Source organism: Anastrepha ludens, chromosome 2 (genome assembly GCF_028408465.1).
Source record: "Anastrepha ludens isolate Willacy chromosome 2, idAnaLude1.1, whole genome shotgun sequence".
Lineage (NCBI taxonomy): Eukaryota > Metazoa > Arthropoda > Insecta > Diptera > Tephritidae > Anastrepha > Anastrepha ludens.
In genome coordinates, this window is record NC_071498.1 from 75,583,495 (window position 1) to 75,871,852 (window position 288,358).

Consider the following 288,358-nt stretch of genomic DNA (forward strand, 5'->3'; position numbering starts at 1 on the left):
CGTTATGTCTGTAAATATTTATTATTTTTTGACTGACGTTTTGACCCACTTTGTGGAACTAGAATTTGACAAAATGTTGACCACATATAAAATCGACGATGGAGAATCCAAAAATTCAATAAAAAAATAATAGCCTATGAGCACATAGGCTATTGTTATACTAAGGGGACGATATATAAAAGCAAGTCATGTTAGTTACACTATTTATAACTCGAAAACGGCTGAACCGATTTGGTTGAAAATTGGTGGAGAGGTAGCTTAGAACCAGGAAACGGGCATAGGATACTTTTTATCCCATTCGAACGCTTTTCCGTGAAGTCACTATAAAATGTGGTATAACAAAAACGCACCTGATATGGAATAACAAAATGACAGCTAAACGTAATTTTGTCTATGGTTAAGTAGAAAATTTGATAATATAAATTTTTTCAGAAATATATAATCACAGTAATTTGTATTCCCTTTGAATCATCATTATCAATGCCGCGACCAAGACGATCGAATCTTTCCCAACAAAGCCGTAATGCAAGAAGGATACGAAACATTGCGAATGAAACAACTGAAGAAGCACAAAGAATTTGCCCGTGAAGAGCGCCGCGTTAGTATGGCACGACTTTGTACTTCTCAATCACAAGAGCAAAACAAGGCAGCCCGTGAAACGGCTCGGTTGGCAATGCGAAATCGGCGAGCGAATAACAGAGATCAGCAAGTATATCATTTTCGACGCACAAGAAGAGAATTATCAAGTGCTGATTTGAATCGAGCAGTGTTTCGATATGATTTCAACACTGATTACTGCTTGCATCCTAGCGTTTGCATTGGGCCAATTAACGTTGTTTGCGATTATTGTGACGTATTGAAATTTTCCGGAGAAACGCCCGGATTGTGGTGCCTTGGTGCAAGAGTGAAATTGCCATTATTGACTTTTTTGGAGGCACAATGATTTTACTGTCTGGCGACTTCCGCCAAACACTGCCAGTAATTCCAAGGTCAAGAGCTGCTGACGAAATAAACGCTCGCCTCAAATCATCGAATCTATGGCGCTATGTAAAGAAACTTCAGCTGACAACAAACATGAGAGTTGCATTACTTAATGATACATCTACTGAAGATTTCTCTGAGCATTTACTGACTATCGGTAATGGTCGAGTACGAGTATCTGTCGACGAATTGAGCGGATTGATTTCATTTCCTCAGAATTTCTGTAACTTTGTCTTATCGAAAGACGAACTTATCAATAAAGTATTCCCAAACATCATTAATAACTAAAAAAATAATGAATGGTTGAGTGGACGAGCAATTTTAGCGGCTAAGAATAAAGATGTAGATGACCTGAACTGCATAATTCAAAATGATATCATTGGAACAATGCATTCATTCAAATCCATTGACTGTGTAACAAATGAAGATGAAGCCACTATCTAATAGAATTTTTAAACTCCTTGGATGTGCCTGGCTTACCACCGCACAATTTACGCCTAAAAGTTGGCTCCGTAGTAACATGCTTCGAAACATAAGCCCACCAAAACTTTGCAACGGTACGCGTTTGGTGGTAAATATATTGATGAACAATGTGATTTACGCAACGATACTCAAAGGAAAATTCGAAGGTGAAGAAGTTCTCATTCCGAGGACCCCGATGATCCCTACCGATCTTCCGTTTGAGTTTAAAAGACTTCAATTTCCGATCCCTCTTGCATTCGCCATGACCATTAACAAATCACAAGGCCAATCCTTGAAAGTTTGTGGTCTGAATCTAGAAAATCGATGTTTCTCACATGGTCAATTATATGTGGCAATCCACGGGTCGGAAAACCATCTGCGTAGGTTTGTTCTTGCACCTGATGATAAAACAAAAAATTTCGTGTATCACAAGGTGCTTAACTGAAGAGTGCAATCTATTAAAGCTTCATTGAAATACTTGACTAATAAAAAAATTAACTTAATAAAATCAAAAATCTGCTTTTTGATTGCCTCTAGGGCGGAACAAAGTTCGCCGGGTCAGCTAGTATATATTATAAGTGATAATAACCCGGTGAGAGATCGGAATTGGATTTTGGTTGGGTACTATCTGGATTTTCCATTTATTCGCTCGATTCTAGAATAGACAGCGGCCAGTCCCTAGTTCTACGATTAATGTCTACTTTAGAAAGGTATTTACGAAGAACATCCTACTTTGGTCAAATATTTCAAGACCCTATTTAAAAAATTCATCTCAGGAAGTATCTATCTAGTGCCAGTGAAACGCAACCGAGATAAAGTTTGCCTGACTTGAAACTGGCTGTAGATTGGATTAGCACAAAAAAGATATCCAGCTTTTGGTAAGTGAGTAAAAAATAGCAGGTAAAGTTCACGATATTTTATTTTATCTTTTTTGTTTCAACATAACATAATACATCGAGCAAACTTCGTCGCTACTATTTAAAAAAATGCAAAACTCTTAATGTTAACTTTTGTGAAAAATGTAACACTTGTTTGTTTTTGTAGAACTTGAGTTCTATTGAATTTCTCGAAAACAAGTGTGTAAAATATCTTGAAACTCTTGAAAAACTGTTTCTATGTTTAACATCGGTGGCATTGGCTGAAGTTGGTTGAAATATCTAAGCTACTTTTTTCTACAGTACATTTTTCATTAACATATTCAAATCAGAAAGTGAACGTAAGTATCATTTCGATTTTCTGTTGGGATTTTTTAAACAATTATCTTTTTCAGCTATTATGGACATAAGAAATTATTTCGGCGGAAAACGTCCCCGTTTAGAAGAGACTTCCGACGTGCCGACGTCCAAAAATACTATATGTAGATGCTCAGGCTAGCTCGCAATCTGAATCTCCAACAACATTAACAATATCAATAAATGAGATAAAAGATTTACCTAAAAAGGGAGAACCTATCAAGCAAATAGTTTTGACGCAGTACCCTTAATGTAATAATCATTCTTTTCTATCATCATATAATTCAAGAAGGACTTCAACTTGCAAATAAATTAGGACACCATTTCATCACAAATGATCCCAATGTCGAAACAGCTCCAACGGAATTCTTGTATGGCTCGTTACAAAGAATTATACAAAGAGGTAGCAAGAATTTGCGAACAACGACTCATAACAGAGTTCATTGTTAAAAATGTAGATGCTGAACGATCAAGAGAAAGTCCAGTTCAAAATTATTCCAGCGATGGTAGTGATTGCATATGCGTTCGAAGCAAGCGAATGCGAGTAACTGATGACCAACTGACCAACCAACCGGATGATGACAGCAATTAAATTTTTTTCCTGTATTTATGATTATCACTTATTTTTTTTTTTATTTTTTTACCTTAAAAATTTAATAACCTATTCTTTTCGTTAACAGCATAGCTATTAAACATAATTATTTTTAGTTTCATGCAATGGCATGGCGAGTGAAATCGTGTTTTTTTAAGTGCTTAAAAAAGTGATCATAGGTGTGGAAAACAGCCCACTGTACTGCTAAAAGTGCATACGTACGTCCCCAAACGCTAAAGCAGGGACAAGTGAAAAGCTCGACAAGTTAACCTGATCACAATAAGCTAAATATTTAGAAAACCTAAGGCTTTTAACTTTAATAACTGGTGGTTCAAAATAAGAAAACTACACAAACAAAAGTGCAAAGTGTTGCTGAGACTGAGAGCATTGTGTTTTGTTTTCACGTTACCCTCAGTGCAACTATTGGGTGTCTTCACTGTTCTCTTCTGCCAAAATACCGTGAAAATAGAGCGCTGCCACATTTCCTAAAGTACAACAGTGTTTGCACTATTATCCAATAGATGGCGCTCAACACATCACCTGCTGGAGCTGAAAAATATTACGATATGAACGAATTACTAATAAAATTTAAAGAAATGGAAAATTTATGTTTATCCCTAAAAGAAGAAAATTTTCAACTAAAAAATTAATTAACTAGCATAAAAATGAAAATGAAAAGTAGTGACATAACTGCTGATAAGCAACAAAATGAATTTTACACAGATGAAGAGGAGTTAGAAAAAGAAACTGCTTGGTTAGTCAATAGAACCAAAAAAGCCAACAAGAAAAGAAAAATTGAATCGTCTCCATAACTTGTTGTTACCGATCGGATCAAAAATAACAAAAAACACGAACTGAAACCTCCCCCAATTATACTCTCTGGCACGGAGTTATGTCAGCAAAATATCCAAACATTGCTTAAAGACAGTGCAAAAGAAAAGTATTCCCTACGGCTAATTGGCAAAGACCCAATAAAAGTAAATGTGTACGATAGCACAGACTATAGATCAATTATAAGCAAACTCGCGCAGTCCAAACCATACGCGCAATAGCCAAAAACCTGCATCACACATGCCAACCAGAAGAAATTGTTGAAGATCTTCAAAGGCAAGGCCTGAAAGCTATAAGCGCATTCAAAAAATTGAAATGGAAGACTAAGCAACCGTGAAATATGTTCACTCTGTGCTTCGATTCCGCAGAAGGCATAAAAAAGATTTACGAAATAAATATAATAACACTCTTTGTGACAGCGCTATACTATACATAGATTATAACAAAATATCTATATATAAACAAATTATAGCGCTGCGTGGTACACCTCTTCATTCGGTGGGTGTGGGAGCAATTCGAAGTTCAATTCATGTAGTTTTGTCATTGCTCAGAATCTTCAACACATTCTTGTTTTTGATCAACAGTGGGCAAACGCTACACCAAGTTACTTTGAAGAAAACTGCCTCATAGTCAAATGTTCATGCAATATAAAACCAATACGTTCTTTTGATATCTTTACTATGTCAGTTAACTCACTGAACTTAAGTTTTCGTTTAAACGATTTTGTGAATTTTTTGGATGATTTCTGGTATTACCGCCTCATTTGAACGTCCACTGCGTTGTGCATCATCTGTGTCTCTACGACCACGTTTGAAGTCAGCAATTTATCGTTTTATTATTGTTTCTGATAAAGCGGAGTCCCCATAACTCTGTTCAAGCCATTGCTTCGCTTGAACGGTATTTTTTCCCATCAAGAAATAGGTAAAATTAAAACATGAAATTCTTTTTTATGCATTGTTTTGAAAATAACAAAAGGAGCGTTATTCTTAGCACAATAACTTACGAACTAATATTATATCATGAAATTCTAACAGCTGCCTTTTTAAGGTTAGTACTAACTGAGACTGAGGTGAATGCAATTAATTAATTAGATGGCACTAGCTATGTGCTAGGTCGGTACTTTTCAGCCCATGTGTTATATAATAGGGATATTAATCAGGTAGAATAGTTTGCTAGTCTCCATGAGGACTCGATCGAATACTTTGCCGGCTTGAAGATAAGAAACCTGGTATTGGTGGAACATGTTTTTAATGAGCCTACCCTCATGGGCAAATGAAGTGTCCAGAGCATGTAAATGCCAGCAGGGACATTTAGAAGCTTAGAAAATATTAAAAAGCCTTCTAGCAAACCTTTAAGAATTTTATGATAAGTAAAATAGATCAACTAATATACATGATTGTTGAAAAAATCAAAATCATTCCCTTGCAGGTTGAGGTGTAAATGGACGCGGGCGTGAAACATCCTCAGCATCTTCTCGGACATCTTAAAAACTGTTAAACAACCAAAGACAGTTTTCCCCCACACACTCTTTTCAAAAAAAATTATTTTCAGGTATGGGCTTTCCAAGTTTTATATGAACATTTTATATTAATAATGCGAACGAAGGCTACTCTGAACATACGAATCATTTTATTGATTCAATAAATTATAAGTTTCAGGTATGGGCTGTCCACATTTTATAGTATGTGAACATTTAATATTTTTCTTTGGAAACAAAAACGAAAGTCTAATGCGAACTAAGGCTACTCTGAACATACGAATTATTTTATTGAAGTGAGATGCACTGGTAATGGTATATTCCTCGTAGGCATGGCACATTGACACTTAATAAATAATTAATAATCTAAACACCTTCGAAGTCATTGTTCATACTCGAATGTACAAGTAAATGTACATACCATCGTAACATAAAGACGTGAATTGCGTTAGATGAACTCGTACTTTGCCATTCTTAGGTCATGACGAACTATTCCGGCATGCAGGTTTCTTGAGGTAGTTATCAATTCAATAATAATACTATTACTTACGAATTTCGTTACGTCCTCAAGTGGTTCATATACAATAAAGTCAGCAACGAAACGAGCACATTCCTCTTCACTACCGATTAATGGAATATGAATAAATGCAGTTGGTCGTATAGTAGTGCAAACCAGTTTCTGCAATTATATTACAAGATATGTGTACATGTATGTATATGTATATGCGTATGTATTATGATTACCTGAACGTTGCATTCATTTGGTAAGGCTAACACTAATGGCCTTCGTTTTGGATAAAATGTGGCGAATTGCTTTCTAAAATTCTCAGCATATAACAGCAAAAGTCGTTCCTTAGGAGACAATGTGTAATAGCTTGGCGGATAACATTGAGGTGAATTAGCGAACTCTGCGGCGGTTTCAGGGAAGGACAGATCTATGCGCCCTACATTAAACGCAGGCTCAATATCAGACCAGTCTTCATCTCCCTCGTCTTCTTCTTCGATCATTTCTTCCTCTTCTAACAACATATCCTCTAACAGTTCCTGTTCAGCTATAGCTTCTGCAATGTGTCTCTTCTCTATTTCTTTTAATTTCGCCTCATGCTTTTTTGGGTCTATACGAACAATATCATCCTTTTTGTTTCCAACGTTTCCCTTTTTTTTCGGCGGCATGGTTACGATTAATAACAAACAGACTAACAATAAAAATATACGTTAGCAACTAACGACAATAACTCAAATAATGAATGCGTCATTTATCCGATTTTTGAACTGTCAATACTAATAAATTGATATGTATATTGAAACATAGCTAGCTTTTATTGAATACAGTATAAATTGAAGGTAATATTGAATATGTTAACTGCAATTTGAAACCAGTTGAAAAGCATGTTAAGGTGCACACAATATGGGATATGTTAAACAAGTTTAGTACAGTGCGATTTACATTTTGGCGCGTTCAATCAATATAACCTCAAATTATTAGCTCTATACATAACATAACAACAAATAGAATTTAGGTACTAGCGTAGCGCCACCTGCTGGCGGGTAGCAGAACGAATTTGTATACGAGTAGTTACAGAGGTTAAAGGTGTAACGTATCAAAGGCATTGCCACCTAGTAGTAGTTACTAAATAATAATTATTTTATAATTGTTAATACTTTCAAGTTGACAAAATGCAACGAACTCCTACTTCAAGTAATGCGCCTAAGAGAAGAGTTACCGAATTATCTCCGGATCTTTCACTGCAAGATGTAATGGTAGCCATACGTGGAATTGAAACCAACCTTAATAAGCAATTCGAGCGATTAGCTTCTAAACAAGGCATAAGAGATTTAAAAAAGTCAATGGGATTGGAAATTGAAAAGCTAAAGGCTGAAAACGAATCCCTTAAACTAGAAATACAAAAATTAAAAAAAGACAGGGATTTGGAACCAAAAAGAAATACTACGCCTTGTTGGCCAAAGTAAGCGAAATAGGTTATTTTTTAAAGGCGTTACAAAAGATGAAAAACCAACACTAGCTGTTCAAAAATTATGCGAAGATAAGCCTAGTCTGCATCACATTAAAATAAGAGAGGCACGTTTATTATACGATAAAGATAATAAGTGAAATATAATAGCAGAGTTTGAAACTGTGGAAATGGCAGGAGATATCCTCAAAAACGCTAGAATGTTGCGAGGTTCGGATATATATATTGAAAAGGGCCTTAGCTCTGAAAGGCAACAAAATAGAAAAGTGCTATTGCAGTTAAAACAAAAGCTCTTAGCCTTAAGTAGAACACATAAGATATTCGTAAGGAATGATAGCATTGACGGCAAATGGATGTCATACAATAATAATAAATTACTTATGTGTGACGGGCAGCCGGCAGAGAAAATTCTTATTCACTACTTTGGTATAAACGTGTCAAAAATTGATATTACCTATTACTCTTTGTTAGAGAAAATAAATTCAAAAACCTACAGAATTGTACTAAAGTAACCGCAAGATTAAATGTAATAACCAGCAGTGATAAACTTTTAGAAAATCGTAATCAATTAACTAATATTAAAATTGTGTCGTATAACATTAACGGCTTAGCAAACAAAATGTTATATAAAGATTTTTTTGATTACATTTGTTCGTTTGATGTTTTCATCTTGTTAGAAACGCATGTAGAAACGGAAAATTTTGAAAAATATTTTAAATTCTTCAAGGGGCTTACTCTGTTTTGGAGATCAGCAGTACGACGTAGTCATTATGGACGGGCAAGTGGTGGGCACATTTATGCGTGAAAGTTGTTTTAAAAGTGTGTTAGGATTTTGCAGTGGCGAAAATGCAGTTGTCGTTGGAGCAACATTACTCGATCAAATTTTGCGTAAAGCTAAACAAAACGAGTACCGAAACCATTGGGCTACTCAAGGAGGCTTACGGGGACCAGTCTCTGTCCAGTGCCTAGGTAAAACGGTGGCACAAGTCGTTCAAGGAATGCCGGGAGAACGTCGAAGACGAACAGCGATCTTGAAGGTCATCGACGACGCAAACATACACCGCCTTCCTCTGCACCTCTGCATTGGCCAAGATGGGGATTCCGGTGCTTCCCCACCCTCCCTACAGCCCAGACCTGTCCCTTCCGGGTTTCTTCTTGTTCCCGCGCCTGAAAAGAAAGCTGAAGGGGAGGCGTTTCGACTCCATCGAGGCGATCCAAAAAACTGTGACAGCCGAGTTGAACGCGATTCCGGCGGATGAGTTTAAAAAATGTTTCCTGCAGTGGAAGAACCGCTACCAGCGGTGTATTGACGCTCGAGGGTCCTATTTTGAAGAATATTAGTTGTATAAGACTAAAGGTTTCATAAAACTGCTTAAAAAAAATAAGGCTCATTACTTTTCAATCAAACCCTGTAATATACCTGCTCCGCTGATTTGAATGAAAGACGGTCGGTCTGTTTTAACGCGCTACCACAAATTTTTTACAGAGAAGGTTTAACAAAAGAGAATATGCAAATGTTACTGTTAAGCAGCTTTAATACAATTGAAATTTGTTTCTCTGGTACGAGATATAGAGCTTCAAGAATATGGACGCGTGATTCAACTATAATTTAGAATTATAACTAATAATTATATATCTATAATTAGGCAGTTTTCTAGCTACCCCATGTGAAAATGGTTCCCTGCTGCTATTTCCTACCCTGCTGCTACTTGCTACAAACCTACTGAACATAAAGGTATGAGTACAGGCAATGTTAGCCGTTTAGCTTACAGGTTTTGGCCCGCTCTATTGTCCTACCTAAGTCCAACGCCACTGTCCGTTCAAGTGCAAACATCATGACCAAGTATGATACAATAAAGGTGTGTGCGTAGATATTCACCTAGGTAATCCACGACGACAATGACGACGTAAATATACACACACTTGTACGAGTACACAAGAGTACTATGCTCCCATTTTTTTTTCGAAAGCCTAGATGGCCTTTGTGGCAGGCTGTGTGGGACTTTAACCCGAACTAGCAACGCCTCTTATCCGAGCGCTTGCTCCTCCCGGCACCTTGCCGTTAAGTAATACGTCGGGAGTTCGTTATTGAGTATATTAACTCAAATCGTTAGTCTATGTCAGTGCCGGTAACTATCCGGTTTTCAGGCTGTGACGGTTCTTCGCTGTTTTCAGAAGCCTGCTGTGCCAGTTGCTGTTGTCTGACGTTCGCCTTTCGAGTCCATTCGATCTCACGCAACATTTTTGTTATACCTGCTGCAGCTACGCTAAAAGCAGTTCATTTTTCTGCTTTATCGCACATTTGCGCTTTGAGGTTCACTTCTCTTGGAAATCCACCGAACCCCTTGAAGAGATCATTTATTTCTTTTTCAAAATGTGGGCAAATTAATGGAACGTGCCTTGCCGTCAGGTGCGTCAGGACAGACAAGTCAAAAAGGGTCGTCTTCTAAATGAAAATAGTGCACCGCTTTTTATTCCTAAAAGTTACATAAAAATCAGCCTCTACGTGCTTTCTACCAAATAATTTCGCAATATACGGTATTAGATTATAGGTAAAGCGACCCTTTGTTGAATGCACCCAGCGCTGTTGCCATTCCCTTCAGCCATATGAAACCATCAGAAATCATGCGGTTAGCGCTCGCGACTCTTAACGTGCTTAGTCTGAGTGTCGCTTTTATTTCCCTTATAAACGATTTTTCCACATCGGTCCATATCGGTCCTGCATACAATATAACAGACGTGGTTACTATGGAGCGAAACTGACGTTTTTCTTCGCGTGGCCCTCCTATATTTGTAGAAGTCTTGATAGAGCACTATGTACTCATTACGCTGACTGCTACAAGATCATACGGGTGTCAAGGACAACTCCCAAATACTTTAAGTATTTATTTATGTGGCAATCGCTCACAGTGATGATCAACTCCTCGTGTGCCTCCATCATACTAGGCAGGACCACTTCGGTATTCTGCACTGCTAGCTTCAACTTTTCTGAAACCAGCTACTTCCGAATGCGCGAAATGGCACCGCTGCATTTTATTTTCAGGGGGCTAAGACGTTTGGCAACGACCACCAACACGATATCGTCTGTATAACTAACGGAAGTTGCTCCTGTAGGAAGATTGATTCTCAGCACGCCGTCGTACAAGTCGATCCATAGAGTCGATCTCAGGACAGAACCTTGCACTACGCCGTCTGTACCTCATAGTATTTAATTTAATGTTCCGTGTCGTGGATCGGGCTGATTTTTTTAAATAGTCGCCAATAATTCGCACTAAGTAGCTAGGGACCTTAAATTCTGAGAGTCCACCCATTATGTACGCCCAGTTCGCCGAGTTAAGCTCGATTTTTGTATCTACCGTTACAATCGCGCAGTATTTTTACTAGACTTTCGTCTCTTATTTGTGGCTTGGCGTGCGATATGTGGGACTTGTGGCTTCGCGTGCGATATCTATTGCCACGTTAATGTATCCACCGTCGACCGAGTTTTTCGTGCTTCCTCCGCGCTCATCAGTAGGATAAGTTGAGGGCCTTCTCTGATGTCACACACTCTTGAGCACTATCGCTTAGCTTTTTGAAGCATTTCCTTCTACTTTCCTTTCCGCTGCTTTGCATATCTGGAGTTCTCGTAGCTGCGGGTCAGTTGGTTGCCATCTGTTGTATCCGCATTTACCAACTCAGCGATTAGCTCCGTCCCATACCATGATGGATTCATCAAACTTCAGTTTCTTCCATCCCCGTTATTGTGCCTCATAAATCGTCTCTAATCACGGCTTACTCGCGGCAATACTAAGGAGGATGGCGTGATGACCACTATGCTTATATGCATCGCTTAGAGACCACTTTCTCCGACCTGCGTTTTCTCTATGCGCAAAAACTAATAGCAATGATTGATCTGCCTGTGCACTTTTCGTATGTGCACACCCCCAGTTCGTTAAGTGGTTTACTGGCCGAGTTCGGAAATGGAAAGTTCGTTAATGGTCGAGTGGTGCCAGACTTTCCAGTAGGACTTCTCCACCAGCTATTAGCAACCAGAGTTGTCCGCTTGCTTCTTTGACTATTACCGTCATCAAGCGCTCAAACTCGATTACGCTCAGGTTGAATATGTAGATCGCGCCATCTTTTCCTGAGCCATGTTTCCTGCAAACATCCAAATTACTGCTTTGCCAGTGTTATCTGAGGTTCAGCTATGAGCATCCAGTTTTTTTTTTTTGCTCTGATAGTAGGATACATCTAATTTTAGTTTCGCACTTGTTTGCGAGGCCAAATCTTGGGCCTCAGCGTGTGGCCATCTTCCCCACACATTCTGCATAGTCTTGTTCTGTCTATTTCCGAGCATTGTGTGGCCATATGACTGTATTCCCACCCGATCTTAATTCTCTGCACTGCGCACGCAGCGCATAGCATACCTCAGTCCAGATATTTGCATTGAACGATTAGCATATGCATTTTTGCTGTCACAGTCGCCGTTTTCTATTTGCGTATGCTTTATGTCAAAGCCCAAATTTTTAATTGCGTGGCGTACATTCAGTCTGTCCTTCCAAAACTCCAAAAGCGAGCCAATTCTGACACCTAGCTCTTTCATCTTTTCATGCAGCGCCGGTTTGTATAAGTGGGACATCGGGGTCTATGCTATGTCACCAGTGCTGCGCTGTTAGTGGTATCTTTGGCACTTGGCGTTTTGTAGGGTGATCGGGGGATTGCTCTTGGAATCGAATAGATACACATATTTAAGTACTTATATACCAAAAGGCTTATGATGATAAGAGGAGTCGATTTGGTCATGTCTGTCTGTCCGTCCGCTCATCTGTACCTACAATAACTCTTGCAAATGTGGTGTTAATATATATCAAAGAATCTTGGTACCCTCATTATTTTTTGTCTATGGTAGGTACATATATAAAAAACGTGATATCTTCCTTACTTAAGTTGTTAGATCCGACATATATAAATTCTACTGACATCAGTAAAACCAAAACTCTGTTTCACGCAGGGTGTACGATTGCTGAAATAAAACTTAAATTTAAAATTTTTCCCTAACCCCTAAACGTATGAGGGGAAGAGAATACGCGTTATCTTCGCTATTTGTGAGGGTTGTTTACTATATGTACGATATCGTAGTGGGCGGGTAAAAATGTGTGTTCGAAATAGAAACGTATTTCAAGGCCATGAATTCGGGTGCAATTGCTCGTCGTAAATGTTGTTCACGTTACGAATATTGTAACGTTTACGTGATGCCTCGAGTAAAGATTCAATTTGTTCATGGGTGCGATGGTTCTGGGCAACAAGTGCGGTGGCAAACAGTCCACAGCCAGGGCCCAGCCGGACTTCGAAAACAAACGAAAATATTGAACGCGTGCCAAGAAGTTTGCATTTTCGTACGGCAAACACCAGTTTTAGAGTGATGAAGCACATTTTCTTAAAGGAGGAACCCACTATTAAACAATCAACAGCCACTTCACAGTCCCAAAATTTCGATTTAGTGTGCACTGAGATATTTTCGAGGGCAAGCAATTTTTGCGCACAGTGCCTCTTATCGGCGCATGCTGAATGAGTATTTTCAGTACATATGAGGTGTGTTCAAAAAATAAAGTGAGTTTTAATTTTTCTCAAAAAATATTTATTTATTCATCAATTTCCATTTTATCTCCTTCAAAGAAGTCCCACTCAGTTATAGTACACTTGTGCCAGCGTTTTTCCCCAATCCTCGAAGCAGTTCTGATGTAATGGACTATGAATAAGTTCGTGCGGTTTTTTTTCGAAATTTGAAACTTTATTGACGTAAAATGGTTACAAATTTAATATTCAAAATATTGTCCATCGCTTACTACTACTTTTTCCCATCTTTCTGGCAATTCACGGATTCCCTTTGTGAAAAATTCGGTCGGTTTTGCCGCAATCCACGAATCGATCCATTTTTTGACTTCATCGTAATTACGGAAGTGCTGGTCAGCCAGGCCATGTTGCATCGATCGGAAGAGATAGTAATTGGATGGCGCAAGGTCTGGACTATACGGCGGGTGGGGTAGGACATCCCATTTGAGCGTTTCTAAGTATGTTTTGACCACTTGTGCAACATGTGGCCGAGCATTGTCATGTTGCAAAATAACTTTGTCGTGTCTATCGGCGTATTGCGGCCGTTTTTCTCGCAGTGCTCGGCTCAAACGCATCAATTGTCGTCGGTAGACATCCCCCGTAATCGTTTCATTCGGTTTCAGTAGCTCATAATACACAACACCCAGCTGGTCCCACCAGATACACAGCATAACCTTCAGGCCATGAATATTCTGCGCCGACGTCGATGTTGAAGCATGGCCAGGGTATCCATACGTTGCCCGACGTTTTGGATTGTCGTAATGGACCCACTTTTCATCGCCAGTCACAATTCGATGCAAAAAACCCTTTCTTTTGTGCCGTTGAAGCAGTTGTTCGCATGCCATAAAACGGCGTTCAACGTCTCTTGGCTTCAATTCATACGGCACCCAATGGCCTACCTTTCGGATCATTCCCATGGCTTTTAAACGTTTGGAAATGGTTGATTGATCAACTCCCAAAGTTTTTGCAACCTCTTCTTGCGTTTGAGCCGGATCTTGATCGAGCAATTCCTCCAATTCGGTATCCATGAACTTTGGCGGCGCACCCTCGCGTTCTTCGTCTTCCAAGCCAAAATCACCACTTTTAAAGCGTGCAAACCACTTCTGGCACGTTCGCTCAGAGAGAGCATGCTCACCATAAACTTCCACCAAGATACGATGACTTTCGGCTGCTTTTTTCTTCATATTAAAATAATGAAGAAGAATTCCCCGCAAAAACACATTATTTGGCACGAAATTCGACATTTTCAAGTGTGGTAAAAATATTGTTGTTTACGCTTCAAATAAAAAACTTATACTGACGTTTGTGCCTTACGACAGTAGCTCTCCAATGAATGTTTGGAAATGTGGATCGATGGAATAATAATCAAGTTACGCCATCTGTTGTAAAACCGCACGAACTTATTCATATCCCATTACAATTTTTGGTATGCCGTTGAGCTCTCTCCCCAATTCGGTTTTTATCTCCTCAATCGTCGCAAAACGCCATATTTTCACTTTCAATCTTCGTCTCATCAATCTTGGGAACAGGAAAAATTCGCAGGGTGCAAATCTGGTGAATACGGTGGCTGAGGCATGAAAACGGTGTTGTTTTAGGCCTAATAATCTCTCACCAGCAATGATGAGAGAGCGGGTGCATTATAATGATGCAAAAGCCATAAATTTTTTCTCCACAATTCCGGACGTTTTTTCATATTCTTTCACGCAAATGACGCATAACTTCAAGGTAATACTCCTTGTTTACCATACGGCCTTGTGGTAAGAACTCCTGATGCACTACGCCATGGTAATCGAAGAAAACAGTGAGCAGAACCTTGACATTTGATCGAGTTTGGCAGGCGTTTTTTGGTCTTGGCAAAATTCAGACATCCGACAAAAAAGCCGACATCCTCAGCATCTTCTCTAATTATGATTCGACGATTCTCCATCACAATTTTCTTCACTTTCTCAACATTTTCATCGGTTGTTGATGTGCTGGGGTGTGCAGAGCGAGCGTTGTCATTCACATCTTCTCGATCTTCTGTGAAAAGCTTGTACCACTTGTAAACATTTTTTTGGCTCAGAGTACTCTCACGGAATGCTACTGTCAACATTTCAGTGTTTTTAAGCAATTAATTCCATTTTTTGTACAAACTGTGGTGGAACTTCTTTGATCAATTTTTTTTCGATAACAGAAAATCGCCGAACACGCAAAACTCTTGTCTCACAAACAAACTAAATATCTTCGAGAGGAGTGTATTAACATAAAAAAAATCGAAAGTCGAATGTACGTAGCCCGTGAAATTTGAAAATTCACCTTATTTGTTAAATGCACCTCGTACATATAGTTTCAGCAAGAAGGCCATTCACGTCTAGAGGTTCATTGCGGTTATGTATGATTTATTCCCTAAACTATCGTATTAAGCCGTTTCGGTGACATATCCCTACCACACAGGTCACCCAATTTTAGCCCTAGGGATTTTTTTCTATGGGGTGCATCATGGGGGTGCTATGAAAAAAAGGCAGTGAAATATCGTTCGCGAGGTTAATGACATCCCGATATCACTTCTCCAGCGAGTGGCTCGGAGAACAAAGGTCAGATTTCAAGACTGTATCCGCTGTAACGGTCAACATTTAGAGGAAATAATTTTTAAAAGCTGAAATCCTCACTTGTCTTCTATGTAACAGTTATTGAAATAAAGTTCTATCATTAGTAGATATTTGGTATTTCAATTCCTACTTGTAGTTCTGCCCTCGGGCACTCCGTAAAAACTCAATAAAAGGTTTAGATATTTTTGCGAAACTCATTAAGGAACCATATTCTAATAAAAGTTGGCTTATGTTTGAAATGGGCGAAACTGTTACTTAAAAACAAGGTCATATCTCTGTTATAAATTAATGGAAATTACTTATATTTGGCGAAAGTTTAAAATTCTAAAAGAAAAATGGCATGAAAACTTACTAACTAAAAGCAAACTAACTCATCTGTTTGTGAATATATTTTGTAATTTAAATGCTTGCTATATATGAATATTATCGATTTTTCTCTGCTTAAAAATAAAGTCCTTAAGATTAAAAATGCAGTAAGAAGATTCATATAGAGGACAAATTTTAATTATATGTAGTACATAACCGTAGAACCGCAAGATATGTGTGTTACAAATAAAACTTATTTTGTCATATTTAGTTTGTAAGATTATTATTATAAATGCTACTAGCCTACGAACAGACTTTTAATAGTCTCTGTAGGACTTACAGTTTATTATAAATTATAATGTATTATTATACTAGTAATAAATAAATAAATTCAAATAAAATAAATTCAAAGTAAAATTCGAGGCTGTCCGAATGTACATCTAAGTACTGCAATATGTTTTCAACAACTGTCCACAAAATAGCTACCACGAATGCATACAACCCGAAATATTTAATTTTCATATAATATATATATTATTATTCATCACATGTGCACGATTTGAATTTCCGAGCTGGTGCTTTTGTGCTAGCGTGGTGATTTTAAATTGTTTCTTTGATTAAGGTAGGGTGAAGAAGCCGTCTCTCTTCAATTCTCTTTCATTTGTGATACTTTCTATACAACCAGTCTTCGCAGCCAGTTGTAAGTAAGCGAAGACAGTTGCTCAGAAACGAGTTGGAGTTTGAGACAAAAGGAAGCTGCTCTCCTATGTATTAAATTAAAATTAATAAAGTTACTAAACAAAACGAAAGCAGTATCGTATTAGATCATTAAATATACATATTATTTAAAACAAGTGAAAATATAACCTAATATGTCTAGAATATCGGAAACAAAAGAAACCGTCGACCAAATTCAATTCAACTTAAAGAAAAGTGCTGAAAAGTCGAAAACTATAGTAAACGATCCATTGTAAGTGAGCTAGTGAGCACTGCTTTGTTTGCAAGTGTGTGTCTGTGTGTCTGTGCGCCGCTGCTACGCCAAAAAAGAAAGAATTAGGAAACAAACTTTAATGAACTCAATTTAATGAACTTTTCAAAACTTTGTGCATTATGGCTAATGTCAAGGGTGTTAAGTAATGGAATACTTTTTGATTATTGTATAAATGTGGTTGGGGACTTAATTACTGCAATACTTTTTTGTTAGTTAAGACTAATTTCCTCAACTTTTTTTAATCACTTGCTTTAAATCATTTTATCGCAATCACAAAGTTGTTACAATCTTACAATCAGTATTTTAAAGCGGTTTCGGATTGAAATCTAATTCTTCATTTACAATTTAAGCTAAAGTGTCAACTTTTGGTGTTAACAGGTTTCCAATTTATAAAACCAACATAAGCAAGATCACCACCATGTATGCACGTTACTCGTACTCTGGAAGCAAAACCAAAAAACATGTCAAACAACAAAAAAAAAAAAACAATAAATAACTCACTATTTTCTAAGTGTTCATATGTTCTTCAAAAATGTTTAGCCAATGCCTGCGGTACATTAGAAGGTCAACAAAATCAAATGAATCAAATGTTTACTTGCCAGACATTCATTCAATAATAATCTTTTTTTATTTCAACTGGTTCCTAAATAAGTTGTGAAAGGCATTTAGTTGCTCCTAATTTTTCGAAATTTCACCCCGTTTAAAATCACCTTTTTTCGTTTCTAAAAACTAGGGACTTTCGGGATGACGCATCTTAGAAGAACATGTGCGATATGTATAAGTGTATTTGCCCGTAATTTTGTAATATTAGAATGCGAACACTTCTGTATCAGTAATAAGTAGGGGACGAGTTTCCATCATATAATATATGGTGCAAAAATCAAATTCTATACTGAGCCGATATATTTTATGAGGCATTTTTTTTCCATGGCAGAAATACACACGGAGGTTTGCCATTACCTGCCGAGGGGCGACCGCTTTTAGAAAAACAATGTTCTTCATTTTAGTCTTTCACCCAGATGCGAACCTACGTTCTCTCTGAATTCCGAATGGTAGCCACGCACCAACCCATTCGGCTATGGCGGCCACTCAGAAATATACACTGTGTAATATTTGATTGCTTTAATTTGAAACGTTCATTTCCAGAATGACTCTCGATATTTTTGGTGTGTTGAAAAGCAATAAAATTATATTTAGCAAATTGTTTTAAGCGCTCACTTATTTCTTCATTAAATTATACATCTGAGTCGCTTCTGTATGTATTACTGTCTATACCTGTATATTGAGAAAACTACCATAATCATTCACCAAATCGCTTCCTTTATGTAGTTTAGCATAGAGAGCCAGTGGAATGTCATCGTCGGTATCCAAATCGAAAAGACTCTCGTCATCAAATCCTGGTTTACAGAAGCAGTTGCTTGCTGCTTCTACTTTACCCTGTGTTTACTAATGGCAATGCTGTTATGTCAATAATGAATTCGGCCGCCGTAGCCGAATGGGTTGGTGCGTGACTACCATTCGGAATTCACAGAGAGAACGTCGGTTCGAGTCTCGGTGAAACACCAAAAATTAAGAAAAACATTTTTCTAATAGCGGTCGCCCCTCGGCAGGCAATGGCAAACCTCCGAGTGTATTTCTGCCATGAAAAATCTCCTCATAAAAATATCTGCCGTTCGGAGTCGGCTTGAAACTGTAGGTCCCTCCATTTGTGGAACAACATGAAGACGCACTCCACAAATAGGAAGAGGAGCTCGGCCAAACACCCAAAAAGGGTGTACGCGCTAATAATTTTTTTTTTTTTTATAATTATTATGAAAGTAGTATTGGAATTCTTTGTTCTCTAACCTATGCTATATAAAGATTCAATTTTGCTTTAGATTATTCTACATTATATTATTTTCTAAGTGATAACTATTATTTTTTATTTTTTCCTTTTTTTTTTGTTATATAGAGAGTTCTGTTGGAGTTAATCGTTTTAATCTTCGTTTTCCCAATTTCTCCGATTGTGGTAGTTTGCGCAGTTGTTCATTTCAATGATTTTTTAGTCGTTGTATATGCTTGATGCTGTTAATTATGCCATCATTGTGGTCGCTGTGGATCACGTCGTTTGGTATATACCAGCCTGCTTTTGTTATTGTTCGAAGTATTTTAGATTGCCTCCTTTGAATTATTTTGATATTAGTTTTTGTTTTTGCTGTGCCCCAGATTTCAATGCCATATTTCCAATGGGTGAGATTATAGATTTATATATCACTACTTTGTTGTTAAGGCTTAGTTTTGAATTTTTAACCAACAGCCAGTATAGTTGTCTGAACTTGTTTTTGATTTCATTTCGTTTGTTTTGTATATGCCGTTTCCAATTTAGTTTTTCATCTATAGTTATGCCAAGGAACTTTGCACTAGGAAGTGTTTTTATTTCATTGTTTTCTATTGTTAATTTGTGTTTCTTAGGCTTTGTGTTTGTATAAATTAATTGTACCGTTTTATCTTTGTTGACTTCTATTCCCCAATTATCGAGCCATGATACAGTGTCATTTATTGTTTGTTGAAGAATGTCAGTCGCTTGTTTTCTATTTTATCCGATGCCATTAAAACCGTGTCATCCGTGAATGTGGCTATCATGCAATTTTTTGTTGTTGGGATCGGTATACCTGCGTAAATATCAGGTACAATAGAGGCCCTAGGACACTACCTTGGGGTAAACCTGCTGTCATTTGCATCATGAGCATTCGTCTTCGAATTTTATAATAAAATGTCGGTTTTCCAGATAACTTGTGAGAATGGTGAAGTGATTCCGTGGTAATATTTGGCTGAGCTAATATTTTGTTTATAACTCTGTGGGCTTGTTGCACAGTTGAATGCTGTCGTCTAAATCCAAATTGATGGCTTGCTATTATATTTTTTTCTATCAGAATTTTGTCTAATCTGGGAAAGAGTATTTTTTTCAACACTTTTGAGACTGATAGGGCGATATGATGTCATTTCTGATGCACTTTAACCTTGTTTGCGGATTGCCGTTATTTGTGCAACTCTCCAGAGTCGTGGGAAGCATTGTGTCCTTAATATGCTGTTGAATATTTGTCGTATATATGTAATTTTTACAGTTCAGATTTTTCAATTGATGTCTGATTTTTGCTGAGGTTGTCATTTTCATTCTCTTTTCTGGGTTACTCGTATTTACATTTTGTTCAATGTGCTGATTGTCTTTTTCGTTTGAGTATATTGTTTTAAAGTGTTCAGCTAGTATGATTGCCTTCTCTTTATTGGTATTTCCCAAAGTTCCGTGTGGTGTTTTGATGCGAGGTTTATGTGGAACTGCTTTGACTAAGTTTTTAGTTGCTTTCCATAGAGAATAATTGTTAACTGCCGTGGCCCCCAAGTTATGTACATATGTAATTCTCAAGCTTTATATCTTGGTGTTGTTTTAATAATGTTTTTAATTCAGTTGTTGATTTATTAAGCTTTGCCTTATCTTCGGGATGTTTAGTAGTTTGCCACTTTTTACGGAATTTCCTTTTTTGTTTGATATGTATTGGAATAGACTCTTTTTGTTGAATTTTTATATTTGGTGTCGAAAGGATCAGGGCTTCGATGATGGAATCGTTGAAAAAAGCTATTGCTGAGTCAATTTCATTTTCCGTTTTAATGAAATATTTATAGTCAATTGTGCTTCCACACTTTGTCGAAAATAATTCCAGTCTGTTTTATTATTATATAGTCCTCTAAAAGTTTGTTGGTGCAGAGGTCCAAGAATTGTCATTAGAAGTAGTGAATGATCCGATGATAGCTCCAAACATGACTTAATGGTGAGATGGGCTTGGGGAATATTTTTAATAATACATAAATCAATTAAATCTGGTTGTTTTTTGATATCTGTAGGCCAGTATGTCGGCTCTCCGGTGCTTATGAAGTGTCATCATATAACGAGGGAAGAGTTAGTAACAAATGTGATACTTTATCCATTTCGTCAACTTTTGCACCCGAACCAATTAATTCTGTGACCAAATCATCAAACACATTAAAATGATTCATTAAATTTGAATTTGTTTTAAATAGTTTTAACGAAAGTAATTGTTTTCTTACGGACAATTGAGATGCGACACTTTTACGCTCGTATATTTTGACCAAATTGAAAAATATGTGTCTTGGAGTACACTCTTCAGTTCTAGAACCATTTCTTCATTTAAGTTCAAAAAAAAGCACTAACCTACTTTCATTAACCCTTTTCTTGGTGTTAAATTAAAAAAACATTAAATCTAGTGCTTAAAGCATTAAATTGGCAACTAAGGGCAGAAGGTTTCAAATACATAGATAATTAATGTAGATATGAGAAATATTTTAGATAAAAAGTAAATAATAATAATCTTTTTTTAATAGTTCCTTCTAAATATCTATTTCTTGACACTCTTATGCGTTTTTAAGTCGAAATTTTAGCAAAAGTGCCGTAAAGCGCTAGAGTGGTTGTATACTTCAATCTTAATTCCCGTTGCTGGCGCTGCTCGTATGTACAAAATGTATCACAAATCTATTAAAAACTGGAAAACAGTGCTATATGAATGAAAAAATAAGCGTACGGTGCGTTTAATATCTCTTCGTTCGTTTTAATTTCTCTTTTATGGGTGGCAAAATGTAAGAATGTGAAAACTGATTCAAGAGTTTAACACTGCGGCCTTAAATTACTTGAGAAGTACTAATAATTCTTTCTTTCCCCATTCTTTCGTTTAGCCACAGATGGGTAACATTTAGTATCATTGTGATTCTAACTATTTGCACGCGATATTACAAAGTTACAGAACCTGATCATGTTTGGTAAGGTTGCAAGGCATATCATTGTATGAATCTATGTATTATATTAAAATTATTTGACATGCATTATAGCTGGGATGAAACACATTTTGGAAAAATGGGCAGCTGGTACATCAATAGAACTTTTTTCTTCGACGTTCATCCGCCTTTGGGAAAGGTATGTTTACTTTTAAAATGCCACTAAGCAAGCTTAGGTTAAGATAACTAAATAAACATCCGTACATTCACCCCACGGTGTACAAGATACAGAAGGTGACGCCTCCCGAAAGCAGCTACTTTATTTTTCGCAATTTTGACAACGGATGCCGTTAACGCTGCGAAAAAACAGACAAAAGGAAGAGAAGTTGCTTGTACGTGAATATTCCGTAAATGGCTTAGCCACGTTGTGATTTTTAATTTAAACAAACTAATAAAAATTAAGTACCTTGTGTAAAATTACGTTTCTTTTTCACAAAAAATTTTAATCCTCCTTTTCCTTGCATATCTGCAGCGCTGACGTTTCGACAAATAAAAACTCACAATATTGTATTCTATCATTCTTGCGTAGTTATCGTCTAGTTTGAGATTTTCGAACTCACAGAGAAGACGAAAAGGAAACGATTATCGTTCGAAACTGAAAAAAAGCTACAACCACTCACTTTGAGATACTGGTTAGGGAGAAGGAGAGAAATGCTGGTATAGCAGTGTTTGGATCTGACCGAAAAAATGTAGAGGTTGGGAGAGAGGAAATTATGAGTAACAATTAATTATTATGGTCCACCTACATAAACGCCTATCGAACGGTTCGTGGAATGGTAGAAAGTAAGCATTCTATTATTTTTCTTTCAAGATATGGGCTGATTTCAAAAACCGGACAAAGTAGAATATTGGCAAAAATACACGGAGCCGTACTGCCACCGGTGGTGGCGCATTCCGTTACTCTCCTCTTTCCGAAATTGAGCAGGCTTTAGACAACCTTGTTTTCACTTTAAGGTCAGTAGCTCCTAGTGTCAGATATTTGGGCGACGGCGGCCTCAATCACATCAAGAAATTCATTGATTGCAGAAAGGCACTCTTTACTTATTTTAGAATCGCCGATTCGTGATAAATTAAGCCCATAAAATATTCAATGTTCTGTAAAGCACAACCAATACCGCCGGTAGAGATGCCCACCACACAGCCAACTGCATCTGGGCATGCGCGAAGTGCTACGAGCATTAAGCGCACATTTTAAGAACGGTAACAGAATCTGAAAAAAAAATGGAAGAAATATCAATGCCGCAGGTGGATGTAATAAACAGAATGACTGCTGCAGTAACCCCAGCCTGCAATTTAGGAAAAAAACTTGGAATCTTTCCAAACCTAGTTATTATGTTCCCAACTTCTTGCGGTACTGAAGTGATATTTCCCTTCTTTTTTAAGAGTAAATAATTATTAGATTGAAAAGTGAACTCATATTTTCTTTCGTTTTTTTTATACTTTATTAAATATATACTTCTTAAATATTGGGTAGTCGAAAAAGTCTTTTCGTATTTTGTCAATAGATGTCGCTGGAGTCAGTGCTACCAATCACATTGTGTCATATCATGTGGTTAACACAAATGTTGACATTTTAAGCTTCATTTAACCAAAAAAAAATTAAATTCGCAGAACTTGAAAAAAAGTTATAGCTGTTCAAAAATGAGTGAAAATAATGAAGAAATTCGCTATATTTTGAAATTTTTTTATAAAAAAGGGAAGAATGCCACGCAAGCCACCAATGAAATTTGTGAAGTTTACGGAGACGATGCTGTATCAGTTCGTGTAGCACAACGATGGTTCGCTCGCTTCCGTTCTGGAAATTTCGATGTGAAAAATGCACCTCGCTCCGGTCGACCTATCGTTGAAAAAGTCGATGAAATTATGGAAAAGATTGACCAGGACAGTCACATAAGCTGCCATGACCTCGCCAAGGCACTAAACATCCACGGTTTTGAACCATTTAAAAAAGGCTGGTTACAAAAAGAAGCTCGATGTTTGGGTACCACATGAATTGTCTGTGAAAAATTTAATGGACCGAATTAACATCTGCGATTCTTTGCTGAAACGAAATGAAATCAAACCATTTCTGAAGCGAATGGTAACAGGAGACGAAAAGTGGATCAAATACGTCAATAATGTGCGAAAAAGATCATGGTGCAAGGGTGGTGAAGCTCAACAAATGAACGCAAAGCCAGGATTGACGCCTCGAAAGGTTATGCTGTGTGTTTGGTGGGATTGGAAAGGAGTCATCCACTATGAGCTGCTCCAGCCGGCTCGAACGATTGATTCTACACTTTACTGTCAACAACTGATAAGATTGAAGCAAGCAATCGAAAAAAACGACCAGAACTGATCAGCAGAAAGGGCGTCGTCTTCCATCAGGACAACGTTAGGCCACACATATCTTTGATGCTTTGGCAAAAACTGGGAGGCTTAGCTGAGAAGTTTTGATGCATCCACCATATAGCCCTGACCTTGCACCATCGGACTACCATTTGTTTCGGTCAATGCATAACTCCCTTAATGGAGTATAGTTGGCTTCAAGAGAAGCCTGTGAAAATTACTTGTCGCAGTTTTTCGCCGAGAAACCACAAAAGTTTGACACTGATGGAATAATGTCTCTAGAAGAAAAATGGCAAAAGGTGGTCGACCAAAATGGTACATATATATTTGGTTTAATAAAGTTCATTATAAATATAAAATAAATGAATTGAAGTTTGATTAGAAATACGAAAAGAATTTTTCGACTACCCAATATAAAGAGTGAAGCGATATTTTTTTTAATGTTTATGGAAATATTTTATTAGATTGAAAACGTAAATGAATTTGGCATGTTAGCGTACCTGAAATCTAGGGAGGTTGAATTAGTTTTAAAGGTTCTTTTCGAAGATTTGGGGCTTTATTGTGAAAAAACGGTACAAAATATTTTATTTGAAGTATTGGCCATCGCTAGCTACAACTTTCGCCCATCTTTCGGGCAATTTCCGGATGCCGTTTCTCCAAAATTCTGGCCGCTGCTTGGCTATCCATGACTCAACCCATATTTTGGTAGCCTCGTACGAGGAGAACCGCTGGTCCGCCAAATCGAGACTCATATGGCGGAACAAACGATAACCGGAGGGAGCTATGTCTGGACTATACGGCAGGTGGGGTAACACTTCCCAGCCAAGCGTTCCAAGGTATTTTTTGACAGGTTGAGCAACATGCGGCCGAGCGTTGTCATGTTGCAAAATAACCTTGTCGTGCCTTTTTACCGTTTCCGGCCGTTTTTCTTTCAATGCCCGGCTTAAACGCATCAATTGCAGTCGGTAACGATCCCCCGTGATTGTTTCGCCCGGTTGGAGCAGCTCAAAATATACGACGCCGACCTGATCCCACCAAATGCAGAGCATGATTTTCTTGCCGTGAATATTCTGCTTGGCCGTCGACGTTGATGCGTGGCCGGGCAAACCCCATGATTTTTTGCGTTTTGGGTTATCGTAATGGATCCATTTTTCGTCGCCAGTCACCACCCGATGCAAAAAACCCTTCCGATTTTGTCGCTCGATCAGCAATTCGCTCGTAAAAAATCGCCGTTCGACGCCGCGCAGCTTCAACTCGTACGGGACCCAATGTCCTTGCTTTTGGATCATTCCCATCGCTTTTAGACGCTTGCAAACGGTTGATTTATAAACGCCCAATGATTCAGCAAGCTCTTCTTGGGTTTGGCACGAGTCCTCGTTTACCAATTCCCCCAATTCCACGTCCTCGAACTTTTTGGGCTGGCCAAGACGCTCCTTGTCTTCGGTGTGAAAATCACCACTTTTGAATCGTCGAAACCAGTACTCACATGTTGAAATCGACGGAGTATGGTCTGGGTAGGCCTCCTGCAGCAATTCACGGGCTTGGGCTGTATTTTTTTTTTCAAATTGAAGCAGAAAAGCAAAGCTTCCCGCAAATTGCGTTTCGACGGCACGAAAGTTGACATACTCGGAGCACGAAAACACTGCGTTGTTTATACTTCAGCGAAATGACAGATACTGATAAACAAAGCCTAGGAATGAGGCTTTGTCATGAATATATATTCAGTATTGCCAACGCGATAAAGTGATAAATAGCGCCATCTGTGTGTCACCTTTAAAACTAATTCAACCTCCCAATATATATAAACATATTTAATAATAAAATGGCATATATTAACACATTATTTGCTATCCTCATTCTAATAAGGGCAGCAGTATTCGAAATTTAACTGTTTCTGACCTATTAAAATGGAGTTTGATGTTTGGAGTATAGACTAACGTTATGAATAGTATAGACAAACGTTATGAACAGCATATATTTATAAGTTGTGTTGCTTTTTTCGGTGAATAATTTAGCCCTCTCGAGTCAATTATGTATTATGGATTTTCAACCCACCGAAGCACCTTTCAACTACAATATGAGCTTCCGAGTTCTTTATGTTGGCTGCACTTCTGACCGCTGTCATCAAATATAGCAATATGGAAAAACCCTTTTAGACCTCACGAATTCGGTGATTCTTGTGATTAAATTTAAAACCGTTTTCACGAATATTGAGTTGTATGTATTATTTCATAAAAATCTATTACATATGTATTTATGTGTTTTACCTCCTTCCAAACTCATATGTTGTTTCAAAATGAATCGGTTTATATAATATAAGAATATATAGTACGTTTAGCTCTATTGCGCTTCCAACGCCGAAACAGAAATCATATAACCACTTATGCCCACCACTGTACATTAGGATCGGGAGAGAAACCCCAGGCATGAGACACCAAATGATAGAAAGGTTTTCTCTAATAGCGGTTGCCTCTCGGTAGGCAATGGAAAAACCTCCGGGTGTATTTCTGCCATGAACACGCGCACCCAATAAAGGGTGTAAATGCCAATTATATTATATGTAGATGTAATGAAGCGATCACAAGAAAATACCAAAAATGAATATCCATGTATCACATATAGTAACATATGTATGTACAAATAAGAATATTGAAAATAAATTTACCATATTCACCACTTTGAGTAATATTGAGCATTACTAAGTATTATTATTAAATTCTATCAATTTCTTAAAGTATTTAAAACCTGCATTTACAACTCTATAGATGCTTATAGGGCTCTCTGGGTACTTGACTGGATACAATGGCACTTATCCTTTTGAGAAACCGGGCGACAAATACAACGGTACCCGCTATGAGGGAATGCGCTATGTAAGTCAGTTTTTTAATGGCTTCTGATTTTGTTCAACATTTACATTGAATTTTCAGTTTTGCACTACCCTTGGAGCACTAATAATGCCCATGGCTTTCGACACTGTATATGATATGACACACTCCCACGAAGCAGCCCTGATCTCCGCACTTTACTTAATATTTGGTAAGTAAATTTCTGGAGAATTGATATATGCATAAACTCGAATTTTGTGTATTTGTATGTCGAAAACAGATGTTGGCCTTTTAACATTAAATCAATATATATTGCTCGATCCCATTTTGCTCTTCTTCATGACTGCGTCAATTTGGGGAATGGCCAAGGTATCAAATGCTACTGCAGCTGGAGCATCTTACACAGGCCGCTGGTGGTTCTGGTTAGTTTTTACGGGTACTATGTTAGCTTGTACGACAAGTACAAAGTTTGTAGGACTTTTTGCAGTGATGCTTGTCGGTTTGCATACAATCCATGAACTTTGGATAATATTTGGAGATTTAAAAAAACCAATTGTAAGGCTTATAGAAGTCAATAATAATACTTTTACACACATGTTTATGTAGGTATGTATAATCACTTTTTTCTTTACATGCTAATGCAGTTGGAAACTATTATACAAATAGTCTGTCGTGCGCTGGCCCTAATTCTGTGGCCAATATTGTTGTATATGCTTTTCTTCTACATTCATTTGGCAGTACTGAACCGGAGTGGAAATGGTGATGGCTTCTACAGCTCTGCTTTTCAGTCACGTTTAATTGGTAATTCGTTGCACAATGCTAGCATGCCACGTGATGTGGCCTATGGTGCAATTGTAACTATAAAAAATCATAAAACTGGGGGAGGATACCTTCATTCTCACTTACATTTATACCCAAAAGGCCTGGGAGCGCGACAACAACAGGTATTATTAACTGACAGATTATATGCAATAGTTAAACAATAATAAAAACATTTTTACATATTTATAAAAACATTGTTTATCTGCAGTTTCGCCCGTGAAGTGGATTTCTTTTAGCGTTAAGCATAATGCAACCTGAGACAATTTGTTAAATTAATTACATTTTTTAACTGAAATCTTTATTACACTCTAAGCGAAAGGAACTCACTCTGTACAGGTCTTCTTTGATCTATGCAAATCTATTTTGATGCGAAACCTAGACTTATGCAAGTTATAAAACTTTAATGAAATTTTTTACTTGTGGATGACGACCAAACGTTGTGTTACGCGGATTTATGAAGTTCATCAGATGGCTAATATCAAAGCTTGCTATATTCCGCAAAGAAATTAAAGCCAAGATGCCAAAATATTAACCCCGCGAAAGCCGGACAGCTAAGAAGAAGGTGCTGGCATGATTCCATCTAACCTCCATACACCTGACACAAAAAGAACCCAAAGTAATGCCGAATGTCGTAGCATTCCTATCTCTGTGTACTGCAAGATCACCCATGAAATTGGAAAGCTGAGATTTTGTTAACATTATTCCTTAGATTAGAAAGTAGATTCCTTGAACGCCTCCGATCCACACGTGGCCAGAACGATTTCGCGATCTTACAAGTCTGTGTACTTGCCGAACGCTTGTTGCATCGACGAGAAGCCTACCCCTCCACTGCAGGAGCTCCTCACAGAATATTCTTCCAACCTTTCCATCCAACCTTCGAGGGGAACTTATTTTCTATAACTCTTCCCTTGATAAAATCTGAGTGGAGAATGTCGTACATGAATTTAGCGAAGATGTACATTGATCAGTCGAAAAGGTTTCTACGGAAACTTAATATTCTTAAGAAAGGTCAAGCCTGTAACCTGGGGCTCTCAGTCTGATTGCGGCACGTACAGCGGCAGTTATGCCTGCGATCTCTACAGATACAAAATTTAGCATTGCGCTAAGCGCTGGAGTAAGAGGGCTTCGAAATGCTCCGTATTGAGGCGAGTTGAGTTCAGGGTATTTTATATTTCCTCATAAATAGGACGAGCTTCGTCACGAAAGGATTCATTGATAGGTCACAAACCGCCGCCGAATTAGTGTATAGATATCCCTGCATGAAATCGTACAGAATATCCACAAACTTCCCTCTAACAATTAAGCTATCCCCTAGTAGCCCCATCTCACTTGCTTCTCCAGCAAGTCATTGATAACGGCGACCCAGAGAAATGGTGGAACCACACCGTCTTGCGGAGCACCCCTACTCACCTACAGAGAGACCCCGCTCCAGTCTACCCCGACCATTCTGTCGCTAAACATTTTGTTGATAAACTTGAGAAGGTCGGCCCCTACCCCAGTTTGTCCATAAACTTGTGGTAGGGTTGTGAAGAGTTCAGAAGGGAGCCAGAGGGACATGAGCTCGAGGTCGCACAATTAGATCCTCTTGTCCAGCTCCAGCTGATCCATCTCCAGCTTAGCTTCCTTCCATTCCTCTCCCACCAGGGCGCAAACTATTCATTTGTATGTTCCATAATGCCACCTGGCACAGTATGGGGCAGATACAGGATTCTCCCTTACTACCATCATAAAAACCGCTGAGATGTGCGTACGCTACCCTCTCCCATTCCTCCTTTGCAGAAGTGTCATCTTTTCCAAGAATGATAGAGCATTCATGTTTTGCGACTTCGCTAAAAGACTTTGACATAACTTCATAAATCTCGCACCTATTTTCGCAGAAAACATTCTCTTCCTCTTAGAGTTTCCGCTACCCTTCTTCATCTCGCTGAGAACTTTCTGGCCCACTCAGCCATCTGAGAAGCATTTTGGCGAAAGAAAGAGATATTAATAATTATTGAAAGGCAAAAAATAAAAGCTCTCAGCGATATCTGGGGAATTATGGGTAAAGCTTCAACGATTGATCCAGGAGATTTTGAGTTATGGCGTTATGTACATACAAAAATAGATAGACAGAGCTTGAAAAATAACAAGTTTCAATAAAACGCTTTAAAGGCGAGCAGAAGCAACGGATGTTCAAGTACCCATCCCATACATTTAAAAGCTGTGAAAAATATTATTGAGATATACCAAAAGCATTAATTTAATAGAATACAATCAAATACAAAAAAAAAAAATTAAAGTTTAACTACGTATATACAGCATACGTTTTGTACCCAAATATCTAACTACGGTGTTCTTGTGGCCTACAGATCACAACCTATACACATAAGGACGACAATAATAAATGGATTATAAAGCCATACAACAAGAAAGCATTTGTCGATATAAAATATGTTCAGCATGGAGATCTTATTAGGCTGGAGCACGTTGCTTCGAAGAGAAATTTACACTCGCACGATGAGCAAGCTCCGGTTACAAAACGTCATCTACAAGTAACAGGCTATGGCGAGGTAATGCTGAATTTTTAGTTAATCCAAACGAAGTAGAGATAAGTTGTATAAGTTATACGTGTACACTGAATCGTCAAACATTATTATGAACCACTGTTGACAAATTCATTCGAATAATTATTATCGCTTCAGGACGGTCAGGGTGATGCTAATGATATTTGGAGAGTTCTTTTGGTAGATAACAAGCAAAATACGAGTGTTAAAACCGTTACAACAAAGTTTTTGCTAGTGCATTATATGCAAAATTGCGCTTTAACCGCAAGTGGAAAACAACTTCCGAAATGGGGATTTGAGCAACAGGAAGTTTCTTGTAATCCCAATATAAGGGACAAGAATGCTATTTGGAATGTCGAAGATAACCTAAACAAGAAACGTAAGTTCTGGGTAAGATTATTTGTGGCATAAACTAGCATCAATAATCAAATTTTACCTTTATAAAAGAAAACTTTAAACTTTCATAATATAATATTAACAGATATATTCCGCATTATATAGCATCCGACCCGCAAAATAATACTAAAACCGCTTAATTAATTTGCCAAATTTTCTAGTGATCTTTTGCGAGTCAGATGTAAAACAATACAGGCCTTAATATAAATTAGTATACAAAATTTGTGTCTTCACATAATTTCAGTGCCCAGCGTAAATCTCCATATGTATGCGCCGGGGTTTATTGCCCGCTTTATGGAATCACACGCGGTCATGTTTCAAGGAAACGCCGGACTTAAACCAAAGGAAGGGGAACAAACCAGCAAGCCATGGCAATGGCCAATTAACTATCGGGTATGGCGTGATATAACTTTGGCGTGATTTATTTAGTGAACCTTAGTTAACAATCTTTTAAAATAATGTTACTTATTAAATTCAGTTGCAGAAGTGTTAGTTTTCATTGTAACGATTTGTTACCTATGTACGTACCTAAAAACTAGAAGGAAGTGAATTTTGTACCCCATCCCCCCATCCCTAAAACAAGATTATGAGTTTATGTATAAGTATATAAGTCGGTCACAATAGCAGACGTCGTAGCCGAATGAAGTGGTGCGTGGCTACCATTCGGAAGTGCGAAGGCTCGTTACCACGGGCACAAAACACCCATTAGTAGAAAAAGTGTTTTCTAATGGCGGTCGCCCCTCGGCCTGCGAGTGTATTTCTGCCATGAAAAAACTCCTCAGAACAAACCATCTTCCGTTCGAGGGCGACATAAAACTGCAGGCCATTCCATTTGAAGAAAACATCAAGACGCTCACCGCAAACAAGAGGAGATGCTCTGCACATCCAATAAAGGATATAAGGCCAATTATATACATATATAATATATACGTTAACTTTCTTTAACGGTATTGCCATGACAATAACATATTTTTGTTAATTTAATTTTGACGAATAAAACGAGAATCGGTTTTTGCATGGTCTTTCCTGGAAGTAAGAGTTGTGGCGCGTCAGTGAGTGTTTTCGGTTCGTGAAAACTTGGGCGTTACCCCTTTCCTATGTATCTTGCACTAGTTGAACTACAGGACTATTTTTGAATGAGGATGTAACATTCGTTACACGAAATTAGGGAAAAACTATGAGGGATAAAAGCATTATAGGAGCAAGAGTCAATAAAGTTTAGCAAGAGTTCTTAATACAGAGTATCAGGGGCCAGAATTAGGAATTACAAGTTAAATTAAAAAAAAAATACATATATGTATATATATATATTATATAATTGGCGCGTACAGCCTTTTTGAGTGCTTGGCCGAGCTCCTCCTCCTATTTGTGGTGTGCGTCTTGATGTTGTTCCACAAATGGACGGACCTACAGTTTCAAACCGACTCCGAACGGCAGATATTTTTATGAGGAGCTTTTTCATGGCAGAAATGCACTCGGAGGTTTGCCATTGCCTGCCGAGGGGCGTCCGCTATTAGAAAAATGTTTTTTTTTTCTAATTTTGGTGTTTCACCGAGATTTGAACCTACGTTCTCTCTGTGAAATCCGAATGGTAGTCACGCACCAACCCATTCGGCTACGGCGGCCGATTAATTACTAATTATAAAAAGCCATTTGAATAACTATTACAAAGAAGACAAGTGAGGATTTTAATTTCTTATTAAGTCCTTTCTCAATATTGAATGCATAACTGTTGGAAGTCCCATGGCCACCGCTCTATTGTGCACGAACTGACGCGGAATATGGTGCAAACGTGTGTAGACGAGTCCAATGTTCTTATTTCTCGATGTCCAGCTGGGCTCCGGTCATTGGCTGTTTGGGCTGAGAGTTACAGCTTGTATTTTCAGATGGACGGACGGAAATTAAATCTTTAGTAGTACATATAAATTTCTGTAACTTTTTATCGGATCTTGTGTTAAGCTACTAATTGCAGATGACAAATAATGATGATATTCACGGCGGCCAGGTAATTTATCAGTTAGACTATCTATCATAAAGAAGTCGAACATAGATAGCCTGACCAAACCAATCCGTAGCACACTTTTCCAAGGAAAATCAATAAAAACAAAAAAAATTGTTTCAGTAAATTTTGGAAAATGGATTTCACCTTAACATTGCTGCTAGCCCCACTGACAAATTTTTGCAATGTATAGATAATTCATGCGTTATTCCATGCGTTTGATATTGCATATTCCTTTTCCTATATTCCCTGAAAAACACTCCATCATGGTATTCAGAATTGTGTTTGCTTTGTAAGGAGGTGTGCCCACTACTTTTCACATAGAATGGTCAAATACTCACACTCTACAAGTAGATAGCTTGGATATACATATGGGCATACATATGAATACTAATGTACTGCAACAAATATGAAAGAAACTAGTGAATTTCTAAAAAAGTAGATATATCAAGGATATTTCGCACAGTGTTAGTACACAGCACTGGAAAAGAGTTATTTTATCTCTTAAAGAGGTAAATTGTGGCTTCTAAGTTATTTTGCCTCCTGTTGGAAAAATTCTGTCAAATTCTATGTGATGAATTTCGTTGTTTTCTAAGAAAGGCAAAAATAGTAAAATATTTGACAAGAAATCAAATTCCTATTGGCTTTCGAGCCATAAAAAGAAAATTATTTTGTGTTTTAGAAAATAAACCTAGCATCTGGACCACCACCTGTATTAGGCGTAACTAGACCATTATTTTGGGAAGAAATACATTATATTAAACAGCTTTAGTATATAATTTATTTATATCTCTGTATATATAGTAAGTATATAAAGATTTATGTCTTTTTCCTTTACTAATGGCACTGACTACGTTTTGTGTTCGGTCGTAAGCATTGCACTATAATATCAATAACTAATACAGGGACAATTCTTCTCTGGAAACTCTTACCGCATATATCTGTTGGGGAATCCTATAATTTGGTGGAGCAACCTAATTTTCCTTGGCGCTTTTTTGATCGTTTCTTTGGTAGCAGTTATCAAGCAACGTCGTCTCGAAGGTCAATTGCAAAAACAAGAGGTATCCGTATTACAAACAGTTGGAGCAAAAATTACAACCAAGGGTAATTATCGTATCTCTAAATTTATCTTCATATATACTTATATATACTTGTGTGGGATGGGCCATCAGAGGTTTGCAACTTGAACTACAGTTTGCTTTTAATGTGTCAACTTAAATTCATTGGTACTAAGGCAGAAAGTTATGTTAACATTTGCGTTTCTAAAAATTGGCCGATTTGCGCGCGAACGAGGTGGGGAAATATTAAAAGTTGGTAAATACTAAAGCAAAATGGTGAATAATCACCTTCTGAAATCGCGAGAAAACTGCGTTGTATATTCAGTAGAAGAGAAGCGCCTTCCTCGCAGTTTGTGAAACGTGTGTGAAACTGGATCTCGATTGGATACAAAACCACGTTCTAGCGCTCGCACAGTATGCACAACCGAAAATTGCTACTCCTGCTGAAAATCTGCTAGAAAAACCAAGCCCATAAACATCGCGTTGCCCTCAGGAGTTGAGCATCTGTACTAATTCGTTTCTACTTAAAACTATTTCAAGTTTTAAACGTTAGGTGGGCAACCACATAGAGGTAGCGTCCGGCGTGACCGAGTAGTCTGTACCCGAGTTCGATGCCCACTGTGGGCACAAAACCTCCGCAGGTAATAACAAGAATCCAACTCATGCAGTCATGAAAACGCTTCTAATAAAATTATCTTCGAGCCGGAGAACATTCGTTTAATTTCCTTAGTTTTTTTAATAATGAATTTTTGGCGTATCCTTATACGAAAGCTTATCTCTGTTGTGCGGCTGAACTTTGAATCAGCTAGGAGACGCTGGAGTCAAGATATTTTTATTACGATTTTACTATATTTGCGCTTGCTCTGATTTGACTTACATATATTCAGAATACAAATTCCCTTTACGAGAAGAAATATGTTTGGAGGAAATGTACCCGCTAGGTGAAAAACCTACATCTTTTAGATATTTTAAGCGTATGATCGTACATATATCAATCATGGATGCTGTGCCAAATTGCAAATAGTTTCATAGAAGATGAGTTATTGTATCTATGGAATGTAACAGTACTATTGAATCATCGATGAAAATATAAATTTTTAACAAAGAGCCAATATGAATTTTATTTATCCCGATAAAACGGCAAAAAACGTCATTTACCTTAATTCTTCTTATATCTGATTTCTTTTCAAAATAAAACATATTCAGTAGAACACTTGGTGCAGCTCATCAATCATTAACGATCTGTTTCCTAGTTTGTAAAATAAGTGTTGCAACAAGTATGACTGTTTCTTCGACAATCTTTGTATCTCCTGCTATTTTATGTAAGACTTTTTTTTTATAGATAGTAGAGATTCAAGACGAATATCATTAAATGCAGCAACATGGTTCTTCATCGGATGGACGACACATTATATTCCCTTTTGGACAATGGGTCGTGTTCTTTATTTCCATCACTACTTTCCAGCCTTAATATACAACTCAATGTTGACAGGTAAGACAGGGTTCACTAAAACGCTGATTTCGTATATTCCATATATTATTTTTTTGCTAGACTTGCTAGTCAGAATTTGAATTTTCCCTTGGTAACCTGTAAGCAGATTTTCTGCTGAAAGTCAAATTTCATTACAAAAATAGTATTAAAAATGAGTAACACCAAATCACCTGGTTTTAAACATTTGCCTATATTTCATCATAGTAGCACTGCATTTGAGCTCACATCATTTCGCGTCATCTTTTTCAAGCATTTGCAATATTTTCCTTGTTAAACATACATATATTAGTAAAATATTGGACAAAGTAACTGTAAACATTGTATAAAAAAACCTTATAAATCGAAGTTCCTAATTGCAAAAAATGAACAAATCAGCTGCGCTGATAATTTCACCTTTTATATATTAATTATCCGATTTAATTCGGAATTACTTTTGGAATTAAATGTAACTAACAGCTTAAATCTATTGTGAATGAACAATAATGAAACTTTTAAAGAGAAGAACAAGAAAGACTGGTTTGTAATATACTAAGCCGTTCGAAATTATATTAATTGTTTTTATATTTCGGAGCAGTTTGAGAAATTGCAATTTCAAATTTTTTTCTAATAAAAAAATTATTTGTTAGTATCAGAGCAGCTTACGAGTAATAGCTTGCTTGCGATCCATCTTTTGCTGACAAAACTATCCAAAAAAGCAAATGACCTGCTCATTAATCCGCGTAACAACCATCTCTCATAGAATTCTATAATTGAAATAATATATTCTGAAGAGTCTTTTTAGTATATTAATTGGTTTCATTAATTTACAGGAGTGATGTTTCAATATTTAGTAAGTCACTTACCAAAGTGGCTTCAACACACACTGCTTGGTGGTATAATTTCTGTACTGGCCTACAGCTTTATAAAGTTCTCACCACTTGCCTACGGAATGAGCGGATCATTAGCCAACGAGCCTAATTCTACAATGTATGGACTAAGATGGCTTTCAACTTGGGAATTTTGATTAATATACTTAGTATGAATTCATATACTTTATTGTTAAGCTTTTGATCTCTCTAATCAATTTAATAATAGCTTAATAAAATTGCTTCTGTGAATTCTTAAAATATCTGCTGCACAATTGTTTACATAACAGGCCGTGTAAAAAGTCCTGTAGTTCCACGAACTTGGCTATATTTTGCATTTACTTTATTTAAGGCGAATCCATACAAGGTGATATCAGTAGTGCAAAAACAAAATATGCAATTTTTTTGCACATAAGTATTTCGTTAAACCTTTTTTCACTTTAAAGCACTATTATATCAGCTAAATTAGGATTTTTTGAGCTGTTGCTTTCCATGCAATGCGCCTTATGAATTACATTTAAAACAAGTGATATTGAGGTTTATTAATTAACTTCCGAATTATCTCACCATTAAGGAATCCCGGTGGTCTAGAGCTCGAAAATTTAGGGTATTTTTCGGCATTGAAATTGAAATTAAAAAAATTAAAACGATATTTCACTTTTTTAGGCTTTTTATTTAACTCCTTTTACATAATAATTTAAAAAATGGCGCTGATGTTGACCCTCCCGAAAAATTGGCCCTGATGGTGTTGTCCATTTTGGCTCTTCTATTTATCTGAAACACAAAAACCAAAAAAAATAATAATCAGTATGATTGTAGCTATGTCCCACTACTAGAATAAAAAAAGAATTTGACACTCTAAAATTTGGGGTTTTTCAGTTTTCAATAAAAAAAATTCGAAATAACTGAAATAATAATATGATTTTAGTAGGGGCGATAGCCATTGGTGTTGTGAACATCATGAAATCGATTTTTTGACCACGGGGTCTCCTTAACAGATATTTTGTTTTAAACTTTGCAAGACTTATGATTTTAGTACGGGCGATAGCCATTGGCGTTGGGAACGAACATTTTGCTCCTCAAAATATTATTATTTATTGAAAAAAGTAAATAAATTACAAATTTAAATTTAATTTCTAACCCTAGGAGCCGAAGGCCTTCGGCTAGAGCGTTCCTCAAAATAGTCGCTTCCAATTGAACAAAATGGGTCACATGGTGTAAAGACATTTTAATTACTATTTGCAATTTTTAACCACTGTCAATTGTTTGATTTATGAACTATGAAGAGAGATTCTGGCTGATTCCGTTTTTCAAAGAAGGTCTGGAAAACTAAAACTATCAATGAAGCTCTCAATGAGAGCGTAAAAGAATAGAATTGGGTGTCAAATATGCAAAGTGACAGATGTTGGCAATATATGACTTAACACTTTGTTGATCGGTCACGAGTTAACTCGTGTTTTTACGCCCAAACGTACACAAACCAGCTCGTATACTTTCAAATAAAAGTTATATAAAAGATACGTCCAAAATTTCAATTCAATTCATTACAAATAAATTTTCATTGTTTCATCTTCTTATTGAATTACGACATAATAGCCGTCAACACTGTGTTAAAATATTCCATGACTTATTATCAAATTAATTCAATTTGCTGTCTTTGCGATTTCATTGAAAGCAATAAAAAATTTAGTGTCAAGTAAAATATAGCGTTTGCACTTTTGCAAATTTCACAGTTGTTATAAAATTAATAATTGAGTGTATAATGTTGAGTAAGTTCCTGAATTGTTAATGCATTATTCGTATAGTACCTGTCTTTTTCGAATCCAAATAAAAAAAGCGTAACTTCGTTAAATCACAGCTCCCAGCTGGTCAATTGTTATCACCGAGACGTCTGATAACACGATTACCGAATTCGGCTCGCAAAATATCGATTGTGACATGGCGCCGTCTTGCTGAAGCCAAAGATTATCCAAGATCAAATACCTCAGTAGCAAGTCCAATCTGCTGCATTGTCAATTATGGCCTGGCACCGGCGGGGCATACTTTCCACTAGTTTTTCTGCATATTCTACCGGAAATGGCCTCCAAATTTTCTGAATTTGTCGAGAAAGTTGATCTAAATTACATGGCTTGCGTTTGCAAAGCTGCATTGTCATTGGAGCCCACACATTTTCTATGGGATTTGCATCCGGTGACTGAGATGGCCAATCTCAAGTGACAACTCCGTTTCGAGCCTTCCACTCGCTACACGCTCGACTCCGATGTTTCGGATCGTTGTCCTCTTGAGGGATCTAGCTTTCATTTTTCCTGATATACCATTGCTTAGCAGATGGTAACAAAGCCTTTTGATATATTTTATTCATTTTTTCGGCGCTTAAATTCTCGGTAGTACCGAAATCTTTGTTTAAAAAGCACCCCCAAATATGGACCTTGATGGGGGTGTTTAACAGTCCGTTGAAGCGACCTACTGGTGGAGGTTGTGCAGGCGTGTTTGATGCTCGGAAATGTATAGAACCCGAAAAAATTGTAATCGTGGGTTCCATTTGAACACGGAAAAAATGCTGCCAAACTAAAATGTCAAACAACAGCGCACTTCAATGTAAACAAGGCAATTTAGCTGTGGCAAATAATTTTATCCATTCAGTAAAAAGTATTTTATTTTAAATTTCTCATAAATATTTAGTTCAAAATTAGGTTAAGTTAGGTTTAAAGAAAAATATGTACAATACAATGCAAAATAGTATGACGCGTCTGTCCTCGCCGGCTATTTGTTCGAACTGTAGCGTTTATTCAGTTACGTTTTTATGTTGTTTTCTTGTTATCAGCGTTGGCATCGGGTCGTCCGTCTAGTCTGGTTGCCACATCAGCAAATAATCCTTAAGGCTTTTGTGAAGTTAGCTGAATTTTCAAATTAAAATGTATTCGTTGACATGTGCAGTTGTATTAATGGAGGAAGAAAGTGAGAGAAGCAAACGGAGTCTCAGAATTAAGCGAAAAATATGTAGAGATGCAAGCAACCCTCTCGATAGAGGGGCAATAAACGACCTATTTGGCTACACAACATTGACTTTGGAAATATATTTGCAATATTTCACACCGTTGTTCAAGCGTAAAATGATTCATTCTGCAGCAGTTTCTAGCGGAAAAAGTTGGTACTGTCAAAATAATATATGATTAAAAAAACACTCTTTGGACCACCTTGCAATTAAAAAATTAGGTTAATGCTTGTTTTGGTTAATTTCACTTATTGGGTTTTTTATTTAGCAAACAAGTACACAACGAAATATACAAACTTAAACAATTAAATTAGTAACATAGATTTCAACATCTACATATATTCACTTAGAATGTAAACGTTATTTTATAGGTTATTGTGGTTATTGTTAGACTTAAGTATCAGGCATGGCTTGAACTATATCACTTATACTATTTCACAGATCTTTATAAATTGTATATTATATATCACCTATGTCAGCATTCTTATTTAAGTTAGTTATTCTTTTAATAATAAAAAACTATTCCTGCTGTAGCCAATATTCTTTAACGTGTTTTATTGCCATCGGTTTCCGTTCGCTTTCAATATAAGGTCCTGAAGAAATGTGAATTCTGAATCCGTATTAATATTTGTGGATGCTGCAGCGTCTTGAACATCTTCATATATATTTTCATACATATAATCAGGATTCAGAGCAGACGTTAACGCAAAAGGTTTGTTCGAATTAGAATAATCGGTTTCATCATAATCTTCACTTGACTCTTCGATATTTTCATCTAAATCTGAATCTTCGATTTCATGTTGACGGTTAAAGGCTTTAAGCAACTCGTCGATTTTTTCAGCTGGAATATTCGACACCATTCTCACGGCAATTTTTCGTCGAGAACGTTTTAAATATTTAGTTGTCTTGTTTTCATCGTCATTCAATTCAAATTTCTTATCATTCATAAGTAAATATTTGGGGTTTGCTTCAATAATGCGATGAAAGGGGCCCATTGTATCTAACCAGTTTTTTTTCGACTTCAATTGTTCAACTGTAAATCGTAGTGTAAATTAGTTATATAAACTCAAAAATTGATTAATCGAAAGCAATTCAAATACAAGTAACGATTATACTTTAATTATTTTAACGTAACACACCTTTACGCTGTGAAAGTCCCAACTTCTGTTGGAAGACACTCCATTCGTCTCTGAGATGTTTAGTTTCCTCTGCCTTTGGTTTAATATAATAACCGACTGCATATCGCAAAATCCACGTGGATATAATGCAAAACATTAAAACATTATTCATATTTAAAAATGTGAGCTTCCGATTATTCAATAATATTCTTGTTTGAGTTTTGATACTCAGTACGCAACTGATATCCTTCCACTTTCCACACGTCCTTTTATATGAATTCGTATGTCGTATGCCAAACTAATGCTGAAAACAGTGAAAAACGTACGCAGTCCCTTAGCGCAGCCCCTAATGAGCACAAAAACTCATCCCGTGAGAACAACTGCGTTCTTTTAATTACATATTTACACAATACATCGGCTTGTGTGTGTATGTGTTTGGTTGTATCCACACAATGTTGCCATTGATATTTTTGCTTACACACTTTTTCACACATCCGCGTTATCAGTTACAATTTTTCATTGTTTAATAAACCAAAGCCAAAAAACCAACAAATGCAAATAGTTCATTTATCTATAACTAACATTATTCAACAGTGTTTTTAAGTTATTTTAATAAAAATTATAATTTTTCTAAGTTTATTTTGTAAATGATTTCGAAGCGTACTGTTTGGCAAACTGTGTGGTAAGAGAGCAATCAGCTGACAGGGTAGTACGGGAATTTTTAAATATCGTGAAATAAAATCTACGATACTACGTTACGGAGGGAAACAATTTTTCATTTACATGGAGTTCCCATTAGTTTGAACGTAACAGCTGACAGGGGACTGCGTTTACGTCGGTCACTATTTTCAGCATAAAGCATTGCCATGACATCGGTCATTAGCGGAAGCGTCAAGGCATCAACTACTGCAGTCCGCTGACAGTGATACTGTAAACACTTTGACGACGACACTTCACCTTGTCAGGAAATGCCGTCTTTTAAGCGGCAGAGACATAACAAAAAACTTGGAGTGATTTTTTTTTGGTGTAAAAACTGTTGATACTGTAAAACTGAAACTGTAAAAAGTTGATTTTTTTTTAAATCGTCGATTGTTATTACATTTACAATTTTACATTTTTACACTTACATTTTACATTTACCACTTTTTAATGGCAGCACTACATTTGCTCTTGTCGCCCGCCAAATTAGAAACAGATTTAATTAGGCGGCCTCAACGATTGTAGTTCTGTAGTCTATGTACATACATACATACATGTCGGGCCGTCGGCTAAATAATTGCGGTCATAAGAAAGTGTCTATTGTAATATTTCAGAGATAGCATTGGGCGCGATATTAGCGTTCTTCAAATTAGGCGACAGTTTACTAACAATTAAAGGCAACGACTACCGGCTATTGGGTACTAAACATACAATTGTACATAACATGCATTTGTTGGTTTGCAAACATGCAAAGTTAAATACATATGTACATACATACGGTATATGAGAATGTACTTGCATGCATACATATGTGCACATACATATACTCTGCCAGCATTAAGAAACGGATACCTGTTAATGTTAACATTTTTATTTTTTTATTATTGATGTTTTGGTGGTCACTGCTGCTATTGTAATTCCTCACGTTTGTTTTAGGCTGTTAATCCTAACACCTGCTCTCGAATATATGTATGTATATACTAGCTTTAACCCGCGGCCCCGCTCGCGTAGGAGTAGTTTTGAAGGATTTAGGATATGTACATATATAGAATAATTACAAACAATAATTTCATAGAAAATAATTTTTTATTAATAACCATAATATTACAATACCCGGCATCCGTTGCTATGCCTCGTTGAATAAAATCAAAACAACCAATCAGAAGAATATGAAGCAAAATTATTATCTCGAACCGTTTTTGAACTTTGCCTTTGGGTCATAGTTGAACAGCTTATGCGGATTATGAAGTCTAGAGCGTGCTATAAATAGTGGGAAATAGGAAAAACTAAGATTTTTTAGGTTAAATTTAAGCAAATATTCGATTATTAGTGACGAACGGGAGTGGTGTCGTGGCCTGGGGGCTGTGGGAAGGGAGTTCCATCATAAAAACATGCCTGTAACCTTCATTGGGAGAAAATATGAATGTTTAAAAATTTTTACGTCATTTGGTGTTATCATTTCGTAGTGATGCGCGGACAGCGTACAGACATTCACCTTTATAGTATAGATGTATGTGTGGTATATGTAGTATGTAGCTTGTATACCGTTGCAGCCGCCGAAGATGTTGTTGGTAAAAATACCATAGACAAACAAAACAGGCTGTCGGCATTACTATTATGGTGCTCACAGTCACCAACGTAAACGCAGGCCTTTGTCAGCTGATACTATGAAATTAATGAGAGCCCCATGTAAATGAATTCTCACCACCTTTCCGTTCTGTAGTATCGTAGCTTTTATCGTAGGATTTTGGATAGTTTCCGTATAATCGTGTCAGCTGATTGCTCTCTCACCACACAGTATTGCCAAACAGTACACTTCGAAAGCATTTACAAAATAAATTTAAAAAAATTTTAATATGTAAATATGTAACTAAAAGAACTCAGTTGTCTACGGGATAAGTTTTGCTCAATTTTGTGTATCCTACGGGCAGCGGAAATGGACTACGATACGTTGGTGAGTGTGAGCACCATGAGAACCCAAGTGAGTTTATATTATTTTCTTGCTTTGTACACCCACAAGTGCAATGTAGAACTGTTAGCAAAGTAACCCAGTAGGAATCGTGTATGGCATCCCGGTAGGAAAAGTAGCTACGTTATTAGTACAAACATAAACGATTTAATAAAGGGGACAGATACCTGTAACCGGCCTTATTTTCTCTGATTTTCATTAAAATTATTTAAAATGAAGAAGTCAATATATTTTTTTCAAAATTGGCATACAGTTTATTTGTACTTTAAAATAATACAATATAATTTTTTTTTATTTTTATTTTAATCATTTACAATAAAATAGCGGATGTATACTCAATTCTTCCAGGAAGGTCGCAGCCGAGCCTCTCAATCGGCGGGTATTGTAGCATCGGCGTGAGTGAAGTGAATACAAAAACCCCAACATTTTTTTTTTGATTAATGTCATAATTTCTATATTAATTAAAAAAAAAATGAAAAAAAAAATTCGCGGAATAAAATACTTCGAAACAAAAATGAATTTTGGGGCGAATTTTCCTACTATTTTTGCTTCGAAAAAATTATAAATTCACATAGAAAAAAATTTCCTAAAACAGATGTGTGCAAAACTTCAGGGAGATCGGTCAATAACTTTTCGAGTTATCTTGTACGCCAATTGAAAAAATATAGGTTTGAAAAAACGCTTTGAAATCACAGCTGCTGTGTTGCAAGAATTTTTCAAGTGGCACATTCGATGTGAGATTCTGGCCTGCTTGGTAAAAGTATAATGTCCTAACTGTCATTATTGTATTTTCTTTGTCATTTTCAACAGTAAATAACCGTCAATAACGAAATTATCAAAAACTAATTTATAGAAAATTCCGCTTACGGGGGTGATGAGAAAGCGATAAATTCTGGGAAAATTTCGCGATAATAAATAATGCCAATTCACGAGTATTGCGATCTTAATTTAAAGATTTGCATAAGTGCGAACATTTTAAAGATGCGTCATAGAAGTTCGATATCGTAATTTGTGTTTGTCCTACCAGGCATCAGATGTTAAATAACAATTTAAAAAAAGTTCCTTACGTATATAAATACTTACTTCTTATATAAATATTATAAATATGTATGTATGTTTTACTATATTTACTAAAGCGTCCTGCAATGTCAGACCACTTTAACTCGTTATAAATTCGTGCATCGCTGTAGTCGTAAAAAATAAGAAAAAATACAAAAAGTGTTAACCCTATGTGGTTGATGCCATCCCATTGACGGTATTCGCTAGTCGCCGTAAACGTCCGTGCCACCAGTTTGACAGAGGAATTGAGTTTTCAATACTTATAACGCTATTAAACACAATAAATCAGTTTGAACGAATTCAGTGTTTTCTAATATTCATACATATATTTATTTTAAATCACTAAGGGAGAAATAACTCCGAAAAGTTAACTTTGATCCGACTAGACGGTGCTCCCATCAGAGAAATTTGCCTATCGCAAAGGGTTAAAGCGCACAAACGCACTAAGAAATGTGTTCTTTATATACAGGGTTTGATTGAAAAGTAATGAGCCTTCCCGCGCGGAACGTCTGCCAAGCGATCAACCGAATCGGCTGGCGGGGGAAAATGATCGTTGGGCCTTCCCCTTCCACTAGAAACCGGTCCCAGTTCGCTGGCAACAGCGGTGCAGTCAACATCGCTCCGCGCGTGAAAGCTGTTTTAAAAGTGTATTAGGATTTTGTAGTGGCGAAAATGCAGCGATCGTTGGAGCAACGTTACTCGATCAAATTTTGCGTAAAGCTAAACAAAACGAGTACCGAAACCATTGGGCTACTCAAGGAGGCTTACGGGGACCAATCTCTGTCCAGTGCCCAGATAAAACGGTGGCACAAGTCGTTCAAGGAAGGCCGGGAGGACGTCGAATACGAACAGCAAACTGGAAATCCTTCGACGACGCCTTCCTCTGCACCTCTGCATTGGCCAAGATGGGGGTTCCGGTGTTTCCCCACCCTCCCTACAGCCCAAACCTGTCCCCTCCGGACTTCTTCTTGTTCCCGCGCCTGAAAAGAAAGCTGAAGGAGATGCGTTTCGACTCCATCGAGGCGATCCAAAAAACTGTGACAACCGAATTGAACGCGATTCCCGCGGATGAGTTTAAAAATTTTTTTCTGCAGTGGAAGGACCGATACCAGCGGTATATTTACGCTCAAGGGTCCTATTTTGAAGAATATTAGTTGTAAAGGGTGTTTTTTATGATATATAGGAAAGTTTTTCAAAAAAACACACGTAAAATTCAGAAAAATTCAAGAAATTTGTATTTAAATCGGTAGTACAGTCCATATGATTTAATGTTTGAAGGTTATTTCATGGAAATGTTGACCGCGACTGCCCTTCAAAGGGTCCATCCGCTTAGTCCAATTTTGGCATACTCTTTCCAATGTTTCGGCCGGTATCTCGCATATAAATGCTTGAATGTTGTCTTCCAATGCGTTAATTGAAGCAGGCTTGTCTGAATAGGCATGAGCTTTAACATAGCCCCACAAAAATAATCTAAAGGCGTTATATCGCACGATCTGGGTGGCCAATTGACAGGTCCCGGACGTGAAATAAAATGTTCACCGAACTCGCCTCTCAACAAGTCCATTGTTACGCGTGCTATGTGGCATGTGGCACCGTCTTACTGAAACCACATGTCATGCAAGTCAAGCTCTTACATTTTGGGCAAACAAAGTTGGATATAATTTCACGGTAGCGCTCACCATTCATCTTTGAAGAAGTACGGTCCAATGATACCTCCAGCCCATAAACCGCACCAAACTGTGACCTTTTCTGGATACATTGGTAGTTCTTGCAATTCTTCTGGCTGATCTTCACTCCAAAATCGTCAATTCTGCTTATTTACGACTTTAAACTTTCTTAACAGAACACGCATTTTTATAATAAAATTCAATGATTTGCAAGCGTTTTTCGTTTGTAAGAAGATTCATGGTTAAATTATAGACCAAACTGAAGATGTTTGACAGTGAAACAAAACACGAAACGAAACAGCTGACGCGTTTAAACCAACTGTTTAAAACGATATTAGCTAAAAAATCACCCGTTATAAGCCAAAAGGTTTAATAAAACTGTTTAAAAAATAAGGCTCATTACTTTTCAATCAAACCCAAACACTTTCAGTTCATGATAGTGTTGCTACAAAAGTAACAGTAAAAATCGTTTGTGGTTTTACTAATAATGCTGAAAACGAAATAATATAGTTTTTTTTTAGTTTCAGTTACGCGTAATATCTCGACTGAAAGTGGCAAAATGGGACGAAGTGTGGATTTACCATTAGAAATGCGTAAAATTGTTATTAAATTGTACATGGAAAACAAGTCTCTGCACGAAGTCGACAACAAATTGGCAAAACGCATTATACGGTGCAAAGTGTTATTGCTAATTACGTTAATACTGTTAAATTGGAAGCTAATCACTACCAAGCCGGAAGACGAAAAATATTGACTTCACGTGCGAAACGCAACATAGTAGCATCAGTCGCGCAAAATCCCAAAATAACTTCCATGATACTATGCCGAAATATTCTAGAGCCTTGCATAAAAAAGTAAGCCCATAAACACTCCGTAATTGTCTGCAAAACGCTGGTTATCAAAGCTGAGTGACACACCGCAAGCCCCACAATTCAAATATTAACAGAAAGAAGAGATTGGACTTCGCCAACTGCTATATAAATGAGCCAGATTCTTTTTCGGAAATCGCCATATTCAGTGATGACTAGAGTTTTAATCTTTCCGAATCAGATAGGCCTCCAAAAGTTTGGCGAAAAGAAAATACAGAACATAATGAAAAACTCGTATCCTTATCGTTAAGCATGGAGGAAGAAATGCAATGATTTGCCCGTGCATAGTTTCATCTGGAGTAGGAAAACCGGTTTTTATTGATGACAATGGGCAAACATCTGTATTTAAATATTTTGAAGAATAATTTGGATGATAGTGCCGTTAAACTTGGACCGAATGCTATAGGGTTTTGGAACAAGAAGGCAATGACCCAAAACACTCATCTTATCTCGGTAAGAATGGCTTATTTACCTCTGTAAGCAGCTTAAATATTCACCTCAATCACCGGACTCTTAGAAAGTAGAATCAGAAAGCACAAAATAACATCAAAGGCGTCATTAATGACAGCTTGAAGTGTTGAGTGGGGGAAAATTACAGCTAATGAAACCAAGATATTGGTAAAAAGTATGCAACGCCATTTGGGAGCAGTTATTAAAGCTAAAGGCGGCCCAACAAAGTTCTAAATACTCGTTTTTTCATTATTTTTTAAATAAAATATTCCTTATATGCCTATGTACAAATAATATTTTTGAATAAAATTGTGCCTTATTTCGTTATTGTCTTCAGTTCTCTAATTCCAGAAATTAAATTGAAAGTTTTTGTTCTTTAAATATTGAATAAGTAAGTGCGGAAGGCGAAAGTGAACACAAGAGCGAAAGTGAAACGATAAAGTGTGCCGAAGAAATTTATTTACTTTAATTAGTTTTTTGCTGGTAATTATTTTTTTGGTCGAAATTAAAAATGGGGTACACAGCTAAGCAAGCTACAGCCACAGAGGAATATTAAACAAGGTGTACCGCAGGGTGTTGTCCTTTCATCCTTGCTGTTCAACTTCTACATCTCGAAGCTCCCCCAACCACCAGACCCTGGTCTTATACGCTGACGACTGCACGATAATGGTGTCGGGCAATGGCATCGATGGCCTGTGCTCCAAAGTGAACATCTACCTCACAGACCTCTCTCGCTTTTTCACTGCGAGCAATCTCTAACTTTCCTCCGCTAAATCCACGGCGACCCTCTTTACCTGGACAAAGGAGGTCAAACTGTCCCTCAAGGTAAAAATCGATGGCACACCAATTCCGACGGTAAACAATCCCAAAATTTTGAGTGTGACCTTTGACAGTTTACTCACCTTCTCAGCGCATACAACCGCAATTGCCACTAAGGTCCAAAATCGCAACAAGGTCCTCGAGTCGCTTGCCGGCAGCACTTGGGGCAAAGACAAAGAACTGTTGCTTTCGACATTTAAGGCAATTTGGCCGGTCGGTTCTAAACTATGCTGCGTCCGTCTGGTCGCCTGGAACTAGTGACATGCAGTGCATAAAGCTACAGACATGCCAAAATACTGCCATTCGGACAGCGACCGGTTGCCTCCTGATGTCCCCTATTTAACACCTTCACAATGAGGCACACATGCTCCATGTAATGGAGCACAATAAACTACTCAACAAGCTGTTCCTGCTAGGGTGCTACCGGAGGTTTCACCCTTGCAGACACCTGCTTGAGCCAGAGCCGCCTCCTAGGCACGTCAGGAAACACCTGTTAAGCTATGCCGACGAGATCCAGGATAAAACTGGCAGGTAGTATTTAGAGAGTCAATAAACAACATTCACCGGGAGACCGTCACCATCTTCTTAAGCTCCCGTCCTGTGAATGCCGTAATCGGAGACCAACCACCACCTATTGCAGATGAACAGCTCCAGCTTCCCCGTGAGACACGTGCAACACTGGCACAATTTCGTTCTGGATACTGTAGCAGGTTAAACTTCTACTTATCCAGAATTGACCCCGACATACCAAACATATGTCCGGCAAGTGAAGATACCCCGCACGACACTAACCACCTTTTTACATGCCCTCTAAAACCTACTCATCTAACACCCCTCTCCCTCTGGACTCAACCCGTCGAAACAGTATGTTTCCTGGGCCTACCTTTGGATGAGTCAGACGAGGACGACCGGTGATATACCCTACATTGACGGGGCTTCTATTACTGTTAAAACAACAACAAAACCAACAATAGCCACAAATGTAAACATAACAAGACCACTCGTTTAACTTTAAGAACGAAAGAAACGGTGATCCAAAAGAATGCTGCTAGAAACCTCACCGGTTGCAGAAAAGAGGTCGGTTGGAAACTGGGATGTAGTGGATTTAATGCGGTTTATAAAAGATTTGCTAGAAGAAAATTTACAAAATTTAGCTACGAAAAACGATCTATTCTATCTGGAAAAGTTAAGGTTTTAACTGATGAAAACTGAAATCAACTTGCTCAAAGACAAAATGGAAAGCGAGAAGACTGAAATAAAACGATTAATTGATGACATCAATAGAAAGAACCTCGTATTCAAAGGAATAGAAAAACAAACGTTTCCAGAAAAAGCCGTAAAAAAGATCTGCGAAGAAACACTGGGCGTGGAAATAAGTTCCGCCATATCAACGCATGCCCTACTGCTAATGACAAGAAAATTTTTTATGCACATAACTTCCACGCTGACGATCTGCTTGAGGCAGTTTTTTCACCATTACGGCTATGGCAAGTGCTTACACAAATCTTTACGAAAAATGCAAAGTAGACGAGGCTTTTAGAACCTGCGTAGTTTCTCCTATCTTCAAAAAAGGGGATCCTGCCCTGGAAAGAAACTACAGAGGAATTCCATTCATGAACTGCATTGCTAAAGTTGTGATGTGCATAATTAACGAAAGAATAACCTCTTGGACTGAAAGGAACAGTATTTTAAACGAATATCAAGCCGGCTTCAGAAAGAATTACTTCACAGTCGACAATATATTCAATTTAGCCGCTATTGTCCATTTAAAATTCGAAGAAGAGAAGAAAATTTACGCGTATTTTGTTGACTTTAAAGCGGCATTTGATAGAGTATCAAGAAACGCCTTGATAGAGTACAGCTGCACCATATTGGTCTTGCAACGAAACTAGTTAAGTTTATAGAAAATATATACAGCGATAGAAAGACAGTTGTATGGAATGGCTCAGAAATTTCAGATACATTCAAAACAAACTCAGGCGTCAAACAGGGATGCTTATTGTCGCCAATGCTATTTGCTCTTTACATAAACGACTTACATGAAAGCTTAGAAGGAGGTTTAAACATAGAAGGGAACAATATTAGACTTCTAATGTATGCGGATGATATCATTTTGCTAGCGGCAAACTACAAGTGATGATTAATAACCTTGAAAGCTACTGCAACCGGTGGCATCTTGAAGTAAGCCGCTCAAAGTCTCAAATAATGGTGTTCAGAAAAGGTGGGAAACTTAGTAAAGAGGTATTATAGGTATAGTAAGGAAGAAATACAGACTGTGTCTCAATATACAATACTTACTTTACAGAGGAAATAAGACCACAGATGAATTTTAAAAAACATCTTGAAAACAGAACAGCTGCAGCAAAGAATGGTATTAATGCTTCGTTGACTTGCCTTTTAAAAAAGAAAGCAATTTCATTTGAAACTAAATGGAAACTTTTTCTTGCAGTTTGTCGTTCAATACAATCATAGGCAGCACAGGTGTAGGGTTTCGGGTGGTTTGAAGAGGTTCATATATTGCAAAAGTATTTTGTAAAGCGAATTCTGAAGGTTTCTTTTTGGAAACCGGCATGCAAGAAAATCATTTGTTCACTTTAGAACTGTTCCTTAAGTACTTATATGCACAGAATTTTGTTTATGCACTCAGAAAATCGGTTGCCACATTATCTGTCCAAAATTGTTATAAAGAAGGAAGTCTTCTGGATTAGAGATCTAAAGAACTTGTTTAGTAAAAACGATGTCATTTGGCGAACAGATAACATACAATCAGAAAGCTGGATAGAAGATGCAAAATTGCTTTTAACAAACCACAACCAGGCTAGGATGAATATATACATACATACAAAAAGCCTTAAGTACTAGTAGTATATATAAGGAATTAGATTGGTCAAAAGGTCTAGTTTATTTAAAAAAATATGATATAGAATCAAGTATGTGGATAATGAGGGCTAGAAGTGACATGGTAATTTTAAATAACAACAGATTTGGCACAGGAAAAAAAACTAGCTCAATGTGTAATTTATGCGTGCTTGAAAACATAGTACATTTCTTGGCACGCTGAGAATTCAGAAAAGTCTTTTTCGGAAAATTTCCCTTAAATGATTCACAACTGATTGAGATTCTCAATGGGGAAAATGAATATTGGGATAAACTTTAGCGTTTTATTAAATATGCCTTTAGATACCGAGATTACTTAATAAAAGAGTTTAACTGGTTTTAAAAACCATAAACCGAATAAATGTTTTGTACGAAAAATCATGCCATTGTAGTTAAATTATTGTAAAGATTTATTTTTTTCTTAATATTACAATAAGTAAATTTCAAATTTTGTATATTTTACTTTTATTTGCCACAAATACTACTACTACTATTGGCCTGTGCCTGTTCCATTATTGAATAAATATGCTTTTCTTTACGAATATATCAAAATTTTATTTGTTTGTATACATTGTGTAGGTTATAGTTTTTTCTTTTTTTCAATTTGTTACAATTCAACTATTCAATGCAACTATTCTTTCAATTGGTATTCGTCTAATTCAAATCTCAGTATGTATGTACATTGGTTCATGCAGTTTTTAAATGTTATTTGTCTTCCTTAGCCAACCAAATGTCAGAAGTACAATCGCCGCCCGGGTAACGCATTTCATGAGGAAGTGTTGGCCCAAACGGCTCCTTACCAAAGTCAACAAGGAAGTCCTCATTGAGTTTTAAACCTCCATTAACAACGTCAACGTCAATTAGTATAATGTGGCCGCCTTTTTCAACCATTTTCGGGTAAAACTATATAAAAGAAAAAACATATATTGGTATTAGTATCTTATTGTAACTCATAGTAAGTTTTTGATAATCTTGTTTTAAATAAAACATTCACTGACGTATACGTGTATGTTTGAACGATTATGTAAACTTATATGCTAAGTAAGCAGAAATTACCAACACGAAAAAACCATTTCACTTGTATAGAACATTGAATCTCATTCGAAAATTGAATCCCATTTTCTCTCTCTCCATTGGAGTCATCCTATAAATTTTCTTCTTCTTAACTTGGATTTTGAATAAACTGGATATGCCATTAAGCTGAACTAGCGTTTTTTTATTAAACATATTTTTATTAAACTTTAGCTTAATTAGCGCATTTTCACACATTTCTCATTGAATCGGTCCTGATTCTCCGAATAATTGCGGATGTATTCTTAGATCATGGAACATGTCAGAAAATAGTCTACGAAAGTTCCATGCGGCCGCTATTTTGCGGTTATACTCGTATAAACAAGAAGGCGAAAGCTGGTAAACTCAATGTCCCCAAATTAATCAGCACTTAAAATCTGTTGCCCTGTATTTTGTGTGGTGTGGTGAGACCCCACTGAAGTTCCTTCTATGCGCAACGCTGAATTAAGTAAGAAAGGCATTCTAGTGGGAATCTCTGCCCGCCAACACTTAGCGCAAAGTTTCGCTGATGAAATTAAAATTAGAGCAGTGTGCATACTATCATTTGATGGCTCCCCCCGTAAATAGTTTGCATTCAAGTATGCATTTGCGGCTTTGGTTAATTAGTGGGATTTGCGGGTGGCATACAAACTAGGAAAACTGCGCCAAGCTGTTAAGACAGAGTCTGTTCTCTTAGGAGGAGGGTTATATTCAGATTAATATAATTAAGTATTAAAGGCGATGAAAATTAGTATGCCAACTCTAAGCAATTAGCAGAGATCCATGTTGGTAGATTTCTGCACATGAAATCACTGACTGAGGATATGTCCAGGGTATTATTGGGTGTCGTTGATGTGGTAAATTAATCCTCGCGAGCGTTACCGTTAATGAAGTTACCTGTCGACAAGTGGGATGCCTTTATCGTCGCCATTTAGGTTTCTGAACTCTCTCCCTTCGCACATAACGTGAATGATGCATGCATAGCTTTCCCACCGACCTATCACCTTTAAATGACTTGCTAGCGTTTTTAGAAAAACAATCGCACTGCCTTTCGACAGAATTGGCAGGTAGTACGGTAATGAAGTGTCGCATTCTTCATCAAAACAGAAGACCATACCTCGTTCCCCTAAAGTCCAACATCGCCATGATTGGTGATGGGAACTGTCAACACTGCCAAGAACCACTCAGTGTTATGCATTGTCCGGCGATGCTACCTTTGAAACCGAGCCACGTTTTAAAGCTATACAGTACTTGATTTTATGCTTGAACTATTTGCGATCCGAGTACACATTAAAGCTTGACTCCTTCGGTAACTGTCGTTAGTGCCACCACAGACATCATACTATTTTTTGCCGCCACAAATCCCACCAACTTATGCCATCCGACATCTACAAGGGAGAAATTCTTCTGTGGCTATGCCAGACAATATATCCAAACTGCTGCCATCATAATTATGGCTACCAACCAAATGTTTTAATTTTACACTGCTTCCTGATGGAAAATAATAACTTTCAAGCGAAGCAATGGTGTGAAAAGTGTTATGGGGATTCCGCTCCATCAGAAACAACAATAAAACGATGGTTTGCTGACTTCAAGCTAAGTCGTAGAGACACCGATGATGCACAAGGCAGTGGACGTCCAAAAGAGGCGGCGTCACCAGAAAACATCAAAAAAATCCACAAAATCGTTTTGAATGATCGAAAAGTTAATTTGCTTAAGTAAGCTGACATCGTAAAGAGATCAAAAAAACATGTTGGCTGGCTTTATATTGCAAAGCTCACTTCAAAGTGGATGCCGCATTTGCGCACTGCGAAAATAATACACCTATTTAGGAGCATTTACATTTTTTTATAACGAAACTCTAAGTTTAAATTTTGTGGGTCACGCTTCCATTAGACAGACTGTACTGTGAATGGGCTCCCTCTTAACGACTTGCGTCTCATTGAATCCTCATTCAAGATTTGTTTTTCACGATATGTAATCGCTATCACAGCGAATGTGGGGCCAGATTCTCGTGGCACCACAAGATAGAGACTTTAAGCTTACACTTTGTCGTGAATCTCCATGAGAGGAGGTAAGTGCTTCCCGAATTTCTACTGTCATATATGGCATGACACGCAGTCATCATAATGCGATAAGTGCAATTCAGCAGTTTGCGTACGACAATTTCTACAAAATTAACCAAGCAATATGGGTGTCTAAACGCGAAAATCCATTATTTCGCCAGTATACGTGGATGATTTTCTCGCCAGTTATTTTGAAGGTGCTATCAATTTAGCAACCACTATCGACCCCATATTCACAACTGGAGGTTTTAAGTTGCGAAAGTCAAATTCTAATAATGACGCAGTGTTGATTCGAATCATCGAAATCAGCTTATCGGCTACGGAATGCACTATTGATCTATCCAATGCCTCAGTTTCAGTTTTGCGATGGAGTCCGGTCAACGGCATCTTGTTATTTAACGCAGAACTCAAGCAGTATATACACAAAGGTGGCGAAGCTTAGGTTAAGCGACTTAAAAAAGGATACATATGTGAATATGCAATACATTAAATAATTACCATCTTATCCCACGGAGAATACAGCGACGATGAAATATATAACCTTTTGCCATCCAAAGAAAGTTGCATCATTTGTGGACCCCCTTCTAATCGTTTTCCTTTGACGAAGCGAGGTTTCGGACGTTCCTGAAAAGTATAATATTGTTTACTTGGTGTTGATATTAAACATTGAAGAACCTTTATGTAATCCACTCTGTTTATATTAAAATATTCACTTCCGTTTTGTATACATAATTCTCGATTCTAAATAAACAGATAATTCTAATAGGTTATGGGCTCTTTGTCCCGCAAATAAAATTGAAATCGTGTTAACATCAGTAAGAGGAAAGTGGCTAAATAGTGTTTGCGTACGGATTTACCTTCAGTGGTTAGATATTCAAGGAAAAATTAAAATGTCGCGAAAATTTCGACATATCGTACCTTGTTATTAGAAATTGCTGGAAAGTAGTCGAAAATGGGCTTCCGCAAACTCCTAATGAGAAAGAGAAGGACTACGACGAACGTGCATTGGCAGAAATGATTGGATTCAACAATTTTTCGCAAATGGCATGGAAGGCACTACTCGCGCCGTATGAGGACACTGGTATTACACGCAAAGTAGAATTACTTAAGTAACTAGTGCTCTCCGATTTCGAATAAATACAGGAATACGTATGTAAATTTCTTAATGATGACTTCGCGAAAAGTCCAAAACGCTGGGCTGAACCAAGATGAACAGCTTACGGCATCGCTTTTTCCAGCAGGGTTACCAGACGATTTTCGTGCTTTAGTACTATATATATATAATTGGCGCGTACATCCTTTTTTTGGGTGTTTGGCCGAGCTCCTCCTCCTATTTGTGGTGTGCGTCTTGATGTTGTTCCACAAATGGAGGGATCTACAGTTTCAAGCCGACTCCGAACGGCATATATTTTTATGAGGAGCTTTTTCATGGCAGAAATACACTCGGAGGTTTGCCATTGCCTGCCGAGGGGCGAACGCTATTAGAAAAATGTTTTTCTTAATTTTGGTGTTTCACCGAGATTCGAACCGACGTTCTCTCCGTGAATTGCGAATGGTAGTTACGCCCCAACCCATTCGGCTACGGCGGCCGCCTTTAGTACTAGCTTATAGAAAATTCAAAGAAGAAATTAACAATCGATAGCATTAAAACACGTCTGCTACAAGATGTTAAATTTGATAGCAAATGTCCGGAAAACGCACTCTACTTGAAAGAAAAAATGAAATCAAAACAATTTTAGTGCCATTCGGGCAAGCAATTGGGCCATTTCGCAAGACAGTGCCCTAATAAATTTAAGAAAAGAGGCAAAAATACCAACAAAAACAAGAAAGTACTTTTCGCATCTCTCTTTTCAAATGACATTCGTGAAATAGACTGGTGTGTTGATTCTGATGCAAGATCGCACAATTGTGAAAGAAATGCCGGTACAAAACAAACATATTTTAATTGCGAGCAATAAAACCATTTCTGTGAAATCCAAAGGTGATGTAAATATAGCGGTGTTAACTGAAAAATCGAAAATTGATGCTGTGCTGAAAAGTGTTGAATACGTGCCAGAGCTTTGTACAAATTTACTATCGGTGTGACAGATGACAAAAAACGGCAACAAAATTGTGTTTGAAAACGGGTGCTGCAAAGTTTACGATGCGCAGAGAAACCTGATTGGAAACGCAAGTGTTCAAACTCTTGAAGAAGCAATCAGCATTGCATATGCAGACGAATGGAGAAATGCCGTTAATGAAGAAATAAGTTCGCTATGCAAAAATAAAACATGGTGTTTGACAGAGCTACATCCTGGCCATAAGGCAATCAAATCTATGTGGGTATTTAGGACGAAAGTTGACGCTAATGGTAAACTCATCCGATGAAAAGCCAGATTAGTGGTGAAAGGGCTTTATCAGAAAAAAGGCGTAAACTACGAAGAAACTTTTGCCCCTGTAGTCATACCTCTTTACGCTTATTGCTCGCGTTATCGGGCAGACATAATTTGTTCATCCACCAAATGGATGCAGTACTGCTTTTCTTAACGCCGAGCCGAAAGACGAAATATATATGACTCAGCCAGAAGGGTTCGACGATAATTCGGGTCGCGTGTGTAAACTGCAAAAGTCCTTATACGGATTAAAGCAATCAAGCCGATTGTGGCACGATAACTTCAACAAAGTCCTCATTAGCATTGGTTTAACGCGCAGTGAGGTGGATCCATGTGTATATTATCAGGCAACGACCTGTTGTTTGTGGCAGTTTATGTTGAAGACGTATTGTTATTCTCAAGTAATACAGAAAGCTTTGACAAAAAAAAATCGCAACTGTCATCGCGATTGAGGATGAAAAATATTGGTGAAGTTTCATCTGTTCTTGGCATAAGCATAATAAGGAATAAATTGAAAGGCATAATATCAATCGATCAATCACAATATATTGAGGATATGCTGAAGCGTTTTAGCATGGCTGACTGCAATCCTGTGTCGACTCCAATAGATCTAAATCAAAATTTGAGCTCTAATATGTGTCCGACTGACGAAGGCGAAAAACGAGAGATGGCGAAAGCATCATATATGCAAGCGATTAAGTGTTTACTGTTTGCTTCGCAAATTACGCGTCCTGACATATGTTTCGCTATAAATTTATTAAGTCCATTTCTGCCAACCCTGGTAAAGCACATTGGACCGCAATAAAGCGTCTAATGCGTTACTTAAAGGGTACAATGCATTATGGTCTTACTTTCGACAAAGAAGAGAGTGACTTAACGGGCTTTTGCGACGCAGACTGGGGAAACGACTTAGACGAAAGGGATTCCACCACAGGTTATATATTCCAATACCAAGAAAGTCCTATTTCGTCGTTTACCCGCCAGCAACGAACAGTTGCGCTCTCATCAACAGAAGCAGAAATCATGTCCTTGACTGCAGCAATTCAAGAAGCGACATGGCTCCAATAATTACAACATGAGCTGACCAAACATGTAGACATAAAGAGCAAATTCATTCGTCCAAACCTGAAGAGTGGTAATGATAAAGTTGTCTTATGTACCAACCACCGAGATCATGGCAGATATTTTGACAAAAAGCGTTTCTAAAGCTAAACATATATTTCTTTCATAAAAAGTAGAAGAAGAGTGTTGAGATTAAACATTGAACAACCTTTATGTAATCCACTTAAATGCAACTTTGCTTATTTTAAAATATTCACTTTCGTTTTTGTATACATAATTCTCGATTCTAATAAACAGATGGTTCTAATGAACAGATAATTCTAATAATATGCGACTGCACATATTTTGTACAACTTCTGTAATACCTACCTTGAGCTCTTTATCCTCAATTACTTCCACATTGTCCAAATCACTGCAAATAGATCCTCCTAAAAACAACTGACCTGTTAGTTTAGGGTTTTCTGGGTCAGTAACATCGTACTGGCGCACATCTCCGTGCAGCCAAAAATTCACATAGAGGTATTTATCGTCCAAGGAAAGAAGTATATCGGAAAGCATACCATTTAAATATTGTGGTTCATCACCATTAACTGAAATAAGTTTTCCAGGTACGTCAATAATTTTTTTAGCGACAAACTCATCAGAGTCCGCCTTCTTTTTAAAATAAAATATGTTTGCATACAAGCAAGCGCCTACAAATCCTTCCGCACGCTTTGGATTATGCATAAAACGAACTTCAAGCGGAGTGGTGCCATCTGAACCCAAATCAATAGTTTGATATAACGTATGCGATGACCATTTATAAAAATTCAGACGACAGCCATATTGGTTCATATCATCCAAGTCTTCAGATCGCCAGCCACTAAAAATGTAGTAAACAAATTAGAATATAAATTACTATACTGCCGTCCTGTTTAAAATGTGGGTGTCTGCTTTCGAGATCAGCCCGACAAATGAAGCAAAACGCATACGATTTTTTTTGGATTTTCTTTTATTTTACAACCGTCCTAAATGGACTGGTGACATTATGTATAAGCATATAAATCAAACAATTGAATCACAAAATATAAATTAAGTGCATTGAACAGTTTCCTATAAAAAACGATGGCATTTTGTGTTAAGGCCTTCGTTTATTTTCGCTTTCCTGTTAGGGCAGCAACCTCATCAAGGTGTTTGTGTGTGACAGTAATCGATTAATGTGTACTACGTGCGTTACATATTATATAACTTCTTCAATGTAAAAGTCACAATGTCTAACGGTCTAAGCTTATCTGTAATACTTCCATAGTTTACTTGTCTTCCGAGGAGCCAGTTAAGTTGTCTGAAGCAGTTTTTAGTCTCACTTCGTTTTTTTCTTTCAGCTTTCCTAGATAAATATTTGACCTTAGTGTCTATTTGCTCGTCAGTATTACTTAGAATATGTAATATGTGGCGTTATGCATTTTTCTATTGCTATAGATAACTTAAGCCGTCTTGTCACTATTTATTTCACAGATAAGGGGGGGCGTTATGCATTTTTCTATTGCTATAGATGACTTAGGCCGTCTTGTCATTATTTATTTCGATTGTCCACTTTTTAAATCAGTAAATTAATTTTTTTTGCCAAATGAAAACAAAGGTTATAAACTAATTCGGATGTCTTCTTTTTATGTATGTATTCCCCTCGTGTAGATATGTCTATTATTTGAGAAATACGGTATCGTAGAGTTTCCTGGCGAATAACGTGAGGATCTACTTGCCCCCAATGAGTTCATACGTCACCTACGTTGCTCTGAGATAAATATAAAATCCGGTAAAAAAACAAGGGTATTATTTACATACGTTTTGCTATTTTATGCTATTTGATATTTTTGCGGATACCCACTATCTTCATCAGTATTTCCCGAAAACCGTTGTGGAACCTGTAACTGTGATAATTTAAAGCTTCAATAACTTTATAATCTATAATAAGGAGCTCAAGAGACGCGGTATTAAATAATAAAGGCAAGCATTTTATGGATTTCTGTGAGGACTATGGTCTAATTATATTGCATGACAGAACAACTGGTGATGAGGAAGGCAATTTGACTTACATAAGTGCTGTTTGTAACTCTGTAAACGATAAAAGTATATTTGCAGTTTCCCAAGAAGGTTTGAAATACATTGAAAGGTTCGAAGTTGAATCAAAATTATGGTCTGACCATATGCCAATTAAATTAATATTAAAAATAAATGAATTTGAAAACATCCACTTATTGGCGAAAGTATTGCTAAAAGAAAAAGATAAGATAAATTATTAGTTAAGCCTAAACCAATATCTAAATAAGTTTAAAAATGGAGAATAAATAATGGATCTGGAGAAGCTTGCCAACGTAATAAAAATGTCAGTGCCACAGTCACCTGCCTTTTAAAAATGCATGGTTCAATTTCAAATGTTTTTTTCTTTCAAATATCTGAATGACTTCAGAAAGTATAACATTGCAGACGATAATCAAAAATATATACAGGCAAATCGTCTTTATAGAAACGCATGTGAGAAAGCAAAGAATCAATATTATTGAAAAACGAATCAACAAAACTGCTAAAACAAAAGATGGTGGAGTTTATCAAAGGATATAAGATTTTAGCGAAGGATTCATTTATATTTGGTACAAATATCACTGCGAACGATTTTAAACACTATTTTCAAAGCTTGTTTTTTTTTGTCGGGACAACTAGCAAGTGCAGCACTCAGACATTAACTAAGTTCATTGTACTACATTTAGATTCCCTTTTAATTTTCTTTAAAACTTCCTGATCTCCGAAGAAATCTGAGTAGATCTTGTGGTGCCAAGGAGCCAAGATGGTCGCTTCTTAACACATCAGTGCCAAAGACCTCAAACCTGATTCGAGCGAAGGCAGGGCAAACGCACTGCAAGTGGTTCGCCGTCTCATCCTCCTCTTCACAAGCTGGACAGAGTACACTGTCTGAGATGCCCAACCTTTCCATGTGCTTCGCCCACAGAAAGTGGCCCGTCATCAGTCCAACCAGCCGTCTGCAGTCCCCTCTGCTTAGTGACAGAAGGGTTTGCAACAGTCGATCCGACATGACGGGTAACATCAGTTTACTAAACCAGCTAAAAAGCTTACCAAACCAACCGCAATTAACAAGAGACATTTATTACGCAGCTGCGCTATGTAAAGATAAAGATCTCGATAAAGATATAACTTTTGTGGAAGTCGACAAAATCATTGAAAATGCTAAAATAAATAAAGCGGCAGGGGAAGATAGAATACCTTATGAACTCCTAAAGTTTGCTTCGCCAGAATTTCTGTTGGAGTTAGCAAAGGCCGGAAGACCGGAAGAATCGATGAGATTTTTGAAAAAACAATAATTTTTCCAATTTTTAAAAAGGGAGATGTAAATGCAGCCAGTAACTAACGGGGAATATATTTTATGAATTCTATCGCAAAGGTATTAATGAGATTGATTAACCCAAGATTTGCAAATTGGGTTAAAAAAAAAACAACGTGCTCACATAATTCCAAGCCCGCTTTAGAAGAAACTATTAAACTGTAGATAACATTTATAATCTTGCGTCTGTTGTACATTTAAAGTTTCATGAAAATCAAAAAGTCTACGTATTTTGTTGATTTCATGGCGGCGTTTGCCAGGGTGCCTAGGAGACCGTCAGCGTATCTAGCAAGATATCGAACTTGATAGAAAATATCTACGAGAATACTAGATCTGCAGCTTGGACGGGAAAAGAAGTATCCGACTATTTTGAAACCTGCACTGGTGTGAAACAAGGATGGTTGTCCCCTTTATTGTTCACATAATACCTAAATGATTTGCACGACTATTGGGTTGAGAGCATGAATATACGTATTCTCCTTTATACCGATGATATTGTACTCCTGCGGATAACCCGAAGGCCATGATAAATAACCTGGAGAAATACTGCGGGGAATGGAATATGGAAGTAAACCCAAATAAATTGGAGATGATGGTCCTTAAAAGAGGTGGATGACTTTCCCAGGCAGAAAAGTGGTGGTACTAAGGTGAAGAAATTAAATTTGTGCGGAAAGCACTTAGAAGCCAGAAATACTTCAGCAGAAGCAAGTATTAATTGCACATAGAACGATTTTTTAGCGAAGCCATTTATTTCATTAAAATCAAAATGGAAGCTGTTCCAATCGGTATGCAGAGCAATACCAAGTTACGCAGCGCACGTTTGGGATTATGCCTTATTTGATGAAGTAAATAAACTTCAACGTACTTGATTAAAAGAATCCTCAAACTACCCGAGTTTACTCTGAACTATGCAATAACACCAGAAATTAATTTAGAAGATAGCCACATTTATTCTTTAGGACTACACATGAAGTATGTATGGGAAACCATTTATAAATACAATTGCAACACACTAAAAATGTGTTTTGGATTAAGCAGCTGAATGACATGGGAATGGAGTTCGGTCTGGAGTTTGAAGAAAACATCACCGCTACAGACTGGCAAGATCGCTGTGTGCAGCTTCTTACCAAAATGAAAATAAAATATCTCTCATGGCAAGGCAAAAAGCAGAGTCAAGCACGACGCGAATTTACAAACATTTATAAACTCAAAAGGGGAATCATATATTAATGAAGGTATGCGACTATCTGACAATTTTCAGAGCAAGATGTAGTTTACTAAAGCCTAATGCAATCACGTATGGAAATACCCAGAAAATTTGCACCCTCTGCAATTTAAATCAGGAAGAAGATATGCAGCACTTCTTAGGAAAATGTCCGGTACTGAAGGAGATCAGAACAAAATACCTAAACGCAGCGAAACTAAATGAAGAAGAAGTAAAATATAGATATATTTAATGGCCACAATTGGAAAAGACTAACTTGCATTACATACTCAGCTTTACGCTATAGAGATATTCTTAATGCAGAGTTTAATTATTAATTATTTTTTGAGCTGTGACAGACAACATTGTTATTGCCACAAATTTATTATTTCTTTCTTTATCTATTTGTATATTTAAATAAATTATGGTATAAATTATTGAAATGTAAAATGCAATATTTGTAAATAAATAAAGAATTACGACTACAACTTTATGATATTTTTATAATTTGAAAATTGATTTTTTTTTTTCATAAATAAATACGTATTTTCAAGATGAACTTATATAGCAGTAGACATGCATTTTTTGTATGTATAGGTATCATAAGTATTCAAATTTTCATGAAGCAATAATTAAAGGTGATGAGAGATGTCTAACTTTCACCCTGTGTCTGCATTTTGAGCTTAATAAATCCGTGATATCCTCTTGGAAAAGCTACTTTTTATTTCAGACCAAATAAAAAAACTACAAACATAAATAGAAATGAAAACTTTTACTAAGAAGTTAACAAACAATACTGTGTTTTCCATTCTGCTTTATGTAATTAAGGTATAACAAACTCTTTCAGTAGTTTTAAATTTGTGGAAAACTTATAGTTTTTCTTTTGTTAACAATTGTATTTATAGTTAACTATAAAAAACAACAAGTCTTAAGCTAGATCGAGAGATGGTTATTTTGGAATAAGTTTATGCGGGCCGCCGTAGCCGAATGGGTTGTTGCGTGACTACCATTCGGAATTCACAGAGAGAACGTAGGTTTTAATCTCGGTGAAACACCACAATTAAGAAACACATTTTTCTAATAGCGGTCGCTCTCGGCAGGCAATGGCAAACCTCCGAGTGTATTTCTGCCATAAAAAAGCTCCTCATAAAAATATTATATATGCCGTTCGGAGTCGTGTTGAAACTGTAGGTTCCCCCATTTGGGGAATAACATCAAGACGCACACCAGAAATAGGAGGAGGAGCTCGGCCAAACACCCAAAAAGGGTGTACCCGCCAATTATATATATATATATATGACCGTAAGGCATTAGTTAAATTTTATTTAGGATATTATGATACAATTTTTTAAATAGCTTATAAGTTGAATAATGTCTGTAGAGTCGTTTAAGAGAAGATCTCTAGGTTTTTTGTTGTTTAGTAATTTCCTGTGATTTATAAAACGTGCACAGTCATCTAGGGATGTGTTTGATGCTTTTAGCTGAGGAATTGCAGTATTTACAGATTATTCACTTTTTAATTCTGTATGGTTGGTTATCACAATTGTTTGTCAAACTACGAGCTTTTGGGTTTGGGATTAATATCCTTCCTAAATCGGAAAAAAATCATGGCAAATTTGGGAAACATTATTAAATTAAACCTTTATAACCAGGTAACCAGCCACAAATACAAGGTGAAGTCCAAAATAAACAGGACTGAACTAAAATAGGAACGACAGGTGCTTTGTTCTCATAAGTTCGAATTTATTTATTCCAAATATAATAGTCCGCTCTGATCTCGATACACTGTGCGCTATCTAAAAGCTTTTCGAAAGAGGGTTTCAGGTCATTGACCGGAATGTCCTTCAGGACGTCGGTACAAGCCTTTTGGATGGCCTCGACGGACGCAAAACGTTTCCTTTTCATGTCCAAATGCAATTAACCGTTTTAACGATTTTAAAGCAAAATTTGATATTAACTTTTTGTTCGAACCACATTTTTGTACCGATGACACAAACATACCTACTGACACTATGACGCAATAGCTTCGCTTCCACTGAATCGAATGTCATTAACCTTTCACGGGCTAATACCCTTTTTTCGTAATCCCAAATTGCGTCGATTAAGTAGCATCCAAAATCAGTTGTTAAAATTTACACAGCATTTTAGTATTGAATCATGGATGTGTTATTGTTATGCTTGCTGGCACTCGCCTTAGCTTTCAATCTCTTTTTGATAATCATTTTTATCAACGTTCATTTTTATTTTCATAATAATTTTTATGCCGTATAGGGATCGGTGTCAAGACTAATAAAACAGAACATTACGAGAACTGATAATACCATTAAACAAACATCGTAACACTTACAGTGGATTGACTTCAACGTTTTCGTAAACAAAAAGTTAGATTACAGTCTTCTTATATTTACGTTTTCGTTTCAAATCATTATCATTATTTAAATACCTTCGAGATTTGAAAAATATATGTCTAATTATTAATTATGAAATTTCCTCTTTTTCCTCTTCTCTCGTTCGTAACAATAAACTTTTTCGCTCCGCTCTTTTTAAGTCGTGCGAATTGCAGGTATTTGTTTTTATTTTTACAATTGGTCACAACTACCCACTTAATGTATTTTTTAACACATGTCTCTTTCTCGACTGCATCCGAGTACTTCGATATTAGGCTCATTTGGATTCCTGGTCAGAGTTGCATAGTGGACCACTGGACGAACGAGCTAGTTAGACGGGAAGCTCTCGGAAGACGGTTTCCCGCGAAATGAGGTGATTGAGGTTCATTTGAAAACCTGTTGTTTGCTTTTAGAAAGGTGGGATTCATGTCAATGCAGCGAGCGTTAGAATAGTGCACAAACTTGCAAAGTAACGAGGTCCTTCTGACTTTCGAATTTTGTGGGTATCCTTACCGCACTTGTCCATTAGGATCTAACCGGGGAGACTTGGTATTGCTTCGAGTTCTTTCTGCAGCACTTGTTTAGAGGATGAGGTGGAATCATCTCAGCCCCTTTTCCCTACTCTCGCTGAAATTCAGACATCTGGCTCTCACTTTTTTGCTACACCTGTGGATATAGCAGGTTTAGATAACACGCACATTATGAATTTCATCATTTTTTTTTTTTTCCAAGTGGGTTCTTGTATGAGCAACCATTTAACTTGACTTAACCAAAAAGTTACAAAATACGATAATGAAAAATTCATAAAGAGGTGCTTACAATTGCAAAAATACTACTTTTCAAAATTACCACATTTTAACTTTGAAAGAAAACTGTGAGTATCTAAATACGAGTAAAATGGTATGTATTAAGTACGCAAACATCAAGCTTAATGTAAAAAGCAACAACATACCGTCTAAATTTTTTTGGAGCGCCCCATTCTGTTGACACCATGACATCAAAATATGGTTGATACCAAAAATCATATCCACATAACGCTTTTCGATCTCCTTTCGTCCAAGTCCCTAGGCAGTTGAAATTCTTTGCTTCAAATAGAATAAAATCGCCCTTGGCGTTACCCTCAGCATCGCCAAGTGTAGATATCATGATGTTGCCGTCAGCCAGACAATGCGTAGTGTGTGGAGCAGTAACATTATGGCTTTTAAGTACGTTACCGTCTATAATTTTCGATATAAAGGGCTTACGTGGATCAGTTGTCACATCCAAAATATAAATGAAATCGGAATTTATTGAAGGCAATATTAATTTGTCACGTTTTGGAATTTCTTTAGCATTCTCATCAATATAATAACAGCTGGAGCAGGCATTCCAGCCCGAGTGATGTAATTCATTACCCATGCGGTTGGTCAAAGTTCTATGGATCACCTAAGAATACATACATTTTTTAGTTAATTATTAATTATTTACATAAAATACGAAAATTGAAGCTGGAACTAAGATCAAAATCCACATCAAAATACCTACATTAAAAAAGTGCCTCGATGGCTTCAGCTGATCGGATATAATTAGAAAAAATTAGGGAAGCAAAAAAAAGAAATTTGGTTTAAATACACATATAAAGGGTTTTTCAATTGGCGCGGGTCGATTTTGGCGCCCTGTGGCAGCCATTTCGTTTTGGTGACATCTGTCAAATCTTTTGTTTATTATTCAATTGTTTATGCCAAATCATCATGGCAAGTTACACGATTGAACAGCACGTTCAAATGATAAAACTTTATTATCAAAATGAGTGTTCATTAACGCAAACGTTGCGCGCATTGCTCCCTTTTTTCGGTAGACGGCCCTTCCAATTTCTTATGGCCCATATTGAACCATATGGACCTAGACGACATGTGGTTCCAGCAGGACGGCGCTACGTGCCACACAGCAAACGCCATTTTATTCCATTTCAACATCTACCCGCCCTTATTGAAAAACCCTTCATATGAAAACTCACATTCATTGTATTCAAGGCTGGTAATAACAATTACGTTGCTTATTACAAGTGCATTTCCAAATTTTCTACGAATGTATGATCGCTTGAATATATATGTAAGTATTATCAAGCAAATGTTATATTTTGCCGTAAAGCGTTACATATCCAATAATTGTTATGATTTCATGGCTGGTAGGTCAACCAGAGAAAGGAGATAGACTTCGCTGCCAAGCGCTGTCGTTCACTCCGGCCTTCTAACTACACAAAGAATATTCGACATCGGAAAGCTGCAATCGAAGCTGTTCTCGAAGAGTACTACCCAACAATCCAGCGTGGACGAGCAATGGAGCAACATTTCTCGTTCTCTACGTTACGCCGCTGAAGAAGAAATCGGATTTCGGCGAGTCCGAAAAAACAATTGGTACGACAAGGAATGTCATGCTGCCGCAGAAAGAAATTATGCTGCCGACGTATTATCAGAATGAAGAAACGAGAGACCGAAATACGTGAGTGTGAGGGGCTTGAGATGCTGGCCCACAGGAAAAATGCCCCAATATTCTACCAGAAAGTTGAGCGGCTTACAGAAGGTTTCAAGAGCGGGGCGATTTTTTGTAAGAACAAAGACGGCGATCTGGTGAGTGACAAGAAGGAGTATACTTAAATTATAAAGAGAACACTTCTCAAACCTGTTAAATAGTGACAACTGCGCATGTCACAGAGAATGTGAAGATCCCGATATCCCAATCTGACTGGACTGTCATTCCAGCACCCAACCATAACGAGGTGAGTATAGCGATAACGCGGCTAAAGAACAACGAAGCTGCAGGAGCCGACGGATTGCCAACTGAGCACGGCGGCGTGGAGCCATGCAAAATATGGTCAGATAAAAACATAGTGCCCATTTACACGAGGAGACATCTGGAAGGGAAACATTTTGTTCGGGGGTGAAGGAGGGCCGCGGAAGAGAGAAGGGAATTCGTCTCCTGTACTGGCGACACGCTTTGCTCTTCTTATTCGTATTTCGAATCTTAAAGCAATTTCTGACAGTTGCTTCATTTGTTTTCTTCTCTTGTGGGAGCAGGTTCTGAATTATGTGTTGGTTTTCAAGCAAACGGAAGATAACAAAGATGACAAACATCCAAACACTGCTTGGGAAATGCCCGATTATTTTTGCAAGTAGGTATAATTTAAAATATATGATGGGGCATGTTTATGTTGAATTCTAATTTTCACCCCATTTCTAGATACTCAAGTTAATTTTAAGTTAATTATTTATGTGTGAACTATTTTTAATTTAATTTTTTTTATTCAAGTACAACAATTTATAAATATACTTAAATAAAAAAACAACAAATTATTTAACCAGTTTGCATTTTTCATTCATATATTTAAGAAATTGTTGACGAATGTTTTCCGCTTTACATGTAAGCGCGTGCGAAAATACATCCGACCCAGACGATACTAAACCATTAAATGTCAAAATGTTGCCGAAAACAATTTTGCCGTGTGGCCGCGAATGAGACATGAAAAGAGAATTTCCAGTGTCTCCCTTCCAGATGTCTCCTCGTGTAAATCGGGTCATACTCGCCGATTGGAATTTAAGTGTCCTCTGCCCAATGCACAAGAAGGGCAGTACTGCAATCTGTGCCAAATACTACAGGATTAGTCTTCTAAATATCACATATAAAGTCCTAGCTAGCGTCAACCATCAACCAACTGATTGGCTTTAGACTTGAAAAATCGACCAGATATTCATAATACGCCAAGTCTTGGAAAAGATTCATTATCGGCATTCGACAGTACGATAAGAAGTTACCTATATGCCGCAAAGTCTGAATTATACCCGCAAAACTAAATGCAAAATGACGTTGCCGTTTGATACCTAACTAGGCTTCAGACAGGGTGACTCGCTGTCGTGTGACTTATTTAACCTTATGTTGGAGAGCATCGTACGAGCCGCAAAACTTAATCGATCAGACACAGTTTTTTATAAAAGCCTACAATTGACGATATTGATATCATTGGCCTTAACAATCGCGCTGTTAGTTCCGTCTTTACCAAACTGGAACTAACAGCAAAGAGAATGGGTCTGGTAGTGAACAAGGATAAAAAAATACCTCCTATCATCAAACAAATAGTCGGCGCACTCGCATATCGGCATCCACGCCACTGTTGACAGGTACAAAATAATTCGTTTACTTAGGACCCAACATTAACACCGATGATAATGTCAGCCTTGAAATCCAACGTTGAATCTATCTTGCCAACAAGTACTACCTTGGACTAAGTAGACTATTGAGTCCTCTCTCGACGAACAAAACTCACACTTTATAAGTCTCTCATTATGCGCGTCCTATCGTATGGCGCAGAAATTTGGACGATGACAACATCCGATGAGGCATCCCTTGTAATGTTTGAAAAAAAAAGATTCTGCGGAAGACGTTTGGACCTTTGCTCATTGGTGACGGCGAATATCGCAGGCAATGGAACGATGAGCTGTAAGAGCTTTACGACGTCATAGACATAAAGCAGCGAATAAAGATCCAGCGGCTACGTTGGCTGGGTCGAGAAGTCTGAATGAAAACAACGCTGCAGCTCTGAAAGTATTTGATACGGTACCAGCTGGTGGTAGCAGAGGAAGAGGAAGACTTTCTCTACGTTGAAAAGATAAGGTGGAGAAGGTATTTCCAAATGGCACGGGTTAGCACGTGAAAGAAACGATTGGCGTGTTTTGTTAAACTCGACCAAAATCGGATAAGTGGTGATCGCATCAATCAGGAAGAAGAAGCATTGTATTCCGTCTTCTCGCTGATAATTTGGCTTTGTCCTGTGCAATCTCTTCCTTCCTCCAATAAATAAGAGCTCATCGAAATGATAAGCGCTTTCTCCTCAACGCTTCTTAACAGGCTACTTTAATGCTACGTATTAGGAGCTTTTTCATGTTTGTGGCTCCCTCTGATAGTGTAATATCATAAATTTTAATAATTCTTAATCAAGAATGCGAAGTTAGCACTCTACTTCACCTCTGCAGCAAATAGCGCTCCTCTCTTATTTTTTGCATTAACTACTTTATGATTGGGCTCTTTGCATTTTTCCAGGCCAAACTCGAGGTGTTTATAGCATTTTATTCCCAGGATTTTGGCGCGTTTTCGGTCAACTGCCCATTCTACTCTGCCTTTACTTGCCGCTAATAATTTGAGGATAGCCAATTATTTCTCCTTTTATAATATTATTTTATTTAAATTTCCTTACGGCTGTGCACCGCAAATCCATTAAAGCAAGCAGTTGTTCTTTATTCTATTCAGCATTTCTACAGTATATGTATATTTATACAAAAACAAACTACAATTCATAAACAAAAACTTTTTAATTTGCAGATAAATATTATACATACTTATGCACAAAAATAATCATCCATTTTTGTTTTTGAATAACTTTATTAAATAAAAACAAATTATAATGAATAATGGAAATCTTTATTAGGACCGTTAAAATATGGTCCTTAAGAACTGCGGTTGTCTGAGGGTTGTTGACACAGGTTCGCGACTTCAAGTAGATCCAAAGAAAGAAGTCTGGGCTGGTTAAATCAGGCAATCTTGCTGGTCATGCCAAATCGCCAAAACGGGGGATTACGCGATCAGGAAACGTTTCCTTCCCAATATCCATAGTCCGTGATGTACGTGCGGTTGCACCGTCTTGTTGAACTCACATGATCATCAAGCCCCGCTCATCCAATTCCGCCAGTAAGAAGTCGTTTATCATGGCCGTACAGCTTTCGCCAGTAACAGTGGCCGATAACTGCAGCCCAATAACCAATAATGGTTCTTCTTGCATCACACACGGATTTTCAGTACCCCAAAAACGAAGATTTTGCTTATTGATGTGACCGCTTAAGAGGAAATTCGCCTAACGGCTCATAATGATTCTCGACACAAAATTGCCCTCTTCGTTGTTTATATTGATGATGGGTTGGCAGTAATTCACACGCGACTGACGATCAGCTGGCATCAACTTATGCACTGTTTGCAGTTGGTACAGGGATATGTGTAAGTATTTCACTAAAATTAGCTGTAGAGGCCGTCTGGTGGTGCCTAATTGCGTGGCCCGTCGTCTGGTTGATGTTTCTTAATTCTCAGCAATATCAGCAGCGACAATCACGATATTATCGGCCGAACAATCAGCAAGGTCTCGTCTGAGTCGAGCAACTAAGCGCCGGAATGTTTCCTTTTGCGATACGATTAATTTGTCGATATTCACGGTATTCCAACACCACCGTCTGATTATTGGTAAAAAAAAAAATTTTGACACAAATATTCTACTCTCTTGCGTATTATAGCAAGTAATTGTTTGTATACTGCAGCTGTCTAGTTGGCAAGTGTTAAATAATTATATACAATAGACGTGCAACGCCATTTGCAAAATTATAACATCCACCAATAAGGTGATTCATTTGTGCCAACTTATATGTATGTAGATTGTGGCTACGGATAAACGAACGAAGTGTGATGACGTCCACGTGTACATAAATACGGGATGTCTAATAGAAACGTAATCGTCATAACTAAGAAACTATTTGACTAATGCGATTCTATCAAACCACTTTGTATGGGCTTATGATATTTATTATAAGCAATAAATGAGTTTACATCTTTGAGTCATACTTTGTGTTAAAACCGTCTGTTTTGATAACTACTTGAAAGTCCTTATTTGTTTACCTTCGAGTTTTTGCTTAACTATTGCCAAAACATTTTCAACAACATTTCATCCCATTTAGCAGTTTCCACTTGTTAGACACACACACAACTGTTTGTTATAATCAATACGTTCATTCCTTTTCCTCATCTGTAAGCGTAAAATCGTGTATCTGATTCTCGGAAAAAGACTACACCACTCCACACATCCCAGCCCAAAACATGAACTTTAATTGGATGCTTAATAGTTCGATGAAGTTGTCGATTATCAGAAGTAGACCAAGGCCGACGCATGCAACTATTCGTCCAAAAGGAAGATTCATCCATGAATATAACGTTTGCCCACTTCCGTTCATTGTTAACGTTTTCCAATCGTATCTTTGGATGCATTAACACCACTTTTCCTTAAAACTATTTCAGCTTCACGTAACGATTAGTTGGGGCTTTGTCTAAAATAAATCAATGATTCTCTTATCTTGCTTTGGAGATGCGTTTTCTTTTGGACCTCGTTCGGGGATGTAGTCAACCTTTTCAATTTCGGTATACCATTGCACCCACTTATTTATGACCGTTTCCGACTTCATCAAATAGTTTGCTGCGGATGCTCTTAACATTTCTGGACTTTTATGGTAAGTACTTATAAAGGGTGGTTAGGTTTTAATGGCCGGTGTGGATTTTGAATAAAATACAATTTTTTTGGGAAATTATTCTCATTTCTCTTTATTATGATAATATTGGTATGGCTCAATTACGTATTGAACAAAATATTGGCTAAATGGCGGTCACGATCTCGGCAGCACACCTCCATCCGATGGTCCAAATTTTCGATGACGCTGAGGCATAATTGAGGTGCTATACCGTTAATGTGCCGAATTAGCTCATCATTTAGCTCTTGAATTGTTGCTGGCTTATCGACGTACACCTTTTCTTTCAAATAACTCCACATTCAACATCGGCCCTTGAAATTTAACCACCCTTTACATAGGAGCACTGCTTCAACTCGTTTTTCATAAGGGAACTTATTTAGTAAAAAAAAACGAACGCTTACCGGGAAAAGCATACGCCTATTTAGCAGCATTTACATTTTTTTAACGAAACTCCACGTTTGAATTAGACAGACAATAGACAATATGAAGTTTTTAATACACAATAAAATTTTAACCTTGTCTCGAATATACACAGAATAATTATACTACACTGCTGGGGAATGTAAAACCCGAATTTTCGGTTTTCGCTTTAGAAGGAAACAAAAAAAAGATTAACACTCGTATAAAAAATGTATTGAAACAGATGGTGAACGAAACTGATTTTTAAAAACAACAATTTCTTTGGAATATCCCTAGCTTAAGTTTGCCGACCGAAAAGTCTTGTGCTAGCATTTTTTCAAGTTTTTCAAAAACTAGAACCTGAAAAAAAACTTTTGAAAATAAGTATGCTACTCGTTTCTATAACACAGGAGCTTTATTTAAAAAAAGGTATATCAAAATCGGCTCGGTACTTTTTGAGATTACCAGCGAATTAAATTTTTGAAATAAGAAATTTTATAACATATAAATCAAAAAGCATGTCAAAAACAGTTTAAAATTTAGAGACATGTACTTGTATAAATGGATCACTTTTTAACTTTACTGGACAATAACTAAACCGAAAAATGAATTTGAAAATATTAATTAATATAAGTTACAAACCTGACAATAAGTTGGACTGTCGGGATCAACATCCACAGTTGATAAATAGTCCCCATGAGGCTCATCTAAATTAGGTTGCACAGTAACAGTGTATAGCAGCTTTTCGCGGACTCCCGTTTTCATAGCATCAATAGGGCTCCCATAACCGGGCCCATGGCAACAAACTAAAATTAAAGAAAATCAGAGAAGGCTTTCAAACTACTAAATATATGCAAGTGCGTATTATCACACATATTGAGCAATCCATTTACATGTGCACGTTAACAGATATGAGTAATTACGATATTTTTAGTGTTTTCTTTTCTGAAAAAAATGTCACCCATTATATGCCGACAGTGAACATGTTGTGCATTTCGTATGAAAATGGACGAAGAAAAATTCAAAACCTCCACAAATTATCTATTTATATTAGAATAAAATTTACATATAAATGTTTTTACGAACTTGCGCGCACAGATAAGCTAAAATCAGCTTAGCAAAGGCTCGCTCTCACTTGTTGGCTGTTTATGGTTGTGGCAGCTGATATTGAAGTAAAATTAATGACAACAACAATAACAAAGAAAGAGCAACCATTAAAAAAATAAATGGACAATGATGCAGAAATACTTTTTAATGTTTTACGTATAATAGCATTATACACTAAAAGAAAAAATTGAAAAAAGGAGGTGGCGCGTGCATCCTATCAAGGTGAATTGGGCAAAAAATTGATACCATCAACGAACATACCACAAAATTAAAAAATTAAGTACGGAATAGTTGTTTCACCACACAAGAATGACTCGGCAATTGTTTGACTATTGTTGATAAACATAATGTCGTCGTACCTAACGAAATATGAGGGTAAAAATCATGCTGAAGAGCGTCTGCCAATAACCCTGCTGTAAGTTTTGTACATTTTATATTTATATCTAAATTTATACTATATTTACAATACTTGTCAGATACTTGGCCCACGGGATGCCATTCCACAAACTGCACGAACTCGGAAAAACCATAGTCCGAAATATTATATTGGACACTTATGATGCATTAAGGCCTATATGTTTATTTAAGTCAACCTACTCAAGAGCAATACAAGGTTGTAAGTGCTATCGACGGGAAGCGCATTGCATTATAAGAAGTGTTTTTACTAATGTCCTGTTAGCAGATTGATATGCTAAATATTCATTTATAGTATAGGTACAATACTCCTTTGCCCCCAATGCAACAATCATCCCACACACTTTTGTTGGAGATTGCACATCAATACTATAAAGGTGAATGTCTGTACGTTGTCCGCGCATCACTACGAAACGACAACACCAAATGACGTAAAAAATGTTATACATTCATATTTTCTCCCATTGAAGGTTATAGGTATGTTTTTATGATGGAACTCCCTTCCCACAGCCCCCAGGCCGCGCCACCACTCTCATTCGTTACTAATAACCGAATATTTGCTTGAATTTAATCTAAAAAATATTAGTATTTCCTATTTCCGACTATTTATAGCACGCTCTAGACTTCATAATCCGCATAAGCTGTTCAACTATGACCCAAATGCAAAGTTCAAAACGATTTGAGATAGAAAATTAATCAAAATAATTTTGCTTAATATTTTTCTGATTAGTTGTTTTGATTTTATTCAACGAGGCATAGCAACGGATGCCGGGTATTGTAATATTAAGGTTATTAATGAAAAATTATTTTCTATGAAATTATAGTTTGTAATTCTTTTATATAATATACATATCCTAAATCCCTCAAAACTACTCCTACGCGAGCGGGGCCGCGGGTTAAAGCTAGTTTTCTCTAAAAAAAAACTTAATAACATAAAAAATTTAATAACGGTATTAACACAACAAGGGAACAGTTATTCAAAACGCATTTGGAATTTTGACTGCGCGATCGGGAGTACTAAGGTCAACAATGGAGTTTAATCCAGTGAATGCGGAGAAAGTTGTCTTAGCTTCCTTAGTCTTCCATAATTTTATATCGTTAAACGACTCGCAAAGCGGCAATACCAAGATGCAGAAGAATACAGAAATAAACGTAATTCGAATGGGGGCCACTGCGATCCGCTCGAAATTTTATACACAGGGGCCTGAATAGTGCATAGGCCCACAGAGTATACTACTTTGTTGTCGAAGGGGAAAAAGCCTTTCAAGAAGATATTGAATAAATTACAGTGAAAGTCCTTTAGTTGTTATATTTCACTTTATTTAATTTACAGTACATTCCATACCAGAGCAACTTAAGGCAACTTAACTTAACTCCTTAACTAGGTAGAGAGCAGTCCGCGCGCTCCTGTACCTTAAACTTTAAACTCATTTATCTCGAAGCGTTTTTTTCGGCCTCATTGTCAAAAAAAAAACTATTCCACCGAATCGTCTGAAATTTTAATATGTTGTTCACAACATCAATGGCTATCGCCTGTACTAGAATCATATTATTATTTTAATTATTTCGTATTTTTTGATTAAAAAACAGATTTTTAGAGTGACATATACATATATAGAATGTTTATACATAATATATATATATATATATATATATATATATACAATATATATATAAATATATAATATAATGGGAGTATACCCCGTTTCGCCGAGCTCCTCCTCATATTTGTGGTGTGCGTCGTGATGTCGTTCCACAAATGGAGGGACCTACAGTTTCAAGTCTACTATGAATGGCAGATATTTTTTATAAGGAGCTTTTTTATGGCAGCAATATACTCGGAGATTTGCCATTCCCCGCCGAGGGGCGATCTTTCACCGAGAATCGAACCTACGTTCTCTTTGAATTTCGCATGGTAATCACGCACCAACGCGAGCCATGTATGACCGCAACAGAGAGCTAAGAAAGGAAGAGAGACGTATTATCCGAAAGAAGAAACGAGAGGCCGAAATACGTGAGTGCGAGGAGCTTGAATGCTGGCCAACAGGAACATCGCCTGAAAATTCTATCAGAAAGTTCGGCGGCTTACAGAAGGTGTTAAGACCAAAACTAGCACTCCACAAGACTCTCATCATGCCCGTCCTAACGTATGGCGCAGAAGCTTGGACGATGACAACATCCGATGAAGCGACGCTTGGAGTGTTCGAGAGAAAGATTCTGCGTAAGATTTTTGGACCTTTGCACGTTGGCAACGGCGAATATCGTAGACGATGGAACGATGAGCTGTATGAGCTTTACGACGACATAGACATAGCGCAGCGAATAAAGATCCAGCGGCTTCGTTGGCTGGGTCATGTCGTCCGAATGGATACAAACGCTCCGGCTTTGAAAGTATTCGATGCGGTACCAGCTGGTGGTAGCAGAGGAAGAGGGCGGCCTCCTCTGCGTTGGAAAGATCAGGTGGAGAGGGACTTGGCTTCACTTGGAGTGTCCAATTGGCGCCGGTTAGCACGAGAAAGAAACGACTGGCGCGCTTTGTTAATCTCGGCCAAAATCGCGTAAGCGGTTATCGCGCCAATTAAGAAGAAGAAGAAGAAGCTGGTGGTAGCAGAGGAAGAGGAAGGCCTCGTTTGCGTTGGAAAGATCAGGTGGAGAAGGACTTAACTTCACTTGGTGTGTCCAGTTGGTGGCGATTAGCACGAAAGAGAAACGACTGGCGCGCTTTGTTAAACTCGGCCAAAATCACGTAAGCGGTTATCGCGCCAATTAAGAAGAAGAAGTCACGCACCAACCCATTCGGCTACGACGGCCGCCGTATTTCATTATACAGTAGTATCACCTGACTTATGCGGCAGTCTCATTAAAAAAAGAAGAAATGAATCTCTACTTGCTAATTAACAAAATGTATAAATTTAATTTGGTATTAAGAAAAAACAAATTATTCCTGGTCTTCCGCCAGAGCTGCAATTACTATTTCCGTGCACCGTCGAAGAACCAATGCTTGTCTCTTCGGTCTCTTATTGGCAATAGTTGAACAACTCCTTGTTCCAAATCAAATTATGTCTGCACTAACATCTTTTTTCCGAGCGTTAAGCTCGCGGGACCAAAAGTTTTAATTGTTTCAACAAAAAGGATTGTCGCCAACTTGTGTGACAGTGATGGTGTTGACACCATAGATGACTAGATGTGAAACTCTTTTTCTCGTGAGAGCGCTGAAAAATGTGCATTTTTTATAACATTTTCCAATATTGCCACACCGGTAGAAACATGAATTGGGTATTTTTGAACCAAAGGTCTGGAATTTTTAGTTTCCACACTCGTAAACACCTACATATACTAAAAATAAGTATGAAATATGTACATAAATAAGCAAAAAATTAAAAAATTTATATGTAAATGAAATTACTTAAAACTGAAAAACAAAAGTAATTTAATCATGATAAAGTAATGAACGCGAAAAACATAAATTATAATTAAAAACATGTCTTATTGCGATTTTTTAATATAACACAGAAATTGGGTAACAAAAAAAAATCTCAAACAACGAACAGAATAAGTTAAAGCAGATTACCTTTAATTTTTGTAAAATATCTCAAACACAAATTCAGTTCCCTTACCTACGCTTTTCAACCATAGAATATTTACGTATATACAAATTTACATAAACCAACGCACAGTTTTCAATAAAATTACATTAGGTACATAAGACTAATTAAAAGTAGAAGTCGAAAAGGATATAACGAGCTTTGGATTCTACAAACTCACTTAAATTCAAATTATTACATTTCAATTGAATTAATTTTAAGACAAATAATTATAAACATTTCAACACGTCATTTCTCCATTAAGCAAAAACGAACTGTTTTCGTCTATTATTTTTGGCGCGTTTCTTCTGGCAGTCTGCCATTTCGCCTATCAGCTGTTCAAAATCCCATAATGTGTGAGTGCTGCCAAGTTGAGCGCGCTCTCTCTCAAAATGAATAAGTTTCACATCTAGTTATCTATCACTTCAGATATTGATAGGCCCGGCGGATGTCGACAGTCCTGCAGATTTTGATGCTGTTGGCGAATCTTTTGGTGAACTCTCATCGGGTCGCAGTGAGTCACTACCAATCACGTGCATCGGAGTCCGTTGACCCTTCTGTTAAACATGATGGCAAACTTTGCTGCAATCTGTAGAAAATTAATACTATTTAGTTGTAGTAGGCGTAAATGAAATAAAAATGCAATAAATTTACGGGTATTGGCTTACCTGTGACCTTAGAAACTGCAGTCACTCGAACAGGGCCCAGTGTCTACCAGTCGTAAAACCACTTCCAGGAACATTCTGCAAACTTCGCATTTCTTTACCAAAACGCTCCCGAAAGTTTCCCCATTTCACACAAAATAATCAAACAGTTCAATGGCACAATAACACTTGGTTCACTAAATTACTCCAAGTGCTTTTTTCTTTTCCGGCTTTTTGAAATCTATACGTTTTTTGGCATAAAGACACGGATAATTTTCCACTAAGTCGATTAATTTTTCGTCGTTCATTTCTAATATTCAATTTTATTATTTTTAACGCAAATATTAAAACAAATGTCAAATATTTCACAGCTCTTATGGTTACAGGGAAACAACATAATTCAATAGGTACAAACGGTAATCCTTTACAGCGATTCCCATATGTTTTCTGAGAACAGCTGATTTCTATGGTTATAGCTAAAGTATGGCACCACTAATTGAAGCTTAAAACAATTCGAGAAAATAAAAGAAAAATTTGACAGCCCTGGCGCAGGGCGGAATAAATGCAACATTGTTCCAAAGAAAGAAAACACCACTAACGTTCACAGAGGTAAGTTTTGCGCCAATATTTACATATGTACATATGTGTGTATGTACAAATATACGAGTATACTACGAATGCGCGTATTTCTTCAGTACTTTGTTATATTTTGTAACTTCGACTAAAAGGAAAATGATTTAATTTATTTTATATATGTATGTATGTAGATCTCTGAACAGTTATCAAAAACGTTTACCAACCTTTCTCCGCCATAGTTTAGTTTAATGAACACACAATCGCCCGCACTCAACCAAGATCTATAAGCAACTGTGCTTTGAAGCATAAATTCTTACTATAAGCGTATAGATACGTATGCACATGTGTGTACTCGAGATATTTGAAAACTTGAATTCTCGGTAAGATGTTCCCAAACTTTTTGTAAACTAATACAGTCGACATCTCTTTATGGGAATTCCTCTTATCCGGCTTTTAGTTAAAGCTATCCGGTACAATATTCACTCACCTTAATTCAGTATCTTATATTTAAGCTTCGCAAAGCCCGAGCAAGGCAATCTTCAAAATATAGGGATTGTAGGTACAAGAGCATACACATATGTATATGTGGCCTAAATAAGTAGTGTAACGCTGAAATTGATTCGGTTAAATGGAGTGAAATTACACCTTCATCATACACATTCCTCTCAAATTTATTTACATCCTAATAATATCGATTCTTAGCATAATACAAAATATCCTGCAATTTTTACCATCACAAAAAAAAAGTAGCAAGTTAGAAATGCTAAGTTCGCGCACATTGTAGTGAAACCCATTTTTGGAATCAAACAAACTCGTAGTCAATGAGCTTGTACGAGTAGCAGCAGAGGACAGACGGAAATCTGGTTTTAACATATAAAAAGCGGGGGTGGTTTATATCCAATCAAGCTTGGCTGAATTCCATATTAAGTCGTTATCGAGATTCACGCATTTACCATAAAGGGGGCGTAGCACAGCTTATTTTTTTAAATTTACTTCTGTATTTTGCAGTAATAGATCATACCTTTGATTTTAATAGCTTAACCAGCTTAATCTGCAAAACTAAAATTAGTGAGCAATAAATTTTATATTTAAAATCTGAGAAAACATGTAGGGAACCGCTGTCTTGTTTTGATAATCAAATCACGAGCACTTGTTAAATGGGTGTTTTGTGCATTCACACATACACATGTACATGCACAAGCGTGCACGTACCCTGTAGGGAAAACAAGGTTCATTGATTGTGGGTGAATTTTCGAAGGCTTAGATCTTATGAAATATCTGCCTTTCAACATAAAATACGGGTTATGTCAATTCATTAAAGAGGCTTATCATGAATTCCCTTATTGGAAAGAAACATATTTGAGATCAGCGATTTCTATTTTGCTGAAAGCTAACTTGTCCACGATTTTACATTTAAGTGATGCCCTAATACGATGTGACCAGATCAGATCAGATCAGATCACGTTGAACAAGCTGGGATAAATAGATACTCAACGCGGTATGTTATTTCCACTTTGGGTTTATTTACAGGTGCCAAATTCCTTCTTATCTAAAAAAATTATTATATTTGCTTACAACATTTCTTTTGAATTGTGATGAAAAAAATACGTGAAAACTAGTAAAACTCACTTATTTGTGATAAACAAAATGCCTTTATATTGACTAATTTAAATTTATTTTTTTAAATGTTATAGATTTTAAGCTCACACCTTGTGTTTTTCGAAATCACGTTATCCACGATTTTATTGAAATGGATTTCATGCATTTCATTCCATTGTGGAAAGATTTCAAACATCAGCTCTTTAACAGACCGTTATCCGGCTCTGAGCGAATTTAACAGAATGAGCTGATGGGCTAACGTCACTTAAGGTGTGTTTACAAAAAAAATTAGACTGTGTTGGTGATATGCGAAAAAAATCAGCTAATGATACATCGTTGGCGTCTGAACAACGACTGATTGGACTAGTGCAGAGAACGTTAAAGTATAGAGAAGTCTCAATGACAGGAACGTATGGAATTTCGAGGAGTACTCGTCAGAGAACATTAAAGTATACTCTGTGCAATGCCTTCCAATCTTGTTTGCTGGAATTGGACAGTTGGTAGCGGGCAGAGAGTCGAATTGCTCTGAGAGTTGATATAGTAGTGTCGAAACGTTTTGCATACAGAGAACAAGGCGCACTGATCTCCCTATGTAAGGGCAAATTAAACACCTCAGCTATAGTAAATTACAGACTAGTTGAAAAGCAAAAAAATACTTTTTATATACTTATAATAGTATATTATAATACCCTCAACATCGATACACAGATAACAATGATTCTCCAATAATTGTATACCATCTTTTTAATTATATACGAACACTTTTTCCATATGTAGTTTATATGTGCACATGTTCATCATCATACATTTATATAATATTACACCTTTACACCGCTTGCACCTTTTATTGGGTGTTTGGCCAAGTTCCTCCTCTTATTTGTGGTGTGAGTCTTAATGTTGTTCCACAAATTAAGGGGCTTACAGTTTTAAGCCGAGTCCGGATGGCAAATAGTTGTATGTGAGGAGCTTTTTCATGGCGTAAATAAAATTGGGGGTTGCCATTGCCTGCCAATGGGCGACCGCTGTTAGAAAAAACTTTTTCTATCATTTGGTGTTTCATGCACGGAGATTCGAACTTGTGCACTGCCGAATGTGTAGGCCATTTATCTACGACGGTCGCAAAAGCCTCAGCAATTTCTACTTGTCCTAACTTTGATTTTCATTAATAATATCATGTACTTGCTCAATGATTTCTTAATTTTGGGAATGTTGAGTTAATTACCTACAGTCCAAACTTTTGGAGAACCGTCCAAACGTTTTGCTTGTTTACTTTTGTCTCTCATTCTTTTTGGATAGTTTAGAGTGTGACAGCTCAACTCCGCCATCCAATTTGCATATGGTATCAAACCCGCAAACGTCATTTTCATAGTGATTTTATTTCATAAACTGCGATTAATTAGTTTAAATTAAAGTTATAAAAGAAGTAGTAACCAATTGGCTGCTTTGACAATGTTGCCAATTTCTGAGTTTCAAAAGCAGATAATTTTAATACTTTTTCCATTTCTTGTGAATACACAAGAATTTGGAATTTGGTATCTGTATTCATTACCACTCGCACTATACTTTTGAGGCATCCGCACAGAAAAAAGTCCATAGGGGGAGACATGGGTGGCCAAGATGAAAAGGCTTATCAGTTTATTAGGGAAGAAATCACGCAGTATCCCCATGGTCTCTCTGGCCGTGTTCGTTAAATAAAATTAAAGTTATAGCGATTTTCTGAAAACAGCACTTGTGTTTTTTACGGTTACCACTCGGCAAGCAATGACAAACCTCCGAGTGTATTTCTACCATACAAAGGGACCATCTGCCATTTGGCGGTGGTCCCTCCATTTGTGGAATAATATCAAGACGCACACTACAAATTGGAGGAGGAGCTCGGCCAAACGAGCATCAAATAATGTAAGCGCCAATAAATATGTATATGTATATTAGCAACCCACAGCTTGTTTCAAACAGATTTATTATAAACAAGCGCTGTAAATAATAAATTAATTACTATTGAAGGAATTATTATAAAACATTATTTGACAGATTATTTAGAAAGGATGGTCCAAAAGAATGAATACAATTAAATGCTCTCCAATAAGTAATTATACGGAAATATCTACATATCGTCATATGAATTCAAAAAAGCCCTAAGTTACAAAAAATTCAAAATCGACTTTTTAGTTGATTATTATGCACCGTATAGTGCATAGTTGATTATTATTATACATGTTCCTTTAAAATTTTATAATCCAACAACCAATAATGACGTTGGTATAAACAAAATTCGAAAAGCCGGTGACGGTGACGGTGAATAAAACATTTTCATTTTAAAAGGTTTTTTGCTTCTGTAAAATTTTTAAAATGTAACTTAGGGCTTTTTTGATTTCATGGGACGATATATTCAAGTTAGTTAGTTATAATCTTTTATACAATTTCAGCATATACCATACAATATTCCCAGCACTTTCATTAGAAACCAAAACACGGGATGGAGCACAAATAACTGGCCATGTATGTGTAAAACATTGAGATCTAAAGTTCACACTGGCGACGATAAATGTTTGCCCTTGAGCTTTATTTATTGTCACTGAAAACAAAAATTCACTAGGAACTGGAGATTTTTAAATTGAAATGGGAGGGGAGAACCGTCGGTATTATCGGACTCCTTGGAATCAAAACATTTTCTGCAGCACCACTGCCAGTCGAAATTGCTCAATTTTTACTCAATCATATGCGTTCTAACCGCCTTGATTATCAGCCTGGTTCTATTACATATTGTTGGCGGATTTAGATTACGTAGTAATATTACAGGAGCTCCTACTTCAATAAGTAGTTTATGTGGCGGCATTCCTGGTGGGTTGACACAATTTTCAATTTCTATTGAGTAATTGACTGGCACACAGCGAACAAACACCTTTTTTATAAAAAAAGCGTTACTTTTGCTTTAAAAACTTTGGTTATATGAGAAATAATGAAGTAATTGCTACAATTTCATGATTTTTTCATATTACCACTCCCCTTTTTTTATAGACTCCTTCAAAGTATAATATGTTAAAATTAACCTTCCTGGATATATACCTATATACATATATATAATTGGGTGTTTGTCCAAGCTCCTCCTCTTATTTGTGGCATGCGTCTTTATGTTGTTCCACAAATGAAGGGACCTACAGTTTTAAGCCTTCGAACAGCAGATATTTTTTTTATGAGGAAATTTTTCAATGCAGAAATACACTCGGAGGTTTGCCATTGTCTGCCGAGGGGCGATCGCTATTAGAAAAAAAAAAATTTCATTTTGGTGTTTCACCGAGATTCGCCTACAGTAGTTAAGCCTTAAAATGTAAAAAAACCCTTGCACTCTGTGTGAAATTAATTCATTACATACGTATTTCGTATGCAATAAGAATAATTACCCAACTATAGGCCCATTTCGAAATTACAAACAGAATCAATATTATTTGAATATACCTATTTTGCCGCTAATCTATTAATCACTGTTAAGCAGCATGATTTCATAAATCTCGAAGTAGTTTCGGATTACTGTACGAGGGCGGTTCAATAAGTACCCGTGTTTGATGACAGAGGGCGTTGCTTAGGGAAGTTGGTGTTAGCATCGTCATCTGTCATCTATCAAAAGACGGCAAAACAAATTTCAAACTGATTGCTAGGTTAGTTTGGATTTGGCAGCTATTCGAGTAAGACGTGTTTCGTGATTGATTTCGGTAATTCACATTTTCTTTTTTGTTCGGAAAAAATGCGAGGAGATAAAAGCAAAGTTTGATGCTGTCTATGAGATCGCTTCGCCATCTATGACCACAGTTAGATATTGGTTTAACGAATTTAAACGTGGTCGAACATCCGTTTTTAAGGAGGAGCGACCAGGAAGCTCGGAAGTCGTGGTTACCGGAAAATTATTCAAAAATTTCACGACATGATTCTCACTGATCGACGAAGAAAAATACGCAAAGTAACAGAGACCATAGGTGTGCCGACCGGAACGACAATTAGTGTTTTACATGATAACTTGGCGATGAAAAAATTGTTGGCAAGAAGGCTACCGCGGTTGCTCACGGTGGACAACAAGCGGATGCAACTGTTTACTTAGAGGCAGTGTTTGGAGCGATTTAAGAGAGATCTGGAGGAATTTTTGCGTCGAGTTGTCACCTTTGATGAAACCTGGATTCATCATTACCTACCAGAAACTAAGGGACAATCAAAACAATTGATTTTTCCCGGTGAACTTGCTCCAAAGAATTCGAAGACAGTCCGATCGGCCGGAAAGGTCATGGCGACGATTTTTTGGGATGCGAACGGCGTCATCCTCATGGATTTTTGTGAATAAAAAAGAACGATATCTGAACAATACCACAGTAAGTAATTGGGCCACTTTCAAAAAAAATTGAAGAAGGCCGCAATTAACGAAAAAGAAGGGTGAAACAGCACGATAACGCACCAGCACATTCATCCGGAGTTTTCGCCGCCAAACTGCATGAATTGGTTTTTCCAAATTAAGTAGTACGGGTTTGCATTCTATTTCTTTAACTTGGATAAAATCTTAACTCTTAGTTGTCAATACGTAGTTGTCAGTATGTGGTCCCATCCCTTCATTTCGTCCTCTGTGCCCTAGGGAATTATTCTGGGTCCCTAGTTTTGTAATATTTATCACCCCAGTAATACAAGTATTTATCATTTCCAGTTGTTTTAAACACGCTTAATTTCTTTTGTGGGCCGCCGTGGTCGAATGGATTGGTGCGTGACTACCATTCGGAATTCACAGAGAGAACGTAGGTTCGAATCGCGGTGAAACACCCAAAAAAAAAAAATTAAGAAAAACATTTTTCTAATAGCGGTCGCCCCTCGGCAGGCAATGGCAAGCCTCCGAGTTTATTTCTGTCATGAAAAAGCTCCTCATAAAAAATATCTGCCGTTCGGAGTCGGCTTAAAACTGTAGGTCCTCCATTTGTGGAACAACATCAAGACGCACACCACAAATAGGAGGAGGAGCTCGGCCAAACACCTGTGTATATATATATATATATATTTCTTTTGTAAGCTAATAATTTTAAAATCTGCAATATATATAGTTAATACAAAAAATATACTAAATTTAAATATAAAGAGGTGTTTTAAAATTTCGTTTCCTTATCCCTAATGCCCATCATAAAGGTATTTCTAGGTTAACCAATATTGGTGAATTTTTGATCTAGGTATTGGATTTTTACATTCTTATCTTAAAGCTAATTAAATTATGCCATTGCAAAATAGTATTCAATGCTCGCTTTCATTCGTCTCTCAGCTCAGATCTTATTGATCCGTACACTTTAAAAATACTATTACCTCACTTGTGCGCTCTAAGTTTGAATACATGAATAGTGAAATATCCGTTTTTATTTGGATATTTCATTATTCAAGTACGGTCAATAAGCTTGAAATAACCAAAATTTTATTTTTTGAAGTATGATCTGCGTTTTAATGACTATATTCCATCGTAAGTGCGAGATGCATGCTCATTAAACTGATATCGTTATACAAAGAACGGGTTTACTCTTGCTTAATTCTGTTTTCGATATAATACCTGCCATAAGGCTCTGCTAACATTGCATGCCGTCGGATCTCTCCATCTACTGTACAATCCTGGATTGGGGAGGCTGTATTCTTGGTTGCACCCAATGGTGCGATCATCGATTCTACAAGAATGTTATACATGGCAGTTTGACTGCTTTTTTGTTTCCTTCCTTTCCTGGACCCTAAGTTTACTTCTCCTGCGTTTGCCACCCAAATCCCACATCGGATAGATGTAACCAGGCAACGAGTGCTGTCACCTTAAGACCTTCTCATACCTTAAGTTCCCACGGTTTGTGGTCACATGTTATTCACGCTATCTGGCACCTTTAGCCTCCACGGCTTGAACAATTGCTAATGCTGGTCCGATCAATAGTATAACTTTGCGACCTATGTTATCTCTGGCATCAGACCGTTTACTCATTGTCGTTTCGATTAAGAGGCTACACGATCCACCAAAAAGAACGACAAGGTGGCAATTACCTTTGGTGGTTGAACTTGGGTAGACCCAAAGAGATGCGCAAGTTTATTTAGCCAGCAATTCAGGTCTAAGCGATGTGCCACCAGATAGTTGCATAAACTGCCAAGCAACTGTCCGCCGCTTACTTTCTCCAGCGATGTTGTTCAGGTAGCCATCAATGAAGCAAAAACTTTAAAAGCCATTGGTCCGGATAAACTTAACATGCTGATGCTGAAAAACCTAGGTCCATTGGGAGTACAAAGTCTTATAAAGGTCTTCAATCTGTCTATGACCACTTTCATAAATCTTGACAATCGTCCGCTAACTATCCCTTCCTCAATAGTGAAGACACTTGAAGCCCTCCTACTCCTTCTTCTACTCTACATGAAACACTGACTCCAGTAACAAATCAGGATGGATTTCTTAAAGTAAACAGTGCCACTACAGCTCTCACCGCCATAAACATCCAGATTAACCACGGGCTTAACCGAAACCTCCTCTGCAAGAGGGCTGTCCTAGTAGCGCTGCACCTGTCGAAGGTTTTCGATACTCTTAGCCACTCCACGCCACTAGATGATAGCCAACAGTCGGCCCTTCCCCTCCCGAGATTGAAGAGGGGTCCTTGAAATTTTGGTCGTCACCTTGGACAGTTTGACCTCCTATTCAGCGTATACGACCGGACCGACACTTAGGTCAAAAATCGCAACAAGGTCCTCAAATCGCTAGCCGGTAGCACTTGGGGCAAAGGCAAAGAAATAATGCTGGCGATATTTGAAGCAATCGGCCAGACGGTCGACATACATCTCACCACCTTCCTAAACTCCCGACCCCCGAATTCCGTTATCGGGGGCCAAATACCACCTATTTCAGACGAAGGGCTTCAGCTGCTTCGAGAGGCCCGCGTTACTTTGGCCCAATTAGGATCTGGATATTGTAGCAGGTTAAACTCCTACTTATACAGAATCGATTCCAACATACTTAATATATGTCGGCATGTAAAGGCACACGGCACAATATTAAGCACCTATTCACATGCTCTCTCAAACCTACTCATCTGAACGTACTGAAACTCTTCTACCATTCATTTATTTTATACTAAATACAACTTGAAGACAAAACACAACTGAAACTACTGGACCGGACAATATATAGACAGACGTTAAACGACATTCATCTCACCACCTTCCTAAACTCCCGTACCCCCGAATTCCGTTATCGGGGGCCAAATACCACCTATTTCAGACGAAGATCTTCTGCTGCTTCGAGAGGCCCACGTAACTTTGGCCCAATTAGGATCTGGATATTGTAGTAGGTTAAACTCCTACTTATCCAGAATCGATTTCGACATACTCAATATATGTACATATGTCGGCATGTAAAGGCACACGGCACAATACTAAGAACCTATTCATATGCCCTCTCAAACCCACTCATCTCTTATAACGTACTAAAGCTCTTCTACCATTGATTTCTTTTATACTAAATACAACTTCATATTAGTTTTAAACAAATTATTAAATAGTTTAGAAAATGTTTTTTAGTTTGTAAGAAATTCAATATTTTCTAGATTATTAATAAATAAATAAATTTATGGAGTACACCTTAGAGAGATGTAGGTAGAGACGAAGGTAAGTCTCTAACGTCAATCTCTACAGTAATTTTTCATCTTAATATATTGAAATAAAGATTCCGGGGTATTAAAAAGCCAAAACGCATTTGGTAAGGTATATTTATTTTATAATATTAAATAGTTGCTTAAAATATACTTATGTTACAAAATACAGAATTGGAGGAACCTATTTTGCTTCCAAAGTACCTACCTAAATATAACCGTAACAATAATAAATAAATAACAAACTTCAATTGTGCGCCTGCCACAATGCATATGTAGGTATGTGCATGGAACATAAAAGAATGAGCTTTCTTCTAAATTATGATCTTCCTTCACTTTTCTCTATTTACAAATAAAATATTAAATAATTTCATACAGCGGTCAAACGGAAGCTGATTTTATGAAGCGAAGGGCACATGGGGCGCACCCTTGGCTCTATGGTGTGTTCGATAGAAAAAACTTTTATTTTGATGTCTAATGGGGTAAGCAGGAATTTATCACTTAATTAAATGTGTTTAGTACATATAGTTGTATATGTATTGCATAATTATTCCAATATTCCAGTTATAATTTCGTATTGGTTTTATAACTTTTCCCCGCTCAAATTTAGAATATTATAGTAGTTGTGATCAGGAAACCGCTCCAATTCTATGTAATCCATTTCAGTATGTAATAATTTGTCGAGCATTTGTACCAACTCTACGAAAGTAGGACGTTCATTAGCATCACTTGCCCAGCAATAGTACATTATGTTATAAAGTTCACGTCGGCAGTGTTCAGGTTTTTCGAGACGAAATCCATCACGCACCTTAAAATACAGAAATCAAAACAAATTGTAAATTTTTTCATCAATTTTAATATCTCAACAAAACAAAACTGTTCTACCATAACCTTAAAAATAGTTCACTAACAGAATCATTGAGTAATAATATACTACTAGGATCGCCCATACGTCGAAATTTCGTTAGTTACGTTAGTCGACGTTATATAAATACGGAGAGCAAAATTTAGTCATACCTTTTTTTAATATATATAGTCAAAGAAAAAAGTTGAAACATATATCAATGGATAGCTGATGTTGAAACATTTTACATGATACTATATATGTGAATAGATGTAGTAAAATTAAATGTGAAAAACATCCCATTTTACCTGTATTAAGCGATCCTATATTTGTGTATTTCAAATATTATAATTTTTTTATTCATCATTCGTTGAATAATGTTAATGTTAGTTTTACTTGCAGTTCCCCAGATTTCTATGCCGTATGCCCAAATTAGCACAATAACAGTTTTGTATACAAGAGTTTTATTCAGCAATGACAGTTTCGAGCGCCTGCCAAGTAGCCAGTATAGATGTCGGAATCTGTTTTTTACCGGATTTCTTTTCAACGTAATATGTTCTTTCCAGAGAAGTTTGGAGTCAATAGTCATTCCAAGGTATCTTGCTTTGGTATCTATCGGGATTTGTGAATTGTTTATTGTCAGATTCTCGCGTCCTACTTTCTTGTTAGAATAAACTACATGAATTGTTTTGCCACTATTGATTTGTATACCCCAACCATTAACCATGTTAGTGCTTTGTTCAAAATCTGTTGTAACTTGTTTGTTGCTGCTTCTAAGGTTGCAAATATAGTACAGGCCATATAGACAAGATACACAGCAACGCATGTATATCTTTTATCAATATCTGACAATATTTTATTTGTTGCTCTATGTACCTGTTCTATTGTTGAATATTTTCTACGAAATCCGAATTGGTGTGATGGAAATAAGTTTCGCGCCTGTAGTATGGGGTGAAGGCGGTCAAGTATAAGCTTCTCAAAAAGTTTGGATAATGATGGTAATAAACTAATTGGTCTATATGAAGAAGCTTCAGAGGCGTCTTTATTAGGTTTGGGTATTGCGATGATTTCAGCAAATTTCCAAGGCAGTGGAAAATACTTCTTTCGTAATGATGAGTTAAATATATTTCTTAAGTAGAGAGTGGCTTTGCCAGATAACTCCTTTAGAATCCTTCCTGTGATTCCGTCACGTCCTGGTGATTTATTTACGTACATTTTTGTCTCAATTGCTATTCGTATTTCTTTCGAAGTTATTTTCTTGATTGGTATATTTATGTTATTTGTGAGGTGAGCATGAAATTCAGAATTGTCAACGTCTTGGTTATTATGTTGATTTGTAAATGTTTTTTTTAAATGATCAGCGAGTATTTTTGCTTTTTCTTTTGTGTTTCCGCCCAAGAATTTGTCCTAGTCCTTAGAGGGGGTTGGTGCATAACTGCGTTGTCGATTTTTTTGCAGGCCTTCCATAGTGTATAGTTTGTAGCTCTACTGGCTGCCAGTGATGTGATATATTTTTGAAATTTTTCGTCCTTGTCCACTTTTAATATATCTTTAATTTCTTTTGTTGCTATATTCAGCCTTTTTTTAATATCTGGTGAACGTGTAGATTGCCATTGTTGCCTTAGTTTTCGTTTTTCTCTGATTTTTTCCAAGATTTTATGGGGTAATTTGTGTTTGTTGTTACTCATCTTGGCTATAGGTGTAGAAGTTGTTGTTGCATACACTATACTGTCATTGAAGTATGCGATTGCGGAGCCTAATTCTATTTCGCTCTTTAGGGGGACTTTAATGTTAAGGCTTTGCTCTATAATTTCACGAAAATAGTTCCAGTTCGTATAATTATTGTAAAATTTATTTGTCTTGTAGGTTAGGATAGGACTGATTTCATAGCTTAATAATCAGCTTAATGGTCAGATGAGAGGTCAAAGCTTGGAGTTACTTCTAGTTGCTCACTTTTAATATCTTTCGTAATGTAAAAGTCAATTAAATCAGGTCGCTTCTGCATATCAGTTGGCCAATAAGTTGGTTCTTCAGACCTTAAAAAGTTACTTTTATTTTCTATTATTGCATCGTAAAGATTTTTTCCTTTCGTGTTTGTTATTCTGGATCCCCATAAGGTATTCTTTGCATTGAAATCTCCGTCTGCAATAAAACGGCCTTCAAGAGTTTTAAGAAAGTCAAGGTATAGTGCCTTAGAATTTTTGTGTTTAGGAGGGCAGTATATGGCAGAAAGGGTTGAATGTCCACAAAAGTCCTCAATTTGTATAGATGTCGCTTGCAAGTGGTCCTGTCTATAGTGGTTCACATCAATGCATTTAATGTCTTTGTTTATAATTACTGCCGTTCCACCATGTGCCTTGTCATCAGGGTGATTGGTGTGATAAATAGTATAGTTAAACATGTTTAAGTAATTTCTATCTATGAAATGTGTTTCAGATATAAGAGCTGCGTCTATGTTATTGTTTTTTTGAAATGTCTTTAGTTCCAGTGCATGTTGGCTTACACCATTAGCGTTCCACAGGACAATTCTTAATTTGTCTTGTTTGTTCATTAAATTTAGCGAAAAGTAACGTGATCATGTTTATCATTGCAGACATTTGTGAGATTAATTGTTTCATCATATCTTTCATCTCTGAAATTTCTTTGTTTTCCCTTATAGTTGCTCCAATAGTTTGAACATCATTTTTAGAGTTTATGGCTGTTACTTGGGCATAAGATAAATTTGGTGTTGTAGGACTGTGTTGGGTTGTCATATTGTCTAGTGTAGTTTGTGATGCAACTTTTTCTTCTGTCTTTGTAATTGAGGTGGGATTTTGCTGTCTGATACTTGAAAACTGTTGTATTTTTAATGATTTGTATATCATACAGCCCTTGTAATTGGATGTGTGGTTTTTACCACAGAGAGCACATTTTATTTCGTTGATGTCCTTTCACAATAATATTATTTATTTTTATACATAATTTTTTTTATTTATGAATTGGAAACATTTAATTTCTTGTATTACGGGAAAAAAAATTAATTTTGTTTGAAAAAGCATAATAAAAAACAATCATTAATTAATCCATCCCCATCATAATTTCTGTATCAAATTTATAATAGTATTGATTTACAATATATAAGTTTCCAGTTGTTTCGTCAACTTTTATATCATGATACATATATATAATATCATGATACATATTATAACATGATACATCATAATACAGGTAAAATAGTGTCCGTCTCCGCATATGCTATCCATTGCTATATGATTCAACTTTTTTCTCTGACTATAAGTACTAAAAAAAGGTACGACCAAAATTTGCTCTCCGTATTAATATATAGATAATATGTACCTATGTATCATCGCAATCTCGAAAAAAAAATCCTTTTATGTTCGGTGTCAGTACCGGAACTCCGTTTCAAGCCAAACATGTTAAAGAATGGACACGAAAAATATTGGACGGGCTAATATCATTATAACATAAAATGTGTATCAAAACAATTTTTATTTTATTTAAGTTTTATTAAGCGTACTATGTTAAACAAAAAACTCATATCAATTCTCTTTTTTACAAGCAAAATGGGGCAAATTAGATTTGACTTCTCTCTTTAAGCGATGGCTATTAGTTTCTGTTACGGTATCTGCGGCCGCCGTAGCCGAATGGTTTGGTGCGTGACTACCATTCAGAATTCACAGAGAGAACGTAGGTTCGAATCTCGGTGAAACACCAAAATAAAGAAAAAGGTTTTTCTAATAGCGGTCGCCCCTCGGCAGGCAATGGCAAATCTCCGAGTGTATTTCTACCATGAAAAAGCTCCTCATAAAAATATCTGCCGTTCCGAGTCGGCTTGAAACTGTAGGTCCCTCCATTTGTGGATCAACTTCAATACGCACGCCACAAAGAGGATGCGGAGCGCGGCCAAACACCCAAAAAGGGTGTACGCGCTAATTATATACATATCTGCCGGATCATTACCCTGTTGCAGTCAAACTACGCACAAGCCTCTGTGCAGCAAAAAACCGACATCTAAGAGCTAAGACGTATTATCCAACAGAAGAAACGAGAGGCCGAAATACGTAATTGCGAGGAGCTTGAGATTCTGGCCAATAGGAACAACGCCCGAAAATTCTACCAGAAAGTTCGGCGGCTTACAGAAGGTTTCAAGATCGGGGCGTTTTCCTGTAAGTACAAAGACGGCAATCTGGTGACTGACATCCAGAGCACTTTCATGCATGACCGTGTTGTTTACTTTTTGTGTATATAGCACCTCGAGAGCATGAACGAATGATTAAATATCGCAACACTTTCCGACCGCCATTTGTAAACAAAAAACATCTTATATTTTTGCTTTTGCTTGTGTTCCGTTGAAGGTTGAGTAAAATTAAAAAAAAATACTCAGCATTATACTTTATAATTTATTCTAGCTGCTTTTCGCTTAGAGAACCTGACATTACATATTTGCGGTAAAAGTACGATCACACATGCATTAATTACCAATAAATCCACAAAATTAATCTACCCGTTCACATATGGCAGATTAACTGCAAAATTGACAATCAACGGTCAATACTGCTGTGAAAGGTTTTTCTTCATAGAAATTATTTTGGTAGAATATTTCGGTGTTTTTGGTTTGTTTAATTATTATTAACGATTGGAGGAAATCCGTAAACAACGTTTACCGAGGTTTCAAAAAATTATAGCAGCAATACACATTCAAAATTCGATATTACATTTTATAATAATAGTCCAGTCATTATAGTAAGTTCACCTCGGAATTCGAGATACCCAGCTGTAAGTCTGTAAATATTTGTATATTGGCACCCTAAAAGTTGTCTCAAAACCTACATATGGTAGGTTGTACGCAACTATTAAATTTCAAGGTCAAAGATCATGGAACCATGGAATTTTTGCTATTTGTATTTATTATCAATATTGTAGAATACAAAATTCTCTTCAAATTTTGTTGCAAACAATTTTTTGTACGCTGAACCGTTTGGAGTATATAGTTGATGAACTATCGATAAATCAATAATTATAAATATTATATTTGTTAATTTTTATTAACTATTATATTATATTTTCCCCTAACCTATCCACTTTTTATTCAGTATTAATTTACTTAACAACACTTAGCTGCCCATGCAATTGCAGAATGGTTAATGAAAAATGGAATTATATTTGAATTTTAACCTAATTAATATTAGTAACTTCTTATATGATGAAAAAAAAAATTATGAATTAATCTTTTTATTGAAAAATATTATTCAATACATTTATTTTTATTAAAAAAAACACCAGTCTAACGGTTAGACGCGATAGAAGTGAAACCTTCCGTAAAACAAACTGAGAGAGAATAAGACGAAAGCAGCATTAGGAGCAAGATAATTATAGGTTCATATTTTATTTTCTTCATTTTATTATTATTCATCCTCAATGTTTTCAATTTCAACAAATGATACGAGTGGCTTATGATAGCTAAAATATGATACAAATGCTTTGGTGTCGATGTTGTCAACATGTCTTTGAAATACCGCGTCAATGGTTGTTTTTGATCGTGTTGTCGATTCAGTGCGATTGTTACACATTTTTAAATTGAATGTTGTATTGAGAACGTCAATTAAAGGAACCGCTGTGTCCAATGCAAAATTTACGTTAAAATCGCCACTTAAAATCATTGGAACTTTATTGTAATCTTTTCTAAGTATCCGCGGTACTTCTGGTGCATACTTTATTAAATTTTCGTGAATGAATTCCGTGATGCTATTTATTGATTTTTTTTCTGTCGATATTCACGACACTTTTCTGCATTATTTTTCGGCATAATTGCGGTAAATATTTAAAAATAAAAATATTTACGAATATAAAAATACACACGCGGTTGCTATTATGAGCGTGCCCAGCAAAACCTGCGTGACCGAAACTCTAACACAATTACATTTTTTTGAATGTTACAAACACATATGCACGCAGGTTTTGCTGGGGCGTGACTAGAGTTGGGTTTCGGGAATTTCCCGACGGGAATTCTCGAGAAATTCTCGATATTTTTCCATCCCGAATCTCGAGAATTGAAATTTGTAGCATTTCGGGAATTCCCGAATCTCGAGAATGTTTCAAGATTTCTCGAGAAATCCATTTTTTTGAACAAATTGTTGCAAAATTGGCTGCAAAAGATGGAATTCCAATAAACGCGACAACAAAAAGTGAGTTCATTCGTAATAGTATCAGCCGCTTAGGATTTCATCTTCCAAAGTGTCACAAAGCTGTTCTGGGTTTGGTTATGAAGTACTGCACGAAAATAAGAAGCGATTTGAAGATCAAAATTGAAAATTTTAAATCTGCACAGCGTAAGTTCAGCTTGAGCATCGACGAGTGGACAAGCGTGCGAAACCGACGTTACATGAACATCCATATATATTATGACGATGGACAATCTGACAACCTTGGCCTGGTTCGCATTCAGGAATCATGTCCCGCTGAAAAAGTATATGAGCTCGTAAATGCAAAGCTTTCAGACTTCAATATAAAACTACAGTCCGACATCGTGGCTATTACAAGTGATGGTGCCAGTGTCATGATCAAATTTAGGAGACTAGCACCAGCGCATCAACAGATTTGCTACAATCACGGCATACATTTGGCGGTCATGGAGGTAATGTACCAGAAACGAAAAGTCGCAAACACGATATACGATAGCGACGTAAGCGATGGAGACGATTCGGTGATAGAGGCTCCGATGAAAATGAAAACAATGCAGCCAGTACTTCATTTTCCGACATTAATGCGGAAAACGCTTCCGATGACGAGGACGACAATATCGTATTTGTTGCTGACAAGACGGTCACTATAAAGTCTGCATTTGAAATCGTAAAAAAGGTTCGCAAGATAGTTTTCAAGAACTCGCCTGTACGGAATGCCATCTTGCAGAATTATGTTAAAGAGGTCGAGAAAAAAGAGCTTTTCTTGCTGTTGGATTGCAAAACACGTTGGAATAGCCTGGAAACTATGCTGGCCAGATACATTTGCATCAGCAAGCATGTTCGTAAGGCGCTCGACACTCTTAATTTAAATTTTATGGCCACTACTGACGCAGAAGAAAAGTATTGCGAGATATCATAAATGCTCTTAAACCTATACGTGTTGCTGTAGAAGCACTTAGTCGCCAAAATGTGAACTTACTTGCTGCGGATTCTATTCTCAAATTTTTGTTCACAAAATTGGAGAATCAGCACACCGAATTGGGCAATGAATTCTTATCCAGCCTAAAAAAAAACTTAACAGCTCGTAGATCTAGCCGTTTGTTATCGGCCTTTAAATATTTACACGATCCTGTTAACAGCTCTAGTGACAAATCTGAATTTTTCCACACCTGTTCTAAAACAGAATTGATAAAAGAAGCCGAAAACTATTTGGTTCGTCTATTTTCTACGAGCATTCAAGAAGACCAAGCAGTGTCTAGTTCTGACGATGATGACGTATTTGCAACCAGCAACGTCGATGAAGAAGATATGGCGAAACAGCTTGAAAAATACGTTCAGCAATGCTCAAAACCGGAAGCAGACATTGCGCAACATGCGGCGAACCAGATGTTTTCGTCGCTTAGAAACGAGCTAAAACTATATGAAAAAACTGGAGAGAAAACACAAAATGTTGAAAGACTGATCGGGGCTTTTAACACTGTTAAGCCAACATCGACTCAAAATGAGAGGAATTTTTCTACAGCGGGTAATTTTGTGTCCAAAAAGCGTACGCGATTGTCAGACGAAGCCATTGACAGTCTGTGTTTTTTAAAACACCATTTTGGGAAATAATGTTTACAATCACTTTTTTCCCCTATTTTAATAAGTATAATCTTGAATTATTTTTGTTTTAAATTTTTTTGTAATTATTTTTGTTTCACTTTTTTGTTTGCAATAATTGAAATAGTAAGTAATATTTTCAAATATTTTTTTATGTAATTTATACTTTAATCAAAATAAATAAAAATAATATTTTATGAAATTCATTGCTCTTACACTGGTTTTAGATTTTTTTTTTTAATTTTTTGGAATTTTTCCCGAATTTTCGAGAATTCTCGAGAAATCTCAAAAATTATTTTCGGGAAATCCCGCATCTCGAGAATTGAAATTTTCGTTATTTCGGGAAATCCCGATTCTCGAGATTGGGATTTTCTCGGGAAATACCCAACTCTAGGCGTGACCGAAACTCTAACACAATTACACATATGCACTCGTATTTGTTTGAAATTCGACTTTTTTTTTGGTTCTCCGTCACCTTTGGAAAATGTGTAAACAGTAAGCAAACTTTATTCATATATTTTTCCTCATTTTTGCATCAGTAAAATTAAACAAACGCCGTAGCCGAATGGGTTGGTGCGTGACTACTATTCAGAATTCACAGAGAGAACGTCAGTTCGAATCTCGGTGAAAACACCAAAATTAAGGAAAACTATTTTTCTAATAGCGCTCACCCCTCAGCAGGCAATGGCAAAACACCGAGTGTATTTCTGCCATGAAAAAAGCTCCTCATAAACATATCATAAAATAAAAAAATAAAATAACTGTATAAAAAAAAATTTTTTCTTGTGATTCGAACCAAGGATTTTGGATCGGAAGCTCACATTGCTAGCCGCTCGGCTATCGCGCCATGCTGTCGGCGCTGGCCTAAAAGTTATTTAGTTCGTCGCTACGTGTATATGTAATATTCGTAGCCAAGTGTCGCTTTTTTCGTTTCACTTTTTCTCAAATCACTCCCAACGATTCTAAAGAAGTTTTCACTTCAAAAATGGAATAAAGGGTACAAAAACTACAATTTATAATTTTAATCATCTACCTCCTCTTCATCGTCGTCTTCCGGCTGCTGGTAAATTTCAAACTGATATTCATTATCGTCTTCAACGACCTTTGTCTCAAGTTCTTCCATGATTTCGGGGTCAAAGATTCCGTCTTCGCTAATGCCGCTCTGATATGGTAGAGCATTGAGACAAGCTTGCCCATTAATATACATTGGCCACAAGCTAAATAGCATTGCACGTCCGCTTTCCTGCATGCGCATCGCGAACCACAACCACTCTTGCAGTTGCAGAAAATTGTATTTAGTAAATCTTCTGGAGCAGGTGGTAAAATTGCCATGACAGGCTCCAGAAAATCGTTTCGCATTGCCCAACCCCATACCTGGGGTTCCAAATCATGCCCTAACCAAGTTTGAACTAGATAATATACACGTTTGAAATGTTGATGAGGAGCTGCACTTGTTGGTGGAATATTTGAAAGCTGGAGAGGTTTATTAAGTTTTGTAGACTTGATGTAGCTTCTGAAACTTGATTATCTTGCCGAGGTTTCTCAAGAGGCGATGATGATGATGATTTATTTGAAAAGTTTGTAAACAAGCAGCATAGTACTTCGCTTCAGCAGCGATCAAATCTTACTGTAAAATTATACGACTTTTCACCAATTCTCCGAAATCATCCCCACGTTCTTCTGCTTTTTTGATAACAGTATCTTTGAACTCAAGAGTACTCACAATTTTTACCTTCCGCCTGTATTTTTCTCTTTTCTTCTTCTCTGCTGCCTCATCAGCAACTTCGCCACAAAATAAACATCTTAAAATAGGTAGGTACTAATGGAGAAGTTATCGTTTCTCCTTCGTCTTGTCTCCGTTTAGCTGCTTGGATAAAGTTTTTACTAATGTAAAAGCTTCGGCACTTTTCATGCACTTTAACAGAGATTACTGATTTTAAATAATCAATTTTCCCATCGTTTTCTTCGACACTTGGAGTTCGTAGTGATTTCATAAGGCGCACTACTTCAATAAGCGATTCGCCTTCCGAATCTGACTTTTTACATAGAAAACACAAATCAGACATAGTTCTTGAAATTGTACGTCCGTAGTTACCAAGATACGATTCAAACGGAAGTAAAGAGAAGACGATCGTAACTATACAATACATGTGAACATCTGACCCTGCTGGCTATAAATAATATAATTCCCAGGTATAATTTTTGACGTAGTGGAAGGATTTTAAAATTTACAGATTTTAAAGAAGATGCACATGTCATTGGTTTAAATGGGAATATAATTATATTATGATTTAAGTTTTTCCCTTAATATTTTTTTAATTTTAGGAAACGGTTATCAGTATTATAGAATAGATATAGATTTAATGTATTAAGAAAATGATAAAATATAATATGATAGTTAATAAAAATTGACAAATATTTATAATATACGGCGCGCTTTCGACCGGAGGCACCGGTTGACCCTCTATCTCGAAAACGGTTCACCGTATAAAAATTTTTTGAACAAAATTTGTAGAGAATTTTGTATTCTACAATATTGATAATAAATACAAATAGCAAAAATTCCATGGGAAATGAGATATTTACAAATTAAGCTCAAAAAACCAATTTTTGTGATCTTTGACCTTGAAATTTAATAGTTGCGTACACCCTACCATATGTAGGTTTTGAGACAACTTTTAGAGTGTCAATATACAAGTATTTACAGACTTACAGCTGGGTATCTCGAATTCCGAGATTCTTACCTAATTTAAGCTTAAATGACTAGACTATAAATAAGAGGGCACACGTTTATGAACACACGCTTTGTTTCTGTTATATGAATGCATAGTTGATAATACCTAATGATCTATTACACAGAAAACACAGGGTTGTATGTCAAAAAGTATGATTATTATCTAGGATTATTTTATAATCCCATATTTTGGGAAAGACATTTTGTATGGGAAATCTCGCGTTTTAATTACGGATTGGCGGTTAAGCACGAAAAAGTAGATCATCTACTTACAGGTATATGTATGTATGTGAACGTATTATAAGATGTACTCTTAGATTGTACAGGTATCCCTTGTATAACGCGGTCTTATACAACGCGGTTTCGATATAACGCGATTTCGAAAAATTAGGTTTCAGTACAACGCGAAATTTAGGCTTATATAACGCGAAGGGAAAAATACATAATTATAAAATCTGGTAACAATAATTTGCGTACCACATATTTATAATATGTAATGTATTTTTAATGTAAACCGGGAATTACCCTTTTTTGCCTTAGATAGATAGAATAGATATTAATCTAGCACCTTATTACGAAATTGAAAAGGAGCTTAAAAAAACCACCCACCAAAAACTGATAACAGATTTTGCAATTATAAAACCAGTAGAAGAACCACAAGGTCCCACAACTAGTTTCTTATCCAATAGCGAAAACTATGTGGAAGAAATATCTTCTGATGAAGCTATTGCTCCCCCAAATCGCCCACGCGCAAAGATCTTTGAAGACAGTGAAACAGATTAATTACCATATGAAGTTTGAAGAATAACAATAAAGTTTTTAATAAACCTTTAATTTGTTTTAGTTTGTTTTTAAATTTTTTAATGTGCACATAATTATTTAAATTTTGTTTTTTGAATTTTGAAATATGTATGTACATATGTATTATTATTCATATCTTGTGTTTTTAATTGTATCAGAAAGTCTGAACTTTAGTATTGAGTTGAAATATATGTGCATCTGTTATTTTGTATGTATTTTATTTAAAAAAAAACCTATTGGAACATAACCCCCAAATTTATATGAAAACTATGTTTTAGATAACGCGGAATTACATAACGCGTAATTCTTCTGGAACGTAACTATCGCGTTATACGAGGGATACCTGTACTTAATTGGAATAAAAAATACTGCAGTGTGTGCGTTTAACAAGCAATTTTGATTGAATCGCGATATTTCAAATGATTTGTTGGTTTGAAGTGCATGTACAAGTGCCGGAAAAGGTACGTAGGTTCAAATCTCGTGCATGAAACAGCAATGGCAAGTAATGGCAAACCTCCGAGTAGTATTTGTAGTGTAGACTTGTTTACAGTAGCACAGAAAACAAACTATGTGACATATCACGCTGAAATTTGCCATGTAAGCTTATAACAGTCTTACCAAAAAACAAAAAAATAGTTTTGCCATATGTCATCCGCGGACCGTTTTATTGATAACGTCTCGTTCATATTTGAGTAGAAGGTATATATATCTAAATTAATTCTCAACATTTGCAGAGAATACAAAGAGACAAAATTTACAAAAACGGGGGTGTAGGTAAACGCCAGACACAAACCGTGGCAAAAACGAGCACTACTCCGAGCGTTTATCACCCGCATAAACGCAGCGATTCCAGGAGCGCAGCAACGGCACAAATTACCGCAAGGCAATCCCAATCCCTAAGTTGCTTGCTGGGTTAAGAATTGCTTTATACATTTCTCTTCAACGATATTTCAGTACAAGATACAAATACGGTCGTAAAAAACCTAATGTTTAAGCTTTTTGTGGGGGTTATATGGGGACCCTAAGAGTTTGGGACTTTCAACGTTATAATGGTGTGACCTTGCTCTTTCTATTGGGCATAGTGGGCGGTGTACCACCACCGCCACCTCCCCCTCCGCCCAAATCCAAATATATCGTGATAGAAATGGAAAGTTTAGCCGAGTATTTTAGTAATATTTGCTCAACCTTCAGCAAAACACAAATAAAAGCACAAATGTAAGGAATGGATGACGTTGCAGCTATCAGCTTTCCGTTCATTTCTTTTTTTACGTCGTAAACTTATCTCTTTCAACCATGTCGTAACTATGTTTTGCCCTTCCTCTTCAATTAGTGATTGTGACTTCCTGTTATTACTTACTCTAAAAACATTATTAATTGCGCAATTCATTATCATTTGACCGCACCTACCTTACGCATTACATCCGCTGCGGAGATACCAGGATACGGCGTTGACCCCAACGTAACAATTTCCCACATCAAAACACCAAAGCTCCATATATCTGATTTTACGGAGAAAATGTTGTCATAAAGAGACTCAACAGCCATCCATCTGCATATTCAAAGAAAATAGAATAAATATTTTAACAGTGATAGGTTCATACTCATATATAATTGCCCTAATAATTTTTATTAATCAAAAAAATTCGAACATTGTCAGAAAATTATCAAATTTATCAACTGGTACTTTGTAGCTCGTTAGTGTGGCAGTTCGTAATTTAACATTAATAATAACAGATATTTAGCTATATGCAACTTTTATTTTATACCTGTAGACTAACAACATGCATATAAATAATAATGGTATTAATATAATCGTATTAACTTACGAGTTATGTATCAGCTATACGTTTCATATAATATTATCGAATGGACACGTAAAAGTTAGTTTAAATCTCTTAATCTGTTAGCTGATTTATTAATACAAGCAGTATTGTCGTTGAAGAAATTATGGTGGTAAGTTTCACTACTTTCCTTAAGCTACACAGTTTCAGAAACTCAAAATACGAGGAATATGAAATTTTAGAAGAATTAGTTATAATTTCAGCCAAAATCTAAGAAATGTTTGCTTAAGCTATACTTTTACAAAACCTAGACAAAAGCAGATTCCTACCAAAAGTTAGAGGCAGCAGCAGAGCTCATCTTTTAAAATTGACATATATATCCAATATGAGTATCCAGTGTATGTATGCATTCTGTCTAAAAAATGTCGGGAACTGTTCATGTAAAAAGCGCGCGTTATACATACAGCGCGCACTCGATAACGTGAACTAATTCAAACCAAGGCAGTTCACGTTAACAAAAGTGTTCACGTTTCGGAATGCCTAAAACGACTAAGTAAATATATTATATTTTTTCACATTTAAATTCACATTTTATTCTTGTTTTCGTTACATATTAATTGAATATGAAGTCATGCGATGGTTTTGTTTAAAAAAAATCAGTCATCTTTTTTTGTATCTTCTGTTTTTCTAAAACTTGAAGCACAGTTTTTTTTTTTTTTTGATCGACGTCTTCATGACCAGCCCATATAACGCCTTGTTGAAAATTTCAACTGCTTCAGTCGGCTTAATTTTCTCCAGTTGCTCTGATACGCTGTCATCATCGGATTCGTCCTCTTGTTGAGGATCGGCATCTGCATTGCCCTCCTCGATATCTTGGTTCCATTCATGAATGGCTGGTAACGTGAATTGAATCTGAAATTTTTAATATAAAAAAATTTTTTCAATAACCCACATACATATCTTTGCGCATATCTGGGAACACGAACGAACCTTAGGATTTAAACTAGAAGATCGACGGTGTTGCTCATCAAGGTGCGAAGTTGAGTTTCCCATTTTTCTTTTAAAACCGCCAACTTCACCAACACTAAACCAAGCCGCATCCAAAATATTTATAGCTGTTTTTAAGTTAATTTTTCTCAACGACTCGAGCAAATCAGACTTTGTCGCTGTTATTGAAGCTAGAAGGCTGTTTCTGTACTGCAACTTAGTGATTTTTATTGCATTCTGATCCATCGGTTGAATGAGGGGAGTAACGTTTGGTGGCATAAACATTGCCGGAATTTGCCCATTCTCCGTTGTCATTTCAGCTTCATTTGGGTGAGAAGGAGCGTTGTCGATTAGGAAGAGAGTTTTAATTGGTAAGGCTTTCTCCTTTAAAGACGATGCAACCCTAAACAACAACCAGTTAACCTTAAACATCGGACAAAACTTAAAAGGAACAAATGACTCATGAAAGCATTGCTTGAAAATAGCCGACGTCATTCAGGCGGATTTCGAGCTATTATAACATGGGACACTGAAAGTTTTTAAAGCAGCGTGGATTCTTCGCCTTTCCAATTACCAAAAGCTTAAGCTTGTGGGATCCAGTGGCGTTTGAACAGCATAAAAACATGATTCGTTGCTTCTCGGACTTTACCCCTGGCGTTTACTCTGGCAAAAGTCTCCAGAATAACCCCGACTCATCAGCATTATATAACTGATCGTTGCACAATTCCAATTCGGTCATTTTAGCTTTAAGTTTTTCTTTACACGAATCCACTAACTGAGGTTGTGAAGTCAGTTTTTCGCCTGATATTTTAAGAAGATGAATGCCGTACCTCTTCTTGAACCCTCTATCACTAGCAAAGAAGTTTTCTTCATTTTCTTTAAATTTTGCATGCCGTGTTTTTGCCTCTTCTTTCAACATTAGAGCACTTAATGGGCAGTTTTTATCTCGCATTCGAATAAACCAACGATAAAGGGCTCTCTCCAATTTGGGCAACTCTGAAGAACGCAGTGTTTTCCTATTTCCAGGTCCACAATACGTGTTGTGTACGCATTTTAAAATCACTTGCTTTTTCGCTTTAATGTTACAATTTGTTGATTTAGCAACTTTATATTTCTTTGCTAAATCGTCACAGATGAGTCTTTTTGTTTTTTAAACCCGAGAATTTTAGCATTCTGTTTTAATGTCAAACACACGGGTTTTTTATAACTCATTTTCTCCAGAAAACATAAGACGAAAAACTCTTTGCAAAACCAAAACCGCGACTGAAATATTTTACTCCTTACATGCAATTACGAATAAAATGTCTATTTTATAATTAGGGGATTCCCCAATTTCAGAATTACTTGAGATCAATGTAAACTATATTACATTAAAATATTTGTAACATTTATTGTTTATGTTATAGAGCTTTGTGGGTTTGTTCCAGTGATGGTAAATGATTTTTTGAAAAATCCCTACACAGCCCAAAAAAATTCCCTACTTTTCCCTACGCTTACAAAAAATTTTCCCTACAAAATTCCCTACATTTTTTCTGTTGTGTTTACACTATAATCAGACACTTGCAACGTCAAAATTGAATTATTTGCATAAGTTTTGGACTTGGTGCTGATTTGCCTCTTTATAATAAAAACAAATTCTAATTCAAATATATGTAAATACACATATTTATTATATTATAAACACATATAAATATAAAAAAAATTCAGCAAAAAGACTAAAAATTAGACTTTTTCATTACATTTAGTTCTGTTTAAAATAAGAAAAACTTAAAAAGAAAACATAATAGAGTTTTTAAACTAAGATCACAAAAATTACTTTCAGTTCATTTTCTAAAGCTAAGTTACTATTGTAATAAAAACAATACAAAGGTTTGTATTTTGTACTCATTTGCGTTTGGCTAAGGAACATAGTGTCAATATTAAGAATTTCTGAGTTACTGCACGTGATCATAGAGTTATGCAGATACCATTTTCTTGAAATGAGATTCATTGTATTGAAATTTGCAGCAATCTTGACTTTCGTCTTGCAAAAAAGAACGAATAATGCAAACCGAAGTTAAAACTTCATGACTGAGCTTATTCCTTTTTTTGGTGCGAACATCTGTTACGATAGAAAAAATTCTCTCGGAGTCTGCATTACCATGAGGTAAAGATAAAACGAACTTCGCTACTTTAGCCAAAATAGGAAAAACAAAATTGTCATTGAAATTTTTAAGTTTACAGACTTCGCTCCAAAACTTTTCAACTCCCATCTTTAAAAGGTTAGATTTCTCGTCTTCAGAGAAATTGAACTCAAACGTTCTCCACTCTTGTAGGAGAGAGTTGGCATCCACACATACTATTTTACAAATGTTCTCAAATGTGAGATCATTTTTGTTTCCCTTTACTGCCATTGCAACTTCTGGATTTAAAAACTCAATTTCTTTGAATAGCTAAGTTTTGAGCGGTAATCTCCTTTGTATCTCTTCCAAAGCAGTAATATAAAACTGTAGACAATCTGTTCTAATTTTGTTTGCAGCCGTTTTTGGAACAGTTTTTAGGAGCTCGTTACATTCAAATCCGAGAAAAACTTCCTCAAGCGGTAGAGAAATATGTGGCGATCTAACAGCACAAGTAATGTTAAGCTCAGACTTTTTAATAAAATTTTGACCTAAGCCTAAAAATATGTTGATTGATTCTCGTTGGAGTACCTGTATTAAAGGTGCTTTCGACTGAAAAAGTGCGTTTAGAGTATTGAAGTAATTGAGTACATACTTGAGAAAAAATAAATAAATCTTATTGCATTGGTTGTTGAGCTCCAATAAAATCGCCTCTGTTGATTTTAATTTGTCCTGCGTGAAAGCTTGGTTGAAAAATGCCAATAACACATCCCAGTTTTCTAATACACTTTCGACGCATTTGTGATGAGAGAGCCACCTGGTTGTACAAGTCCGAAGGATTTTCTTTTTCTTCTCGTTTAGCATTTCCTGCAGAGCTTCTAATTGCGCGCATCTTTTGGAACTTCCCGAAACGTACGAACCGATTTGCCGCAAAAGGTCCTCTGGGTAGCGCTAAACAAGCCTTACTTGCAATAATTGCTGCAGAATGACAGATGCACTTTACAACTATAGCGTTTGGTATGTCTGTCCGATCATTACACTGGCACCATCGCTGCACATACCTTAAATGTAATAAAATATTTCATTAGAAATGTTTGCATATGCTGAAAAAATGTATTTTAATTGCCTATTATGTTGTTGAATGGAATTCCAAGAGCTAAAATGGATTCTTTAAAAATTCCGTACAGAGCTTCTGCAGTGCAATCAGTTCTTATTGGAATTAGATCCAGCAGCTTAACCACAACCCGCTCGCTTTCCTCGTCGAAAAATCTCACCAGGAGACACATATGCTTATTCAATCCGATGTCTGTGCTCTCATCGATCATTACGGAAAATTTGTTTACTTTTAATTTTTGAACTAGATTGTCTTTATCCACTTTTGCCAATACATTTTTTACTATGCTGGTGCACTTCTTTCTTCCGAGCTCACAGTTTTTTATAATTTCCGAATCCGGCACGATTTCTTTTAATAGGGGGATTAAATGGTTCACCACTTGCAACGCGACATTATGCTCAGCGAAGAACATGCTAAGTCTTATTTCGAAATTTTTTGAACTATTTGGTTTACATGGATTTTTCTTAAAAAAACTGTTTATTTTAAGCGTCTTTTTTGTTGCCTTTATATTTTTTTGTGCATTTTTGTTTCAGCGTGCTTCTGCAAATCAGACTTACCGCAGTTCAAAACTTTGTCGCACGCAGCGCATTTGCATTTATATACATCGTTATCCACAGCTTCCAGCCAGCCACTGAAATTGTCGTCGTCAAGCCATTTGTTATTGAATTTTTGTTTTCTATATTTGCATTGTTTTTCTTGGTGTTCCTCCAAAGAGTCAGTCGAAGAGAAGGAGCTCATTTCTGTAAAATATATGAATTTTAAATATAAAAATAGCTAAAACTAAAATAATTGCAAACTTACCTTAAAAGTTGTTGAAATAATTTGTATATTTCACACGAAATCACGCGTTTTATTCAAAAAAAGTGAAAAGCAGCAGAAAACGTAGGACAACTAACAATTATCGCGCGAAGAAAAAATTCCGTTAGCGTTAACGAAGAAAAAAGTGGCAATGCTGCCATATTAACGCTTTTAAAAGTATGCTGCCATAAGGAAAAAAGTATGGCATGAAATCTTACTGCGGACTTCTATTTTAAGTGAACTTTTTTAATTTTTTCCGCAATTTTTAAATTTTTTCTGTTCTTCTTGAAAATTCCCTACATTTACAGAATTTAAAAAAATCTGTCCTTCTTTTCCCTACACCCACATTTTTCGACAAAAATCCCTACATGTAGGGAATTTTCCCTACATTTACCATCACTGGTTTGTTCACGTTTTAGAGTAGTCAATACACTAAAATGTCTGTTCACGTTTTTGGGTGTTCACGCTTTAGAGCATTCACGTTAACGAGCGTGCGCTGCATGTAGGTATGTCAAAATTTTTTTTGCTGGAATGTTGATACAACTGTCCTCTATAGTGTCGCAGAGTTTGAGCGTGATCTGTCAATTAGCTTGTTTTTGTCATTTAATTACAATATATTAGTCAATCGCAGGTGTGCTCTGCAATTTTCACTATGGATAAAAATATCGAACAAAGAATTTGCCCTAAATTTTGTGTTTGAACGGGATTTCGTTTGCCGAATCGTTGAAAACGTTGCAGAAGGCCTATGGCGAGTGTGCTTTATCAAAAACACGGGTCTACAAGTGGTATAAGGGTTTTGCAGAGGGTCGAGCGGTCGTGGAAGATTTGCCTCGATCTGGTCTTTAACGTCTTCAATGGATGAAAACATCGACAAATCAAGGAAATGGTGCTGGAAAACCATCACTTAAGTTTGAGGGAGATAGCTCGTGACTTAAGCGTGATTGTTCGACTCGTTCCAACGGTTATCCAGCGCATCATAACAGGTGATGAGACGTTGGTATATAAGTTTGATATGCAAACCAGTCAACAGGCGGCTGAATGGCGCTATCTACATGAGCCAAAACCCAAAATCCACTTCAAAGTCGGTCAAAAGTGAAAATCATGCTACTCGTTTTCTTTAATTATCATGGTGTTGTGCACTCGGAATCTCGGAATTCGTTGCATATGGTTGTACGGTAAATAAAGAATATTATTTGGAAGTTATGCGACGTTTGAGAGAGATTGTGTCTAATAAACGGCCCAATTTGTGAAAAGAAAACTCATGGATCTTGCATCATGATAACGCACGGTTTCACTGTTTTGCACTTTTTTGACCAACAACTCGACAAATATCATCGAACATCCATCGTATTCACCTGACTGTTTCCTTTTCCCAAATCTTGAATTGCCACTCCGCGGACGCCGTCGATAGAGGCCATTGTGGAGAATTCGCTGAAGAAGCTGAAGAGCTGTTACTTTACTTTTTTGACAGAATATATACATAATTCAATAAAGGCGAAGAGATTTTTCATCCCACCGTTTTCCAGCAGTTTCCGAAGATTCACCTGCAGAATGTGCGACTATTAAGAAAATTGCAAGTATGTTTGGCGTGCGTCATGACAGAATAATAAGGGTTAATCATTGCAGTACAAATATATTTTTCTATTTGTTAATAATCATCAACAAACTATTCCATCGTAATAAAAAACAAATTTTTGTACTGGTCAGACTGTGCAGAGTGCAGATAATTTGTTGGCTAGTTAGAATCATTTAATAAGTTGCCGTACTACATTGGCTACCTTGACGGTATAGAAATAAAATTCACGGCAAAATCTCTGAGGATTCTAAGCATATTTCTGGCAAAAAATATATCTATTTTAACCGTTTGAGTACGAGAAAATTTTCTTATGCATTTGATATAAGTGATATAAGGATGAAATGCGTAGTATCTTTTTTTTTTTTTGGAAACTATGAAAATGGTTATAATTAACACGAATTGTTATGTAACAAGTATTTTTAATAAAAAAATGTATTTTCAATTTTATTAATGAATAAAAACTGCTACTGATATTACTACAACTGCTCTCAATAATATGAGCGAATTTAAAATAACTGTGATTTGTCTACAAAACTCTGTGCTCTTGAGTTAGGCTTATCAGCCGTCCTCCAAATAGGTATAATATTTTCGACAAGTAAAGCCGTGATATTTTATATACATATATCGCACCCTAAATACAAAAGGGTCACAACTCAAAATTTTCCACACTCGAGCTTGACTTGTTTACAGTAGCACAGAAAACAAACTATGTGACATATCACGCTGAAATTTGCCATGTAAGCTTATAACAGTCCTACCAAAAAACAAAAAATATTTTTGCCATATGTCATCCGCGGACCGTTTTATTGATAACGTCTCGTTCATATTTGAGCAGAAGGAACATTTTGAGTTGTGACCCTTTTGTATTTAGGGTGCGATATCATCACTTTAGTTCTTCGGGGTCACGTAATGCACCATACTTTGTGTGAACGCAGCATTAACGAATTGATAATGCTCTGAAAACAAATCGATTATTCAGTGTGAGTCACATCTCTACTTCACTAACAATTTTTAAATTTGCTATCTTGGGAAATAATAAAAGCAAAGTAATAAGGCAGCTTTCTGTCAAAAAATTAAAAATGCCCAAGCCAAACCGCTATTTGCATAAAATTTTGAGCTGATGGAGGCGCAGAATTGGGAATATTCAGTATAATGCGCACGCAATAAAAAAGAGGGTGTAAAGGGGGCGAGGGCTGTCTCCGAAAACAGAACTACATCCTGTGGAGGCTTATCGTTTTTAAGTAATTTATTGTTAAAATTGTGAAATTTAACGAAAGGTTACAGGCCCCCAAAACAGAACAAAGTTCGTACGCAGGTAGAATTTTACATAGACGTTCCGCTAGAAGGGTGTTTGTAAATTTGTAGAATTTTTGCGTAGAACTTTTCCTCGTCATCAACACTCAACTGAAATATTTAGTTTTTGTTCGTGTTTTAGTTTCATTTGGAGGCATTCAGCATCACAATATTGTTGCCAATTCCAATGATTTGTTATTTCCGTTAAAAATTGGAGAGTGATGACATTGATTAATGCATTTGCATTTAATTTTCACTAAAATATTTTGAATGCAAGTACTAAATAAAATAAAAACACGCGTGTGACGGTATGTTTTATCAATTGAAGTGAAGTTTAGAAGAAAATATAATGTGCCAAACTATAGTGAATAATAAAACTTTTACAATGCAATTTCTTTCAAACTAGTATCTTTACTGTACATGGAAAGTATACAGCTGTATATAAATTCAAGTATACGGACAATGCAAGTAAAATTTTCCTTAGAAGTGAACTACAGAACCTGCTCGATAAAATAACTGATATTGATTTAGGAAATACCTAGATAAAAATTGCTATAAAAATGACGGAGTTGCAAATTAGTAATTTATAAGGTAAGGTAAATACGTACATAATCATGCTAATCACTTCAAACAATTGCAACCCTATTTTTCGAGCTCAAGATGTATATGTACATATGTATGTATGTAGTCAAATCTGCCTGTGCAAAATGGTGTACATAAATTTCATGGCTGGTTTCATGCCGAGTACAACATGTATCATTCAGCTTTAAGCAAACAACTTTTAAACCAACCATGTCCAATAAGAACATTCCAAAAAAAAAACTATAAATAATGTATACAGGGAAGTATAATACTATAAAATTACTGTTGGAAGGGGCTCAGTATTTTTTAGTTGTGATAAAGTAGAGAATCATCACTTTTTTTATTTTTAAAAGATTCTCGTAAATATAGTATCATAAAGAAACATTTAGGAAATGATATGTTAGGAGGAGTACAAACTCCTATAAACAACATGTAATTAGCAACTCGTTACTAATGTAATACATATGCACAAATGGCTGCTCTTACAAGTTTCTACTATATTTATTAATTTTTTATTTACCGTATCGGCAATTTCCCTTCGCTTGTTCGTTCATAAATTTTTGATGTAATGACGTCACGCGCAAATCCAAAATCCGCTACTTTACAGGTGTGATCATCAGTGATAAGAATGTTCCTTGCAGCCAAGTCTCTATGAATTATCTAAAAATATACAAAAATAGCCAAAATCAAATGCAAGTCTGCACATACATATACATATGTATATATCGTCCCCTTAGTATAACAATAGCCTATGTGCTCATAGGCTATTATTTTTTTATTGAATTTTTGGATTCTCCATCGTCGGTTTTATAAGTGGTCAAAATTTTGTCAAATTCTAGTTCCACAAAGTGGGTCAAAACGTCAGTCAAAAAATAATAAATATTTACAGACATAACGAGATTTGAGTGAAAGCTACTTTCGACAAAAAGTTTGAAATTCATTTTCTCAAAACATCAAAAAAATTATAGGCTATTTTAATACTAAGGGGACGATATGTAGGTATATTCTTTCGCAAATATCCATATATTTTTGATAATGCACTACCTACGGTCATCGTTAAAACCGATCTCTAGCTGGAAAAACACCTTAACAATTAGAAATTTTCTCTTCGCTACTTTAACGGTGGAAGAGAGGGACTGTAATTTGGTTGCCTAAACGAATGAAGTGCAGATGATGGTTTTGAGCATATACTTATGCACGATGGAAAAAATAATGAGATGGCGCCGATCGCGGTACCGTTACTTTGGTCTTAGCGAATTTGACAATGAGTTACGTCGTTTCAGCACCAGTATGGCCAGATCACCATTTTCGTAACTTTATAAAGCTTTTTTATGTTATTTAGTCTCGGAGCTTTAGTTCTTTTTCATGACATTTTTCTAGCCTTTTCTAATTAAAAGTAATGTTTAAAATTTTGTAAAATATACCTTTTTTAAAAATTTGTTCAATAATTCCCTCAATTTTATTTAGCTTTTCTTTTTTAACATCTGGCCGCATTGCCCGCGATTGCAGTTGTTGTTGGTGTTCTTCTGCTTTCAGCATTCAAATCTCTCTCTCGGTACTGCAGTGTTACCTGGCTTTGGATATAAAAACGCACTCAAATGCCCATTTAAAGGAAATAAAATACCAAATTTGTATTAAACTACTTGAAGAACTTTGTGTACGTGACAAATTGTCTTTAAAATGTGCGTTCTTTTTAAATAAATTTGTTATGGATATGTACAATTTAATTTATCAGTTTTTTTTTGTTAAGGGAACGACTTATTTGCTATATTTCAGGTTATGTAACAAAATTAGGCACACTTTTTAAAAATGTCGTTATGGTTATGCTTATTTTTACTATGAATACACCTCTTGATGTTCTATGTCCCACTAAGGATTGAGGATCAGACTAAACGATTACACCTCTATGGTTTTAATTCGCATTCAGTAATTCAAACGCTTTTTAAAATGTGTAAAAAGGTTTTCAATGTTAAGAAGAGTTGATAGAAGAACATTTAATATTCTTGCATTAACTTAAATGGAGCAAAAAATTAAATTTGCACTTTCAAAATATATATTAAACTTAAAAGAATCAACAAGTGACTCAAAGAGTGACTTTTTTAACATTCTTTTGTTTAATAATACAGTTTTTTTTAATTTACAGTTTCGGTAGCTTTAAATTAGAAACAAAAAGAGACAAACACCAAACTTTGGGTATAAAAAAGCGCCTAAATTTATTGTGAAGAGCAAATAGTCCGGGGCCCAGGGGTCATTTTGACCTCATCATTTCATGCCGACTGATTTTAATACTGAAGGCAGACGCCATCCAATGGATGATAAAACCAACCGTCACCTGGTCCAGTAGCGGTGGGTACGAAATTTATCGAAAAAAATTTTTAACAATTCATTGAAATTTTTTTTCTGTATTGTTGACATTTAGTAGAATAAAAAAAAAATAGTCAGCTGCGCCGTAGAGGCGGGAAAATACATCAGCTGAACAAGGCGAACTTGTAAAATAAATTAAAAAGTAAAACTACTTTATGCCGATTGAAATTTTTTTACATAATTTTGGACACATATGAAAATATAATAATGATATTCAGCTGAGTTTATAGCGGTGGGAAGACCGTCAGCCGAAGCATTGAAAATTTCGCGCGCCACCGAGATGCAGTGATGGTAAATGTAGGGAAAATTCCCTACATGTAGGGATTTTTGTCGAAAAATGTGGGTGCAGGGAAAAGAAGGACAGATTTTTTTAAATCCTGTAAATGTAGGGAATTTTCAAAAAGGACAGAAACAATTTTTAAATAGCGGGATAAAATTAAAAAAGTTCATTTAAAATAAAAATCCGCAGTAAGATTCCATGCCAGACTCCTTTTCCTTATGGCAGCATACTTTTAAAAGCGTTAATACGGCAACATTGCCTTTTTTCATTTGCCTTCGTTAACGCTAGCACGATTTTTTCTTTGCGCGAAAATTGTTAGTTGTCCCTCATTTTCTGGTGCTTTTCACTTTTGAAGTAAGTTTGCAATTATTTTAGTTTTAGCTTTTTTTATATTTAAAATGCATATATTTTACAGAAATGAGCTCTTCGACTGACTCTTCGGAGGAACACCAGGGAAAACAACGCAAGTATCGACAACAAAAGTTCAATAACGAGTGGCTTGACGACCACAATTTTAGTGGCTAGTTTGAATGCAAATGCACTGCGTGCGACAAAGTTTTGAACTGTGGCAAGTCTGATTTACAGAAGCACGCCGAAACAAAAATGCACCAAAAAGTATGAAGGCAATTAAAAAGACGTCTAAAATAAACAGCTTTTTTTAGAAAAGGCGAGTAAACCAAATGGTAGCATGTTCTTCGCTGAGCATAATGTTGCGCTGCAAGTGGTGGACCATTTAATCCCACTCTTGAAAGAAATCGCGCCCGATTCTGTAATAATAAAAAACTTTGAGCTTGGAATAAAGAAGTGCACCAGCATAATAAAAAAATGAATTGGCAAAAGAGGAAAAAGGCAATTTAGTAAAAAAATTAAAAGTAAACGAATTTCCCATAATGATCGATAAGAGCACAGACATCGGACTCAATAAGCACATGGTTAAGCTCGCTGTGGTTAAGCTGCTGCACCTAATTTCAATAAGAACTAATTGCACTGCAGAAGCTCTGTACGGAATTTTTAAAAAATCTTAAGCAAACAATTCAAGTTTGACGTTGCAATTGCCTCATTATAGTGTAAACACAGGAGAAAAAAATGTAGGGAATTTCGTAGAGAAAATTTGTTGTAAGCGTAGGGAAAAGTAGGGAATTTTTTTGGGCCGTGTAGGGATTTTTCAAAAAACCATTTACCATCACTGCCGAGATGTATGAACGCAATACAAAATCGACCCCTGGCTCCCTGGTTGGCAACACTGCACAACTTGGCAAACGTGACGCTCTGATGGGCGCAATCTTGTTTCAATCATTCTTGATACTTATGTAGGTCTCCTTGCTGAGTTCTAAGATAGGATAAGTGATATTGGTTATAGGTTTAAAGGCAATCCTTAAAATATTCGAACTCATCGCAATTGAGGGAAATTATAGTACATATATTATCCCTAGTATAGATCCATAAGTAAAAACACCCTCAGCTGGTCGTCAAAAAAACCCTACAGCTGATATCCCCTCATTCCTAAACGCTCTTTTATGTAACATGGTTGCATAAATTTAATAGGAAATCGTACGGAAAAGCCTAAAAAATGTCATACAAATTGAAATATTTCTCAATACGAAAGCTGAAAGCAAATAAAAAGCTATTTGTTTATAAAATTTTGTTATTGTAAATTTTCAAAGTCAAAGGCATTATTTATACAAAGACATTTAAAAGAGAAATATTTCAACATTACTTAATATCAATTTGGATTAAACTACTTAAATAGTTAGGTATTTAGCATATTTGTATTGTCGGTCTTGACTTTTTACTTTAAATCTACCCTCATAATTGAATTTTATTGAGGTAAAATAATAAATTGAAGATATGAAACAAGAATATATTATAAACAAAATAAGAAGAGTAAAAAGTCGTACTCAAACGTACTTATTGCTTGCAATGACAAGCCAAGTTGGCTTTATTTTTTGGAACTGTTTGCCAATTCTTCCCATTCCCCTAAGAATAAATATATGTATATATAGAAAATTTACTTTCTTACTAGAAAATATTATATACCACTGTTTTATAATAGGTTTCCACCAAAGCCAAATCCTTTGGGTGTGGAAGAATTGGCTACTGTTTCCTCCGCGTGTTTGATAGAAATTGTGTTTAAACTGTAATTATGTAGTTTGTTTATGTATATCTATGTATGTGTGCATATATCTAAATTAAAGACGCCGGCAGCCAATAAAATTATATCCATATTGTCAAGCTGCAGTACATTGTTGCTTTGTTTCGATTAGAATCCAATAATAAAAAGAGTTTTAGAGGTGTGCTCAATAGCAGACCGTAAACCGGCTCTCAGCAAATTTGACAGAATCAGCTGATGGACTGTCGTAACAGGGGATGAGTTTACAAAAAACCTGAGATTGTGTTCGTTATATACGAAAAAATTAACACAATGTTAGTTCGTTGCCTTCTGAACAACGACTCATAGGAGAAGTTTGTGAATTATCGTGAAAATTTCGGCTGGGGATAAGATTGTGTTAGTATACGAAAAAAAAAAATTTAATTATACGCTCATTGCTTCGTTGCTATTTGAACAACGACTGATTGGACAAGTATATGAATACATGTGAAATGATCTATTGTCAAATCCTCTGTGACGTGGCAGCCGAAATTGCTTGTACAATTTTGTTTTTCATCATAGCTAGAGAGCAAACCTGGTAATTTATCATCCTTAGACTGTCGCCACTATTTAATATAATATAACAATGCATATAAATTACAATGCAAACACAGATGAGAGGGTGGGAGGAATTCTAAAATATATTTGGCCTTCAGCTTGAAAATCAGGTTAAATATTCCTATATTATTACAAACGAAGTTTATCAATCACAAGTTATTTTGCTCTTTCCGTAATTATTTATTGTTTTTGAACTTACCCCTCGTGATGTAAGGTAATCCATACCTTTAGCAACCTGGTACATAAATGACGTTAAATCGCCTGATGTCAAAGTGTTGGACTTTCCATGAGTATTACCGTAATGCCTTAAAAAATATCAAACAAAAAAGTTATTTTTTATTTATTTAAAGTAATTACATTAAGTTTGTATTATTATCGATTTAATTAATATATTATCTATCTGTTCAATAACATTTAACAATACTTATCCTTAAAACTAAGATACTCATTCATGGAAAGCACCCAGTGGTGTACCCTTTCCTCAATTTTTGATTTTTTTCACATGAGGTCTAGTGTTGATTTCCTTTTCGACCTGTTAAAGGAAATGAGATTGGTGGTAATTTCTATACTTGGTGGGTTTGGGTGCGATTGAAGTCTTATATTGTGTAATGAGGCATGCTTTTCGATTTCTTCAGCTATTGTGGGAACTTTGAAATCCCAATTAATTTGGGCATTTGTGATATAGTATGGTGCATTTGCGATCATTCTGAGAGTTTTCGATTGGAATCTTTGGAGTATTTCGATGTTTGAATTAGCTGCGGTGCACCAGAGTTGTATGCCATATGTCCATACTGGTTTTAGGATAGATGAGAGAAGTGGGAGCTTATTGACAAGGGATACATGGGAATTCCGATTTAACAGCCAATAAAGACTTCGAAGTTTGATTCCTAGTGCCTTGCGTTTAGTAAAAATATAGGTTTGCCATGTGAGCTTTCAGTCAAGATGCGTTCCGAGACGTTTTGTAACATTACTTTATTTACATTACTCTCCACTGATGAGATCATATCCGGAGACCTTTTTGGTTTTAAGCTTTTTTATCGCTTCTTTCACTTCTCTTTTTGAATTTTTTTTTTGGATGGGTCCATCTGGTGGATGAGCCCCAAGGTGCCTTTAACTTTTTGAGTAGTACTTAGCGAAGGTTCAATATCATGGAGGGTAAAAACTCGGAATAAGTGACGAGCAAATGTTTAAGCGTTTTAGAGATCCGGCTTAGCCCATTTGTTATTTTCAATTTTAATGGCTGACCTAAGGCAGACCTTTTCGAACTTTTTTGTTGCTTTCCAAAGAGAGCAATCTGAAACAGGGGATGCATCGAGGTTACTGAGATAGTTTTGTAGTTGAGAGTTACGTTCATTTTGTGTAAGCGAGTTCAGAAAACTGCTTAAAAAAATAAGGGTCATTCCTTTTCAATCAAACCCTGTAGTATTTCATAAATATTAAGAATATTTGTTTTTCTATCCTTTCCTAACATTTGTGAAGCGCTTAGCGTGAAATAAAACTTGTTATCGAAAATGATAAAGGGTGGTTAAGTTTCAAGGGCCGGTGTGGATTTTGAATAAAATACAATTTTTTTGGGAAACTATTCTCATTTCTCTTTACTATGATAATACTCGTATGGCTCAATTACGTATAGAACAAAATATCGGCCAAATGGCGGCCGCGGCCTCGGCCTCGGCGGCACACCTCCATCCGATGGTCCAAATTTTCGATGACGCTGAGGCATACTTGAGGTTCTATGCCATTAATGTGCCGAATTATCTCATCCTTCAGCTCTTGAATTGTTGCTGGCTTATCGACATACACCTTTTCTTTCAAATAACCCCAAAGAAAGAAGTTCAACGGTGTCAAATCACATGATCTTGGCGGCCAATTGACATCGCCGCGACGTGAGATTATTCGGCCATTAAATTTTTCGCGCATAAGAGCCATTGTTTCGTTAGCTGTGTGGCAAGTGGCACCGTCCTGTTGAAACCACATATCGTCCACATCCATATCTTGTTCAGCTCCTCCTTCGATGACGTCTTTATCTTGTCAATCGTAGCGTAGCGTTGTCCTTTCATGGGGCTCTTCAGTTTCGGGAACAAGAAAATGTCATAGGGGGCCAGGTCTGGGGAATACGGTGGTTGTGGCATCATTAGATTGAGATGATTGAGCTTTAGTTTCCACGTCATAACCATAAACCCACGATTCGTCACCAGTTATGACCCTCTGGAGCAGATTTGGGTCCAATATCTCATGAGCAATGTTCATGCGATGCTGCTTTTGGTCGAAATTGAGCAGTTTTGGTAGGAATTTCGCGGCGACCCATCTCATGGCCAAATCATTAAAAAAAATCGAATGGCGCAAGCCAATCGATATGTCTAGGTCATCAGCAACTTATCTAACCGTGATTCGACGATTGGCCAATATCATTTTCTTCACTTCATCAAATTTTCGTCTGTTGTTGAAGTGCTCTGGCGTCCGGCACGCTTTTCGTCATTGACATCTTCTCGGCCTTGCTTTGGTCCAAAGTAGCTTCTCCGTATGACACAGTCAACATTCGGAATGCATCCGCACACTTAATTTCGTTTTTCACACAAAATTTGATACAGGTTCTGTGATCCATCTTTTTGAATAGGTAAAAATCGAAGACGAGCCGAAACACGTGCAAGCAAATCACCTGTCAACAATTAACTGAACATTCAAAATGGCGGAACTCGTCGGCATGTGTACCAGCATATCGCTACAAAAAATCGAAATTCGAATATGCGTAACCTGCAAAAATTCAAAATTCGCGATATATTCGGATTTTAAATTGAAATAAGACAACGAAAAATCACATTTATCAGGGCATCGTTATTATTTTTGTGTAGAGCCACTCATGACATTTATTTTTTTAAGATAATCTCTTTCAAATGTTGACCGCACCTGCGCCGTAATGCGGCCATGCGTAAACACCAATTTTGAATGACTTGCTGGAGACTTCGATCGGTATCGGTTGGCTTCCAATGCCTTCATCGAAGCTGGTTTATCCACAAAGCATTTAGACTTTACATACCCCCACAAATAAAGTCCAAAGGTGTGATATTACACGGTCTTCGTGTCCAATACCCTGGTCCGAGGCGAGAGATAAATTACTCCGAATTGTTCCACCGAAACCACGACGCAGTAAATCGTCTTGTTGAAACCAATTGTCGTTGAGATCACGGGTTTCGATTACCGGCATGAAAAAGTTGTTTATCATGGCGCGATAGCGTTCGCCATTAACTGTTACATTGGCGCCAGCTTCGGCTTGATGTCAATGATTCCTCTAGCCCATAGACCGCACCGGTTGTTTTCAATGGATGTAATAGCTGTTTGTTGGTTTTTGAATGGCTTCGGGTTGCTCTTCAGCCTAAATACGACAATTTTGCTTATTGACGTAGCCATTAATCCAAAAATGGGCCTCATCGCTGAACACCATACATTGGCCTGAGCGCGATGAACACTTTTCACAAACCGTCGATTATCCTGTTGAGTAAGCCTTTCCATGTTGAAATTTCAATGAATATTGAAAAAAATGATGTATTTAGTTTGGCAGTTGTCACGCGTGCCAAAAAACCCTATTGGAAAAAGCACCTCCAATCTAACTACCCGTTACATAAGTATATGCCCAATGGGGCCAACAAAAAAGATTTTTTATCCGATAAAAAATTAATAAAAAGCTGATATAAAGCAACGCATGCCGGGTATTAGCTAGTAATTAAAATGTATACAATAATATAAAGGGAGAAAACCTTAGAGATGAAGTGTATTAAAATTAAGATTAAAATTTAGTACCGCTTGAATTTGTAGAATTATATTTTAAAATTGCTTACCTTTCTGCACGTGAATTTCGAAGATAAGTTTGCAGTTTTCCTCGATTTACAAATTCAATAATGACAAATATTGGATCTTTGTCGGTGCAGCATCCGAGAAGTCGAACAACGTTGATATGCGGCTCAAGTGACTTCATCACCTGCGAATAACAGACTCCAAATAAAATGTCCGTAAAATGTAGCAATTGTAATGAAGTATAAGTTAGTTTTCGGAATATTTGCGATACGGAGTATTTATTATGAAGAAATCGCTTTTTTTAAGCATTGCTAGGCAAGCCTTTCTCTTATAAAATATTATATTATATGTATTTGTTTAAGCATATAGATGCCGTGTCGAGTTGCTTAAGAATTGTCCCCATTTGTGTCTATGTGTTCTTTTCAAAATGCTCATAGGTATCTCATATACCCAATTACCTATATACCCAATTACACCTATGCAGATCAGATATACACAATATAGCATTTTCAATTTGAATTAAGCGTTTTTCAAGTAAACTAAACATTTTTTAATTTAAACATAAATTAAATGAAACCAATTCTACAATTAACTGCATAAAATATAAAGTGAGCCCGAGCTACAAAATTTATTTTGAATTATGGATAATGTCTGAGTCTATAAATCCCAAATATGGTGGACAATAGTAGATGTATATTAAAACTCAAAGGGAATTCATATTCTAAATTAGAATTCCATGGTAGACCATTATTAGCGATATAAGTTACATTGTTAATTTATAAAGGGTCTTTCAAAAGTGACGCCTGGATGTCAGTAGTGAATAATTTCTAGACGTTACCTTTTTGTATGCCATCTTTGACATTTGTCAAGTAGACATATATACAATTTTACACTATGGAACACCGCGTTAAAATTATAGTAACTTATTATCAAAATGGTCGAAACAAACTTTCCGCATCCAAGGAGAAGAAAACTTTAGAGTAATTTCAGAAAAATCATTACATCCACTAAAATGTACTATTTGATGTGGTTTTGTAGATGGTGGAATAATTTGCCCGTTTTTATTGGAAGATGTAAATGACAGAGCAGTTACTGTCAATGGACATCGCTATAGACAATTGAAGAGCTTGAAGGAATAGACATAGACAATCTTTATTTTCAACAGGATGGAGCCACAAGTCACACAACACGGGAAATCATTGAACTATTGCGATCTAAGTTTCCCGGTCGATTAATTGTGACATAAACAGGCTGCCTAGATCATGCCTAACTTCACTAGGCTAATTTTTGTGGTTTTTTTTTTTAAAGTAAAGTCTATGTGAATAAGTCAACAACGATTCCAGAGCTGAACACACAATATTCGGATCAAGATTGCTGAACTCAATGCGATAAAGCTTGTGGACGTGCTTATGGTGAACATTGAAATCATGTCAACTTTCACATATAAATGTGAAGAGCCGTATTTTGAATAAAATAGTGAAACCTGAAATAATCTAAATTTTTACATGTTTTATAAGCACCTAACAACTATAAATTAGAAACACTCTATTTATGTGACAAGAAGACACCCATTGACTCTCATTTGCTCACTAACTATTAAACAATTCACTAATATATATGTATATAGTATATGAAAATATTTTAATTACTAATTTCCGTCTTTTACTGGGAGGAATTTTGCAATCAATTATTCAGCTCCTGAAGCTTTCGCAAAAAACGTCAGTTTCGTAATTTCTGTTTGACTCTGAAAACTACTACAATTTATAAGCATGGTTTTGGATCTCTCAGCACTGATTTTAGGCGACGATGATGACCGAATAGTGGCTGAACTACGTCTGCGTTAACCGCTTCAAGTTACTGATGAAATCTATATTCAGCTAGGTCTGTTATATCAGCAGGCGTAGCAAAGGTGTGAGAGCTAAATCTTAACCCAGCGAGAACTCAAATTTTTTTCACTATTTAGTCAATCACGAGTTAGAGGGCAATATCAACAATAAATACAAGGTAGAGCATTTTTCCAGAGACGTAGAACTCAAAGTTAACAAAATCATTCAGCTGAGAAGAAATTCAAATTATCGAGGGGAGAAAATTAAATAAAAATATGTACAAGTTATCTAAGGTACCTTTGTTGTTCAAGAAGCAAAACTGAGCATAAAATATATTTAGCCTCTAATAATACAAACCTCAAGCATAAATATATACAAACCTCAAGCTCACTTATCAGATCTTTTTTTTCAGTTTCGGTCGCATTTTCTTTTAAGGTTTTTACTGCTACAGTTGTTACGCCTTCGGCACCTGCAAATGTATGATGCAAGTAAATACACAATATGTACATAAATTTATGTATTTCCATTAATAAATTAAAAACAATTGATATTCACTTTGTTTCATTTTGACAAACATTTTCTTTTTGCTCTTTTCTTCACAATGTATAGGTCGCCTTGCTTTATTTCTTAGGAATCCAGCTCATATACCGATTTATATCGGACCATGGAGACAATTTTTAGAAATATTATATCTTTATTCAACTTCGCAACTTAACGGGTATTTTTTGTTTGTGGAAAAAGAGCTGGATTTCGAATTCATAACGAACGTGAAGTATGGAACATTGAATAACAAAGGTTCCGATTTGCTGAAGAATAACCAGGCTCTCGAACCAAAGACCAACTCTTCTTTCCATATTTATTATCGAAGGTGGTACTTAAAAACGAGACTTGTTTTCAAATAATTTTCGAGTTGTATGCGGGAGTGTATGAGCTGTTAATAATATTTTTACTGATACGAGGTTGTAGATTCATTTAAGTCAACCCAAATACAAGCATTGAAAAATGATTCCATACTAAGTTGAGAATTAAAACTTTGCAAAACATTATTTAAGCTATGCATTAAATATGGATATCAAACTAATATTTGGAACGTATAAGTCATTTGTTTTTTGTTTTTGTAAACACATGCAAATACGTGCATGAATTAAATTTTTTATTAAACCAAGTAAAAAGAAAACACTGCAAAATTTAAATGATTTTATTGATCGTGCTAGGAAACAAAATCATAATGTTAATAAAGAAAATCTTAAACGATTACGTAATAACATAGAGTATATATCAGGTCAGTCCATAAGTTCGTGCGTACCCGTAATTTCACCTTTGTACGATTTTTGCATACAAAAAATTATTCGCGGAATATAGCAGAACTATTTATATTTTCTTTGATATATTGTGCATTCAACAAGTGATTTTATTCGCGGGTAGAAGCACATGTTGTTAAAAAATAAAATGGAATCTTCGAACGCGTATAAGAGGCATATTTTGTATTTTTTTTTATAAAAGTGGTAAAAATGCAACAACTGCTACTGCAGAAATAAACACTGTTCTCGGAGAGGATACCGTGAGTGTAAGGACTGCGCAAAAGTGGTTTTCAAAATTCCGAAGTGGTAACTGCGACGTGGAGGATGACCCGCGCGCTGGTCGTCCTGAAGTCTTTAACTCCGAGGCCATGCTCGAACTCGTGGAAGCTGAGCCAAATTTAACAGTCGATATGATAACTCAGAGGTTAAATTCATCGCATGGAACAGTTCACAGGCACCTGGTTCAGATTGGAAAGGTTTCAAAGCTGGGAAAATGGATTCCGCATAGACTTTCCGTCGCCACCTTCAGCAGAGAGTGAATGCGCTTCTCAGCTGCTGCAACGGCTTGAAAATGAAAGTTTTTTGAACCGTATCGTTACTAGTGATGAAAAATGGGTACTTTACAATAATCCTGTTCGCAAACGCCAATGGTTAGATAAAGATGAACCACCAGAACCGACCCCTAGAGATGGCCTTCACCCCAGGAAGATTCTTCTGTCTATTTGGTGGGATATGGCCGGTATTGTTTATTATGAACTTCTGAAACCAAACCAAACGATACCTGCTGATTATTATTCCCATCAGCTATCAAACCTGAATGAGGCACTTAAAAAAAATCGGCCGTCTTTAGTGAATAGACGCAAAGTTTTGTTTCACTACGACAACGCAAGACCTCATACCGCAACGCAAACATTAGGTAAGCTGAACGAGCTCGGATGGGAGCTAATGCCGCATCCACCATACTCTCCAAATATTGCACCTTGTGATTATCACCTTTTCCGAGGACTTTAATCCCATATGAGTAACAAGAACTACTCCTCAAAAGAAGCTATAAAAAGGGATATCGAAGCGTATTTTGGCTCCAAGGACAAACAATTTTTTGAGCAGGGAATTAAAAATGTGCCTAAACGTTGGGAAGACATTGTAAATAATGAAGAAAACTATAATATTGATTAAGAAATACTTTAAACATATTTTTGATCAATTTTAAAACCACCTTTAAAAAACGCACGAACTTATGGACTGACCTGATACATTTATTGTTATTAAAGCTGTTTTATACTCTTCTATATACATATATAGACATAAAACTTAATGAAAGCCTTTATGAAAAATACTGCATTAGCTTTTGGAAAGCTCTAAAAATAGTATGTATACTTACCATCAACATCTACTGCTTCACAGCGCCAGACTTGACCAAAAGCGCCTTCCCCTAATATGTTGAAAAATTTCAGTCGGTGACGTGGAAACTCCCAACGGCATTTACCATCACCAGCAGTGTTACCTACTACAGCACTACCATATGTCATGTTCGAAGCCAAACTATTTTCCGTTGTTCCTATAATGCTATTATTATTGTGCGATATTCCTCTAAAGATGCCTGACATATTTGGGTCACCAGTATGATTAATTCTGTTCATGGGGTTTGTCGATAATTGGGATATTGCCTAAGTATGATGATGATCAAAAATAATATGCAATTTGCTTTTTTGTGCGAGAGATATATGTATTATATGTATGTATCTATTAATTATGCTCACCAAAGCGTCCTGGATATGTTGTGTATCTCTCTCCCACGGAACGTAACGGTTGTTGTAAGCGGTAGGACCGTTCCAATGTTGCATTACCATTGAATTTCGGCTGTCATCGGTTAAATTACTGCTCAAATTGCTTTGGTTAGATTTTTTCGCCATTTCCTCTTTGGATTTCTTCTTTAGTTTCTTGCTAATAGCACACAAGCGTTTTCTGTATAGAAAGCCAAAGAAGAAAGCGACCGCAAAAAAAATTCCACATGAAATGACTATAACTGGAACTACAAACGCCTTGATTGAATAGTTCGCCGATGGGTTTTTATTAGATAAATCTTCATCATTACTAATCACATTAACTGTACTTGAAGGCAACTTTTCTTTTACATTTGACTTTGATCCACTGTCATTGTTGAAGTTATTGTAATTTTTGTTGGTAACTCCGTTAAAGTAATCATTATTATTCGCATTTTTGATGGGTGTCAGTCGGATGCGGCCTGTCGTTAATTGAGAGTCAATTGTAGTTGAGGTCGGCATCATAGTATTTGTTTGTATGGTTGTGCCACTATTCAGTCCATTACTGACCCCATTAGAAGAGGCAGTAGGCCAGCTTGAATCCTGTTGATTAGGGTTCAGATTAAATACGGGAGGTTGGCGAGCATGATTTGAACTGCCACCAGGAACGTGGAATGTAAAAATGCCCTGATTTAGGCCAAAGTTTGAGGATAGATGATGGATTGGCGGGTCGTTCGAATATTTATTCCTTACAGATTGTACTCCAGGTAGTGTATCAAACGGAGGGAGGATTTGTGAAAAATTTTGTACCACACTCGTAACTGATGGTGGAGTCCGAAAGTTCGAAACTGTATCGTTATCCTTGGCAAGAATGTTAACAAAAACTTCATTTTTAGCAGTTAAATCTCCGTCGGAAACAGTGATGTAAAGGAAAAAGTTTTCTCCACCCTGAAAAATAAGTGAAATATTATTACACAGAACTTATAGGTATGTTCGAGTATGTACTACTTATGCCGTTATCTATGTTTCTTGGAAACTATCGGGTTACTTTCGAAACTTGCGAAATTTATCATTTTTTAGATAAAATTTATATTCTTATTTAACAAAACAAAAAAACAGTGTACAGTGTCGATCGTAGTATGAAGTAATTTGTCCTTTGAATCGAAAATGCCAATACATTTTGAAAGTACTGGCTTCTGATGCTGCTTCGCCAAGGCAAGAACAAATTTTGCTGTGCAATCCTCCAGGCGATGATATTCAAATACACGTTTCTAAAGTCTCATCATCAAACGGAGTCAGACTTCACAGCAAAAACCTTCCAAACCATGCTATTCAAATGATTGTATCTGAATTATACATACAACCATTGAGGTTTTTCTAAATTATTTATTTTTCATGCTCTTATCTCTCACTTTTTAATATCCTAAATATATCATTTTCCCTAATCTTTTAAGCTTAAAATGTACTTAAATTAAATCGAAAGTTTCTCTTAATTGTTAGTTTTTTCTTTCAATGTGTTTATGTACTTATTACAATTTACCATATCATTTTCAGTACGTAATTGAATTAAATATACTCGTATATCATATGGAAGATCATAAATTTGATCAACGGCGTTTTGATTTATGTACGTCGCCATTTTTCAGAACCGACCAAGGCGAATTCAAAGAAGGTGACATCGGTAGAGCAATAACAACATTTAAATTGCAATCAAGGTTTTTCATTTGAGCTAGAGAAATGTTTGGTACCTAGCCATTAGTGAGTGCACACTGCAATGTCAGTGAATTTAGTGGTACGTCATCTATAATACATACCACCTTAAATAAAAAGTTCTCGAAACAACCGCCAGGTGACGCTCTAAGTCAACTGATTTGAGTTCTGTTTGTGTTGCCGAATCTGTGATTATTATTATAAAATGGTTATTTGTGCACTGCGATCTGAAAAGACATATTGTGCCGTCATGTAGTCTACTCAAAAAGTTTTAGGCCATTAATAAATCGTAAAACTGCGGTAGGCTTAATTTCTACCAGGATTTATTACTCCGTTTCCCAGGTAACTTAGTATGCGTCGTGCCCCTGCTGGGCAGACGCATAGATTGCATCTACCTTTATTAGTTCTGGATCAATGAGTCTTTTCGATCACCGCGGCGGCAAGTCGATGGTACATGCGAAACGTCGATGTTTAAAGTATTTGGGTGAGGCCGTGCAAAATGTTGCGTTTACTTTCAATAGAACAAAGCAAAACCAAAACTTATCAGAAGGTGACGTTTGACTTGAAGTTCGGACGTTAACCAAATATTTTAAAATTAGATGTTTTCAGCTCCATGCGTTCATGCATGTGGCACGCGAGAAACGGCAAACTCTGAACACATAGTCGAAAAAAGGTTTGCTTTTTTAGGTACCAACAATACAATCTCAGTTTTTTTCCTAAACAAACCGATGTACCAACTCCGGTTATGTCAGCCAATCAGCTGTTTCCTTCAAAATCGCTGAGAGCCTGCGCTAATGTTGGCCCCACCTCCGCTTTCTGAGCATCGTGAGAGAAATCAAGAATGATTGATTACATTCTAAACATAGTTTGTATTTTGCATATCTGGCTGGGAGTGATGCACCCTTCTCTGGTGGTGCTGTCTGGCAACTTAAGACTTTGACTTGAGATTTGGTACACCTGCATAAATTTAATGTAGCTATTTCAAATAAATGGGCATACAAAATGAAGCGAAATGAGAAGGTCATCTCAAAAGGAGACTCTGTCAATGAAGAAGAAAACAAATAATCAGTGTCTAATTTATCAAAGCGATTCTCATATTGCTGGAGATTTTGGGGCTAGGCGTTCAACTGAAGGTTATGTTGTAAGGTTCTATAGTGGACCAAACACATAACAGGTAAAGTTCAGTTCATTCTAGAATTATACGAAAGCTACCCATTACTGCAACTTTTGTGAATTCGAAAATGATTAAAAATTTTGAGAAAATATTTAAAAATTTGCTTGACTTACGTTAATAATCGAATCTAAAAGTAAACAGGAGCTCATAAACTTTTGATCTCAAAGAATATAATACCAATAATCCAATATAAATGAAAATAATAATAGTAAATCTAATGATTACCCTGCTCTCCATATGACATACGGATCATGCATAGAAAACCAAAATGATAGGAAAAGTTTTTTTCTTATAGCGGTCGCCCCTCGGCGGGCAATGGCAAACTTCCGAGTATATTTCATTTAGTGCTTAATTTGTTTTTCATGGTCAGTAAGTCGTTTTTGTCTACAAATGGTCAAAGCTAGAACGGTGAACAATTTTGTTGGTCATAAATTATACAGGACTTCATTTTCTGCGATAAAAAATGCAACTAAACTAAGATACATTCTACAAATTGTTTTACTATAAACTTACTCGTCCAGTTAAACTTTCGTTCAGGTAAACAATTCCTCTGACTGGATCAATACGGAATGGTAAATTTTCTTTGTCACTGTGGTCGTCATAGTTAAATAGATTGTGTGGTTCAAGTCCAAAAACCAACTCATCGTTTTCTGGATCTTCAGCTCGAATTCGAGTAATTATTTGGCCCACCTGCTCAGTTTCCGGTATTCTCCAGTTCCTCTCGGGCACATACAGTATTGGTGGTGTGTTTACCAATGAATGCTGTTGGCTCGATACTGCACACATTAAAATAAAAAAAAACATATTGTTGTGACTATAATAATATAAAGTGTTCATATTGTTATCAGAAAAGTTAACATAAAATCGCACAGAACTTACGTACTACACGTACTAGATATTTAAAAATACAGTTAGAAAATGTTGAAATGAAAGATCTTTCGTAAAGAATCGCGTATACAATATTGACAATCATAAGTTCGCAGGCCTTTGCATAAATGTAGGTAATGACACTACTTTACTTGATGTACATATGTAAATTAACTTAATTAAAAAAAGACTAATTATAAATTATACAATATGTAATATAGATATTTTACTGTCGATAACTAGATACTGTCTATAATTAGACCATCTAATTATTTTCAAGAAAAATTACTAAATTATATAAAGTTATTGTATCTATATTCAATTAGTATAAATTACAATCATCTTCATGTTTTTTATATCCCTTTTGTCTACCGAATAAGAAAGTTAAAACTCAGTTGGGCACGACGAACGCGCAAATATAAGTCTATTAGGTCGCGAACTGGTTTCATTTTTTATATGGTAGAATCGACAAAAAAAAAAATATTAGATATGCGAAAAATCTAAATTCTCTTAACTCAATTTATTAATCTCAAGATGTATTTATTTGCATTCAAGTATATAACAGACAAATTTATATTCAAATATACTTATACATACATATTTGTTTACTAAAAATTCTCTTTGTATACACAATACAGAGGTTTTTTGTTTTTAAACCAGCAAACGATTATGATTCTATTAACAAAGTTAAGCTGTTGCAACAACAAATAATCTGTGGTATGAAGTTATAATTCTTCCCTCACACAAACCAAAGTAATGTTGCCCACACTCACTGACGTTATCGTACTCCTGCTGTGAAATACACAAAATTGAGCAAATCTTGAACCCGTAGAAAACATTTGCTTTCGTTAGGTTACATATTTACACAATACATCGGTTTTTCTTTGGTTGTATCGACACAATTTTGCCATTCATATTTTTGCTTAACACTTTTATACACATCCGCGTTATCAGTTAAATTGTTCTTTGTTTAATAAGCTAAAGCCAAGAACCAACAAATACAAATACAGAGTTCCTTTATCTATAATTAACATTATTCAACATTGTTTTCAACTTATTTTAATTTAAGTTTTTCTAAGTTTATATTGTTAAGGATTTCGCAATGTACTGTTTGGCAACACTGTGTGGGGAGAGAGAATAATCCAAAATTTTTCATAAACGATCTACGATACTACGGAACGGAACGGTGGTGATTTTTCATTTACATGGCTCTCATTAGTTTCTTCGTGTTAGCTGGTACGGAGCGTACGTTTATACTTTTACGATGGTGAGTGCGAGCACCACAACAACCGTTCCGTAGTTGCACGTAGTCCGTTACATCCGCTGCGGTACCGCAACACGAAGCAATCGTACCTCCAACATGTACGAACAACATACAGATTTGGCGAATTAAGAATAGTCAGTGCCTATCGCACTGCCTCAGATAACGCAATTCATTATATTACCTTCTCGCGGCTGAGATGGATCGCTTATAAAGGGTGATCAGATTGGAGGTGCTTTTTCTAATAGGGTTTTTATGACTACTAATTACATAATTTTTTCATTATTCATTGGCATTTCATCATGCAAATCGTACAATTACATTACGAGAATCGACGATCTGTGAAAAGTGTTCATCGCGCTCAGGCCAACGTATGGTGTTCAGCCATGAGGCCCATTTTTGGCTTAATGGCTACGTCAATAAGCAAAATTGTCGTATTTGGGTTGAAGAGCAACCATTACATCCATTAAAAAACACCGTTTAATGCAGTCTATGGGCTAGAAGAATCATTGGCCCATATTTCTTCAAAGTCGAATCTGGCGCCAATGTAGCAGTGAATGGCAAAGGCTTCGCGCCATGATAAACGACTTTTTGACGCCAGAAATTGATGCCCAATATTAGGTTCCAACAAGACGCCGCTGCTTGCCATACAGCCCGTGAGACAATGGATTTACTGTGTCGTCGTTTCGGCGAAGCAATTCGGAGTAATTTATCTCTCGTCTCGGACCAATGAATTGGTCACCAAGATTGTGTTATATCATATCTTTGGACTTTATTTGTAAGGGGAATGTAAAGTCTAAATGCCTTGTGTATAAAGAAGCTTCGGTTGAGGCATTGGAACCCACATTACTAAAGTTATTTCCGAGATGCAGACCGAAGTCCTCCAGCGAGTCATTCAAAATTAGTGTTTACGAATGGCTGAGTTAGTGCGCAGTTGCGGCCAACACTTCAAAGAGATTATCTTTAAAAAATAAATGTCATTAATGGTTCTATACAAAAATTGTAAATATTCCCTGATCAATTTGAATTTTCGTTGTTTTATTTCAATTTACATTGGACAGAGACTGTCGGGCGCAGCTAAGAAAAAAGGAGAACTGCGAACAATTAAATAATGGCAGGTACGGTGGGAGCAATCGAGAAAGGTCGGTGAACTTTTGAACTCGTTCTAAACATTGCGAGATGTGTTGAACGAAAAAACGGAGAAATCTATCCTTTACTGCCCGCTGTGCCCCGAAGGATACTAAACGGCGGGGCATATCATTATCATTAATGAACCAAATATGCTTGAGACTGCGTTAGCTGAAAACATAGCTGAGTCAAATCTTATCCCACACAAGTGCGAGAACGAAGACAACTGAAAAACGACACGTGCTGTGTCCGCAAAGATCATGAACATCCTTCAGCCCGTAGATCGGTAAAAATCGGACTTGGACAGAATTACCCAAACAGACGATTGAGTTATAATATGCTTAAAACGGCCTGCCGACGTACTACTTAACGGTAAGTTTCCGGGAAGTTGTACGGTCGGACATGAGCGGGAGTTTAGTTGGGCGTAACTCCTACGCCACGGCTTCGGTCATAGGCCTTGGATGTTTCCCCTCCTCCACACAAAAAAAAATTACGAAGAAAAGGTACCTCATTTGACTAACAGTCGATTTGATTGTACCACATTAATTCCGCACGTCCTGCTGGATTGACCGAAAATCGGTCAACTGTCTACTTTTGTCGTACAGCAAGCCCAGCACAGTAACTACAGGCCAGGCAACATACAATACAAGGCAGATAATTGTTTGTATACGGAATTTCTTTCGTTATGGCCTCTGCGTCTTGTACGACATATCAATCGAACACGTTCATTCTGGAAAGGCTACTGAATTACTATATCCCAATTCGTTATATGTAAATATTATCATCCATCTTCTTATTTAATAATTGTCTGCAAAGCTAATTCGAAAGTGAATAACGCATGAGACGAATAACAAACGGGAGAACCGCGGGAATATAGCATTAGCTGATCTTTACGATTATTGGAATTGCATACTGGAAGACTAGGACTGAATTATTGGATTTCCTTACTTAATTTTTTTCATTTGGAAAATTTATAAAAACGGTCAATCATCATCTATCAATCTTAATTAAAAACCTTAGTATAATGAATCTATTAAATTATTGAATGAAGAGTTTTGATAATACATTTGTATAAATGCGGGAAAAGTGTTTTTATTGTTATTGTCATTTAAATCAGCCATTTTAGATTTGAATGAGGCATATTCACAGAACTGCGCTTAAAATTTGCTTCTCTTCATAAATTCATTTCTACCATCTGTATGAATATGTAAGTTTTAATCAATATTTCAATTATCTGATGTGGTGACGATAAAGAATATCAGAGAAGTGCGGTCTCAGAATCAATGATTTTAGAGAAGCGATTCCAAATTTTTGGAACCGGAATCAATTTTCCATCCCTTCTAGTTATTCGGTAATTATATATGTAGTTAAATATGGAGCTTGCACATGTACAGAGAAATTGGCTAGGTATCCTTCTGATCGACCGTTCGCTTGTTTTGTGAGAAATATTACGAATTTTCCAATGAAACTCACAGGAGATATTGATTTAGTGCTTAGTTTGCTAAAACAACACTATTCAGTTAATAATAGTTTATTAAATAATTTAAATAACTCAATTGTTTGTAAAATTTGTCTTTTATATATATATAATTGGCGCGGACACCCTTTTTAGGTGTTTGGCCGAGCTCCTCCTCCTATTTGTTGTGTGCGTATTTATGTTGTTCCACAAATGGAGGGACCACAGTTTCAAGCCGACTCCGAACGGCAGATTTTTTTTATGAGGAGCTTTTTCATGGCAGAAATACACTCGGAGGTTTGCCATTGCCTGCCGAGGGGCGACCGCTATTATTGTAGAAAAATGTTTTTCTTAATTTGGTGTTTCCCCGAGATCCGAACCTACGTCCTCTTTGTGAATTCTGAATGGTAGTTACGCACCAACTCATTCGGCTACGGCGGCCGCTTTATACAAAGACTTATTTTAACTACGAAACTTATTCCTATGGAAGATAAAAAAATCATAAAAGCAGTTTTCTGTAGTTAACTTGAACTTCTTAAAAACTTATTTCTCAAATTTTTGTGATGTTTAAGTTTCTTCGTGTACCAAGGAATCTTATAAATTACACGCTTAAAAACTGGAACATATTTAGAATACAGATCTGGCACTAAAATCTTAAATATATTAAAGAATTCTGCAACTTCAATATTGCCTAAAGAAACTTCCCAATCAATTTGATGTAAAACGTTATCAAGAGTTTAGAAATCACACCCGGTAAAATTAAAGGAAGGATGAGCACCTTGGACTGATTTAAAGAAATTCTAAACATTCCAAGTCTAACTTTAAAGGAATACTAATCGGCGATATTGAAGAAGCAGGCTGCGATACAACAAAACTAATTTTATCACTTATAAAAATTAAATATAATAAATGACTCATACTATTAGTGAGTTAAACTAATCTGAGTTAAACCCATATCCAGTAAATTATCAATAAAATAAGATTCCGTATAACTATTAATGTATTGTATGTTAACATGATGTTTACATATAAACTCTCATTACTTAAGGGTGGTATACCTATAGAACATAAATATAAAGAAAACTATACGAACCGCGTATTCTCACGTATAGCTGGTCCATAATATGTAGTATCAGTTTGAACCCAATAATTTAATCAAATAATTTAATTTTTGTTCCAAAAAATATTTATAAAAATTGTACCTTACTTTTTATTAATATATATAAGTAAATTAGAATATATGCACATACATAAATAATTTATATATATGCAGATATGTGAATGCTATTTTGAATTTGTCAGACGAGGTACTCCAGGAAAAGAAAGATCAAATATTTTTTATTATGACAAAATATCTTAACGTGAATAGAGCCCTGACGTTAATCACGTCAGAATTATCTATGTCCGGTCATAGCCAAGAAGTGACCAAAGTAATGACTGATGAGGCAACACAAGAAGCGGTAAGAGTGTTTAAGGATGGAATAAATAACTCATATATTCGTTCCACCCTATACGGAAATCCTATAAGGGATTTAGAGCATGCATTTGCAGTAGCCTTTACCGCAGAGCACGATGACGAACAGCGAAAGTTACGTCTAGGCTATGCACAACAGAACATTCATCCAACCAACAATAAACACGACTATGGGAAACAACATCACCAGAGACGTCCCATGTATCAGCAGAATTACTACTATAAGCAGCCACCATCACAATTACCAAAACCAGAACCCGTGGACGCAACGTCTGGAAACACAACATTCAGGCAACCAACTCAGCATCAAAACAACTACTACGACGTGAATAGAAACAATAAAAATTGGAAAAACCTCGAGGTAACAGTGGCCAGTTCGCCAATCAATACCAACAACCAAAACTCATGCGGAACAACAACTTAACATCCGAAGAAGACAACTCTAGCACAATTGTAGGGGCAGGTAGACAAAATCATTTAGTAATAAAGCATTTAAACTAATAAACGGGTTGCCCAGTATAGTAATGAATGATGGGAAAGTAAATTATAATGTTTTAGTAGATACAGGTGCAACCCATAACTATGTTAAGAAAATTTTAAAATTCAATATAACCAAAAAAGTTAAATCATTACAAGTGATATCAGTGCATGGTAATTCTATAATTAATACGAAACAAACTATTAAGTTATGAATGAAGATTTAGATTTTTTTGAGGTAGATGAGATAAATGGATTTGATTTGATACTAGGATGAAACGGAACAAAGAAATTGAACGCGGTTATAAATTTGAACAAGATGACATTGGAGATGTTAAGATAGTCGGAAATTAGTGAAACAAAATTATGCAAATTACACTATAGGGATAGACACGTATACCATACAATTCACCCATGTTAACCGTACATAAAAAAGGTATAGATGAGATCGGAAAACCCAAAAGACGTATGGTTATAGCTTTTAGGAAATTAAACGAACATACGATCACAGACAGGTACGTAATATATATATATACATATATATAAGTTAACACGCTGCGGCACCCAACATATTGCATTCCCACACCTTACCGATACACGTGCCGCTGCATCAGCATAATCGCTGTTATTCTATAGGACAACCCAACACCCTAAGTCAAGGCCAGTTACATATCAGGTACCACGTACTAATGCTAACGCACTAAGAACGGAGCCAGACGCAGCGTCAGCAAATTATGTTTCACACGATTGTGAAATACTTGCACATGCCACCAGTGCATGCCAACCGTGGGAAGCTAGGGGCGGAGCCAGCGTACCAAGCCACGGCGCACCTGAAGGCAGCAGAACGACCCAAACCTATAAAGGCCTGCAGCGCACATCAAGGGGCAGTTGCGTAGTGGACATTAACCGTAGCTTGTAACATTTACCTTTGTAGTAAATAAACCTTGTAAATTCTAACTTTGATCCTTTAGTGTTTCATTTGCAGGGCAAGTTGGCCCTTTAATTTTTTTGAGTGTATTGGACTGAAAGTCCTTTTCTGGCGCCCGAGCAGGGACCAGTAGTGAAGTGACAAAATAAGTTGGAGTTAGCTAAGAGCTAGAAAATATAGTGAAAAGAGTCAATAAAATTAAAAGTGAAAAAACTAAGAAGCTACAAAAATAAAGTGAAGGAAAAAAGCTAGAAATTTAAAGGTTCTTAAAATAGAGAAGGAAAATTTAATAGAAAATATAATACAATTTTTAAACAAGCCGAGGGCTACAAAAGTGAAAGTGAAAAAAGTTCTAAAGAGAGGAAAAAAATAAATTTTCCTTTAAATAGCCAAGGACTACAAAAGTGAAAGTGAAAAAAGTTCTAAAGAGAAAAAAAAATAAATTTTTCTTTAAATAGCCACGGGCTACAAAAGTGAAAGTGGAAAAAAGTTCCACAAAGCGGATGTAAAAAACATCTAAAGATAACATTGGTCACAAGGCAAATCTTATGCTTAGATTCTCTGGTCCCAGGGTATGGGTGGAAATTTTTTTGCAGCCGATGTAGTCAGACGTTGGTTCAATTCCAAATAACTCGATGGTTCGAATGATTGCAATCGGTGTGGTTCAACTCCACCACGAGGTCTCTGCTTTAATTGACGTGAAGCCACTCGTGCCATGAGTAGGCCATTTGCAACTATCAACGCTTATGGCTAAAAGGGATCAACGCGAGCCTTCCAATGTCAGCTGAGAGAAACGCCTACATTCCGATGCAAAATTACGCAATTAAGTTGTACATAAACACCTAAAAGGTGCAAAGAAAAACAAAAAAAGGAATGCTACCAAAAAATTACTAAATCACTAAGCATTAAAGTATGAGATACCATTGGTCAAAGGGTTAATAAGAAGCTTAAGATCAGTAGAATTCGGAGGTACGAATGCAAGCGTTAACGCGCCTGTAGCCGTTGAAGTTATAGTGGTTCAATTCCATTTTTCTCACTGGTGTGGGATAACCGATGCGGAGGGGTTCAATTCCCCCAAAATGATCTTCTGCTTACTTGCGTGAAGTCATCCGTGCCATGAGTAGGTCGCTTGCAATCATAAACGCTTGCGACTAAAAGGGATCAACGCGGACCTTCCATAGTCAAGTTAATACCCATATTCCAATGCAAAAATTTAAAACACAATTTTTTTTACAACAAATAAAGATGGGTCCAAAAATATGGAAAAGCAAACATGCATAAAAGGCAAAAAATATAAATAAAAAAGCAAAAAGAAAAAATTTAAATTAAATACTAATATAAAAAAAATATAAAAAAAAAGAAAAAAGAAAAAATTTAAACTAAATTTACTAACAAATTAACTAATTAACAATTTGAAATTTTTTCATAACCAACTAACAATTTTAAACCTTTCGATAACTAAAATAACACTAATCGAGCTTAAGGCAACTTGCAACCAATTTAACCAACTACTTCACTACTGGGGTCCCAACTAACGAAAATAGAAAAACCTTTTTTAACACAATAGACTTCACCAGCTTTACTAATTCACCCTCCACTGCGCAACTCAAAACTAGGATAAGTCCCTAGAATAAGGAGTAGACACTAAGTTCGCATACTCTTAAGAAATTTACTGTTCGAATGAGATATTTGAAATAGAAATAGAAATAGAATAGCTTAGTAAAGTAGACACTAAGATGATAATTTTGTTCGAATGAATTATTTGAAATTCCATAGAATAGCTTAGTAAAATAGGCACTAAGATAATAATTTTCCATTTTTTATGTAAGCAAACAATTTACTAACATTACTATAATTCATAGCATCTGACCCTGCGCAACTGCGCACTCTTATGAGATATTTGAAATAGGCTTACCATTGGCCACTATACGAGATGGGTACGGCTGGATCATCGATGGACACTTTAAGCTCATTCACGTTATAGATCTAGAGCGTTATGACTTGACAACGAATCAACTGGAACATTTACTAACCAACCTCAATGAAACAACAACAACCACAGAAGTACTGCTGTTCCAACTAAACAGAATTCGCACACACTTGGATGAACTGAGAGGGCACAAACTTGCGAGATCGAAGCGATCCATCAATTGGATAGGGTCTGCCTGGAAATGGATAGCTGGTTCACCAGATGCGCTCGACTGGGATAAGGTCCTTAACAACGAAAACTCCCTTAACCAAAATAGTAACAGACAATACAAGGTAAACAATGCAATTTTCAAAAAAACTAACGAAGTATTGCAGAAGCTAAACAGCGTTGTGACGATCACAAATGACGTCGTCGATCGAAGAACCAGGGAAAGGCTCGAGCAGGATGTCCAAAACAAGATAGCTATTCTGAAGGAAGACGTGAACGAGCTGATACGCGCCTGCCAAATGGCTAAGGCTGGCATCGTCAATAGCAATCTCTTAAGCAAGGAAGAAGTTAACCAGCTTGTTGGCGAGATTGACATCCTTCCATACAGTAATGCCATCGAAACCATCGAGTATATCAAACCTTCGATCTACACCAACAACACGCTATTGCTGTACGTGTTATCTCTGCCTAAGGTCACGGAGGAAAGATTCAACCACCTTATCACACGAGCTAATGCCCAGAAGGGCCATCGGATAGAATTGGCGTACAAAACTATCCTTATAAGCAAACAGGAGACGTTTGGCATAAGGGGAGACTGTTTGCACTTATCCTCAGCAATGGTATGTGAAAAGAAATCCTTGGACCTGCTACCGGAGGCTGGTTGTTTGGCTCGTCTCCTCAAGGGCGGAGAAACAAGTTGTCCTTACTTGACAAGCAACGCATCTACCGTCGAAGTAATCAAAGATGATACTATTTTCCTGAACAATTTCGTTGGCAACATAAGTTCAGGTAAAACCACTACTAATCTTAACGGTTCCTATATTCTCCGTGTAGACAACGAGACGGTAGTAATCAACAACCAAACATACTCAAGCATTACCACCTCAGGAGTTCAGGTGCTCCCACCAATCCTAACTAGCGTCACGAACCGCACAATGGCTATAAACCTCGATCTGGTACATGGAATGGCAATTGACAACTTGCAAATATTGAAGCACCTTAAATCTGAGACGAATTGGTTCATATTATCCGAGGGATCGGGACTACTGTTACTTATGGTGATAATTTGGTTTATCTGGAGGAAGCTCACAGCAAGGACCCACTTACCCGAAATAAAAATCGAGATCCAACTTAGTCGAAGGATCGAGAAACGTCCTTCGTCACCTAATCTGCGGGACGCAGATATTTAAAGGGGGAGGAGTTAACACGCTGCGGCACCCAACATATTGCATTCCCACACCTTACCGATACACGTGCCGCTGCATCAGCATAATCGCTGTTATTCTATAGGACAACCCAACACCCTAAGTCAAGGCCAGTTACATATCAGGTACCACGTACTAATGCTAACGCACTAAGAACGGAGCCAGACGCAGCGTCAGCAAATTATGTTTCACACGATTGTGAAATACTTGCACATGCCACCAGTGCATGCCAACCGTGGGAAGCTAGGGGCGGAGCCAGCGTACCAAGCCACGGCGCACCTGAAGGCAGCAGAACGACCCAAACCTATAAAGGCCTGCAGCGCACATCAAGGGGCAGTTGCGTAGTGGACATTAACCGTAGCTTGTAACATTTACCTTTGTAGTAAATAAACCTTGTAAATTCTAACTTTGATCCTTTAGTGTTTCATTTGCAGGGCAAGTTGGCCCTTTAATTTTTTTGAGTGTATTGGACTGAAAGTCCTTTTCTTATATATATATACATATAATTGGCGCGTACACCCTTTTTGGGTGTTTGGCCGAGCTCCACCTCCTATTTGTGGTGCGCGTCTTGATGTTGTTCCACAAATGCAGGGATCTACAGTTTCAAGCCGATTCCGAACGGCAGATATTTTTATGAGGAGCTTTTTCATGGCAGAAATACTCGGAGGTTTGCCATTGCCTGCCGAGGGGCGACCGCTATTAGAAAAGATACGTAACAGTAGACATAAATATTACGCTGCAGAACTTAGAATTCAACTTTCCTTAATTGGATTCGATCCTATTTAATAAAGAGATGCAGTACTGTAGTTATTGATGGAGATTCTTTGAAATAGTTCATTGCCACCTCTAGTGTGCCGTAAGGTAGTATTTCGACACCTTTGTTATTTGTTTTGTTTATTAATGATTTCTGTTCGTGTTTTCTTTTGCTAATTTTCTTCTCTATACTGATGGTCTAAAAGTGTATGCTGAAATAAGAAATTCTGGTGATTCAGCCGTCATCCAGTCTGATCTGAATAATTTATTTTGCTGTTTCCTTATATTGAAAAATGTCATAGAATCAAATTTTCTAAGTTTCAAGACCCGATGTTATAAAAGGTTTAAGGGGTTTCTGTGATGCAAAGCTCAATTTTATCACGCACTTAAATTGTACTATTTCCAATTCACTTGCTATGCTCGCTTTTGCAAAACGTCACTCATCGCACTTCATTGACCCATATATTCTTAAGATATTATACTGTGCTTTTGTTCGGTCCAAATTAGATTATACTGCTTTTATTTGGAGGCCCTATAATGCAGTCCCTATAAATTGAGTGGAGAGAATTCAAAAAATGTGTGTGCGTTTCGCACTACATTTGCTCAATTTCTCAGGCCCGAAACCATCATACGAATCTCGCTGTCGTTTGATTAGTCTCTTCCCATTAAGTGACATGGGGTACCTTCCAAGCAGTATCATTTATCTTTCAGCTCGTTTCAACTAGAAATTGACTGTCTGTCCTTCCAGAAAGAATACAGTTTAATGTTCGTTGCAGAAATTTTCGCCGTTTCAAGATTTTTCGCCTTCGCTTTAGTAAGACATTATATAGTGCCAATGCGCCACTTTTTCGAAAGTTGTCTGACTTTAATTATCTCTCAACCTTTTTGGATTTCAACTTTTCAGGGGCCAAACATGTATTTCAAATACAATTAAAAAATTACTTTCTATGTAAGAAATCAAAATAATACTTTGTAAATACTATATTTCTGATTTGAGTTGCATAATTATTAATTTCGTTAAAACTCAGTTGTAACTTGAATGCATTTGTATGTAAATGGAATGTATATATATACATCAGATGTAAATAAAAAAAAAAAATATATATATATATATACATCCGATGGAGGCGATGGAGCGATGAAGCTCATTTCAAATGTTGATAATGATCAGTGCAGTGAAACTGCAAAACATAATTTGGTTTCTACACTTTTCACCACAATGAGTTTGATTTAGTGAGATCTTATCGAATTTGAACAGCACAAGAAAGCTACTATTGGCTTTTCCATCTTTGCACTTGGGACCGTTTCTTTTAACGATGACACATACGCTTTTTGCGGCAAATGTTTCCAAATTGAACTGGGCTAGTCGGTATTGTGAAGTTGCTTACTACTTAAGCAAAGCTCTTCAATTTTTCTTTCCAGCCCGCTTTTGAATGAATCGACTAACCGCTAATCGAAAGCATATGCAGAAATCAGCGATTTTTTCGTTTGTGAATACTCTAAAAGGTGCATAGTAAAAAGCCTGTATATGTAAGTTGGATGTTTTCGTATAAAAAAAATAAGATGGAATTATAACTAAAAAAATATATAACTAACTAATCACATTAGAAATTCGAAGTTATTACCGACGTAGGAAAAAGCAAAACGTGTATACAAATACATAGGTACATATATATCATATAACGTATACATATGTAATCATTTTTGTGCGACACTTATAGGAATTTTAAACGCAAATAACTACGAGTTTCCCAAATTACCAAGCGCTTGAAATTTATTAGAAAATTTTTGAAACAATGATGTGCATATTTTACTACAGATCTTTTACAAACAATTCATATTTTAGAGCAGCCAGTGGTAGAGAGTGTGTTCATATTTATATATTGGGATGTGGGAATTGGAAAGAATTAATTGTAGTCCACTGAAAATAGACAACTTTCTTTGTGAGTGTAGAGTTTTGAAAAAATCATAATAATATTGAACTGTAACTTCTTCATTTAAAAATAATCGATAAAGGCCTTGAAGGACAATGCAAACTTAAAATCGTAATATTTTAAGAAAATCAAAACACAGAACCATAATCTACGACTTAAAATTAAGTATACGAGTATCCGCGTTTTTATGTGAAAGTAAACAAAATATTGATTTCAACAAAAATTGCGTGGTATCGCGATAACAAAATGCCTAAAATATTGTCCATTGTACATACATAGGCGCATACACATGTTGTTCCGGTGAACGTGAATGATTACCCGCGTAGGCTGCTTATAATACATACAAAAATAAATATGTATGTACCTTCAACAGGTACATTCAACTCTTAAGCAGGTTTCAGCTCTCGAGAGTTGGTTATGACTGCTATCCACACAAAGATTTTGGGATCTAAGCACCAAGGTGTCATTGCAACTTTTGCAACTTTTAAATGTGATTGAACTTGAACTACAGATAATAGTACACACAATAGGAATACACATTTTTCATGTGTATCAAAAATTCGCCTACATACGTACATTGTACGTATATGTGCATACGTATTTCACTTATTATTTTTAAAGTTACAAAATCTTACAGACTAGGGAGAAGCTTTTCCTATTGTAATAAATCTATAATGAAAGCGCACAGCCATTTAAGATGGCAGAATCAATGCCATTGATAACCAGAAATGTTGAATAAGAGCCTACTCCAAGTTCAGTAGGACTAGGTAGGTAAACATATGAAATAATATAAGTGGCAGCAATATAATTTAGAGTTTTAGAAATGGTCATGTAAAATCACTTTTAATTTATTTCTGACATCGTTGCTGTTGTAGAAGTGGTTGAGAGTTTCTGTTGAAATACTCCTATTTAGCGGCTCTTCTTCTTCTTAATTGGCGCGATAACCGCTTACGCGATTTTGGCCGAGTTTAACAAAGCGCGCCAGTCGTTTCTTTCTCGTGCTAACCGGCGCCAATTGGACACATCAAGTGAAGCCAAGTTCTTTCCACCTGATTTTTCCAACGCAGAGGAGACCTTCTCTTCCTGGTACCGCATCGAATACTATCAAAGCCGGAACGTTTGTATCCATTCGGACGACATGACCCAGCCTACGTAGCCACTGGATCTTTATTCGCTGCGCTATGTCTATGTCGTCGTAAAGCTCATACAGCTCATAGTTCCATCGCCTGCGATATACGCCGTTGCCAACGTGCAAAGGTCCACAAATCTTACGCAGAATCTTTCTCTCAAGCACTCCAAGCGTCGCTTCATCGGATGTTGTCATCGTCCACACTTCTACGCCATACGTTAGGACGGGCATGATGAGAGTCTTGTAGAGTGTTAGTTTTGTTCGTCGAGAGAGGACTTTACTACTCAATTGCGTACTTAGTCCAAAGTAGGCAAGAGAGATTCTACGTTGGATTTCAAGGTTGACATTGTTATCGGTGTTAATGCTGGTTCCTAAGTATACGAAGTCCCTTACAACTTCGAAATCATAACTGTCAACAGTGACGCGGGTGCCAATACGCGAGTGCGCCGACTGTTTGTTTGATGACAGGAGGTACTTCGTTTTGTCCCCGTTCACCTCCAGACCAATTCGCTTTGCCTCTTTATCCAGTTTGGAGAAGGCAGATCTAACAGTGCGGTTGTTAAGGCCCGTGATGTCGATATCATCAGCACACACCAACAATTGTACGCTCTTATAAAAAATTGTGCCTGAGCGATTTAGTTCTGCGGCTCGTACGATCCTCTCCAACATCAGATTAAAGAAGTCACACGACAGCGAGTCACCCTGTCTGAAACCTCGTTTGGTATCAAACGGCTCGGAGAGGTCCTTCCCAATTCTGACGGCGCTGCTGGTGTTGAGCAACGTCATCTTACATAGCCGTATTAGTTTTGCGGGGATACCAAATTCAGACATCGCGGCATACAGGAAACTTTCGTACTGTCGAATGCAGCTTTGAAGTCGATAAAAAGATGGTGTGTGTCGATTCTCCTTTCATGGGTATTTTCCAAGATTTGGCGTATTGTGAATATTTGGTCGATGGTAGACTTTCCAGGTCTAAAGCCACACTGATAAGGTCCAATCAGTTGGTTGACGGTGGTCTTCAGCCTTTCACACAATACGCTCGCTAGAACCTTCTAGGCGATATTTAGAAGACTAATCCCGCGGTAATTGGCACAGATTGCAGGATCGCCCTTCTTATGGATTGGGCAGAGCTCTTTAAATTCCAATCGGCAGGCATGCTCTCATCCGACCATATTTTGCATAGAAGCTTATGCATGCACCTTACCAGCTCCTCGCCGCCATGTTTGAATAGCTCAGCCGGTAGTCTGTTGGCGCCCGCGGCTTTGTTGTTCTTTAGAACTCACCTCGTCTCGGTCGGGTAGCGGAACGACAATTCCGTCGTCAACGATTGGGGTATCGGGATCTTCACATTCTCTGTGACATGCGCAGCTGTCACCATTTAATAGATTCGAGAAGTGTTCCCTCCATAATTAAAGTATGCCCTGGATGTCAGTCACCAGTTCGCTGTCTTTGTTCTTACAGGAAAACGCCCCGGTCTTGAAACCTTCTTTAAGCCGCCGAACTTTCTGATAGAATTTTCGGGCGTATTTCGGCCTCTCGTTTCTTCTGTCGGATAATACGTTGTTCCTATTGGCCAGCATCTCAATCTCCTCGCACTCATGTATTTCGGCCTCTCGTTTCTTCTGTCGGATAATACGTTGTTCTTATTGGCCAGCATCTTAATCTCCTCGCACTCACGTATTTCGGCCTCTCGTTTCTTCTGTCGGATAATACGTCTCTCTTCCTTTCTTAGCTCTCTGTAGCGATCCCACATGGCTCGCGTTGCGCCCGATCGCAGCGTCTTTTCTTTCTGCGGCAACATGACATTCGTCGTCGTACCTACTGTTTTTTCGGGCTCGCCGATTTCTCTTCGGCGGCGGTACGTAAAGAACGAGGAATGCTGCTCCATTGTTCGTGCATGCCGGTTGGTTGGGCAGTACTCTCTGAGAGCAGCAGTGAGAGTCGAGTGGCGAATCTTCTGGCTGTCTGTTGTGATTGCAGCTTTTCGATGTCGAACATTCTTTACATAGTTAGATGTACGCTTTTCGCTGCACAGAGGAGTGTGCGTAGTTTGGCTGCAACAAGGTAATGATCCGAGTCGATGTTGGTCTTCGGATTGTACGTACATCTAAAACACTAGAAGCCTGTCTACCATCTATCACAACATGATCGATTTGGTTTCGCGTTTTCCGATCACCACGTTGCTTGGTGTATTTTCTTATGCTGGAATCTGGTCCTGCAGACTACCATGTTTCGGGCCCCGGCGAAGTCGATCAGCCTCAGTCCGTTACGGGATGTTTCGTTGCGCAGTTGTTGTGAAGTTCGAGACTACCCAGTAGACAAATCACTTTGTCACCAAGTATGAGTTCCGACAACGGATATTTTGATGCTGATCAAATAATAATTAAAATTAATTAAGGAAAATCGAATGAATTATACATTAGTGTAAGTTATTCCGCCCTCAAGCCCAATTGAATTATATAAAAAGCATGTAATTAATTGTTGTACAATACTGGATAGTCTAACTGGCGGTCAAAACATAATTATTTTGGGTGATTTCAACTTACCCAATGTTAATTGTTAAATCAGTCCTGGTACAATTCTAGGCTCATTAATCTTAACAATAAAAAAACCGAAGCATACAAACTATACCGCAAATCTAAAAATAACGCAGAACTTTATGAAGCGTACAATCGTTTGCAAAAAGGATTCGGTGTTCTGAACAAATTTTTATATCAGAACTACATTTCTCAAGTACAGAGTGGTATCAAAGAAAATTGTAAATCTTTTTGGCAGTTCATTAACGGTAAAAAAAAACCACTGGAATTCCAGAAAAAATGCATTATCTTAAATAAATCACTAGCTTCTGGTGAGTTTTTACATAATTGGAAAAAATCGTTTATCATACCGATACATAAGTGTGGAAGCAAGTCGGAAGTCCAAAATTATCGCCCTATCTGCAAAATCTCTTGCATACCTAAACTCTTTGAAAAGCTAGTTTATGATTTGATTTTCTTCCAAATTTCAAATCTCAATCGCCTAATCAGCACGGCTTTGTTAAGAGTAGATCTACTGTTACGAATTTAGGGTTATTTACAAATTATGTCTTAAACCAATTTGAAACAGGCCAACAATGCGATGTCATATTCACCGATTCTTCGAAAGCGTTTGATCGAGTCAGCCATAGTAGGTATCCTACTTAAAAAGCTAGGTTCATTTGGTCTTCATCCTAGCTTACTCAAGTGGCTTGCATCTTATCTAACAGATAGAACTCAATTCGTTCGTATAATTAACATAAAATCTGATGCCATCAAACTTACCTCAGGCGTACCTCAAGGTAGCTATCTTGGGCCACTATTGTTCTTAATGTTTGTTAATGACATTCCAGACGTTTTCGAGACATCACGTTGTTTGATGTATTCAGATGACCTGAAAATTTACAGTCGGGTAGAGAACGTAACTGACTGCATAAAACTTCAAGAAGACTTAACAAGATTGGAAGCTTGGTGTGATGATAACTCCTTACCTCTTAATGCTGGTAAATGCCAGCACATGTCATTCAGTAGACGAAAAGTTACGATTGATTTTGATTACAATTTGGGCACTACCACCCTCACAAAAATTTATGAAAAGAAAGATTTGTGGGTCATATTTACATCAAAAATGTCGTTTTCCAAACATTAAGACTTTATGATTGTCAAGTCTAGATCTATGCTTGGCTTTGTAATAAGGAATTAAGGGAAGTTCCAGGATATTTTTACGCTGAAGAATTTGTATTTTTCTCTTGTGAGATCAAACCTCGAATATTGCAGCATCATTTGGGATCCATTCTATATGGGATCATCTTTAAGAATTGAGAAGGTTCAAAAACGTTTCACTCGATTTGCTATTCATTTACTTCGTTGGCCTTGCAGTTTGCCTGCGTATAAAAGTAGATGTCTTTTGTTAGCATTGCCAACTTTAGAAATGCGGAGAAAAACTTCATCGGTAATGTTTATAACAGACATAGTTACGAATCATATCAAATGTCACTTCTTGCTGGAGCTAATACTCTTTAATTGTCCCACTCGTAACCTAAGATTCAGCAATATGTTTCATTTACCTTATCACAAGACCAATTTTAGTCGAAATGAACAGCTTGCACGTTGTATAAGATAAGACAATTATGCAAACATTTGGATATATTCTCCAACTCACGAGAAACTTTCAAATCAAAACTTAATCTGGAGATACACTTTTTGAATTGTGACTACAGTATTGTTTACCATGTATTATATTTAAGAGTATTAGTAATCTATTTAAGTCATACTTTAATTGATGAAATGAATAAACAAATAAATAAATAAGCTGTATTGGCAGGCGTAAATTGCTCAGCTTCCAGAGTTTTGTTTAACTCTTCGCAAAACACTGATCTAGTTGATCTAGATGAAATCCTTTGTTTGTTTAACTAACTAACTAACGACTAATTATGATTTTAATGAGTCACTCAGGTGATGCATTTGCATATGCAATAATTATGCTAAAGATCTAAACTTCAGCCTAGAAATAGGTAGCTTTAAGCAAAATTTGATTAACTAATGTTTAGTCTGTAAGAGTAATCGGTAGGCAACATATAAATAAATACGTAATATACCGCATAATACTAATGCAATGAATTATTGAAGGTTTGAAAAAACTCATTAAATATTACCCTTAAATCCATCCTTATTCCTATATATACTTATACACACACGCGGAAATATCTCAGAAATTTTATATTACAAATACAATACTTGCGTAGAAGTTATCACTTACCTGGTTGAGTGAGACAAAGTAGAGTAAGAATTTCCATATGGAGCACTGCCGTTAATAGACATATTTTTGGGTGCCTCAACGGCCAGAGGTTTGTTTTACTAAATGACGATATTATTCTTATAATCATGATAGCCATGACACTCATTAACGGAGTTCGTGTAAAAAGAGCATTAATGTCCGATTTAACGATCATTGGTTTATTAGACGGGTTATCATCGAATAGCGTTTATCGCACAGTAAATAACATCTAGTTATAATTATATTTTTATTAATTTCTTCATAATATATGTATTGCACATATCTTAAATACTTATGAATTGATGAAAGCCGGAAAATCTAAACAATCAATAGTTTACTTAGGTGGTTGGTTGGTTGGCTAAACTGATGATTCTTTCAGAATCCAACTAGCGCTTCCGCACCATTTTGTTGCCAGTACTTAGTAGTGTTTTGTTATTTTTAAAGTATACTTTCTGTTTACTGGAAAGGATGATATGCACATGCCATATATCGGATAAGGCTCTGTAGTAATCGCTCATGCGCATACTTGTACCTATGTACGTATTGTCGTATTGCAGTGAATAAAATAAAAGGAGCTTTCATTAAGGAGGACAATCAAGCTAAATTTTATTTAGCAGGGAAAACATATCGCTTATAAATAAAAAAATGGAATGCCTACTACATACATATGTACCCCGCGTATCAAGATAACCTTTATGCGAGGTTACTCATATTTTAAAAGAGAGCGCGAAAACTGTCTTATTTCAAAACGGTTCGTTTTTTTTAGAACAAACTAATTTCAGACTAGTTCTATATAATATTTCTTCCAAGAGCTTTCGGCGAGCAAATTTCTTTTTTGACAAATGTTGGTTACAATATGTGGTATACACTTTCAACGACGATCTATACAGATCTCCACTTATGGTTTTCAACCAACTCATAATACTATGGACATTTGGATTTAGCTTTGGCATTGCGGTGTTACTGCGATTTACAACCGATATTTGCGCTTAGGATTACCATGTATAATAAACTAATACGCTGGCCGGAATGAATTCGTTGCGTCGGTTGTGCCAACGAGTTCGACTGACATGTCGTGCAAACTGCAGGGAAATGCCACAATGAAAGTACTGGATATATTCTGTTTTGTATATTGCCTACTTTGTTGTTATGCCAAATTTGCCGTGCAGCAAAAGTAGAGAGCTTCCGACTTTTGTTGGTTCTCGTAAGACGTGGGGCACGTTTGTTTCATACTATACTCTACTCTACCTGCAACGGCACCAAATTACCTCGACGATTCTCAGATTCTGCTCACTTGTAGCAAACAATGATATGACCCTCGGAGCCATTTTCAAATAATATCTGGAACCGAGTTTGACTTGAATTTGGATTTAGTAGTCCACACCCTCGGCACTTGTGATACAATTGAAACTTAAATATCTCTCAAATTGAGCTTTTGGTAAAAAGCAATTTACATACAAAATGTCAACTAGACTTTCGGAATTCAAATAATTAACTACAAGCAAGCAATTGCAAACCTCCTAGTGTATTTCTTTAGGAGGAGGAGCTCGGCTAAACACCCAAAAAGTGTGTACTCGCCAATTATGTTGAATGTATAAAATTTAATATTTTAAAAACGCTATGTAAACTATCATTTAAGGTAGATGAATAGTGGCAGAGGAAGTGTGCACACTCTCTACTTCAGAACTGTCGATTTACCGTTGGCCTGCGCGATGTAGACAGAGTTGAATGATATAAGATCAGTTCCGTTCTTTGCCAAGTTGTTCGCGACGCAATTTCCAGGAATATCTCCATGCCCAGGTACCTAGAAAATATTTGTAGCGCAGGACTTCGCTAGCTCGTTTAGAATAGCCCTGCATTCAATTACTTGTGGAGGAATTATTATTTTACCCTAGGTTTCTAGGATGAGGATTTTGAGGATTCTAAAGCTGCATTCGACAGAAAGACCAAAGTTGCTAATATGGATATGCAGCAAGACTTTGCTCAATACCAGCAGCGCCGTCAAAATTGAAAAGACCCATTTGATACCAAATGAGGTTTTAGGCACAATTTTTTATAAAAGCGTACAATTTTCTACCTTCTCCAAACTGGATGAAGAGTACAAACAGTCGGCGCACTCGCGTATCGGCACCCACGCCACTGTTGACAGTTATGACTTCGAGGTTGTAAAAGGCTTCGTTTATCTACAAGCCAGCATTAATACCGATAACAATGCCAACCTTGAAATCCAGCAGAGAATCTCTCTTGCCAACAAGTGTTACTTTGGACTAAGTAGGCAATTGAATAGTAAAGGCTTCTCTCGATGAACGAAACTAACACTCTACAAGGCCCTCATCATGTCTGTCCTATCGATGAGAACATCCGATAAGGCGCCTCTTGGAGTGTTTGAGAGAAATATTCTGCGGAAAATTTTTGGACCCTTGCCCATTGGTTACGGCGAGTATCCTAGGCCATGCAACAATGAGCTGTATGAGCTATACGAAGACCTAGACGTAGTGCAGTGAATAAAGATCCAGCGGCTTCGATGACTGGGTCATGTTGTCCGAGTGGAAGCAAACGCTGTGGCTCTGACGGTATTCGATCCGGTACCAGCTGGTGGTTGCTGAGAAAGAGGAAGACGGCCTCCTCTGCTTTGGAAAGATCAGGTGGAGAAGGACTTGGCTTCACTTTGTTGAATTTTGACTGGCGCGCTTTGTTATACTCGGCCAAAATCGCGTAAGCAACTACCGCGCCAATCAAGAGGAAGGAGGATTTTATAACAGCGACTATCAGAGTAGATTCTGTTGCAACGGATGAGTTCCTGACCCACAACGCATATTTCGATTATAGATCAGCTTTCATACATGTATGTATGTATGCATTATTACGTTATCATCACAATTTATTTATAGCACGTATAAAAGCTGGGTGATAATCTCAGAAGGACCCGAACTCGACAGATTCTGATGAAAAGTTAACATGATATCTGATAGAGCAATTGTAACATGCATTATTGCGAAATACCATTGCTCAAAAAAAATTTCTACAGGGTGGACCAAATAAGGCGTACTAATGTTAAGCACAAACAACTTTTTTATTTTTTGACATCTTTATTCGTCTCTTTTTGTAGGTTATAATTGAATTGGTGGAAATTTATTATGGAACCCTACCGCAAGACCACCAACAACGGCTACAATACGCTATTCGTTTTACACAATTAGCCACACAAATTGATTTTTTAAATAATGTTTTGTTGTCGGATGAAGCGCATTTCCATTTAATTGGTTATGCCAACAAACAAAACTGTAGATTGGGGGGTTCTGAAAATCCAAGGGCAATACACCAACATCAGTTGGACCCATCTAAACGTACTGTTTGGCGCGGTGTTATGGCCACTAGAGTTATCGGTCCATATTTCTTCGAAAATGAGGATGAAACGCCGAAATCGATTTCAGGAGCTTCTTACAGAACACGAATTGAAAACTTTTTGCGGCCAATGGCGGAGCAGTGTCTTAGTTTGTGGTTTCAACAAGATGGAGCAACTGCGCATACTGCAAGGCAAACTATGGACTTGCTGAACGTCTGATTTCCAAAAATTCAGATTTTCTTGGCCACCTCGTTCGCCAGATTTTACTGCACCCGACTTCTTTTTATGAGGACATTTAAAACAGAAAGTGTATCTTAATAAACCAGAGACTATTAGACAGCTGAAGCAAAATATTCGAGATGAAATACTGAGCCTTCAACCAGAAACATTATGTGGTGCAATGGAAAACGCGTTAAAAAGAGCCAATCTTTGTATCGAGAAAAATGGTGGACATTTGTCTGATGTAATATTTCACACATAAGTTCCATAAAATATATTCAATGTATTGCAAAAGTTATTTGTGTTTAACATTAGTAAGCCTTATTTGGCCCTCCCTGTACAATCATGTGAACTGTTTTTATTTTCACTTATACCCTCCGAAAGGTTAACATGGGATATCTGTATATGAACTTATGTATAAATTTCACTTTAGCGCCGAAGAAATGTGAATGTAAGTAAAAATGAATCCGCAAGTTATTGCCTTTTCGGAAAATGTAGCATTTGTATTACTTTTATACATTATGAACATGTATACATATATAGAATGTTTTTTTCAGTTATGAAAACAACTATATATACATGTATGTACAAGAAGTTTGGGGGATTAACAAGAAAATATATGCATTTTCAAAGCACTCGTGTTGTGTAGTCCATTACAATTCAAACCCTATCCTATTTGTAGTATGGGACTTGATACTATGTCTTTTTCTGGTCAGGTTTTTACCAGAGTTATAATCCAATAACAAATATTTTATTTCTATACATAAAACGCGTTCATGTATCCAAAGGTGTCGTCATACGTTCATTTCACAACTCGCGCTCCTCGACATAAATACATACTCGAATAATTATGTACAATGTGTGTAGATATGCGTGCATGAGTTTAAAAGCACGTAAATTTGTATGTACTTCAAATGTGTACGTATCCGGCTGTTGTAGTTGTTTTCCATATGGGAAAAGAAATAGATGTTGTTTTAACTTGTTTATATTTTGCACATATTCACATAATTTTTAGACACAACCCCTTTTTATTTATTAATAAATTGAATTACACTTTTCACGGTACACAGAACTTGTTGGAATTAATATTTGTTGGTAAATGTGATTAGAAATTTCTTCCACAAATAACTTTCACACAGGAACGTATGCATGTACATCGACAGTGATATTCATTCGTTGTCGTTTAACAAAAGACTGAAGCAACAAACCTGTACAGCTTTTCGTCGTGAATCTTAGATCTCTAGGGTTAGACAGAGAGCATGCTATTCAGGTACACACGATAAATAGTAGTTTCACTTTAGTATAAAAAAATAAACTTGGGAATTGCATTACTGCTCGTTGAGCTAGTGCGCTGAACACAATAAAGGCGGCAGCTACACAGACGCTTCTGTCATATTGGAAATTCTTTTGACGCCGATTGTTTTGATGTATTGTACTTTACATAAATAATACGCCAACAGAGTCAATCGGTGGAAATGCTGCTCGGTCGGATTATTTTGTATACTCTAAAACAAAAGATTAAAAAAGCGAACTTGGTTTTTACTATATAAATAATTCATTCTACATATATTATGTCCACAAAACAGAAATTACTCGCTTTAAATCTACCGAAACCAAAAAACCAAATTTCGGGCAACTTTGAATATGAAGCTGAACAGTTTATTTCTTACATAAAAATGGTAAACTTGGAAATAGCTAATGGGGTTGCTGCATATATAATCTCTGTCTACTTCAGTGGGTACTGTTAAGCAATCCATCGCCTTGGATATTCCAAACTTCCGGTCTTTACAATATTATTATTATTTGTTTTTTACCTATCTAATAAGAATGCTACACCATATCGTTTGCAATAAAAAAGCAACAATTCTTTAAGAAATCCAGTATTTTCATTATTAGAAAAATTAAAACAAGGACGTAAGTTTCAATCATATAAATTTGAGCTCATTGTAAAAAAAAACACTTATTTTTACATGTTTACATACGAGTATAGCAGGAAGTTACTAATCACCCTTCAATAATTTTATATATACAGTAGCTCAATAAAGAATTTGGATACCAAAGTGAAATGGTTTCAAGACTAAAAAAATATATTAAAATGCAAATTTAATGCGTTTAAGTCTCACATTTATTTTCACTCTTCAAGCGTATTTTTTAAAACTAATATATAAAAACATAAACTTCAACTCATTCGTACATAGAAAATATAAACATAAAAACTTAGCAAAATACAATTTACGTATGACAAAAAAGATCACGGACATTTACATAAAATAGAGTTAGGCAGATAATATTTAAGAAAAAACAATCATTTTTCTCACAGCATGCAGCCTTCTTGGCACGGATTCGACCAGCTTCTTGCATGTTAGGTTAGGTTGAAGCGGTTGTCTTGTGGGATACACTCAGGCTCATAGTCATTGTGATGCCGCGTGGGGAGCTTTCCCTATTTCTCCTAAAACCATTGTGCGCTTCTCAAAAATTTTAGAATATCTCCTATTTCTGCGGAACTGAGATCTTCCAATTCGTTAAAAAATTGTCTGCCTAGAATAGCAAATCTCCGTCTGGATAGGGCAGGGCAATGACACAGAAGGTGTAAGATTGTCTCTTCCTCATCAAGACAACTTCTCCAGAAGTCGTGTGCTTGCACACCCATCCTTTGGGCGTGCCTACCTATTAGACAATGTCCCGTTAAGACCGAAATCAGTGTGTTTATTTTGGCTTAACAAAGATTCTGTGCGTTTAGCACTAAGAGACGGCCACAGTTGATGGGCGATTTTGCAGGCGGCTTCATTACGCCATCTTTCGTTTGCTTTCCTTACGATTTCTTACATCTTTGTAAGAGAATGCCTATGTCATTGTCTATGTACTCATCGATCAACTTGGTGCCGAGTCTCGCTAGCTCATCGGCTCTACAGTTACCCTCAATGTCGCGATGGCCAGGAACCCATATTATCGTTAGGCGAAATGACTCAGCCATCTCGTTAAGAGATGTGCGGCATTTCATGGCTACCTTGGAGGTTGTCGACTGCTTTATGAGTTATTTTATCGTCGCCTGGCTGTCAGTGAAAATGTAGATGTCATTTCCGGATATCGCATCACACTGTACCAGTGTCGCGGCTTTCGTTATTGCCATCAGTTCGGCCTGAAAGTCACTTCAGTAGTCGGGGAGCCGAAAACTGAAGGAGATCCCCAGATGCTCGGAATATACACCTCCGCCCACCCTGCCCGCGAGCTTTGAGCCATATGTGTATACATGGATAGACACGTCCTGTCTTACATCGTCTCGTTCCCACTCTTCCCTTGAGGGTAGGAGGGTCGTGAACGATGTAATGGCAAGTGTGGGCGGGAGTGCATAGCCCACCCATCCGGGAATCTCCGAAGTGCCAGCCAGGATTTTGCCGTGACCGTAGCTCTTATTTTACCACTTACTTAGAGTGTTCAGCCTTATTGCCGTGCTGCGCGCGATGTATTTTGCATGCAGATCTACCGGCAGGAAGTTTAATGTCGCATATAATGCTTTCGATGGTGTGGTTGACTATGTTAAACTTGCTTTCAACTGCAAATTAAACGTGCTTCTAGAACTGGAAATCCTTATCCCCTTGACGCTTTGCGAATTTATTCTCTTGTGTCGGTTAATCTCGTTGATGAAAGGTTTTTTTGCAACTATTCTATTATAATAATTTTTTCGCAAACCTATACGTATACTTTCGGCGTTGGAGTCAATTTGTTGCACTAGCCACCGTTCATCTGCATCCGAAAACAGTTTTTGTCGTTCCGATTTCATCTTATTTTTTGTTTTTTTGAAACGTTTTATCACATCGTATACAGTCGAACGGGGTCTATCCACTGTTTTCGTGTAACTTCTTTAACCTAATGCTGGAAAAGATCGTGCAAGTCGCAGAACTTAGGCGCCCAAGTACAATTTTTTATAAGAGAGTACAATTGCTGGCGAATGCCTAAGATGCCTTATTTGATACCAAATGACTCGGAGAGGTTCTTTCCAATTCTGACGGCGCTGCTGGTATTGAGCAACGTAATTTTGCATAGCTGTATTAGTTTTGCATACATACACAATTAGAGCGTTGGTTTTTTGGGTTTTTGGCCGAGTTCCTCCTCCTATTTGTGGCATGCGTCTTACTGTTGTTCCACAAATGGAGGAACCTACAGTTTCAAGGCATATATTTTTATGGGGAGCTTTTTCATGGCAGAAATACACTTAATTTTGATGTTTCACCGAGACTCGAACCTAAGTTCTCTCTGTGAATTCCGAATGGTAGCCACGCATCAACCCATTCGGCTACGGCGGCCACCGTTTGCGGAGATACCAAATTCAGACATTGCGGCATGTAGTTAACTTATTTTCGTACTGTCGAATGCATCCTAAAATCGACAAAATTATGGTGAATATCGATTCTCCTTTCATGGGTCTTTTCAAAAACTTCGTGTATTGTGAATATATGGTCGATGGTGGACTTTCCATGTCTAAGGCCAGACTGATAAGGTCCGAACAGTTTGTTAATGGTGGGTCATAGCCTAAAGGATATAGAAGACGAATCCCGCGGTAATTGGCACAGATGGCAGTATTACCCTTCTTATGGATTGGGCAGAGATAGATTTCAATATCATATCTTCCAATCACCTTCGCTTTGCTCCATTCGGATCTCGGTGGAAAACGTACCATAAAGTCTTTCTTGAAGTGAAGGTCGGGGACTGTGTAATCTGATCTGTTTTTGAGTAGCAAGAGTCCCTGTAGGAGGAACTTGCTGTGATCGTACGACCTTGTTGTCCAGCTTCCTATGTCTCTGAGTCTCACCGCGATGCAAGTAGCGATTGTTTTTATATGCAAGTCTAATGGTAATAGAGGGTTAGTACATTGAGCGCTTCTGTAGGACTTTGATGCTAAGCGCTCCTGTAGTTCAGATACACGCTGTTCTTGTTCAGCTTGGTTTGGTTGTATTTCTTTTCTGTTGCGGGCCACCAGACTAGTGCCGCATATGCTAGTATTGGCCTTACAATGGCTGTGCAGGACCAATTGGATAGTTTTAGTTGGACACCCCATTTTTTACCCAACATTCTCTTACACGTGTAAAGTGCTATATTCGCTTTCTTTACTCTGTACTCTGCGTGGGACCTCCAGCTGAGTTTGGGATCTACGATAACGCCTAGTTATTTTGCTTGTTGGTTGCTAACGCCGTTTAGTTTTGGGGATTAAAGTTTGGTATCTTGCTGCTTTGGGGATAAAAATTACTCTAACCCTCCTCCAGCTTTTTGAATATGCCCTAGCATAGCTCGAGTGTCCACAGTATGGCAGGGAATATCCCATCTGGGCCGGCTGCTTTGTATGGTTCAAAGTTTTTCATCGTCCATATATTCTATCTTGGGATACGATGTGGTTGATTGTATTGGATGACAGGTTGGACCTTTGAGGACGGTTACTATGTTCTGTGTTACCTGGGAAATGTGTATTTATAAGATATTCTAGTGTGTCGGCCGAGGATTTTGTCCATTCTTCGTTATCTTTCCTCAAGAAGGAAGGACAGGAGTGTTCTTCTAAAAGCGTACCTAATCTGGCCGTATCTTTGGTTGATTCGATAGAACCATAAAAATCTCTCCGATCCTCTGTCCAAGCTCCTTTGATTGCTTTCTTGTATTCCCTAAGGCAATCTTTGTAGGGTTTGAAGTACTTGTGTTTGTAGCTGATGTTCAAGATTTCTTTTGGCATTTTTCTGAGTCGGCTTAAATCTTTATTTCACCAGGATAAATTGTTTTGCCATATGTGGGGGACATGAAGCTTCAAGCCCTTTCGCTAACGAAGCTTCGAAAGCTCTTACTTTCTCATTTAAGCCTTTACTTGACGTTATGGTTTTATTTATATGTTGCAGTTTAGACTGGGTTGCTCTACGGAATATGTGCCAGTCTGTTCTTCTAGGGTTTCTACATATATGGGGTCGGTTTCTCAAGCTTTAGATTGATATCGAAGAAAATCCAGCTATGGTCCGAAAAGGATTTCTTGTCGGATACCTTCCAATTTGGGACTTATTGACTATTTGGGAGTTATTATTTGTGCACAAAGTAACGTCTAAGACCTCTTCTAAGCCTGGAAAATTTACCGAGCTCCGAAAAGTGAAGGTTAGGGTGTTTCCTACATTACATAAGTCGAGGTTGGTATTTAATAAGAATAATGGTATTCAAAAAGTGGCTCACCTCTTTCATTCGTCTCCGAACTGCCTCAGAGCTCGTTTCTGGCGTTTGCGTTGCAGCCCAGCAACAGTTTGTCTGTGTTGTTTAGTATTGATAGGAACCGAGCCATTTCGTCTGGCGGCGCCTGTTTATCTTGTGGCATGTATACTGATGCCAGGTGTATTGCCGATTTCTTTAACTCCATCTTCACCACAGTAAAATCAGGAGTACTACAATTAGAACACAGAAAAACTTTTAAGTGTTTTTAGTGACTATGCGTGGTCGGGACTTACCGTTTATTTTGTGTAGAATATGTTGATGTTGTTGTTGTCTTAGAGCCCTTTAATCTTATTACCTCTAGCCCAGGGTTCCTGTATGAATCCGATGACGATGCCCCGCTCCCTGAGGATAACATCCAAGTTCTCTGTAGCACATTTTGAGTGCTGCAGATTCCCCTGTATGGCTTTAGGCATTGGGTTGGTTGTCGTCTTCAGCTAGGTAGAGCTTTTCTAGGTTAATGTTGTTGTCGACCTCATCTAGGCCGTCTTCATTTTCATTGCTGTCTGCTTTGAAAATTTTCGGTTAGGTCTTTCTCAAACCAAACCGCACTTTGTTGTCAGATTTTCTGAGTAGTGGTAAGCACTCATCGTTAATCTGTAGAACGAATGACACGCTGCTCTTTTGCGGGTTTTCTGCCTTCAGTTGTCCATCGGCACCGCAGGGTTGTGTGACTTGAGGTATTTCAGCATATCTGCATCGCTTAAGTCCATCACTGGTAGCCAAATGCGAGCGCGAGAAGGGCAAGATATGTCCCTAGCCGGAATGAGCTTAAGCTTTAAGCCTTCCTGTGAGCTGCTGATCTCAGCAACGCATTTCTCTAGGACAACCCTTGACCAGTCATCGTCGCACTTAATTACCCTACAGCCTCGAAGTTCTCCTGCAGCATCGAAAGAAGGGAGAGCTCCGTCCTGTGCTCCAACTACATTCTTGTCTAGCACGAGCTTGGACAGTTTGGCCTCCACCTGCCCCACTTATGCAGGACTACTCTGCCGCTGTTAGTGTTCTCGTCGATCAATGCATAGAGGAGGTTATCCTTAACCACCTCACTGAATGGTCGTATTTTTGGTTTCTTCTATGCTGTTGATCACGTCCTGTGACGTATCGCCTTTTTTGTTGTTGTCCGTTTTAAGTTTTTTGGATAGGAACTCTTCATACTCCTTGACCACAATTTGGTATTTTACCTTATCGGGCGCGTCACTCTCATCAGTCGCTCCAGCGAGTTCATTTTTAGCAATCTTGCTAGAATTAACCGCGCCTTCGTATAGCGAGACTTCAGCCTGTTAGTTCTGCCTTCTCCAAACTGAATAAAGAGGCAAAGCGAATGGGTCTGGTGGTGAACGAGGACAAAACGAAGTACCTCCTATCATCAAACAAATAGTTGGCACACTCGGTATCGGCGCCCACGTTACTGTTAACAGTTATAATTTCGAGGTTGTAAAAGACTTCATATATTTAGGAACCAGCATTAACACCTATAACAGTGTCAGCCTTGAAATCCAACGTAGAATCTCTCTTGCCAACAAGTGCTACTTTGGACTAAATAAGCGAATGAGTAGAAACCCCCTTTCTCCACGAATAAAGCTCTCATCATGCCCGTCCTAACGTATGGCGCAAAGCATGGACAATATGACAACATGACAATATCCGATGGAGCGACGCTTGGAGTGTTTGAGAGAAAGATTCTGCGCAAGATTTTTAAACCTTTGCATGTTGGCAACAGCAAATATCGCAGGCGATGGAACCATGAGCTGTATGAGCTTTACGACGACAGAGACATAGCGCAGCGAATAAAGATCCAGTGGCTACGTTGGCTGGGTCATGTCGTCCGAATGGATACTGAAAGTATTCGATGCGGGACCAGCTGGTGAGAGCAGAAGAAGAGGTAGGCCTTCTCTGCGTTGGAAAGATCAGGTGGAGAAGGACTTTGCTTCACTTGGTGTGTTCAACTGGCGCCGGTTAGCATGAGAAAGAAACGACTGGCACGCTTTGTTAAGCTCGGCCAAAATCGCGTAAGTGGTTATCGCGGCAATTAAGAAGAAGAAGAAGTTTTAAAGCCCATTGAAATTTTGTAGAAGTGCAAGTTTCCAAATGTTGAGAATTGCTTTGAATTTTAATAATTTTTGTTGAAGGTAAGGGCTAACAAAATCTGATTTCTGTGTTTAATGTATAGTGTGAACCATATTTTTAAAAGAAATTCGCAAATAAAAAGCTATTGTTAAGCTGAAAAACACTCCGCCAATCATTTTCGTTCTTTGCACATCACTGTACACTTAAATGTTTTGAATCAGGGCTTTAACTTAAAAAAAAATAAGTTTTTTAAAGAAAAATCATCTAAGGCGCTTGTGTGAATTCATAATTCCCTAGAAAAGCTTTTAAACTGGACCAGACGAAGTCAAGGGAGTATTAAACATTATCGCAGCTTCTTTCACCAAGTCATGTTTTTCAAATTTCTAAATGAATACAACCCTTCAAAGTATCTTTATCAGGCGAAATTTGCTACACATTAAAATAATCTTCATTATATGCTATAAGAGGGCAAGTGAATATCATTTTACATTTTTCTTTCCAATTTATGGAAATTAATTTATACCACCATCGTCGAAATTAAGAATTTTTATCGCTTAGACGTTCCTCTAGTCCAGATTATCCATGTAAAATGAGAGTTTTTTTTGCTGGTGAAATAAGCTAATTGCTACTACAACCCTTTTATAAATATTTGTTGAATTATACCCTCGATAATTTACGTAGGCTTTTCTGTGTACCGCTGGTGCGTCTGCAATCAATTGCACCGATAACACCATCGAAAGGTCACCGCGTCGTTGAAAATAAAAAAACGAGCAGCCTGGTGCTCAATTGCAATCATTGCGTAAAGCACATTTAAAATGTCAAAGCACATGTCAAATGTGTTAATAATTTACTTAAAGGTTTGACATTTACGAAATGGGACGCTATATGCTTGAACAAAATTGAGAAATATTGAAAACCTATTTCCAAAGTGGTGAGTCTTCTTCTTCTTTTCTGATTTTCAAATCGGTGGCTACGTCAATAAGCAAAATTGTCGGATTTGGGGCTCAGAAAATCCACACGTTACTGTAGAGAAGCAAATGCATCCACAACGAATCACTGTTTGGTGCGGTTTTTGGTCTGGCGGCATTTTTTCGAAAATGAGCGAGGAGCCGCGGTTACAGTAAATGACGAGCGTTACCGTGACATGCTTAACGAGTTGTTTCCAAAAATTGAAGAGGATGACATGGACGACATTTGGTTTCAACAGGATGGTGCAACTTGTCACACTGCCAAAGTTACACTCGAACTTTTGGCTACCGTTTTTGAAAACCGAATAATCAGCCGAAATTCCGATATCAATTGGCCGCCTCGGAGCTGTGACTTAAGCCCGTTGGACTATTTTTTGTGGAGAGCCGTTAAGGAAAAATGCTATGCGAACCATCCAGAGACGATTGATGCTTTAAAACACGAAATGGAAGTTGCCATTCATGAAATTGGAGCCCAAACAATCGAAAATGTGCTTAAAAATTGGGTTGATCGAATGGCCTACTGTAAAGCCAGTCGTGGCAGTCATTTGAACGATATTATTTTTCATTCTTAAATGACAATGTTCAATCTTCAAAATAAAAAAAAAAATTTTGGAAAAAATATTGATTCGTTTTTTTTTATAGCCGTTTCAAAAAGCAAATTTTACATGGCCCACCCAATATTAGTTTGATTTAGCGACCATTAATTTGTTTATTGAACGACTTATGGAAGATTGGCTTATTTTGAATTGCCTTGCGATTTTAAAGTAAGCCGTTATTCGAGACACCTATGAAAAAACAGAAATTACTTAATCTCATCATCATATACTTCTTTCTCAAGTTCGCTTCTTCTCCAAATTATCGTGTTTGTTTTGAAGTTGTCCCTCAATTGCAAAATCCAATTTTTTTTTGGCCTTCGAATTAGAGATAGATTTTATGAGAAACTTAAGTACACAGCAATCATGATCAGCTTCATAACTTCATAAGACTTATATGGATCTTTGAGAATTCGTTTTAGGAAGGACCAGACATACGAGAATTTTGTATATATATGTATACAAATATAGCGGTACTCGCCTTTTAGCATATACAAGGCGCTAATGGACAATTTGAGATTAAAACTAATTTACTTTTATTTCGAACAAAATTTAATGAAACTTTACGAACTTTTTGCACATATATGTATCTATAAAATCATTCAATAAAGTTTCCATTACATACTTACTTAGATGGCACTACAACCGTATGCCGGTTTTGGCCTAATCTAAAACATTGCACCATCTAACTCGATTCGCTATTTGCTAGCCCCAGTTGGGGACACCGAGTGCTGCTAGATTTTGTCTCACTTGACCTCCCCAACGTATATTTGGTCGTCCTCTTTGTCGTCGTCCACCGGTGCGTTCCCTCTCAAAGGACCCAAAGGACCCGAAGAGTTATCCTTCGTTTCATCTGCAGGCTGAAGTCGTTCTGGCTGTTAACAGTGGTTCTTAAATAAACAGAGTTCTTCCCACTTCAAATTCGCGCTTGCCAATATCGTCAGCATACGCCAATAGCATGACACTTTTGTAGTACGACGGGGCTTCTCGTAGCGCTTAACGTCATTTTGCGCTGGCGTATAGGTTATATGGGGATACCAAACTCAGACATAGCGGCGTAGAGGCCGTTCCTGTTTGTGCTACCGAAAACAGCTTTGAAATCGACGAAAAGCCGCACTGATAAGGTCCAATCTTTGACGATGGGCGTCAATCATCACGCGACGTTAATAAGACTAATCTAATGATAATTTATGCCGTTTATAGGACCTTCCTTGAGGATTAGGCAGAGTACGCTTAGGTTTCAGTCCTCCGGAGTGGCTACCATATTTTGCAGAGCAGCTGGCGCATGCGGTGTGCTAGCTCTCCGCCTCCAGCTTTGAACAGCTCTGCCGGTAGTCCGTCGACTTCTTCGGATTCGTTATTTTTAGCCGCTATATCACTATTCGAACCTCTTCAAGGTCGAGTGGTGTTACGACTATTTTATCCTCCACGACTGGGATACCGGTCTTAACTTCGTTGTCCATACTGCTATTGGCACCGTTTACTAGGAGCGGATGTTCGGAACTTCCCCAGAGGATACTTGGGAGTAGCTCGGTAGTTGTGAGCTTCTTCGACCATACGCAGAGGAATCATCCTAGCTAATCCCAAGTGAATGACGATCAGGAAATTTCCCTTATATTTACATTACCTGCAATAATCTACTCGATCCGGGTACGGAAATGATCCGTGTACCGAATTATTATTAGTTGCAGACTTCAGAGAAGACTTGGTGTTATAAGGATACTTGGATACTGATATCTCATACGTTGTAATTCAGGAGATTCAGAACTTGGGAGTTCAGCGGCTATAAGTTCGGTGCTATATGGTCATGGAAATTTTTAGCCATCCAATCTTGTGTCACCATCGCTTTGTGTGAAGGAGCAGAGTTTTGTTCAAAGATGTATGGGCTGTCACCCGATATACTATCAATCTAGGATTTCACTACTGCCTCTAGAACCTTGGAAAAAAACCATTCGAAATCCTTCAGTAAAGAAGTGTGATGGCATGACATGTCCTATGTTCCTCACAATATCTAAAACTATAACAGTGACTGAAAACTTCGTGTGCATGACAACAGGAGCCTCTTTAGGATCGGAACATAGCCATCCATTATTTTTCCGATCTTTTGGTCTTGGTCAAAGGTTTTTCGACAGAAAAAACCATAACATTTCAAATGCTTCAAACGCTAAGAACTATTAACCTTTCTCTCTCAGAACTTCCACGTGTTTTTTGAGTATGCAACAGATTCTGTATAGCCACCTATGCTTAAAATTCACGGCGAACTTATGAACGAATGAACGGGCGCACTTAACACAATAAGAGATTTCTAAATCGGTGTGATTTGCACAAATAGCGACGATAACTGCATGTATATTCATTTCTTGAGGGAAGTTGAAGTCCTCCATGTCTTATCTGAAAAAGAGGAGAAAGAAAAATAATGGTTTCGGGAAGTTATAGACACATATAAGCATGCCCTCCGTGCCATATACACCCTGTATGGATACGGCGGATACTCATCGGAAACTATTCGCAAAGGATTTTCCTTATTTGGTTGCCTATAACTCTAGTAAAAGGAGAATGACTCTTGCCAGCAAGTGCTTCTTCGAACTTGTGTAGTACGCAATTGAACAGACAATAACAAGACAAATTGCGTTCGCGTTTCAAACTACAGTCTGTGTCAGAAAAAAGGAACCGTGATTATTCATGAAGTATAAAAGATATAAATTTAAATAAATTCGATAAAAAGTATGTACAAAACTACGAGACGTGTAGTCTTCATTGTTGGAGTATATCCTAGCATCTTCTCGGTATGCTTTGAACCAGCTTTTCTGCGTAGCTCACCGAAAAAGAGGACCAGATTTTGCGAACTTGACGCATGAGTTGCTTTAAATCGTGGCCTGGCTTTCCGGTAAGATGCGTTTTCATAATTCCCACACATTTTCAATGGGGTTGGCGTCTGAGGACTGGGAAGGCCAGTCCAATACTGTGACGCCACTTTCTTTTTTTGTTGTTCCTCAATGTGTTTTTTGCGAGCAGTGGTTTTGATGATGTGGGACGGTAGGATATGTTCACCTCCTTCAGTCGACGTTCGATGGTGTTGATACTCATATCTATTCCCTTTTTAGCAAGAATTGTGCGTGCTTGGCGTAGTCGCAAAGAAGGATCCTGCTTAAAAAGTTAGACGATCACTTTATCCTGCTATTTTGTCGTCACTCGCTTGAAGCCACGCTCGGAAAAGTCATCAACACTTTTGTAAACTTTATACCGCGGATACTATAATACATCACAACAAACTTTTTTGATTTTTTAATCACTTTTACAGCCGCGGCGTAAGATAATTACGGCCTTTTCGAATGCGTGCAAAATAAAAATACCTCATCGAAACGCTTCGCGTGCTTCTCACTCTTTTTTGCCTAGTTGCGTTTAGAAGAAAGTTTCGAACGACACTAACCTGAGTTAGCACTGCCATCGTAGGCTTTGATTGGGACTATTATGCAGCAAAAAGCAGAACGAAATATATCTTGAAGTTACAAGAAAAAAACCGGTTATTTTCTTCTGACACAGACTGTAAGTTTCCTCACATAAGTTTGTGAAAAGATTCACTATGCAGATAAGAATTATTTGAATTGATAAGAAATAATTGTAGCATATGAATTTGTGCTCTGTCTCTCATCAACTATAGTACCTACAACCTAATTCAGTAGAAATTGTGGTGTCAACGCGCAAACACTTCACGCTTGATCAAAAATAGTGACTGTCAGGACGTTCGCAAAAAAAAAAATCAATACAAAAGGTACAAATTCCACATGTATTAGCCTGATCTGTAAACTAAATAGTCTGAAATTATATTTAAACAAATTGGAACTGGATTTTTCCTGTCTTTTCTCAAAAAAATGTGTTTGAGCATAGTAAAATATACGAGTGTGTTGGGCTGGCGTTGTGCGATATGTATAAGCATATATTAATAATTATTTCGAACCACAACTACAATGGGGATGTTCGCATTTAAAATTAAAAATAATAAAAATATACTCTGAACCTATAATATAATAAATAAGTACATACCTACTTAATATGAACAGTATTTTATTTGCAATTCTTAACTGTGTATTACTAATGCTTTTCGTTCCAACTACCATTACTGATATCGTTTTTTTTCCTGAGTTATATGCTATTGTATTGTAAATTGTCGAGTATGCTTCTATTTATATTAGTACACAGTGATCGTTTGAAAGATTAATATGTTTTTTGTAATATCTCTTTTGTTGCATATCCATATGGGAATACTTAGAATTTTTTTGCTGGAAAAACTTTAAACAGTTGCCATTTGGTAATTATGAAAACAAAACATTAATGAAGTCGTTATAATTTTAGCATTAAGCTCGCAATTAGTGCTTAAAATAAATTTGTATGTACATATAAATGGCCTCCTCATTGCATTTATGAAGACGAACTGATCGGCCTAATCTGGTACCACTTTTTCTAGCATACCCGTCCTTATCTCGGTTAAGAGCCTCGAATCATCTGCACTGAGCAAGTATGCACAAATTATGATTCCGGCGTGTCAACCATATCAAACAGTTACTCGTTAAGCTTGTACTAGAGTTTTGTGATAATTCTGGTAAACTAACAAATAGTTTTATTTCATCGAAAATCTGATATATTCGAAGCAGATGGCTAAGTGGCTAATCTGATAATTTCACTGATCATCATGTATTTCAAAGAAGGAAGACACGCTGACGTTTAAGCAGACACAAAGTTTGTCCACCGTTCCATACTTAAACGTATCTTGAAATTGAATTTGATTTTCGTATCTAACTTAATTTTTAAATAACCCAACCGTACAGTTGCTCAAAGTATTGTCCTTTAGCGAATTGAAGACTAAGAATTTGGGACCAGTTGAGCACTTTGGTGATATGTGTTTCTTGAAACCACGTTTTCGTTGCCTTACTTAGGGCCAATTTCCTGTAGAAGGGGTATTTTCAATGGAAAGGCCCTAACTACTCAAGTAGCTCTTAAATAGTTGTGGTTCAAAATGTTCAAGTAGTTGTTAGAAGGTATTTATCCATCGATTCTTTCGCATTTTAAAGTTCCATTCCAACTAACCCAACTCAACAGCATCAGCGATCTGCCGTCAAACTTTAAAGTGGGTTTCACATATTTTTTTATCAAAACGACACCTATTCTGCACCACATGTACTGTCACCCATGTGAGAGGAATCTTCGTTCCATGCATCTCACAAATCCCCGACTATATTATTGTTCTCCAGTCTTCAATTGTGTAATGATTATTTGTTAATGTACTATGTTTTCAGTAAGTCTCTACGATCAACACATTCCTACGAGAGGTTGGTTAATATGCCGACAGAAGGGCCAGAATAAAATAAAATTAATTTATTTACATACATATACTTTATAGGAACTAATATAAATGTTGTACATGTACTTTTTAAAATGAAATAAATTCTGCTAGAAACCCCAGAGGTGAGTCCTCTGCCTACGATGCCTAGTGCTCCCACTCCATATTATGTGGAGTTCATCCTCATGGACCAAGTTCATCCTCAACACACTTCACGGCAAACAATTTCAGCATTGTTGACTACTACTCTAGTTTTATGAGGTAGTTCGCCCAGGAACTCGTTTTATAACTGGAAGAACAATTGATAGACGAAATGGCGTGTTGCCAAAATTAAGGCAATCTACGCGATCTATGTACATATTTTGCAGGAATTCACATTACTTAATACTAAATAAAAAAATATATTAAAAAAAATATTGAATTTGGTGTCAGGTTTATTATTAGTTTAAGCATCAACCTTGCATTATGTTGTAATTATGTTTTTTGCGACCACAGAATGTAAAAAATATAGAATAAGTGGGCTCGGGGATTAAGAGTGGTTCGGCGGTTTTCAACTTATTCTCAACGGACTCAGGAAAAGTAGATAATTGAATTGTGATTTCTTTAATTTTTGGTATTTTACTAAAACTTTTTTGTTATATTGTATATCACATCTATACAAAATTAAAAATAAACTTTATTAATTTGTTTGTTGTTTTACAAATTTGTTTATTTACCCACTGTTTATCTTCTTGTGGTCTGTTTGTCATCTATGGTTCAGACGCCAACGAAGGTTTTTTTGAAAGTAGTATAAGTTCGATTTTTAAACAAACTAAGTTAAGGGTAATTTTGATGAGCTATAGACACCTTCTCTCCACAGTTACAATCACAATTTCAATAGAGTTCTATTTAGACATAAAATAAACAAAAACAGTTTTGCTGTACAATGCTATCGCACAAATATTTCTTTTGAAAGTGGAATAAGTCCTGAGAATTATAATTAAAACAACTTTCTTATTGAAATTATTATTGATTATTTCTACTTCAATGCACGCTGCCCGTCATTCATTTCTTCTAAACGACAGAGCTTTTGCAGTTGTGAAAACAGCATTAAATAACAAGGGTCAATTATACACTGCCAAAGACTATTATAATGCAATAAGGCCTGCCGAAAAAGAACAGCTTCCTTTCTTATGAAATGAAAAGAGAGGACTTTGCCTCAACCAAATCTCTAGAAGGGCAGTATCAAACAGAAAAAAAAACAGGCGGGGAAATTGTTAAATGGCTCAAAATATGTTGGATGAGGTTCAAAAGAATATTTTATAAAATTAATAGGACTATGAATAAGTTCGTGCGGTTTTACAACAGATGGCGTAACTTGATTATTATTCCATCGATCCACATTTCCAAACATTCATTGGAGAGCTACTGTCGTAAGGCACAAACGTCAGTATAAGTTTTTTATTTGAAGCGTAAACAACAATATTTTTACCACACTTGAAAATGTCGAATTTCGTGCCAAATAATGTGTTTTTGCGGGGAATTCTTCTTCATTATTTTAATATGAAGAAAAAAGCAGTCGAAAGTCATCGTATCTTGGTGGAAGTTTATGGTGAGCATGCTCTATCTGAGCGAACGTGCCAGAAGTGGTTTGCACGCTTTAAAAGTGGTGATTTTGGCTTGGAAGACGAAGAACGCGAGGGTGCGCCGCCAAAGTTCATGGATACCGAATTGGAGGAATTGCTCGATCAAGATCCGGCTCAAACGCAAGAAGAGGTTGCAAAAACTTTGGGAGTTGATCAATCAACCATTTCCAAACGTTTAAAAGCCATGGGAATGATCCGAAAGGTAGGCCATTGGGTGCCGTATGAATTGAAGCCAAGAGACGTTGAACGCCGTTTTATGGCATGCGAACAACTGCTTCAACGGCACAAAAGAAAGGGTTTTTGCATCGAATTGTTACTGGCGATGAAAAGTGGGTCCATTACGACAATCCAAAACGTCGGGCAACGTATGGATACCCTGGCCATGCTTCAACATCGACGTCGGCGCAGAATATTGATGGCCTGAAGGTTATGCTGTGTATCTGGTGGGACCAGCTGGGTGTTGTGTATTATGAGCTACTGAAACCGAATGAAACGATTACGGGGGATGTCTACCGACGACAATTGATGCGTTTGAGCCGAGCACTGCGAGAAAAACGGCCGCAATACGCCGATAGACACGACAAAGTTATTTTGCAACATGACAATGCTCGGCCACATGTTGCACAAGTGGTCAAAACATACTTAGAAACGCTCAAATGGGATGTCCTACCCCACCCGCCGTATAGTCCAGACCTTGCGCCATCCGATTACTATCTCTTCCGATCGATGCAACATGGCCTGGCTGACCAGCACTTCCGTAATTACGATGAAGTCAAAAAATGGATCGATTCGTGGATTGCGGCAAAACCGACCGAATTTTTCACAAAGGGAATCCGTGAATTGCCAGAAAGATGGGAAAAAGTAGTAGTAAGCGATGGACAATATTTTGAATATTAAATTTGTAACCATTTTACGTCAATAAAGTTTCAAATTTCGAAAAAAAAACCGCACGAACTTATTCATAGTCCTATGTATGAAAGAAAATGCTCCATTTAAAACAATTTTTTTATTTGAAAAAAGGAAAGACCAAAAACTCACGGCACAATTAACATGTACATGTGGAAAATCCTGCGAGTCGGCACTGCAAAACCTTGTTGCTAGGGTAGAGCTGGCCATCGACAGGAGGGACTACGCTATGGGTATCTTTTTAGACATAGAGGGGGCGTTTGATAATGCCACTTTTGATAGTATGTGTAACTCTGCTAGTAGGCACGGCGTAGACCGGGTGCTAGTAAATTGGATTCGTTCGATGCTGGCCCAAAGAATCATTTCGGTGCGAGCAGAGGAAGATCTGCTGGTGCCATCTGGGGTTAACAGAGGCTGCCCCCAAGGCGGTGTGCTGTCTCCGTTGCTCTGGTGCATGGTAATCGATCCTCTACTCACCACCTTAAACGATTCGGGAGTCTACGCACAAGCATATGCGGACGATGTTGCTTGTTTGGTAACAGGCTCTTCGCTTATGAACATCTGCAGGAAAGTGCAGAAAACTTTGGATCGGATTGACACTTGGTGCTGTGCGAACGGGCTGTCGGCAAATCCCGCCAAGACTGGTATTGTCCTCTTTACCAGAAGGAGGAAGCTTGATGGACTCGTTCTACCAAAGCTAAAAGGAGCCACAATCCAGCTATCCAAGGAAATAAAATATCTTGGAGTAATCCTCGATAGCAAGCTCCTATGGAAATCACACGTTGAAACAAAGGCATCCAAAGCGCTGACAGCTTTCTGGCAGTGCAAAGGTGTCTTTGGGAAAACGTGGGGTCTCTCTCCTAGCAAGGTCCCATGGATCTACACGGCTATGATAAGACCCATTATCACCTATGCATCAGTGGTCTGGATGAGCAGACTCTCCCTAGTGGGAGTCAGGAGGACCTTATCGAGACTACAACGCACTGTGGCCATCTGTTGCTCCGGAGCTTTTCCGACTACTTCAGGCCCGGCACTAGATGCTCTGATTGGTTTACCACCATTTGATGCTTTCATCCGAGGAGAGGCCTTGAAGGCCATCTGCAGACTGAAACACAGTGGGAACTGGTACGGCCCTTGTCCGGCATTGGAACACAGAGAAGGCATGGACATCGATCCAACGATTCTCTCCATGCCCCTTGACTCCATGCCATCAAGGGTCGTACTTCAAAAGAGATACAGTGTAGTGCTACCAGAGGCTCAGTTGTGGGGAGACTCAGAAAATGAGCCCGGCAAACACTATTTTCGCATTTTTACGGATGGCTCCAGGACCGAGCATGGCTCCGGCTCTGAGGACTACGTGGAATCCAGCGGGACAAAACTGTACTTTGCTCTTGGAATGCATGCATCTGTGTTTCAAGCGGAGGTGTATGCAGTTCAAGAAGCGATGAACTTTGTTGTGGAAAAACGATGGAGAGGCAGATCTATATGTGTCTGCAGCGAAACAAACAGCGCTTATGGCCTTAGATAGCCCTCAAACCACATCAGGGGTAGTGAAGTCCTGTAAATCCAGGCTGAACTATGTCGGCAGACATAATAGCCTGATGCTAACATGGGTCCCGGGGCACGTGGTTATCGCGGGTAACGAGACCTCTGACTCCTTAGCTAAGATGGGCTCTGAGGCCAACTTCTTTGGCCCAGAGCCCGCTTTGCCACTCCCCTCTGCGGTCATCACGGCCACGGTTAGCAAATGGGTAACTACTACCCACAAGCGAGCTTGGCAGGCTGAGAGAGGCTGCAGATGGACAAAACTGATGTTACCTGTCATGTCCGATCGACTGTCGCAAACCCTTCTGTCATTAAGCAGAGGGGAGTGCAGACGGCTGGTTGGACTGATGACGGGCCACTTTCTGTGGGAAAAGCACATGGAAAGGTTGGGCATCTCAGACAGTGTACTCTGCCCAGCTTGTGAAGAGGAGGATGAGACGGCGGACCACTTCCTGTGTGTCTGCCCCGCCTTCGCTCGAATCAGGTTTGAGGCCTTTGGCACTGATGTGTTAAGAAGCGACCATCTTGGCTCCTTGGCACCACAAGATCTACTCAGATTTCTTCGGAGATCGGGTAGATTTAAAGAAAATTAAAAGGGAATCCAAGTGTAGTACAATGGACTCAATTAATGTCTGAGTGCTGCACTTGCTAGTTGTCCCGACAAAAAAAAAAAAAAAAACATGTTACCACTTTATAAAACTTCAAAGAGCATAACAAGAGAGAAATATGACGATATGACAAGTTTACTACCTTACATACCACCTATTCACCACAAATACTTCAATACCTGTATGCTAACTGTAAAAGAAGACTAAGTTTAAAATATCTTTTTTTTATTTAAAGATACTAATGAAGTAATGTAAGTAAAATGTTTATATTTTTAATATAACTGAAATAACTCTTTATAAACGTGGTTATTCGTGTATTTAAATGTCTTCATTTTGACTGTTACCTTCTACATAAAAATCCATTTCAGTAAAGCTTTATGTCTATAAAAATATGGACTTAAATGTGCTCCTGTTTTTATTTCTTGTAATATCTAATTTAATAAAAGTGGTATAAGTCCGTGTGGCTGCTCATATGTAAGTACATAACAAAAGTAAATATTTATGGGTTTTCCTACAATAACATATTGAGAAAATCTCAGTAAAATTTAAGAGTAGATATACATTTGGTTCCATAAAAAATATAAGCTTTGACTTCACATTGCAATTTAGTTTAACCGAAAATGTATTTCTATTTGAACATCCTCAAAATCTCCTCCCAAGTCAGCACTATAAAAAGTAAGACATTTTTTTATTCTAATAATTGAATAATATACTGTGCCATACATATTGGCATGAATGTATTTTCAAACTAAAGTCGGAACCAATGTTATCCCACACCGTTGTGATTTTTGGCTTTTTATACCAATTCGTGTTTCGTGCCAGGGGTTTCGAACCTCTGCACTTTCGAATGGTAGTCCTGCACCAAGCAATTCGACTACGGCGGCCACTTTGAATAAAAAAAAAGCTCCTCCTCCTATTTGCTGCGTGCGTCTTGATGTTGTTCCAAAAATGGGAGCCACAGTTTTAAGCCGTGTTAAATCCAAGTGCCAGTTAAATTCAATATTGGCAAAGAAATTAAATAAAAGGAAAATAAGAAGAGAAAAGAAATAAACATAAAATAAATTAGTTCTAGTAAGCCTAAAAGAGCGCTTCAAGCAATATATTTCGATCCAATTGTGATGCATAGTTGTGGTAATGTGATAGTTTGGGGAGCTATAGAAATAAGGGTCTGTAGACTGCTTTAGTCTTGGACCATATAGGATCTGAATCAAATCAAAGTGCACCGCAAAATAATTATGCTCCAATTCAGCAACTACAGTCTCCCATAATAGCAAGACCTACTAGCAAGGATAAATTAAAGGCAACTCTTAGCAAAGTATGGTCGGAAATAATGACGTCTAAAACTGAGAATTTATTGCTATCTATCTCAGGTCCTTTGAAAGAAGCTGAGAAAGTCAAGGCGGTCCAAAAAAAAAAATATTTAATATAATTTTTTATAATAAAATGAGTAGGTTTGCTTGTTTACTTTGAATATATATTTAAATTTTTGTTCCGTGAACTTTTTAGTTTTTGTAAAATTTACCGTTATGATTGCGAAAAATATATTATTTTTAGTTCTTGTTTGAGTTCAATAGCTCGGACTATTACGTCTAAGAAAAACTAAATAAGATGAAGGGTTTTCGAGGCTGTACTGCTCAGATGCCTAATAGAGGTGTGGTTGCTGAGGTCGATATACAGAAATACCATGCCTGAATGATTTAGTTCTGCTGAACGACCAATTATATACATATACATTATTTATTATTTACAATAGTTCCCAAATTATATCTCAGATGTAGTTATCTAGTAGTAGTGGTCCTTTAAGTCAAAATATTCAGACTTTCGTGTGTGTAAGTAATATTTTATTTTTACGATAGTTTTGAGTACAATTTTAAAACACTACTTTTATCAACTAAGTCTCGTAAAAATCTGTCATACTTTGTAATTGCAGCACAAATGTCTCTTCTGCGATGGAATCTTGTTAAATGTTTAGCAGTGATTTTCTACATTATTGCGCGCAACCAGGTCGGTGTTTGTACTGCCAATGTCCAAATGCATCAACATTCATCAGAAGAAGACTACAATTTCAATAAAATCCCACAAGAAAAAATTGACAAACTCAAGGTACCGGCAGATCAAACGCTCGTAGTGCGTTTGCCATTAAACACGTTGCTGAAATATACGTCGTATAAAGATGTTTCTATATTACATTTTCGGGTCCCGCCAGATACACGTACCGCCTTCTTCACATTTAAAGCATATGAGGAGTCCAAAAGTGCCTTCCGTAAGTTCAAAATATACTTAAAATATATGATTGTAGTATTTCCTTTTCTACAAGATAACAATTCTTTAATGGATGTGTTCCAGATATAAACAACTCCCAAAGAAAATGTTATATAAGAAGTTTTATTTGTAGTCACAAATATTTAGATGAAGTACTCGTATACGAGCATGATTCAATTATAGAAAGTTAGGTAAGCAAACAGCTTTCTCTCTCCATCTTGACTAATCGGCTCCCTTATTTGAAAACATGTTGCTTCTTTATAAAAAAAAGTACATGTTTCACAAAAAAACTTTTGAATTGTAGTAAAAACTAAACTTTTGGAGCAAATTATATGGTCGGCAACACTGTTTCCATTTTGACACGTTGCTTTATTCATATTCGTTGAAAACCGTTTATTTAATTGGAAACATTCGAGTAAGTATTGTAATAAAAACAAATTATTTTGCAAATTGATAATGTTTTCCATTATTTAGATCGATCATGTCCTGATTCTGGTTATAGTCGGTCATATGAAGTTGTCTTTCTGCTACACGCAGCACTCGTTTGTGATTACTCATGCATGTAAATCTCGATTAGGCATTTGTACAAACTTTTATTAAATATTTTCCTTCATAGGTTGTTAGAACTGCAAATACAATCGCGGTCACCTTACATATACCATAGTTAGTAAATTATGTTAGAATATTTATAAATAAATTGAATTTAAAAGTTTTTATTTGCAGGAGTTCACAGGCGCGTAAGTGCAGCGGGAGGTGTGTTGAAGAGCTAAGTGGTAACCCTGTAGTGCTTTTTAGAAACGAAGGCAAGAATGCGTGTGTTTCTACCATTATCATACATATGTGGTTCTTCGGACAATTGCATGGATGACATTAAGCGTGCTGTGGTGATGGTCGTTATGTGTCTGGTGCTGGTGCCACTGAAATCGACTTGACTTCCGAACTGGCTGTCTCCGCCGATACCATACCGGGTCTAGAACAGTACTCTGTAAGTAGATCTACGCTCAAGTCCTCGCACTTTCCATCTACAAGGGACGTAATTCGTAGTTATATATTTGAAGTTAACAATTTTTAAGACGTTTGGTTTACAGGTTTTTGGTTTCTGCGCAAGTTCAACGTCCCTACATTTGCTCGAATCAGTGCAGCGTTCCAACACCCATACGAGCCACTTTCCGCAATTTTTCTCATTGCATTCGATTAACGTAAATATATGAATTATATTAGCAATATATGAAATATTTGTTTTGGACCATATGAATAAATTTTCCCAACACTTACTAATATTAGGGCCAAGTATATTAAGGTAAACAAACTTTAAACTATAAACTACTAAACTTGTAATAAAAAATATACTCGGAAATCTACATAAAAGCTTATTTGGTTTACTACCAGCTTTTCCTTTTTAATGTAATGAAAATACTCCGTTATGCTTACTTTTTCTCGTTTCACATCTAACTAATGTTTGTTTTACAACTACGAACTAACTTATAACACATACTTAAGCAACGAAACATAGTTCTGCGTGCTCTTGTGATGTTAGATAAACATCGAAAATAATCTAAATAAATATTATATTTGCTTTAAAAGAAAACAGTAATTGTTTTGTGGTTTTGTTTTAATGTAGTTTAAATAACCAATATACTTAGTTTTTCTCTAAATACATGACTAATTAGCTAATTTACGTACTTTTTTACTACCTTTAGGCAAGAAGGGGAAAACATTTTCCCTTCTTTCTGCATCCTTCGTAAATGCAGCCCTAAATTAAGGGAGTGTCAAAGCGCCCTTGTCATTACTTACCTTACCTTCTATAATTAAATCATGATTCCTGATTGGCGCTGCGATCGCTTGATCGAGTTTTTCAATTGATATTCGTTATATTGACAAAATTTAGCGCACGAATGCTATGCCAAAAGAAGAAAGCAAAATGCTAAACAAATTACATATGTATATACATATATGGTATATACAGGGCCGTAGAGAGCATATCCGGGCCCGGGGGAAAATTGCAAATGCGGGCCCTTTCAAATGATGTCTAATTCATATAAATACGTATAATCTCGAGTCCGGGCCCCTCTGAAAACTCCGGGCCCGGGGGAAAAAGAAAAATAGGTATGATGAGATGGGGAAAATATGTTGTGTGGAAGCAGTACATAAAGATGTAAAAAATTAAACTTTTCCATAGAAAGCAATGCTAAAAACTTATTGTAGGTCAACAACTACCAATAAGACTCAACTAGAGTTAAGAGAGCATTTTATAAAGGTAGCAAATAGAAGGTTAGTAAATACAAAATATATACCTAACATTTGTATTATATGTATATACCCTTGGATGTTGGCGATTGCCAGCCAGGAGATAAACTTTTTAGGCTCAAGGTTTCGACCTTATGGCCTATCAAATGATAGTCAATGCATTCGACTAAGGCGGTCACCATACGTAGTATCACTAAAAAGTTCCTATAGAACAATCAGTCTTACGTATTTCATGTTGAAAACCATCGAAAAGCTACTGGAATGTTACCTAAGAGAGGGGGTTATCTCGATAATCCCACTCCATAAACTGCAATTTGCATTTTAAAAAGGGAAGTCCACAGTTACAGCACTACACACAATTGTTCGCGATATAAAAAAGGCCCTTGACCTAAAGGAAATAGTCCTCTGTGCTTTTATGGACATTGAGGGTGCATTTGATAACGTGAACTTTCAAGCAATAGAACTGGCACTCTCCAGTAGGGGAGCCGATCCAGCAATTGTTAAATGGGTAAGCAACGTGCTAAACCAAAGGATAATCAGAGCGAAAAAAGTAACGGTTTTGGGAAGAAGCCTAAATATTTCCTATTTGATCTATTACATTTTTTAAATTTCAATTAAAATATTTTCCAAATACATATCATAAAAAATTGTAAATAAATAATACTTTCTCTTTTACAGAGCGAAAATGTAAACCTCGTAGCGTGGAATTGCACCTCAAACCCGGAAGTTATCCTGTAATTAGCCCAGAAAATATCACGTTCCCAAAAAATTTTTTGGGTGCTAATCAAAGGTATAATTTTCTATGCAAACACACATATATATACATATATATATATATACATGTATCTATAATACTTGTATGTACTTGTCCAATATTGAAATGTAGATAATATGGTATAGTCAACTTCGCGGCCGCCGTAGCCGAATGGGTTGGTGCGTGATTACCATTCGGAATTCACAGAGAGAACGTTGGTTCGAATCTCGGTGAAACACCAAAATTAAGAAAAACATTTTTCTAATAGCAATCGCCCTTCGGCAGGCAATGGCAAACCTCCGAGTGTATTTCTGCCATGAAAAAGCTCCTCATAAGAATATCTGCCGTTCGGAGTCGGCTTGAAACTGTAGGCCCCTCCATTTGTGGAACAACATCAAGACGCACACCACAAATAGGAGGAGGAGCTCGGCCAAACACACAAAAAGGGTGTAGGCGCCAATTATATATATATATATATTCCTTGTCAGCTGTTACGATCAAACTAATGAGAACCCCATGTAAATGAAAAATTCCTTCCTTCCGTTTCGTAGTATCGTAGATTTTATTTCACGATATTTGAAAAATCCTGTAAAACCCTGTCAGCTGAGAACTCTCTCACCACACAGTGTTGCCAAGCAGTACATTTCGAAATCATTTACAAAAAAAAACTTAGAAAAATTATAATTTTTATTAAAATAACTTAAAAACAATGTTGAAAAATGTTAATTAAAGATAAATTAACTATTTGCATTTGTTGGTTTTTAGCTTTGGTTTATTATACAATGAAAAATTGTAACTGATAACGCGGATGTGTGAAAAAGTGAGTACGCAAAAATATCAATGGCAACATTGTGTAGATACAGGGTGGGCCATATAGCGTTTGCGTTTTGAGCCACCTATTTTTTGTGAGAATGGTAACACAAATGACATGTCAAATGTGTTCATAATTTACTTAAAGGTTTGACATTTACGAAATAGGACGTTATACGCTTGAACAAAATTGGGAAATATTGAAAACCTATTTCCAAAGTGGTGAGTCTTCTTCTTCTTTTCTGATTTTCACATCCGTGGCTACGTCAGTAAGCAAAATTGTCCAATTTGGGGCTCATAAAATCCACACGTTACTGTAGAGAAGCAAATGCATCCACAACGAGTCACTGTTTGGTGCGGTTTTTGGTCTGGCTGCATCATCGGACCATTTTTTTTCGAAAATGAGCGAGGAGCCGCGGTTACAGTAAATGGCGAGTGTTACCGTGACATGCTCAATGAGTTGTTTCCAAAAATTGAAGAGGATGACATGGACGACATTTGGTTTCAACAGGACGGTGCAACTTGTCACACTGCCAAAGTTACACTCAAACTTTTGTCTACCGTTTTTGAAAACCGAATAATCAGCCGAAATTCCGATATCAATTGACCGCCTCGGAGCTGTGCAAATTGGCGCAAAATTTTTTGTTTTGTTTTGTTTTCTTTACGTACAGCTAAAAAACTTAGTTCTAAGTATTAAGTATATCTTTTATGATGGCTCTTTTTCAGTGGTATCTGTCTATTTATTGGGTTGGAAACTAAGTAATTGCGAATTTTTTTAAAGAAAATCAATGATAATTTTTTCATGGGACTAAATAACTTTATTCTGTAATGTATAGCCAATAGTCCCACGTTCATAAAACTTCTGGTTTTTATTAGCAAAAAACTGAATCAGGTACGATTTAACATCATCATCATTATTGAAACTTTTACCATTCAAGAAGTTTTGTAAAGATGGTGCAAGGTCAGGACTATATGGTGGATGTGGCAAAACATTCCAACCAAGCTCCAATAATTTTTACCGAGTGGCCTTGCATTGTCATGATGGAATACAATACTTTTTCGATTTGTCAATTCGGGCCGCTTTTCTTCAACTGCATTGCTTAATTTCGTTAGTTGTTCAATGTAGACACCAGAATTGATCGGTCGGTTGGGTGGTAAGAGTTCAAAGAAGCCAATTCCTTTGTAATCCCACTAAACTGATGACAAAACCTTTTTTTGATGAATAACAGCTTTTGATGTTATTTGAGTTGGTTCATCTGGCCTGCTCCACGATCTTTCCCGCTGGATATTGTTGTAAACAACCCATTTTTCATCGTCAGTCATCAGTCGTTTTAAAAATTGATCACATTCATTACACTTTTTTAGCAAATCCCAGCTGTTAATGCGTTGCGTTAAATACGTTTCTTTCAGTTCGTGGGGAACCTTTATATCGAGTTTTTGAACATAGCCAAGTTGTTTTAAGTGATTTTCAATGCATGTATGTGATTCATGAAGCTTATCTGCAACCTCACGGGTTGTACTGTGACGATCCGAATCGATTATTGCTTTGATTAGGACGTCATCAACTTCATCTGGACGACCAGAGCATTTTTCATCTTTGAGTGAAAAATCACCAGAACGAAATTTGGCAAACCAATTTTGACACTGCCGTTCTTTTAAGCCTTCGTCACCATAAACAGCACATAACTTTTTATGAGCTTGCGATGCGGTTTTCCCTTTGCGGAAATAAAAAAGCAAAATATGTCGAAAATGTTCCTTTTGATTTTCCATTTTTCAACGAACGCCAACCGAAAACTACGCAGCCGATCAAAAAACTTTTTTTACTGATTGATAGTTGAATTGCCAATTATCAAATAACAAAATGTGTTTTGCCTTCGTACGACGTCTGCAAACCTAAAAATTGAACTGAAACCATATATGAGTGAAATCCGCAATTCCTTAGTTGCCAACCAATGTATATATGTAATTATTATTATATATTTTTTTATCTTTGTCGGCTAGAGAATAGCTAAAAGGTGATCAATTTAGAGGTATAGGATTTTAAATTGAAATAAAACAAAAAAAAAATTTTAATTGTTTGGACAATCTTTATTATTTTTGTGTAGAACCATGCATGACATTTATTTCGGACTTCGGTCGGCATCTCGTGAATAGCTTGGCTTGAATGTTGGCTTTAATGCCTCAATCGAAGCTGGTTTATCCACAAAGCATTTAGACTTTACATACCATACAAATAAAAGTCTAAAGATGTGATATTACACGATATTGGTGGCCAATCCACTGGTCCGAGACGAAAGATAAATTGCTCACCGAAATGACGACGCAATGAATTCATTGTTTCACGGGCTGTATGGCAAGTAGCGCCGTCCTGTTGGATCCAAATGTCGTGGAGATCACGGGCTTCAATTTGCGGCATTAAACAGTCGTTTATCATGGCGCGATAGCGTTCGTCACTCACTATTACATTGGTGCCAGCCTCGTCTTTGAAGAAATATGGGCCGATGATTCATTCAACTCATATGCCGCACTCAACGGTTATTTTCAATGGATGTAATGTCTATTCTTTAATGGCTTCAGGTTGCTTTTCAGTCTAAATACAGTAATTTTGCTTATTGACGTAGCCATTAAGCCAAAAATGAGCCTGATCGCTGAACACCATAAGTTAACATGAGCGCGCGATAAACACTTTGCGCAGAGCGTCGATTTTCGTAATACAATTGTACGATTTGTAAACGTTGATGAGGTGTAAGTCTTTCCATAATGAAATATCAATACAGAAAAAAATTACGTATTTAGTTTAACAGTATTCAGGCATTATCTGTTAAAAAAACCATATTGGAAAAAGTACGTCCATCTGATCACCCTTTACTTTCGATTTACCACTTCCCTTCTCGCTGGAGAACTCCCCTCCCTTCGACAAGCGAAGTAAGCAATGTTTTTTAGCGTTTAGCTCACAAGGGGCATGCTAAAGCCAGTGCTTCCAAGCATAGATAGGAATTTTTGTTTTACTATTTGATAGCCCTCATTTTGCATACTTGTACCTGTAAGTGGAATACTTTGAAAACTGATGGAATTACATAACAGTTTGTAAAAAAAATATGTAATACTGACAAATCATATGAAACGTTTAATGCAAGCGAAATTTTTTGTTTTATTCACTACTCTCTAGCTGGTTGGTGAATTAAAAGCAGCTAATAGAGTTTATTTTTCTTGAAACATTTATACTCGTATTACTATAAATGATAGTTTACATTCAGCAACTACCATTGGCTTTAGCATTGTATACACATATTTACATATGAGATATCGAATTGAAAGAAGTAAAAACTTGTTACTGCAAAATTTTACTCAGCAAAATCTTTTCAGTTACCAAAAAACTTGTTTTAATTTACTACTGAAGCTTTATGCTCTATGTATATAGATAAATTTAAATAACTGCGATGTAGAGAATCCTGATAGTATACCATATATGAGCTGAATTATGATTTTTGTTAAACTCCGTCTTTGAGTATAATTAAAAAATAGTTTGAAACTACACTTCTAAAAGGCAGAAGAACACTTAAATGAAAGTACTCATGGCATCTTTAATGTAAACAAACAGAAAATCTAAAAAAAAGTTGCATAAATTACTAAATCAATCTTTGCCATCTTCCTTAAATCGATAAACTTACAATGTATCTAACACGATGAAATATTTTGTAATAATAAACGAAAGGTGTTTTTTATTAACAAGCTTTTTATGTAACAGCTTCAGGTCAAAATTAGAAACCTCTACTTTAAATGCTTTGCTTTTCTTATTTGCTTAATTAGCTTTGTTTTCTTTTAAATGTGACTTTAGTTATTTGATTACTTGGTGTGTTTAATGGAGCAGAATAAATACAATATGTTTGGAGATTTCGTTTCTGTACACTTTTGTTTATTTTTTTATTTTTGTTTTTGATATTAATTAAGTATTATTTTCAAAAGTCAAAATGTTATACGATTTATTTATGTTAATTGTCAGCATAAGGCATAAAATTCATAATGCATAAAAACTTCTAATGGTATATTTGGGCTTTTCGTTGCAGATCCAAAACTTACAGCCTACAGTTTATGTCGAATGAAGAGCAACAACGCATTTCGATCAACGGTCCACAATTTGGCAATTGGTTTGCAGTTGCGTTTGTTAGTTGGACAGATCCTAACAATGATCGCATTGAACAGCAAGGTAAATGAACCAATACTATTTTATATCGATGTTGACAGACAGTGGCAGAGCCATGTTGTTTTTGAGGCGTATAAACAATTTCTTGCTTATTACTAAATCATGGGTGCTATGATACAACTTTATTATGAACGATTTGATGGTTTTGTATTACCTGTCGCAATGATGTGAATTGGCCACGTTTTAAGAAATCACGACCGACGCTCAAAGTCGACGGGGTTATGTCATTCCTCAAATTCAACCGAGTCTATAGAGCACCTATGCTATCTAAGTCATGTTGTTAATTGATCTTTTAAATAAGGACGAGTTTCGTGATTACCTCAAATCTATGAGCATACACCGAGAGCATAAGCATACACCGAGCATAAGACGGTAAAGATTTTGTTAAATTAAGCAGTTGAAAAGCGAAACCAATGAATCTACGCTGAATTATTGCGATTCTGTGGGGATTGCAAATGCAAATTCGAACTTTGACCTAACTAGGAAAGTTCTATGCAAGGCATCGGAAAAGTCAAGTTGAAATAGGGCTTAGATACAATAAAGCTAATACTGCTAACAAAGGAAAAGCCTGAATCAAAAAAGACTGTAAAGTCTAAGAATTCATTGACAGCTTTAATCTGAGTGCTTACAAGATATAAGCAGAAGCAATTGGATTTACTATTTTCGAAAATGTCTTAAGAAAAATTGTATTGCTATTAAGTGATTGAAACTATGTCTTAAAGAATCGTAGTAAGTAAGAGTTATCTGAATAATTATTGCGTAGTATATTCGCTAACGTACGTATAAATAACAAGTATTCCACTCGAAAGTCGTATTATAATAGAAATTGGAGCAACATCCAAAATGGCGATACAAGGAAACACTTTATACTCATTTGATGTCGTACCAGGCTTGTAAGGCTGTGGCAACCTGAAGGTCGGCTCATACCAGCGCTACAGGCCCTCTAATCGGCGTGAATAATAGACTGCAAGGTGCTAATAGAAGTTATTTTACTCACCTGAAACTTCTCAAAAGTAAAATTACTACCGAGGTCGCGTAAGATACAAATCTAGAGAACGCTATAAAGCATTTCGATGTGAGGCATGAGTACTGACACCTAACATAAAGAACTACCTTCTCTGCTTCGAACGTAAAATCCTAAGAAGGATGTTTGGAACAGTGCGGGAAGCCGATGAATCTTACAGGATAAAATACAGTATCACGTTAAAAATTAGCGTTTCGCTAAAGCTAAGCGGCTGAGATGGTTTGGACACCTACTCAGGATGGATGACCGCAGGATTACGAAAAAGCCCCTCAACTTCCTTATTATGGGAGGTAAAAAGCGTGGAAGCCCGCCAAGACGATGTTGATGCAGATTTATGTCTTATAACGCTAGGACAAGCGACGCAATGAAGCGAGTCGTATGGACTGCATTTGTCAGGGAAGCACTGGTGCATTCCGAGGTTCAACTACTATGACGATGAATACTTTTTTTATATTGCTTTTTCCTGATTCTGTTAATAAGGTTAATCTTTTTTTCCTTTTTAAATTTCGGACAATTTTTCGTATCTAGTCTTTTGATTAATTTTACATAAAACGTATCTCCTGGGTGATGAATTTTTATAGGTTGGTGGTTTTTGTTTTTAATAAGAAAAGTCGTCATGCTTGTTAATTCTTTGGTTTATAATTTAACCTGGCTCAACAATTTTGCGCATACATATGAACAGATGAACATTTTTGTTTAATTCATTTATTTATTGCTATCTGTTTTTCAAATATTAAGCAATATTTTTACTTAAAGCTATTTAATTAATTGAAGAGAAATTTTGCTTCGAATTTGCCAGCATTAACGTAATTAGCAATAACACTTTGCACCGTAGAATGCGATTTGCCAATTGTTTTGCCGATCTCGCGCAGAGACTTGTTTTCCAAGTACAATTTAATAACAATTTTACACATTTCTAATGGTGAATCCGCACTTCGTCCCATTTGTCACTTCCAATCGAGATATTATGCGCAACTGAAACTGAATCGCCGAGAAAAACTAAAAAAAAAAATATCTTATTTCGTTTTCAGTAAATTTCAATATTAGTAAAAACGATTTTTACTGTTACTTTTGCAGTAACAATATCATAAGCTGAAAGTGTACGAATAAATGTTTTGCAGCATTTTGCTACGTCTGCCTGCTTTCCTTGAAAGCCCTCAGAGTGAGCTGAAATTACGGGATATTTGTTTGCGGCAATTAGGGAAATGTAACATTCTTACAGTGTTCCAAAAGAAATATGTTGTATTGCCACAGCAAATATTTTGCGCAAAGCTAAAGTTTTTTACGGACTACGCAGGGTGTACGAAAAAATTGTGTGACCACTGTATATGTACATAAGGAAAGTGAGTCCTTCTTCTGGGAGTTGATTCAGTACTTCTCCTTTTATGTGGTCATGTCCAGCGGCCTTTGTTTTAATTTTTTTATTAAAACAGTCATTTTGCGAAAAAATTTTATGGTTGGCCATCTGTGGTATACATATGTATGTTCTAGGGTATCTTTTACTTTTTGAGCAGTACTTGGAGAGGGTTCGATTTCGTGCGAGCAGAACACTCGGTTTAAGTGACGAGAAAATCTGTTTACCTTCTCGAGATCTGTTTTAGCCCATTAGCTGGTTTACATTTTAATCGATGATTGTGCTAGGGTTGGCCTTTTTAGATGTTTTGTTGCTTTCCATAGAGTGGCAGAAATTGTATCAAGTTTGCTGAGATGGTATTGGAGCTGAGAGTTGTGTTCTTTTTTAAGGAGTTCTTTGAGTTCTTGAGTAAGTGAGTTAAGTGTATTTTTGTTCTCAGGGTATCTGCAAGTTTTTCTTGCTTGTCGTTTTTTTCAATTTTTCTTTTATCTCAGAAGATGTGTATAGTGTTGCTTGGGGAGACATGGTGTTGAGTTCCATGCTGCATGCTGGACACAATTATTGAAATGCTCAACAGCATTTATAATATCTTCATTGCTCTTGAGTGCGTGTTTGACATTAATTGTTGAAGTAATAAGGGTTCGGAAATACGTCCAGTCGATTTTACTGTTGTGGAAACAACAGTGGGTAAGTGCTTCAGCTGAATCTTTATTTACCTAATGTGACAAATACGGAAGAGTGATCGGAGGATAGTTCGTAACATGATCTGCAGGTTATTTCACTGGCTGGAACACCTTTCACTACACAAAAGCCGATAAGGTTTGGTGGGGAATACGTTGGGGAGCCTGAGGAGGCTGTGATGAAATTCAATTTCGTGATGGCTACCAATAGTTTGCGCCCTTTTGTGGTAGCGAGAATGGGGAGTCCCCAATGAGTGTGTTTGGCGTTCTCTAGCTAGAAACCTGTTTCCAAGCGTTTTAAAGAATTTTTCATACTCCCCTGTTTTGATAGCATGCTTGAATGACAGTGATCAAGCTGGTTGAGCTTTCTTACTGAGCGACAGGTGCGGTGTTTTCATTCTTTTTTCTCAGTGGCGGATATTTGAGTTTTTGAAGGTTCTTATATACCATGCAGCTTTTGTAATTCGCTGGATGATTTCCTTGGCATAAGGCGCATTTGACGTCTTTTTTCTCGTTTTGCGCGAGCAATTTGCGGATAAGTGGACTCCAGCGCATTTAATACAGAAAGGTTTTCTGCGGCAGAAGGTTTTAGTGTGGCCGTCAGTGCCGGATTTACACAAAATGCCGCCCTGCGCACCATGAAGAATGCCGCCCTAATTTTTTAAATTTGTGTGTGCGTGTTTGTATTATAGTACAGAAAATAGTCGTTACGCAATAAACAGGTTTAACAAAACAAATTTTGGGTAGTTTTAGGCATCAATTAATAGATTATACAATAGTATAATATTTTTATTGTTGAGCAAAATTTTTATTGTTTAATAATTATAAATTAAGTGCCAAGAAAATGTAATAAATAGCATAAAATATAGTAGTACATCTTAAAAAATAGAATCCAATTGAACCTATAGAACAGCATACTTACTTAAACATATTACCAATCTTTATTAGACGAGCAAAAAAAAGGAATGATTGCTTTTATGAGATCAAGCTTTTACACATCACCTTAAATGCGAACACGTCTGACTTTTCGTACTGCAAACTGATGTATTAAATTGTCACAATTCAAGCGTTCAAGTAAATCAGACTCAATGCACAGTAGAGCCAGACTATTCAGACGGTTTTCAGACATTGTTGAACGCAAATGACTTTTTACTCTATTCAGACATGAAAATGAACGTTCTGCGCTGCAGTTTGTTGACGCTAATGTGTTAAATATTCGATATGCTATCTCCACATTTGGAAACTCAGTGTATAACTCGTTCGTCCTCTGAAGTTTCAAAAGGTCAGATGGTGAGTTACGTTCTATTTTTCGTTCAGAACAGTACGCGTGAAAATGAATCATTTCGTCAGTGAATGAAATCTCAATGTCTGAAGTATAAGCTTTTCTCAAATATTCCGATCTTTCACGAAGCTCTTTGGAATTCAAACCTCCAAAATCAGTAATCACTAAAAATTTCTCGTATAACCTTTCATATGCTTGGCTTCTCTTTCTCAATTCTGAATCAACGTTGTCTAGCATGATATTGAAGGTATTTACTCGAAAATTATCGCTTCCTGTCAACTGAACTCCCCCATCTCTTGATTCGTCAACTTGCAACTTTCTTCTTCTTTTTCTCGTAACAGTCGTCTGATATTCTTGACTCTCTGCATGTTCAACGCTTCTTTTCCAAAAACTTCAAATTGCATTCGTGTATCTTCTACTACTTTTATTAGTCCACGATAGTCAGTAACTACATCAGTAATGTTGATTTCAACTTTCTGTAATCTTTTACTAACCGCGTGGAATCGTGATAGTAAAAAATGCCAAAGAATGTGCATGAATGTTATCTCAAGTCTCTCTAGTTGAATCCTCAGGACTCTAGCTTCTTGTCGCGTTATAGCCTTCTCACTTACATCTTCCTTGAATAAGATCGGAGTCTGAATGATTTTGCCATAGTAGACAAAGATAGTAGACAAAATATTTTGTTACATCAATACGGTTATCTATGTATTATTAAGAACATATGTTAATAAAAAAGCATTTGAATGCTTTTACTGTATGCACCTGCTTTCTAACCATGTTTTAGAAGGACTGTCGGTTTTTAACAATTTAATATACAAAATCGAATGAGGATGTATTTCTAGAGAAGTCATTGAATAAAATCGCTCTGGCGGGTATTGTGGGCCACGTATTATATAACCATAGATAACGATTATTTCTGCCTACACGAAGGTTTCTGAAGATGGAAGTGCAAACAACTACTAAATACAACAATTATCATGAATCAACATTGTTTGATAAATAACAGTTTTTGTCATTCGAATCATATATATTTATATATTTATATGAAATGAAATACTTCATTTTTTCATACACACTAATGTATCGAGAGATTTTACGTAATTTAAGTAAAAATGTTATTTTATACATTAAAACCATGACGTTTTTCAATAAAAGGTTTGGTTTCCCACAATTTCCGACACTGTCGGGTAATGTGGGCCAAAACACTTTTTTTAGGAACGTATAATTAACGTTCAGAAATTAACTTTTCTATTCTTACTATTATTTCTCGCCTAGATGAATGATTAAACTTTCACTAACTGTTAGAAACTAATCCGAGATCAGCTTCTTATTTTCTCCATAAGCGGTTTCCCTAAGGTGGGCCCTAATACCCGCCGCTCCTCGAGTATACATTTTTTTTTTCAATTTTCTTCTCCGAGTTTTGCCGCCCTTCTAGAATCTGCCGCCCTGTGCGCAGGCACCGTTGGCCCTTAGTGTAAATCCGCCACTGGTGGCCGTACTACTGACAGTTAACGCATTGAGAAATTTCGCGTTTCGGACGTGGAAGTTCAAAACCAATTTTTGAGTTGAATAAATATATCACCTTATAAGTATCTTTATTGTTAGGGATTGGTTTCAACTCAATAATGAATATTGGGAACGGTTTTTTTTTTTGTATTTCTGTGCTTGATGTTGAAGATATGTTGTGTGTCCAACCTCTTTTAGTTTGTCTAAAATTCAGTGTTTTTCTGCTCTAGTAGGGGATACAATGCTCTTACAGGGGGCTTAGCGTTGAGTTCTTCTTCATGAACTTCCACAGGAGAAAATCTGTTTTCAGGGGGTTCAGCGTTACCGAGCCAGTATTCGTCCACTTTGGCTTGCTTTTGGGAGGATTTAAGCTTACCTGGGCTATCGAGAAGATTTTTGTTGTGCTGTTTGGAGTAATATTTGTTGCAAATGTGTGTTTTTTGGGGTGTTTATTGGTTTTTGTTGTAATTGGTTCTGTTTACTGTTGCTGTTTTTGGCTTACACCGGAGAGTGCTCGATCGGCATTTTATTATTTTTTGGGTTTTTTTGTTCAAGTTAAATTTTGTTTTTTGTTTTTTTTTTTTGAGTTGTACAATATCTTTTGGCAACCGTAACCAAATAATTTTCAGCTTAAAAGTATTCAATATATTTCTTTTTTTTTTAATTTCTGTGCGTTCAGCTATGAGTCAGCTTCTTTTTTTTTTTTTTTTGCAAAGCTGCATTTTTTGTTATTTTATATACAGCCACAGGAAGGGTTAACATTTTCTTTTTTAACTATTTTAACGATTTTTAGCGATTGCGGCAATGTCATTCAATTGCACATAGGGTAGTTTGCTCTTTTGCACACTTCTTCGCTTTTTCTTATTTATTTTTCGCAGTATTTTAATGATAATTCGCGAATAGGATTTTCCTTGTCTTCACTTAACTAAGGTTGCCGAATACCCCCCTATTTATTAGATGAACATAAAAGAGCAATTATTACCTAAAAATGGGCAAAAATATACTCGCCCCACAATGAAATTTTTTATTACATGTTTTATTTGCAATCTATTTTTAAGGCAATATAATTTACTACAATAATTTACTTCACTCAGTAAAATAAGGGAATCAAAAAATGTCCCTACTGATAAGGCATGATTCAATTACTATAGGTTTGCTCAGTAAGCAGCTTTCCCGTTCTCTCTTCACAACCGGCTCCCTTAGCAAGAAACTGTGTTGCTAACTCTAGAAAGTAAAAGTGGAGCAAAAGTAAAATTTGTAGAACAAACGTAACTGTTAAGATCATTTCTAATGGATTTTTTCATATTCGCTGACATTTAAATTTCTGAATTCGTGAATTTTAGTAAGTATTTTATTAAAATCGAATTATTTCATAAATAAATTATAATTTTACATTGATTAGGTTATTTCCGTGCTGATTTGAGCCTTTTCCTGTCCCTGTTTGTAAGTGAAGCTGTTTTTAACCGTTTTCCTGCCAGAGTGCACGTAAGTTCAAATGGCCAATAGACTGCGCAGCTATCTAAAGAGTGAACCTTTTCGCGTACAGGTTTCCAACTACCCAACTACAGCGCCACTTGTATTTTAAAGCCCATATCCTAATTGGTATGTGCATATACTATAGATATAAATTTTGCGTTACTTTTTTTTTTGTCGGGAATTAGTATGTTGTCTGTTTTCTTTAGCTTAAAAGTTATATAGTTTTATTTTATATATTTAATATTTATATAATGATAAAATTAGCTTTAGTAAGTCAATGATAATTCAAATAATTAAGAGTTAATCAATAAAGCAAGCAGAAAACAATAACTGATGTTATTTTAAATTTTATTGTGCAAGCCAACAAATAAAACAACCGTTTGCAGCTTATTTCCATTTAAGTAAAAAAAGTACGTTTTTGCTACTATTATCATCAAGAGGGACTTAATTTTTCCCCCTTTCATGCCAAAATTCTAATGCCACAAGTGAGCAAACCTTTAATAATTGAATCAAGCTGTTAAGGCTGCCTGGGCTTTGTTCTCAATAGCAACTTGGCAGTTAAATTTATTTTTGTTCACCTAATTTCCGTAAAATAACACAAAATAATTCTAATTTATAATTTTAATTACAGGATTGTCTGCCTCTTGTGACTCTTTGCTGTTGGCCGAAATGTCAGTTACTCGATTCCAGCCATGTATTATTTATGATGGTCATGTACAAATTGATGTATTAAGATTGCCCGATGAATCGTATGACGATTTTGAAACGAAGGATAACCAAAGCAATTTAAATGGAAGTCATGAATTCATCTACAAATTTTATGTTTCACGAAATATTGAGGTGGCTACTGCTATTATTTCGATAAAGGAGGCTTGTCAGAAGTGTCCAAATATTACAATTCAAATTCAATCAAACGCATTTCCGAACTCACTAAATGAAAGCCATCATTCCGATAACAACAATTATGTCCAAAATTTCAATATAATACAACCTAACCAAGTAGGTGACATGACGTTCGAGTTCCATGTGCAACCGGAAGCATGGCATTACTTACACGTCGCATTTGCTAATGAAAGTCCAGAAGTAGTGAAACACAAACAGTTATCAAAAGTAAACTCATCGCTTCTGTTAATTAAAAATTCACAAATTTTAAACAGTTCATTACAAAGTGAATCTATTAGTGAATATAGAAGCGTCAAACGGCACGCCAAAAATACTCATATAAAAGAAAATCATTTTCAACAAGGGAAGAAGGAAGAAAACTGTACTTTTTGTCATCAAGTTAAATATAGTTTGCAAATTATTTTTCTAAAGCCAATAGAACTTCAACATAAGGAAATAGATTTAAACTATTCTGATCCTTTTCTTAAAACAAACGCGGATGGCATACAATTTAGTACAGCTGCTCCTGAGGACAATATTACCACAGAATACTCGAGTCCGCTTGTCCAGGAATGGCGACCCAACAGATTCCGAAATATAGATTTTTATCCACTCTTGCGTCAAACCTATCGAGAGTTCTTCATGTTCGACTACGATTTAATGCCTGATGAAAACGGCACGGTTCCAACCGTTCTTAATTTGACAGGTGGTATGCCTGCAGGGTTTGCTTTTGAAGTGGGCGGCGTGTACGATATAGGCGGCACATTAACTTTTGCCCTGTTAATGAAACAAGAACTTAAGAGCGACTCGATTGAATTAAAAAATTTATGGTCAACTAATAACCAACTATCGGATTCCGAACGCGGCGTAGTTCTTGCCGAGAAATTCCTTTCAAAATCGGGAAAATCCAGTACCGAAGGAAATGAACATGAAGACAAGGTAAAAAAAGAGACTGTGTCCCGAAGCAATCAAACAATAATAGTTTGTATGCATTTAGCAGAGCCTGGAGTTCCTTCTTGGCCAGATAAATGTCGCTACGGCCAACGACTTTTACCGGCCTCAATTATAATAAATAATACGAATTCAAATACTATGACAGGACTTCTCCACGTTCCATTTCCTGAAAGTGGTCAATGGTACATAACAATGGAATTATACTGTCATGGTGCTGAAACGGCAGAACGGATCACAATCATAGACAATGTAAAAGATTTTGTAAAACAAAATCTGAATATTTTGTATGACATGAGTCGTTCGTGCAGTTGTTTTTTAGAAGCCAGTCACTATCTAGACTGCGTTAAAAATGACAACTGTTTGAATTCGATGAACGAGACAGAGACGTTGAAATTAAAAGAATGTCTCATGGACTCTAAATGCACACCCAACTATTTAGACATGGCCCGCAAATTCGAAATTCATAATAAATTTGCAACAGAACAACATATTGCTTTAGAAAACTGTAACGCCTCCATCATATTTACTATTTCTTCGAGTCCCTGTGTTGCTGGCCGTTGTGGACGCTTTGGCCGTTGTTACCACTATATGTCAGGAGGGTTTGTTTTCTCTACTTGTATGTGCATGAAAGGCTACCGAGGTTGGGATTGCACTGAGGATAGTCAAGTACCATCAAGTACTTCTATACTTATTGCATCTCTCTTACTTACGCTTAGCAATCTACTATTTATTCCCAGTATTTACCTAGCAGTGCGTCTTGACTACTACACAGAAGCGACAATATATTTCTTCGCCATGTTTTTCTCAATATTCTATCATGCTTGCGATTCTGGAGAGGATGAATATAGTTTTTGTTTGGTAAAAATTGGTGTTCTACAATTTTGCGATTTTTATTGTGGTCTCATGGCAATCTGGGTTACTCTAATCGCTATGTCACATATTCGTCAACAGTTGGTTTCAATACTACACATGTTTGGAGCCATAATTTTGGCCTTTGGCACTGAACTTAACAAGCAGAGCCTATGGGTATTCCTAGCTCCGGCGCTTACGGGAATCTGCCTCATATCAACTAGCTGGGGAATCCGTTGTTACAAATTGCGAAAATGGTATCCAGCACCCAAATATCTCATCATATACATGCCATTAGGAACGATTTTCGTTATGATAGGTCTGATATGCTACGCCTTCTTGCAAACGAAGCAAAACTATCACATCGTACACTCGATTTGGCATATAGTAATGGCTCTAAGCATTCTTTGCTTATTGCCTTCACGAAAATACTTCTTGCCAAAATGCTAGCATCCGTTTTGCAACTTCGAATTCGAACTGTACTAATGCCTTAAAATGTTTAGCGAAATAATTACGCACTCTAAAATGAATATGAATAACATATTTTAAATATATATGTACACATATGTAGTTATATGGATAAATTAATCGGAGATGGAGACATACTAATTATGATGACACTTTTATACTTTATATAAGTATAAAAATCACTACAGATAAGATTCAAATAACTGATACCAAAGACACGTATACATGTACCTTTAATTTGTAATGCATACCTCTATTCTTTATCCTTTGGAATATTAATTCTGGCTCATTATACTAGCTTGATATTAAAACTGACAACGTAATAAATAACAGTAACAAATAATTTGTAATATACTCAATATTATTTCAATCCCCCCTTGCAAGCAAGATATGCACATATGTACGTACTTTAAAATTGACGCGTACATCCGCTATTTGAATAACCAAAAGGGTTTCATGTTTGCTGATGAAAAACTTGCCAAGTCAAAAAACAGTGGAACAGTAAAGACATGCCCGCAGAGGGGGCGGGGTTCAAGTAAACTTACATAACACTTATAAATAGTCATCTGTGATATGGACCCTAGAAATAAGAAGGCGGTTTTGGGTATGTCATTTATTCCTAGTAAAATAATAGACTGAACTTGGTCCAATTTTTGATCTCAGTAATTTAAGACGCCAAGACTTTTGGATAGGAACTTGACTTTTATTTTACATAAGTGTTTTCGGTACAATTTATTTCAGAATTTCTTATGAATATTATTACATTTTTTAGTCACAAAACCAGGCAAAAATCTCGGGCCACAGTAAATAGAACTACTTTTGACATAGAAAATAAATCCAATTTCTCGACTTCATTAGCAAAAAATATCACTCTCTATTTATCTTTGACTTATTTTTTGTACTGATTCATATTTATTCAATGCATTTAAAGGGAATTATATTAATAAAAACAAACTTTAAATTCTTTGAAAAAACAACAACTAAACCTCAAAACCAAACTATTTCGACACTGTCAATAAACTGCTTTTACATTTTGCCTTTTTAAATTTTTTTAGAATGTGTTGCGCGATTAACTTCGATTTACCGTTATCTCTGCTTTGCAATGATCACTTTGATGCTTTTGTTTTACAATTCAGGTTCATGCTTCATTTAAAAATGCTTGCCTAATTCGGACTTCAAATTTAAAATTGTGTTTTTGAAATGCCTGGCAAAAGATTATCCTTTAATATTATGCAATTATTATATTACAATTACCACTCCGGTAAAAGTGTTTAGGAATTGTCTGAAATATTTTCGGGAACATGCCAGATAATGCTGTATGATAAAGATAATACATACATACATACATACATACATACATTCATACATACATTCATACATACATACATAATTGGCGCGTACACCTATTTTGGGTGTTTGGCCGAGTCCGTGGTGTGCGTCTTGGTGTTGTTCCACAAACGGAGGAACCTATAATTTTAAGCCGACTCCGAACGGCAGATATTTTTATGAGGAGCTTTTTCATGACAGAAATACAGTCGGATGTTTGCCATTGCCTGCCGAGGGGCGACCGCTATTAGAAAAATGTTTTTCTTAATTTTGGTGCTTCACCGAGATTCGAACCTACGTTCTCTCTGTGAATTCCGAATGGTAGTCACTCACCAACCCATTCGGCTATGGCGGCCACGTAAAGATAATGCTGTATGATAACGATGGACTGACTAGAGCAGGCGTCTTCAAACTTTGAAGCCTTAGGGCCAGGGGTCTCGCAACTTTGAAACCCTGGGGCCATAATAATTTTTTCGGAATGTTTCAACGGTCAAAACAATTTTAATTTTTCTGCACACCTAAGCAAACAGGCGTCTATTGGGAAGTAGTGCTACTATGTACTATGCTACGTCTTATCTATTTCAACTATCCACAACAGGTGGATTTTTGATTGTTTTTTTTTCTTCTGAAGACAACAGAAATAAATTTATGAATGGAGGATGTCAAGAAATTTAGCAACGAAGTTCTAAAACAATTGTATGTAAAATATTTCTATTTTTCTTGATTTTCGGCCATCCAAAATCCGACAATGGGACAGGAGTTCCAGGGGTAGGTCTAACAGGCAAGTTGACAGGCGAAACGCCAGCAAAATCGGTTAATTCAAATTTACCGCACCAGGCGAACATAAAAATTAGCAAGCATTCACTTCTTGTAAAAATTTGCCAACTATTTATACACCAATATCAAACCGTTCAGGTAGAAAATAATACTATTTCAATCGCAATTACGTAAAATATATATATATATATAAATGGCGCGTACACCCTTTTGGGTATTTGGCCGAGCTCCTCCTCCTATTTGTGGTGTCCCTCTTGATGTTGTTCCACAAATGGAGGGACCTACAGTTTCAAGCCGACTCCGAACGGCAGATATTTCTATGAGGAGCTTTTTCATGCCAGAAATACACTCGGACGTTTGCCATTGCCTGCCGAGGGGCGACCGCTATTAAAAAAATGTTTTTCTTAATTTTGGTGCTTCACCGAGATTCGAACCAACGTTCTCTCTGTGAATTCCGAATGGTAATCACGCACCAACCCATTCGGCGAGTGTACGATGCTTAGGTACTTCATATTTCTGTCGTAAAGTTTTCGCGTGCAAGTAAATAAAATCGAGTAATTATCATTGTGTTTTCATTCTCCTCCACTAAAATTATAACAGCAATAGTAGCAACAGTAAAACATTAGCTGTCGTGGGCCATATTGATGACACTAGTCTTAAGCTGTTGCAGGCCGGATGGATGCCACTAGAGAGCCGGATTTGGCCCGCGGGCCGTAGTTTGGAGACCCCTGGACTAGAGCGTAAAACTGTCACAAAATCGAAATAAAACTCACACGGTTCATTTTGGAAAAAAATCGGTTATGGTTTGAGGATGCATTTCAAGTAAAAGGCTTGATGTTTATTGACAGCACAATGGACCCCAAAATATTTAAATATATCGGCAATGCTAAAAAAATTGGGTTTATCACTGAGAGTAAACCAAATTTTAAATTTTACCATGATAACAATTCAAAGCATAAATAGCATAATGTGCATATGTGGCTTCTCTACAAGTATGGTAAAGTCATAAATACACAAGTCCAGAGTCCTAACATAAACGTAATTGAAAATTTGTGTGCCTTTTAAAGAAAAGAGTACATAAACGACATACAAAGAATGCAGCTGCATTAAGAACTGCAATAATGGAGGAACGGTAGAATATACCGAACGTATACGACATAAAAAATTGGTCCGTTCCATAAAAACGCACCTGCGAAATGAAACGCGCCTAAAACTAACGGTTATCATACCAAATGTTAAATTAATCAAAAAGTTACGTATTCACATTATGTATTTAATAAAAAAAGCCTGTATTAAAGTTTGTAAAAACAGTTGACATTGACAGTGTCGAAAAAGTGTGTTATTTGCTTTTGTTGCTTTAGTTGTGGTTTTTCCAAAGAATTTTAAGTTTTTTTATTAATTCCCTTCAAATGCTGTAAATAAATATGAATCAGTACAAAAAATAAGTCAAAGATAAATAAAGGGCGCTATTTTTTGCTAATGAAGTCGAAAACATTTAATTTATTTTCGATGTCAAAAGTTATAATTGACATACTGTATACATATATAAGCATAAAGGAATCGGGTAGAAAATACATATATGTACTTTTAAAATTAAATCATTCAAAATTTGTTGTTGAATAACTTTTTTATGAAATAAAAATAATGATTTTAAGTGATAGCAATTTTTATCACGATGCATTGCTTGTCGGTTTGTATACTGCAGCTGTCCATTTCACAAGTGTCAAATATGCTTGACCTACGACGCCATTTACAAAAATTATACGTCTTTCGATAGGATGACTTATTTTGTATGTACAGGGTGTCCGATGGTAGATTTAGGTGTTAAATTTAAAGTAAAGGGACCGCGTTAGCTCATAATTTGTGCGGGTTATGGGGCTGTCACAATGGGTCCGTTCCAGCAACGCATTTGTCTGACGTGACGTGTAAAACGTACTGCGGTGCCACCAGAAAAGTATTGCCGTATATAAGCAAGATAACACAGATTTTCTTATCGTGAAAGTAAATATTATATTTCGTTGTGCATAAACAGGTTCTTGTTGGTAATGAAATGTATTTTAAAATAAATGCTTATTGAAGCGAAAGAGGGTCTTAATAGAATTTATGGTGGTAGTAGACGGTGGGTGCAACCATAACTTCGAGACGGAGTCTTGCCTTTCCTCTACTCTTTCAAGCTTTTATCGAAAATATAAGGGTGTACGAGTGTTTTAATTGAATCTGCACTGATGATATACTCGTAATAATGCATGCATGCAGTTTTGTGCATTCTGGCGTATGTGCCGCCTTCGACTCAAATACACAAAATATATTTTGCTGTCACTCAAATCTGTTGCCGCAGCGGTCACAACAGACCCATTGTGACGGGCCTATTACTTAGTCACGATGCCCCAGTGGGCGGGCGAACAAGTGCTCGTTGTATTGTTCACGTTACAATATTCGACTTGTCCCTACAAGTTGCACGATAATCCACGTCAGTCGAAACGCAAGAGAGCGGCTGCCCTAAGGTTTCCAAAAACGCTTGTGCATGAAATATTGAGAGAGGATCTTAGACTTCACTCCTTCACTCAAACCTCAAATCGTGCAGCGCTTATTTTAAAATTTGCGTAAAAATATCTTCGAGACACTGTTGGAGCGATTTCGTACGGTAAATACTATCTTTTGGAGTGATAAAACCTATTTTCAATTAAATGGAAGTGTAAGTATTGTCAAGCAATAGAATGATTGGACCAATTTTTTTTTAAAACCATTGAGGGCAAAGAATTTCTGTGAACAATGCCTCTTATCGGCGTATGCGGAACGATTATTTTGTGACAATAATGAGAGAACATCTTTCCTTTAATACTCACACATGGTTACAACAAGATGACGCAACGCCGCACACGGCCATGATGGTACTGAATTATTTCTTCTTTAACAAACTGATAAACCATTTCGGTGACATATATTGGGCTTTCAGGTCACCCGATGGACTTTTTTCCGTCAAGTACTTCAAAAATAAAGTATATGAAACAAATCCACCGACTATCGTAGCACTAAAAGAAAATATTATTTGCGAGGTTAATAGCATCACGTAGAAAAGGTCATAAAACCCGCATTTTTTTCTTTGTAATAGTTAGTTATTGAAATAAACTTATATCATTAGTAATTATTTTGCAATTTAGCTTTTAATTCTTAATTCTGCCACCGGACATGCATCCTGTTGCAACCACATATTCTTCTGTCCCAGTTCACCCAATTAAGAAAGGCGAAAGTTGTTGAGCATGGTTCTGTAGCCTTCGCTCAATAAGTCGTTTGGCCTGCGGTGTTTTCGAAAAAGTAAGTCATCTTCAAGTAAATTGTTTATTTTACCAAAATTCTGAACGCCGGTTGGGACGTTTTCAGCCCGAGCTGCGATATCCTCGGCAGAACAGGGCTTTGGGGCTGGATAAGCCCAGCTGCACCTCATGTTGTTCTATATTCTTAAATGCGAGTGGTTAAACGCCGTAGTGTTTGTCAACCATCGACGGAGTATTCCGCAATCAAATGGAAAAAATTATTCCGAGTTCCAGAATAAAGCAATACATGGCTTGTTGGCATGTTGTTGGAATAGTTACATTTTTTTGTTTTTAGGCACAGCTCTTCCTTTCTTACTTCTTCACTTCTAGTAAATATATATTAATATTATTAAATGTATTGTAAATACCATATCTAACTTTCTTGTACTGTGTAACTTAGCTCATTTAATTTAATATACCTATATACCTATACATACTTTATGTATAACACACATATTCCTTATTTTAGATATAAGATACAACAAATATTATAACTAATTCTAGTTTATTGTAAAAACTAGTTTATGGCTTTGTGCTAATGCTGTTCTTTTTTTTTTTTTTTGCTATTTTCTGTATATTCATATGCTTAAAATAAAATGTGGTTCTGATTCTTTTATTCATTTACAAAGTAAACTTAGAAAAATTTAAATTTTATTAAAATAGCTTAAAAACAATGTTGAAAAATGTTAATTAAAGATAAATGAACTACTTGCATTTGGTGGTTTTTGACTTTGGCATATTATACAATGAAAAATTGTAACTGATAAGGCGGATGTCTGTAAAAATGTGTATGCAAAAATATAAATGGCGACATTGTCCGGTACATGTAAGTGTTGTGTAAATATGTAACTAAAAGAACGCAGTTATTTTCTATGGGATAAGTTTTGCTCAATTTTGTATATCCTACGGGCAGCTGAAAGGGACTACGATACTTTGGTGAGTGTGAGCACCATTAGCAAGTGATATTCGTCGTATGAAGTACTATAATTGGGAAATTGAACATATAAGTACCTATGTATATTGGTGGCGCTGGAGAAGAGCTGCCAAAAATTGTATTTATCTGGAAACACTTAATGAGTATTAGTAAGACCGCATTCATACAGAGAAACATTTGTTGCTTCACCTCGTTACTTGTGATGCTTGAGCTCTGTTAACAACTTTTGGGTTCTTCTCAATCTTGTTCTTGACTGTAGATTACAAACTAAACAATTGCAAGCAACGGGGTTGCGTGTCAACGGTCGACACGACAAGAGAATTCGCAAAGTTGAAGCAGCTAAGGTCTCCCTATATAAACGCGGTCTATGAAACTATCTTGAAAGAATGTTGGCAGCATTGAAAATAATGAGTTATACCAGTTTTATGAGATGTAAGTGATCTACTTTTCGCCAAGCGTTACTAAGTGGCGAATAGATGAAACAACTGGTATAAATAAACAATTGTTGTACACGGAAAACTTCGCTATCCGACTGACACAAGGCGAATTTATTATAGGTGACAGCAACCGCATATAAGTAAAACCCTACATGTATTTGTTGTTGCGTGTGGTCCAAGCATCACGTCAAAACCAGCTGTTCATTTGCAGTGTGGTTTGCTTGTGAAACGTACGCTGGAAATAGTCACAAAATAAAAAGTCGCTACATTTCCCACAGTTCATTGAAGATTTCGTATGTAGCTTATGTGCAAGGTGGATTTATTATGTGTGAATTGTAAGTTCTTGTGGATATGAAAGAAATCATTTGAGTTTGCGGTATTTTAATTATTAATACATATGTACATATTTCAGAATTTGCCACGGGCATGCATAAGGTGAAATTGAATGTAGAGAGTGAAGTTTGGACGCGGAAAAGTTTAAAATAGAGAAACATAACGCAAAAAAACTTCGAAACAAGGGCAAAATTAAAGTCTCACTGCGTTCAGAAAGTAATGTATGTAATATTGAGCTCAATTGTATTTGTATCACATTTTTAATTTGCAATTTTTACATGTGTAATTCTATATCCTCATAGGATATTGATGGCTATCAGAAATCCACCTTGGCTGCTAATGACTATGAGGCTTCATACTAAATACTGCTGACATGCGCATACCATATTGCATAAAAATGTTTGCTTCATGTTTTTTGTGGAAAATCGATCGCTATGATTGACATCTAAAACTGAACACTTAAAAATTCTGGATAACAAATTTGTAACATGCTTGTGAATTCATTTTATATAATTCAACTTTATTGATTTTATAGCCTGTAGTCATGCTTCATTGGCGCTTTCCTTGGTAATGCGGTGTACCCATATGGAAGAGGTGATAATCCGAAGCCAGAAAGCAGTTTCAGCAGTATATAAACCACAACCAGATAAAATTATTGTCTATTCTTGTAGACCTTTGAACGTCTTTTCGATAAGCAGCGAGTCGAACCAGTGTTTTGTATGATTCACCACGGTCTAGCAATGATACAGCCACAATAAATTGTCCTAAAATTTTAAATTAATTAAATTAAAGGGCAACCGCGAGTCAATAAACCGGCAAACGTGAATAAAAGTTCAATTTGCACCAATAGTTCAGTAAACACAAATGTAAACATATGTATGAATGTACATACCAATACAAACAAAGCATATAATTTTGACGTAAACCATATCTACGGCGTATATATTATATATAACCTATAATAAATCCACCTTACGACTGACAGCAATAGCGAGCGAACAAGACGCCAAAACAAAAGCAAAGACTGAACTCGCCAGAAGATGCGAGGTGCCATATCTAAACACGTAAGCGAATAAACGTAATAAAGTGATTCACTAAGGCAAGCAAGTGTGTTGCCATTAATTTATGACTTTTATTTGACAAGCTAGTGATCGAGCTAGGAGAATTATTTGAATTTTAACGTAAAAAATTCTGTAACAATATCTTGGCAGGGCTGGAACAAAGCTGCCCAAAATTACAAAATCACATAAAATGGTGAATTGTTCCAGTTTTATGAGGTATAGCTAGCGGCTAGCGGCGAATCTTGCCCGATGACTTTATTGCTGCTTTCACGTGCAAATCTTTCGTCAAGTGAGCCCACCGAGACATAGCGAGCAGAGAAGCGGTGAAGGCCTGTAACCATACTCGCTTATGCCCACAGTTCGGTAGAAAATGGGCTTGCGAAATGTTCACGTCACATCAAATATTTTCCTATGAAATGCTAACTCATTCTAAAGCCGGGTAGAGACCCATGGAATTACTGTAAAATTTGATCAACCCATTTAATATAATAAAATTTATAAACTTATTGTTCGTATCTTCTACAAGAAAGATTCTATAAATAAAGAAACTTGAAGAAATACATTTTGAAATTAAGATAGCCCAGAATACGACATAAAAAACTCTTTTTTGAAAAGATTGATAGATTTTTCTCTCTTCAATAATGATGTCTGGTTCTTAGCAAGAACTATTTATTCAAGAAGATTTTCTGGAAAACACTCCAAGCGATATTCTAAAGGGACTTTCATGTATTCATATGTAGTGCATACGTAAAGTAAAGATAGTATCTGGTTTTTCATCGAAAGCCAAAATGTTTTTTCAGAGCTTGATTTCTTGAAGTAGAGCCCGATTTTGCCGCATCAACTTACATATAATACGTTTTGAAGATACTTTTCAGTCTGAAGAGATTGTCATATATTAAAATAAAATATAGTAATTCATTATTTATATTGTAATATTATTCTTGTAAATTCTGAATATTGTGTTTTTTTATTTTTTAAATAATTTTTTTATTACTAAACAAAATAAATGCTATTTCAATTTCATGCAATACATAAAAATAAACGAATATCAAAAAATACAAAAACAAACCAGCGTTACAGAAATGGTAGAGGATATACTTCCCTCTTTTTTAATAATTTTTTTAGTAATTTTACGATGCAGTAAATAACGCAGATTGTATATAGGATGTACTTCCTTCCCCCCTTTTTAATAATTTTGCTGTTGGCTCAAGTTCTATACAAAACATAGATTGCGGAACTTTGTTCCTGTTTTTTATATTAAATATACATAGGTTTTATTTGAAATCCCGCTTCTTCGGACGGATCTACATTATGCTCAACTCCTTTCAGAGCTACTACTAGGCCTTTACTGCTTTTAAGCTGGTACGTGTAGTCCTGTTTCTTAAGCAAATCGACATTATTTACTAGTTCCCTAAAGTTTGCTTCTTCATAAATTTGGATTTTGGTCTCATGTATGTTGCCTTTCCTAACAGAGACAACATGGACATTTTTTGCACCTAACAACTTTGCTAAATTATTTACAAGCGTATTTGAATTTTTTTTTCCTGGAGTATATTGTGGGCGGTTTAGACTTACAGCGAACTTAGCTTACGCTTTGGTTGAATACTCATGTAGCGATCTAACCCAGTCCCACTGACCCACTGTTTAGCTTTACTCTCACTTGAGCAGTTATTAATTAGAACTTTCGCGAGAGGGCGTTTTTTCTTGAACTGTGGTTGGAGATCTGCTTAGAGAAAAGCTTTGCTTCGACCACGCATTTGCTGATTCTTTTTGTTGAGTAGAGCCTTGTGTGCTTGGTGTACTCACAGTTTGATCAAAAGTTTTTCCGTTGGTTTGCAAGGGAGGAACAATTTCGGTTGTATTAATTCTACTTGCAAGCAGGAAAATTGCTGGCTGAGCGAACGTGCACTGTCCGCGGGGAACGTTGGACACTCATGGTTTAGCACTTTTGGTTTACTTTTTTTGTTTTACTTTTGTTTGTTTATTCTTATTCAAATGTTTTTGTTAATTCCGGAAAACCAATCGTACATAAGGTGAAACACGACCGATTTAATAAGCGATTTTTGTTTTAAGGGGTCCCCGTGGTCTAGAGCTCGAAAATTTAGGGTATTTTTTTACAATACAAAAAATGAAAAACGATATTGAAAGATTTTAGATTTTTTTATTCAACTTCTTTTACATACGAAAATGAACTTGAATATTATTAAACTTTAATAATTTAAAAAATGGAGCTGAAGTTGACCTTCCCGAAAAAATAGACCTGGATGGTGTTGTGCACTTTGGCTCTTCTATTTATCGGAAACAAAAAAAACAGGAATCAGTATGACTGTAGCTATGTCCTGTACTAAAATTAAAAAAAAAAGTTTGACAAAAGCGCTGTTTTGAATCTAAAAATCGGTGTTTTTCAGTTTTTCAATAAAAAAAAACGAATAATATGATAATAATATGATTCTGGTACGCGCGATAGCCATTGATATTGTGAACAACATATTAAAGTTTCAGACGATTCGGTTGAATGGTTTTCTTGTTTTTTGACAACACCAGGTCGAAAAAAATAGTTTTGAGATAATTGAGTTTAAAGTTTTGAGAGTGACCGCGTGACGAATCTGACTCTACCTGCTAAAACGGCTGTAGAATGGATAAAACTGAGATTATCCTTCCAAACATTTTACAGTATATTTTTATAAGCTTATGCTTTCGAAATATTAAAAAAAATAGATTTTTTGAAAATTCTAGACCACCTTATAGAGCGCTTTAAAAACACGTCTGTACTGTATGCCACTGTGGCGGGTAAGTAATTATAATAAGAGTTTATAAAAATCGGCGGCAGCCGTAGCGAATGGGTTGGTGCGTGACTACCATTCGGAATTCAGAGAGAACGTCGGTTCGAATCTCGGTGAAAGACCAAAATGAAGAACAAGTTTTTTCTAATAGCGCCCTCGGTAGGCAATGGCAAACCTCCGAGTGTATTTCCGCCATGAAAAAGCTTCTCATAAAAAAAATATCTGCCGTTCGCAGTTGGTTTAAAACTGTAGGTACCTCCATTTGCGGAACAACATCAATACGCACACCAAAAGTAGGAGGAGGGGCTCGGCCAAACAGCCAAAAAGGGTGTAAGCGTAACCAAAAACTCGGCGGCTAACCAAATAGTCGGAAAATGACGGACAGCGATCGTCCCCGCTCATAATTTTTCGAATTTGCGATTGCATACAAAAATATGTGATAAATCTACAAGTACTTTGAATAATTGTTTTAATTGTGCGCTCTAAATTCTACATTTCAAAGTAAATGGGTCTGGTGGTGAACGGAGCAAGACGAACTACCTCCTCTCTTCAAACAAACAGTTGGTTACAACTTCTAAAAGAAACTTCGTTTATTTACAATATTAAGCATTAATAGAAGATAAGAAGATTTAATATTCTTGCATAACCTTAAATGGAGCCAAAAATTAAATTTACACTTTTACAGCTACCTTTATCAGACTACCCAGTAATTTGAGGAGAAAATGGAAAAAACTGAATTTCGTGTGCTTATTAAGCAGATTCACCTTTAGAAACCCACTGTTTCGACTGTTGCTTGGTCTCTGGTGTGTGATGATGGATCCATGTTTCGTCCACGGTTACAAAACGGCGCAAAAACTCCTCCATATTGCGATTAAACAACGCCAACTTCCTGTGAAGTTGTTACACAATTGCGTTTGCGGTCGACTGTGAATTACTGGGTAGTCTAATAAAGGTAGCTGTAAAACACAAACTAACTGACGCAGCACGTTCAAATTTTGACAGGAGTCAACTGACAGATGCCCGTTGACAGGAGCAGTATTTCTTTTTCAGTAAAGAGGTCAGAAATACAAAAAGTCACGGACTTATTGGTCCGCCCTCGTAGTCTGCGTTATATTGATAATGTTATGTCTGCGTTAAGTTTATTATCTTATTTGTCATTTATTTCTATTTCTTTCATTTCATTTGTACCTTTCATATTCTTTGCTTTACAATGTAATCTTTTTTTTTTATATCACATTCTATCTATCTCATTATCCCCTTGCTTTATTTAAATTCCACCTCCTTGCGTATCCTCCCAACCATAAACTGTCAATGTGTAACGAAATAGCATAACAAAGAGACAAAGAACATGCAAGAGTAATGCTTAAACTTATTTCTAATCGCTACAATGGGCTTAATATCTGCCAGTTGAATGCGCGAAGTTTGAATGCTGAAAAAATTGACTATCTAAATTTTATTTTTGATAATTTAAGCATTGACTTAATATGTATTACAGAGGCATGGTTTAAAGAGTATATTGATAATACTGTATATGACTACGCTGCTATTAGATGTGATAGGACTGCAAGGACTCGAGGAGGTGGCATTGCTATATATTTTAAAAATAATTGTAAATGGAGAGAGATCTGCAGATCCGATAATTTTCAAGAAGTCGAATACATTTTTGTTGAATTTTATGATAAGAATACCAAATGCCTTGTTCCATGTATTTACAACCCTAGCAATAGAAATGACCTCTCAGTGATATTTGATAAATTATTGTGTGTGGTAATTTAAATGTAGACCTTCTTTGTGATAATTTTTCTTCCAAGAGTTTGATGAAGTAAATATTAACTTTGATGACAGAATAAATACAAGATTATCATGCGTTGACTACGTAAACCTTGCTGTAAACAAGATATATAATATTCTTATAATATTCTTACTGACACGACAAATTAAATTAAAACTTGTTAGATCACTCATTGTTTCTCATGTATCATACGCTGAATTAGTATATTGCAGGCCTGATAATATTTCCAAACAAAAATTGCAAATCGCTTTAAATAATGCAGCGCGTTTCGTGTTTGAAAAAAGGAAATAAGACCATATATCTATCTATTCAAAACAGATCCTTGGTCATAGGCTGGGCTCAAAATACGCGCTATTATTGTATATTCCTGTATAAATTAATATACACACAAAAGCCAATGTACCTATATAAAAACTTTAAACAATGCCAGTGCATCCGACCATTGAATCTGATTGTTCCGACTTACACTTACTTTGAATCAGAGCGCATGTTCTTTGTTAGAGCCATAAAACTATGAAAGTCTATACCAACTACAATAAAGCTTATATAACAAGCAAGGTGTTTTAAAATTGCAGTTTCTAACTACTTCTAACCTTTAATTCCCCTTCCCTTCTCCCATTCCCACCATCTTTCTCTTTTTCTCACTTACTATTCTAAGTTTTAGTCTATAAGTTTAATAGTTAAAATAGTTTTAAAATTTAAGTAGCATTTTTATGTATACCATCCTCGTATTCTAGAATTATGAGAACATGTACTACCACAATACTTTGTCTTACTATGTACAAAATAAAACATATAAATTGAAATATTCAGAGGAGTAAATAAAGATCTAGCGGCTCCGCTAGCTAGGTCAAGTTGTCCTAGTGGATACAAACGCTTCGGCTCTAAAAACATTCGATGTGATTGTAGTTGGTGGAAAGACGAAAAGAAAGGCCTCTTCTGCTTTGGAAAGGTCAGGTGAAGGAGGACTTGGCTTCATTTGGTATGTCCAACTGACGCTGGTTAGCACGCGAAAGAAATGTCTGGCGCGCTTTGTTAAACTCGGTCAACATCGCTTAAGCAGTTATCGTACCAATCAAGAAGAAGACAAGAGAACCTCAAGTTTAAATTTTTGGTTTGCTCAACGTTTTGCCAAGGTTTCCCACACATTGTTCTTATTATTTGTCCCAATTACTAACTACTGAGAATGCCTTCATTTTCCAATAAAACCGGCAGATGTAATACAATGAGTTCCCTTAATATTTCACAAAAGTTGTATTTACTGTTACTTATATCACTACTAATTTGCTCTAAGTTTGTTTACTACAATACAATCTCACTCAATCATTCTAGTATAAGCCGGAACAAATTATAGATGGCGCTTGGCAGTAAATAGTATTGCAGTTGCAAGGGCATGGCAAACAACATCTTGGTATTTCACTAGAAAAAGGAAAGTTAAATGTAAATGAATGCCTTTTATAGCATAAAATGATTAAAGACTTACCAAAGTTCACGTTGCTCCATATGAGCACGAAGTATATCACATGGTCTAATCTCGTCATAACGGCTGGGCATCCCAGATCCATATCCGCGATAGAGTCCACCAACGCTACGAGAACTTCGGAATTTTTGTCTACTACTTCTAGATCCGAATCGTTCGTTAATGTGACCTTTCCTACTTTTAGATAGTTGTTTTTGTTGGCGTTTGCTTATTTGAACACTGACACGATGGCGATCCCCCGTTTTTCTTCCATCTTCTTGAAATGAACGGTTTGGAAGTATGTCATGGCCTTTACGTACTTTTGTACGTAAGTCTGATATTACTGGCAAGTCGGTTATGCTTTGCTTGTAATTTTTACGATTTGCTTTATCTGATTTAATTTTGTCGTTTGTCTCTCCATTTTCAAGACGTTTTGCGCCACTTTTATCTAAATTTCCTTTACCATGCTTCCCATCATCGTTAGCTTCGCTACTTCTTCGTTTACCTTTCTCCGACTTTTTATTGTCTACTTTATAATCAAACGTGTCATCATTTCTATCACCACCATCCTTTCTGTTATTTGAAGACTTTACTTTCCCTTCTTTATCACGATTTCTTTTATTATCAGCATTTTGAATATTTTCGCCTTTGGTCCTTGTGTTTCGAATTGCTGCAACGTCCTCATCTTGATCATTACCACCACCACCTTGACCAACTTTACCACCTTTACCCTTGGCTAGTTTCACCTTACCATTGTCATCATCTTCGCTTCCCTTTCTCTTCCCTTGTTTTACACTACTATCATCATCTTGATCTTCTCCCTTTCGTTTTTCTTTTCTTCCTTTTCCTCTTTTACTACTACCGTCATTATCACCATCCCTCATACCCCTTACTTGTGACCCCTTTCGCTTTCCACTATCATTATCACCATCCCTCATACCCCTTACTTGTGATCCCTTTCGCTTTCCACTATCATTATCGTCACCCCCCTTATCTTTTCCTTTCCCTTGCCTTTTATTAACGTCATCTTCTCCTTTTCCGCTTTTCTTTTTATCTTTTCTTACACCAGAACTATCGGCTATGAAATTCAGGTCACTTTTTCGAGCTTTTCTTTTCCAACCGTTTGTTTTTGCTCCATTGCCGTCATCATCATCGTCAACCTTGTTTTTGATGCGACCGTTAGTTTTGTCCTTTTTTCGAGATCTATCTTTACCATCGTTTTGTCTAGATAAGCTTTGGTCACCTAGAATAGGTTTACACTTTCCATCTTCCCCTGGTTCTTTTGAAATAAATTTGCATAAATATTATATATATATCCATACAATCTACTCGTATACTAACCAAATGATGAACGATGTATCCTTACGTTAATGCTGTTTCCACCATCAAATATTGTATATTTTTCTCGAGTTTGCTGTCGATGATAATCTCTGATGACTTTACGGCAGATCTTTTTGAGAAGGGAATAGGTATGGTCATTTATCATAGAATTTACACAACAAGGACGACATTGACAATCTTGGTATTGGGACTGGCAATTATTTTGGTTTTTGCTATGACAGCCATCAAAAAAGTAATCCGTGCAACTGCTTGTACTATAAATAAAAAATCTTAGGATCTTTATAAAAGATATATTATGGACCGTCTTCTAAAATTTCACTTCATCCAACTTTTCAGTAATACCTGGATAGCGGGAGGTTATTGACAGCATTTAAATTAACAACCATGTCTATCCTATAACATTTTATCCAATTTAAAATTTTTGTTTTAATTTTCTTATTCAAAGAATAACAATCAAATTTTATGGAAACATTTATGACAACTTGAAAGTAACAATCAGTTGGTTTCAATGAATGCGTTGAGTGATTTTATACCAACAAAGTTGATTACTAACGTTAATTCTAACTGTACGTACATATATACTTTTTCAATTTAGGGGTATACAGGGTTCAGCACTCGAAGTGTAACCAACTTCAGACCGCTCACGCACCAGATGTACGGCCATCAGCTGTCTGTTAGTTGGCTAAATGACAGTTGGCTGGAAAATCAAAACCAGCGATTGTTCGTGAGTTCGAGCACCTTAAAGTAAATAAAGTTGTTGTTTATCGCACCATTACTCGTTACAACGATACTGGTAGCATCGCGAAACGTCATGCAGGTGGTCATCAAAAGACTGCAACGTCACGTGAAATGGTTCAAAAAGTGAAAAAGCGTCAAGCCTTACAAGATCCAAATGGCGCATGATCTCACACCAAAGCAGCAACAAGTCAGACTTGAGAGAGCGCAGGAATTGCTTCGCTTGATCCAAAGCGGTCAATTTCCGAACATTGTGTTTTCTGACGAGAAAAACTTTCAAATTGAGCAATTCGTTAACTCCCAATACTTATGTACAGTGCAAAATATTTGCTGTGACAATATTCTTTTTTTGGGGTAGTGTACGAATGTTACATTCCTGATGAATTGCCGCAAACAAAATTATTCGTTCACTTTCAGTTCATGATATCGTTGCTACAAAAGTAACAGTAAAAATCGTTTGTGTTCTTACTAATATTGCTGCAAACGAAATAATATAGTTTTTTTTTAGTTTTTCTCGCTGATTCAGTTTCATTTGCGCGTAATATCTCGCTTAAAAGTGACAAAATGGGACGAAATGCGGATTTACCATTAGAAATGCGTAAAATTGTTATTAAATTGTACATGGAAAACAAGTCTCTGCACGAAGTCGACAACAAATTGGCAAAACGCATTATACGGTGCAAAGTGTTATTGCTAATTACGTTAATAAATTGGTAAATTGGAAGTTAATCACCACCAAGTCGCAAGCCGAAAAATATTGACTTCACGTGCAGAATGCAACATAGTTACATCAGTCGCTCAAAATCCCTAAATAACCTCCACTGTACTATGCCGAAATATTCTAGAGTCTTTGCATAAAAAAAGTAAGCCCATAAACAGTCCGTAATTGTCTGCACTGGTTATCATAGCAGAGTGGCGCGACGCAAGCACTACATTTCAGATATTAACAGAAAGAAGATATTGGAGCTCGCCAACTGCTATATAAATGAGCCAGATTCTTTTTGGGAAAACGTCATATTCAGTGATGAGCCGAAATTAAATGTTTCCGAATCAGATGGGCCTCCAAAATTTTGGCGAAAAGAAAATACAGAACATAATGAAAAAAATCGTATTCCTATCGTTAAGCATGGAGGAGGAAATGCAAAGGTTTGGGGGTGCATAGTTGCATATGGAGTAGGAAAAATGGTTTTTATTGATGATAAAAAGCACAAACATCTGTATTTAAATATTTTGCATGATAGTGCCCTTAAACTTGAAAACTGAAATATGGGTTCTTGTTCCAATAAGACAATGACCCAAAACAAACCTTGAAAAGAAAACAATAAATTGGTACCTTTATGAAAAAGGTACAAAACAAACAAATATTTGGTTGCCTACGTGAAGTATACAATGCCATCAAATGTGTTATATCTAATATATAAAATGAAGATAAATTAAGAATTTTTTTTTTTAATTTTTTGACGAAATTTTTTGTTTTTATTTTTTTATAATGTGGCATTAAAAAATACATACACCCCTAAAGTTTTACTTTTTTATCACCAACCCCTATTTTTTTATGGCCATTTTAGTTATTTAATCATTTATCATCCCGCTCGATAACTGATCAATTAGAGTGTTTTTAACTGTACTTCGATTAAAAATCTAAAATTTTTTTTAAGAAAATAAACGTTTATTTTTATTATTAAAGTTTAATCCTGATATATGCTTAGTGTTCCCAATCTTAGATTCTTAAAATTTGCCTCGTCTTTACTGGTGAGTGAAATGCCACACTATACTATAGACTGAAGCCGGTCTCTTGTTTCACTCACACAATGAGACTTCTCTCACTCCCTACCCAGTTTTCGGCCATCATTATTGTTTATGTATCGAGTGTAGTAGTAACGTTTACAATTATCACTGCTATCTCAATGTAACTCTCATATTAACTATTAATTATTACTATTTTATTCATAATAATAACATTATTAATTTTAAGTATATTTTAAACTTATCGATTGAACAGACGAACTATATTTAAAAGCTCACAGCGATGTAGACGCTTTAATACTGCAACACAATACATCTTGTGCTATCTTAGCCAAACTTTTGTTTTGCAAATATATGTAAATACCAAGAATGATAGAAAGAAGATTGCGCCCATCAGAGCGTACGTGACGTCACGTTTGCAGAGTTGTGCACTATTGCCAACCATTTGCTCTTCGCAATAAATTTAGTGCTTTTTTATACCGAAAATGCGACAATTTTTAAGTTTGGTGTTTGTGTCTTTTTGTTTTTAATTTAAGGCTACCGAGACTTTAGGTTGAAAAAAACGGTATTATTATACAAAAGAAGTTTAAAAAAGGCCACTCTGAGAAGATTTTAGTGCTAATGAAAATTTTTTTACTCTTATAAAATTTGATAATTTGAAAGTGCAGATTTAATTTTTGGCTCCATTTAAGGCTATGCAAAAATATTAAATGCCCCTCTCTCAACTCTTCTTAAGATTGAAAACCTTTTTACACATTTTAAAAAGCCTTTGAATTTATTGAATGCGAATTGAAACCATAGAGGTGTAATCGTTTCTTCCGGTCATCAATCCTTAGTGAGACATAGAGCATTAAGAGGTGTATTCATAGTAAAAATAAGCAACAAAATACCAGAAAATACTAAAGAAACCATACTGACATTTTTACAAAAAGAGTACCTTATCTAGTTACATAACTTCAAATATAGCAAAAAAGTCGTTCCCTTAAGAAAAGAATTTCGATTAACAAAAAAAACTCATAAATTAAATTGTACATAAGCATAACACATTTATTTAAAAAAAACGCACATTCTACAGACAATTTGTCACGCATACAAAGTTCTTACTTAACACAATAAAATTTCGTGTTTTATTTTCTTTAAATGGGCATTTAGTGCGTTTTTATATCCAAAGCTAGGCAACTCTGCAGTAGCGAGAGAGAGATTTGACTGCCGAAAGCAGAAGAACACCAACAATACCGGCAATCGCGGGCAATGCCACCAGATGTTAAAAAAAAGTAAAGCTAAATAAAACTGAGTGAATTATTTAAATAATTTTTAAAAAATGTATATTTTACAAAATTATAAACATGACATTTTAATTAGAACAGCTAGAAAAATGTCATGAAGAAAGAACTAAAACTCCGAGACAAAAAATAATAAAAATAACAAAAAAAAATGCTAAATCAAGTTACGAAAATGGTAATCTGGCCATACTGGAGCTAAAATCACGTAACTAGTTGTCAAATTCGCTGAGCGCAAAGTAACGGGACCACGATGGGCGCCATCTCATTATTCTTTGCATCATGTGTAAATACAAACAAAATAAAAACATAAAAATAATAAAAACAACTAGTGAAAAAATTTAACATTTAAAATGCCTGTAGGGCGCTCTCCTCCCGAAGAGAGGTTCCGCTCACCAGCGCAAAAGCAACTAACAAGTCCTAACTCCAGCTACAATGTTCCGTTCTCGGCAAATTAAATAAAGAGTAAGTCATCAGCTGTACAACCTCACATCGCAACCGCCGTTAACTCTATACCCACAACTCATGGAATGAGCAATGCCAAACTCCAATTGATCTAATCAGCATTTCTCATCCCACCACTTTTCTGGTAGCTCTCACAAGTGCAACAACACTCACAACAGTTACAACATCAGCATCAACATGCAGAACCGCTACTACAATTCAATTTCTTCATACTCGCCACTCATGTCTACACAACAAAAACCACCAAAAAACATAAAACATTAGCCAACCAAAAAACAATTACAACCTACTGGTTAAGTAAACAAACAAATAACAAATCAATCCCGAAACAGATTTTATGTACTCTCTCTTGATGATGAAAAAGAAAAAGTAACACAAAACAGTGGGACAAACAATCTAAAACTCCAAAACCATTACCTATATTTGTTCAGAATGTTGCATACATTAAATATTTAACCGATGCGCTAAACAAACTTCCGAATTGCGTCTTTGAACTGAAAGTCCTGAAAAACAATGAAGTAAAAATTCAACCTAGAGAGTCATACCACTATACACAAATCTCTAAATTATTAAAAGAAAAAAAGGGGGAAAAGGGGATTTAAAGTGATACTGAGGAACTTGCACAACTCCACAGATAAAGATGAATTTGTAAAAGAATTAAGTGAACTTGGACATGAGGTTACAAATATTCATAATATCTTACACGTTACTACCAAAGCACCTTTGTCACTGTTTATACTTGAACTAAAAACCAAACCCAAGAACAAAGATATATACACTATTACACATCTACTACAGTTCAAAATTAAATTTGAGCCTCCACATCAAAAACACACTTTGCCACAATGCACAAACTGCCAAAAATACGGTCACACAAAAAATTTTTGTTTTAAAACACCTGTGTGTGTCAAATGTGCTGGAAGTCATAAAGCCATAGAATGTCCAGTAAAGGACTTTAACGAAATAAAATATGCTCTCTGTGGTAAAAACCACACAGCCAATTACAAGGGCTGTATGATTTATAAATCATTAAAAATACAACAATTTTCAAGTATCAGACAGAAAAATCCCACCTCAATTACAAAGACAGAAGAAAAGGCTGCATCACAAACTACACTAGACAATGTGAAAATCCAACACAGTACTACAACACCAAATTTATCTTATGCCCAAGTAACAGCCATAAACTCTAAAAATGATGTTCAAACTATTGGAGCAACTATAAGGGAAAACAAAGAAATTTCAGAGATGAAAGATATGATGAAACAATTAATCTCACAAATGTCTGCAATGAAAAACATGATCACGTTACTTTTTGCTAAATTTAATCAACAAACAAGATAAATTAAGTTTTGTCCTGTGGAACGCTAATGGTCTAAGCCAACATGCATTGGAACTAAAAGCATTCCTAAAAAACAATCAAATAGACGCAGCTCTAATATCTGAAACACGTTTCACAGATAGAAATCATTTAAACCTTCCTAACTATACTATTTATCACACCAATCACCCTGATGACAAGACACATGGTGGAATGGTGGTAATTATAAACAAAGACATTAATTGCATTGATGCGAACCACTATAGACAGGACCACTTGCAAGCGACATCTATGCAAATTGAGGACTTTAGTGGATATTTAACCCTTTCTGCCATATACTGCCCTCCTAAACACAAAACTTCTAAGACACTATACCTTGACTTTCTTAAAACTCTTGAAGGCCCTTTTATTGCAGGCCGAGATTTCAATGCAAAGAATACCTTATGGGGATCCAGAATAACAAACACGAAAGGAAAAATTCTTTACAATGCAATAATAGAAAATAAAAGTAACTTTTTAAGCTCTGGAGAACCAACTTATTGGCCAACTGATATGCAGTAGCGACCTGATTTAATTGACTTTCACATTACGAAAGATATTAAAAGTGAGCAACTAGAAATAACTCCAAGCTTTGACCTCTCATCTGACCATTCTCCAATATTATTAAGCTATGAAACCAGTCCTATCCTAAACTACAAGACACATAAATTTTACAATAATTATACGAACTCTGACTCTTTTCGTGAAATTATAGAGCAAAGCCTTAACATTAAAGTCCCCCTAAAGAGCGAAATAGAAATAGACTCCGCAATCGCATACTTCAATGGCAGTATAGTGTATGCAATAACAACTTCCACACCTATAATCAAGATGAGTAACAACAAATACAAATTATCCCATAAAATCTTGGAAAAAATCAGGGAAAAACGAAAACTAAGGCAACATTGGGAATCTACACGTTCACCAGATATTAAAAAAAGGTTGAATATAGCAACAAAAGAAATTAAGGATATATTAAAAGAGGACAAGGACGAAAAATTTGAAAAATATATCGGATCACTGGGAGCTACTAGAGCTACAAATTATACACTATGGAAGGCCTGCAAAAAAATCGAGAACGCTGTTACGCACCAGCCCCCTCTAAGGATAAGGGCAAATTATTGGGCGAAACCACCAAAAGAAAAAGCAAACATACTTGCTGATCATTTGTATGCTTGCTGAAGCTGCATTGAACTGTACAGATATTGTGGGATAATCACAAAGATTCAATGACTGATGATATATTGCATCAACATCGTACACGGTGCAACGATCTAAGGATAACATTCATCGACGCTATGTACAATGAAGCATTGATTGCTATTGAGGATCTTTGCATTGTCATTACCAACTTATCACTCACTCATTTCGGTATGAATTCGCCAAATCGAACTGCATCTGATTTAATTAACACTGAAATGAATCGTGGACTGCAGTACAATACTGTAGAAATGGAAGCGATTGTTACTCGCAATGTCCCTCTAACGATGCGTCAAGATCCATCCACAGAAACGTTCTCAAAACAACTCTTAGATATCGGTGATGGAAAAGTTGCTACAGGTGAAACTGGATACGTAAAATTACCGACCGATTTCCGCACAATCGCTGATTCGCAAGATACTCTCATTGAACAAATATTTCCCGATGTACACACACAGTACATAAATCGTGAGTGGCTTGCAGAAAGAGCTATTTTAGCAGCAAAAAATGCAGACGTTGACAATTTAAATTTGAAGATACAATAGATGTTGCAGGGAACTTGGTATCATACAAATCTATTGATACAGTTTGCGATGCTAGCAAAACTGTCAATTTTCCCACAGAATTTTTGAACTCACTGGATTTGCCAGGCATGCTACCGCATAATTTACAATCGAAGGGTGGATCTCCAATAATCTTGCTTCGTAATTTAAACCCGTCACGGCTGTGCACCGGTACGCGATTAGTCATTCGAAAATTGATGAAAAACGTTATCGAAGCCAGCATTTTTTTGACAAGTTCAAATATATTAATACCACGGATTCCTATCATACCTACTGATGTGCCAATTCAATTCAAACGCATTCAGTTCCCGATTAGATTGGTATTTGCAATGAAAATCAACAATTTCCAAGGCCGAACGAAGTCTATTTGTGGCTTAGATTTGAGTACACCATGTTTTTCAAACGGGCATGCTCTCGAGTGGGTACACCATCCAGTTTGTTTTAGTCCGGGAGCCAGGGGTCATTTTGACCTCATCCTTTCATGCCGACTGATTTTAATACTGAAGGCAGACGCCATCCAATGGATGACGAAGCCAACCGTCAGCTGGTCCAGTAGCGGTGGGTACGTGCGTGGGATGCTGCGAAACGTGTCCAAAAAAATTTTTTAACTACTCATTTAATACCGGCTGAAATTGTTATTGTATATTGTTGATATTTAGTAGAATAAAAAACTAGAAATAATAATAATATTTTATGAAGTATTTTGATTTAAGGAATTTTTATAAGTACACATGTTAGGTGTTAAAAACAAATTTTAATGGAATATTAATTTGTGTTCATTTAAAGAAGTGTATTTTTAATTTGCAATGTGTTCTAATAAACATAATTTTTTTCAACTTCTTTTTCTCCTTCCCGATTTTATTTCAGCATCCTTTCCATCGCCGGAAACTTGTCTTCCTTTTTCGTAATATTGCCTCCTGAATGATAACTTTGATGTTGATACCGTTCCGCTCGTGTTTTTGTTTTCGTTGTTAGTTTCACAGCTCAGCTCAAGGGGAATTTATTCAAGGTGATGGCATTCGAGCACCAACAACAGTTTTTAAATTACCACGGTCAAGGGAAAGATAATAGACTAAATGAAATCAACAATTCTAATCACTCCACCTCCTGTGGATACGTCTTGACTCAGGCTTTTGTAATTATACTTATATATATATAATTGGCGCGTACACCCATTTTGGGTGTTTGGCCGAGCCTCCTCCTATTTGTGTGTGTGTTGCTCCACAAATGGAGGGATCAAGCCGACTCCAAACGGCAGATATTTTTATGAGGAGCTTTTTCATGGCAGAAATACACTCGGAGGTTTGCCATTGCCTCCCGAGGGGCGACCGCTATTAGAAAAATGTTTTTCTTATTTTTGGTGTTTCACCGAGATTCGAACCTACGTGTGAATTCCGAATGGTAGTCACTCGCCAACCCATTCGGCTACGGCGGCCGCCTTTTTGGTTTTTAGGCTTTTATAATTAGGATTTTGTTATACCTACGCAGTCGCCTCTACATTACCGGAACGATTCGGATTTATATGCGGCCAAGGACTGTCGCTCCAGCAGCATTCCCCAAATATTTATGTGGAATGTTTATGCTGATAAAACAGCAACAACAATGGCAAATTGATAGTACTTCAATTTATTAGCTCTTCAAAATAAATTTCACGCCGATTTTTGAGTTCAAAATGTGTATTATTTATAAAGGGATCTCCAATAAGAGGTGTTATTTTGATATTCAAAGAAAAATTCTATTTTTTAATATATATTAAATGATCGGATATTTATTTCATTATAAAGAGGAAGGTGTGCCATTAAAACTGGAAAATAACATCAGGCAAATACCACCACAACCACGCTTACAGGATAATATCCTTTTCATGAAATTTTCCATAACCGAATTGCAAAGTGGCTGCCCTATGTTCTTTTTGAGGTCTTGAATCGATCCTGGGCTGTTGGCGTAGACCTTCTCTTTCACGTGGCCCCAAAGAAAAAAGTCACAAGGTGTTAAATCACAAGATCTCGGTGGCCAATTGTGATCACCTCTTCGAGAGATAACACGGTCCGGAAACTTTTCCGTAAAAGATCAATGGTTTCGTTGCTTGTATGGCACGTAGCACCGTCTTGTTGAAAATACACGTTGTCCAGACCAATACCATGCAATTCCGGCCATAAAAAATCGTTAATCATCTCTCGATAGCCCTTTATATATTTAAATAACGCCTTTAGATTCTTCCATATGTTGTGAATAATACAATACATCCCCATGTTATTACTACCAAAATAGAAGTTTTGTATCAGTGCTGCCAGCAACCATAAACATTGGACGTGATACTAAGCTGGATAACCCAAGAATATGTGTGTTGATGAGTTTGCTGAATAATAATTAAGTTGGACTGGCTGCATGAAATCATGGCGGTTTTCCACATGATTTTCCCCTAAGAATTTTTAAAATCTGATCTTGACTTCCTTTTTGCTAAGGTGCGACGGCAAAAATCAGTACTGGGTTTCCCCCTTCTATAGAAGCAGGTTTTTCAGGTTATTACCTTCGGGAGATATCTGGTTTCATTACCAACTTCATTATGAAATGAAATTTCTGCAATTACTTTCCCTACGACATCAACGTGCCGAATACCAGGCACATGATTGTGCGACAAATCTAAAACTATATGCCACCAGTCCAATTAGCTGAGGCATTTAAGCTTGATACGAATCTCCGTGAAACACAAAAATGATTTTTTTTTTTAAATAGCGGTCGCCTCTCGGGAGGCAATGGCAAGCTTTTGAAAGTATTTCTCCCATGAAAAAGCTCCTCAAAAAATGTCTGCCCTTCGGAGTTGGCTTAGAACTGTAGGTCCCTCCATTTGTGGAACAACATTAAGACGCACATCACAATTAGGAGGAGGAGCTCGGCCAAACATCCTAAAAGGGTGGTTTTGTGTTTTCCCTATTTGTCTTTGAGGTCCGTTTTTTTTTTTTTTTGTCATCTCATTTTCATGATATTTCGTTTTCTTATGAAACAGACGATTTTGTTTTCTTATTAAACAGACTTCACATGATTGCATTGAAGATTTTACACAAATTTATTACCAACTAAGCATTAATTTTTGTATAGTAAATTTGATTAAGATTCAGGCTTAAATTGCTGAAATGTACAATACTTAAATGCCAATTAGGTGCTCGTTCATAGTTTAACTCGCGGGATGCAGGAAATGGACGTACTAATGTTGGAAAAAAATATTTTACTGAAATTTATAAAGGATTTTTATCTCTACAACACGAGATAAAGAAAAAAACATGCTCCAAATCAAAATACATCTCTGGGGTTTTAGTTCCCCCAAGGCCTCCCTTTGTACATATGAATGTATGTATTACTATAGTATTCCATTCCAAAAAGAGATCAGAGAAAAGCGAATTTAATAACAATATCTAGCAGATTAAGCTCAAACCAAATAAAAACTATTCAAATAAAACCTTTTCATTTTTAACATTTTTTAATTTAACAATTTCGATTTTAAGGACTCGTATATTTGAAATAAATTTTCAGATATGTACATGTATAAATAAATGTCAACAATAGAGTATGGGAGCATAAATTAGACACTTGTAACAGCCGCCTAGACATAGGCAAATCACTTCTTCTGACTGAATTTATTCATTATAGTATATAAAATGGTTGGATCCTATGGTAGGGCGGAGTGTATATGTACCTACATACATATGTAAGTGTATTTATAATCAATTACTATGAATTTATTGAATAGTAGAAAACAAAACATTTTCAACTGGTGTCGATTAATTTCTACAGGATCATATCATATTATACGAGTATATTTAAAAATAAGATGAAAATGCACTAAAACATTACCTAGGAAATCAAACCATCAACTTCGTTGTTAAATACCGCACGCAGGCATATATATGTATAAATATATACTTGGGTATTTACATAATTTTTGATGTAATTTTTCGTGCATACATATGAATGCATAGGCATATGCACTTATTAGGTTAAAAAATGTCTTTAAATTATTAAGATATAAACTTGGATATTTTTAAATACAATGTGTTAGATAGTATAGAAAGGAACAATGCATTATAGTATACGCTACAAAAAATTCAGCAAATAACCGTATTGAACACATTTTTTCTGAATTCTATTCATTCGGTTAGGGATTTACGTAAGTATTATATCAATTCTGATATTTCACTCCTCTTCTTCTTCGTCTTCAGTAGAAGCTTCGGTATTTACATCAGATTTAATTTCATCAATATCAGTGTACAGTTCAATAACAGGTGCTTGTTCTGTTTGCTCGATGGGGCTTTCTGGTTGTTCCACAACGGGTTCGACTAGAACCTTGGCAGTGTCATCTAAATCTGATGAATTTGATTTATCATCTTTTTGTATGGCATTTAATTCTTGGGCAGCGATTTCGGCCTCTTGACGTGCAATTTCAGCAAGCTCCGCAGCTTGACGAGCCAATTCTGCTTCGTGTTCTTCTTCAGCTTGCTTTTCAATTTCGGCCAAACGACTAATTTCTTCTTCTCGTAGTCGTTTTTCTTCTTCAAGACGAGCTGCTTCTGCTTCCCGGGCCGCTTCCTCAGCCAACCGCGCTTCTTCAGCCAAACGTACCTCTTCGGCTAAACGAGCTTCTTCAGCTAAACGAGCTTCTTCAGCTAAACGCGCCTCTTCGGCCAAGCGAGCTTCTTCAGCTATTCTAGATTCCTCAGCCAAGCGTGTTTCTTCAGCCAAGCGTGCTTCTTCAGCCAAACGTGCTTCTTCAATCAAACGCGCTTCTTCGGCTAAACGGTGTTCTTCAGCTTTACGCGCTTCTTCAGCCAATTGTGTCTCTTCAGCTAAACGAGCTTCTTCAGCTAAACGAGCTTCTTTGCGAGCATCTTCTTCGACTTGCATTGCTTTTGCTTCTTCTTGTGCTTCGCGTTCAGCTTTGAGTCGTTCGTCTTGAATTCTGCAATAACCCAATGATTTAAATTTTAATTATACATATTAGAGTAGGGACTACCCTATCATACATTTTAATTTAGTTACCTAGCGCCATCAAGTAACCGAAGATGGTTCAGTGTGCAGAAGTTCACGCAAATAGAGAAATTTGTTAATTGTCATTCACATAGTTCAGCAGTTAGTAATAACCAAAGACCCGTTTGGGGACGAGATGAATTTGGGAAGCGAGGAAGGTAGGGAAGCACTACATCAACTTATTCGGCTTAAAGGTTCATTAGAATATGCAGTGCGGGCAATGCGACGCCAAGTACAGTTGTCGTGCAGCAGGGCAAATTTGGTGTCAGATTTGTGGTAGGAGGAAGATTTTACCACCAAACCTTTAATTCGCCTCGGCAGATGAGTGGCATATAGAAGAATGATTTATTTTTGAGTTCCGCCGAGAGACGTTTATGTAAAATAATCAATTCAACCCAAAGTTAAATTTGTTGCCAAAGTAGCCATACATACCTTGGCAACTAACAGACATATGTGAGACAATGTGAGACTATTCGTTTGATGACTTCGGTTTGCTCCCGTTCATCTCCAAACTGAATGGTTTATTTATGTATCTAATGAGAACTTGACAAAATCAAGCTAAATAACTGTTTTCACGCATTCTTACAGTAAGCAAAAACATTTTACGCTATTTTTCTGGAATAATTCCCGTTTTTAACAAGTTGCTGAACAAGTTCTTCTGTAGTAAGGATTATTGTATTCCTTTTGGGATTAGTTTTCATATTGTTTTGCTGGGTAGGTATATAGGTATAACATCTAAAAATTTTTATTATTAAAAAATATCTTTTCTTACTTTTGCTTACGCTGTTTGGCTTCATCTAGCATTTGGGCTTTCTTTTTTTCCAGTTCAATTTCATCCAATGCTTCCTCATTAACAGTCATGAGACGTTCCTGTCGAAGGCGTTGTTTTTCCTTCATTTCATCTTCAACTTTATCATCCAAAGATACAGGGGCAGAAAACTTCCGCGAAGGCCGATAAGGGTCCAATTCAGGATCTATAAGTAATAGTTACAAAAAATATAGGTGAAATTCGCATTCGAAAGGTATACGAGTAGTTTTATAGGCAGCAAATTTTTCACTAATTACTCGTATTCGACAATTGTTCTCACTACGGTATTTCGGTGTACTAATTACTTACCTACCACTATTTGGTGAAATAGGTTGTTTTCTTCTTCTTAAAAGTTATTTTTATTATTGTGTTCCTTATACGTATATAGTAATGGCGAATACTCATGTCAAATAAATTAATGTTAATGAGATATATCTGGTGAAGAATTGCGTGTTATTTTTTTGTTATTTCTATTATGTTAAATATTTTCATTGGTATGCATATTTCAAGAAAGCTTACAGCATGAATTTATGTGAATTTCAGTTCATTCGAATGTTGAGCTTTTCCTTCCTTCCTTGTTGGAAACCGACACTTGACGTCAGGGAAATGCAAATATCGAAAATCGTCATGATCGCCCTCTGATTTGACTAAAGGGATGCATTTTGCAATCAATTACCATGTTTTTCAATCCTCTAACTGGAGTAATATCAATTATCATGACATCGTAATATCATGTTATGCAGACCCTCTTCTAAACTGGTTTACTTCTGTGAATCAGCCCAATTATGACGACATTCCTCTGAGTGTTTCGATAAAATGTCAAGCATGACACACAATATATACATATAAGAATATGACTCTTGTGTAGAATATTATGGCGTCCACTTTTCTCACAAACTTGTAAACTTCTTGAACACATAAACTAACGTGCCAAAAAGTCTGCATTCTTCTTTCAAACGATCTGTATAATAATAATCCCATACGTAAAGGAGTATATAGTGTTTCTCAATGATTTTTAAATATACAGTAGGTTCTGTTTTTATGCGGTTTTGAAATAGTGCGGTTTTTTTTTAAATTACAAAATGCATGTCGACCTATCGGGAATTGTACATATAAACAAGATTCTAAACCAGCTAAGCAAAAACTCATCACAGATTACATCAGAAATGCTAACCCTACAAGTATGGAACCGCCTGCATCACCATCCAGATCAGACGTGTACATTTCCTAAAGTGACGGAAGTGATTTTACGCCAAATCCTAAACGAACGCGCAACATGTGGGTATTGTCTGATTCTATTTCTGACTTAAATTTATTTTTCGATTCTGACATTTCTTAAATAAAGATATAATTTTCAAAAATACAATATTTTGTTTATGCGATTTTATTTAATTATTTCAGATTCATGTGGTCTATGGAACGTATCTATAGTTATAATATGGGACTAGTGCCCTTTTTTATGCGATTTTATTACATTATTTCAGATTTATGCGGTTTTAGCATTTGAAACGTATCTATAGTTTTACTATAGAACTAGTAGCTTTTTTTATGCTGTTTCTTGCGGAACGTATCTACCGCATAAAAACAGAACCTACTGTACTCCCTATTGATTCAAGTGCTTTTTTGGTTGTCCAAAAGCAGACACACCCCTTTTTCTATAAACATACTCAATATTGAAAAGAAAAATAAGCCTTGTAAATTAGATTAATGATTCGAGCAGAAGCCTAGCCCAAAAGTAAGGATCTAATTATTTTAATATCTACCTGCAGAAAATAGTGGTTTTGAAATTTTCAAAATCGAAATGTCAAAGTCACATTTTTGTATGTATAAGCTAACGTGCGTGCGGCTTTCTTGCATATTAGATGAATGTACACAACGCAAAAACTGCTTAAAATATATACAATATGTAACCAATTTTTTTGAGCACGATGAATAATTGAACCTATTTTATAATGCCATATTTTTCGAAATTGTTTCAACAACACAATAGGCTAAAAAGTCCTGGGCCTAACAAAGAAATCACGTTTTTTGTTCAAAATTAACTTTATTCATCAACGTAATTTCCATCAAGAATAACGCAATCGTTCCACGGCCGCTCTAACATTTCAATACCAAATTTGTAGAACAATTTATCCTTTGCCTCAAAACAGGCCTCAGTTTCAGCGATAACCTCTTCATTCGAGCGAAATTTCTTACCGGCGAGCATTTTTTTACGTCTGCGTAGGTCTGCTGGGAGCCACATCTGGCGAATACGGTGGATGTGGGAGCAACCCATGTAGTTTTGCCATTGTTTTGATTGACTTGGGACACAGTTCGCTGTCTTGAAAATGAGCAAAAGCGGCAGAACAGAGCTTTCTTATAGTCAAATGCTCATACAATATAAAGCCAACGCGTTCTTTTGATATCTTTACGATGTCAGCTAACTCACGCAACTTTACTTTTCGGTCATTCAAAATGATTTTGTGGATTTTTGATATTTTCTGGTGTTATCGCCTTATTTGGACGTCCACTGCGTTGTGCATCATCGGTGTCCGTACGACTACATTTAAAGGCAGCAAATCATCGTTTTCTCGTTGTTTCTGATGAAGTGGAGCCCCCATAACACTTTTGAAGCCATTGCTTCGCTTGAACGGCATTTTTCCCCACCAAGAAGCAGTGTAAAATTAAAACAAAATTCTTTTTGATCAATTTTTTTTTAATTACAAAACTAGCGTCACTCTTAGCACAATAACTCGTAAGCTAATGAATAGAATATCATGAAATTGTAACAGCTCTCTTTTTAAGGTTAGTACTAACTGAAAAATGAGTGCCCTCTATGTGTTGGTCCCAGGACTTTTCAGCCCATGTGTTACACGGCGGAATAGTGCAGGTAAATTAATAAGACAGCTTTCTCGGTTTGTTTTCTGACATTCGGCTGCCTTATATTTTAGAATATCGACTTTTCTTGCATCTTTGGCCACGGGGCATATCTATAAAGAGGAGTTATGCAAACACTTGTTTGAGCTTGCTAAAAGGCGATGGTTGCAGATGATTTACTGTGTTTAAATTTTATGGTTACAAGTGAACACTCGCTCGTCGAATAGCGTTGACGATAATGCTATGATAAAAGTAAACAAAAAACCTTGGCCTCGAATAACTGAGATATGATAAAACCAAGGGAGTGGTCCCCACGGAGTGCCGGCACATGTTGCTCCCGCCATCTGGCCGTGGGGGCTAAGACTTGTATCTCACGCAATGTGTTGGTCCAACAAACCAGCACCTCAAATAGGATCTGCACAGTTTCAGGAGCTCACCCGAACAACAGCAGCAGAGCTCTTGTAAACAACTCCACGCATTTCTCTCGCTGCTCTTCTGAATACAATATGGTGCGCTCATTAGAGATGAAAACCGATTGCTTGTAGGTAACTTTAATGCTGATGCGGCATTCAAGGACATACCTCCCAATTTCCCAGTCGAAGCAGCCGTTTTAGCAAACGAGCGTAACCACCTACGCCAGTCCGATTCCGTGGACCTCCGAATAAGGGATTTCAATTTACAGATTCAGCAACTGGTCACCCATCATAAGCGAACCAAAGGGGAAGAGCACCTGAAGGCCTACAATTTCATCTCCGGTATGAGTAAGCTCTGGTTCACCGTAAGGTCCCTGTAGAACCCGAACACAACGATAAGGTGGCAATCGCCTTTAGTGGTTATGCAGTCATTTACTTCGATGCAGTCATTTACTCCACGCTATTAGACAATATCCAAGGGTCAACCTTCTCGCCGGGTCTGAAGTGGTGGTCCGCGAACTATCTGAGTGGTCGGTATTCGTTAGTCATCTTTCGGGATCAAAGCTCAATACAAAAGAGGATAAAGCAAGATGTACCGTGATGTCCCACAGGGAATCTTACTGATATACTGTTTCGATGACTGTTTGGTAATGGAGTCGGGCAATGACACCGATGACTTTTGTTCCAAAGTGAACGTTTACCTCATCAGCCTTTCTTACTTTTTCGAGGAGCCTCCAGCTAAAGGTGAGAGTCGGTGGCACACCAATGCCGACCGTAAACAATTCCAAAATTTTGGGTGTACCTTCGAGCAAACTGTCTTTTTCAGAACATACAACCGCAATTGCCACTAAGGTCCAAAACCGCAACGAGGTGCTCAAGTCGCTAGCCGGTAGCACTTGGGGCAAAGGCAAATAAATATTGCTGGCGACATATAAAACATTTAACTGGCCGGTTCTGAATTATATTGCGCCAATCTAGTCGCCTGGCGGCAGTGATATACAGTGGATAAAACCTCAGACCTATCAAAATATTGTAATCAGGACACCAACAGCATGCCTCCTGATGTTCCGCCTACAAAACTTACGCAACGAGGCTTCCATGCACCCGGTTAAGGAGGAGCAAAATGCTCAGCGAGCAATTTCTGCTAGGGAGTTACAGTAGAAATCGCACCTGCAGACATTTGCTAGAGCCTGAGCCACCTCCTAGGTGAGTCAGGCGACATCTCTTCGACGAGATCCAGGATCGTAACAACTGCAACCACTAGACCGAGCAGTACTTAAATTTTAAACGATATGCATCGGGAGACTCGCAACACATTCCCAAACTCCCGACCCCCGAATGCCACCTATTCTGGACGAAGAAATACCGTGTGGATATTGTCCGGCATGCGAAGATGTGGAAGGCATGTGAAGATGTTAGGCGGCCAACGTAGCCGATTGAGTTGGTGCGTAACTATCTCGGGAGTGCGAGGGTTCCAAGCTCCGTACATAAAGCACCAAAATGAAAATGTTTGTTTTAATGGCGGTTGTCCCTCGGCAGACAATAGCAAACCTCCGAGTGTATGTTTTGCTTAAAACTGTAGGTCCCTCCATTTGTGAAACAACAGCAAGACGCACATATGTAAAGGTAAACCGCACGATACTAACTACCTATTCCCATTCCATCTTAAACCCATTCATGTAACACCTCACTCACTCTGGACCCAACCTCTAGAAGATAAGCCAACCGCTACATGAGTTAGACGATGACGATCGGTGAGTACACCGAACTGGCAGGGGGTAGTGAACAACAAAGACAACAACAACAACGTTGAAGAAAAAAAATGTAAAGTATTTTATTTATTGCTTACTTTAACCGGATTAAAAGTGATAACACAAATGGATTTATATACACTTTTTTTTCTAAGCTCAGCTAAATTCAAACAATGATGAAGTATTTACAGTTTGCTTAGTAAAGGCGTGGCCGGCGGAATTCAAACTTTGAGTTATCAAAAAAAATGTTTATTGATACTTAATATACGCATTCCTTTTCATTGCACGTTATGCAATTTGTTAATTTTGTGAAAAATGTAGAAAGCGTACGTTGCTTTTACAAAAGGAGTTCCGCACACAAACACGGTTTGAAGCAGTGTTCCTATGTATACACCCTGCATCAGCAGCAAAATATTTAAAGAAGTCGGCGACGTTCACAAATAAATGGGTGCAATGGTATACCGATGTTAAAAACGTTGACGACTTTCCCGGACGAAGTGAGCACTTATCGATTCGTAAAGCTAAAGCAATTTGAAGAAAAAGTAGTGTTAATGCATCCAAAGACATGGTTCCTTGATCATGGTGTACTGCTGATAATCGAAAACTGCAATAAACTTTTAAGCATACAATTAAGGTTCATGTTTGAAGCTGCTTCTCCGAAAAAGGATTTGGCCGTTTATTTGTATTTACCACCAATTCTAATGCAGTTTCGATTAATAAAATTTACCGAAAAGCATTATTACCGCCTGTTGTAAAGATATTTGGAAGAACTAATCAACCTTGGATGTCACAAGAAGGCAATGATCCCAAGCACTGAAGCCGAAGGTTTGTAGAGTGGAAACATCAACGCGTGATTGAAATGTTGTTTTGGTCTCTTAGTCGCCTAAGGCCAACCCTTTTGAAAATATTTAAGCAATAATTAAGCAAAAATTAAAAGGAAAACAAACGTGAATTCGACTGATTTGGAGCCGATTACATCCACAAGGTATGCAGAAATTAACACAACCTAAGACTCGAAGATGAGAAGCCATTATAGCTAATGGTGGTAACTATACATTTTATGGAATATATTGCTTATAATAAATATAATATTATAAGCCCTTGGAATGCTGATTGTTAGAATCGAAGTAAGTGCGTACATACATACATATATAAATAAACATATATAATTTTTGTTAGCGAACAATTTTGTAGGTGTAAATAAGTAATATATGTAGGTCAAGGTCATTAATAAAATGCACTTAAAAAAAAGTTGGTAGTGCATTAACATAATTTCAGATAAATGCGAAGTGAAAATTACTTGCCATGCGGGTTAGTGTCACTTTTGAACAAAAAACACACACATAAAGTATACATATACATACTTATGTAAAGGTATAAATATCTACTCTTGGCTTACTATTACAGCCCTTGTCATAACCTCGTTTGAAGAAAGAAACACAACATGTTGCTTATTCTGAATTAGCAATGACTTGCATATTATTTAAAATCACATACTTTTACATCTGCATATACATACACAAATACATGAAAATTGGTATAAATTGATTTTCTCAAAAATATATGTACACATATTTAATGCAATTGTGAAATTTTCACATTTTTCTGTTCAAACAAGTCTAGTAATAAATGAAAAATAACCTGACGCAATTGAAAATGATCCTCTTCTTTCTAAAATACGTAATTATTGCTTAATGAACGGTAATTTTTAGTAATATTGTTTCTGTTTGAATCGATCTTTTTTGTTTTTGATCATAGTTCCTCATCGTAGTTAATATTATATAAACTGGTAATGTAAATAGTTATAAATAAATGTACATTGTACTTAAATATGACGGACACAACAGCCCTATTTTTTGTTATATATTGTATTAGCACAGATGTTGGTTCAGGATGGTTTCTTTCTGTTTACATAAATTTTTTATTCGAAAGCGTAAAGGTCTTTTGAATACAATATTTGGATGATATATAAATTACAAATCCATATCAAAAGCAGGCATAAATCATTTAGGCATCAACTTCAACAGCTTCAACTGTAAAGAATCAATCAATTATAAAAAGATATATAAACGTTAGTAAACCCAACTAAACTAGTTGATACATATTTAGCAATAGAGTTAGTCACAAATATATACAGTCAAGGACTAAAATTTGCATACAGGATATACAATGCCTTTAATTACTATAGCACGGACACTTATTGAGAAGTTTTGAAAATTTACATATTTGTTTCCTTTATTTTTTTATGAAAATATAGTTCATTCTCCTACAAAAACCATGTAAAGTCAAGTTTCAAACTTAAAACAAATTCAAAAACTTTTAATCAAAACTTTTTAACCAGAAAAATTCGAATTCGAGAATGCAGCTATGTGCTATAAACCCATTGAATTTGGGTATATAAACTGCAAGTTTGAAATGACTCAAAACTCGCGTTGTCTTTCGACAACTTTTTTTCACGGCAGTCTGCGTGAACTAAAGCATTTTTCAGTAAGAGCGCTTCAACGGTTTGACTTTTTTAACTATTTTTTTTTTTATTATCGAGTTTGAACATATACATTTAAGTATGAAATTCGATTTCTTTTGCATGACCACCGCGTGCACGTTTTACGAAGTCCAATCGTTGAACCCAATTTTCGACCACTCTTTTGCATAAATCGGCCGAAATTCCAGCAATTTCGCGTTCAATATTGGTTCTGAGCTCACAAATCGTCGCCGATTGTTACTGTAGACCAATGGCTTCACATAACCCCAAAGAAAATAGTCTAGAGGCGTCAAATCACACGAGCGCGGCGGCCATTCGACCGGTCCATTTCTGGAAATAATGCGCTCATCGAACTTACTCTTCAACAAATTAATTGTAGCGTGTGCTGTGTGGCTTGTGGCCCCGTCCTGTTGAAACCACATTTCGTCTAAGTCTATACCATTCAATGGCGGCCAAAAATAATCGTTTATCATGTCGCGGTATCGATTTCCATTCACAGTAACGTGGCGATCGTTCTCGTCAACGAAAAAATATGGGCCAATTACGTCGCCGGCATGTAAACCGCACCAAACAGTGATTTTTTCGGGATGCAACGGTGCCTCATGAATCACGTGTGGATTGCTTTCTGCCCAGTAACGCATATTTTGGTTGTTGACAAAGCCATTGAGCCAAAAGTGAGCTTCATCACTGAAGATAATTTTTTGGAAAAAAATCTGGATCATCATCGCAGCAACAGAACAATTATTTTCATAAAAATTTGCACAATTTGCAATCGTTGCTCAAGTGTGTAGCGTTCCATGACGAAATGTATACTAATGAAGTTTACAAATGACAAGCGAAAAATAAAAAATATTGCGTCATTCGCGCTCCCTATTGGCCTCTGGTGACGATCCAGCATGCTTGTCCAGCAGGCTTATATGTGTGCGTGTCGGGTGACACTCGTACTTGCTTCGTGTCACACATACTTGTTGTTGGCTTTTGCTTGATGAAAATCAAAAATTTTAGATATTAGCGTCAAGCACCCGACACGCACACATATAAGCCTGCTGGACAGCATGCTGGAGCGTCACCAGAGGCCATATCGGAAAAAAGTTGAAGCGCACCTATTGAAAAACGCCTTACAAGAAGCTATAAAACTGCATATTCAAAACTTGTCTGATGAAAAAGTTTGTTGAAATTTTCTTCAACTTGCACACATTTCGAAACTTGAAAAAATTATTAAAATTCATTAAGAAACAAAAAACTTCTTAGAAAGTCTCTGTGATATAGTTATTAAACGCACTTTATGGCATGTGCTGTATGTAGACTTTAGTTTTTGGCTATAAGTAAGTATAGTAATTATGCGTGTTAAAAGTTTGCTTGAGAAACATGAGTGCATATGCATACATACATACGTACATAATATGTGAATTCATTCCGTTAAAATAAAAATATTTGTAATAGGGGCCACAAATTAGCTCGTAATAAGTACCAAGCAAATTAAAACGGTCGACGTGACCAAATGGGTTGGTGCGTGACTACTATTCGGTAGCGCTAGGCTCCGAAGCCCCGACCATAAAACACCTAATGATAGAAAAAGTGTTTTTTAATAGCTTTTGGCCCTCAGCATTCAAATGCAAACTTCCGAAAAAAACACCTCAATAGCGTAGGTAGGTTCATCCATTGGAAAATACCATCCAGTGGAAAACATCAAGGCCACATCACAAATAGGAGGATAATCTCGGCCAATCACTCAATAAGCTCGGTGTAACTCAAATGACTTATAGAATAAGAAATATTTCTTTCCAGATGTTAAAATAAATACTTACGATCGAAAATTGAGCCACTACGGCTGCGATCGAAAGTTAGTCTATTAGAATGTTATTTCTATAGTACGTATTATGTCAATGGGAATACAGTGCTTATTGCATATAAGAACTATAGATTGAGGGAAAGCTAAAATGGCACATATATTCCTTGATTTACAATGCAGACTTAAAATCGGAGTATATTGAGAAAATTACCGGATTCCGAAACCACAGATCCGTAATCTGCGATCCAAAATTAAGTTTACTTGTCTAGGCGTTTTTTATATCTTGTCAGAATTTGGCACTTAACCTACATATAAGTATAGCTTTATAGCGAAATATAAGTAATACATTGGTATACCTATGTATCTTTAAAACAAAAAGAAAAAAACAAAATGAGTTAGTTTTACTTTTAATCTTTTTTATTATATAAAATTTTATGAAAGAAAAATTTCTTCAATAAAATTTAATTCATAAAATTGAGTTATTAATTTGCATACTGTTATCTATGACCTATAATCCGGACACTCCAATAATCTGCAAGGCATCGGAAATCTGGCTGTCCAGATTGCCGCAACAGCACTATAGTTGTTTTATTCGCAACTCGCTTGAAATTATGCAGTACCATTCAGTTTAATACCTATGCATGGCTTAGCAACATACGGCTTATTATTACACAAATTTATACTTGTTTCTTAAATCTTTCTCGCCCTTTATTACTCGTTTGGAGCAGAGGTACGATCTTGCATTTGGGTTTAATCATAAGCACATGTTCAAACAAGCACAAATTTACTATTATTATTTTTCTTTTTTTAGAAAAGGTTTCCATTTCTGGTAAAATATGCGTTCTTGTATTCACTCCCAAAATACAATCCCGAAAAGCAGTGCACCAGAAATTAATTCGTAAGGCTTAGAGTACAGCTCGCAAAAAACGCACCTTGTAATAAATCTTTTACAAAATTTTGAAACTTGGACTATTACAGAACGAACTATACTTTTATAAAAAAAAGTAATTAAGAAATAAATAGTCAAAACTTGCCCAAATGTTAAGGTGCTATTTTTTCGTGGGCTGTTCCATCTCTCAATGTTGTACGCGCTATTTAAAATGTCCTAAAAGCAGTTCAGCCAATGTTTTAATCAACAAGCCAGATAAAAAACTTTGTCATATCAAAATTGTTTTAGGTCGTCAGAATTCTACAACATACTTGTATATGTACGCATCTATGAATAAAAAGTTATTGACGGCTCATATTGCAGTGAGAATTATCTCATAACAATTAATAACAACTTGCCATAACTACATTGGTTATTCAAAGTGAAAAAGATAATGTAATTTATATGTGCCAAGAATGATTTTCATATACAGGGCAGGCCATATAGCGTTTGCTTTTTGAACCACCTATTTTTTTGAGAATGGTAACACAAATGACATGTCAAATGTGTTCATAATTTACTTAAAGGTTTGACATTTACGAAATGGGACGCTATACGCTTGAACAAAATTGGGAAATATTGAAAACCTTTTTCCAAAGTGGTGAGTCTTCTTCTTCCTCCGCGGTTACAGTAAATGGCGAGCCTTACCGTGACATGCTCAACGAGTTTGTTTTTCCAAAAATTGAAGAGGATGACATGGACGACATTTGGTTTCAACAGGATGGTGCAACTTGTCACACTGCCAAAGTTACACTCGAACTTTTGGCTCCCGTTTTTGAATAATCAGCCGAAATTCCGATATCAATTGGCCGCCTCGGAGCTGTGATTTAAGCCCGTTGGACTATTTTTTGTGGAAAGCCGTTAAGGACAAATACTATGCGAACCATCCAGAGACCATTGATGCTTTAAAACACGAAATGGAAGTTGCCATTCATGAAAATGGAGCCCAAACAATCGAAATTGTGCTTAAAAATTGGGTTGATCGAATGTGTAAAGCCAGTCGCGTCAGTCATTTGAACGATATTATTTTTCATTCATAAATGACAATGTTCAATCTTCAAAATAAAAGAACAAGTTTGAAAAAATATTGATTGGTTTTTTTTTATAGCCGATTCAAAACGCAAATTTTACATGGCCCACCCTATACAATACATACCTACATATATGTACGTACTGTAAGTATTTGCCAGCATACTTACCTTTGTTCACGGAATCGTTCTCCTGGTGTTTTCTCTCACTCTTCCCTTGGGGATGTCTTAAATACCATGATAAAAGATTAATATCTGTTCGGACCTTATCCGAATCATACATTGGCCTTCTAATATTATAGGCCTTATCTCCACAAATCCTTACTGATGCAAGATGACTTTTGCCTTTATATTTAAATATGAATAGAGTGACTTAGTGGTTATAATTAGGACAAACATAAGTGCAATAGTTTTAACATTTTGGGAAAAACCAATAAAATTTTATATGTTCTTGAGTATATACTATGTACATATGCTCTGTACATGCATACAATTGCGCCTACCAAAAATATGAAATTGTATACCACACTTTGGAATTTTTTTCCAAATAACTTTTTGATCAAATGCCTAATTCAAAAGCTAGCAAAAGCAAGTTTAAAATAAAATAATGAAGCATTTCGATTGTTTAATAAAAGTGACAACACGCGTTTCGTTACGTACCAACATATTTATGTGCTGGTTCAGGGTAATAGGAAATTCTATGAACTTCCTTGGCAACATGGCGTACGGGATTGGTTATCCTTTCAACATATGCATCAAGGGCGAGTTGAGAAGTTGGCCCGTACGAGTATCTGTAAAGAAATAATTTTAAGTAGCTTGGTATTTGCAGCTTAAACTTTAAATATTTAATATTTTATTCCTCTTACCCAGTAACTGGAAACGGTGTACAGCTCCGCGCCCGACGAATCACTGGGGTTTGGATGTCGCGAATTAAGGACTGTGCCCGGTGACGAATCCGATTCGTTTCGTCTTGAAATGTCTGCAGATCAATAAGCCAATTTAAATTGGTAATTGCATTAAATTTACAAGTTCATAATACATATACAATATAGTTATGGTGTTAGTTATAATATCGTTAAAAGCGTTCAAGCCAAATACAATAAGTTAAGAAACTTTGAATGGCTTTTTAAACAGTTCTGTGATTTTCTTATACATACATGTGTACTTAGATATGCATGTAAGTATGTATGTATTTGTGAGCATATATCTCTTTATAAAATTGGCTCTTACCGTTCTTAGTGTATAAGAGATTTTAGCTATTTATGGTTTTTCGATGGTCGTATGCGTATATGTATATGCTTACATATACGAATATTCAATAATTAGTGTGAATTGCAAGTAGTAACGTTTTTTAGGTGGAATATACACGTAGTATGAGTATACTATTATTGTTGTTAATTTAGGCGATTTAAAGAAATTTAACACTCACTGTAAAGGGCTCGGTGTTGAGATAATTGGTTAGAGCGCGGGCGCCATATCCTGGTAGGGTTCTTTTCAGGTATGATGTTGATCGCACTGGTGAGGTAGTTATCCTAGGGCTCAGGGAGCGTGTGTACACGCGAGATATGGGCGAATAGTAATAGGATGGAGTGGAGTACACATAAGTGGATGGCGTGTACGAGCTGTAGGTAGTTGCTGGCCAATATGACAAACTCGAGGAGCTCGGTGTTCTGTAGGTGTATGAGATCGTACGCTCTGGTGAAGAAACAACCCGAGTAGTTGTGCGGATAACGCGAACCGGCGATGGCGAGTGTAAAACGCGTGTCACTACGCGGGTTGGGGAAGTTACAACTCGAATAGGCGAAGAAACAAAACGCGATCCAGTGTATACCCGTTTAGGAATCGTATACGAAGAGTAAATTGGGTAACTCGTTCTATACACCTAAGCAAGATGAATAGGATTTGTTTGTTAAATAATAGCAATTTTTTTGTGTTTTTGTGTTGATTACAAGCATACTTACAAAGATATAAAACCATTTGAGCGTTAGTATGAAATTTCCCATTTTAATGTGTTAAAAAAAGGTGGTACTCAAAGCTACTTAAAGACCTTACGACCAACTTTCGGTAAATAGAATTGAGTGCGTGCAAAAAATATTTCTTAAGCAGGCATTACGTTATCTACGATTTCAGGTTCATGTTCCATCCTCTAATTCTCGGCCAAAGCTAATTAATTGTGAATCTCTACAAAAGAAGACAGTAATTTAACTTTCGTTTCTTTTCGGATTTGTTAATGGCATCGTCGCTTGTTCGGTTCTACTTAAACGGATAAGCTATAATGTTCCACAAAGAAGTCTGTGTAATTGATACCCTTTTTATGGGGAAAACTTTAAGACTAAGTTTGCGAGTATAATTCATTTCCCACTTCCGGCTTCCTTGATTTATCTAGATCTAATTTTTGTAAAAATTTTAAATTTAGTTGCTTAATATTGCATTTTTATTGATTGCTAATACTGTAGTTGCCAAATTTGGCTTGTTTTCCTTTAAATTTTTGTATAGTCTGCAATGCAATTTGTACTGTAGATTATTAAATTAAATTAATAAATATTTATAGTACAAATACAGCTTAATTAATTTTAGAAAGACATATTATAACAATCATGAGTGTAATACTGGAAAGCCCCAGAACTCTTTCTTTTAGGCCTTATACGAGTAAATATTTAAAAGTATTAGTTGGAGGATGTGTGGTGTATGAAGCATTTTGATGCAATCATGCAAAATACCTAAAAAATACGAAGTAACGAATGCCTTCAAGCCACCGAACTACAAACCACACGATTTGATACTTTTGAGTTTCAAATAAAAATACTTAACGGTGATTTTTTAGCTATTATCTTTTTTAAACAGTTGGTTTAAACAACATTAAATTATATGGACTGGACTACTAAGTGTGTCTTAACATCTGTCGAATTTCTGTTTTGACTTTGACTCGTTTGGCCTCGTGGGCAAATTTCTTTTTCAAAATGGCTGGAGATGTGGGGTTAATGATGCTTATTCTAACGGGTTTTTGCTCATTTTCGGTTAGGAAATGGGCTGTCATCGTGTTCTTGTACGAGACTTCATTTAATTAGGAACCATTTTTAACACCGATAATAATGTCAGCCTTGAACTCCCACACATAATCTCTCTTGCCAACAAGTGCTACTTTGGACTAAATAGGCAATTGGATAGTAAAGTTCTCTCTCGACGAACAAATCTACCATTTTATAAGTCTCTTATCATGCCCGTCCTATCCTAAATAGAATGTAGCAGACGTGATTGTATTGTTACGTCTGCTACTTTCTAGAAAGCTTTTGCTGTATAAGGTAGATCTGCGGCCTTAACGGTCATTCTCGAAGGCTGAGCAATGACGTCGCTTTCATCAATTTGATTATCACTTTATTTTTACCTTATATCATCGTTGAACTCTGATCTATTGGTTCCGGTATTCTATTGATTGTATTGTTACGTCTGCTACTTTCTAGAAAGCTTTTGCGGTATAAGGTAGATCTGCAGCCTTAACGGTCATTCTCGAAGGCTGAACAATGACGTCCCTTCCTTCAATTTGATTATCACTTTATTTTTACCTTATATCATCGTTGAACTCTGATCTGTTGGTTCCGGTATTCTACCATCCGAGTGCGCTGAGGTGAAACTCGGCTGAAATGGCTGGTGGGCTAATGACATTAAAATCTGAACAGGCCTTGGAATGCGTTCAGGTACATCCTGTCGCCATAATGTAGATGCAGTTCAGTTAACTCCCGCCTTGCGCCTAGCCTGGTTCTGAAAACATGCCTCATAAGATCATGTGTCAACCTCCACAGGACCTCCTTGCTCGGCATTGTTAACTTGGGGCCATTAAGAAACGACTACACTTTCTGAGTCCTGGATAACGCCTCCGAGCGGCGACACGTGAACCTATTCTAAGTCCAAACATATCAGATGGTAGTGACAGCAAGCTTCATGTGTCGAAAGTTCTGAGGGCAGAAGATCGTCATAGCCTATGCCTAAAGCTATTTCAGGTAGGACCTCTGGAGTGAAGTTGTAATCGGCTTCCAGGATTGTATCCGGGAGTGTAAACGGAAATAAGCTTTATTTAGGTAGGGAACCGCGTGTGGGGCCATCCACGGATCCAGGTGTCGAGGGGTTAGAGAAGATGGCCACCACTAGTAAGAGCATATCCACTTACTTTCCGGGCCACTTATCTCTCTTCAAGGGCAATCTATGAGGCCTAAGCGGAACTTAAGGCAAACCAAGAAGGTTTTCTCTGCTCGGTGCAGAAGAAAACAATGGCGCAAAAGTAAGTACGCCATTATTCTTACGGTGGTCAACAACGGGCCGTTACCTCCACATGCTTGTTGCATCCATATGCAGAGGCTCCCCCCCGAAACTTCTACTATGGAAATTTACACCTTTACGAAGAGTGAATCGACGAAGTGGTGGAGATATGCACCTCTGCGTGTAACAGAACCCTCAATAAGACCGTCCCCTTAAAAGGAAAAGCCGCCTTTGTGGAGAACTAAACTCTCTCAACTTAGACTTTCGCGTATACGGCATTTTAATAGAACAGGAAGAGTTAAGTCATTCATAGGGTGGATTTAAGTGAACTCAATAAGACCTAGCTAGTGCACAAACCTGTAAAGTCGCGTCCGAAGGAACTTTAAAGGCACACGAATTTTGTAGGTTTGCATCCGCGCTTTGAGACTTGGTACTGTTCTGACTCCTTTTAACCATAACCGTAGGTAGTCATCGTTCAAAGTTTTTTATAACCATCGAACATAATCCTTTCTCCGCTATCCTTTCTTCGAATGGTAATATAATCTAACCTAGTTGCCTTTTAGACAGTCACGATTTTGGATGAATGCATTTTATGCTCTCAAGTCTAAATAAATCCTCTAAATCGAAATCAAAGATCAGAGTAGGTTTCAGCCAAACTTGTCCATTTAATTTCGAACTATCCGTGTAAACGCAATAAAGTATTATACTAGGTACATCTAATATTTATACGTGGAAACTCAGAGCAACAGCACGAAGGCTTGTCTTTAAACAATACATCAAAGTTATGTTATAAGTTTTATGAATATAGCCTTTCTGTATGAAGTGTATTGCCTGACTTTTCCGATCAACATAACCGGCCATCTAAGGCAACAATCAGCCGTTTGGTTCAGTAATTTGAAGAGCTGTGCGCCTTCATATGCATCATACGGCTGGAAATATTGCCACTGTGGAACAAAGTACGAGTAGGTATCAGGAGGAGACGACCTCAATTCATCATGCGCGCTATTACTATTAAAAGTGAACATTATCGTAACATGATAACGAACTTTGAATGACCTGAATTAGATGACATGAACTTGGACAATATGTCAATGCCATAATACAATATGATACCACGACATGATGTTATCGATGTTATGTTTTGTGAAACCCTTCAAGACCGAACTAGCCAATAAAATGGCTTGGGAAGGTTTATTTAAAATAAACCAGAACATGATAACATGGTATATGGACGAACCCCAGTAGAAGGTGCAGGGGCAGGTGTCTGCGGACTCGAAAGTGCTAGGCAAGAATACAAGTGTTTTTCAAGCGAAAGTCTACGCTTACTTTATCGTGTAGCGCAGCAGTACTAACAGAAGTTTAGCTGTCCTTACTGTCCAGGCATTATCAAAGTTTTCAACTCTTTCCAGGAATGTCTTGATAAGCTGTCCGGAGCATCCGTGTACGTAACGACAGGGAAAATTCTCCTCTCTTATTCAGAAAGTAGAGAAAAGGCTATGAATATCATCCTCAGTGATAGGTAGCTTTAATCTAAATCGATTTAAAGATTGTTTAATTAAATAAGATACAATGTATGAACTAAATACAGTAGGTTCTGTTTTTATGCAGTAGATACGTTCCGCAAGAAACAGCATAAAAAAAACAACATAAAAAAAGCTACTAGTTCTATAGTAAAACTATAGATACGTTTCAAAAGTGCTAAAACCGCATAAATCTGAAATAATGTAATAAAATCGCATAAAAAAGGGCACTAGTCCCATATTATAACTATAGATACGTTCCATAGACCACATGAATCTGAAATAATTAAATAAAATCGCATAAACAAAATATTGTATTTTTGAAAATTATATCTTTATTTAAGAAATGTCAGAATCGAAAAATAAATTTAAGTCAGAAATAGAATCAGACAATACCCACATGTTGCGCGTTCGTTTAGGATTTGGCGTAAAATCACTTTCGTCACTTGAAGAAATGTACACGTCTGATCTAGATAGTTATGCAGGCGGTTCCATACTTGTAGGGTTAGCATTTCTGATGTAATCTGTGATGAGTTTTTGCTTAGCTGGTTTAGAATCTTGTTTATATGTACAATTCCTTATAGGTCGACATGCATTTTGTAATTAAAAAAAAAACCGCACTATTTCAAAACCGCATAAAAAAAAGCCGCATAAAAACAGAACCTACTGTAACTATAATTTTAGAACCATTACAGGTATTCCAACAGGGCATTGTAGATCGGTTTATAACTAACTTGGGAATATACTGCAATGGAACTTGCAGGTTCTGTAGGTAGGAAGATGAACCCGCCAATCATATGTCGTGCCCAGCACAGATGCATAAGCAACACAAACAACTGAGTAAAAATATTTTATCACGCGAGGAAATGAAAATCAATAAAATAGGATAAATACTTAAATTTATTGATAGATAAAATAGATACCATAGACTAAAAATATTATAGAATAAAAAAATCATTTCTACAAATTTTGTTATTTTTTACTTATAAAAGAAAATCTACGGTCTTATTGAATCACTTCATAGAGTAGCGAGATACTAGAAGCTAGTAATAAATGTGTTAACAAGAATGTAGCGTAGCAATTTTATATTTTTCGTATGAAAGCTATCGCGGAAAAGTTGTGCAGGCAGAGTTATCAGTTGTGATTTGAGCAATGTCAATGCTAATAATTTATGCAGGTAAATACTTACACGGGAGACGGGATACTGAAAAATTTAATAAAATGTATTAGAACTATTAATAATCAAATATTATATTATCTATATATAAAAATAAGTATAGATTATAATAAATCGTGCCATATCATATGTGTTAAATTAATTACGTGACCGTATGCACTATTAATATCTATATGCACTATCTACCAAATAATTTTGAATTAATTTTCATCGTTTATTTGTAGCTACAATCCTAGCTGCTCCTGAAAGTATCTTGAAAAAAAATAATAAATATTTGCTTAAGTTGAAATTAAAACGTAAATTCGAATTAAAGAAATTCTCGAACAAACAGGAATATTTTACATACATATGTTGGACATTATACTTCAATTTTCAAAGTGTCTCAAAGACAACTTCGCGAAAGATAACCCGCCAAATTCGCTAGGCAAAATCAAAATTAATAAATAAAATTAAAACAATTATTGCAATGCTTTTAGATAAACAAAATTCTTGTTTTTTTTCACCAGCGCTCGTGTAAGCAAACAGTTCAGATTCTTTTCCAATTCAGTAGTATGGTATTATTTATATTTGTACGCTCGGATAAATAGAACACCATTGACCAAGTTCATCATTGGAAATTCCAAGAAAATAAATGTGCAAAAATTTATGAAAACTATCTGCACTAAAGATCTGACTCTGTGGTATACCTTGTCGGATATTTCATCGATTATCTTAAATAAAGGGTGGGCCATGTAAAATTTGCTTTTTGAATCGGCTATAAAAAAAAAACACTAATCAATATTTTTTCAAACTTTTTTTATTTTGAAGATTGAACATTGTCATTTATAAATGAAAAATAATATCGTTCAAATGACTGCCACGACTGGCTTTACAGAAGGCCATTCGATCAACCCAATTTTTAAGCACATTTTTAATTGTTTGGGCTCCAATTTCATGAATGGCAAGTTCGATTTCGTGTTTTAAAGCATCAATGGTCTCTGGATGGTTCGCATAGCATTTGTCCTTAACGGCTTTCCACAAAAAATAGTCCAACAAAAAACAGTCCAGCTCCGAGGCGGCCAATTGATATCGGAATTTCGGCTGATTATTCGGTTTTCAGAAACGGTAGCCAAAAGTTTGAGTGAAACTTTGGCAGTGTGACAAGTTGCACCGTCCTGTTGAAACCAAATGTCGTCCATGTCATCCTCCTCAATTTTTGGAAACAAAAACTCGTTGAGCATGTCACGGTAACGCTCGCCATTTACTGTAACCTCGGAATAAGAAGAAGACTCACCATTTTGGAAATAGGTTTTCAATATTTCCCAATTTTGTTCAAGCGTATAGCGTCCCATTTCGTAAATGTCAAACCTTTAAGTAAATTATGAACACATTTGACATGTCATTTGTGTTACCATTCTCAAAAAAATAGGTGGTTCCAAAATCAAACGCTAGATGGCCCACCCTGTAGATGTGTGAAATTATCTTTGGTAATATTCATTGCACCAAGCGAAGTTATTTAAAAAGATAAATTGTATGCTCGTATTTGTATTTTTCAAGAAATGTGACGTTCCAGGACCCGAGGAACGTAATGGTTCTGGTGGACAATTCAGTGCCGACAATTTGATTTTCCAATTTGCACAGCACAATCATTGTGTTTTAGTGGTGAAATTGAGTACCATGAATGTTCACAAACTTTATTCGTTGAGCCAATGGTCAGAGACTTGTAAGAACTAAATATAATCAATGTGACTATCGTAGTGGAATGTTGTTCAAATGATATTTGTACGCTCATCTGTACTTCACTTTCTTCTACTCTGGCAGTGGCTAGACTAAATTTACTTGGCATGATTTTCAAAAATACTTGGTAAAATACATAAATAATTATATTTTTTTTCTGCACAAGCATTAATATAGAACACCACCCGCTCCGAATTGACTTTAAAAAAATCCAAATGTATCCAAACGATTTATTCGAGCCCAATAGTAACTCACAAAAATAAAAATGGCATTATAGACCGGTTGAATTAGGCCAAAACGTAGGGGTGAAGCTACTAAAATTCTTAACAAGCTGAAAAGGGATGAAATTGTTCAAAACCTATGTAAAAACAAGCTCCCAATCGATCCAGCTGGGGAAAAAATTTAACTCAAGGTCAAAGGTTAAAACAATGGGTTTTTTGTGAATTTCTCGAAAACGGTCAGTTTTATCGCAAAATTAACTCAGACAAAAATTGTAGATCATACAATTATCTACAAAAAAGGTATGAATGATTTTTTTCCCGAAATACCACCGTTTCTACGATATAACGAAGTAAAGAGTTGCAAGTGTAATAATATGCATAAGCACGCCACTTATATTATATACACTTTTGTAGTAAAGTAAACATCCTTTTATATCGGTGATTTTAACTGAGATTTAAAATATAAAACATACACATGAGTATAATTCTCAGAATATTAGGTATAATGAAACTCCCTTATTTTATGTGCTAGTGTAACCTTGAAGCGACAGCTGCCCATCTGTTCAATTGTGTGCGTGGTCGTATACCTGCTTTATGTGAGAATTCCCCCTAAATGAACTACCGTTAGTCTTGAGCGTCACTCCATAGTGAAAACTAGTGTTTATTCTAACCTATTTTATGTTACTTTAATTTTTATAATAAAAATGTCAGAATATTGTTTTATTTGTGCTAAACTTTTAACTGAAAGTGCAACTGTTACTGTCGAACGTTATACTCGAAAATCTTCTATTGCGTCAGTTAAAAAAAGACAACGTGAAGGACAAGAAGCTAATACACCTGAAGTAATCCCTCCTCATACTAGATCACGTGTATCCGATTTATGTTTTAAAAAATTATGCATGTTTTGTGATCTGGAAATGAACGAAGAGTGCGAGATGAAAAAAGAAGTGGAACGTCGTTGTCGAATTAGCCATGTAAGTACACTTCAATTCAAAGATTCAAATCTAAAAATAGCTCTGAATCGTTCCGATTTGTAGCAGAAGCTGTTGTCGCGCGAATAGAATTTGAATATGATTTAGTTGCTGCTGAAGTTAAATATCATCGTGATCGCTGTGCTACTTTTATGAACCCTACACTCAGTGGAGCTAAAGTCGGTCGTCCTAAAGACGAAACTACGGACCTGGACCTATCAACTTTTGTGAAGTGTAAAAATCGCGTATTATTTTTACATGCAATAACTGGCTGTGACAGAACATCTGCATTTTACAGGAGAGGTAAAACGACCGTCTTTAAATTGTTTGAAAAGCAAGATTTAGTTCAATGTGCTGAAGTTTTCAAAAAAGTTGATTCAACTCCACAAGATGTTATCACCAGCGGAACTCGTTTTCTTCTCTGTATGTACGGAGCAGCTAAAAAAACTACCTGCTTAGATAAATATCGATATGCATGCTTGGTTAAGAATACTCGAAATAAAAAACAAGTACAATTAACTTGTCTTCCTCCAACGACGGTCGCTGCTCATCAACATCTTTTCCGGGTGTATTGCCAAGTTCAAGTACGGCTTGGCTAGACCCAACAGATTGGGTTTGGAATTTGGTCGATGATACATTAGAACCGATTCAGATTTTACTGCCATCTGCACCAGAGAAAATACTAAACACGATTTTTTGCAACTGTAAAAAGGATGCAATGCCAAATGTGGTTGCAAAAAAGTGGGTCTGTATTGTTCTCTGGCGTGCAAAAAATTGTCAAGGCCGATCGTGTTCTAATGTTGAATCACCAACAGCAGAAGATTCGTTCGGTTCCGACGAACTGGCATGCGATTCTTCCTTGTTGACGCAATTTACTTGCAGGCAGTATGAAGAAGAAGAAGAATAGGAAGAAGACTAACATATATGATTGTAACTCGGAATAATACAATACATTTTTTTATCTACGATTTTTTCATTTTAAATCAGTTTTAAGTCCGGAAAATTCTTTTTTACTTCCGTTTTTTTTTATTTTAATAACAACAGATCCGTGGAATAGGCCTACTGGGGAATCTACGTTAAAAAAAACGCGCTAAGTACACTACCTCCGAGGTCGCGTGGAAATGTGTGCATATTATGACACTTGCAACTCTTTACTTCATTATATCTTAGACACGGTGGTATTTAGGGAAAAAATCAAACCTTTTTTGTAGATAATTTTATGATCAACAATTGTTGTCTGAGTTAATTTTGCGATATAAATGACCGTTTTCGAGAAATTCACGAAAACCCCATTTTTTTAACCTTTGACCTCGAGTCAATTTTTCTTTAGAAAAGAGAATCAGAAAACACAAAATAACATCAAATTTTATTCTTTTGTATAAATCGTGCTAAGTATCAGGTATCTGTTTATAAACTGTTAGTGTACGAATAAATTGTGTTACCACTGTATATATGTATATATAAATGTACAGTGTATATTTTTCTTTATTGCATGATCTGTAAATAAAAACAAAAACGAAGCTATATTTAAAAAATTTTACATTTTTCGTTATATTGAGGTTTTAATATAATATTTTATAAATATAACGAGACTATGACATAACGAAACAGTTCATAACTTCGTTATGTCGAGGCATTATTCTCATTCGATCGAGCTATTTGAACAGTGTGGGCAGACGGGCTTTTTAGCACTTACAATCTATTTGTCAAGAAATTTCCCGGTTCTTTAAATTTGAAAATGAAAAAGGGAGCAGGTTTCCACTTCTGTTGTGTACATTGTGAATAAATAGTTCTCACGTTGCCCCCAACGAACGGAAGCAATTTACGAGAAGGATGTTTTGGAACATTAAATCTTATTCGTTCTAAAAAATACGCACAATTGCTTGCCCTATTGACGATTTTATAAGTAAAATCGTCAAAAATGAAAATGCCTAAATATTTGCTTAATACAATTTTCAGCTTTGAAATTGCTAATGATTTCAAATCCATGATAAATCACCAAAACTTACGTGCTGACTCAAGCTCTCCGGATTCATCTGATGAAGATAACATTATTTTTGTATAATTAAGTTTAGTCTTCTACGCATTTTACAACATAAGTAATTTATTTTCCCAATTACTAACGCTGGAAATATTGTATTCAACCAACCAACCGCTGCCGATTCACTTACAACGCAGAGAGATTGTCGTCTTTGTCTACAAGGAGGCGAAAAGCTTCGTCGGTACGTCAATAGCACTCAAAAATCTCTTATACATGTTTCCTTGCTTTCCATCGAATCCATAAATAAATATCATTTCATGTTTTACCATAAATTTCATGCTAATCATTTTTTTTTTCTTCAACCTTCTTCGAAATGAGTCAAAATAAAGAACGAAACAAAAACAAAACTCAGCGATTATTTTTGCTCCGGTAGATAACTCAATGCATGCCAAAACCAATGAAAAAGGTAAGAAATTAAAAATATGTACATATTTACAGTATATAATAAAAGGGTTATTCTTTACAAAGTTTGAACCCAGATTATTTCAATGCAGTGCTGAAGGTCTTGACATTTGGGTGCTTCGCTATGAGCGCCTATATTCCCTAAACACCAGTTTTTTTCATTGGATTTTACACAATATATACATAATAATGAGTATGAGCGAGATAGATTTAGTTTTACAGTAGTTGCAATTGTTTACGCGAAAAGGTGATGAGAATTTACATGACACAAAACTTCTGAAGATATTGAGAATGTGATTGTAGTGGTTTTAATATACTCAAAACGGAAAAAGAGGTCAACCAGGATACGATCTGGTGCATGCAGAGTACCTTGCGCAATTTTTGATGTACAATATCGGCCAACATCTATTTACAACATAATTGCTTTCAATACATAGTATTCATGGGCTTCCATCCGTGTGCATAGAGTCCACACTAAAGCTGTAAAGCACAGAGTTTTCGTTTTTCCTAATTCATATCAATTTGATCCTAAAATTTTTAGTACAATACTTTGAACCGGCACTGATATCAATGCATATATATAGCATTGTCCTATATCTGCAAAGCTAGTGTTGAGCCATAGTTATTCATTTTTTATTCTAACAATGTGCGTACTTAAGTAGTCAATACTACTTTTTGTTCCAGCAGAACGACGTGCTGTTCTTGAACCTATCGATTTATTGAAGAAAGTGTTCGGAGATAGAATCATCTCCACAAATGGCTATACACTGACTTCCAGATGAAGTGATTTACATTGTTGTTGTGTTGTTGTTGTAGTTGTGATAGTCCCTGGCCGAATATAAATCCGGGTTGTTCAAGTAACGTAGAACCGCTGTCGTGGGTCATTTTTTGGTGCAGTTGACCGACGGCGAAATTAAAAACCGAATTTTATCATATAATCTTCTTCAACGAAAATCGTTGAAAACCGCGTTCATAAAGGACAACTTTTGTTGCTTCAACTTTTCAACATTTCTTAGATGTATCTTAACATTGACTTAACCTAACTGTTCATTTTGGCTTACAAATGTATTCTATAATTCTTGCATGACGATGTTGGTACTTTTGACTTGAAAGTTATGAAAGACTTTGTCTAATTGGGAATAAATGGCACCAACAATGTCAGCCTTGAGATCAGGCAAAGGACAATTATTGCCCCGTAATGCGTCGAAGAATTGGGAAGGACCTCTCCGAGCCGTTTGATACCAAACGAGGTTTCAGACAGGGTGACTCGCTGTCGTGTGACTTCTTTAACCTGATGTTGGAGGGCATCGTACGAGCCGCAGAACTTAATCGCTCAGGCACAATTTTTTATAAGAGCGTACAATTGTTGGTGTATGCTGATGATATCGACGTCATCGGCCTTAACTACCGCGCTGTTAGTTCTGCCTTCTCCAAACTGGATGAAGAGGCAAAGCGAATGGGTCTTGTGGTGAACGAGGGCAAAACGAAATACCTCCTGTCTTCAAATGTCACTGTAGACAATTATAATTTCGAGGTTGTAAAAGACTTCGTCTATTTAGGAACCAGCATAACACCGAGCGAGCCGCCGTAGCCGAATGGGTTGGTGCGTGATACCATTCGGAATTCACAGAGAGGTCGTTGGTTCGGATCTCGGTGAAAGCAAAATTTATAAAAACATTTTTCTAATAGCGGTCGCCCCTTGGCAGGCAATGGCAAACCTCCGAGTGTATTTCTGCCATGAAAAAGCTCCTCATAAAAATATTTGCCGTTCGGAGTCGGCTTGAAACTGTAGGTCCCTCCATTTGTGGAACAACATCAAAACGCACACCACAAATAGGAGGAGGAGCTCGACCAAACACCTAACAGTAGTGTACGCGCCAATTATTTATTTTTTATTTTATTAACACCGATAACAATGTCAGCCTTGAAATCCAACGTAGAATCTCTCTTGCCAACAAGTGCTGTAAAGTCCTCTCTCGACGAACAAAACTAACACTCTACAAGACTCTCATCATACCCGTCCTAACGTATGGCGCAGAAGCTTGGACGATGACAACATCCGATGAAGCGACGCTTGGAGTGTTCGAGAGAAAGATTCTGCGTAAGATTTTTGGACCTTTGCACGTTAGCAACGGCGAATATCGCAGACGATGGAACGACGAGCTGTATGAGCTTTACGACGACATAGACATAGCACAGCGAATAAAGATCCAGCGGCTACGTTGGCTGGGTCATGTCGTCCGAATGGATACAAACGCTCCGTCTTTGAAAGTATTCGATGCGGTACCAGCTGGTGGTAGCAGAGGAAGAGGGCGGCCTCCTCTGCGTTGGAAAGATCAGGTGGAGAAGGACTTTGCTTCACTTGGTGTGTCCAACTGGCGCCGGTTAGCACGAGAAAGAAACGACTGGTGCGCTTTGTTAAACTCGGCCAAAATCACGTAAGCGGTTATAGCGCCAATTAAGAAGAAGAAGAGAATGCGTCGATGATGTCAAACTATGATAAAAAGTTATTTTTTGCTTGTTGTGCATTGTAAGACGCAAAAAAATCGACTGATTGTGTAGGATTAGGTATGTTATACCTACGTATGGCATATAGCGATACACCCATACTAAGTTTAAAAAATCTGTCCGTGGAAACTTCCCAAATAGGGAAAGGGTTGTTACCTGTCTAAATCTTTAGTGAATTTAATATATAACATATATCTATATATACAGTCTGTCTTACAAAAACGTGACCGCCATAACTAACTATTTGACCAATTCGATTCAAACAAATTACATTGTTAGGGCTTATAATATTTATAATAGGCAATATATTCAATAAAAATGTACTCGTATAGTCACCACCATTAGCTATAATGGCTTCGCACCTTCGAGTCATGCGTTGAGTTAATTTCTGCGCAAGTTGTGGAAGTAATCAAATCCAAATCAGCCGAATTTGTCTTGATACTTGTTTGTCCGTCCATTTTTTTTTTATCTTAACTTTTTTCTTAACTATTACCCAAACATTTTCAATAGGGCTGACATCAGGCGACTGTGAAAGTCAATACAACATTTCAATCTCATTTTCTTTTATGTGTTTCGTTAAATTTTATTCATCAAAACTTCAAATTGGTACTAAACAATAACATTATAAATGGCTAAATCATCTTCCGAGAAGCAGTCCCAAACATGACAACACTTACAGTTCGCTGAATTTGTCAATTATCAGCAGTGCACCAGGATCGACGTATGCAACAATTCGCTCAAAAGGAAGATCCATGGGGGAATATTACATTTGCCCAATTCCGTTCGGAATTCGCCTCAGCCCATGCAAGTCTTTTTTCAATGTGTGATAATTGAGGTCTTCTGCACGTAAGCGTCCTCTAATCGTGTCTTTGGCATATAACACCACTGATCTTCTGGCCTTGCTTTGGAGAGTGATTTTTTTTGGGTCTCGTCCTGGGAAGTCGTTAACGTTTTTAACTTCAGTATAACATTGCGGCCGCCGTAGACGAATTGGTTGGTGTGTGACTAACATTCGAAATTCAGAGAGAACGTAGGGTCGAATCTCGGTGAAAGATCAAAATTAAGAAACAGTTTTTTCTAATAGCGGCCGCCCCTCGGTAGGCAATGGCAAACCTCCGAGTGTATTTCTGCCATGAAAAAGCTCCTCATAAAAAATATCTGCCGTTCGGAGCCGGCTCGAAACTTTAGGTCCCTCCATTTGTGGAACAACATCAAGACGCACACCACAAATAGGAGCAGGAGCTCGGCCAAACACCCAAAACGGGTGTATGCGCCAATTATATATATACATATATATTATATAACATTATACTTATTTTTCTATGAACGTCTTCGACTTCTTTAAATATTTTTCACTCAGATGCACGTCAAATTTTTGGACTTACCTATTTATAGTATATAAATCGTTTTTCATACGCGGAACTCATTTTGTAAAAACGCTTTCTTAATTGTAATTTTCGATTATTATTATATTATTTTGTATGTTGGTCCACTCATCTCGAAGATTTGTTCACGGTTGGAAAAATATAGCATGTTTAGTTTGTTTGTGAGAGGCATAAATAAGACAAGTGTTTTGTATATTCGGGGATTTTCTGCTGAATCAACACTTGTTATGACCCTTTTAAGCAAATCTGGATCATCGTTTACGTCATTCAATTCCTGAGCGACGCTCATGCGAAGTTGTTTATGGTCAAAATTCAGTAGTTTTGAAACGTGCTTCGCTGCCACACGGTTCATGCCCAATTTTTCGTAAGGATTGCATGGCATGAGCCAACCGATATGCCGACTTTCTCAGCAACTTTTCTAATTGGGATTCGACAATTTTCCATAACAATTTTCTTCACTTTCTCAACATTTTAATAGATTGTTGATGTGCTGGGGCGTCTAGAGCGAGCGCCGTTATTCACGTCTTCTCGATCTTCTTTGAAAAGCATGTACCACTTGTAAATATTTTTTTGACTCCGAGTACTCTCACCGTATGCCACTGTCAACATTTCAAGTGTTATTGAGCGCTTAATTCCATTTTTTACACAAAATTTTATGCAACTTCATTCATTTTTTTCAATAGTAGAACATCGCCGAACACGCAATTCTTGTCTTATTTATGCCTCTCACAAACAAACTATATTACTGAAACCGCGAATATATCTTCGAAATGAGTGGACCAACATAAAAAATAATAATAATCGAAAATTACAATTTAGAAAGCGTTTTTACAAAATGACTTCCGCTTATGCAAAACGATTTGTACACTATATAGTATATAGGACCAAAAATTTCAAAATAATAATAATCGAAAGTCGAATGTACTTAGCCCACAAAGTTTGAAAATTCACCTTAATTTTAGAACACACCTCATACGCATGTTTTGAAATACCCTTTATAATTATGCGGAAATGGATGCACCGGGATTTATGACTCCTCATGATGGCGATCATTCAACACGTACGCTATAATATGTACCCCACTCTACTGAGTAGTCAAAATTCTCATTACCTGAACAATTATTTCTTTATTTTCAATTACCATAATAAAAGATACATGTTCCATTGGTTTCTAAGTTCCACTAACGGGTCAAAGGAGTTGCTGCTTCTCTGCCTTTGACTATACCATAACCACTGATTGTGAAATGTTTCACTCTAAGTAAATTTTGAGCCATTAAAAGCTAGTGTTCATTTTTCTTATTTTCATATTCAACTGAATACCTTTTCGAAAGTTCGGAATTCGTTTCATGCTCGAATCGAATAGTCGCGAATCCATCAGTGTCTTCTGTACTTGTGCTTTTGCACGCTCCAACTAACGCATGAAAGCTAATATGGTCAAATCCAGAGCTACATATAGTATATACACATGTACCAAGTTTTCTTAAGTTTCATATCGGGTTCTAGGTTTATAATTAGGGACGATATTTTTTTCCTACTGTATTATTCCCCACTTTTTTAATTTTTAAAAATATTTTATTATTTATTTACTTTCTCATGGAAATGGAGCAAAATACTTTTTACTGGTCAAATAAAGGTTTTAAATAACTTATTTCGCCTATTTTGTAAGATATGACTAATTCCTGATTCCATGTAAAAATTTCACATCACATAAATTCGGTATAGTAAAATAGCATCCTTGTTCCTAAGGATTCATGAATATCGCATTGCTGTCATACTTATATGTACATTAACTATTCGGTTTTAAATTAAAGAAAATTATTTTTCTTTGGTTAATACAATAAGTTTTAGTTTATTTCTGGTTGCAATGTTATATCACAAGTACACATGTTAAGTTTTTTAACAATATTTTTGTTTTTAATAGCTACAAAAAAAATTAATTTAATAACAATTATGTGATTGTTTTCCTTAACATTTTAAATGTATACATATATATATATATGTATGTACCTATGTATATTAATGCTTCAAAAGAAACTAAGGTTTTGTAATCGGATATTATATATATATATTCTTGAACAAATTCGTGTTTAGTGTGATTGAATGTGAGTGTGTTTTAGTGACTTTCGACAGTGTTGTTGAATTAGTGTTGTTTAGTTAGAAAGTATGTAAGTATTGCAAGTATTAATTTAGTATTCATACTTTGTTGCAAAATATAGTATTACATAATTTAAACATGGTATGAAAAATGACGGTATCTAGTGCCACCAGGAAGGTTGCCAGAAGTTGTTGATGAATAACTGTAACCACCTGGTCCAGCGCCTGTGGTGCTAGTTCTCTCTGTGTTGTAATTGTAGGATCCGCCCGGACCAGAACGAGATGATGACTCAACCGTCGAGGAGTATGTGGAGCGTTCAGGCCTAGCGTAAGGATTGTTAGAATCGTAGGCGCTCTTTTCAACATTCGACTTGTAAGAGTATGAATAATCATTAGAACTTCTTTGGCGGTGGGTACCTGGCCTTTCAGTACACAAGTCCAAACGAGGAGTCTGCGAATGTGGGTGGCAGAATTCAAACTGATTAAATTTACTGTTTCCTTTAATACTTTCACTTACGTACAAATTAGGTAAATACGAATACAATTATGAATATAAACACTATTATATAATATTTTGATTGTTACTTTGTAATGAAAATAGCTTTTAAATTTCTTGAAAGTTCAAGATACATCTTGCTGTTTTAGTTAAGATACCAAAAAAAGAAATATTTAATTTAAAAAGGAAATTGAAACATGTTTGAATTTTTTGAAAAAAATTGCTATTTCACGTAGTGTTCACTATTTATGTATGTTCTTTTCTCTGTGCTTGTAGTTTGCCAATATTTGCTGTATATATATTATATATCAATATATGTACATTTGTAGTTTGCCAAATAATTAATCATTGTTTTCCATATAGTGCGTTAAAATATGCACATGCTTATTTTTTTGTTGTTCAGTCTAATACAGAAGTGAAATGCATTTCCCTCCAACTACCCCATGTGGATATTAAATATTTCATACATACTGGTATGAATATTTTTATTAAAGCAATTTTAAGTTTTAACTGGAAAATATTAGATACCTATATTGATAATTATTAAATTGATTGATAGTTAAATAATATTTAATTGATTATTATTAATTCAGTAACTCATTCTCAGTCGTACACTTTTTCTTAATTTTTATGTTATCCCTCTATTTTTTTCTAGAAATTATGCTCGGTATATTGATGGACTTCTAACCATGCAATCTTGTTGAATGTAAAGATTTTCAAAATTAAAGTAACCGATTTTATTCTCCAAAATAGGTAATCAAACAAAAAAATCTTTGTTTATTAATGTTTAAATATTATGTTTATTGTGTTTTAGTGTATGTATGTAAATTTTTTGATTCATTAAATTACTTGTAATTTGACTTTTTTGTTTTAATAATAATATTTTGTGACAGTGGCACCAGAGCGCGCATTGCGGTAACTTTCTCGCCGAACAGGCAAACTCTCCGATGCAGCGCGATGTAAACGTGGTAATACTGCGTCAATGCTATCGCGTGATGTGCGAGCGGCGGTGTTGCCTCCAGCTTCTACGGTATCGATATGTTGACGAACCATGTTTAGAATCCGCTCCCTATTTTGATCTCTTGCCGGTATATAAGGCTTAATAGGCTCATTTAAAATACGATAGTTGGGCTTAATGGCTGCACGATTAATCGGGTCAAGAATGGAGCGTTTTCGTCTTTCGCTTTCGGGACGATGCGACCCGAAAGCGGTAACGGGGTCAGCAACGAGTGAGGGACGTGGTACATATGGGCATTTCTCCCAGTCAATTGGCGTTTTGCTCTGCAATGCCCACACAATGAATTTCAGAAAAGCATAGTCATAGTCAAAAACAAATATGTACGTATGTAGTTAGATTTGTGCTTATGAAGAAGTTTTAGAAAAGAGTTTTACCTTAGTTTAATGAGGCGCGGGGTAGGCTGGCAAAATAGCAAGGCGCATTGATAATTTGTATGTACATATACATATGTATGTAGCAATATCAGAACAAATGCAATACAAACGTAATATGGAAATTATATACACACGTATTTACAAAAAATAAGTAACAAGCGAACAATTTATTTACAAGGTTTTCAGCTTATATAATATATATATATTTTTTTTTGAACCATTAAAATATCAGGTGTTATTGCAAAATAATTCTGCTCCTATACTCCTCAAGCATTTGTGTTATGTTTAGTTTTACATATTATTTATTTACACCAACGACTCATAATTTCAGTATCTTTTTGGAGAGGGTATGCACTTTTAGCCATTAAAGTACTATTTTCATGTACCTATAAAACTATTCGTAAATTTTATATACGAGGTGTGTTCAAAAAGTATGGCGAATTTTGAATTTTCGGAGGTTACATTCGAATTTCGATTTTTTTTTTGCGAATACGGTTTGGGCATGAGACGGGTCGCCGCATACTTCGTACCAAAACTGCTCAATTTCGATCCAAAACAGCATCGCATGAACATTGCTAATGAGATTTGGACTCTGTCCGCGACGACCCAAATTAGCTCCAGAGGGTCATAACTGGTGACGAATCGTGGGTCTATGGTTATGACGTGGAAACCAAAGCTAAATCATCTCAATGGAAGCGGTCGCACGAACCAAGACCGCAAAAAGCGTGCCAAGTTCGGTCGAATGTAAGAGTTTTGCTTTCCGTTTTCTTCGATTGCAGGGGCGTTGTGCATTATGAGTTCTTACCACAGAGTAAACGATCAATAAGGAATATTACCTGCAAGTTATGCGCAATTTGCGCGAAGCAATCCGTCAGAAACGCCCGGATTTGTGGAAGAACATAAATTGGCTCTTGCATCACGATAACGCCCCTACTCACACATCGTTGCTTGTGCGTGACTTTTTGGCCAAAAACAACACACTAATGATCCCACAGCCACCGTATTCCCCAGATCTGGCCCCCCGTGTGACTTTTTCTTGTTCCCGAAACTGAAGAGACCCATGAAAGGACGACGCTACGCTACGATTGACGAGATAAAGACGGCATCGAAGGAGGAGCTGAACAAGATAAAAAAAAAGATTTTATGAAGTGCTTCGAAGATCGGAAAAAACGTTGGCACAAGTGCATAATATCTCATGCGGATTACTTTGAAGGGGACAAAATAGATATTAATGAATAAATAAATAATTTTTGAAAAAAAACAAAATTCTCGATACTTTTCGAACACACCTCGTAGAGCGATACTATACAGCTGTGTTTGTTTATATTTTAGTGGTGAATTTTAACGTTTTCTAAGGAGAATTGAAGTAAAAAACGTTGATAAAACTTCGGAACAACCTTTCCCTCGAACACGCCAAGGGGAGTCTTATCTAATTCCAGGATATCAAAGACCGAAATTTGTTGAAGCTTATTGTAGTAGTTTTGGAAAATAATGATATAATATAGAACTTTCTGAAGGTAACATACAGGAGGTCCGAAACCAATAATTGCACAGTTATCCGTCACCAATAGGGCGGAAACATTATGAGATTAACATACCATATGTATGTATACATATATTCGCATAATTATATTACAACTTTACTTTTAAAAGATGCGTATATAGAAATTGCAAAACTCCGATTGTGTACTTTATAATTTTTAGGCTCTTCTTCTTCTTAATTGACGTGATAACCGCTTACGCAATTTTAGCCGAGTTTAATAAAGCGCGCCAGTCGTTTCTTTCTAGTGCTAACCGGCGCCAATTGGACACACCAAGTGAAGCCAAGTCCTTCTCCACCTGATCTTTCCAACGCAGAGGAGGCCTTCCTCTTCCTCTACTACCACCAGCTGGTACCGCATCAATTACTTTCAGAAACGGAGCGTTTATATCCATTCAATTTTTAGGCTAATCGATGGTTATTTACATGAAAAAAGGATTAAAGGTTTCTTGATGTGTATTATGAAAGCAAGAATTAAAGTGAGCGCCGTGTGGTTTTACAAAATATAATTACGTACATAAGTATATTATTTACAAAAAGAGCTCTGAAACAAGCTTATTTTTACAGTTATTACAGTTATACAGTTAGTTTATATCTGTTTGTTTGTATATTCATAAAAATGTTAACATTTTTGAGGAAAATTATTTGCACAAAGAGAGTAACTTGGCGCAAAAACTTAGTCCAAATTCTTGGATAATTTCAACAAATGTAAGAGTTGTGCTGAATTCGCAGCCAATAACCGATTGTGTAATTTTAATTTTTCATTGAAGCTGTTTACATGATTCAACTTTTATGGACGATTTATTGGATGTGAAGCTGAATCCAAAGTTGTCTATAGGTATAGGTAGACAAAAGATAAATCATCCTACAAAAGTAGTAGTAAAATGTTAAAGCGGCGCTGGAATGATTGCGTTGTTTTCGATGGAAATTACGTTGATGAATAAAGTTAAATTCGAATAAAAAAACGTGTTTTCTTTGGTAGACCCGGGACTTTTTATCGCATGTGTTAAAGTTATAAAATTTGTATCTTAAAAGAGAGTTTGTTTTATTCAATTTGTACTCAGGCCAATTCGATATATAGAGATAACGATGTAAAAATATTAGTATCATGGTACAAGTTTGATGTGCATAATCCATAGAAGCGGTAAAAAAATGATTCAATAGGCTTTACGAACGCAGTAACATACCTCCATGTGCGTTGTAGCCATTAAAAAAGCTTCTCACAAGATCCAACACAATCATACCCTCCTATTCCCACACGGGAATATTGGCTTAGATATATCTACATATGTATATGTATATAGTAGTTTGTGTATACAAAATGAGACTACTAATGCGTTCAAACGGTCAAACCCACAACGAGTCAAACATTGGTATGTAAATTAGTTTAGGTGGCATAATACCTTACTATAATACTACTCGTATTAGAGTCCATTAGAGGGGTAATAAAAAGAAATGACTGAATATTATAAAGATCGTTATTAAATTGAAATTAAAGACGTAGTCTCATATGGACCGCAAATATACTCAGTGTTTAGAAAAGGCAAATCAGTAAAAACCTTATATTAAAAGGAATACTCCCAAAGAAATGTAGGACAGCTATATAAAGGTTAAAAATTTCTGCAAGGCGATAGTCTTCACTAAATCAGGTAGCAGGAGGTATGTCAATGCCTGTTAAGGGGCGCTACTAAAGATTTTCCTATAATTTGATATTAGCTCGGAAGATAGTAACTAACATCTGAGTGCACTACCTTCTTATAAAATCCTTCTGCTTTTTCGAGGTGGCATGAAACTGTAGAGTTATCCGCCTCTCGGAATCGGCTTAAAACTGTAAGTCCCTTCATTTGTGGAACAACAACATTCTTATAAAGTGATAAACAAGGTTAACTTGGAGTGTTATATAAATATCTAATTAAATATATTTATGTTGTTTAAGCGCAAGAAAATTTATACAAATCACTAACTTTCGCAAATAAACTGATTAAAAAAGTTGTATGAATAAGACCTCGAGTAAATACCACCAACGAAAGATTATACGAGTATTAAGTACCTTAATTTCCATAATAAACTGTCATGTTTTTAACAATAGCTTAAGGAATACTTTTGTAGTGCTACTCAGTTTATTTACAGTTACATACAATAAATTTTGCTTTTGAAAAAATCAATACAAATAATTTTTGGATTATTTGTTTTTTTTACATACATATGTATGTATGTATATAAGTACGTGCGTCGATTTATGTATGCATATATACGCACAAAAATTACATATTAATATTGAATGCTAGATTTTTATTTTCGCTTTATTTGATTTTTATTTCGTGCTCGCTTGATTTAAGCATTTTGTTTACATTTCAATGGAATTTGGCGGATATTTTTAAATCGTAAGTGTATCTGCGCGCGCAGCTTTGTTCTTCAATGGCAAAACCTCTGTATCCAGCAATGTACAAACATGTGCAGATTGATATATGGTACGTATGAATGTGTTTACGTATTCATGTATATGTTGTTCTCCTACTCTCTCCATAATAAAAGGCACTCAATCGGGGTTCAAGTAATTGTCACTCATTATTTAAGCCATTTTGGCAAGAAGAACAAAACGAAGCTATCAACATTACAAAAAATACACCCAATTTTGATGATAATAAGCTACATACACACATTTTAACAAATAAAAAGATTTTTGTAAATATGTAGGAATATTTAGGCACATTTGCAGGTACATACATACATGAATATATAATTATAAATGTAATAATAAACACAAACGTTGTTATTTTAAAATTAATATTAGTATTTTTCCCATAAAATGGTAAATAATGGTTTTACAAATACATATGTACATATACTTAAGTACATAGCTTTGGGAGGAAACGGTTGAAATATATTCTATAAGTAAAAACGGTTTTTAATATGTAGAATTTGTTATTCAGTTTGAGTTGTAATAACAAGTAATAACGATCCTTAGTTTAGGCAATTTAACTATACCTGATACAACATAGAAGAGTTTTTTAGCCATTGATGCGTTCAAATTTATTATACATAGGTTTAAGTACTTTGTGGTAGGAAAGCTATCTTTTACGGACTGGACACTAAAATACTTTATTCCATGCATGTTATTAAGTATGTATGTACATATGATAATGGTATGACAAAGCGCAGGAGATTAATCATAGAAACTTCACATTACGATTATTCAAACTTCACATTACATTCAAACAAAATTATTAAGCATGTCGTCACCAAAATGCTTTACTGGGTTAAACTATTGTGCTCCTCTCCAAAAAAAAATATTATTAAAGTCCAATGCAACAACTTTATTTATAAAAAAATAACAGTACGGTATTGCTTTTGTTGAAGTTATATAATTTCTCAATTAAGTGCCAATGGCGTGGCATCATGGCATTTCCAAATTACCAAGGCAACGAAACAATAAAATGTATATGTATGTAGGTATATCTTTGCCAACAACTTTTACAATGTCATGACGTCGGGCCATTTGCCTTAGTTGTAATTGACCTATGTTTTTTCGACAAATTTAAATTCATCAAAAAATGTTCTAACTTTGGGCATTTTGGTAACGATATGTAATACAATACAAATCCTATTTTACTAATTCGCTTGTATTAAATATTCGAAAGCTATTTCTGCTAGTTTTTTTTTAAACGAATATGGGGTGTGTATGTATTTTTGCATTATAAATCCACAACAAAATAATATTTTTGTCATAAAAAAATACGAATTCATACATATATTTTTTTCTACTAATGTATTTGTATTTAATGCGATATTCATAAATCACTCTTCACAACGATTGCCAATCGCAGTCTTTTTACATAAGTGTTCTGTATATATTCCTGACCAATTAAAAAGTCAAATCCTTTTCAAACTTGTTTCAATTCTCCTCATATTATTGTTTACAATCAAAGCAACTCCACCAGTTCTTTATTTTCTTTTTTAAACAAATTCAATTGTAAACGTACTTGTATGCAGACGTATTCAAAAAATTGCATTAGTGGATATTTTAAAAATACAGCAAGTAAAGGGGCACTAAAATTATTCACTTCTCACCAATGCCGCAGTGAAAAATGTGCTAACAAATATTTGCACTTTTGCGTCAATATTTTTATTCAGCTTTTTCAACAGCCTCTACGTTATATATATAGAACAGATTGTATCTAATTGTGCTTTTGCACACGCCTCGTAACACATGTATCTATCACATTGTTTGTACAAATATTTGAAAACTCATATTTCAATACGACACAAACCACAATACACTTTAATTGAGATATACAAGCATTTATGGATTAAGTTGGTTACTGCTCTAAACTTAAAGGATGCGCACGTCAACAATATGAGTGTGCAATAAATATTGTTAAATCCAGAGTGCTTACCGATACGGCATACGAGGTAACGACAGGCCTGCTAGTGTAGGTCCTGCGGGTAGTAAATCCACTTTCATAAACCATTTTCGTTCGTTTTAATTTTAATTAGTAATTGAATTGACTTAAAGAAATTTCGCAAATTTTCCACTTATAAAATTTTATGTCCAGAGGATTATTTTTCTATTCGTTTCGTCTCGATGTCGTGTGTTCACTTAGCGCCCGCTCGAGTTCTTCTGGTTTCTGCAATGTTCTTTGTACTTGATTTTGAATAATTTTTTTAGAAAATTTTGACTGCGAAAATTCAGCGTCTCTGCCGCTCTCTCAATGCTAAATTATTTTTGGAATCACCAACACCCAGACAACCCACGTTATGAATATAGTATAAAAACCAGTATATTAGTCTACAATGCTGACGCACTACATGACATACATACATACGTATAAACTCGCTTACATATAATAATTTGTATATATAAGAAATGTATACATATTATATATGTAAATATATGAATCCTAAACATAGGCTTTAGAAACAATCCTACGAAGTAAATTATTATACTTGTACAAGAAATATGTACGTACATATGTAAAATTATATAATAAACGCGGGCATCCTGTGTGAATTTTTCCCCCAATTTGGGTCTTAATGTTGTGGCACAATTGTTACTACACAGAAGTAAATTAAACTACTCTTTCAATAGAAGTGCGAAATAATGAGCAGTTCGAAATTCTTATTAATTATGTGTTATAAAAATTTAATTTTGAAGTCTACACTCACTCAAAGGAAATATAAAGCCACACATCAACGCACATCTTCCTTATACTACTTATAGTATTTCTGGAAGGGTATTATATGTATGTACCATCTGTCTATGTTACGTTCTATTGAAAGTAGTGCATATGAAGCAGTTAAAATTGAAAACAAAATTCCTAAACGGCAGGTATGGTAAGGCCTCCAACGTTCCGAGATAGTTCCCTAACCAATTTTGTAAAATAATTTTCTCTTAAATGACTTTGTAAAATGAAAGTTTTTGACACTTTTGTGACAAACTATTAGCAAGCACAATTTATGTTTCATTTAATATGTTTCGCAGTGAAGTGGTTTCTTGCAACAGGATAGGTATGAAGTATATAAAGGATAGGTATATATAAAGGTGGTACCGTGCCCCTTTTAATGATGTGTGACTTATATTTAAAAATAATGACGCAATTTAATTTAAAGTCCCATGGCGACGTCACGCCTCTTTGCTTTGATGTACACTATCACCGAAGCGGCTGCCATGACAATACAGTGTATCATTTTCCAAGTGAAAACTGGGAATCATAAAGGAAATAGTAGGGGTAGGGCCCTACAGAGTAAATCTAAAAAGCTAATTTACATCCTGATGTTTCAGATCGACAATACTACATTTTAGAAGGCACGCCGGTGTAATGCTTTTTCACCAGGTCACACTGGCGTACTATATATGTATGTAAATATATACGTAACGAATTCAAAGAGCGATTATAAGGGTTATGTTTTGTAGACAAGGCTCTATGAACCTTTTCACGTCCACGAGGTTGGGCTGTAATATTGGTGGAGGAAGAAACAACTAAGTGGCAATAGGGACCCAGAATTTGTGATAATGTTCTCGAAACTAGTAGGAGAATGCCGGGCTTCCATGCGACCGCATCCGAATACTTCAATATTAGCCTCATTTGAATACCTGGTCACATGAACATTTACTTCTGGGCAAATAAGCTAGCTAGACAGGAGGTCCGTGAGGTGGTTTCCTTTCGAAATAAGAGGATTTGGTTTCCCTTGAAAACCTGTGAGTCTCGCGTCAACTCAGTTAGCGCTGGGAAAGTACACCAACGTGCAAAGTTGCAAGATTTTTCTGGCCACGTCCAGATTGGAGGCGCTCGGGGGAACTTTCAAAGTTAACAAATCCTGAGCTCTCGAATTTTTTGGATGCCCTTTTCGGACACCTCCGTTAGGCATCCTTGCGGTTAGACTTGGTATAACTTTGGAGGATGAGGCAAAATCATACCAGCACCTTTCTTCAGCTACCCTGCTCTCCATTTCTGGTATAGCAGATTTGGTTATTAGCCACCTGAGTAATTTCACCATTGGTGTGAAACGGTTAATATATATAATCATGGTTCGGTCTTCCCTATAACCAGTGGAACGACTGCATACAAACCCGCTTTAATTAGTGCAAATTAACCTATTATCTGAAAAATATGACCGGTTTTCTTAATCCTTCGCCAATTAACAACAGAAATGCTAAAATCCGCAAAAGCCGAAATTGGATCACTATGGAAACTAGTATCTGTCCCCTCCCCATGCTAAAAACTAAAAACGGCGGACAAAGACCATTATTTTAGACGGCTTAACAGCGTCACAATTTTACAAACGCGGTTTAGGAATGCAACAATTTCTCATACTTACTGCCCCCAACCCACTTCAGTTTACGTTTCAACAAAATTTAGAAAGTCTCGCCAACAAAAATCAGAAACCTCGATCTCATGAGTCAACTCACAACTGAATTCACACTCCATTCCAGATAAGGACAACTCTAGGATCGAAACTGTCCACGTTAATCTATTATAACAAGCCCGCCAATGACCAGCTAATCGACGATGAACTCTAAAGATTTCGGAACGGCGACTCAAGTCTACCATTGGTAAAACTTAATATCCCGGACCTTTCAACAGAACTACCTACGATACCAGCACAAGCGAAACAGGTTTTTTTTACAAAGCAAAATCGGAGAATAAAATTTGGGTCAGTCCATGACTTAGTCACAGCAGAGCTGCTAAAACTTTTAAACTGGTAGACGAAAAGTTTGTCGGTCCCTTACTGTCAAATCGAAAGCCTTATCTGCAAAATCTGTCGTATTCACATTCCAGTGGTAGCGAAATTCAAACGCAAAGTTCAAGACTTTCAATGCGACAGAATTTTATTTTCGTCTTCTATTTTCTTCTTTGTCATCGTCGATTATATAAAAAATAAGATCAAGTTCTAAGATTCAATAAATACTGTAATAATTGCGCATTGTAATAAACAAAGGATGTACTGTGCTAGAATTAGACATTAAAAACTAATTTAAAAAAGAATTGCGAATGATAAAAGCGTATCCAATAACTATTAAAATGAAGACAAGTTTGGATTTTTTTTTTTTTTAATTAGTTCCTCTAAACTTTAAGCTTTGCATCCGACTTGACTTATTTTTAGTATGTACTATAATTCTGCTCACTTGTTGCTCAGTTGGCACCGTCTTTTAACGATTCTATATTCTATAAATGCCTCACTGTCCTTTTTTAACTCCTTTGACTAAGTTTTTAATTTGCCCAAGTTTTATATAAAGCGGAGATAATCTTTTGATTTATTTTTTGTCCAAAGATTCAAATTTGACAATATTGTCTCCAATTGTAACAGCATTTCTTCCAATTTAATTTTGTTTGTAATTCCCATAAACAAAGAAAGTAGCAGCACTTGGTATACTTTGTACTATAAGCCAGTCAATAATCGAAGGACTTCGACGCATACATTCATGATCTTCATATTTTACGCATTTCAACATCGTTTTCATGATTTCATGTGTGTGTTTTTTTTTTTTGGTTGACAGAATCAAGAATGAGCAATAAATATGGATGGTTTCTGATTTCCTTCAAGTAGCCAAGTTTTAAAGCTTACCTTATTGCTATACACAATAAGACACCATTTATTTGGATTTGGAATTTTCAAGGGGCATTATTAGCTTGTCTTTCTAGCTTGATCCCCGCATTTTTGCTGTCCATGAAAAAATATTGTAGAGATCTTATTTATATGTACTTATAGTTTTATAACTCAAATTTTTTACGCCAAGTAATTTGTTACTAGGAAAACAAAAGTCTATTCTGTGTTGGCCACTTGTTACTTTAGACTGTGTTGACATTTATTTATTTATTTACAAACGTGGTATAATATTATAATATAATTATTATATTTTAACACGAGAATAGGAGCTGCCAGGACCTTCGGCTCTGTGATTTGTTATAAAATGAATTACGAATTAATTACAGGCAAACTAGGTAAAGTTATAGTAAATTACAATAGTTAAATAAGTTTCTTTAAATCGGTTTGTGCTAAGTAATCTGATATTTTTATAATACATATTTTCGTAGCATATATTTTTTAATAGTGATGATGGGATTTGGTCCCCAAAAATATTGCTCCTTACTGTGGAAAATTGTGTGCAGTTGTCGAGAAGATGAATTGATGTTAGTGGTGATGTAGGACAGTGCTGGCAGTTTGGCCGGTTAGTTCTGTTGAATATATAGGAGTGGCTTGCAATCGTGTGCCTTAGCCGGAGCCGAACAAACATTTTGACATCATTGCATCGGCAGTAAGATGGATAGTCGGGTTTTAGCCTGTTTGGATTAAATGTAGTGTATTGGTGCTGTATGGATCCCCATGTAACCAATTGTTTTTGATACAGGTAATTGAGTACATATTTATTGAAGTCTTTTTTCGAAAACTTGTTAAATGTTTTGAGCGGTTCCATGGCGGCCAATTTAGCTTGTTCGTCCGCTATTTCGTTCCCTTTAATGCCTGCGTGGCCTGGTACCCACATTAATTTTATGTTGTTGTTATTGCCGATCAGTTTGTTGCGAATTTGGGAAATAACATTAGTTTTATTTCTTATATTCAGTATTGACGCTATTGTTGATCTGCTGTCCGTGCATATAATTGTTTTAAGATTTGAGTTTTCAACAGAAATGAGCCCGGTCGGGATTGCTGTGGCTTCAGCTGTGTAAATAGAGGCAAAATGGGGAAGGATGCCTGCTGAGACAGTGTTCCCCGAAGAATCCACGACTGCGAAGGATGTACTTGTCTCAGTTTTTGACCCATCAGAAAATATCATGTTCCATTCGCCAAGTAGAGGGTTAGTGAGCTCTGAAAATAAGCGTTGATAGGTTATTGGGCTAGTGCCACTTTTATTGAATTTTTCTAATTCCAAGATGAAAAAAGACTTGTTTATGTGCCAGGGCGGGAAGTCTTCTTTTTCTGAGATTACTGGTGAGTATATGCCAAGTTCTTTAGCCAAGTCGATGATAAGTCCAATTGGGGGACATCAGAATTCGTTTTAGAGGTATGGTTCCTTCGGCAAAGTTTCTTATTTTGATCCCTAGAATATGATTTTCACAGAGCAATGGGCGATTTTTTTGCCTCCCACAAAAGACACTAAAAGTTCGACCCAAATTGGGGGACATCAGAATTCGTTTTAGAGGTATGGTTCCTTCGGCAAAGTTTCTTATTTTGATCCCTAGAATATGATTTTCACAGAGCAATGGGCGATTTTTTTGCCTCCCCACAAATCGACCCGGCCTAATATGTATGTATGTAGAAGCAGATGCTATTTTTAAGAAAATCAAATACATATATTTTTAAAAATTTGCATATATTTTATCAAGTTAAATCCTAAGTACGTGTAGTAATCACACTTTAATTTTATTATTTATTGTTTGAATTCTATACCAAAACGGCAATTCCTTTAATCATTGCAATTGTTTCAATGATTTTGACACTGTTTTCTTCGGCAATAATTTCAGTAGAACATCAGTGGCTGTCTTGTTGTCCATTGGACAAGATATGTACACTTGTTTACAGGGCTTCTCATTCACTCTCTTGCCTATTTCCAGCGCTTCCTTTATAGCAGTACCATCTATAAGGTAGTCCACAAGAGCATTTCTAAAAGAGATAGAGAACCAATATATTTAGCAATATTTTTTAAATAGTTTTGAGGTTGATTTCTTATTTTTTAATGCATAAGCATGAGGTCAAAGTACTACGTTTGCTCTTTTTTAATGCGAAATCATAATGCGATTGACGGTGTTTCATGTATGTATACCTCTCCGAAGGTCACCCGCCCGAATGAAAATATTTTGAAAAGTCGAGTAAACAATTTTTTAAACGCGCATCTCAAAGTGATGACGTGTACATACATATGTATATTCGTTTAAATATATATGAACAAACATACATATACAGCGTACGCTCGATAAAGCGTGAACACCCCAAAACGTGAACAGACATTTTTGTGCATTGACTACTCTAAAACGTGAACAAACCCAAAAAGCTCTATAACATTAGCAATAAACGTTACATTGATCTCAAGTAATTCTGAAATTGGGGAATCCCCTAATTATAAAATAGGCATTTTATTCGTAATTGCAGGTAAGGAGTAAAATATTTCCGTCTCGGTTTTGGTTTTGCAAAGAGTGTTTCGTATTATGTTTTCTGGTGAAAATGAAATGCTAAAATTCTCGGCTTGTGACGATTTAGCAAAAAAATATAAAGTTGCTAAATCAACAAATTGTACAATAACATTAAAGCGAAAAAGCAAGTGATTTTGAAATGCGTAAACAACACGTTTTGTGGACCTGGAAATAGAAAAACACTGCGTTCTTCAAATGGAGAGAGCTCTTTATCGTTGGTTTATCCGAATGCGAGATAAAAACTGGTCAGTAAGTGTTCTAATGTTGAAAGGAAAGGCAAAAACCCTGCATGCACAATTTAAAGAAAATGAAGCAAACTTCTTTGCTAGTGATGGATGGCTCCGAGGGTTCAAACAGGGCTACGGTATTCGTCTTCTTAAAATATCAGGCGAAAAACTGTCTTCGCAACCTCAGTTAGTGGATCCGTTTAAAGAAAAACTTAAAGCTAAAATGGCCGAATTGGAGTTGTGTAACGATCAGTTATATAATGCTGATGAGTTGGGGTTATTCTGGAGACTTTTGCCAGAGAAAACGTACGCGTCAAGTTTGGAGAAGAGAGCCCCAGGGGTAAAGTCCGAGAAGCAGCGAATCACGTTTTTATGCTGTTCAAACGCCACTAGATCCCACAAGCTTAAGCTTTTGGAAAGGCGAAGAATCCACGCTGCTTTAAAAACTTTCAGTATCCCACCGACTATAAGAGCTCGAAATCCGCCTGAATGACGTCGGCTATTTTCAAGCAATGGTTTCACGAGGCATTTGTTCCACAGGTGAATATTCCTTTTAAGTTTTGTCCGATTTCTAAGGTTAACTGGCTGTTGTTTAAGGTCTTCTACATCGTCTTTAAAGGAGAAAGCCTTACCAATTTAAACTCTCCTCCTAATCAACAACGCTCCTTCTCACCCAAATGAAGCTGAAATGACAACGGAGAATGGGCAAATTACGGCAATGTTTACGCCATCAAACGTTACTCCCCTCATTCAACCGATGGATCAGAATGCAATAAAAATCACTAAGTTGCATTACAGAAACAGCCTTCTAGCTTCAATAACAGCGTCAAAGTCTGATTTGCTCGAGTCGTTGAAAAAAATTAACTTAAAAACAGCTATAAATCTTGGTTTCGTGTTGATGAAGCAACATTAGCTAAGTGCTGGAACAGTATTTTAAATTTGGCGGTAAACAATGATGACCCCGAAGATAAGAAAAATGGGAAGCTGAACTTCGCACCTTGGTGAGCAACACCGTCGATCTCCTTAGTAGTTTAAATCTTGAGGTTCGTTCGCGTTCGCAGATATGCTTACAGATATGTATGTGGGTTATTGAAAAAAACTTTTTTTTATTAAAAATTTCAGATTGAGTTCACGTTACCAGCCATTCATGAATGGAACGGAGATATTGAGGAGTGCAATGCAGATGACGATCATCAACAAGAGGACGAATCCGATGATGACAGCGTATCAGAGCAACTGGAGAAAATTAAGCCGACTGAAGCAGTTGAAATTTTCAATAAGGCGTTAATATGGCCTGGTCATGAAGACGTCGATCAAAATGATATGAGTGTGCTAAGACGGTTAAGGGAGAAAGCTGTGCTTCAAGTTTTAGAAAAACAGAAGAAACAAAAAAGATGACCGATTTTTTTAAATAAAACCATCGTACACATATGACTTTATTTTCAATTAATATTTAAAGAATAAAATGTGAATTTAAATATGAAAAAATATATTTACTTAGTCTTTTTGAGGATTGCAAAACGTGAACACTTTTGTTAACGTGGCAGGTCAGTTTGGTTTGAATTAGTTCACGTTATCGAGCGTGCGCTGTATATATATATATATACGTATAAGTATTCCTTCATATTCCTCGATGTACATTCCGTTTTGTTTTTATTTTTACTATATATTAATGTATGTATTTATGTGTATATGTACGTATGTGCATACATATCAATACTCGTACACATGCCTTCATATAAAAATATCGCCTTTTCCTGCCATTAAATAGATATTTGTCTAATAAACACATACATACATATATACACTTTAAGATTCATATAAACATCGATGCATCTCTGTATTTATAAAAAGTGACACATACTTGTATAAAAACTTTTACGAAGGAATGTGTTACCAGCTATAAACTAGCATATATATGTACATATGCAGTACCCTGCAGGGAAAAATACAAGTTGGGAACTATGATAGAATAGATCCAGGTCACTTTTGAGCTCAACTAGTTTGTATTCTATCTTTTTTTATACTAACATTTGGTATTTTAACACGGCGTTGTCCTACGAAAAGTCAATTGTCTGGCCATACATCAGCAAAATACCAGTTCAACCTATTCAAAAAAAAATTTAACAACATATTGATGCCAAAACAACCAGTTTTATGCTAGCTTAAATAAAAAACGTACATTCCATACCGTTTTAACGTTTTAATATATTGTATTTCAATAATTATATATTCTATTTCAATAGAATTAATTCATATCATAGAATTTATTTTGTCCTAAAATTAAATGAACTTCTTTCAGGTACAGTAATTAGTTAAACATTTAAAAATTGGTTCAAAATTACACTATAGGAAATCCCAAAGAAATTAAAATAAAGTCCTCAATAAATGTATCAAAGAAAAATAATTTAAGATATGTTGTTGCGAGGATTTTTCAGTGATAGTTTTTTTGTGAAAAAAATACCGCTTTTTATTCAATTGAACTAAAAGCCGTGGTAAAGCTATATATTCCGAAATAAAATACGCTATTAAAACATATTAACATTAACCTTGATATTATGTAAAAGTTCATTTCCCAAAAAACCGCATCGGCATTTTTATTTTCCTGGGCTGTCTTTTCCGTGGGTCCAGTCTATGTTGTACTCATCGTTATTTTAATATTTTTACTGATAGAATGGTCAAACATACTCATTTCAAAAAGCTGTCAAAGGTAAACTTAATACTTTAAACTCTGCTTTTATGGTCGAAAATGATACACACTGTTCTCCGGTGCCACATTTTAAAACAAATGGCCGCCGAATGGGTGCGTGACTATCCTTCGGAAGTGCATATGTTCGAAACATCAAATGTTCAAAAGTATTTTCTAATATCGCTCGCTCCTCGGCAGGCAATGTCAAACCTTCGAGTGTATTTTTGCCATGAAAAAACTCCTCATAAAAAACCATTGCTTTGCGTAGTCAAACCAGTTTGGCTCTTCCCTACAGGGATTGTGCTCATTTATATACAGATATAAAAAAAAATTGTATTTTTGCTTTGACATGTCTACTTGTAAATGGTCAGATAGAAGACAAATGGCTATGCAACCTTTTTTAAATACATAAATAAAAAAATGACTCAAAACTCCTGAATGGATTTAAATTAGCTTACTGAATGGTCAGTTAGAAGACAAATGGCTATGCAACCTTTTTTAAATACATAAATAAAAAAATGACTCAAAACTCCTGAATGGATTTAAATTAGCTTACTGAAATTTTGTTTGACCACATTGCAATTGTTGTTGCGCTGACAGATAGTTCATCGAATCTCAGCAAAATTTTTTGCCACACACAAAATTGATTGAAGTTTGCATCATAAACCAAAATACAGAAAAGTAAATATCGTGATCTAGCGTGGCTACGGTTCCCCTAAATTTTACGGCTTTCCCTATAAAAATTCTGTCCAAACTTTTAAATGTTTTGCCTCATCCATTGTTTTTGTTATCCATTTTTAAAGGCTTTCTGACTAGTATGTATTCAATTGATGTTGCTAATGAGAAATAAAAACAATGCTCAACTAAATTTCAATTTCTCAAATTGCTACTCTGTAAAACACTCAGTATAACCTGACGCCAAACAGAGCAAACATTTCTCGCTCACCGAATAATGGTGTTCACACTCACCAACGTATCGTAGTCTCTTTCCGTTACCCGTAGGATACGCAAAATTGAGCGAAACTTACTAACTAAACTAACTCCGTAGAAAACAACTGCGTTCTTTTAGTTACATATTTACACAATACATCAGTTTGTGTGTGCTTGTGTTTGGTTGTATCGACACAAGGTTGTCATTGATCTTTTTGGATACACATTTTTACACACATCCGCGTTATCAGTTACAATTTTTCATTGTATAGTATGCCAAAGACAAACCCACCAAAAGCAAATAGTTAATTTATCTATAATTAACATTGTTCAATATTGTTTTTAAGTTATTTTAATAAAAATTAAAATTTTTCTAAGTTTGTCTCCTGTTTGACAACACTGTGTGGTGAGAGAACAATCAGCTGACATGATTCTACGGAAACTATCCAAAATCTTACGATAAAATCTGCGATACTACGGAACGGAAGGGTAGTGAGAACTCATTTACATAGAGCTCTCATTAGTTTCATCGTGTCAGCTGACACGGTCCTGCGTTTACGTTGGTGACTGTGGGCTTCAATAGCTGGGATCTCATGCAAACAAGGCAAATTGAATACCTTAGGTGACGCCTTCAACAATTACTTCATTTTTCGCGATTTTGACCAGTCTGACGTCACCTCCCCTTTCCGATACAAAACAAACAAAAGAAGGTGAAAATATACATGCATGTGTGTGGCAATTCCGTGAATGACTTGGCAGTACTGTGAGATTAAAACTAAACAGACCAATGCAAACGAAGTGCCGCGTGTTAAATTATCTGATCTTATTTAAAGCAAATTCATAAATAAAAATAAACAATAAAGAAAAAAAAAAACAAACTACATACGTATTTCATTGAACAATAAAAGCATAAAGTTTTGTGTTTTATAAGTAAATGACAGTTATATAAAGAATGCCAAATTTTTTTAACGTCGTATGTTTTCTCTTAGGTTTATCATGACACTTGTCGCTCAGAGGCGCTACTTAATCAGTCAAGGTAAAACGTTTCTATGTTATAGTACGTTCACCTATAAACTGATGATCTACGTTTTCGTATTTAACTCCCAATCCGTAATTAAAAAGCGAGATTTCCCATACAAAATTTCTCTCCCAAAATCTCAGATTATAAAATAATCCTAGATAATAACTATAATTTTGACATACAACCCTGTGTTTTCTGTGTAATAGATCATTATTTTCACGCGTCTAAAGAAAATCGTCAAATAAAATTAAAAAAAAAGGGATGCCGGCAAATAAAATAGGTTTGTAGACATAATTCTAATAAAATGTTTGCTAGGTATTATTAATTATGCATTCATAAAACAGAAAAAAGCGTGTGTCCATAAACGTGTGCCTTCTTATTACTTATTATAAAATGTAATATCTAAATTCGAATTTTTTGAAACCTCAGTAAACGTCGTTTACGGATTCCCTCCAACTGTTTATTATTAGCAGCCAATTGCGCAATTAAGTATGTGCATTTTAGTTACAGATGAAAAACCCCTAAACATTTAATTTTTTTTAGATACGCACAAAGTCTGATGCATGGAGCATTCACACGGATCTACAAAATTTTTACTGTGTGTGTAGATAAGGAAAAGAATAACGGTGATGGTAGTGATAAAATTAAATGTACGGATAAAGATGATACAAGATAAAGATAAAGATACAGACAGAGATGCAGAGGGGGTAGAGATAAAAAAAAGGAAACAAAGTTAAAGCTGAAGTTTAATAAAAACAAGGCTATTTATTATACATATTATCCTTAATAGGACAACTATAGATTACCTATAACATTGATTAACTGAATTGTAAAACGATTTTTTTCGTTTATGATTTTTTTAATCTTCATTTCACGACGTAATTTTTTTAATAGTTATTCGATTTGTGATTCTGCTACTGTACAAGAAAAAATACCTACAGTTGCCAAGAAAACATTCTAAATTAAGATGCTACCGTTATATTCTTCTATATTCGGAGAGCAAAGGGAGATTCTGATACGCTTTTGCGGTCTTCTTTTGACAAAAGCCGGCATGTTAAAAAACTTACTCAGATAGCATGTGAATGAATTGATCCATTTGGTCGGCCACTCCAGTCTTCATATTGTGCTCTGTTGAGCGAACATAACTACAAACAGCACGCTGCATACAACTTGTTGAATCGATGTTGTTTTGGCCAAGTATATCATCAATTTTACTCATCATGGTTGAAAGTGATGAAAGATCGTTGTCATTTTCGCTTCGGCCATAGCCAGCATACCCTCCGTGAAAAGCATTTAGTAGCTTCGGAATTAGTATAATTGCTCCAATGCCAACCAATGTGCCTAGAACAACTCCCCCAAGATCCAGTTTGATAGGATTGTAAGCAGAAACGCCCGTACTTCCGGGATATCCCTTAGGAATGATTGATATGATTAATGTAATACATAACATAATAATACATACATATGTATCATACGTTAGCTTGCTTGGATACTCTATAATACGGATTAATTACAGCTCTTTAACTCTAATTTGTTTCTCTTATTCATAAGAATTACGAATTCTTGCAGTGGATGGAATTTCACAGATAACGATTAGTTAAAGGATGACGTTACTTATTGAGTTTTTCGGTCATAAGTTATTTGAGTTTCTCCATAAGCTAATTCATAAAGACACTGAGGCTTAGTGCAATCGCAAATTTTAAAATGTCAGGTAAATAATACATGTTCCTAAATATGTTCAGTAATAACAAATATGTAACTCCTTTATTTCTGGAATTAATTATGGATTAATTACACTGATCGGCAAGGTTTTTGCCATACGGATTTTCTTTCATCCACAGATTTATTGTGGCAGCTACTTATAATTTCACTGTATTCTTCACTAATATTACTGTACATAACGTCAAATTTCATCAAGTTCTCTTTTAAAATAGTATGAAATTTAGCGTGTTTCCTTGGGTTATCCAGTTGAGAATCACGTTTAATTCCGTAATGATCCGGAGCATTTTTATGGATGTAGAAAGCACTGATATAAAACTTCCGATTTGGTAGTTCTTCCACAAGAATTGTTGCCGAAAATGCATTGCGAATACTTTAAACAAGATTCAGACGATTACCTTGTTTCAAAAAAGTACAAACTTGGAGTCAATCTTAATATTTATATTTCCTGCTTTGAACATGACAAAATTGAAGATGAAACAATAATTGAAGATAACGATATTTCATCTGAAAATCGGCGAGCTACTAAATTCAAATGTTTTCAATTTTCTATATGCATGTATATACGGAATGTATCTCAGAAATAAAAGCTTTTCTAATTTCCTTCATATAACCTCACGTTTCTGTACATATGTATTTTATACTCCTCACTAATCACAGAAACCTGTACTGCCAACTAATAACGAAAAACAATTCGAACAGAACACTTGATAAATTAAGATGATCTCGAAGATTTGCGCTTCGATTATTTTTCCATATTTTGCTCAAAAAATACGAGTACCGGTGCATCTGTTTTCTCACTTTACCGTTTTGGAGTTATGGTGCTCACAGTGACCAACGTAAACGCAGGACAGAGCCAGCTGGCACGATGAAACTAATAAGAGTCGCACGTAAATGAGTTTTCACCACCCTTCCGTTCCGTAGTATCGTAGGATTGTGGATAGTTCCGTAGAATCGTGTTAGCTGATTGCTCTCTCACCACACAGTGTTACCAAACAGTACATTTCGATATCATTTACAAAATAAACTTAGAAAGAATTTAATTTTTATTAAAATAAATTCAAAACAATGTTGAATAATGTTAATTATAGTAGATAAATGAAGTATTTGCATTTCTTTCTTTTTGGCTTTGGCATATTATACAGTTAAAAATTGTAACTGATAACGAGAATGTTTGAAAAAGGGTGTAAGCAAAAATATGAATGGCAACATTGTGTAGATACAACCAAACACACACGCACACAAACCGATGTATTGTGTAAATATGTTCTCTACGGGATGAGTTTTGCTCAATTTGGTGCTCTCTACGGGCTCGGTAAGGGACTACGTACGTCGGTAACTGTTTCCAGCATTAGCTTTGTTGCGAACTTCAAGTAAAGGCAGTGATTTCTGTGCCTTAAAATGAGTGAGCTGAATATAAAATCCATTGAATTTACTGGCTATTGAAAGTTTTGGCTTTATATAGCTATTGAAGATTTGAAAATGCCATAAATTCTTACAAAAATTTATCATAAGAAAAAGAAAAACACTAGTACACGGAAAAGCCCATGATTTGGACAGAGCGTGTAGGTCACGTATGCAAATGTATAGTCTGCATCACGGCCACTTCTTCATAGTGTTATTTATGTATGTTATCGAGTTACGTTAATGTAAAGCAAATTAAGATGAAATTTATAATCTATCATTCCGGGAGATTTTTGTTAGACGCTTGCAGAAGGCCAGGCTTAAGTCAAATACTAAAGCATATTACAATATTTTTTTTCCAGTTGTTTTTTTCTACAGATGTTTTCCCCCTTAGAGACCCAAAATAAAGTAAAAGATACAAGCACACCATGTGATAAATTAAAAATTCATTTTTGTCGATCAATGTTATTCACATTTTAAATTGAAGTAGTAGTTTTTGACATAAATGGATATAGTTTAATTTTATAGTAATGGACCCGACTAATTCACAATAATCGTTAAAATCGGCTATCATTAATCCGGATTGGCGAGCTTTCCCATATTACAAAAGTGAACATATAAAAGAGAAAAATATTACAAAATCTTACATTTATGGTTCCATATCCAGTTGTGTAGCCTAAACGCTGCAAGCGATCCTTAGTAGATTGGGCATTTGATTCGTAGGTTGAAGTTTTACTGTCATTGAATTGACCCTGTCTCCAGACACCACTAGCAAAAAGATATGTTTTGGAAAAAGCATTAATAAAAGAATATGAGTAAAAATTCTTATTAACTAGCTATTAAAAACCACAAATCAGTCGGAAAATGTTTATTATTTATATAAAGGTTAATTAGAGATATACATATTTAATTATTTTGGACACAGATTACATCCTTTTAGGGTGTTTGGCCTAGCTTCTCTTCCTAATTGAGGTGAGCGTCTTGATGTTGTTCCACAAATGGAGGAACCTGCACTTTTAAGCCAACGCCGAACAGCACATATAATATTATTTTTTGAGAAGCTTTTTTATGACAGAAATACACTCGAAGGTTTGCTATTGCCTGCCGAAGGGAGACCGCTATTGGAAAAAACATTTTCTATCATTTGGTGTTTCATGCACGGAGATTCGAGCCTGCGCACTTCCGAATGGTAGTCACGCACAAATCCAATGAGAATCATGGGTTGTTGTAAAAGTAATATTTCTACCAAGTTTTATTGAAATATATCGTTTTTTGCTCGTATGGAAAAAATTGTAACACCCTTGGAAACAAATAAACGGTTATAAAATCGCTAGCCGGACTTAAACCACTTAAGGGGGGAGCCTGGTTTATGAGGTCTAAAAATTGCATCTCTTTGCGATTTTTTTTTAAGGAAAAAATAAATTTAGCACTGCAAAGTTTTTTCTATCTTTTAATGAACTTTTAAAAAGTATAAAAAAATTTTGTACTGGTTAAAATAAGTTGAAAAAAATGTTTAGCATAGAAATTAGTAGAGCGCTGCAACGCTGGAGTTTCCAACTGGCGTACAAGATACAGCTCGTAATTATTATCTAAAGCAAAAAATTCAAATGGATTTCTAATTATCATGATTTTTTATTCTAGATGAACTAAGAAAACTGAGAGAAATTCCAAAATTTCAACTTTTTGGAGGTTTTAAAGAAAAAAATGCCTTTCTATAAAAAAAAATTCACTTCAACTTGGTATAAAAATCTTGAAAAAAAAATTTGTTTATCTAGTTTGTTAGTTCAAATAGAAGAGAATTTAATACTGAAGGGAACAAGCTAATATATGATTCATTTCAAAAGGTTTATTAGTTTTTTTTTTCATTCATGTACGCCAATTCAAAGAAATCATAAAAATGAAAAGTCGAGAAAAGTAGATAAAGTTTGTACTATAGCTGTCCGGTCACAGCGTAACTACCTAACGCTCGCCTACCTTTGGCTTTGTATCTACGGAAATATTGAGAATTAGGCTCGGTAACTTTGTGTGAATATTCTGAAATATATTAGGAATCGCTTAAAACGAAAAAAAAAAATTGATTTTTTTGACTTTATAAACCAGGCTCCCCCCTTAACAAAAGTGGACATCATTAAAGTCAAAAGGGAAATCGATAAAAAATGCATACAAAAATACATATTCTTTTAATTCTCCTGCTGTGTTTTTGAACTTTGCATTTTATTTTATAGAAACCTATCCTTGCCTGGTATATGGTTTATGTATACACAAAAGTATTCTAAAAGGTCCTCATCTAACGGAAAAACTTATTTCAATATTTTAGAAGCAGTTGCCCATAAAAATAAAGAACGCACATCATCTTTTGTTTTTAAATAATTCAGTATTTTCTATAACAATGACACATTGCAGTGTTTATGAATTAAGTGACTAATCAATATAACTATTATATAATATTATATAAGGCTTCTCCCATAGTCTAGTCTTTAACAACATTTCTCCTATTTTGGTTATTTCAACAAGAAATGCTTCCACACATCTGAGAAACTAGAACTTATAAAAACTTCATAAAATAATAAATAATTGGCGCGTACACTTCTGTTAGGTGTTTGGCCGAGCTCCTCCTAATATTTGTGGTGTGCGTCATGATGTTGTTCCACAAGGGAGGGACCTACAGTTTCAAGCCGACTCCGAACGGCAGATATTTTTATGAGGAGCTTTTTCATGGCAGAAATACACTCGGAGGTTTGCCATTGCCTGCCGAGGGGCGACCGCTATTAGAAAAATGTTTTTTTATTAATTTTGCTTTCACCGAGATTCGAACCCACGACCTCTCTGTGCATTCCGAATGGTAATCACGCACCAACCCATTCGGCTACGGCGGCCGCCCTAAACTTATACTCGTTTATTTGGCCAACAATGACAACGGAAGTGTAGTAGCCAGAACTTAGATCTTTGTTAGCCAAGACTTTGAGATAATTTTACATAATTTAGGCCAACCTCCCAAACAAGGGTCTCTGGTCAACCTAAACTGAAATTAAATTAGAAAGCCAAGAGAACTGTAGGTTTTAGATTCCCAAGTTGTATATAGTGCAAATTAAAAATAAAGACAAAGCAAACACATTAACAAAACAAAACGTTCTTAATATGGACGATGAAAAACATCGCTGAAGCGCTAGTTATGCGTGCGGAGTTTCTAGTCCAAGTTTCTATGAAAACTAAGTTAATTCTAAGTAGTTTCTTTACTCCATTATCTCAAGATGTAGCCATGCGTAAGAAAATTATAGGAAGAGCATGATATAGGAAACTTGATAGCTCTTTTGTGCCTACTCATTTCACACGTATTCGTACGATCTTCCAATCAGTAGTTGTTCAGATAGTAAAGCAAGATTGGCAGTAGCTGGGTTAATTGTTTAGTATATTACCAACACAATCTCAGTTTTTTCAAAAACAAATCGTTTGCATATCCCCTATGACCTCAGCAAATCAGATGATTGCTTCAAAATCGCTGAGAGCTGGCAAATTGAAATGTTTGCAACTAGTTGTATTTGTTGTGCCCTTGCACTTTACTAAGATTAATATTAACATTAATTCAACGAATCCCTGAAAAATCTTGCACCTGAGTACATGAAGAGAACTGAACATGCCCAGAATGCAAAATACATAATACATTATAAGATACATAGATGTTATAAGTACTATTAAATATGTTCAGTTCAACAAATTCTGTATCAGATTCAACAAATTCTGTATTTTCTAATATCTATTTCACTTTAAATCACTTAAGGGAGAAATAACTCCGACTACCTGGTACTTCCATCAGAGAAATTTGCCGATCGAAAAGGCCCAAATTTATGAAATTTATGTCAGTCCTATATACGTAGCCATTTTGAGAGAACCCGTATTCCGTCAAAATGTTGACATAATTAGTAAAGAAATTAAATATGTAGGGAATTTTTCCACGTTTATAGTTGAAAATCTTTATTGACTTTCTTTCAGTCATGATTATTTAGTACTATTTTTAATTTTTAGAAGTTTGTATACTTGTTGAATCTGATTTTGTTTGCTTTATTATAAAAATATATTTTAAAATATATATTTTGAAATATGTAGGGTTGGATAGTAGTTTAACAAAAAGTACTTCAGTTTACCGTGTAAGGTATGGTTTTTTATTGAAGAGGTTGTGGTATTGCTTGAGTCAAAAATGGTTGATATTATCAATTTTCCAAAACAAATTATTTCACCAAATTTTAAAATGTTTTGCAAATAGGAACGCCTGAACAAGATTTACTTGGTTTTTGTTAATCGATTAATTAATCAATTTATTTATAAATTGTAAAAATTATGGATTGAATTGCCAAATTATTCAACAGTGTGTCGTACTGTACATATAAAGGTAGTGAAAAATAGGGTTGTATGTCCATTAATACCGAATGCAAGTGACGTTTGGGACGTGCTTAATGAAAATATTTGTAAGTAAGTGTTTAAAGCTCGGGTTCGAAACCCGCTGTGGGCATGAAACAAATGATAAAAAAGGCAAACCTCTGAGCGTATTTCTGTCGTTCAGAGGCACATAAAATTGCAGGTCCCTCCATTTGTGGAACAACATCAAGTTGCACACCGCAAATTGGGGGAAGAACTCAGCTTAACACCAACAAATGATATAAGCGCCAATTATACATATATATGTGTACATATATTTCTTCCATCTTACACATCTTATAAAATAAAGTCGCGAAATATATATGTATGTAAGGTATTAACTTCGCAAAAAATACTCCGATTTGCAAGTGGTTATTTGCATTTTAAAGCTTAGCTATCTGGGAAGTCTACTAAATGGGAGTGGAAATATACAAAAATTTAGTAAAAATCATCAATTGTTGTTGTTACATAAAAACGAATCAATCGATTGAAATATTTTTTTCTTGAAATGTTTACCTTCGTTCTGCATCAATAAAATTAGTTAATTATTTTCTAATATAACCAAAGAATTTGTTGTTTGTTTCTTACTGTTTTTACGGTTTTTACGTTAGGTCAAAATTTTCCAAAAAAATTCTCTCTGCTGATTTATTGTCAGGCTGTCAGGCTGAATTAAATAAAATTGGTGAAAGTCTTCTTAGAGGAAGCAACCGAAACTTACAGATAATACGCGCTCAGAAGCATCTTTGTGTTCTTCATCAGAATCAATCTTTGGGAAATTCACATAAAGAATATGACTGAAGAGTATTCTATTAAAGAGGAAAAATAGCTTTATCAAATGAAATTGATTGTAATGAAGAAATATTTGTGAAGTTGAACTAGACAATAATGTGTAATCTCTCTCTGGTAAATCTATACCAGATTTCGGGTTGCCTTTACCAGTAAATATACATTTATTATTATGTGAGTATTCAAAAGAAATTTCATATAATCATCCACGAGTATTGCAAAATGTGATTCGAGATGTGAATCGATTGCGTACTGAACAAACAAACGTTCATAATGCGCTATTATCATCCAAAATCAATAACGAAAACCAGCTGTTTTTCTTATGCTCCTGGAGGCACAGGGAAAACATTTTTAATAAACTTGCTTCTGATCAAAGTGAGATCTATGGGTTAAACAGCGCTTGTGGCGTACGTCTTGATGTTGTTCCTAGGAGGGACCTACAGTTTTAAGCCGACTCCGAACGGCAGATATTTTATATAAGGAGTTTTTTCATGGCAGAAATACACTCGAGGCTTGCCATTGCCTGCCGAGGGGCTATCGCTATTAGAAAAAAACTTTTTCTTCATTTTTCGTATTTCACGCAGATTCGAACCTATGTTCTCTCCAAATTCCGAATGATAGTCACGCACCAACTCATGCGGCTATGGCGGCCGCCTCCATTTTACATTATGTAATGTAAAAAGGCTGCAGTGCTGGAGAAAAGGTTTTGATTCCAAGGATCCCGCTAATACCGACGGGTCTGCCATTTCGATCTAAACGACTCCAGTTCCTCAGTCAAATTATGTTTTGTAGGGAGAATAAATGATGCTCAAGGCCAAACACCTAAGGTGGCCTTGTTTTACACATGTCCAAATATATGCACTAAAATTGTATAAAAAATTTAATAAAAAGTAACTTGAATGCATTATATAACCACTTATTGGAGCTATTTTATTTAATTGTGTACTCTGTTCATTCGTTTGTATCATCGTTCCAAAATTTTCCAAAAAATTATTTTATTATATTATATTATTAATTATAATTAATTTTATTTCCAACGATTATTTTATGATAAACCTGTGTGAAACAAAGTGCGGGTCGCGGGCCGGGTAACTCCAAAATGACCCGTAAACACGAGTTTATGGTCAATGTGAACATAATATTACTCACCCAACACGGATGGGTTTAATAACTATGTACATGGGAAACAATATAAACTTACTTTGAATTGTTGTCATATTTAGGTATGGCGGCACATTTCAAAATCAATATGGCAGAAAGCAGCAACCAAATCCTTAAAATCTTATATATTTTGTTCATGACTAAATCCTTTGTGGTCTTTTCCGGTTAAAAGCTTTTGTTTTGTGTAAATATATGAGTAAATCACTTCGATTGAGGACAACTGAGCTCTGTTGACAAACTGAATGTCTACAAGAAATGGATAACCATTTTATATGTCTATGGTATATAAAGAGCATGAATTCGAGAGCTTACCACATGGGTGCACATAATGGTAACAATCTGCAAAAATTATGAATTGGTATTCAATTGTTTGGAACCACGGTGACTTTCATTGCTACGTACACATCACAAAAATAAATGCACATTATATTGTATGTACTCGCATTGTATGCACATATTTACAGAAGTACATATGTACGTTTTGTTAGTGGGTACATTAAAGCTGTTGTCATAATAGGTAATTTCCGTGCGCGTCTTAAGAAAGTCATTCTACCAAAACTGGCAGTAATTTACCACAAAATACTGCAATTGCGTGTTTATCTTTATACCATATGTATGTATGTAGATGTATGTGTATTTACAATATATGCCATGAATTTCTGCCATGGAAAAGCTTCTCATAAAAAACTAGCTGCCCTTCGGAGGTGACATACCATTAAAGGGCCCTCAAAGGACACTCAAGCTCAAAGAAACTAACAAAGCCAGAAACCTATCAAAGGATACATGCACCAATATATATGTATATTAACTACGCTTAACTGGAGAAAACGCCGTTGGCAGTTGCCTATAACAGAAGGAAAATTTAGTTTTATCCGCAACTATTTCATAAGCGCGTAAAAAGCTGCGCGCTTCTTGCTTCATATTAATTGTAAGCCCAGACGCATATCGCGCAAAAACAAACACAGCTATTATCAGAAAATACAAGGTGGGCCATATAGCGTTTGCTTTTTGAGATTGGTAACACGAATTACATGTCAAATGTGTTCATAATTTACTTAAAGGTTTGACATTTACGAAATGGGACGCTATACGCTTGAACAAAATTGGGAAATATGGAAAACCTATTTCCAAAGTGGTGAGTCTTCTTCTTCTTTTCTGATTTTCACATCGGTGGCTACGTCAATAAGCAAAATTGTCCGATTTGGGGCTCAGAAAATCCACATGTTACTGTAGAGAAGCAAATGAATCCACAACGAGTCACTGTTTGGTGCGGTTTTTGGTCTGGCGGCACCATCGGGCCATTTTTTTTTTCGAAAATGAGCAAGGAACCGCGGTTACAGTAAATGGCGAGCGTTACCGTGATATGCTCAACGAGTTTTTGTTTCCAAAAATTGAGGAGGATGATATGGACGACACTTGTTTTCAACAGCACGGTGCAACTTGTCACACTGCCAAAGTTACACTCAAACTTTTGTCTACCGTTTTTGAAAATCGAATAATCAGCAGAAATTTCGATAGCAATTGGCCGCCTCGGAGCTGTGATTTAAGCCCGTTGGACTATTTTTTGTGGGGAGCCGTGAGGGACAAATGCCATGTGAACCATCCAGAGACGATTGCTGCTTTAAAACACGAAATCGAAGTTGCCATTCATGAAATTGGAGCCCAAACAATCAAAAATGTGCTTAAAAATTGGGTTGATCGAAAAGCCTACTGTAAAGCCAGTCGTGGCAGTCATTTGAACGATATTATTTTTCATTCATAAATGACTATGTTCAATCTTCAAAATAAAAAAAAAAGTTTGAAAAAATATTGATTAGTTTTTTTTTATAGCAGACTCAAGACATGTCCCACCCTATATATATGTTGCACATATAAATAAACAAACATTGTAGTTATTTACTTATCCAAGCTAGGTGTTTTTAACTTCAATGTTATGCAACAACAAGCATTGCTAGCATTTACTAACACTTACTTATAAATATATGAGTATGTACTTATGCGTAGAAGCAAGAGCACATGTACAGTAATGTTACATATAATAGAAGTATGCATACCAATTATGGAATCTTCCAGTTTCATATCTCACCGGATTCTTAAAGTACAATTAATTTCCTACGTATGTATACTCGTACGTATGATGTACTATACCTTACAACATTTGTGAAATGGTAGAGGGCTGTCTAAATCGTTTTTTGATTTAAGAAATTGAAAAGAAAATCGTTTAGGCTTGAATCTTACATTACAAAACCCATATATGTATGCAAGATCCAGAATAAATAGCAAAGGAATAATAATTTGGAATAAAATTTTAGAACTTCCAAAAAAAAAATTCAAGAAAAAAAATTATCAGGATGCTCGAATTAAATGAAAGCGAATGTGTGGTCATATAAAAATATTCCAGAAATGCGTGTTAACGCGCAAAACCATTAGGATTGATGATCGACACACAATTCAATCCCACAAAGTTAATTTACCCACGCCGTCCTAAGAAAAATACTTAAGGTAACTGATCCAACTCTAAGTAAACTCTTTTGCAGATAAAATATGCAAGTAAAATTTGCAGAGCGCCATGGATCCACAAGCGGATGTGCAAATTTTTAGTCGCTTTAAGTTTTCTAACTACTTGTTTTTTTGTACATTCTGAGATAAGTGAATCACTATTTTGAACATTATATACATTGACTTGTTTAAGGGGTTAAGGTTACAGAGGTTCAAAGAAAGGGTATTTTTACTATTTTTTTTTTTTAATATATACAATCATATTGTATATTTTATTTAAACAATTCAGCATATCAAAGATACATATTTAACCCTTTCAATACGGATTTTTTTTAAGGGGAAAAAATATTTAACCATGAAAAGTTATTACTAGTGATCTAAATAGTATATTCTCTTGTATAAATAAAGAAATTATTTCTAGGAATTGAGAAAATGTCCTGGGAAAACATTGTCCCACCCGTAATGAACACTCAGTAGATCTATAATTGTCGTTTTTCCACTTACTGACCTAGCACGTGCTACGATTTAACTACTACTGCAAAACATGTGTAGAGAAAAATACAAAGTATAACGGGTCATACGGAGCATAATTGATGGTATATCTCGTAAAAAAACTGATGGGAAGAAAATACACAGCGATGCAAAGAAATATTTGGCATTTAGTAAAACGAAAACACTCATTGGGACATATGTGTCCCGTCAGTATTGAAAGGGTTAAACAGTATTTTGTGAAAGTTTTATTTAAAAATTCCGAAAACTCAGCCTCAGGTATCTCATCTCCCTTAACGTCTCACAAACAAATGCTCTTGCCGTGGACAGCATAACTCATTATTGGTTCATCTAAAATCAAAACACCAAAAATGTTTCGTTAGTACATGGATAAATCTCGTTACTGGACGAAGGAAAAAAAAATTTAATTTGAATTTTTGACAGACTTTGAACAAAAAAACCCATTTTTTGGTCAAATTTTCGTCATGTGTTGGCTCGAAAAAATTAGTTGTAATAAAAAAAAAAAAATCCTTCGTTCAATAACTTGATAATGTTGTTCCGAAGATGTGTGCAAAATTTGAACAAAATCGCTTCATAACTTTTCGAGAAATCGTGTCCACCGACTTAAAAAATCGAGTTTTGAGATAAACGCGTATACCTGCGAAACGCTGCACTGACATGGCCTGATGGGCGGAACTTCTGAAGGGTCTATTTCGTAGAATTTTACTCGGATCAATTTGAAATTTTAGGAGAATATTTTAAACATATTATACTATTTAATAAGACAAAAAAAATCGATTTTTTGAAATTTTCAAACCCACCTAACCCCTTAAGTTTTTTTAGATTATTTAACATAACTTTAATACAATATATGTATGTATGTACATATTACTTTGAAGATGGGATCGAATATTTGATAAAAAAAATATTGAATAAAATTGGAGTTATTAGTAAGTAATTAACACTGTTTTTTTTTTTTTAATTTGTTGAGATCGCTTCTATTATTTTTAACACATTTGTACAAATGCATTCGAACAAAGGTATACATTTCTTATGTGCATATTTACAAAACAAAACAAAAAAACGGTTACAATATACTATTGTATATACACACATATTTGGATGAGTACATACATATATTGGTATATATTTTGTTTTTTGGTAAAAGCTAATTCGAAACCACTATTGTCGCCAAGAGACAATTATATATGCATTTGCACGTAGATATTAGATTTATACATATGGAGAATAATAGTGGTAATACGTATGTAAGTAAGAGTAGTTTGGAAATTAAATACGTATTTATTTATTTTGAGGAAAGGTCCCAAGTCTTAATTAAATTTAATTGGAAACGTCTCACGTGTTATGTATAAGAGGGTCAGTGCCGCCTTTTTTGTGTAAAAACTTAATTTTCATGACATAATTAGGCATATACAATATATCCTATACCTATATGTATATGCAATAGGGTTTTTTAATAAGAAGTGTTATTTTGATATTCAAAGAACAATGGTATTTTTTAATATTTGATATTTTTTAATCGGATATTTATTTCATTATAAAGAGGAAGGTATGCCCTTAATAGTGGAAAATAACATCAGGCAAATTACCACCACTCCACGCTTACAGGACAATATCCTTTTCAGGAAATTTTCCATAACCGAATAGCAAGGTGGCTGCCCTATGTCCTCGATAGCCTCACGAAATCTTTGAGGTCTAGAATCGACGCTGGGATGTTGGCGTAGACCTTCTCTTTCACGTAGCCCCAAAGAAAAAAGTCACAAGGTGTCACAAGACACAAGATCTCGGTGGCCAATTGTGATCACCTCTTCAAGAGATAACACGGTCCGGAAACTTTACCCGTAACAGATCAATGGTTTCGTTGCTTGTGTGGCACGTAGCGCCATCTTGTTGAAAATAAACGTTGGTCGGATCAATACCATCTAATTCCGGTCATAAAAAATTGTTAATAATCTCTCGACAGCGCAATCCATTCACCTGTAACGCCTGTTATTGGAAAACCCTTTATATCCCCCCCAATCATTCGCCTGGAGTTATAGAGCCGCATAACTCAAAATTACCAGAAATATCTATCTGTCATAAGACATAATTTTTTTATATTATTTTTTTTTATTTATTACGAAAATTTTACTTTAAGCAAATAAACATAATCCGGTTTCAATATCACGCTAAAAAAATATTATAATATATATAATATAAAAGTGCTAATGGGTCACAAAATAATGACAATACTATAACTTTGTTAACAGATTTTGAATTTATAATAAACATACATAAATTTATTATAATTGCTTTCGTCACATATTTATTCCAATTAATATGACTTGTTCCTGTGTCTATACGTTAAAAAACCCCATGATTCAATAAGAAGTTTTATAATAAAGCAGTTTTCTCGCTCCCACATGACAAATCGGCTCCTTAACTAAAAATGAATGCTGCTCGCTCTACAGCTTTAAGTTACCTAACTGTAAAAAGAACACTTCTACTTACAAACTGCCTTGGCACCACTACTTGTTTACGTGCTTTACTTTGAACTCATTCAAAGCATCACTTCTAATATAAGCAGTTTGTCAGAATCGAATTTTTCAAATAGTTTCTAAGTTATGGCGATCCTCGGTGAGGACCATGTACAAGTAATATTGTTTACATTCAACATTACTTGTCCTGTCATATGTTCTGTTACAAGTTAAAAACGTTATAGATATAAAATTATAAAACTTTTTCTTTCTTCTTTCCTTCTTCTTTCTTCTTTTTTCCTTCTGGTACACTTTTGCCCCGGATGGGGCCACACTGAACCCTTGGAACAAGTTTTTTTTGTGTTTTTAGAAGTTTTAGCATATATTTTGTCATTTTATTTATTAAATACTTCTTCAACAGTGAACACGCGTGCCACCGAGGAAGTTGCTTGCATCTACCGAGCCTAATTTTATTTAAGCGCGTTATCAAAAGATGTCCAGAATGCTTTCATATGGAGATCATCTCTAGTTAGCAAGATAAAGTATTAACAAACTATTTTTTTAGAAAATTTCCTTTCTGCGCTAATTGTTTTGAGCTCTTGTTAGTAAGGGAGTCGTTCCTATAAGCACCCGCACACGTAAGTTCAATTCAGAACTGTGATTATAAAATAAACGGATTTTATATGAACCTTTTTGTTCACAGAAGTCGTTCACCTTTTGATAACTATCAGCCCCAATGCAGCGTCACTCGGATCACACTCTTATCATTTACTCCTACTCTCGAATTGCAAGTATAGGTTAAGGCAGAGAATATCCAATTTAACAACAAGAGATTGAAAATAACAGGGTTAGAACTGAAATAAAATGATTGGTTAGATTTCAATTTATAGGTATATCATTTTGCTCTATCTCTTTGCTTGCATATTTGATTATCAATCTCATTTCCAATATTAGATAAGAAGTAATTTTTCGTTTTTATTATATTTATAAAGTAATCTTACCACAGTTTCTGAACGACAGTCAAAAACGGCTGAGAAATGCCTCATATCGTTATCCAAACCAACAAAGTGTTTGCCTTTGTCCGATCGTACCGTAAGGCGTGTAAAGACATCGCTTCTCCATCCGGCGTCCAATAGTCACGCTTACTATTCGAAGTACTCCATTCTTGTACAGGGCAACGCTCTAATATACTTTGAAGTGTTATTGAACGTTTCATATCGGAAGGTATCCAGCTTCCGGGTTCTAATCGCCCACGGAAGCAAGGTATACCATTTTGTCGGTACCAGCAGATAGCTGCTTCTCTGAAGTGCGGCCCTTCTATGTAGCATTTAGAGTTCGTTGGCGAATAGGCTGTGTTGAGCTTGTTGACAAACGAACTGCTCAGCTGCGTTCAGCATGTCCGCAGAAAGAACGTATTCCGACGAAAGAAGTATGTCAATGATAGAGAAGTCTATCAAAGTCGGTTTACTGGTTATTAATACAAGCCGTGGATGAATCTCTTCCTCATCCTCACACATATCAACCTAAAGACTTCTCGGCGACAGGTATTCATTCAGAGCAACTTATTTCGGACCAGCAAACCATCAGAAAGAAGGGCTAAAGTCGTACGTAAACTTGAGCAAGTCCCCTCGTGAGCAAAATTTCCATTAATAGGTATCCATCTCCAATTGTGTGGTAGAGTAACATCTAATATATCGGTACCCCTGTGCGCTACGAACGGAATATAGCAACAGTGCTCGCTATTTATCTGTCTTATTACTGTTAAAGAATCACTCTAAAGTACACAGTGGTCGGCAAGGAAGGAATAATTGCAGATAACTGTTGACATTAAGCGGGTTCCCAGTACCGCGTGTTGCAATTTCAGCCAAGGCGTACAACCGCCGGGCATGGCAGCAACAAGGGTGACGACTGCATCACTATAGGTACATGGTAGTCTTCAGTATGGTACGACTACGAAGACTTCCTCAAGTACCTACTCACCAAGAAAGTATGCAGAATTCGCATGGGGTCAAAGATAGACATTGTTATACTCAGCAACTCCCTTTTTGTTGGCGGATGGACACCTTCAACAACAGTCCCATCAACGCCGTGGAACTTCAGATTATAAGCGAATACGATGGTTGACGGTTATCTTGCACTGAAAAAGTAATTCATTGTAACTACCGCCGAGATCCTGGACGACTTGTGACAAATTCGTTTTATGTAGCTCAAATTCGACAATTTCATCGACGTAATGATGGTCAGTGATAGCTGTGATAGCGCGGAGATCATATTCTTTATGGTCCAATGCATTAACATTTTTTAACGAAATGGGTTGTGTTACAGCATTGCCTGAATAAGAAAGCTGTGATTGCCACAATACAATTGCTAATGGAATGTTCTTCATCTGACAGCGATGATGAAATCGAACAAATTATTATGGGAAAAATAAAATCATGTGATACTAAGCTCGTTATTTTTCATTTTATTTGCTTTATTTTGGAAAACCCAATTTCTCGAGTTACGGGAGCAACACAGTTTAAAAGCACATCTGCTAAGAGAAGTAGCTTATGGGAAAGTTAAAGGGATTTAAAAAATTTTTGCAGAATGACCATAGACAAATTTGACCATAAACTATGGCAGCCGGTTCTACGTTAGCGGGATGACTCGGGTTTTTCCTGACCAAGGGCTGCCGCCCCAGTAAACTAGCCCTGTCTAGTGCACCGTTTGTCATCCCCCTTCTATCGTCACAGGAGCAATTCCATGCAGCAATCTTGCTCCAAATACTTCTCCTCGGGGCTGGCATTGAATCCACCGCTGGGCCAGAGGTATTTCTGCACACCACCCTAGAGTGGACAACTGACTAAGTTGCCCCCTGCTGCTGAGCCCTGCACCCGCAACCGCCACCCGTGGCGCGGCCGCCCACCACCATCAGGCCGCAACAGCAACAGCGTAACGCACAGCAGGCCCAAAGTAGAGAACCACACGCGTCTCTCACACCCCCAGTTACAACAGTCCCACCGAGAAATTTCAAGCATCTGCAATTTAATTGTAACGGACTAACGAGCATGAGATGAGATAGTCAACTTTATGAGCCGACACGGAACGCAATAGGTCGTAGGGGACATCAATTGGCAGATCAGATAGACGATTCGACATTGAGCACTGCAGGCAAATGCAGCAGCTCGCCTAATATAGCAAAAGCTAGCGCTGATCTGATAAATAGCATAACCTGGCGACCTATGCTACCGCTTGCATCAGACCACTTGCCTATTATCGTCTCGATTGAGAGACCTGCCGAATTTGTTTCCGCGAATCACCGGTCTTATATTAACTTCACCAAAGCTAAAACGGCCGACTTCGCGGAATTCACTGAGGATATCTTCGCCGCTCTTCCCATCCCCACTGATGTGCGCGTAGGCGAACGCGCATTCCGCAACGTGCTCACAGCTGCTGCAGCTCGCTTCATCCCTGCTGGAAGCGTGAAGACCTGTAACTTCACCATTGGTGTGAGTAAGCTCTGGTTTATAGTAAGGTCCCTATCGAACCCGACGAAGCACAACGATAAGGTGGTCATCACTTTCCACGGTTGCACTTCGTCGGACCCGAAGAGATGCGGGAGCTGTTTTAGCCGACTATTCACACTGCACCCTCCGGCCGAACAACAGTGCGTTAGAGAGCCATCAACAAAACCAAATCATCAAAAGCCATTGGCCCTGACGGACTAAACATGCAGATGCTGAAACACCTGGGTCCATTGGGAGTAGGGTTTCTCACAAGGGTTTTCAATCTATCCTTGGCCACTCTCTTTATCCCTGACAAGTGGAAAGCAGGGAGAGTGGCCGCACTACTGAAATCTGGGAAACTCACCAACCAAGGGGAATCTTATCGGCCGATAACTCTCCTGAAAGCATGCCTGCCGATTGAAATTTAAGTGTGCTCTGCCCAATCCATAAGAAAGGTGATCTTGCAATCTTTGCCAATTACCGCGGGAGTAGTCTTCTTAATATCGCCTATAAGTTTCTAGCGAGCGTACTGTGTGAAAGGCTGCAGCCCACCGACCTTATCAGTGTGACTTTAGACCTGGAAAGTCTACCATCGACTAAATATTTACAGTACGCCAAATCTTGGAAAATACCCATCAAAGGAGAATCGACGCATACCATCTTTTCGTCGACTTCAAAGCTGCATTAGATAGTCTGAATTTGGTATCCCCGCAAAACTAATACGGCTATGCAAGATGACGTTGCTCAACACCAGCAGCGCGATCAAAATTGGGAAAGACCTCTCCAAGCTGTTCGATACCAAACGAGGTTTCAGACAGGGTGACTCGCTGTCGTGTGACTTATTTAAACTGATGTTGAAGAGCATCGTACGAGCCGCAGAACTTAATCGCTCAGGCACATTGGTTATCGCGACCACGTAGAATTGTTGGCGTATGCCGATGATATGGACATCATCGGCCTTAACAACCGCGCTGTTAGTTATGCCTTCCCCAAACCTAAGCGAATGGGTCTGGTGGTGAACGAGGGCAAAACGAAGTACCTCCTGTCTTCAAACAAACAGTCGGCGCACTCGCGTATCGGAACCCACGTCACTGTTGGCAGTTATGATTTTGAGGTTGTAAAAGACTTCGTTAATTTAGCAACCAGCATTAACACCGATAAAAATGTCTGCCTTGAAATCCAAAGTAGAATCTCAAGTGTTGCTTTGGACTAAGTAGTACAAAACACGAACAAAACTAACACTCTACAAGGTTCTCATCAGGCCCGTCCTAACGTATGACACAGAAGCTTGGACGACGACAACATCCATTCCCATGGCAGCCGGTTCTACGTTACTGGAATGACTCGGGTTTTTCCCGACCCAGGGCTGCCGCTCCAGTAAACTAGCCCTGTCTAGTGTACCGTATCCCACCCCCAATCTCTCGTCACAGTAGAAATCCCTTGCAGCCCGTTTGCTCCAAATACTTCTCTTTAGGGCTGGGGTCGAACCCAACTCTGGACCAGAGGTATTTTACTACTGCATCTGCCACAAACGGGTCCACCCGAACTCCACCTCGGTTAGGTGCAATAAGTGCAACGGGTGGTGCCATCTTAAAACCTGTTCAGGCCTTAAGACTCACAGGGAGTGGTCCACAAGGTATGTGGCCAAGTGTTGCTCCCGCCATCAGGCGGCCCATGCCTCAACGGCGCTACCGTCCTCAGTGCCGGCACTTCAAACTGTCGCCACCAACAATACCTCAACGGTAGGGAGCCGCAACACAGGCGCAACACAACTCCCCCAATGACCCAAAACCCTCCTGCTCCTATCCCAATGCGGGGACAAACCAGCAGCTCTTGGCCACCCGCACAGTCTGCTCCATGTGTCAGACCAGGGTCCCTCGCAACCAACAGTCCAGTCCAATTCTTGCACAATGGCTGCGGCCACTTTCGGAGGTGCTCTGACCTGCGCACCACCCGTGAGTGGACACGCGACTTTGTTGCCCCCTGCTACAGAGCTCTGTACCCGCAACCGCTTTCTGCGGCACGGCCGTCCGTCAACGTCAGGCCACAACAACTCCTGCGGAACGCACAGCAGGACCAACGCAGACACTCCCGAGGAGTTTTAAACTCTTCCAACTGAACTGCAACGGACTTACGAGTAAGATTGACGAGATAGTCGACTTCATGAGCCTACACGGTATCAAAATAGCTGCGGTCCAAAACATTCAGCACTGTAAACGACGACC

The 288,358-nt window shown here is 36.4% G+C and overlaps 9 protein-coding genes and 1 long non-coding RNA gene across 29 annotated transcripts; 3 read left to right on the plus strand and 7 right to left on the minus strand.

Moving 5' to 3' along the window:
* Nucleotides 1-5,850: 5,850 nt before the first annotated feature.
* Nucleotides 5,851-6,969, minus strand: LOC128871878 (coiled-coil domain-containing protein lobo-like). Its single transcript, XM_054114012.1, has 2 exons — nucleotides 6,320-6,969; nucleotides 5,851-6,254 (listed from the first exon to the last, which is right to left on the minus strand). Exons 1-2 carry the CDS (start codon nucleotides 6,746-6,748, stop codon nucleotides 6,024-6,026), a joined length of 660 nt encoding a protein of 219 aa, XP_053969987.1. The 5' UTR covers nucleotides 6,749-6,969; the 3' UTR covers nucleotides 5,851-6,023.
* A 9,817-nt stretch (nucleotides 6,970-16,786) lies between these two features.
* LOC128871879 (protein O-mannosyl-transferase 2) lies at nucleotides 16,787-36,438 on the plus strand. Its single transcript, XM_054114013.1, has 13 exons — nucleotides 16,787-17,004; nucleotides 21,751-21,834; nucleotides 21,904-21,988; nucleotides 26,940-27,044; nucleotides 27,102-27,210; nucleotides 27,280-27,554; nucleotides 27,644-27,943; nucleotides 30,170-30,370; nucleotides 30,503-30,743; nucleotides 31,005-31,153; nucleotides 33,665-33,863; nucleotides 35,160-35,309; nucleotides 36,119-36,438. The coding sequence occupies exons 1-13, from the start codon at nucleotides 16,907-16,909 to the stop codon at nucleotides 36,310-36,312; spliced, it is 2,190 nt and encodes a 729-aa protein (XP_053969988.1). The 5' UTR covers nucleotides 16,787-16,906; the 3' UTR covers nucleotides 36,313-36,438.
* A 2,940-nt stretch (nucleotides 36,439-39,378) lies between these two features.
* LOC128871881 (uncharacterized) lies at nucleotides 39,379-40,794 on the minus strand. Its single transcript, XM_054114014.1, has 2 exons — nucleotides 40,289-40,794; nucleotides 39,379-40,182 (listed from the first exon to the last, which is right to left on the minus strand). The coding sequence occupies exons 1-2, from the start codon at nucleotides 40,437-40,439 to the stop codon at nucleotides 39,704-39,706; spliced, it is 630 nt and encodes a 209-aa protein (XP_053969989.1). The 5' UTR covers nucleotides 40,440-40,794; the 3' UTR covers nucleotides 39,379-39,703.
* Nucleotides 40,795-51,103: 10,309 nt separating this feature from the next.
* LOC128871882 (methanethiol oxidase) lies at nucleotides 51,104-78,546 on the minus strand. Its single transcript, XM_054114015.1, has 6 exons — nucleotides 78,452-78,546; nucleotides 72,545-72,708; nucleotides 65,143-65,615; nucleotides 57,596-58,088; nucleotides 54,291-54,416; nucleotides 51,104-51,579 (listed from the first exon to the last, which is right to left on the minus strand). Exons 1-6 carry the CDS (start codon nucleotides 78,462-78,464, stop codon nucleotides 51,382-51,384), a joined length of 1,467 nt encoding a protein of 488 aa, XP_053969990.1. The 5' UTR covers nucleotides 78,465-78,546; the 3' UTR covers nucleotides 51,104-51,381.
* A 9,015-nt stretch (nucleotides 78,547-87,561) lies between these two features.
* Nucleotides 87,562-151,036, minus strand: LOC128871884 (tyrosine kinase receptor Cad96Ca). Of its 2 annotated transcripts, none has more exons than XM_054114031.1 (11): nucleotides 150,770-151,036; nucleotides 146,278-146,524; nucleotides 127,269-127,531; nucleotides 123,869-124,819; nucleotides 123,490-123,775; nucleotides 121,188-121,276; nucleotides 119,026-119,165; nucleotides 115,389-115,494; nucleotides 110,359-110,498; nucleotides 101,016-101,157; nucleotides 87,562-88,256 (listed from the first exon to the last, which is right to left on the minus strand). In XM_054114031.1, exons 2-11 carry the CDS (start codon nucleotides 146,468-146,470, stop codon nucleotides 88,032-88,034), a joined length of 2,535 nt encoding a protein of 844 aa, XP_053970006.1. In that variant the 5' UTR covers nucleotides 146,471-146,524; nucleotides 150,770-151,036; the 3' UTR covers nucleotides 87,562-88,031. The 2 variants fall into 2 exon arrangements, with proteins under 2 accessions (XP_053970006.1, XP_053970005.1); XM_054114030.1 differs by having other exon boundaries at nucleotides 150,701-151,036.
* On the plus strand, nucleotides 108,920-196,413 carry LOC128871883 (uncharacterized). 14 transcript variants are annotated; one of them, XM_054114025.1, is made up of 8 exons: nucleotides 171,931-172,010; nucleotides 172,094-172,424; nucleotides 172,484-172,571; nucleotides 172,626-172,672; nucleotides 172,733-173,208; nucleotides 174,935-175,046; nucleotides 179,888-180,027; nucleotides 187,978-194,176. In XM_054114025.1, exons 7-8 carry the CDS (start codon nucleotides 179,913-179,915, stop codon nucleotides 190,479-190,481), a joined length of 2,619 nt encoding a protein of 872 aa, XP_053970000.1. In that variant the 5' UTR covers nucleotides 171,931-172,010; nucleotides 172,094-172,424; nucleotides 172,484-172,571; nucleotides 172,626-172,672; nucleotides 172,733-173,208; nucleotides 174,935-175,046; nucleotides 179,888-179,912; the 3' UTR covers nucleotides 190,482-194,176. The 14 variants fall into 14 exon arrangements, 13 of the variants coding, with proteins under 13 accessions (XP_053970004.1, XP_053969991.1, XP_053969993.1 ...); XM_054114024.1 differs by having other exon boundaries at nucleotides 171,940-172,010; nucleotides 172,065-172,424; XR_008456073.1 differs by lacking the exons at nucleotides 172,094-172,424; nucleotides 172,484-172,571; nucleotides 172,626-172,672; nucleotides 172,733-173,208 and adding exons at nucleotides 108,920-109,847; nucleotides 195,764-195,917; nucleotides 195,984-196,413 and having other exon boundaries at nucleotides 171,678-172,010; nucleotides 187,978-189,167.
* Nucleotides 196,414-197,419: 1,006 nt separating this feature from the next.
* On the plus strand, nucleotides 197,420-198,725 carry LOC128858104 (uncharacterized). The gene is made up of 3 exons (XR_008453983.1): nucleotides 197,420-197,622; nucleotides 197,700-197,841; nucleotides 197,923-198,725. It is a non-coding gene; the product is annotated as an uncharacterized LOC128858104 (long non-coding RNA).
* A 5,643-nt stretch (nucleotides 198,726-204,368) lies between these two features.
* Nucleotides 204,369-206,573, minus strand: LOC128858106 (uncharacterized protein DDB_G0290685-like). 2 transcript variants are annotated; one of them, XM_054094095.1, is made up of 4 exons: nucleotides 206,399-206,573; nucleotides 206,057-206,310; nucleotides 204,740-205,994; nucleotides 204,369-204,675 (listed from the first exon to the last, which is right to left on the minus strand). In XM_054094095.1, the coding sequence occupies exons 1-4, from the start codon at nucleotides 206,440-206,442 to the stop codon at nucleotides 204,585-204,587; spliced, it is 1,644 nt and encodes a 547-aa protein (XP_053950070.1). In that variant the 5' UTR covers nucleotides 206,443-206,573; the 3' UTR covers nucleotides 204,369-204,584. The 2 variants fall into 2 exon arrangements, with proteins under 2 accessions (XP_053950070.1, XP_053950077.1); XM_054094102.1 differs by having other exon boundaries at nucleotides 204,371-204,675; nucleotides 206,057-206,333.
* Nucleotides 206,574-216,874: 10,301 nt separating this feature from the next.
* LOC128871885 (protein anoxia up-regulated) lies at nucleotides 216,875-256,857 on the minus strand. 5 transcript variants are annotated; one of them, XM_054114032.1, is made up of 7 exons: nucleotides 256,600-256,856; nucleotides 237,449-237,463; nucleotides 231,915-232,367; nucleotides 231,352-231,464; nucleotides 231,146-231,276; nucleotides 219,200-219,401; nucleotides 216,880-218,359 (listed from the first exon to the last, which is right to left on the minus strand). In XM_054114032.1, the coding sequence occupies exons 1-7, from the start codon at nucleotides 256,672-256,674 to the stop codon at nucleotides 217,597-217,599; spliced, it is 1,752 nt and encodes a 583-aa protein (XP_053970007.1). In that variant the 5' UTR covers nucleotides 256,675-256,856; the 3' UTR covers nucleotides 216,880-217,596. The 5 variants fall into 5 exon arrangements, with proteins under 5 accessions (XP_053970008.1, XP_053970007.1, XP_053970009.1 ...); XM_054114034.1 differs by lacking the exons at nucleotides 216,880-218,359; nucleotides 219,200-219,401 and adding exons at nucleotides 225,703-226,288; nucleotides 230,657-230,830 and having other exon boundaries at nucleotides 256,600-256,853; XM_054114033.1 differs by lacking the exon at nucleotides 231,915-232,367 and having other exon boundaries at nucleotides 216,875-218,359; nucleotides 256,600-256,857.
* Nucleotides 256,858-261,987: 5,130 nt separating this feature from the next.
* Nucleotides 261,988-277,632, minus strand: LOC128871886 (uncharacterized). Its single transcript, XM_054114037.1, has 5 exons — nucleotides 277,496-277,632; nucleotides 277,224-277,429; nucleotides 271,471-271,591; nucleotides 268,768-269,111; nucleotides 261,988-262,306 (listed from the first exon to the last, which is right to left on the minus strand). Exons 2-5 carry the CDS (start codon nucleotides 277,319-277,321, stop codon nucleotides 262,114-262,116), a joined length of 756 nt encoding a protein of 251 aa, XP_053970012.1. The 5' UTR covers nucleotides 277,322-277,429; nucleotides 277,496-277,632; the 3' UTR covers nucleotides 261,988-262,113.
* Nucleotides 277,633-288,358: the final 10,726 nt, after the last annotated feature.

What these genes read in the sequence shown, in the direction of transcription:
- LOC128871882 (XM_054114015.1), bottom strand. An exon ending in GCTCCAAAAAAATTTAGACG is followed by an intron (nt 58,089 to 65,142) that starts GTATGTTGTTGC and finishes CTACATTTTTAG; the next exon opens with TGGCTGGCGATCTGAAGACT. An exon ending in TTGAGGATAAAGAGCTCAAG is followed by an intron (nt 54,417 to 57,595) that starts GTAGGTATTACA and finishes TATACTTTTCAG; the next exon opens with GAACGTCCGAAACCTCGCTT.
- LOC128871883 (XM_054114016.1), top strand. Translation starts at nt 171,683, where the DNA reads ATGTCTCTTCTGCGATGGAATCTTGTTAAATGTTTAGCAGTGATTTTC. An exon ending in TTTTTGGGTGCTAATCAAAG is followed by an intron (nt 175,047 to 179,887) that starts GTATAATTTTCT and finishes TTTTCGTTGCAG; the next exon opens with ATCCAAAACTTACAGCCTAC. An exon ending in TGATCGCATTGAACAGCAAG is followed by an intron (nt 180,028 to 187,977) that starts GTAAATGAACCA and finishes TTTTAATTACAG; the next exon opens with GATTGTCTGCCTCTTGTGAC.
- LOC128871881 (XM_054114014.1), bottom strand. Translation starts at nt 40,439, where the DNA reads ATGAATAATGTTTTAATGTTTTGCATTATATCCACGTGGATTTTGCGA. An exon ending in GGGACTTTCACAGCGTAAAG is followed by an intron (nt 40,183 to 40,288) that starts GTGTGTTACGTT and finishes TACGATTTACAG; the next exon opens with TTGAACAATTGAAGTCGAAA.
- LOC128858106 (XM_054094095.1), bottom strand. Translation starts at nt 206,442, where the DNA reads ATGGTTGTTAATTTAAATGCTGTCAATAACCTCCCGCTATCCAG. An exon ending in GATACATCGTTCATCATTTG is followed by an intron (nt 205,995 to 206,056) that starts GTTAGTATACGA and finishes TTATTTCAAAAG; the next exon opens with AACCAGGGGAAGATGGAAAG. An exon ending in ATGGAGCAACGTGAACTTTG is followed by an intron (nt 204,676 to 204,739) that starts GTAAGTCTTTAA and finishes TCCTTTTTCTAG; the next exon opens with TGAAATACCAAGATGTTGTT.
- LOC128871886 (XM_054114037.1), bottom strand. Translation starts at nt 277,321, where the DNA reads ATGAACAAAATATATAAGATTTTAAGGATTTGGTTGCTGCTTTCTGCC. An exon ending in AAATATGACAACAATTCAAA is followed by an intron (nt 271,592 to 277,223) that starts GTAAGTTTATAT and finishes TCTTTTTGCTAG; the next exon opens with TGGTGTCTGGAGACAGGGTC. An exon ending in CTGGATATGGAACCATAAAT is followed by an intron (nt 269,112 to 271,470) that starts GTAAGATTTTGT and finishes ATCATTCCTAAG; the next exon opens with GGATATCCCGGAAGTACGGG.
- LOC128871885 (XM_054114032.1), bottom strand. Translation starts at nt 256,674, where the DNA reads ATGGTTTATGAAAGTGGATTTACTACCCGCAGGACCTACACTAGCAGG. An exon ending in ACCAGCACATAAATATGTTG is followed by an intron (nt 219,402 to 231,145) that starts GTACGTAACGAA and finishes TATTACTTATAG; the next exon opens with ATCCTGAATTGGACCCTTAT. An exon ending in GCCAAACAGCGTAAGCAAAA is followed by an intron (nt 218,360 to 219,199) that starts GTAAGAAAAGAT and finishes GGGTTATTGCAG; the next exon opens with AATTCAAGACGAACGACTCA.
- LOC128871878 (XM_054114012.1), bottom strand. Translation starts at nt 6,748, where the DNA reads ATGCCGCCGAAAAAAAAGGGAAACGTTGGAAACAAAAAGGATGATATT. An exon ending in CAAATGAATGCAACGTTCAG is followed by an intron (nt 6,255 to 6,319) that starts GTAATCATAATA and finishes ATATAATTGCAG; the next exon opens with AAACTGGTTTGCACTACTAT.
- LOC128871884 (XM_054114031.1), bottom strand. Translation starts at nt 146,470, where the DNA reads ATGATCGTTAAATCGGACATTAATGCTCTTTTTACACGAACTCCGTTA. An exon ending in ACGAAAGTTTAACTGGACGA is followed by an intron (nt 124,820 to 127,268) that starts GTAAGTTTATAG and finishes CTTATTTTTCAG; the next exon opens with GGTGGAGAAAACTTTTTCCT. An exon ending in CAGCGGATGTAATGCGTAAG is followed by an intron (nt 88,257 to 101,015) that starts GTAGGTGCGGTC and finishes CTGTATTTTAAG; the next exon opens with GTGCGTGATGGATTTCGTCT.
- LOC128871879 (XM_054114013.1), top strand. Translation starts at nt 16,907, where the DNA reads ATGTCTAGAATATCGGAAACAAAAGAAACCGTCGACCAAATTCAATTC. An exon ending in TTCATCCGCCTTTGGGAAAG is followed by an intron (nt 21,989 to 26,939) that starts GTATGTTTACTT and finishes ACAACTCTATAG; the next exon opens with ATGCTTATAGGGCTCTCTGG. An exon ending in AGCAAAAATTACAACCAAGG is followed by an intron (nt 33,864 to 35,159) that starts GTAATTATCGTA and finishes TTTTTTTTATAG; the next exon opens with ATAGTAGAGATTCAAGACGA.